Genomic DNA, 288,358 nt, shown 5'->3' with positions numbered 1-288,358 from the left:
TAGCAGCTCTCACACCCCTGAAAACAAAAGTGCGAAAGCACACAGTGCTGACAGGCATATTCTGGGTTTGGATTCTAAGATGTTTAGCCTGCAGCATTCTTGCTCATTTTTTTCTCTTGGCATTCCACTGATTGTAATTGGCTCTATGTCTTCAAAACCTTTTTTCCCTAGCGATTATTTCACAAGGCAATAGAAGGAAGAAAATTTGAGTCATAGAGATGTCTCATATCAGCTACAAAAAGTAGGTTAAACTGGCTTTTGTGCATCCAAAGATTGTAACCAAGTCCTTGCAGTTTTTCCTTTGGTTTTGGATTAGTTCTATTCATCTACAAAAAGAGAGGGAACTCCCAATTATATTAGGATGAAAAGATGGTTTCATTTTTCTTTCTGTTTTTTTTTTTTAAGATAACAGAAGCACAACAATTTCTGTTCTCCCAAATGACATAGAAAGTAATTCCCCTCATCCTGTTTCTTTCTTCACTTATTCCTGAAAAGAGCATACACTGTCTGCTAGCATAATTTTACCATCACTAGGGAGGCAGAGGAAGTTCTCAATGTGTGCAGTGGAGAAATCACTGTGATAATTTGGGCTACTTAAAATTAATTTGCTTTAAGATTTATATAATAGTAAGGTGAGGTGCTGAAGATTCACATTTGTTGAAGTCCATTTTAAAACCTTTCTATATACCCTGAAAATACAATGCATGCATGAATGTTTGTTTTCAGTGAAAACAAGCCTAAGGGAACTCTCTGAATCAAGAATCACACTAGAAGTGATCCTCTGATAAGAATACATAGAATACATAGAATACATAGAATAAACCAGGTTGGAAGAGACCTTCAAGATCATCGCGTCCAACCCATCAACCAATCCAACACCGCCCAAGCAACTAACCCACGGCACCAAGCACCCTGTCAAGTCTTCTCCTAAAAACCTCCAATGATGGCGACTCCACCACCTCCCCAGGCAGCCCATTCCAATGGCCAATCACTCTTTCTGTATAGAACTTTTTTCTAACATCCAGCCTGAACCTCCCCTGGTGCAGCCTGAGACTGTGTCCTCTTGTTCTGGTACTGGCCACCTGGGAGAAGAGACCAACATCCGTCTGTCTACAACCTCCCTTCAGGTAGTTGTAGAGAGTAATAAGGTCACCCCTGAGTAGTAATAAGGTCACCCCTGAGTGAACTTACTCTTCCTACCTATTAATTGCTGGGAATGTGCATGAGGTTTCTTTCCCAGATAGGGCAGATGCAAGCGTTGCTTTATTACCATGATGTGTAAGAGACAGTTACTAATCCCTTATAGCTCCTAAAATTTTGTTCATTAAAAAATAGTCACAAAACTGGTGGTCACATATTTGACACTCAACTATGAGGAAGCTTCAGTTCCATTTTCACAGACTTCCACCTTTCTAAAGTACAAAGTATATGTTGGATGTCCATACTTGTGGATTACACAGTGTAGAAAAGTGAGGCTGTAAAGAATTTCTCCTCTGGGTAAACAAATTTTAACATTGCCTATATATATATATGCTAGCAAGTTTTACAACATTGCAATATGTTAATTATCCATGTTAAAAATCCAGTGAGATGCTCCATTTAGTGTAACATCTTTCTTTCCCCTGCTGAGTCTCAAATTCTGTTCTGACAAATTCCATGCTGCTTATAAGCATTCAGTTCTGAGAATGGCACAGCTAGATCCAGAATCCATTGACTGAGGCAGATGCCTGAGAGCCAGTATTTCTCTGAAAAACATGATAGATCTAGTCAAAAGCTTCAACAATCTGATTAGCAGCACTAGGTCGTAAACCTCCAAAATGTACAGCTAGTTAAACTGATGTAGACAGAGCAGGGGAAGCAGAAGTCTGCTACAAAAATATGGTTGGGCATTAATCCAGATAGAATGACTGCATACATGTATCTGAGCCTCACTTCTGTGCAGAAAGGCTCAGTTTTATACTGCTGGCCAAAAGGAGCAGCAGGGTGCCATTTTGTCAGGGCATAAGAGAGCTATCAATCCTTTCAGTAGTTGTAGGATCTGCGGATAATAACCTGTGAGCTCCTCTGTTCTAACCACCTCTCAGTGAAGAAGCATAACTAGTTTTGTATTTCTAACAGCATTTTATCTGGTCTGGCTTTTCATGTTCCATGGAACAGAGTCTCTGCTTCTCCCTGGGGACATTATTCTACAGCTAATAGCTCTCACAGCCAGGCAGTTTCCTCCTCTAAAATTTCTCCTGTTCTTCTGGTGCTAAGCTATTGCAAGTAACTACTCTGTACTGCTGTTGTGTCCATCTCTATGTATATTCATGCATAAGGTTGTCACAGTTTCTCCTCCTTCAGGAGTTTTGCTACATTTTCAGTATTTAATTCTTCAAGGAAAATGCCTGTACTCCAGTTCCACAGCACCCCTCGTTAGCGCTGAATTCCCTCACCTTTCAGCATCATTTGTTAAAGAGCATTGCTCACGTTTCACACAAAATCTCAGCACCTTGTTGTTAGCAAAGTTCATATTGTCCCTCCTTTTAGCATGAGCTGATACACAGCCCTATGTCACCATCATGTTTAGGTGCATAGGTTTATGTATAACTACAGAGCAATAAGTCTGTGAATGATGAAAAGGAGTTCACTGTCATTTGTTCGTTAGATGCTGTTGTAAGCCTCAACAGCGCAGCAGTATGTAACAGGCTTTTCCATGTCTGTGAACAGTTCTTTGACACCCATCCCAGTGGCTACTTCATAGGTATTTTGTCATTTAGATGGTAAAAGACATAACAAAACTTTAGTGGAAAACACTAATTTACATTAAAAGCTAGGTAAGTCTGGACCAACAGCCATTCTAGCTCCATCCCTCTGACTGCATAAATGTTTCAGGCTATTCTCCCACATTTTGAAGTGGTTTACATTTTTTCCTAACTAAGGAATTATTTTTCCCCAATTTTTCCACCTTCTGCTGTAGTAGTTCTGTAGTCTCATTATGCACTCAGTTCCTCCTAGGCACTTTAATATTACTTATAAACACTGATATCAAGCTCATTACTTCCAGTCTTCAATCACCAATTAAAGCATCCATTTAAACCTGCAGTAATCCTTGATCCCAGTAAAAGACAACTCCTACTTACACAGTATTTTCCCAGAAGCCATAACTTTTGTTTTTGCCTCCCCACAGGAAGGACATTGTCAGAGATACCAGCTTTCCTAGCCAACCTTTTTGCAAGGGAAGAGCCATGGTACATGGGAAAGGATGACAAATCTAAAAGAATATCTCATTTTCTATAATCTTAAGACTTCATGATGAAAATATTTCTGAAAGTCTGTCACCAGCTATGAAAAGATCCCTGATTACCAGAACTCCTGGCTAGGATAAGAACCCAGGAGTTTTAAGCACTGATTTCAGATAGAAATAGAAGCATATGTTGAGAGCTTGATTCATACTAAGTAGGAGGTAATCGCTACTGTAAGAGATGGACTCTAAAGAGAGAGCTATGTGAAAACTGAATTAGAAAGATGAAACACTCACTATACTCCAATCTATAGGCAGTAAAAAGTAAGAACATAGTGGGAAAAAAAAATCTGTCTTAGCTTGGTAGGGCACTGGGTCATCAACTATACTATTACCTAGAAATGTTGGAACAGATGATGTTTGAGGTCCCTTCCACTATGCCATTCTATAATTCTGTGATATCACAGAATGTCAGGGGTTGGAAAGGACTCTCAGAGATGATCAGGTCCAACTCCCTGGCAAAGCAGGATAATCTAAGGCAGGCCACAAAGGAACATGTCTGGGTTGGCTTTGTAAGTGTCCAGAGAAGGAGATTCCACAACCTCTCTGGGCAGCCTGTTCCAGTGCCTGTGTTATATAAAGCTGTTCAAACATGAGTTTTCATGACATGGTCTGTGTTTTCCCCTGTATGCAGGTGAATTAGCTACTAAGACATTGTTCCAGATACTGCTTTGTATCACATGAGTTGACCTGTGGAGTGCTCGTATAGATGTCTTTTATTAACTGCCCTTGCAAAACAAGTATGAGGCACTGGAAGCTGAGGGTGAGGTGAAGAAGACAGAAGACACACCATCTGAGGTGTTGCCCAAAGCAAAACAGCCTGCCCCCTGCATCAGGACTTTTTCCCTTAAAAAAAGAGGAGGGTAATTGTTATTAGTGATTCCCTTCTGAGGAAAACAGAGGGCCTGATATACCACCCAGATCCTTCCAAAAAGCAGTCAAAAAGTACTTCAAGGCACTGGGAAAACTGGTTGAGGGGTAAAGGAGCACAGGTATTTTTTCATCAACACCATTAGTTGCAGAAAGGAATACTGAAAGGAACAGGAAAACAGGTAGCATTGTCTCAGAGGCTGGTGCCACCAGCCCAGAATTTGGGGTTTTCTGATCTTGGGGAACTTTGTATAGCACCAGGTCTGCTAGCAACATATAGAGTACATCTGTCCCAGAGGGGGAGAAAGAACCTGGCACATGAGATTAACCTATCCCACAGGATGAAAAGGGTTCTAGGAAAGGAGTTGGCAGGTCTCATTGACAGGGCTTTAAACTAGATTTGAAGGGGGAAGGGGTTGAAACCAGTCCCCCGCAGACAGGAGTAAGGTGGTAAGCTGCAGTCAGGGCGAAACCAGCAGCCCAGCTGAAGTGCATGTACACTCATCACCATTCCAGGAGGTGTTCAAGAGGGGATTGGATGTGGCACGTGGTGCCATGGTTTAGTCATGAGGTCTGTAGTGATGAGTTGGACTTGATGATCTTTGAGGTCTCTTGCAACCTTGGTGATTCTGTGATTCTGTGATTCTGTAATGCATGTAGCATGGGTAACAAACATGAGGAGCTGGAAGCCTTGGTACAGGGGTTTTAGGGGAACCTGGTGGGAATTCTCCTTAGGAGGGTGTTTCTGTGTTACATTCTTTCCTGTATATTTTTGTATATACTGTAAATACTGTATATTTTGTATATATTCATTGCATGTCATTCTGCTTGTAAAATACAGTTTTTGATTTGCTTCTCTGAGTTTAGCTGTGCTTTATGTGGTGGGGGAATTAAATCTTCACACTACCACTCTAACTCAGAAGGTACCTTGGGAAACAGCACTTTACAAACACTTTACTACTTCAAGAAAGAATTCTTGAAGGGGCAGGAACAGGCTGTGCCAATGTGCCAGAAGATGAGCCGCCGGGGCAGACGGCCAGCCTGGATGGGCAATGAACTTCTGAGTGAATTAAGGGAAAAAAAGAGGGTGTATCATCTTTGGAAGGAAGGAGAGGTAACCCATGGAATGTTTCAGGATGTTGCTAGGTCATGTAGGAAAAAATTAGAGAAGCAAAAGCCCATTTAGAGCTTAGTCTGGCCTCTGATGTGAAAGACAACAAAAAATGTATTTATAAATATATTAATGGCAAAAGGAGGGGCAAGGACAACCTCCACTCCTTAGTGGACATGAAGGGGAATATTGTAACAAAAGATGAGGAAAAGGCAGAGGTACTTAACACCTTCTTTGCCTCAATTTTTAATAACAAGATAGGTTGTCTTCCAGACAACTGGCTTCCTGAGCTGGCAGATGGAGTCATGGAGCAGTATAGTTCCCCTGTGATCCAGGAAGAAGTAGTTAGAGACCTCCATAGTCGCTTGGATCCCCACAAGTCCATGGGACTGGATGGGATCCATCCCAGGGTGCTGAAAGAGCTGGCACATGAGCTGGCCAAGCTGCTCTCCATCATTTTTCAACAGTCCTGACTCACTGGAGAGGTCCCAGAAGACTGGAAGCTGGCCAACATGATGCCCATCCACAAGGAGGGACGGAAGGAGGAACCAGGGAATTCCATACCTGTCAGCCTGACCTCAGTGCCAGGAAAGATCATAGAACAGGTTATCTTCAATGCAATCACACAGCACTTACAGGATGGCCAAGGGATCAGGTCCAGCCAGCATGGATTTAGGAAGGGCAGGTCCTGCCTCACCAACCTGATCTCCTTCTATGATCAGGTGACCCGCCTGGTGGATGTGGGCAAGGCTGTGGATGTAGTCTACCTGGACTTCAGCAAGGCCTTTGACATCATTCCCCATAGCAAACTCCTGGCCAACCTGTTAGCCTGTGGCTTGGACAGCAGCACTCCGTGCTGGGATAGGAAGTGGCTGGAGGGCCAAGCCCAGAGAGTGGTGGTGAATGGTGCCACATCCAGCTGGCAACCAGTTACTAGTGGTGTGCCCCAGGGATCAGTGCTGGGCCCCATGCTCTTTAACATCTTTATTGATGATCTGGATGAGGGCATTGAGTCCATCATCAGTAAATTTGCAGATGACACCAAGCTGGGGGCAGGTGGTGATCTGTTAGAGGGTAGAAGAGCTCTGCAGAGGGATCTTGACAGGCTGGACAGATGGGCAGAGTTCAATGGCATGAGATTTAACACATCCAAGTGCCGGGTTCTACACATTGGCCACAACAACCCCATGCAGTGCTACAGGTTGGGGTCAGAGTGGCTGGAGAGCAGCCAGGGAGAAACAGACCAGGCAGTGTGCCCAGGAGGCCAAGAAGGCTCATGGCATCCTGGCCTGTGTCAGGAACAGTATGGCCAGCAGGAGCATTGTGCCCCTGTACTCTGCATTGGTTAGGCCACACCTCAAGTCCTGTGTCCAGTTCTTGGCCCCTTAGTTTAGGAAAGATGTTGAGTTGCTGGAACGTGTCCAGAGAAGGGCAACAAAGCTGGTGAGGGGTTTGGAGCACAAGCCCTATGAGGAGAGGCCTGGAGAAGAGGAAACCTTATTGCCATCTACAACAGCCTGAAGGGAGGTTGTAGCCGGGTGGTGGTTGGTCTCTTCTCCCAGGCAACCAGCACCAGAAGAAGAGGTCACAGTCTCAAGCTGCACCAGGGTATGTTTAGGCTGGATGTTAGGAATAAATTCTTCACAGAGAGTGATTTGCCATTGGAATGGGCTGCCCAGGGAGTGGAATTGTTTGAACAGAGACTGGATGAGGCACTTGGTGCCATGGTTTAGTTGATCAGATGGTGCTGGATGATAGGTTGGACTTGATGATCTCCAAGGTCTTTTCCAGTCTGGTTCATTCTGTATTCAGCAACACAAAGGCAAAGGCTATAGCAGAATTGTACCTTATAAAGCAATTACCAGATTGTTTATACACATCTGCTGATCATTTTATCATGGTTTGTCTGTAAATTAAGTAATATGATTGTTTTAATAGGAAGTGAATGGAATTACCTAAAAAAAAAACAAGGGAGGAAAATAAGAACAAAATGGACAGGAACATATGATGTGCTATTTAGACTACTGTTAGGCTTTGATAGTTTCTGTTAAGACTTGGCAGTTATATGTCACCATATCATTGATCTTTTGTTGGACTAAGGATATATAAGCATATTTACATGTCTATAAACATTTGAGTGTTGAGCGTCAGGATGAGGGTGACAATCTCTTTTTGGGTGGTGCCCAGTCCTAGGACAAGGAACAACTGGTTTCACCTCACCATGAAGAGAAACTTCTTTACTGTAAGGGTTACAGAGCACCGGAAGAGGCTACACTGACAGGTTGTGTAGCCTCATCTCTGGAAACTTTCAAAATCTGCCTGCATGTGTTCCTGTGCAGCCTGCCCTAAGTGATCCTGCTTTTCAGGGGGATTGCACAAGGTGATCTCTAGCAGTCCCTTCCAACCCATAACATTCTGTGATTCTGTAATATAATTTCTTCTAGTGTGTCTTTGTTTGCCAGCTTTATAGGGCTGTACTGAGAAGAGACACATGTTGCTCTAAAGAGCTCAGGTGTTATAATGCTTCCATGCACAGAGATTTAGGTAGGATGTAAAATGCCTGTGTTCTAGGTATTTAATTCTGACACTCAGGATACTCTTACTCTTAAGCTATATTCTCCTATTGCCTTGCTAAATGTTAAGAGTAACACACTACTCCTGCAAAATGAATTACAGATCAACTCAGTTATAATGAGATCTGACAAGCCATCTGATATCTTACTAGCATTGCCTTTATGTTGTATTAGAGTAAAACTATTCTAATCAGGACTGATTACACTGCAGAGACGCTCATCATATGTCAGGCCTGAAAGCAAATCTCATTGTCCGTTCTTGAAACAAGAGCTATGACTTCCTTGAAATGAGGGCTAAGGTACCAAGAGAATTAGGCAGCCAAGAAAATTAAGGTCAAAAGTTGTGAAATCTCCATTGCTGGGGTATATAGAAATTTGCTTAAATCACATGAGATAGCTGTAAGTGCCATAGTAGGCCTTTGCATACTCTACCTGTGTTACTTGTGTTTTCTGGACTGGCACACCAACTTTCACCTTGTAGCTTCTGTTAAGCCTTAAGTACTTGTATTACAGCCCCAAAGGCACTTATCTGACTAGATTAGTAGGCAATGACTTTCTGATTCAACTTTTAAAGCTGCCTCTAAGATTGCACACAGGCAGAGTCCCATAGTATCCAGATGAATGTGACAGAGACTTGGTTGGCTCTTTCAACATCTTTTTAATAAAACTGGCAGCAACATTTTACCTAGGAGAAGCATCTCAGATGCCATGTTTACTGATGCCTGTTTCCTTAGGATTTCAGTTTGCTTTCATTGCTCATGAAAGCACAATGATTTTAGGCTCAATTTTCCTGGTTTTGGATTTATCTCTCTCTCTGGATTTAGGCTTATGACTGTGAGCTGGAGAAGACTTGTATCCTTGTAAGGCCCCTTGTCAGACAGGTAGGCAGTCTAGCAGGTCAACTCCTTTATTGAGACTGGGTCCCCACATCTAAAAAGCTAGGAAAAGGATTTTAACCCCGCTCTGTAAAACATCTTTTAGCTATTAGGAGTAATGTTATTGGCATAATAATTGGAGACATCGTAAGTGTGGAAAATATTGTGTGTCGGTTGAGGAAAGGAAATCATGTGAAAAGGATTGTTTTAGTTGTCTCAGAGTAAAACACATTTTGGGAATCACTCACCAAAATAATGAAGCAATGTGGGGAATTTGATACTGAGACAAGTAAGAATGATGCTGTGTAAACAAATTGCAACGTGGCATCCTGATCCATATCAGTTCTGCTAGTGTTTCTACAGTCCAGAGTTAGGAAAACAGGGCTCAGTTGCTTAGACTCTAGCTACATGTAAGAAAAAATGGCTCTCGTAGTGTTACCAGACAATTCCTCATATAGAGAAATGGTAACATGCTATTGCAAAAGCTGAAAATGTCTTGGGCTTTTTTTTTTTTTTTTAAATTTTTTTTTTTAAACTAGGTTATACATTAACTCCTAATATGCCTCTTCAAATCAAGATATGTTGCTCATGTGCAGGAACAAAAATTTCTTGCAATTTTGGGAGAATTCTGGCAGCAAGTATCAAAAGCAAATTGCAAACTACAGCATATAAATACTACACTGCTGGAGTAAGTTATTTCAAGCTTCCTCTGCCTGGATTCTTCACTTCTGCACTGTATGCACTTTGTCAGTAGACAGAAGATGCCACAGAAGCTTTGTACATGGAAGACAAAGCAAAACATCAAAGAGCCTCTCCATGGTTTTAACTATTCACACCCAGGTGCTACTGCAAACATAGGCAGATATGAGCAACCATCTACACCACAGACTGACAATGAAAATACAGAAGATACTAAATTGGAGCATGTGCAATGGCACCATGCACATATGCACATAGACACCCACCCACATGAGAGCAGTAACATCTTGCACCCATTACTTGTCCTGTGATACAGACATAATCTAGCTAAAATGGAAATGTATTAGGAAAGTCAAACAATTAATTGATCCAAGAAAGGTTGTTTCATGCCTTGTGTAAATCAAAGTTAAAAATTCATTTGAGGGACTCTGCCATATTGTAGACTAAACAGAACTTGGCATGAGCACAGGGCTTGGTGTGGGTGTTAAAAGTTGTTCTGCACTACACATGGTCAGTAATCCTCAGCAGAAATGTTAACTCAATTTGTCAGTATTATCTTTATGTCAACAGTAATGCTTAAATATTTACAATAGACATAGTACTCTGAGGGTTTGTAACGCAAGATAAATTGGAAAAATGCTAACAAAATGGATGGTACTAATACAAGCCCTTGGCACTTTATACACTTCAATTTTATATACAAGAGGGCTTGCCTGAAAGTTGGATTTTATTAGACTGTATGGTTTATTTGCTGCCCCCAAGCTTTTGCTAAAATGAAGCAGAAATTTGTACAATCATCGTAAAACCAGAAATACGTTAGGTTAATGACACATAAGAACCAGCACCACAAGAAAGAGACACGGATTTTGCAGATATGTTCTGGACCAATTTCAGTCTTCATATACATGAGTACGAATACTGAAGACCTCAAACAGAGTTGCACCTGTTTATATAGTATTGGAATTTGCACCCTTGTCATCAGTGAAATTATGAAGATTTCTTATTTTTTAATAACATGTTCTATATGCAGTATCACTCCAAATGCATTAAAAGATAAGTAAAACAACTGTAAATTCTAGGAATAGCTAAGAAGAGAAACAGCAGGGGAATAAAAGAAACAAAACTAGGAAAAGTGTCTTTTGGAACAGCTCTGAAAATATAGGAAGAGTATAATGAAATGAGACATTCTTTCTCCTCCCTTTACCTTTAGTGCTCTCCCTTTTTCAGCTCCCTATATTCTTCTAATGAATGTTGGCCATGAAAGCCAAGAATTTGTTTCAACCATTTGCAATTTTTCGTCACCTCTAACTTTGATTCTTTCCCTGTTTGCCTTTCTGACTCAAAACTGTACCTCATTATTTTTTTTTCACCCCTATACCTCTATCCTACCACAAAAGTCCTCCCAATTATTTCCTCCACTTATAGTTCAGCAGATGGAACCAGATCATTCACCAGATCACTCACCATACATTAGGAATGTCACCACATGCTGCTTTGAACAAAAAAACATAAAAATGGTAATCGTGTCTTTCTCTGGACCAGACAATTTCTCTTTCCATTTAGTAGTATTTAAAATAGTTTTATGCCACTTCATTGTTTCCTACATGTTGCTATTCCTCTATACCATTTTTGCTACACAACTTTCCACATCTAGTTAATCATCTGTTGTCTTGCTAGGACTCATACAAGCACTTGCCATCTTGAAAAGTTCATTTCTCAGTGTCTCATTGTCTGCCCTTGTTTTTAAGTCTTAGATGTTTTGCAACATAATTTTTAGATATTCTGAGTGTCACAGGAGGACATAGATGACCTGGTGCAGGAAAATACTGTAATACATAAAGGATTTCATCCTTTACACTACTCTTTTTTTCCATTACGAATATATATCACTTCACTGGTACAAATGCATGTTTTCCTCATTGTAGTTCTTCTTCATCTCCCTGTTTCTGGAACTTTCATAATCTGCCATTTTGTTAGATGTCCTCTGCAAAACATATTACCTTTTAAGATATGACTAGCACAGAAGTTTTTGTCAGATAAATAGCAACTCAGTGTCAAACTTCCCCTAAAGATTTCTGTCCCTGCTCCAAGAAAGTATGATTTCAAGAGACTAAACCCAGAGAGGAAACAACAGAACAAAGCATATTTCAAAGCATCTGTACAGAACTATGGTATCAGGGAAAAATTGTTGTATCATAAATTTGCAAGACCTCAACCTATTTCCACACACATTTGCTTTTTTTTTCCCCCCCTTCCTCCTGGTTTCTCTGGTCCCCTATAAAACCTGTAATGCTTAATGCTAAGCTATTCAGTTTCAAGCTAATGCACATTTACGTCCCCAAAGATTCATATAGTTTCAAACAGAACTGATCATAGTGAGAAAAGAGTAAATACGATCCAGCCCTTTCCTTCTTACACTCACACATATTTCCTATCTATAGAGCACTCACTGTTCTTTAATTAGGAAAGCCAGCTGGGATTTGAAAATGTCTTTGAAGGAAGCACAGAAGCAATGTTTAGAAAATGTATGAAATCCCATCTCGTCTTTGAGCTGTCACTCAGGCTTTGAGTCTTTTGCCTCATATTCTATTCGCCATTCTTATTCTGGACCTCTGATATTTGATTCCTGTTTCTGTAATTTCCCTCTTTTGTTCACAAGTCTATTCTCTTCACAATAACACTATTCAGATAAGGCATGTCTTTGAGTTGTCAGCTACTACTTTTTTTTTACCTCCTTGTAAAGATCCCATTAGTGCTTTGGGATTCTGTGATACAAATGCACAAAGCAAGAGCCCTGTGCTGAAATACTGCGGCTCTCTTTTCAGTACTGCGTCAGATAGCATTATCAGGGAGTTTTTATAGTTTACCTTGCAAATGATGGAAACCACTCTTTGTTAAACAAAAGAATTAAGGAAGCCCAACAAAAGATATATGTATAGTACATGCTTGTGCATTATAGTGTCCTGGCACGGGAGGAAAAATGTAAGAGGATTATTCCTAGATAAGGCACCTTGCAAATATAATATATGCATGTTGTGACACTTTGCCCATATAATCATTATTCAGTTCAAAATGGTATGCTTTCAAGGTTTAAAAAAAAAATAAATAAAAAGATCAGAGTAATGTCCTTGAACTGCATAGCAAAAGACACAGCATATCTTTAATACGTCTTCTCTCAGCACAGGGATTGCATGGGGTTTAGGAGCATGTTGTCCAGCAAAATCTGTCAGTATTGCTATGATGCAAGCAACAAACCTGTAAGAGAGCACACTACATTGAAAATAATTTTAATAGCAATTACAATACGAGGCTAATGTTTTGTACTCTGTATCTTGGATAGAAACTTACGGTGCATATTTATATAGGGAAGTCCCACGACCTGCACCCTGATTTACTTTGTGAGTTTCAGCAGACTACTCATATCTGCAGATATCTCATCTGATCTACCTGAAAAGTGAGACTGTTACCAGTTATATCAAAAACGCTTTATTCGGAGGTGCAACTTCATTTTACAGTACTTGAGATGAATGAAAAAAATTTCATCCATGTCCAAGGTCTGCACTCTAAAAAGTAATAACATTCAGCGAGGTGCTTACAGGCATGTATTGTTGGATAAAACTGACAACACACAAAACAAGTGGTAGAACTAACGTTCATTGTGGAGTTTCAAGCTTTCTTAAAAAGTTATTTATCTTTTTCATAATGCTTCTAACAAAAGAATGGTGACTGAAAATTTACTACCAGACATAAACAGAACCAGTTGTTTTAACTTTTCCAGTGTTAAAAAAAATATTTCTTAAATTGTAATACCAAGATCACATTCATTTGATAACCAGTTTATCACATTTTAATTTAGGCAACAAAACCAAAAAAAGCACTAATAGTTCCTAAAAATGCTGGGCCTATATATATTCTAATTAGTCATCAGGAGTTTGTTTACCTTTGAAATAATTTCATTTACCTTTGAAATAATTTAGGGGTTTTTTAATTGCTTTTTAGGGTACCAAAGTCTCAGGCACAACTAATTGCAAGAGCAAGAGAAGACATTTAGGTCATTCACTATAAACAGTTGACTATTTAAGCAGCACAAGTGACTGATAATTTGTGGATATTCTAAAGTCTAGATATCTAAATATCTACATTTATGTTTCTAAAGTACATTAAAAAAAACCGTAATTTACAAGGCCTTGTGTACATTACACAAAGACACGCTTCACCGAAGTACTTACTTAATTTAGTTAGGTGGTATTAAACTTAACAGCATTAAGAACTGAGGTTAAGCTGTGCCTGAGTACTCTGCTGAACCAGGGGTAATCATCGCTACCACTGGCTAATGTGGATGTCTGGTGCAGTCAGAGCTGAAAACATGATTCTAACAGTCTTTTTTTTAAATAAAATAAGTACCAACATGATTTCTTTGGCCTTGCTGACCCATTTCTCTGGGTCTTCTCAAGCACTTCTGGTCTCAACAGTCAGCACTACCAAGACACCAAGCAGAGGAAGCATATCTGCTAGTCATGTCACCTACTCCCTGGCAGATTCCAGCAGCAGTTGTTGGCTGTAGTTGCAGCTTTATCTAAGGATATGTCACATATTTAGGCTGTTATGTGATCCGTCTTTGCTGCTTTCCCTTCCTAAAAGCTTTCTCCATTCCCTGAACTTGTACACTTTTTTCACATTCGTGAATTAGGTGCCAGATGACTTGTTCATGAAATAGCTACCTAGGCTGTTTTAGAGCCCCAGGGTGGGAGCCAGGCTCTCCCCACATTTGTGTGCCTTCTGCTTTTAAGCAGGAAAACTAACTGCCAGATGAGCACACCAGACCATGATTTCTGTGGAGGAAGGTCACATTTGCACATGCAGTCTCGTTTGTGTTTTCAAACCATATTACTGCTTGTCGCTCCAGTGTAAGCTTGCTGCACGTAAGAATTGAAAAGTAAGGACACTGAGAAGCCTATTTTCAAGCGCCAATCTTTGACCCTTACTCCAGAGCCTGTCAGAGCCACAGGAGCTGCTTTTGTGGCTTGGGCAACCATACACACAGCATGTTTCATATCAGGGAGCATTCAGAAGCATGTTTGATTTATCACGTTCACAGATGTGAGGCATTTGCAGGTGCAAAGCAAAGCCTCAAAGGCAAATGAAAGCCTCATGAGTGCACATCGAAGAGGATCCCTTTGATCCTCAAAGGTGCACTAATGCACTGCTGTGGAGAAAATTGTCCTCCTGTGAATTTTGGGAACATGCTATGACCAACATCAGAAAGAGCTGGATAAGCAGAAAACAACAACTTCCATGAAATCTGCCTTCATGCATGACATTTTACTAGTTTTATAAAGCAGTAGAATTACCAAAACATACTGAAATCAGAAAGAAAAGGGAAAACAAAAAAAAAAAAAAGAAAAGCCATTTCAATGGAGACTGAAACAGGCCTGAGAAAAGATAATTGTGTGTATATGCTACCTATAGTAGTCAATTTTCTTTTAAGTACTCATTTTTCTCATTCACCTGATAAGGCCTTTTGAATTCCCTCAGAAACAAATCTTGATTTCACCTGCTCTTACCAGCAAATATTACAACAGGCAGTGAATTTAGTCTCCAATCTTTGGGCTTCACTGGCCCATCAGTGTAAACAGGGTTGTTACAATTAATCTTCTGGGTTGCCAGAAAGGTAGAGGGGCCATTTAGGGAATGTGGGTCTGGTCCAAACTTACTTTGTCTTTTTATGTAACTTCAGTGGGCCTTTAAAGGGGCCCTCAATTGGTACTGGCTTGCCTATAAATTAAGTATGGGACTTTCTCTAAATTTTAATATGTTCAGAGAGGATTTTGGTTTGTTCTAGCAGAATGACAGATGAAGCAACACCTTTCTGCCCTTTACACTTACATGGAAATATTCTGTAAATATTTACCAGAAAAAGGGGAGTCTTCTCTTCACCAAAACCAGTGGTCTTTCTGATTTGAAGTAGACACCTCACTAATCAAATTGCTATAAATTACTAATTTCATGAGTTTAAATCTCCTTTTCTATTTATCACACCTCTATGAATAGATTGCTTTCACTTATCTTGATATTGACTGGATTGAGTCACTTGCTTAGTTCATTGAGTGTTTTTGTTTATCTGAGATTTGAGCTATGCTACTGAGCTGTTATCAGCTGGGATGAATGACCAAAGCATAGGATGTGCTCCAAAGCCCAGATCATGACCACTTAAAACATACATTGGTCTAATTCATTCTCTGCTTAAAAAGGAACTCAAGAATTCCTACTACACATTTCTCACATACACATCTACATAGTTTTCCCAGTAAAATCCCAAGATACAAATGCATACAAGTTAAGACAAACTGCCTAGAAAAATCTGCACATTACATGATTGTTGAACGTCTGTTTAAAATATTGAGACACATGATTCATAAAAGTGTCTCAGGCAGTCCAATGTCAAAAGAGAAGTAATTGCCAGGATGGGAAGGAAGCACTCTAAATCACACAGTAGAGTACAGATTTATACATTTATGAACCAGAAGCAATCTGTCAGGGCACAGTAGTCCAGTATCTCTTGGGCATCCTAAATATCATGCCTTATTTTGCACTGAATCCAGAAGATATGGAAAGAAAACTGGAATTTCACTCCTAGAGACTTGTGTGAGAAATGAAGGAGACATTTTAAATTATTTGTAATATCACCCAGCCACGGAAAAATGGTCAATCTTACGGTAAAAGCAATAATCAGGTAAGTGCTGAAGGTATGGTGTTATAGTAATGCACTTGACCCAGTGTATGCACTTCATCAAATACAAAAATAACTAGTTTTTAAGAAAAGACAGAAAACCATGGAAAGTGTCTGAAAACATTGGTATTCTTAAGGGACAAACGTTTTTACATGAGTCAGAAGTATTTTGACAAAATGACTGGAGTTCTGCAACAATGTCACTCCCCAGAGAGACATAAAGCAAAACAAAAAGCAGTTTAAAATGTGTGTTTGGTGAGAAAAAGCAATAGTTGTAATGCAAGTGTATTTTATATTTTCCAGAATAAAATTAAATTGAAAAAAAAAGGCATTGTGAGGCTATGCTCTCTTTCGTTCTTATTCTATAAAAGATTACTTTTAGATTTGGGGTGGAGGGAGAAAGGTACATGGGCAATAACCTTCTTGTGGTTTAACAGGAAAGCCCAGAAGAATTAATTACATCTGATTAAACCCTAAATAATTCCACTTGCAGAGCTGTACATCTGGGAGAGACATACAAGTGAGTGTTGCATCAGAGGCAGAAAAAACCACAACATTTTGCATTTGCTCAAAGTTTTTAAAGGCCCAGTCTGCCAAAATGAAATCTTGCTGGCTTGTGAGACTCCTTGGAGACCACTCAGTTACTGCCTGTATTGCCATTTCTAGGACAGAAATTTCCTCTTTCCAGGAGCTCTCCTTGAGAGTTTATCTGACAGAATAGGCAATTTTCTGCAATAATCTGGAACAAAAACCCTTCTACTCTGCTTTATGGTCTGTTTTGTTCTGCTCTCTCTGTATTTATTCATATACTTCTCCTCATACACTTTATCACTCCCACACATTGAAGTTTCTTCACATGACATTTATGGAAAATGGAAGGGCTGTGACCTACTTGATGGTAAAGTGAGAGTGTCTATTTTATCCCTGTGGCTTTCATAAATCCTGTGGCTTTCATAAACCATTGCCTTCAACAGTAAGCAACATGAATTATTTACCATAGCAAGGCAAAAAAAACTGTCCTGTGAACAATGGAAATCAAAATGCAGAAATTTATGTCGGTAGAATCACACCAGCTGGGATCATTCTCAACCAGGAAGCATAGTGTGGAAACATTGTGAGAACAATCTACCAAAAAAGGAATCACTGATTTCTATCTCCTTAATTAAAAATAAATAAATAAATAAATAAAATCTAAAAGCCATGCATTCAATAACAAGGTTTGTTATATGAATACTCTGTAATATTTTCTGCACAGGTACAAACAAAGCTAGTACCCACCATGACTACCACCTGTCTGTGCTAAAAGAGGTGGGTGGTGTATACAGGGCAAGCACAAACAGGGTAGACACTATGCTAAGCTGAAGAGCTGTGGCAATACCATCATGAAATCTAACTGTTCTTTAGGCAGTGCTTTGAATGCTTCCTTAAATAAAAGGTTTGCTTTCAGTCTAGAAACCTCAGGCCATTAACTGTCCTTCAGTCACTGTTGGAAACATCAAAGTTGGAATACTGTTAGTAAAGTCCAGTTCTGGGCCTCTCAGTTGAAGAAGGACATCGAGACGTTTGAATGTGTCCAGAGAAGGGCAACAAGGCTGGTGAGAGGCCTTGAGCACAAGCCCTATGAGGAGAGGCTGAGGGAGCTGGGATTGTTTAGCCTGGAGAAGAGGAGGCTCAGGGGTGACCTCATTGCTCTCTACAACTACCTGAAGGGTGGTTGTAGCAGGAGGGGGTTGGTCTCTTCTCCCAGGCAACCAGCACCAGAACAAGAGGACACAGTCTCAAGCTGCACCAGGGGAAGTTTAGGCTCGAGGTGAGGAGAAAGTTCTTCACTGAGAGAGTCATTTGCCATTGGAATGTGCAACCCAGGGAGGTGGTGGAGTCATTATCCCTGGATGTGTTCAAGAGGGGATTGGACATGCCACTCAGTGCCATGGTCTAGTCATGAGGTCTTGGGTGATAGGTTGGACTTGATGATCTTTGAGGTCTCTTCCAAACTTGGTGATACTGTAAAGCAGAAGTTGTTTCTCTAGACAAAAGCTTTAACATGTAAGACTTATCTTGTTTCTGATTTTTCTGAAAGGCTCAGCCACACTTATACTATCAGAATTAATGCCAGATAATCATTAGATAAATTGGATTATTTCAAATAATCTGGATTTAACATCTACTCCTAGGAAACCTGGAGACCTCTCTGGAGCACTCCTCACAGCTTCCAGTAATCTTTTAAAGCCTGCAGGGATTAGTGAGGTTCCAGAAAGAGGAAACATTGTGTGGATCCTTCAAACACAGGGAAAAAAGGGAATCAGAGAATGTTAGACCAGTCATCTTATGTTCACATTCCAGAAAAAAAACAAAACAAAACAAAACAAACAGAAAGACAAATAAAGCTAAAACAACTACAACAACAACAAAACAGGAAGAAAAATATCCCCCATGATAACAAAACATACCCAAAACACAACAACAAAACCATAAAAAACAATTTTTTTTTTAAACACAACAACAAAACTATTTAAAATAATTATTTAAAAAAAAAAACACACAAATTAAACTCAACCCAACCAAAGAATGGTAACTATCATGATCTTAACAGTTTGCAAGCACCTGAAACAAACGAGGAGATAAACAACAGCCAAGACAGATCAGTCAAGTTCCTGCCTAATTTTCTTCTGCAACTGGTAATAAATTGTTTAGATGAAATAAAAATAAAAGGCACTGTCTGTCCTAAATTTATTGAGGCTTTTTGTTGACACTTCTTCCAGCGATGTTCTGAGACAGTCCACTTCCATTTCCAGCCATATAGGCCACTGGACCAACACACTTGTTTCCGAGATGCCATACCTGGTCTAATAAATCCTAACAGATTTGACCTGGTCACAGCTCACTGTTTGATCAGGCCTAGTCTAGAAAAAAAGTTACTGAAATGAGGGAGCATGCCTGGGGAAGTTGTGGTATTAGCATCATTGGATCATTTAAGAACAGTTTACACACATATCTTTCATGAATGACATAATGTGGCCAGCAGGACTAGGGATGTAATTCTGCCCTTGTACTTGGCACTGGTGAGGCCTCACCTTGAGTAATGTGTGCAGTTCTGGGCCCCCCACTTCAAGAAAAGTACTGAGGTGCTGGAGAGGGTCCAGAGGAGAGCAATGAGGCTGGTGAGAATCCTGGAGGGAAAGTCTTATTTATGAGAAGAGGCTGAGGGAGTTGCAGTTGTTTAGCCTGGAGAAGAGGAGAGGCAGAGGGGACCTTATCACACTCTACATCTGCCTGAAGGGATGTTGTAGTAAGGTGGGCATGGAGCTATTCTCCCAGGCAACTTGTGACAAGATGAAGCTGTGCCAGGGGAGGTTTAGGTTGGATGTTAGGAAGCACTTCCTGTCAGAAAGGGTAATTAGGCACTGAAATGGACTTCCCATGGGGGTGTTGGGCTTGCCACCCCTGGAGGTGTTTAAGGAAAGATTGGATGTGGCACTTAGTGACATGTTCTGTTTGATGTGGTGGTGTTAGGTCATAGGCTGAACCTGATGATCTCAGAGACCTATTCCAGCTTCAATCTTTCCGTGATTCTGTGTGAGAACCCAAACCCAGGGCATCAGGAAGCCAAAACTCTAGAACATCATGAGCAATCTCAAACATAGATGGCATATGGTAATCACTGTAAGGCAGTACCTGACTTAAATGAGCAGACTGAGGAGCTGTTGTAGCACTTGGCAGACAGTCTATCACAGAAACTATCGAGTAGCTTAGTAAAATATCACTTCTTTGGATAAAAAGATTTAAAAGTTTACATAGCTTATTTTTTCAACTAGGTTTTCTGGAAGAATACCGGGAAATTGTTTGCATGGGAAGTTCATCAATGAAAGGTTCCCTCAGTTGCAGCAAATACAAAAAGCTAGACCAGTCTCTTGTGTTCTTGAAATAGTCTGGGTAGTTACATATATCTATAAATTACTTTAATGGCCTACTACAAGTATGATGGATGGGGAAGAATTTGTAAGAAAGAGAGCAGCTAAGGATAGGATAATCAGTTCTCAAATATTATTCTTTTCCTGCTTGTTTTATTTTGACTGTGCAGGTTTACTGCACCTTCTGAATGTGTCATAGAACCATAGAATTGTTTTGGTTGAAAAAGGCCTCTAAGATCATCTAGTCCAACCATAAAACTTACACCACTCTGGTCATTAAAACACATCTTGAAGTGCCATGTCCATGTGTTTTTTGAGCACCTCCAGGGATCATGGCTCCACCATCTCCCTAGGTAACCTATTTCAATGCCTGACCACTCTTTCAGTAAAGAAATTTTCCTAATTTCCTAACATCCTCTTGCACAATTTCAGGACATTTCCTCTCATCCAATCACCTGATAATAGACAGAAGAGGCCCACCCCCCCACCTCACTACAACCTTCTTACAGGTAGTTGTAGAGAGCAATGAGGTCTTGCCTTAGCCTCTTCTTCTCCAGACTAAACAATTCCAATTCCCTCACCAGCTCCTCATAAGTCTTGTTCTCCTGATCCTTCACCAGCTTTGTTGTCCTTCTCTGGACACACCGCCAGCTTTGTTGTCCTTCTCTGGACACACTCCAGCAAATCAATGTCCTTCATGTAGTGAGGGTCCCAAAACTGAACCCTCTATTCATGGTGCAGCCTCACCAGTGCTGAATACAGGGGCATTATCACTTCCCTACTCCTGTTGTTCACACCATTCCTGATACAGGCCGGGGTGCTGTTTGCTTTCTTGGCCAGCTGAGCACACTGCTGGCTCATATTCAGCTGGCTGTCAATGTCCAGATCGTTTTCTAACAGGCGACTTTCCAGCTGCTCTGCCCCAAGTCTGTAGCATTGCATGTGGTTGTTGTGACCCAAGTGCAGGACCCAGCACTTGGCATAGTTAAACCTCATTAAACTGACCATGGACCATTGATCCAGGCTGTTGAGATCTCTTTGCAGAGCCTTCCTACCCTCAAGCAGATCAACACTCCCACCTAAATTAATGTCATCTGCAAACTTACTGAGAGTGCACTCAATTCCCTCATTCAGATCACTGATAAAGATTTTAAAGAGAACTAGCCCAAATACTGAGCCCTGGGGAACATAACCTGTGACCACCCACCATGTGAATTTAATTCCATTCACCACCACTCTTTGAGCCTGGTCATCCAGCCAGTTCTTAAGCCAACAAATCGTCACAGTATCACAGTATCACAGTATCACAGTATAACTAAGGTTGGAAGAGACCTCGAGGATCATCAAGTCCAACCTGTCTCCACAGACCTCATGACTAGACCGTGGCACCAAGTGCCACGTCCAATCTCCTCTTGAACACCTCCAGGGATGGTGACTCCACCACCTCCCCAGGCAGCCCATTCCAATGATGAACGACTTGCTCAGTGAAGAACTTTCTCCTCACCTCGAGTCTAAACCTCCCCTGGTGCAGCTTGAGACTGTGTCCCCTTGTTCTGGTGCTGGTTGCCTGGGAGAAGAGACCAACCCCTTCCTGGCGACAACCACCTTTCAGGTAGTTGTAGAGGGCATCCATCCAAGCCATAAGCAGACAGATTCTCTGGAAGGATGCTGTGGGAAGTGGTGTCAGAGGCTTTACTAAAGTTCACATAAACAACATCCGCAGCATTTTCCTCATCCACCAAGTGGGTCACCTTGTCATAGAAGGAAGATCAGGTTCATTAAGCAGGAACTGCCCTTCATGAACCTATGCTGACTGGGCCTGATCATCTAGATGTCAAGCACATGCATGTGTCAGTAGCTATATCAAAATGAATACTCTTCCATATAAAGGTGAAAATGCCTGAAGATTGCAAGAAGTATCTAGACACTTTTTATGTAGGCTCTACATTTAAAAGTCCCTTAACATTTTCAGGATTACAATAGAGTGGAGAAAAACACTAAGAATGCTAAGACTGGGCACATAAACCTCTGGTCTCACTAGGCAGCCAAGATCCAATGTTGGGGATATGGAGTGATCCAGGCAAGTCTATTCCTTTTCTTTTTCTTTTTTTTCTTCCTGAAAAACAAATAAGAAAAACAAAAGTGCTGTTTGGGTAACAAGCAATCAAAGGTAGCAAATACTGTAATTTGAAGGAGATGACAGTACATAAGAGAAATTACACAATGGGGTCTCAATGATCCTCCAGATTGAAGTTTCTGTGATATGTAAATACTTGAATCAAACTGAATAGCAATTTGGAACTGGGTTTTGTTAAGTCCTGCATATCACAGTCACACAAACCTAGACATTCCTGAGACCCAGACTTGCTACAGAATTATGTAACTTTCCACATTTTAGTAGCAGAGGGAAAGTCATTAAGATGCTTTGTAATTGTATTCTGCACCACCAGGAACAGAAAATTTACAGCCTTTTTTTTTGTTGTTTCTGCCTTTGTTTTCAAGCTGTAAAGAAGTCAGGGGCCTAGCTTTTCAGGGCTCAGCTGGAAGTCAGTAAGAGCAGGAGCAAACCCTGGAAGCCCTAGAGCACAAGCCTTAGTTACATCATAAACTAAATGCACCAGTTGGATTATCTGTTGTTTAAAATAGACGTCTTTAGTATGCTATCTATGTGAATAAAAGCATAAACATTTCAGCTATCAACTCATCAGAACCGCTTGAGCAAGCATAAAATATCTTCTTGGCACCAGGTAGTCACCCCATCCTCTTAGTGCGATTTCTTTCTCTCAGACTTACTCTTCAGCCACATGCTAATGGGTTCATCTTAAGATAGCAAAGCGATGCATGTTTTTAATATCAGACTTCCTTGCATTGGTGAGAGCTACAGCTATGTTGCTGACAAGACAGTTTTAGAAATGTATGAATGGTGCATCTCTGCTTAAGGGGAAAAAATGAGGTGAGAATTCTGGAGCACAAATGATGACATATGAAAGACTAAATTGAGCGCAAGAAGTATTTCAGACCACTTTGCAAATGCAAATGCAGAATGAAATGAAAGCTGAGCCTCCCCACCCCCCTTTTTATTTTATTTTTTTTATAAATAGCCTTGATTCTTTGCAATTTGATCTATATTTCTATGCTTATTTTCTGTTACTTTTGTTTTCTATACTCATTAGTGAGCAGGACTACCTGAAGCAGATATCTCAAGTTCTTTTGTTTCATTTTTTAATTTCCCCCTAAGCCTTTGGGAATTGTTATTTATTTGTTTCAGAGAACCAGCCACAGCTTTTAAAGCCACAGGATAAGCCCCGCCTGGCTGGTCACAGAGTCCACTAGGAACAGACTGAAGTACTCACACAACAATTCCTGCTAATGATTGAGTGCCACACGAACTAGAGCACAAGCTTCTTTCTGCTACAAGAGGTCTGTGATGACAGGCTCATCTTAAGGAAACAAGATATCTTCCCTTTTTGTCCCCAGGACAAATCAGCACGGGTTTCCCTTGCTCTGGCCATTCAACAGAAAGTCTTCACCCATTACTCTTATCAGTTCCCTTTACAGGCAAGCATCTGTGCTTTTCAGTCCACTCTAACACCAGTGTTACCCCTTCAACTGCAGTCATATATACACACATCCTCTTTCTGTTAAACAAAAAACAGAAAAACTAGAGACAAGTAGTGAGAGCAGGCTGCTCATTAAATCTTTGCTGCTGAAGACAGCAAAAAAGCTTAATAAGCACCCTGGCCAAGAGCCCCACACTGTCTTGATCTGGCTGCTCCTGCAACAACAGCATCAGCACGGTTTTATTCTCATCTCAGTCAGCACCTCCCCAGGTGAAGGACTTCAGTCACACCAGGCACTTATGTTCACACTGCAATGGACTGCTGACTTCCTCTCTGTTCCTGCAGATGACATACCAGAGAAGATCAGGAAGAAATACACAAGAAATCCACGTCCCTTCTATGCTATTGTGGTCAGATAATGCCTTTTGGATTTGTATCAAATTCCATTTAATGCCATCCATTTCTGTGGTCTCTTTTTTACCCCACTGCCACCATGGTCCTCTCAACTGTCCTACTGACAAGCTGGCCTTTTTCTGACGTCTCCAAGTGCCTGCATGGACACAGTATCAGATAAGCACTGGGATGAGTGACTGGGTTAACTGATAAAGTTGCTAATTAAAGCCCTGTTTTCAGCACTCCTGAAAGATTAACTGGGCCAAGATTTAGAGCAGAGGGGAAGACTTACTTTTAGCAATGTATACTGTTTGGTAAATACAGGGCTCTAACAATTTCAAAGAAAGCTGTGCCAAGAATCTTGAAAAAACATTTTCCTCCTCAGAGAATTATACAAGCAGCACGATCCAGTTTAAAGCTCTGTATGTTTAACTTTGTGAGTCTCATGTAAACACTGAGGCTAATTCACTAAAAACACTACAGCACCAAAAGCACAATCACAATCTTAACCATTCATTTCCAAATACATATTCCTAACATTTCAAACTGGCCACATATCAAAAATTGCTGGAAAACTGGAAATGGGTTTAAAGAAATAACTTCTGTCTTCTGTAGCATAAGGTTAGATATCCAGTTATTGGCAGGACTGTAAAAAATTAAATAATGAAGTCATTACCAAATATCACTAGCAGTGACTAAACTAATACCTATATTAAACATCTAAATGCACCCAGGGTAAACACTGTGACTAGCAGGCTGAACTAAGCCCGAACAAGCATCCCTGTGCAATGCAAAGAGAGACTGCTGCTTTTCTTTCTGGCACTGGCACAATTATCCAAAAGTTCACCATTACTGGTTGTAAAAAAGACTATAGAAAGTCTAACTAGCACAAGCAGAAATCCCCTTGAGGTTTTAAGGTGTTCTCAGAAGCCCCAAGTGTGTAGACACCTGCTTTGTTTCTTGCTTGTGATGTTCCCAAATGGAAAACAGTGAAGATCTATTTTGAAACAGTGTGATGAGCTGGACCAAACTCTGTCTGATAATGAGCACAGAGATTTCTAAGCATGTTTTTGATTTAAATGCTTCAACAGGGACTATTTACTGTAAGGCTAACTGAACAGATGGTGAACCTTTAGCTGACTGATAGTGAAGGGGTTTCACATCAGGACTTCTATTAACATTGAGGTAATGATTCTAAAATTGCAGCTTGTTTGCTTGCTTTTTATAGGTAGAACTTCTGTTAATAAATGGAATATGGAAGATGACCACTGAAGAATTACATTTATGCCTTGACTACCTTGTGTCTTAGTGTACAGCAATCACATTAAACAGGAAGAGGGTCCTCGACAGTAGGAGGACTTTGGCCACCATCCAGGCAAGCACATTATCACCTGGCTGCTCTGATGCTGGGATAACAGGGCCAGTAGTTTCCAATTGGAAAGCAGGGAAGCCAAGGAGCTATGATCCCTGTCTAAGGGAGGGAATATTGACAAGGCAGTTGAAAGACCCTCAGTCCCTGGATGAGACTTCCATCAAGCATGAAAGAAAGATACCTCTTCAAGGAAGATATAACAGGTCACCTAGGCAAGTGGTCACCTATGCAACAGGTCACCTAGGCAATGGTGTTTAGTGGATATTATCTACATCAATATATGTGATTTTATAATGGCAGAGTCATCATTGCCAGTGTTACCTCTACTTTCTAATTACGTCTTGGAACAGGTAAATTCAGTCCTTCCAGTTATTCTGCAATAGTTTATTCAGAGCTATACATCAGACTACAAGGATGATTAGAAGACTTGAACACCTCTCATATCATAGCATCATAGTATCAGTTAGGGTTGGAAGGGACCACAAGGTTCATCTAGTTCCAACTTGGCGCATCCAACCGGCCCTTCTTGTGGATGGGCATCACATTGGCCAGCTTCCAGTCTTCTGGGACCTCTCCAGTGGACTGTTGAAAAATGATAGAGTGGCTTGGTCAGCTCATCTGCCAGCTCTCTCAGCACCCTAGGATGGATCCTACCCAGTCCCATGGACTTGTGGGGATCCAAGCGGCTATGGAGGTCTCTAACTACTTCCTCCTGGGTCACAGGGGAGCTATACTGCTCCCTGCTTCCCTCTGCCATCTCAGGAGGCCAGCTATCTGGAAGTCAACCTATCCTGCTATTAAAATTTGAGGCAAAGAAGGTGTTAAGTACCTCTGCCTTTTCCTCATATTTTGTTACTATGTTCCCCTCTGTGTCCACTAAGGACTGGAGGTTGTCCTTGCCCCTCCTCTTGCTTTTAATATATTTGTAAAAGGATTTTTTTGTTGTCCTTCACAGCAGTGGCCAGTCTAAGCTCTAAATGGGCTTTTGCCTCGCTAATTTTTTTTCCTACATGAGCTAGCAACTTCCTTACACATTCCATGTGTTACCTCACCTTCCTTCCAAAGATGATGCATCCTATTTTTTTCCCTTAATTCCCCCAGAAGCTCATTGCCCATCCAGGCTGGCTGTCTACCCTGGTGGTTTATCTTCTGGCACACTGGCACACCCTGTTCCTGCCCCTTCAAGATTTCCAGCCCTCCTGGACCCCTTTGTTTTCAAGGGCTGTTTCCCAAGGTACCTTCTGAGTTAGTTCCTTGAGTAACCTGAAGTCCACCCTCCGGAAGTCCAGAGTGGAGGTTTTGTTGCTGCCCCTCTTAGCTTGACTGCATATTGAAAACTCAATTATTTCATGGTCACTGGACCCCAGATATCTTCCAACCACCACATCTCCCACCAGCCCTTCTCTATTGGTAAAAAGAGGTTTGGACTAGATGACATTTGCAGGTTCGTTCCAACCCAGACCATTCAGTGATTCTGTGAAGCAAGCAGAGAACGGCATCACAAATACACTAAACTTTGTGTACACAAGGTCTGTTCCCTAATTTGACCCCTAAGTATGCCAGGTGGGACTCCTGTGTGACCCCACCAAATTCTCATTCAGGTTCATGACAGTGATTATAAATTTAAATAAGCCAGGATGAAATTTTACTGAAATCCTGGTAATCATTTGAGGAACCACTTAATTTTCCTTAACCTTCAACTCCCTCTCTCTGCATGTTGTTTAACTTACTTTGTCATTACTCCACTGTTTCTATAGAAGCCAGAAGCAGCAGAAGTTCTAAGAACTTGGATATAAATGCAACATGCTGAAAGGATGTTAGACAGCCCGTCATAAGAACAGGAACCTAAAACTGAGCAGAGCCAGTGCAAAAGTTGCTTTAAAAATAACTGCAGCCTTAGCCCTACCACACCACTATAGCTTGATCCTATTCCTAAATCTACACTGAAGACTGAAAATCAGCCTCAGACCTCATTTAATCACAGAACAAGTTGTAAAACTCCTAAATAGGAGTTTAATGAGGAAACATTTCTTCCGGTTCCATTGACATAAGCCTCATCCTGCAAGCCCATTATTCACTCATACAGATCCCACTTTGGTAGGAATAGCACATGTAACAGTTTGAAAGGAAAGCTGTGGAGAACTAGAAACATAGTGTGCAGATCATAACTGTGAAAGTTCTGGGTTTAGTCCCTAACTCTAATTCTGAATAATGTTGCTAGGTTTTGCTAGTCTTTCTCAGCATAAACTCTTACATCCTCACAAATCTCTGTCCTCAGCCTCTAGAATAATTTCTAAAAAGTCTTTAATGCACTTAAATTTGTATGACCTCTCCATTTTCCACTTCTTTCCTTTCTCCTGTTCCACACATCTCTTCCTCTTTCAATCCTTGCATACTCTTTCCTTCTTAAGAATGCTGTAACATGTAAAGCACAACAAAATTGCTTGAGAAGATGTTTCTTAGAGATGTGGAAGAGAAAGGTCCGTGGTGATTTTTTTAAATCATTTTATATGTAGAATATAAAAAATAAAGATAATTTGTGCTAGAGAAAGGAAACCAATAAGATCAAGAAGGCAAAAGATATTAGGGAAATATCTATGGACATATTTATGCATGTGGACAGACCAAGTATGAAAGCTATTTAGATTCTCAAATTCTAAGAGAAAAAGGAAACTATACAATATGTACCTCTCCATATAATGGAGAATAGCACACCCAGCAAATTATACAGAATGAAGAACTCAACTGCAGAACTAGAAAGAAGGGGGAAATTCACTGGCTCCCATCTACCTACAGACAGATTGGTAGCAATGACTGGGACTTGAAAATGCCAGAAAATAAACATGCAAAGTTGAGAGGCAATTTCTTTCAAGAGAAATTTCAAAATAGAATAACTCAGCAAAACCTATAGTTTCCCTTCCACTACTTTACTTAACACCCCTTGTTGATCCTGTAACATTGTAGAGCATTTTTTTTCAGGACTAACAATAGCAGACCCAGAGGGATTATTCTAGCAAACCTTTTCCCCGTCAGAAGCATATTGGCACAGTTATCTGTGTCAGAGTAGTAGCTTCGTGATGACTGTCCATTAGGTAGAAAGCATGCACATGATTTTCACAGTATCACTGTATCACTAAGGTTGGAAGAGACCTCAAGGATCATCGAGTCCAACCTGTCTCCACAGACCTCATGATGAGACCATGGCACCAAGTGCCATGTCCAATCTCCTCTTGAACACCTCCAGGGATGGCGACTCCACCCCCTTCCTGGGCAGCACATTCCAATGACTAACGACTCACTCGGTGAAGAACTTTCTCCTCACCTCAAGCCTAAATTTCCCCTGGCACAGCTTGAGACTGTGTCCCCTTGTTCTGGTGCTGGCTGCCTGGGAGAAGAGACCAACCCCTTCCTGGCTACAACCACCTCTGAGGTAGTTGTAGAGGGCAATGAGGTCACCCCTGAGCCTCCTCGTCTCCAGGCTAAACAATCCCAGCTCCCTCAGCCTCTCCTCACAGGGCTGTGCTCAAGGCTTCTCACCAGCCTTGTTGCCCTTCTCTGAACACGTTCAAGTGTCTCGATGTCCTTCTTAACTCTTAGTTTACATTTTAGTTTACATTTACATTAGTTTACATTTAACTCTTAGTTTACATTTTGCTTTCAATCTCCGTTGAACTTACATGGACAAGGATAGGAATAGTAGAAAATGGCATATGGACTGATTTTGGTAAAAGCCCTTGAGAAAGAACTGCCCTGCCAAAATAAAACCACAACACCTGCCAAGCAGAGTGATTTGGAACACAAAAGCAAACCCCAGCAACATAAGGAAAAGAATATGGAGAAAGCACTCTAACTCTGGGATTGTACACGTAGGTTTGAGAATTACTTTACAAGATCAACTCTTTCCTCCCAGCAATGATTCTTTCCTATGCAGAATTTGGGCTATCACCTTTTGCAATACCATGTCATATTCCACATTTTTCCCAATAGTAGTATGTGGCTGCATCCAGTTCTACAGATAGCTTGGACCAAGATATAAACATGTCCCATACCGATATTATGCACTATACAACACACTACAAATACACAAAATATTGTCAACACTGGGAGATATCACTGTATTTATGGCGACTTTTTTGACAACTGTGTGTCTTAAATGAGTAACTGAAATAATTTGTTATTTAAATAAATCAGCTTTTTTCTCTCCCTTGTTTCATTTAGCCTGGAGAAGAGGAGACTCAGGGATGACCTTATTACTCTCTACAACTACCTGAAGGGAGGTTGTAGACAGACGGACGTTGGTCTCTTCTCCCAGGCAAGCAGTACCAGAACAAGAGGACACAGTCTCAGGCTGCACCAGGGGAGGTTCAGGCTGGATGTTTGGAAAAAGTTCTATACAGAAAGCATGATTGCCCATTGGAATGGGCTGCCTGGGGAGGTGGTGGAGTCACCATCACTGGAGGTTTTCAGGAGGAGACTTGATGGGGTGCTTGGTACCATGGGTTAGTTGTTTGGGTGGTGTTGGATTGGTTGATGGGTTGGACGTGGTGATCTTGAAGGTCTCTTCCAACCTGGTTTATTCTATGTATTCTATGTATTCTATGTATCTCTCCTCCGAATATTTAATGAGGAGCTCCTTTAAAAGAATTTAAAAAACAAAGAAAGAAACAAACAAAGCAAAACAAAACAAAAACTGAACATAATTATCTGCTTTCCCTCAAAGCACAGCTCCTGCCAAAGACCTGTGAATATAACCTAGTTTTCATTGTCTTCTCAAGCATCTTCTGTTCTTTCTGAATCCTTTAGATCTGTTTCACAGATGCCTTCCTGAGTAAAAGATCAGTATCTCCTCTTCCTTACACAGTGCTGTCATGGTTTGCAATAATCGTCTCCTATCTGGCTAATTAGAAGTATGCAATTTGTTTCAGACTGAAACAATAATGTTATAAAAGATCTATAAGACCAAATGCTGATCCAGCTTGGTATGTTTTCTATTGAAGTAATCCAGTTGTGCTTTCTCATAGAAACTGGTCAATATTGTGTATCACAGAACTGGTGTACCACACAAGCAGCCTGTGATTCTCCTCTCTATACACCCCATAAACAAAGACTGTACATTTGGCAGTAAGAGCTCCTTCTCCCCGGACAGCTCTGATGCCTTCAGCAGAGTGACTCCAGACATGAGTTTATATGATAGAAAAGCAGCAAAATGCACTCCTGGATCAAACATTTCTCCAAAAACGCTGAGAGAGATATGCCTTGTTGTAACAAACTGGACTGGGATCAGTGCCTGCAGGGAACACATTACCACTTTCCTTCCAACAGTAAGGAAACCTCTATACTTCATGCATGGTCTCCAAAGGAAGGTCCTTTACAGTCTTAGTACTGGCAACTGCTATTTACATACCTTTGACAATGGCAGTGAGTCTGACACTGTCTCGCTCTCCATATAAGTCAATACAGCTGCAAGAGTTATAAATCAGGAAATAATATTTCTTGCAAATAAGCCTAGAGTATTTAAAATAATCCTAAATAAGACAGCATGATTATTTCTCAAAATAGCAGTAGAGAGAATGGATTGCCTGGAAAGCTGGATTTCAGTTCATCCAGATGTGTGCAATGGAATCATTTTTGTTTTCTTACAGCTATTAAAAAGCTATCTATCTTAGCTTTCACCATGGAAAATTACTAAACTCAAGGGCCAGTCATGAATGGCACTAGAATCAATTTAATAAAGACAAAAATACTTCCAAGACAAAACTGATTTAGAGACAGGAATGATTTATAGTGCTCTTTCCCCAGTATCAGCTGTTCTTTCCACTGCATTGACTTTAATCTCAAATATTCATAATTTGCTGTGCAGCTAAAAGAAGCCTCCATGGCTTGTTTCAAAAGATGGAGAGAAAAAAATATGGATAGCTCTCCAAGTATGAAATAAAGTACTTATTTATTTTTTTTTCTGCCAGACATGACCAATGTTACTGGAGTGTTTGCATAAAGTGAGCAGGAAAAAAAAGGAAAAAAAAAAAAGGAGTTTTCTGTGCACTGACACAGCACAGTTCCCAAACATCTCCTATGTCCTTTCCAGCAGACAGCACTCCCTAAAAAGTGAAAAAAATAAAACATGGCAAGTCACTCTTTGGACTTCTTCCCCCCCTGCACTGGAATCAAATGTTTTACCAAATGATTCCTCTGTGAAAGCACAGTAGTAGGTAACTAGTAAATTAAGACCACAGGGGAAAGAACTTCAGCTGTCATCCTCTCCACCACCTTCATCTGCACCAACCCATTCTAGATTTCCAGGCTTAGTCTACTCATCTCAGCTTAGGAATGTTTACTTTTCTATTTACTAATTCTGTAGTAGGGCTATAAAATGCCACAGTGAAATAGCATGTTTGGATTGCCACAGTAAATTGCTCCCATAGGAGTGTTTGCAAGTGAAAAATGAAACACTTTATGTATTTCCTTTTCATCCTTTATTTTTTGATGTATGAATGCTGCTTGAAAACAATACCTGATTGAGCATTTAGATAGAGCCCTCCTTTCAATAGAGACCAGATCATGGGAAAGGTAAAAAAAAAAGGCAAACCTACCACAGTCCCTTGATTAATCAAATCTTTGGCCTCTTTGCTCAAAGCACACAGAGATCTCAATGTAATAGCAGTGTTTCTCTGTAATGAAAACTCATCTTCATGATGATCTGGATGAAGACAATGTAAGAGATTTTCAGTTAGCTGCAAAATGAGCATTTTGAAAGCAAAGAAGTTAAACTGAGATGAAAGAGGTCAATAGAGGAAAGAATTATAACACAGTGCCTGCAAGCAAAAGCATAGTCTCTGGAAACATAAGAGCTCATCAGCATCTGAATAGTGTGAAGTGGGCTAGCAGTTGACTAGCACTGGTTATAAACACATGAGAAAGTTACAATGTGTGAGAAGTAATTTTATTATTTGGAAAAGGTGAAACAACTTTACTCTATGCCAGTGTGCCATACTTACACTGAAATGCCCAGGTTACTCCTTTTTTAAGATACAGATGGGAAGTGAACTTTTCAATTGCAATCTATACACATTATCCTAGGAATGAATCCTCCTTTAGGAAATTACATAATGACACATCTTTTTCTCAAATTCTCACTTTGCAGTGTGTCCACTGACTAACTGAGCCTCAGGCTCACTGTCCTGAATATTGACAACAGTCATGATGGTATATAGAGGCCTAAGAGGGAACCAATGATGAGAAAACAGTCAAGACCTATTGGTGTCTTGATAATCTTTCTATATTGGAAAAAAGAGATAACCATCAGTAAAGTCAGTGCTTTAACAGATCATGTAAAGGAGCCAGTGGAGGGTAGGGAGTATGCAAACAAGGCTGCTCACAGTTGAAGTATGTGAACAAAAGAATGACAGACACCATGATAAATTTGATCATATGAGTAAAAAGGCCAAACCACTACCACATGCCTGACGAAAAGGCAGGAAAGATGCTGTCCAAACCAGGACTCCCAAGAGAGATGAGATCACACTAAGCGGGGGAGGAGGGTACGTACAGGATGTTGTTTTGTAACTGTCTAGTGTTTTCCAGAGTAAAAGTGATTGTGGCTTGGCTAAGCCTGAGTTCCTCTCCTGCCCATTACTTTATCCCTAAAGACTAGAAGCAAGAGCTCCACCACCAGGTAGACATTCTGGAAATGCATCTGAGCAGCATGATGCTGGGAACATCTTTGGCTAACAAAGCCTCTGGAAGACCCAACCTATGTGTGCAGACAGAGCTGACCATCCAAAAGTTATAGTACTGCCACAGAGTCCTGAAGCACAGAACTAGACTGTGCAGAACACAATACCCTGAAGCTAAATCAAACTGATTTGGTCATCAAAGGTCCACTGTCATAGAGAGGAAAAGGCTGCACCATAACTTTATGCTTCAAAGTTGTCTTCATTCACAGGAAGTCAACTCTTCCTTCTCACTAAACCTACAGGCTAACAATTATGTCACTCTAATAATCAAGAGAATTTTTAATAATATTTCAACTAGTTTGCTAGATTTTTTTATTTGGGCTGGATTATTTTTGCAGTGGCACACCTTTGGAAACTATTTTTGCAATTTCTAACTTTTCTGGCAGCAAATTAATCCAGAATGCACTTAAAGGTGCTCCTCTTCCTTTACTGACTTCTCTCATTCACTCTACTGGAAATTCTTTAATCTTAATCTTGGAATATTATTTTCATTTGCCAGTACTGCTTTTCTTATTTTTCACACGTTCAAATTTACTGTGTAATTGTTCCATTTCTCCCCCAAATTTAATGTCTAATTCCACGGCTGTATCTTTTCCTTACTCTGAATTACTTTTCCTGGCTCTCTGTTTCACAGGGCCTTCCAGTTTGTTAGTTTTTGAAGAGTCAGCTCCCTTGAAGGACTCAGCATCTGTTTCCATTACAATCAATAATAAGCTCTGGCATTTTGTTCAGAGTATGAGGGTCAGCATGCACTGATGCTTATGACAATCCTCTTGATATTAATCAGCCCTTTATGCCTTATCTTCTTTTTAATGCCTTCAAACATTTTTTTTTTCATCTTGTCAACTTTTCTTTCATGCTACTAAAGTTTCTCCTGGCACAGTATTATGCTCCTGTTTCTCTCTTTTTGTCTCATTGATGGCTTAATTTTAAGTCTAACAAAGTGATTTTTCTCATTAATGGTTCTACATGGCAGTATCACAAAAGCGAGACAATGATAAATTAAAACAAATTACACATCACCTCTTTTGTAAGCAAACCCATTACCTTGTGGGAAACAAATAACCCTCCACAATCTCTCTATTGCCTTATTTGCTAAATCATTACTACACATTGTGATAACATAATGCATTAAAGCCTACACTGTAGGCCTTGAAGGTAGGGCTCTGACATCTGCAAACTTAGACACATATACATGGCAGGATTTAGGATTTCAGTCCTTCTGTCTCCTAGCCTAGCCTCCTGTAAAGCAAGTAGATACTGCTAAAAGAGATTTTCCTTTTGAATGCTATTTCTTGCTTCTTTCTTTTCCTGTTCCATCTATCTCCGTTACTTTTCTCTATAAAGGTGCTCATCTGACTGTGTCTGAACATTGTTTTTTCTCTTTCTTTGCTATTGTTGCACCTTTTGTAATTATAACATGGGAGGAAGGCATTGCATTACCTTAGTTCATAAACTGAAGTGAACCAATAAATTATCTGCCTGTATAAAGGTATTTTGGGGCAGAGTGTCATCTTTCTCTTTTGGTATTACATACTATGCTAATTTATGACTGCTGTACAAATTAGGTAAAAATACTAAATACTCTCAGTTATAACAGCTCACTAATTAATTGCTTGGGATAATCAGAGCTCTGAGAAAGCTGTTTTGTTTTCTCATACCTCATCCACAGAAGAGCTCTTAACAATCATTGTATGCTCTTTACCAATGACTAAAAAGATCCACAAAGTCTACTACTATGATCTATTCCTTAGGTTGCCAGGAAGATCTTTGAGGGCCACATTACATATACCAGTCTCACTTTGATTCCAGTATCTAGTGACCTAGATAGCACAGAGAGCCTAAGGACAAGAACAAATCCGTGGTGTCCTGTGTCCAGCTCTTGTCGTTCCACACTGACTGCAAATTAAAGGTCATTTGGCTGAGGCATCAAGTTCACTGAGGGGCCAAAAGCATCAAGCAACACAAGCTGTTTGTTATCCAGCTGACTTCCTAATAGCACAAAGAAATGGACTAAATGTTTTGCTAGCAAGGCAGATCATCAAGACATATAGAGTGCATATAAGGACAGTCTGCATTGAAGGACAGAGTACCTTACACATCATTAGGACCACACCATGCATGTAATCACCTAAATAAGTGGAAGAAACAGTACAAAGGGATCACACAAACAATAACTAATCCATATGCACTTTTGTTCTGGCTGTGTCTGGACTCTCTGCTATAAAAATACAAAGCATACATTTGGCCAACAGAAAATACATGTAAAAATCAGCACAACTCATCTACTGCTCTGACCTAGTGAGCTGAAGGCAATTTTACAGTGCCATAATACACTTTTAGATTTATAACTGAATATATTTACCAGAGAGTATTTTAAGAGCAATCATAGCGACGAGCAAATATTTAATGAGCATTTATGGGGACAGTGGCATGTAAAAAAGAGTAGTCCACAAATCTCAGAGTCATGCAGTATTACAATAAGGTGAAGGTTTTCTAGACATCCAAATCAAAGAAGAATATAGCTATTCAAGGAAGTTAACCAGTGCAACCAAATTGGAGGAAGGGCTGAGGAGGAACAGTGTGTTTTCAGTAACAGAAGTCAGCTTCCATTACCAGATCTGATCTGTATTTTCAGATTTCCAGTTTCCACTAAAGCCATAGGGAAGTGCAGAGCTGTTATTTGGAGCATTTCACATTCTGGCATTAAGGAGAGGAGAAAAGCGTAGAGAAAGAGAGGGGAGCATAGAGCATAAAGTGGATTCCTACCTATTGTCTTGCTTTTCACTATTGACATGCACAAATACATAGAATACATAGAATACATAGAATAGAATACATAGAATAAACCAGGTTGGAAGACACCTTCAAGATCACCGCGTCCAACCCATCAACCAATCAAACACCACCCAAACAACTAACCCACGGCACCAAGCACCCCATCAAGTCTCCTCCTGAAAACCTCCAGTGATGGCGACTCCACCACCTCCCCAGGCAGCCCATTCCAATGTGCAATCACTCTTTCTGTATAGAACTTTTTCCTAACATCTAGCCTGAACCTCCCCTGGCGCAGCCTGAGACTGTGTCCTCTTGTCCTGGTACTGGCTGCCTGGGAGAAGAGACCAACATCTGTCTGTCTACAACCTCTCTTCAGGTAGTTGTAGAGAGTAATAAGGTCACCCCTCAGTCTCCTCTTCTCCAGGCTAAGCAACCCCAGCTCCCTCAGCCTCTCCTCGCTTCATTGTTAATTCTTTGAATGCCTCTAAAGCCTAATCAGGATAAAGTACCATTTTTTCCAGATAAGGGAAAAGAGTGTATAGATTCTGAGTAGGCAGAGAGTGGGGAGCAGTCAGATGTAGCATACTGGAAGGTCGCTCACCTTAGGCCACCAAAAAATATACTGGCAATGCTGGGGATAAACTCTCCCATCACAGATCAGTGTCTTTTTCTAGACCACAACATATGCCTGAATTAATGTAGTTAAGTTTTGACACAAAGGGCATATGATGAGAAAATACATAATCTTCTTGCAACACAGACTATACTGAAATGGTTTTTCTAATCATTGATGGGAAGATTAATGATTCTATGCTGATAAAACTGAAAACAAAACCTTACCAATGAATGCACGTTTTTTACACCAAGAATTAAACTCTGAGATCTTAAAATTAAGTTTCCAATGGGCCATAAAATGAAACTATTATTAAGAAATTGTTTGATTTTGAAGCAGGATAAACAATTTTTAATATTTTTTTTTTTTATGATGGACTTTGTAATGTTCTGTATGCCTATTGCTAATGGCTATAGAACACAGTTTTCTGTGCAGCTGGATGAGAAGAAAATCAGTGGTCTTTGCTCAAAGAAAGATAGCCAAAGGCCCTGGTTTACATTTGCACTGCTCATAGGCCATCCTGATTTTTGTCCCAGATGTCCAGAGCTTCAGTGATGCTGTGGCAGCTACCAGTAAGAGATACAGCATCATAGCAACCCTTGTTTCCACCATTACTTTGAACTTGCTGAAGACTTGCTTCATCCTACTCCGGAAGACTTTCCTAGAGAGGAGTGAACTCAGTTGTTCTTCTCCTTATAAGTTACATCATGACATAAAGCAGGAAAGGGAGTCATAATAGATAGCAAATTATTTACACAGATGCAACCAGCAAAATTAGTAAAAACAGAAGCCTGCAGTTCTCAGTGACATTGTATCTTCACTAATCTACATTTACCTCCCATGGACACTGAGAGGTTTTCATCTAAGACAGATATTCTTTCATACTACGTGGCCTCTTTAAGTTACATGAGCTGCTGTACATTTTTTATGCTTTGCTTGATAACAAGAGAGTTTGCAAACAAAAACTCTTTTTGGTCTTTACTACATACTGTGCATTTTTCTCTTTCATCTCTGGATGTCTCTGAAGAAATTGAACAAGCAGGGCAAAGAGAATCAGCAGAGCATAATATGGCCATTAGCATATCAACCGTAGTGTGTGCATGAACCTGTCACTCAAAGATTAGACCAGACATGCTTCTCTCATCAAAGACTTCAAAGTCAAGCCTGAATACTCAACTGACTTTCCCAAGATGGGATTCTCCTACTTTCAAAACAAACATGTCATTTCTGTCTGTGCTGGAGAACCTTCTCATATAATGCCACATCAAGTATAATTACTTGCTTTATTGAATCCAACTGCTCCAGCATCAAATTCTCTGGTAAGTTCCAGTGTGGCTGACTTTCTGCTTCATAATCTGCTGACAGAAGACATTAAGGCATCTTTGCCATATGCATTAGAACTGCTCTGAGTTCAATTACAGTTCCAGTGAACTGTAATCTAGTGCAGCCTAACAGCTTAGAGCATTAACTGGAAAGCTGTATTCCTAGGTCAGACACTGGGTTACTATACAACTTTTGGCAAGCTGTTTAACATTTCAGATATTTTTTCTTCTAAACTTAGTATCTCTGTATTTGCTATACTTACTTCACAAAAATTTTGTAAAACTCAATTAATATGTACAAGTCTTCTGGCTTAGGTAACAGGCCCTCTTGAAATGCAAATTATTACCACACCTATTAAAGCTCCTTCACAGTCACTGTGATGACTCTATCTAAGCAGTAGTGCTGAAATCACATTTAGGCACTTTTACTGTTCTGTCAATAGAAGCTAGATTGCTTGCACAACAAATGAAACTGCCAACATGGTGAATCTTCCTGCTCACAGGTTGTAAAAACTGATTCCGTATTTTAAATCATGGTCATTTCTCTTTTGCTTTTTCCAGTTCACATCTTATTTAGGGCAAGACAATGCTTTTCATCAGCTAGAACAGAAATGCATTTTTTCACTAGTAAAGCTCAAAATACTCTCTTTGCCTTGTTTGGGTCCTGCTTTTTTTGTATTTCTGTGATGGAAGTCCTGCACAAAGTCAAAGGATTAGGTCATTGTAGGTGTGACATGCAGGAGAAAGATTATGGACTTTAGCCCCTCATGGGACAGCATACAATGTTAGCAGTGACATAGTATCTAACATTACGACAGCTTTTATCAGGTAAATTGTATCCCCTTTACTCTTAGCTGAAAAATGGAGGATAATATATGAAAGTATGTGACTGCAGCATTCCCCAGATAGTCAGGGACTTAAAGCAATAACACATTACAAGCAATAATCATTGATCTATGCTCATAAACCTCAAGGCTGATGTATTTCTGTGATAACTGATGGGGAAATATTCTTTCTTACCTTCACTCTCTGTTGTTAACTAAACACAAGCACATTCACCTCAGAATCACATAAGATGGTTAAAAATATAATTTTGGCCACCAGGCAAGTGGTAGAAAGACCTAGTGATGTTATCTGATAGGAGTCAGAAGACTGCGAGTTCTCATTTTATCTGCTTAAGGGCATGACAAGTGTGTGAGGACCAGGAAAAACTGCACTGCAGATTTCTATTATGCTTTGCAGAAGACAATAGTAAAGTTATGCATATGAAATATTTTATGTCCAATTTTATTTTTTTTATGAGATCTTCTCACCAATAGGCTTCAACATCACAGAGAAAGGCAGTGTTTAGGGGGGAAAAAAAAAATCAGTGTGCTAGAAGCCTTGAAAGGAATTTGGAACATATTGTTTACTGGATGTTAGCAGCTACTTGAAATTGAACTTTTTCTGTGTGTATACATTACCATCCTCCAATCCCACAGGAATTATACACAAATATCCAGCTCAACTGATGGAAAACATGACAGGGTTCATTTGGAAAGGATTTTTCATTCAGACTTGACTTCCCTGACAGAAGTTTTAGAGGCTCATGCAGCACTGCTCAGATGGCACCCTACCCTTCTGCAAACTATCAGTGTGGATGAAAAATTTTCTTGATTACATCACTTCTTTTAATTTTCTTACCATTTAATAAAAATTTCCTTTGATGGGAAAAAAGGTAGGATTGACTCAGCTATATTGGAGATTCTCATACATCCTCCTGTTCCAGTTCTGAGATTTATTGCTAAAATTCATAATAGATTTTTGGCTTTTTCTATTTCCAGATCTTCAATGTTTCTGCTTAGGAACTGAGATAAGAAAAGCCTTGGTTTCATTAGCTGTCTTTCACAGACTCCTTGTAGAAAACACTGTCCTGCCTAAATCATTAAATTAGTCCTTATTTTGTGCATTGTTTGCCTCTGTGAAGCCAGGAAAGCTAGTCCTGAGAAGGACTACTGATTTAGCTCAAAATGCCTTAACAGGTAGTTATTCACAAAATTTATCACACAGTAAAGGAAAATATATCCTTCATTATTATTATTATTGCTGCTGTTGTTGTTGTTGTTGTTACTATTATTATTACTGAGACATATTCCATATGGAGTTATTATTCCTAGAGTCTGTAGGGTGTGTGAGTACATTAAAAGTATATGTTGTATACATATTTTTAACACTGGAGAATTAAAGTGCAAAGGAATAACACTTCAGGAATATTCAGAAACCTAATGCTAAAGGAATTTTCACTTCACAGTGGAGATATACAAGCTTCACAAGGTGTGATGCACAGCAAGATGCTCATGGAGGTCTTGTAAATATGCTACAGTCCCCCAAGAGACAGTGGTCTGTGGGTGACCAATGCTGCAGCAGGGCCATCCCTATGGGACTGCAACCTACAGGGGACACACTCCATGACAAGGACACATCATGCAACCCACATTGGAGAAAAGGTACTAAGAAACAGCATAGAAAGATCATATGTAGAAACAAAGAGAAGCAGAGAAAAATAATGAGAAGTGAATAGCAGCAGAGGAAAAGCAGTAAGAAACAAACTGAAGCAGAACACAATAAATAAACAAAGAGCACCACTAAGAAGAAAAAAAAAAGTTATGCACATCATGCACACAATTCCAGACTCCCTGTGTCACCCATCACCTGATCAGAGTAACTGGGACAGACTGAGTTTAATCCCCAGTAAGCATGGGGCAAGCCAAGCCTGGGAAAGGGAGGGGAAATTATTTTGCTCAAGTGATTTTTCAATTACAGATACGCTCTGTTTTCTCTATATGCAAATGAGTGATCAGCTGGACATAAATTAAGTAAAAATACCCTGATTAGAGGTGTTTTGGCCACAATGGATACTTGAACACTATTAACAATAAGGTGTGTGCTTCCACAGGAGAGCTCAGCTGGGCAAAGTTCCCTTTCCCTCCCCCAGTAAAAACTGACCAGGACCCACAGTGTCTGGCTCCCATCAGGTGTCCCAGCCAACGTTCCCTTTAACTGCTGCAACATAAAATGTCATAAAGACCTTATTAATCTGCCAAGCCTAAAGGTACAACAGTATTTAGAGAATATTCATTATTAAATGTGGTGGGAAGGGGGAATAAGGAGTTACATGTGGTAGTAAAGAACAGCAGCCTAGTATTAAAAAAAAAAAAAAAATAATTAGTATGGGTGTTATTACACACAGTTAGGTGATTGTCATTTTACAGGTAAGGTTTTAACATTCAATTTTTCTTTCACTACAGTCAGTAGTAAAATTGCTTTTACTTGAATAGGACATGAATGGAACCATTAAGAAGAGCTAAATTGTTAGGCCATATGGTCTCTCTCCTTGTAGTTTTCTTCACATTGAAGGTATATGTTTCTGGTTTGTGTTTGTATTTACATTTTCTTGGCCCTTTTAGTGCCCTACAGAGCCATTTATAAATGGTCATCACACAGCAACCCACAAAATTACAGTCCTATAAATTATTCCTTCAGGCATTAGAAAAGTCTGGGTAAATACAAGCACAGACTCGAAACTTTCATTTAACAAAATTTAAACCATATTGGGGTGTGGGGAATAATAATTAAAAAAAAATGGGAAACTACTTGTCTTATAGAGAGATGTCATTTGGTGGGTAGCACACAACAAATACAAGAACTAAGCCTTTCATAGTATCTTACTAGATCCAAACTGATGTTTGTTTGGGTTTTTTTTAATAGGGAAAATTAGTTTTATGTAAAACCAGTGAATATTGCTAAATAATAGTGTACTTACTTATCACATCATTTACAGAGTGCAACACTTAAAAGACAGGAAATTAATAAACAACATCTGAAATCTTGTACTTGCCACTTAAAAAACAGTACACTGACATCCTCCATTGCAGTGGTACCCTGGAATATCACAGTCATACATTTGTTCTAAGCTTCTCTCCAAGGCAAAGGTGTGATCTTTTTAATCAATTGGAAACTGAGTCACAAAGCAGCAGATTTGGAACTTGATAGACACAGTTGAGAGAGATATCATCACCCAGCTCCTACACCAAAGGGAACCCCTTAAATTCCATAAAGCTGTATCTGCAGCCCATAGAGTGCACAAAAGAGGATGATGAGGACACTTATGTTCTCTGAGACACACAATCCTACCATGAGGAAACAGCTCAGGATAGAGTCCCAGGACTCATAATTTGAGAATCCACTCAATGAAACTCTCACAATTAGCTTCCACAACACCTATACCTACCATATGATGCTGTGCTAGGGACAAGGATAGTGTGGACCCAAAGCATTCTTCCATACCACTGAATGCCCAAAACCCCTGGCAGCTAAACTTGGGTTTATGGCCAGACACTCCCTTGCTCATACTTAGAAACACAAAGTTACATGAAAAACTGAGCACAAGACCAGAGCTATGACCAAAACTGGCTTGCAGATTGCCGGTTAGTTCATTTATAACCTCTGCTCAGAAAGTGCCCAACATGCCCTCCCCTAGTTAGCCTGTCAGATTTGTCCAGATCCCTAAAGAAGGTAGTTTCCATTTTCAGACCTAGACAAAGTGATACTAGTTTCATCTTCTCTTGGATTAGAGATGTAACCACAGAACACTTCAAACTCATGTTTGCAGGAAGACAAATGTCTCCATGTTAATCCCAGCAATAACAACAACAAGAAAATGCCTTTGTCAGTTGTTTCTAAATGTTTTTTTGACCTCTTAGTCCTGCAGATTATGAATTTCAGATGGATGTACTGGATACCAACTACATTAATTCAAATAAGTGGTGCCCTGGGAATCCATCTCTCTGGGAGAATGAATTCATCAGTAAACTGCAATGCAGGACTTGCTTTTGGCGCACTTTAATGTGAAATCAAGCCCAGGAGAAAGACTCTTAGAATTAACCTTAAATATTTTATTGACTGAATTCATGGTTATGCATTATTTTTCTGGCTACAACACTGCCTTCATAGAATTTGAGGAAATTTTTTTTCCCCCTCTTTCCTCCACAAGGGATGAAAAGTGGGTGAGAAAACATATTTTTAACAAGGATGAGCTACTGGAGAAACAGTACATCTCTGGAGAGATAAAAGAAACTGTCTGTTCAGTTGCTTTTGTGAGGACATCGTGCAGGGTAACATGCTGGAGTATAAGAGTCCAGAAGCTGAACAGAAAAAAAAAGAAAGAAAAAAAAGCCACCACCACACACACACACACACAAAATAAATTAAAAATTTCCAACTCATGTCAGTAGGGGAATAAGGCCCAGAAGAGCGAGAAAAAGAGGCATCACAGTATCTCAGAGAACAGCCTTTGGGTAGAGCAAGTTGAAGACGCAACGCTGAGGGGGCAGATCTCTGCTGAACACACTTCTTTGCTGGAGAGACATTTTTCTAATAACCAAACATCCCATTTGGTGTTTTTCCAGAAGGTACTGATAAATTAATTTTACCCAAACAATAATTCCCTGGTAAGGGAGGGTCGTAAGTTCAGCCTTGCTAAATGCTTTGGTTATATTCACAATTGGCCCAGAGCTGTTGGCTGGCCCTGAGAACAACTGGCCACACACAGAGCACACCCTTCCCCATTCACCCATAAAACCAGGATGCCAGCATCCAAACCAGTTCCTAGAAATGGCTCCAAAATCATCTCAAGGACAGGTGTCCTCTGTGAATGTACCAGTTGGGCTGAGATAGCCCTGTATATCAGGGTGGCTCTAGACACCATGCAACTAGAGATTAAGGATGATCAAGTTGAATGTCTGTGGGTGAGAATTAGAGGGAAGGGCCAACAAGGCTGACATCCTGGTTAGAGTCTGTTATATACCACCCAACCAGGATGAAGAGGTTGATGAATTATTTTATAGACAGCTAGAGGTTGTCTCAAGATCACCAGCCCTTGTTCTTATGGGCACTTTTAACCTGCCTGATACCTGCTGGGAACTTAACACAGCAGGGAGGAGGCAGTCTAGAAGGTTCTTAGAGAATGGAGAATAGCTTCTTATCTCAACTGTTGAGTGATCCTACCATGGGTAAGGCTTTGTTTGACCCTCTTTTCACAGAGAAGGGCTGGTGGGAGATGTGGTGGTTGGAGGCTGTCTGGGATCCAGTGACCATGAGATAATTGAGTTTTCAATATGCAGTCAAGCTAAGAGGGGCAGCAACAAAACCTCCACTCTGGACTTCCAGAGGGTGGACTTCAGATTACTCAAGGAACTAACTCAGAAGGTTCCTTGGGAAACAGCCCTTAAAAACAAAGGGGTCCAGGAGGGCTGGACCTACTTCAAGAAAGAAATATTGAAGGGGCATTTTGGCTGGAGAGCTGATTGGAACCAGCACTTGGGACCGGTGTGCTTGAGCTGAGATTTTTCTCTTTTGGTTTCTTTTCATAGAATTACATAGAATACATAGAATAAACCAGGTTGGAAGAGACAGTCAAGATCATCGTGTCCAACCCATCAACCAATCCAACACCACCTAAACAACTAACCCACGGCACCAAGCACCCCATCAAGTCTCCTTCTGAACACCCTCAGTGATGGTGACTCCACCACCTCCCCAGGCAGCCCATTCCAATGGGCAATCACTCTCTCTGTATGGAACTTCTTCCTAACATCCAACCTAAACCTCCCCCGGTGCAGCCTGAGACTGTGTCCTCTTGTTCTGGTACTGGCTGCCTGGGAGAAGAGACCAACATTCGCCTGTCTACAACCTCCCTTCAGGTAGTCATAGAGAGTGATAAGGTCACCCCTGAGTCTCCTCTTCTCCAGGCTTTTTTTTTTTTTCTGGGGCTTTTTGGGTTGGAAGGACCCCTGGCAGATGGCAAGGACCAGCAGGGTCATCTTCTCGTGTGTCTGCTTGGGGTCCTGACATGAGCCACGGGGATTTTAAACCCCAGTGGGGCTGAGCGTGCGACGCCATTTTGGCTGGAGAGCCTCCTTGCCCGACTGCATGTGCCAGGTCAGCTGACAGAGTACAGAAGTCTCTGTGGTAGCTCAGATAAATTATAGTAGTTAGATAGAGTATTTATTTTTAACAACTAACAATAAAACCCCTGAACCATGGTAACAACTTGGCCAAAGGCTATTAGAAAACCAGTAGGTACCCAGACAGAGCTGGTGCACAAGCACGCAGGTGTCCAGGCTGCTAGCTGCAGAGAGTGCTGGAGCCTGGCACTTGGAATGGAGGGGGAAGGAGACAACACCTGTGTCAGGTGTGACCAGGTGAATTTTCTCCTCAACCTGGTGGCCAAGCTAAAGGATGAAGTGTCAAGGCTCAGGCCCATATGGGAATGTGAAAGGGAGTTAGATATGTGGGAGCAGGCTTTGCAGACCTCCCCTGTTGAGGGAGGCATCCCCAGAAACAGGGGACAGGGATGGATCCAGGTCCTTGTTAGGGGAAGCAAGGGGAATCCATCCCGGCCCTCTTCCCCTCCCCCATTGCCCTGCAGGCTGAGGGCAATGTGGATGAGAGGGTGGAAGAGGAACCATCTAAGGAGATGCCTAAGGCAAAGCAGTCCCTACCAACCATAAGGACCAGCACCATAAAGAAAGAGAGAAGGGTTATAGTTGTTGGAGACTCTCTCCTGAGGGGAACAGAGGGACCCATATGTCGTCCTGACCCATCCCATAGGGCAGTCTGCTGCCTACCTGGGACCCAGATAAAGGACATCACAAGGAGACTCCCAAAGCTCATCCAGCCCACTGACTATTACCCAGTGCTGGTAATCCTCCAAGCTGGAAGTGATGAGCTTGATAAGAAGAGCACCAGGACAATCAAAAAGGAATTCAAGGCCCTTGGTCAATTGGTTGATGGGGCAGGAGCTCAAGTGGTGTTCTGCTCAGTTCCCTCAGTGGCAGGGGTGTACACTGAGAGGAACAGGAGAAAGAATGCCATCAACAACTGGCTGAAGGGATGGTGCCAACAGCAGAATTTTGGGTTCTTGGATCAAGGGGCAACTTTTACTGCACCTGACCTGCTGGACCTTGATGGGGTGAATCTATCTAGAAAGGGCAAGAGGGTACTAGCATTGGAGTTGGCAGGGCTCATTAGGAGAGCTTTAAACTAGGTCTGAAGGGGGTGGGTGAGGAAACCAGTCTCTCTGGAGAGGAGAGAGAGAGACATAAACTACAGTTAGATGAGAAACCAAAGCCCAACTGAAGTGCATGTACATCAACACACGTAGTATTGGTAATAAACAAGAGGAACTGGAAGTCTTGGTCCACCAGGAAAACTATGATGTAGTTGCCATTACAGAAACATGGGGGGGACAAGTCACACAATTGGAGTACGGCACTGGAGGGTTACAAGCTCTTTAGGAGAGACAGGCAAGGGAGAAGAGGAGGAGGAATGGCCCTGTATATTAGCGAATCTCTTGATGTCACAGAACTTGAGGATGAGGATGAAGGGTGAAGAGTTCTGCAGAGGGGCCTTGACAGGCTGGACAGATGGGCAGAGTCCAGCATGGTGGCATTTAACAAGTCAAAGTGCCAGGTGCTGCACTCTGGCCACAACAACCCTATGCCGTGCTACAGGCTGGGGTCAGAGTGGCTTGAGGGCAGTCAGGATCCGGGGGTACTGGTTGATGGTAGGCTGAACAAGAGCCAACAGTGTGCCCCGGTGGCCAAGAAGGCCAATGGCATCCTGGCCTGTATCAGTGTGGCCAGTAGGAGAAGGGAAGCCATTGTGCCCCTGTACTCAGAACTGGTTAAGCCACACCTTGAGCCCTGTGTCCAGTTCTGGGTCCCTCAGTTTAGGAAAGATGTTGACTTGCTGGAATGTGTCCAGAGAAGGGCAATCAAGCTGGGGAGGGGTTTGGAGCACAAGCCCTCTGAGGAGAGGCTGAGGGAGCTGGGGTTGTTTAGCCTGGAGAAGAGGAAGCTCAGAAGAGACCTTATTGTTGTCTACAACTACCTGAAGGGAGGTTGTAGCCAGATGGAGGTTGGTCTCTTCTCCCAGGCAACCAGCACCAGAACAAGAGGACACAGTCTCAAGCTGTGCCAGGGGAGGTTTAGGCTGGAGGTTAGGAGGAAGTTTTACACAGAGAGAGATTGCCCATTGGAATGGGCTGCCCAGGGAGGTGGTGGAGTCACCATCACTGGAGGTGTTCAGGATGAGACTTGATGGGGTGCTTGGTTGCATGGTTTAGTTGATTAGGTGGCGCTGGATGATAGGTTGGACACGATGATCTTGAATGATCTCTTCCAACCTGGTTTATTCTATTCTATTCCATTCTATTCTATTCTATTCTATTCTATTCTATTCTATTCTATTCTATTCTATTCTATTCAAATTTTAATAGCAGGACAGATGTCTTCAGACAGCTGGCCTCCAGAGCTGGCAGATGGAGGCAGGGAGCAGTATAGTTCCCCTGTGTTCCAGTTGTTGAGAATCTCAGCCTTCTCCTTGTCTGCTGATACAAGTTCCCCACTGTTGCTCAACAGGTGGGTTATGCTTTCTTTAGCCTTCCTTTTCTGGTTAATGTACCTGTAGAAGCCTGACCAAGTTCAGTTCCTGCTGTGCCTTGGCCTTCCTGACCTCATCCATACACAACCAGGCAGCATCCCTATTCTCTTCCCAGGATGCCTGTCCCTTCTTCCATTTCCTGTGTAGTCCCAACTTGTGCTTTAGTTTGACCAGCAGGTCATAACTCAGCCATGGTGGTCTCTTGTCCTCCTTGCCTGATTTTTTACGGGTGCAGCAGATGTGCACTGTATACAAAGTATCCTTGAAGACCTGCCAGCTCTGTTGCGCTCCCTTACCCCTGAGGGCCATTTCCCATGGGGTCCTATTCACTAACTCCTTGAAGAGATGGAAGTTTGCTTTCCTAAAACTCAGAATCCTAACTATGTTTCTCATAGGCTTCATACCCCTTAGGACAGCAACCTGCACCACTGCACAGTCGCTGCCTTCAAATTTGACATCCCTGATGACTTAACTACCATTTGTGACCATCTGATCCAGTAACTCATCCCCTTGTGTAGGGCTGTTAATTTCTTGTGTTAAGAAGTTGTCATCTAGGCACTCCAGGAGCCTCCTGGATTCCCTACAGCTAGCCATGCTACTTTTCCAACAGATGTCAGGGTGGTTAAAATCCCCCAGAAGGACGAGAGCCTGTGATCATGATGTCCAGCTATATACCTCACAGTTATAGTCACTCAGAGCAGACTTGGACCAAATGAAGGTAAACCAGATCTACTTAAGATATTGATGCAGTACTGTCCTTCTTAAAGTGACTATTTTCTTTTTAAATGCCCCTACCTATCCTGTAAAACCTTCTTCCGAGTGTAAAGCAAAATTCCTGCCAGATGATTTTGTTTCCACCAGCAAACAATTTTAAAACTCAAATTTTCACATTCACAGATATGAAAGGTAATGGGGACTCATGAATTTTATCACATTAAACTTATAAACTTGTCTTCATATTGAGAGCAGATTGTACCCAAGTATCCACAGAATACATAGAATGCTGAATGCTGAACTTGCAGCCTGGACTTAGAACACATAGAATAAACCAGGTTGGAAGAGACCTTCAAGATCATCACGTCCAACCCACCAACCAATCCAAAACACATTCTACTGAATACTTTCATCAAATCAGTTATTTCAGCATTTCACAGTTGAAAGGTCATTTTTGTTTGGAAGTGTATATTCAGTAAAATTCACAGAAATAAGATGTGATTTACTGGTGACAGAAGACTGACAGCTTTAAAAAACTGCTTCGCTGCAGAGGTTCCATAAAGGAACTAATCAACAATTGTCTGAAACTTGGCAACCACACATTATTAATTTTAAACTCCATCCTGAAAAGTTACATGATATACAAAGTAATATATTTAAATTAAAATGCTGACTTAAGATTATTTCAGAGCAGACCTTAATTTATCATGGTTTAAATGAAGTTATCAGAATATTTTAATTAGTATTTGTTAGTATTTGTTATTATTTGTTATTACTTATCACATGTCAGCAACCCATTTTACATTATCAAAGAATCAGAATTGTTGGGATTGGAAGGGACCCCAAGAGAGTGGTTTAACAATCTCAGAGCAGTTTAGCAACCTCATGCAAAATAAAACCTTATGTGAAATAAAACTTGAAGACTATCCATTACTCAAGGACACTTCAGTCAAAATGTTCTCATGCTAAGTAGATTATACAAGGAACCAGATCATGCAAGCAGAAGCAGCAAATATTGGTCCTTTATTAAAAGAATATGCACACAAAAAGTTGATTTCTCTCCAGAAAATGGGCTTCCTTTAGCGTTTACCACAGAGAGGCAATTGTATGAATTTAAACCTTGCTAACTCGAGTTTTCTGACTTCTAACAAGGATTTCATTGGCAGTACAAGCATGTATTTCAGTTCAACATCCATTGTAAACCTGAATGATCATCAGCCTAGGACAGCTAAGGCAACCTGTATGTAAGAGCACAAAGGAGAGCATAGAGTTTACTTACCTTTGCTTCCAGCAGCATGTTTGGCCATTTGTGTGATGATGTGTTTTACTCCTGCCTCTAACAGAAGAAAAACTCTTTGGTGCTTCACCCACTGACACTTTACCTGGAGACTATATTAAGTGAGATTCAATTAAATAGAGCCCACTAACCTGCCTGGAAGAACATGCCAGTTGACTGCTGAAAAGAGACAACTGTGCAGACAGCATGTGCTAGCTGTCTCAACCAGTACCACAGCTTTAGAGAGAACTATTTTTGGAGATTGTCCTTAGAAAATGGTTTCTTTTCATTGAAAATTTATTACAGCTCAAAGTATATGATTCAATTTATGTAAACAATTGGTTCCTTTGTCTAAAGTATGGTTTTAAAATTACGCACTCATGGCAATAGTACAGAAATGTACAGAAATCCAATACTAGCTCTTGCCTCTGTTTAGAAAATACACGATTTAGTTATTACTGTAAACTGCTCAGCTCCTGAATAGGCTATGCAAGAAAAATCCTCATCTTTTCAGAACCTACAGTTATTTGCATTGTTCATATTGCATGTGCTTGCATAATTACATTTTAAATCGTTCCTCCTATTTTGTGTTCCCCTAGGTTCTCTTTCTCAACTGAGGAAATGCTAAGATTTTTTTTTCTTTGTGCTGTGCTCCTTCCAGTAACAGTTTAAACAGTCGCCCAGTTTCACTTTAACAGAATGAGGTTAGCCACATGTGAAGCAGCCAATATGCAAAACATCAATGACTTCGCTGCCATTGATCTTTATTTAATACCTGTGAGCTTGAGACTTTAGTTTCAACCACTTCATGTTGTACCACTTTCAACCCCAACACAGGTTTAACCTTTTGCCTTAGTTGCAAGACAGCTCATGCCAATCATTGCATTCCAGTACAAAACAAAGCCATTTTGTGGCATTATTTTTGAACTGCCCTTCAAGGAAGAAAAAAATCACAAAGACTACTCTGTCCTGTGATGTCATCTGGCAGTATTTTCTTTGCAGAAGTTACATCCAAACCTTCTACATCAAAACTTCAGGTTTCAACAACAGTCATCACCTGTGATGACGATAAAATACACAGGGTTCTTAGCAGACTGCCATATGTTCCATAAGAGAAGATACAGCTCCACCAAGTCTCCTTGATGTTTATTTGCATGCACTCCTTTTATACATTGTTGATATATACAGTAAGGTTGGTGGTTTTGCATCAGTATAAATATACAACTTAGAATAGGTAACCCCAGTCTCAGTTTGCATCTCAGTTGCGTATGCTGGACTAGTTTAGGATTTCAGCTCAGGAGCTGAAGTCAAGCAGCATATATAAATGAAAGAAGAAAAGTAATGCCTTTCTTAAGTTTTCATTTTAAGTAGCATTTTAAGGCTTTGATTGCATACACAATTCATTAAAAATGGTCACATTTTACTCAAATGGTATTTTTTTTCTAAAAGATCCAGTTACGTTTTTAAGGAGTTTTTCAGGCTTCCAAAAATCATCATTTATTAGAGCAGCAAGCCTTTAAAAAGTACAAAGATAGGCAAAGATGTGAACAACATATTCTTTTTTTAAAGTATTCTGAGGAATAAAGGAAAGGTAACTCAGCCCCTATCATCATGCCTGGATCTACATTTCTTCCTTACAAAGAGCTTTGTTGATCTCTCTGTCCTTTCTCCCAAAAGAACTACTTAGGTGCCTTAGAAGCCTTTTTGTTATGTAACATGCCGTAACACTGAAAACATGCAGGAGAATAGCTGCACCATTATGCAATGTACAGTAGAGTTTATGAATCGGGGCTCCCTTACAACAGCCAGTGCTTCACAACAGTTTGGTTTAGTGTTTCCTGTAGTATCTCTCTGCTGGTAACTAAATATTTTAGAATAGTTCATACCAACTCCAGGGACAGCTGTTGAGGAGAAAATTCCTTATTTCAAGCCAAATATGGAGTTTGTGGTTTAACTCAGGAATTGGACAGTCCCCAAGAATTTGTAAGGTTTTCTTCCCTTTTGCTCTTAATTGTCTAAGATCTCTTTGCCTTCCCCTCCCCTCAAAAAACCTCCCTTTAATAATTAAATTTAAAGTACATCCAGAGTGCTTGCTATATGCTGACATTTTCTTAAAGGGATGGTGTCAGGATAACTTAGGCCTAAATCCTGGATTTGATAAAAAAAAGGAAAAGAAGCATTAAAGTTAATACAACATTCAGGATGATTTTAAACTGTGTCAGCAAAAAGAGCAGTTCTTATTTTAATGTTGTTGCATTTCTAAGAAATGTCTCACTGATAAGTAAATCTGAATAGATATTTTAAATGTTCAACACATTGACTTGCTCTCTGCCTAAGCACAGAAAAATGCAGAGGAGAAGCTCCCTAAAATCCTTTTGCCATTTTCATTTTTAATGCTTTATCTTATATTAATCACACACTATACAGGTACTAGTTTTTATTATTACAGTTCTTTCAACCTGTTACCTAACAGCTCATTGAAAGAAAATAAATATCTTTGTCCTAACAGTTACATTACGGTTGGTAATGAAAATAATACTATATGTTCAATTCCACTAGGCAGAGGTCTAGATAGTTTTCCTATGACCACTCTTGATGTATTCATCAAGAGCATTAAAATACAGGAAATACTGAAAAAATTCTTCTCCAGAAAATAAAACAAAAAAATCTCCATTTGAACTTACTATGTAAAACCTGTGTCCCACTTTAATTCCTACTTTTAGCTTGCTTTTAAAGCACGGGACAACATAGGTACAGGGTAGGTACAGGCTCCAGAAGATGTTCAGATAATGCAAATTATCAAGATGCTACTCTCCACAGCCAAGATATATAAAGGTTTTCTATGAATGACATCTTATTTGTCACATAAATAATGTCACAGGTCTTTTGTGAATGGTGTGATACATGAGGAGCTTGCTAGCACGAAAAAAAAATGGTTTTCAATAAGGCAAGGCACTACCAAATGTAAAATTTGTAGCTGCAAACCTCCAAGGCATGGGTGAGTCAAGGCAAATAATGCTTAATCCTAGTGACATGCTAAGTATTTTAAAGATGTGGAATTGGGAATATCTGAGCATTTATGAAACTAAAATATATATATATATATATAAAAATATGGGGGGAGGAGTTTCTTGGGTTTTATTGAGAATTCCTGGTGGAGGGGATGCACCTGTGGGACATTTATCCAGCAATAACAGATTTATTGTGACCAGTAATCACGACCAGAGAGCTCTGACTCTCAAAAAGATGGATGACAGAATGAGCTAAATGTACTTTCCTTGGTCATGTGCTGCAGACTCAGGAACTGCCTTTGGCACCCACTGTAACCACTCAAACTGGCAGAGGGCTTTTTGTTATTTTGGGAGGAAATGAATGTCAGCCCTTCAGGCAACCAGCAGTGATAAACAGCCCTCCTGCTTGGAGCTCTGCACATCAAGGTATTAAAGAAGAAACATTGCAGAGATGTAGAGTCCTAGTGCAAGGCACCTGTGGGAGAGACAGCATTAAGAAGCCCCTTCAGCTACTGCACTACAGTTACCTTGGGCAAATACCTACAGCTTAGATCTTCAAGGCTGAATTTTATGGCACAAAATCCAGTCTACTTCTGGATGGATTTATGCCCATAGGCACTGGTATAGCTAGAAAGCATCTAAAAATTTGAAGTTCAGATTCCAAACTCATGTTTCTCTAGGCTGTTCCCTTGAGAGACTTTACTCTTCTCAGGGTATGCCTTAGAGATGTTTATCTGTGCAGAACAGGATTGCGATATTTCCAGATATCACAGAGGCAATAAATGTGATCACAGCATTACATTCACCAAAGGAGGAAAGGATCCAGCTCCTCTCTTGCAATGCAAACTTCTCTATTCCTTTTCTGGTACTGTCTTGCAAAACAACTGAACAAAAACTCTAAACATATTGTGAGAGAATTAGCAACACCTTCAGCTGTTAGAGCAGAGGATGCTCTGTAACTTTGAATCCATCCTTACCCTCATTACCAACATTACCTACATTACCAAACTAAAGAAATCTACAGAAGTATTACAAACTCTGTTCAGAAGAAGCTGGTGGGTTTTGTTGGGTTGGGTTGGGTTTTTTCAGCAGGTGAGGGTAAACTTTAAAGAAGATTTTATTTAAAGTATTCATTGGTAGGCGCAACAGGCCTCTCAACATTGTTACATTGAGATGTGAAAGAAGAGAAACAAACTAAGTCTGGACCTGTTTAATAGATCAGCTAGTTCCACTGTATTAGGAAGCCTGAGCTCCTAAAACCTATTCTTATGTAGACAGGGTAAAACTTCTTTTTCTGCCAAAATTTGCAGTGCTCCTGTTTAGCAGAGTACTTCTCATAACACCTACTGGTTATCACCTACTAGTGTTTTGGCTTATATAAGAACCAGGCCATGATAAAAAGGTCACAGCTTACACATGAGGGAAAAGAAAAACATGTAAGTGCTATTGCAGTTTTTCTAAAGTGGAATCCTGGAAAAAATCATGTAAACTGTACATAGCTGTAATGTGAAAGGGGACATTTGTTTCCTCAGAAGGAATTACTATGGTGCAAGAATTGTCTTGGCAGATAAACAGAACATATTTGCCCAGTGTGTAAATAACCTTTCTTCTGTAAAACTTTAAGCGACTAAGTAACATTTTGAAAGACAAAAAGACTCCATTTCTATATTTTCTGCACAGACATATAGACACATATCTGTTCATCTGTTTTTTACTGGTTTGTTGGGTTTTTTTAAGGCAGCATAGAGGGGGGGGGGGGGGGGGGGGTGGGGGGGGGGGGGAAGAAGAAAGAAAGAAAATTCAGATTTTTCATTCTATCTTTTGACCTTGGTGACTCAGTGACTTTGGCATAAGTTTCAGATGTCCAACCAAAGAGTACTGCTCATGAAAAGATGTCTGCTGGCAAAGGTAACTGTTCTATTGAGGTCATATTCCAGAGTTTGAAGTGTGGGGAAATTGATAGTGTTTTCCCAATTTTCCTAAGAGATTAATCATGTAAATATTTTCTAATTACCAAAACCACTACACATGACTTTGCCTAGTGAAATGTATTTGGGTGTCCATTACACATTTCCTCTAGAAGGAATGCTTGCCTTTTGCAAGTTGTGTGCGAATAGCTCCCTGGTAGTTGACCTAGAGAGGAAGGAAACCTCTCCAAACCATATCTGGACAAAAATTCCTCTTGAGCTCAAAACATAGGAGGTCTGTGCTTCTGGAGATGCAGTATACAAATCTATCTTTACAGTTCAGCCATTCTATGTTAGCATCATATCATAGTGCTGGGATGAAGCTCTCAGCTGGACCCACTCTGCTCATAAAGGTTTTCTGCTGGAAAGGGGTCACTCACACAAATGCCACAGAGCTGATGACATTGGAGTGAGACGGGTGGGGAGAAGCGAATTCTGTTCAGCTCAGGCAAGAAGTTACCTATGTACACTACACTATGGTCACCTCCACAACCTGAATTATTTTAAGACTCAAATAGCAGATGCCCAGACTCTAGAGAAGGACGTAGACTCAGCATTAAACTGGAAACAGTCAGAACATGGAACCTAGGGCTCGTGTGGGTGTTAGTACGCAGCACAAATGTACACACTGTTGCACAATGAGTTACCTTGCCACTTTCCAGAACCCAACAAACCCCCCCATGTCTTCTGGTTCAATTTCTTTGGACAAAACAGCTTCTATCTGCACTATTTTATGTGTTGGGTTGTTGTTTGGGGTTTTTCTCTCTGCTTATTATTGTGAGTTAAGTTGCCAGCACCAGGACTATTTCCTGCACAGGAAAGGAAAAAATGTTTTCATGTATAGTCTAGCAGGAGTTTAAGGTATTTAGGCACGCAAGTTTTTAAATGAATGAACAAAACAAAATCTAAGTGGGTTTTTTCTACCATTTTAGATAGATTTTGACACATGGCAGGCTAGAACTACTTAGTTTTTTTTCTCATGATCCGTAAGTAGGGGGACCATACAACCTTAAAAGAGTCAATGAATATATATATCATCCTGCAGTACACTAATGCATGCATTATTCATTCTGCCTCAGCTTGTTTGAAATGTTAGCATGAAGAACTTGTCTAGTAGGTACTGTTTCATTTCATCACTTACAGTGCCTGCAACCTGCCTGCAGTAAAATTAACAGCACTGGGCTCTAGTATGATTAATGTACTACTGCCCTAAGAATCTGCTGTACTTTCGGTGCACTATACACACAGGTTTCTGTGGGATACCACTCTTTGTGACTTAAAATACAATGAATTTAAAGCTAGCAGGTATTTCCTTAAAGTATGGTTTTAGTCTTAAACACCAGGCACAGGAGACTTTCTATGAAATTTGTAGAAGAGCTCCCTTGGAAGAAACTAACACAATTCAAGCTAAGCAAGCAACCAAAGATCAATCTGCTTGTGTTTACTTGATCTGCAGTTTACAAATAGATTATATATATTTATTTATGTGTATATATATATATTTATATACATATATATATACATATATATAAACAGCCAGCAAGGTCTCCCTCTCTTAGTTATTAGGTAAGTAAAGGAGAGGTGGAAACTCCACAACACAGTAACCATGACATCTCCTCTGTTCTTCTTCTTGGAATTCCTCATCATGTGAATAGAAAATGCCACCAAAAAAAAACCCCAACAAAACCAAATAAAACTACTTAAAATAAATTGCTTGTGGTGGAACCCAGACTGCTTAGAGGACAGAAGGCAAATGTAGAAACAGGACACGAAGCCATAATACATGTCACTGCCTACCTGCAGCAGCCCTCTCCTCTCCTCATCAAATGTGAAACAAAACACTAGTTAAATACTAGTGGAGTCATAATAGAAAGCGACAAACTGTGAACACAGCTTCATCTGAACACTGAGATGCAGATCTACCACATGAAAACCTGCCTCCCTGAACAGTCACAGCAGAAACAGCTGTCTTCCTTATCTGCATTCTACTAGGAACATTTGAAATGTCATGATAGAGCTGTTATAAGAAAAAAGAAAACTTCCTGAAGTGTACAACAATAAGTTAAAAGTTAATTTTTTAATTTAGCTTTCCCATTCTTTGTAGGCATCTGAATACAAAAGCTCCACTCATATTTTTAATTAACATTTTCAGCACCATAAGCAGCTGACAAAGTGCTTCAGGCCTTGCAATACAGTCCTTTAGGGCATTATTTACCAAATATCAGCAGTATTTTTAACTGTTAAAACAAAATTAGCAGAAGTTAGTATTATACGCTGCTTGAATTGTATGCAATTAAGGGTTAAAAAGTTCTGTCGTCTCCATTGGTATCTAATATGGTTTCATAATAACCAGAGGCAGCCTTTGCTGTTGGGGAATTAATAATGAAAAAACAGGGCTGAAAATTTAACTGTAGATGGCTTTAAGATATAATAGAACTAAGCAGAAAAAAAAAACAAACATTTTTTATAAAAAATGTGATCAAAAAAAGCAGACATCAAAACACTCAGATTGACTGAAAGACCTCTGCAAAGGGAAACATTCTTTCTCCCAGGCAACCAGTACCAGAACAAGAGGACACAGTCTCAGGCTGCGCCAGGGGAGGTTTAGGCTGGAGGTTAGGAGGAAGTTTTAGACAGAGAGAGTGATTGCCCACTGGAATGGGCTGCCTGAGGAGGTGGTGGGGTCGCCGTCGCTGGGGGTGTTCACGGCAAGACTTGACAGGATGCTTGGTTGCATGGTTTAGTTGATTAGGTAGTGTTAGATGATAGGTTGGACACAATGATCTTGAAGGTCTCTTCCAACCTGGTTTATTCTATTCCATTCTATTCTACTCTAAAAAAACCCTGCAGAGCTGGTAACCAGTGGCCTACTATGCAGCGAAACTTATTTGACTTTTAATAGCAGATGACATCAGATAATGAAAACATAAAGGGGGGGGGGGGGAATACTATGTTGCTTTTAAATTCACTAGTGAGGTATTACTGCACTAATTAAACCTTTAAGACAGAAATTCAACTTAAATAGGGGAAACATGTATTAATGTATTGAAAATGTATTAATGCACCCTGATAAAAACACTATCAGTTAAGAATTTGTGTCATAAATTTAAGATCAATGACAAGCAGGACAAAATTGTTAATAATAATTGCTGCTTGAACTTCTAAACTGCAAAGTCAGATGCACAGAATTTTGTAAGATATAACAAGGTGTATTTTCATCCTGAACGAAAAGCTTTGGTTATAAATAAAAATCAAAGCTGATTTTTCACTGGATGATATGTAACTGTTGTTTCCAGGAGGACATGGGGCAGTCCTGTTTGGTTTGGGGTTTTGTTTGTGAGAACACCATACACAATATTTATAGATATGATATATACATATATGAATATAAACATTTTACCCACATTTATGTTTTATTAGTATATATACTTACAAGAGGAATGAAAATTTCACCAGGAGCAGAAAAAAAAAGTGATGGACAGTATGCTCTGGCTTTGGATTACCTGTATATGCTTTGACCCCTAAGTGGAAAAATACCACTGTGGCTTAGTCAAGACAGTACCCTTCTTGCTTTTACTCCAGTCTTTTGATATTGCTGTCAGATGCTGCTGTTAAGACTGGCGTAACAGGCAGGCTGTACATGTGGGCACAATTTTGCTTACCTAACACATGAACAGATCAAAGATAACTATATCTGTATCTGTTAATGCACAGGACAGCTAGAATTTGACTGGTGTTGGTGCTGACCACATATATTTTTCCAAGATGTGAATTACTTTAGCTAGATATTCTGCAGTGAATGGTCCTGACCTTCAGAAGAGAATAATTCATAGAATCATAGGATCAATAAGGTTGGAAGAGACCTCAGAGATCATCAAGTCCAACCTATCCTACGGGAGAAGAGACCAACCCCCTCCTGGCTACAACCTCCGTTCAGGTAGTCATAGACAGCAATAAGATTTCCCCTCAGCCTCCTCTCCAGGCTAAACAATCCCAGCTCCCTCAGCCTCTCTTCACAGGGCTTGTGCTTGAGACCTCTCACAAGCTTTGTTGCCCTTGTCTGGACATGTTCAAGTGTCTCAAAGTCTTTCTTAAATTGAAGGGCCCAGAACTGGACACAGGGCTCAAGGTGTGGCTAACCAGTGCTGAGTACAGGGGCACAATGACTTCCCCTCTCCTGATGGCCACACTATTTCTGATGCAGGCCAGGATGCCACTGGCCTTCTTGGCCACCCAGGCACACTGCTGCCTCATGTTCAGCCGGCTGTCAACCAGTACTCCCAGGTCCCTTTCTGCCTGGCCATTCTCCAGCCACTCCGAACCTGCATAGGGTTGTTGTGGCCAAAGTGCAGAACTCGGCACTTGGACTTGTTAAATGCCATCATGTTGGACTGTGCTCATCTGTCCAGCCTGTCAAGGTCCCTCTGCAGAGCTCTTCTACCCTGTAACAGATCAACACCTGCCCCCAGCTCGGTGTCATCTGCAAACTTACTCAATCACCTCACCTAGATCATCAATAAAGATATTGAACAGGATGGGGCCCAGAACTGATCCCTGGGAGAGACCACTAGTGACTGGCTGCCAGCTGGATGTGGCACCATTCACCACCACTCTCTGGGCTCAGCCCTCCAGCCAGTTGCTAACCCAGCACAGAGTGCTGCAGTCCAAGCCATGGGCTGACAGCTTGGCCAGGAGATTGCTGTGGGGGACAGTGTCAAAGTCCAGTGCTGAAGTCTAGGTAGACCACATCCACAGCCTTCCCCACATCTACCAGGTGGGTCACCTGGTCATAGAAGGAGATCAGGTTGGTCAGGCAGGACCTGCCCTTGCTAAACCCATGTTGGCTGGACCTGATCCCTTGGCCATCCTTCAGGTGTGCTGTGATTGCCCCCAAGATGATCTGCTCCATAATTTTGCCTGGCACTGAGGTCAGGCTGACAGGCCTGGAATTCCCTGGCTCCTCCTTCCAGCTCTTCTTGTGGATGGGCATCACATTGGCTTTTGTTCCTTTCTGTCTTCTTCTTTTCATTTTATTTCATTGGCTGTCTTTCCTTTTTCTGTCTCAATGTATCCTTATGCCTGCATTTTCATCTTTAAGACAAGCCTACGAATACATAGAAGCTCAAAAGCACTACTGAGAAAAACACATTACTGTTGACTCAACCTCACAGTGCTAGTCAATACTAACAATACAGAGAGGATGGAGATCAGCATAGTAATGGCAGAAACAGGAACTTCTTGATGGCTGTCTCCTTGTTACATGTTAAAAGAAAAGCCAACAGCTGGATTTCACTTAACATTTATAGTTACAGGGTATAGATTAGTTACAGGGCAACAAAGGCAAAAGTCAGCCACAAGCATCTTGCATTCCAAGGTAATAAGACATTACTTCAAACTAACCTCTAGTTTTTTCGATAAAAAGCTCAGTGCAGAGAAAGAAAAATTCTGCTGCCTGTGCTCACCTAGGCACCATTCCCATGTTCACAACAGACACGTATACTGTTTTCTCTGTTGTCAGACTGTTACAGTCTTAAACACATTTACGTGGAACAAGTGACATCCAGTGGCTGTTGCAGTCAACTACCATTAAGCTCCAGCGTCCATATGTTTTCTCCCTTCCTTCTGCTCCCTGACTCAAAGTGCCAATTGCACGACTATCAGGTTATCACTTAAAAAAATCACAAGGGAGAACAGCACAAGAATTGCAGAGGTATATAGGAAGACCAGATTGTGTTTAAATAAGGATTTTGATGCTGAGGTTTGCAGTGGCATTTCATTGCAAAACCATTTATGCTGCTTCTTGGTTTTGACCTAAAGGCACTCCAGTGAAATCTGCAACCTCTTTGTGATATACCTCAAACTTCAAAGTGCTGCATAGAATACTCTCAAAAAAACACATATCAACAGCTGAATGGAGCAGGTGTATTTAGAAATTTCTGGGAAAAAAAACAGCAAGGCTTAGCTAGGACTGAGAAAGGGAACACAGATACAACATTAGATATTTTGCTTGGGTAATGCAGTCACAAATATGTGATATACAAAGGTACTTCCATACTTATCAACTACATTCAACCTCATATGAACAACATTCAAACTCATTCAATATGCAGGGAGATAGTGAGGAGCACCAACAGGACCTTCACCTTGGACTTCCAGAGGGCAAACTTCAGCCTCTTTAAGAAACTTATTTGCAAAGTTCCCTGGGTAGCAGCCCTCAAGAACCGAGGGGTCCAGGAGGGTTGGACCTGCTTCAAACAGGAGCTCTTGAAGGCACAGGAACTGGCGGTTCCCATGTGCCGAAAGATGAGCCGGCGGGGAAGGCGACCGGCCTGGATGGACAAGCAGCTCCTGGAGGATTGAAGGGGAAAAAAGAGGCTGTATCACCTTCGGAAGGAGGGGAAGGCTTCTCGAGGTATGTTTAAGGAAGTGATTAGATTATGTAGGAATAAAATTAGAGAGGCAAAGGCCCAGTTGGAACTGAAGCTGAACACCTCTGTGAAAGACAATAAAAAGCATTTTTACAAATATATTAACACTAAAAAGAAGGGCAAGAAGAACCTCCACTCCTTACTGGACCTGGAGGGGAACACTGTGACTGAAGATGAGGAAAAGGCTGAGGTCCTGAACATCTTCTTTGCCTCAATGTTTAACAGCAAGGCAGGAGTTCAGGACGAGTAACCTCCTGAGCTGGGATGGGGTCAGGGAGCAGTGTAGATGGGATCCATCCTAGGGTGCTGAGAGAGCTGGCAGATGAGCTGGCCAAGCTGCTCTCCATCATTTTCCTCCAGTCCTGGCTCACTGGAGAGGTCCCAGATGGCTGGAAACTGGCCAGTGTGGTCCCCATCCACAAGAAGGGTCAGATGGAAGAATCTGAGGTCAGCCTGACCTCAGTGCCAGAGAAAATGATGGAGCAGATTATCCTGGAAGCAATAACTGTGCACCTGGAGGATGGCCAAGGACTCAGGTCCAGCCAACATGGATGTAGGAAGGGCAGGTCCTGCCTCTCCAACCTGATCTCCTTCTATGATCAGGTGACCCGTCTGGTGGATGTGGGGAGGCCTGTGGATGTGGTCTACCTGGACTTCAGCAAGGCCTTTGACACTGTCCCCCACAGTAAACTGCTGGCCAAGCTGTCAGCTCGTGGCTTGGACAGCAACACTCTGTGCTGGGTTAGGAACTGGCTGGAGGGCCGAGCCCAGAGAGTGGTGGTGAACGGTGCCACATCCAGCTGGCGACCAGGGATCAGTACTGGGCCCCATCCTCTTTAACATCTTCATTGATAATCTGGATGAGGGGATTGAGAGAGTCATCAGCAAGTTTGCAGATGACACTAAGCTGGGAGCAGATGTTGGTCAGTTAGAGGATAGAAAGGGCTCTGCAGAGGGACCTCGACCGACTGGACAGATGGGCGGAGTCCAATATGATGGCATTCAACAAATCCAAGTGCTGGGTGTTGCACTTTGGCCACAAAAACCCCATGCAGAGCTACAGGCTGGGGTCAGAGTGGCTGGAGAGCTGCCAATCAGAGAGGGACCTGGGGGTGCTGATTGACAGCCACCTAAACATGAGCCAGCAGTGTGCCCAGGTGGCCAAGAAGGCCAGTGGCACCCTGGCCTGCATTAGGAATAGTGTAGCCAGCAGGAGCAGGGAGATCATTGTGCCCCTGTACTCTGCATTGTTTAGGCCACACCGTGAGTCCTGTGTCCAGTTCTGGCCCCCTCAGTTTAAGAAGGACACCGAGCCACTTGAACTTGTGCAGAGAAGGGCAACAAGGCTGGGGAGAAGCCTTAAGCACAGCCCTGTGAGGAGAGGCTGAGGGAGCTGGGATTGCTTAGCCTGGAAAGGAGGAGACTCAGGGGTGACCTCATTGCTCTCTACAGCTACCTGAAAAGTGGTTGTGGCCAGGAGGGGGTTGGTCTCTTCTCCCAGGCAACCAGCACCAGAACAAGGGGACACAGTCTCAAGCTGTGCCAGGGGAGGTTTAGACTCGAGGTGAGGAGAAAGTTCTTCACTGAGCGAGTCGTTCGTCATTGGAATGTGCTGCCCAGGGACGTGGTGGAGTCACTATCCCTGGAGGTGTTCAAGAGGGGATTGGACGTGGCACTTGGTGCCATGGTGTAGTCATGAGGTCTGTGGTGACAGGTTGGACTCATTGATCTTTGAGGTCTCTTCCAACCTTGGTGATACTGTGATACTGTGATATTTACATGGGCAAAACTCAAGCACAGATAACATTATATAAAAAACACAGGAAATAACTTCCTTAATTTGGTTTTACAGAACACTTCTCACAATATCATCTCCTATGCCTGTTCAAAGATAAGGTCAACTCACAGCACTAGAGACTTACCAGACCATGCTGGTTTTCTTACCACTGATCCCACAATTCACTGAAAAAGAACACAAAACAGAAAGGCTCATTAAAAGGCAGCCACTCAACATTTATGTCATGAAAACTGCTACAATGAATACACTAGATGATTACCAAACAGCTTTGTGATAGCAGGCATTTGTCTTACTTGTATTATCTTGTTATTGCAGAAGTCAGTCTGCTCTCCCAAGCAACAAGTCATAGGACAAGACAGAAAGACCTCAGGTTGTGCCAAGGAAGGTTTAGACTGGATATTAGGAAAACTTTCTCCACCAAAAAGGTTTTTAATCACTAGAATAGGCTTCTCAGGGACGTGGTTAAGTCACCATCCCTGGAGATATTTAAAAGACATATAGATAGGGTGCTGAGGGACATGGTTTAGTGGTGGACTTGGCACTGCCAGGTTAAAAGTTGTACTCAATGATTTTGAAGGTCTCTTCCAATTAAAACTGTTTGATGACTCTGTGATTATAATAACCAGCTACTAAGAGAACACTATAAACTACATCACTCTGTAACAAGACTGAAGTATTTCAGTTAATTTTAAAAAAACCTATTTGATACAATAGTCAAACCAAGCACTCTGCTCTGAAAGGCACCAAATGCTAGAAAACACAATATAGTGTATTAAAGAATGTTGCCCTCTTTTTTTTCTTCCTTGCAACACCCTCTATACTTATTCATTGTGTATGTGTTTTTATTTGCTGTAGCTTACCTACAGTAAGAAGCTACATATTTTTGCTGTGTGAATAGTATTGTGTACATCCTATTTTGTATGCTTCCCTATGGCTTTTAAAGATTTTAGTATTTAAAATCAGAATGTTAGCAAGGATTTCTGCTAAAGAAAAATGGCAAGGTCATTTTAGAACAAATCACAGGAAAACGCACTGGATAATTTTAGCACCACATTAACATTTACTGATTTTAGATCCCAATGCAATAAGAATATTTGCCTGACATACTTCTTCTTACAAAACTTGCTTTCTGAGGTAATGAAAGACCAATCACAGATTCATAGAACAGTTTGGGTTGGAAAGGACCTTGAAGACCAACTAGTTCCAGCCCTCTTGACCTAAGCAGGAATACCCTCTTCAAGATAAGGTTGCTTGAAGCACCATCTAGCCTGGCACTGAGCACTTCAAGGGATGGGCCATCCACAGCTTCTCGGGGCAACCTATTACAGTGCCTCACCTTCATTGTAAAGAATTTGTGTCTCATATCTAATCTAAATCCCTCTTTAAGTTTAGCATCATTACCCTCATTCTATCACTATACTCTCTGACAAAGAGGCACTCTCCACCTTTCCTGTAGGCCCCCTTTAAGTACCAGAAAACTGCTATAAGGTCTCCCCAGAGCCTTCTCTTTTCTTGGGTGAAGAACCCCAACTCTTTCAGCCCATCCTCTTAGGGCAAGGGTTCCAGCCCCCTTATCATCTTTGTGACACTCTTCTCTAACCCCTTAGGCAGGTCCACATGTGTCTTGTGCTGAGGACTCCATGATCCTTGGGGTCTCTTCCAACCTTAGTTATACTGTGATACTGTGAGTACTCCAGGTGGGAGTCTCACAAGAGCAGAGGGGGTGAATCATCTCCCTTGACCTGCCAGCCATATGTCTTTTGAAGTAGTCTAGAACACAACTGTCTTTCTGGGTTGCAAATGCAAATTTCCAGCTCATATTCAGTTTTTTATCCACCAATGCCCCCAAGTCCTCCTCTGCAGGGCTGTTCTCAATTGCCCAGACTGCATTTGTGCTTGGAATTACCCCAGCCTTTGTGAAGGATCATGCACTTGGCCTTGTTGAACTTCATGAGCCTCACACTGGCCTACCTCTTAAGATGGTCAAAGTCCCTCTGGATGGCATCCCTCCCCTCCAGCAAGTCAGCTTGGTGTCATTTGCAAACATGCTGAGGGTGCACTCAATCCCACTGTTCATGTCACCAGTAAAGATGGTGACAGATACCAGCAGTCCCAGAATCAACCCCCCAGGACCACCACTTATCACTGGTCTCCTCTTCGATATCAAGCCGTTGTCCTTCAAATTTGTCAGGCAAGATTTGCCCTCAGTGAACTCATGTTGGCTGTCAGCAATCAATTCATCATTTCCCATGTGTCCTATCAGAGTTTTTAGGAGGATCCATTCCATGATCTTGCTGGGCACATAGATTAGACTGACTTGCCTATAATTTCCTGGGTCTTCCTTCTTTCTCTTTTGGTTCCCCTTTTGCTGTCAGTGGAAACTTCACTGGACTGCCACAGCTTCTCAAATGTGACAGATAATGGCTTACTCACTGCATCTGCCAGCTCCCTCAGAATCTGCAGATGGATCTCATCAGGTTCCTTGGTCTTATGCGCCTTTGAATTCCACAGATAGTTCTGAAAATACATCTGGGAAAAGAATCAGGCAAGTTTTAAGGCTAACACACCATTCAGCTCTAAGTACAAAGCCATTTTCTACCAGAAGAAAAAAAAAATGAGATCTGAAAAATGTGTCTATTCTTGTCCCAACTACATCAGTTGCCTAATAAAAGATGTCAACTCTGTCTTTCATTTTCAGTCTGTTATGACAACAACAGGCCACCAAACAATAGCAACAACCAACTCCCTAAGAAGGAAAGGTCTTTTTCAGAAGACAATGTCATAGCTGCTCCATTACACATTCTTCACACAGATTATTTCTCAGTGGTAATGGAAGCACAAACTAAGCCAAAGAGAGTTAACTTCGACACTTCTGGAACAAGCTTTCATAAAAAAGATCTGAAACTGCGACCAGGCAGCAGTGTATTTTAAATTCTGAGGTGTTTGAGCAAAATGTATTTGTGGAGATAAGTAACAGCTGAGACCTATGTTTTGAAAAATCATTTACATACACCAACACATATAGAAACAGAGCTCCACCCTGCACCATTTGGACCTCAACAATGTTTATTCCTACAGGATTTTAATAAACGGCAGCAAAACGCTAGCCTTAAAAGAGATGCTTTGTGGCCAGGAATACAGAATAGCTGAAAAGAAAGCCTCTTAAAGAACAATACATAGAATAGAATACATAGAATAAACCAGGTTGGAAGAGACCTTCAAGATCATCGCGTCCAACCCATCAACCAATCCAGCACCACCCAAACAACTAACCCACGGCACCAAGCACCCCATCAAGTCTTCTCCTGAAAACCTCCAATGATGGCGACTCCACCACCTCCCCAGGCAGCCCATTCCAATGTGCAATCACTCTCTCTGTATAGAACTTTTTCCTAACATCTAGCCTGAACCTCCCCTGGCGCAGCCTGAGACTGTGTCCTCTTGTTCTGGTACTGGCTGCCTGGGAGAAGAGACCAACATCCGTCTGTCTACAACCTCCCTTCAGGTAGTTGTAGAGAGCAATAAGGTCACCCCTGAGTCTCCTCTTCTCCAGGCTAAGCAACCCCAGCTCCCTCAGCCTCTCCTCGTAGGGCTTATGCTCCAAACTCCTCACCAACTTTGTTGCTCTTCTCTGGATGTGGCCCAGGAAAGGTATGATACTCTCAGAAGAGGAGTCCCAGTTTGCCTTGTGGCCCAGTTTGTCCTGTAATGGCAATACTCCTACTTCACAAGAGGAGTTAGGATCTTAGTCACCCCAACCACTATGTAACTAGTCAGCATGTGGAATATGAGATGCCACAAAAGCACATCTTTGCTACACAAGAAAAACAGTTCAGTAAGGGGGACAAAAAGTTCTTTTATCTTAATCAGAAAACATAAATTTCGTATTTCAAAGGTAAAAAAATCTCAACATTCACATTTCTCAAATGCCTCTGACACCTTGTCAAAGCTGACACAAATCACAAATAATTACTCTGAAGTTTGTGTACACATTACGAGATGCAGGCTCAATAAAGCACCTTCTTGTGTCTTTGTTTTGATTGGATTTTAACACATAGAACCTAAAATAAACTTAAAAATTTTAGAAACCCACAAGCAAGAAAACAAACATTCCCTGAGGTGCTCAACTCCTGTTTGCTCCTGTTCCCTTCGTATTTTCTTTGTATTCAACACAAGTCCATGCTTGCAGACTATGGTAATCATCTTCCATGTTTTGATTCCTATTAACCATGGTCTCCTTCTCCAACACCAAATACAATTAAGAAAATCAACAAAACTAATTTTCCCCACACAAAATGAGCCAAATAAAAGTTACACTGCAAGTTCATCAGAATTATTCCCAAACTGATTACAACTATTCTTAAAAGACTTGACAGAAAGAACTTCTACAGTTAAATAGACAAAAGAGAGTTCATATCACCTCTGCTTGGAAATGGAAAAAAACTAAATGGTAGAATGCTTCAGTATTTCCCACAAAAGACATAAGTCTTCAGGCATGGTAAACCTCAAGTCAAACTGATCAAAACCTGACCTACTTCCCTGTCCTAACCTAGTATTACATGAGTCTGGCTACTTATTACATAAGTCTGGCTGAGAGTCAAATCAGTATATTTTTAAGATTTTATATATATATATATACACACACACACACACAGAGGTTGAAAACTATGCTCTAAAACTGACTTTTATACCTCATCAACAATTTTAACAAATCATCTTCTCAGGGATATAGCTTTCAAATACTAAATACTTATTTCTGAATGAGACAAGTAGGCTAAAATGCTTCTACAGCTATTTGCAGTGAGAACTTGCTTATGGAGGCCTTTGCTATGGGTTTATTGAAAACAAATGGTAGAAGATCACCTGACAAAACCAACACAAAGAAATCTGGAGACTGTATGTGTTCCAGGTTCTCATTAGTAAAAGAACCAGCTTTCTTGTTTTTCTTTTTTAGAGCTGAGAACTGCAAAGACAATTATTTTGAGAATAATGCCTTCACAGGAACAATGGGTGGCCAAGACTACTACTTGTTTTATTTTTAAAATGGATGGTGTTTGTAAGCAATTGCACGTTACATGAGATGGAAAGGTATCACACCTGTTCAAACATTGGGATTTAACTGTTGAGCTGATCCCAGAACAGAACAAACTGATTGATACAAAAGTCAAACTTATCCTCTCTTGAAAATTTGCTCATTGGCATGTCATCCACAAAGGACATAAAAATTCAGATACCCTTATTTATCCAGAGGGGTACACTGCAATTCATCTGGAAGACCAACCCAGCACATCTATAACATAAAGGATTTACAGCTGCCTCGAAAAACAAATGAATCATAGACTCATGGAACAGTTTGGGTTGGCGGGGACCTTAAAGAGTATCTAACCCCCCCTACTACTACACAGGAAGCTCAAAGCCCCATCCTAGCTGGCTTTGAACACTTTCATTGGATGGGGCATCCAAAATCTCTCTGGGTAACCTGTTGCAGTGTCCTATCATCCTCACAGTGAAGAAAAATGAGTAGATTTATACTTACAAACAAGTGTTAAAGCAGCAGAGTAATATTTTAGGACCAGCTGTAATGGTCAGTCTACAACAGAGATGGGAAGGTGCCTCTCTTTTCATGTCTGGCAACAATTATACATAGTGGACAGTAAAATGGGGCTACTCACAGCATCACAGTATCACAGTATAACTAAGGTTGGAAGAGACCCCAAGGATCATCAAGTCCAACCTGTCACCACAGACCTCATGACTACACCATGGCACCAAGTGCCACATCCAATCTCCTCTTGAACACCTCAAGGAATGGTGACTCCACCTCCCTGGGCAGCCCGTTCCAATGATGAACGACTCGCTCAGTGAAGAACTTTCTCCTCACTTCGAGTCTAAACCTCCCCTGGCGCAGCTTGAGACTGTGTCCCCTTGTTCTGGTGCTGGTTGTCTGGGAGAAGAGACCAACCCCTTCCTGGCTACAACCACCTTTCAGGTAGTTGTAGAGGGCAATGAGGTCACCCCTGAGCCTTCTCTTCTCCAGGCTAAGCAATCCCAGCTCCCTCAGCCTCTCCTCATAGGGCTTGTGCTCAAGGCCTCTCCCCAGCCTTGTTGCCCTTCTCTGGACACATTCAAGCGTCTCAATGACCTTCTTAAACTGGACACAGTACTCAAGGTGCGGCCTAACCAATGCAGAGTACAGGGGCACAATGATCTCCCTGCTCCTGCTGGCTACACTATTCCTAATACACGCCAGGATGCCTTTGGCCCTCTTGGCCACCTGGGCACACTGCTGGCTCATGTTTAGGTGGCTGTCAATCAGCACCCCCAGGTCCCTCTCTGATTGGCAGCTCTCCAGCCACTCTGACCCCAGCCTGTAGCTCTGCATGGGGTTGTTGTGGCCAAAGTGCAGCACCTGGCACTTGGACTTGTTAAATGCCATGCCATTGGACTCTGTCCATCTGTCCAGTCGGTCGAGGTCTCTCTGCAGAGCCTTTCTACCCTCTAACTGACCAACATCTGTTCCCAACTTGGTGTCATCTGCAAACTTGCTGATGACTGACTCAACCCCCTCATCCAGATCATCAATGAAGATGTTAAAGAGGATGGAGCCCAGTACTGATCCCTGGGGGATGCCACTGATGCCTGGCCGCCAGCTGGATGTGGCACCATTCACCACCACTCTCTGGGCTCGGCCCTCCAGCCAGTATGTATGGCTTCCTGTAAGATCGGCTCCACAAAATAATGCAAAGGTGACTACCTCCAGCAGAGGGCAATAGAAATCAGATCCCTCAGCAAGAGTAAGCATTTAAATATCAAATGCCAAAATGATTTCATACATACCAAGAAGGAGTGAGTGGGTAAAAAGGCAAGAGATACCTCTTTCTCCATCACCCTGTAGAAAAAACTGATTCTGAAGTCTACAAAAATCAGCAGCTCCATGGTTAACTTCTACATGGTTCACAGAACAAATTGACCAGGTACAAATGTGGCTTATGACACCTCTGACATTTTTAAAAACAAAGTCAATATTACATGGGGAATATAACATGGAAATTACAGCATTACTTAGCACATTGCACAATGTTGGTTACACTTCTCTGGTTTTAAAATTGAAATGTATGACCTCATATTATATGGTTCACTAAACTAACATTCAACGGCTATGTTTGGAGATAGAATGCTGATGAAAATTAAGGACTGTTGATGTGCCTATAAATTAGAGAGAAGCTAACTTCCTGTGTTGTGTCCACACATTAACAAATCCACCATAAAACACTTTAAAACTTAAGTTCATTGTACCATGGCCTATGACAACAATATGCTTCTGAGAATGTAAAATCAGAAAACCAAATGGTTTTTCCTCTCCACATCTGTAAGATTTTAATAGGGAGAATGGGCAACTGCTAGTTATTACTGCATGAGACAGCTTTAACATCTGCTTCAGCTTTTTATGCTCACTAGTTGTTTGTTTCCCTTCTGCTCGGGATTTTTTAAATTATGGGTTAGACTGACCACGTAACAGAATAACTTAATTCCAAGTTGTGTTAGAGTACAACCACAATCTTCTTTCAGAAGACAGTCCTTACTGAGTGTGAAGCCTCTTCAGCCCTTTTGTCCTCTGGTTCCTTTGTTGCTTCCTTCCTTTAATAGGGAAAGGTTTGGATAATAACCAGCTTTATAGGTTCTGACAACAAGGGACAGGAAAAGAAAAGACACGCTGGGCCTTTTCCAGGTCTCACGCCTAATTGCAAAACATCACACTCAGTAAATGTCATTCAGTACATCTAACAGAACTACATCATGCATAACCTTATTTTCAATGCTATGCTTACCCGTGAAGTAAAGGTCTGATCTTTGCAGCATGACTACTTTCCTTCTCTGACATGTAATTTCTTCCCCATCTTGTCTGACCCACTTTGACCCTGTTTTTGAAATGTGTAACAGACATATTTTGTACCTCTTGTTCACATAATATTCCAAAGACAACTGTAGTAGGTTATTTTCCACATCCTCGTCTAACTGAAACTGCTTGCAAAAGTACAACCTGCAGAGTTCAAAAAAGTGTCAAGAGGTATGAAAATAAAAAATAGCAACACAGATTCAGGGAGTCATTTCTTTAACAGGTAAGTGAAAGTGGGTATTAATCTATAATCTACATATGCTGAACTGTGAAGTACCAGGTTTCAGAGCAATGTACAGGGCTGCATGGCATATATAGGGAAAAACAAAACTGGTAACTGTCATTAAGGGAAGAAAAAACCCACGTGTATGCCCAATTTAAGAGTATGATCCCCCCTCATCTTCAGCAAAAACCACCAGGCAAAAGTGAAATAGAGGAAGCAGAGTAGTCATGTTTCCTCTAACACCTTTTTCTGTTCATCCTCCTCTCCACAGCTAACATTTCCCATTATCTTTGCAACTGGAGAAAAAATTACTTCCTTAAAAGTATTTGGGGAAAGGGCTATAAATTAGTCCCTTAATTTCTCAAGTAATACCTTAAATTAATGTTTTATGGCTGTTATGACTGTTTTCTCTAGTTCCAAACCTCAACTCTTCTGGAAACTTGGAAGTTCAAATATTAACAAGCCCACTTATGAAAATATGTATGTGCCTTCCTCCCAGCAAGAACTATACATCCAGATGAGTAAAGAATATTGGCAAACTTACATATACATAGAATATACATAGAATAAACCAGGTTGGAAGAGACCTTCAAGATCATCGTGTCCAACCCATCAAGCAATCCAACACCACCCTTTAGTCTAACACAGACAATATAATACGTCCTCTGGAAAGCGACAGAGCAGCTGGATAATGCCAGTCACTACCACTTGTAGTTTAGTTATTTAACAAACAAACACACACTAGTAATATTGTTGGAACAATACTCAATGCAAGTCTTACAAAATGAGTATTTGAAATGCACTTCTTAGGTACAAAACAGAATGCCCAGATCCCTCAGTATTAAAATTCTTCACTGTAAAGTTTTTCTGCAGAATCTGAAAGCTTACACAAAAGCAGACATGTGCCAGAGAAGCAAGCATTTTTTGTTCCAAATGGTTTCTTGAATTTAAAGTTGACTTACAACAAATAATTATATCTTAGAATGGAAGAAAGTTAATTACACCCTCTTGTTCTACCTTATGCTCTGGAGATCTGGAAGCCCACCGTAGCCATTATTGTGGGGCAGCAGAATCAACCCTGGCAAACAAGGCACTCAGTGATAAGGACATTAAATCCACTCAAATATGCTTGAGGGTGTTTACTGTGGACTACAACTAGTCTGGTCCTACAGACTGAATGTTCAATCACAGCTCTAAAGCATCTTCTAGCTGAGTTTCAAAAGAATCCAAGTTGGTAGGCTCCAAGATCATTCTGCAACAGAACCTAAACCTTAGCAAACAGATAGAACTGTGATTCACTCCAAAATCCAGGTTGTTACTCAAGGTAAGTTACAAAAATAGGTGGGCTCGATCCTCAGTTTTACTATCTGAGCAAACCAGAACTACATGCTTGCTACAAGGAACCAACACAGCAAGATAGGTATGACTCATTAGATTATGATACAGTTTAAAATTCCAGATGAAAGCAAGAATTTGAGAAACAGGCTGATGGATTAGAAGATCTCATAACTCTAACCTTCTCATTTTGTAATCAGTGACATTCCTCTACTTAGAAAAAGCTACAAAGCCAATTTGCCAGCACAAAACTTCATACATCTCAGAACAGAAAATAAATGGTATCCTTGCTCGACCAGCAGCTTTTACAAAGCTAGAATTTAATTTCTGGTCTGAATAATAAGTCACTGGATCTAAAAGGGCAGGGGGAGGACAGATAAATAGGCAAGGAAGCCTAACTTCAACTCTGGAAAGGTGATAAAACCAACTCCCATGAGAACTTCACATATGACATTCTCACTAGGAACAGGCAACATGATTTCACCATGGCTAAATCATGCCAGGTCAACCTGACTGCCTCCTACAGTGACCCGGTGGACACAAGAAGAGCAATGGATGTTGCATAGCTTGATTTTTGGCAAGGCCTTCGACAAGGTTTCACACAACATTAGTGCCAGCCTGTTTGCACATAAGGAGTATCACAGAATCATAGGGTTGGAGGAGGCCTTTATAGATCACAGTATCACAGTATCACAGTATCGTCAAGGTTGGAAGAGACCTCAAGGATCATCAAGGCCAACCTGTCACCACAAACCTCATGACTAGACCATGGCACCAAGTGCCACATCCAATCTCCTCTTGAACACCTCCAGGGATGGTGACTCCACCACCTCCCCAGGCAGCCCATTCCAATGATGAATGACTCTCTCAGTGAAGAACTTTCTCCTCACCTCGAGTCTAAACCTCCCCTGGTGCAGCTTGAGACTGTGTCCTCTTGTTCTGGTGCTGGTTGCCTGGGAGAAGAGACCAACCCCTTCCTGGCTACAACCACCTTTCAGGTAGTTGTAGAGGGCAATGAGGTTACCCCTGAGCCTCCTCTTCTCCAGGCTAGATCCATCTAGTCCAAGCCCACTGCTAAAGCAGTTTCATCTAGAACAAACTGCACAATAATGCATCCAGGCAGGTTTTGAGTCTCCAGAGAAGGAGGCTCTACAACCACTTTGAACATTCTGTTGCAGTGCTCTATCATCCTCAAAGTAAACAAGCTTTTACGTATGTCTACGTGGAACTTCCTGTGCTCTAATTTGTGCCCCTTGCTCCTTGTCCTATCACTGGGCACCACCAAAGAGTTCAAGACCATCCTGCTGATACCTGCCCTTTAGAAATAAACACTTAAATGGTAGAAATCACACTATGAACTCCAGCTAGTGATAAAGTACCAGTACTACCAGCAGCAGTCAGCACTCTCTTAATGTTCTTATTACTGATCTAAACAATTGAAAGGAAATCATGCAGAAGTTCAGAGATTTTAGCAAGTTGCAGGAACAAATCATATATTGGAGAACATCACCACCAGAGGGGCCTCAAGCAGGTAAATCTCAGTAAGCTGCAAGGAAAATGTGACATCCATGATTCAGGATGGAATAATGCCATACAACAACATAGTGCAGGGGCTGACCAGATACAGAACAGCCCTGTGGAAAGCGTCACTTAACATTAAACAGCAGCACAAGCTTGCAGCAAAGGCCAGCTGTGTATTGGCCTGCATCAAGAAGCACATAGGCCACAGCCAAGTGACGATTTCTGTGCACTTTTACCTCATGAAACTGCATCTGGATTAGCATGTCCTATACAAGAAACCACTGACATACTGAAGTAAACCAAACTGTAAATCATCGTTCACACACAACATATAAGGAACAGAAAGACAGACCTGCGATTGTCAGAATTGGAAGGGTAAGGGTAGAATCTTCCTGTTGTTTTCCATGAGACAATGGTGAAAACCAACTCTTCTCAGGGATACAGCAACAAGATTAGGCTAAGTAATGCACACAGGTTACAGCAAAGGTAATTCCAGTTACACATACAACTGTCCACAGTGGGATGAATCAAATACTCCAGGGAACAAAGGCTGTGGAATCACCACCCAGGAGGTGTGAAGCCTGAAGCCTTTGCTTGACCAAAGGTTGAAGAAAGTTGTTGTGTCAGACTTGTTCAACGACACAACTGAACAGCCTATCAGATGGCTAAAATGATTCATTTATCATTCACTCTGAAGGTAGAAACTGAAACTATCACCACAAACTTGACCAACTTGTAGAACTAAGAACTGAAGCAAACTTGTATGCCACCAGGCTAACAGGGATAGAACATATCTTGCATCTTTCTTTGTCCTGGAAGAGGCACTAGCAAGACAGCCAAATCTGTTTTGAGCTACTGCCCCTTTCTCCTCCCTCTTTATAACAGGGTCCAGATTGACATTGAGGAGCCTAACGGATAGGGGCTGTTAAGGCTGCTTGGAGGGGAGTGGAAGCTGAACCCGATCCCTGAGCCTCACGTTTCAGAGAGGCGACTGCATGTGTCAGACGCCATGAGAGAAGGTGTGTGCAGTTTACTTGCCACATAAACATTTTGAATTGATTGGCGGGATTTGAGTGGCTGATGTGCCATTGGGCCATTCGGTTTTCGAAAAGGGAATTTATAGGGAAAGACCTCCTATACTTTTTGCTCGCTTGCTCGTTGCTCGTTACATTCAAAGCTTGCACGCTGGTAACTCTCTCACCTCTCTCCCCCGTTCGTTAATGGGATTCAAGGCGGCGACAAGCACCCTACTTGCTTCTATCTTCATAGCAATTAGCTTCTTTGTTTTAGCAGCATAGTGCTAAAGTTGAGCCTTCACTGCAGCAGCCTGCCCTCTCATTTCCTCTAAATCTGTGGATTTATCTGTGGATTTATTGGCTGACCTTGGCTAAGTCTAACCCACTGCTTCTTCCTCCGCTCCCCTCTCTCTTGGAATGGGGGGTGGGGGAGAGGGTCAGTGGAAGAGCGCCCTCCTGGTCTTTTTTACAGGGGAGTTTCCATGTTGTTTTTTCTAATTGTAAATAATACTGTAAATTTTGTACATATTCATTGCATTCCATTGTAGAGTGTAGATTTTTCTTGTAAATAGAGCTTTATTTGCTTCATTTGAGTTGGTCTGGCAAAGTTAATGCTGGGGGGGGAAACTTCAGCCCACCACATAAAACAAGAGAAGAGACAGTGATCAATAAAAGAAAAATAAGCAACTTTTTATTAAGCACTTCAACAATTACCTGGTGTTTTCCATGGTAAAGCACAGTTTTCATGACAATACTGGTGCCTCTGGTCCAATGTAGTAGTATGGGGTTTTTTTCCAAGTAGAAAGGGAAAAAAGTATACATTTTTCCCCACTTCTGTCGTGCTGTCTTGTGTTTTGTTTGTTTTGTTATAAAAAACAAAGTGTTACATTAGGCTACTAAGAAGACACATGTTCGTATCACACACCATAGATACTTCAAGTTTAACAAGACAAAAAGTAGTGCTTTAGGATGTTAAATCCCTTCAAATCCCCTTTTTGCTTAGTTGGGAGGGAGAAAGAGAAAGAAGCATTTTCTTGTCTTTCCCTTTCTCTCATTTCCCATTTTTGGAAATCTACAAGAAAAGTTAAATGCAATGAAGAGGCATACATGCAACATTCAAATAGAGCTGCCTCAATGTTTTAAATTGAAATTTCACTACAAGTCTTTCACTGCAATGTACAGTAGAGCAATGATTACATCACCATTTTTATTTCAAATTATAGAAAATATTTCCAGAAAAGCTGGCTTCATTCATACATTGTGACATTTCTTTAATGCATTACCTGTTCAAAGTCTGTGTTTTAAGTGACCTTCACATAAAACCAGAGGTAGCTAAGTAAAAATACTATGTTTTGCATGAGGTTTGTATGTTTTTATGAGGTTCATGATGTAATAAAAAAAATTATTGTTCTATCAATCAATATCGATCAATTTCAGCACTTATTTCATAATCATTTGTCATCCCCAAAATGTATGAATGCTTTCTAACACAAGTACAGCTATTCCTATTCAGCTGTACATCCTTGTGGAAAGATGATAAATTCATTTTATTGGACAAATATTTGAGTTGCAGTCAAATACTCTTAACAAAAAAAGCAATCTATGTCACAGTCTAATTATTTGATGAAGTTATCATGCAAATTTAACAGTGCTTTTAATTATATCAGTGAGAAGTCAAATAATGAAAGTTTTAAGTTTGGTATGTTTTTGTGCTGTCCAAACAATAGCTTATTTATTTAGAAAACTTGTAATAAACTCCAGCATCTTAAGTATGTTCAAAAGTGCCTTTTCCAGCAACTCAAAAAAAGTAAGCATCACTAAATTTTGAAGTAGCAAATACAGTTAAAAGTTTAAGTGAACATAAGTTGAAACACTATGTCCAAATTCTATGCACCCATCAGGTGCAAAAACTGTTCTGCCTGCACTGAACAGGACCATGTTTTTCCTCAAACACTCACAAAGGCAGAAACTGGAAATGACAGAAAATTCAGCAGCTGCTTAGAGCTGTTATGCAGTGCCAAGTAAATGTACATTTTCTCGTCAGGCTTGAAGATCACTTTGCAAATCACTGAAATTCTATGTTTTATGCACTGTAAATGGGCACTACAAAGAAATGAAACTGTATTTTAAAGAAAATTTACCTTCCTAAAATGTTACTGATTCGCAGCATCCATACAAGCCACAAAAGAAACTGGACATTATGTATATAAGCATCTATTTTTGCATCTGTTTGATTTTGCTCTAAGTTTTCATTAAATAAATAGCTATTTTGTCCATACTAGAAAAAGAACAGCTGCAAAGACAGAACACAGTACTTTTCAGTGAATTTCTCTGACAGTGAAGGTGGAGGAAGTAAATAACTACTTTAAAATTAACAGCATTTATTAATTAGTTCCTGCTTCTAACAGCTCAATATTAACCTTCAAAAGCATGTTTTCATTCTTTAATGCATTGAGTCATGGGAATTTTAGTTTGAAAGGCTAATGTTCTCATCCTTGCATAGAAACCTGACTGAACTACATCTTCTAGGAGTTAAAGCAGTCTTGTCCAAAGGCTGGCTGGATTATGACATTAAGAGATTACACTAATTCTTCTTTTCCACGACCTCTGTGACAAAACTATAGTCATAATCATGAGTGGAATATAAATCACCATTTAGATTTGATATGATTCCCTAACTTTGGCCTGCAGGGCATCACAAGTCTTCTTTGCATCTCCCAACAACATGGCCGTATTAGGTTTGTAGAAGATTGGATTGTCCACGGCTGCATAACCGACTCCCAGAGATCTCTTCATTACAATCACCTATACATAAAGAGCACATGTTTGAAACAGCAAAAATAAACTACCATCCCTCCTCAAGCACCACCACCACAAAACCAATCTCTACCAAAGGAGAGGAGGAGATACACCTGGCCAAAATATGGTGCTCACTGCTACAAAAATGCATTTCAGAATGTAGTACAGCAGACAACTCGATAACTGCACCAGTTTCCTTTTGTTATCAAATGCTTACTACATGTCAGAACAGGTGACTGGACATTACATGTATATATGCTTTTACTTTTATCCATACAATAAAGGCAAAACAACATGGGCACTGATGATTTTAAGATAAAAAAACCCCAACCCCCTTTTATAACTATTCTAAGAAGCAAATATCTGGACAGCAACACAATTCAGAGGAGTATTCATAATCAATATTTGGTGCAATGCTCTCTGGTACTTCTCATGACTGTGTACTATTACTGCGTACCCTTACTATGTACTATTGCATGCATGAGATTTAAAGACAAATAAAAATCCTGAAATAATTTTCAACCAGGTTTAGCTATTAAATGTCAAATTTGTTGACCATGGCACCTTCAGAAGGTAAACTATGAAGATTTACCAACTTCAACTATGCACAAGTTTATTTCTCTAATTGCAATACAGAGCTACGCACAAAACACTGATAAATGTATGTGCCTGTGCCTCCAAGTACTTGAATGGCCAACCCACAACAGAACTGAGTGTATGATTTGGCTCAGAACAAAGGATTAAAGTTTTCACATCAAGGAAACCCTAATATATGTTTAGATATATATAAACATATATATATGTTTAGATTAGACAGTGCTGCTTTCAAAGGGCAAACTGGTAACTAACCTGTCAGTTCCATCTGGACATACAAAGCTCTCAACTCAAACACTCATTGTTCAGGGGTTTTATTTAAGATTTTTTTTTTAAATTTACTTTTATTTTTACCTCAATGTTGAAGAAGTCAAATTTCCTTTAAACTTGAAAAAGCAGATAGTTCTACAGTAACAAGAGCTGCAGATGTGAGCAGCACATCCTTTAACCATATTTTGTAGAAGCAGTTTTGTTGGGCTTTTCTACTTCAGTCATCATTAGCCTCACTAAAGCACCTGATGGATTACAAAACTCATGAACAGTGCATCACACTTGCAAATTATTGACTGGTTTCCTTAGACAACTTGTGAAAAGGCTGTAATGCAAACCAGAGGACTTGAAGAATTTTATTTGGTTATCCTATAAACCATGCTTCTAGAAGTACACTGCCTAATGCAGTTTCTAATGCAATTTTTTTAATCTCACCTGTTTGGACTTCCAGACCTCAAGAACTGGCATTCCAGCTATGATAGAGTTCGGATCTTCCTGAGCTGCTGAATTAACTGTATCATTTGCACCAATTACAAGGACCAAGTCAGTTTCTACAGCAAAACAAAGAAAGCACAACTGATGAAAAACTAATTGAAACTTAAACACCAAAGCTAGTGTACATTTTGTGTTTAATCTGATCTTCAGAGGCAGAACCCCATATATGGAGATTTCATTCACACATATTGTACAAGCTTCAAGCAAGTTGTATGTGAGTCTGAAAGTGCTACCAACTACTTCCAGCAAATCCATGACCTCCTTCCAAAGGGTTCATCAGACCATTCTGCCACACAAGAATTAAACCTTTTGATATCTAAATATAGTTTCACATACACACAGCATCATCACTTTTAAATGTCTTTGTGCATAGCTTTTCCTTTGAGTATTATTTAAAGAAACCATGATTCTTAAATCAAGATATAAGAAAGCCAGAATTTATCTGTACAATGCCATCCTAGTCTGCAAGAAATGAAATGGTCAAGTCATTCACAACACCTGACCTAAAGAAGCATGAGCAGTTTTCCTGTATGGAGCAGTAACAGTGATAAAAAAGAGACAGCATTTGTAATTTATTTCACAGCTACAAGCAATCTGAAAATGAACAGACAAACAAAACCAAACAAAAAACCCCCAAACAAACAAACAAACCACCCACAATCCCCACTCTCTTGATTCTGGAGGAAGCCAGTTCCACAGCCTATTTAAATTCCCTTTGATAGGCACTCTCTTCTGTGCTCCTCCTTTTAGTATTTCCATTTCTTTTACTTGTCTGTACTCCTTAGCTTCTGCTTCTGAGTCAGGCTATTTCTTGTATTGCACTGTGCTCACTTACTTGAGAGAACACTCAGATTGCAAGAGTGTGACCTCCGCTCCTCCACACAACAGGCACTAAAAGAAACTAAATGGACTAAGTCCATCCTTGTGCAATGTGAAAACAGAATCAAATAAAAATTGACAAGATCAAATCCAATCTACTGGAAATTTATAGTACACATGCTAACCTGGGAAGTCTTCATTGATCTCATCCATTTCTAGTACAATATCATAAGGAACACCAGCCTCCGCTAGGAGTACATTCAGCTGACCCGGCATACGGCCAGCCACAGGGTGAATACCAAACCTAACAGGAAAGAAAGGCCCCATTAGCAAGCAGTGACCACTCTGTTTTACACAGCAAAATTGCCACCTGTAACCAACAATGCTGTGAAGTTCGTAAATATAAGCATACACATCAGTTAGTAAGAAATGGTTAAATCTTTAAAAACTGTGATTACTCTTCCAGCGTTGCAGGGAACTGTGTAAGTGGGAAACTAAATTATTTGACTCCTCACCTGGAAAGTAATTGCTCCTTTTCTGCAAAGTTAAAAGAATGACTGACACAACAGGTATGCCAAAGAAAATGGTCATTTCCCAGTAAAACTGAAGAAGCTTGGAGTACATTTCAAATATTTCCTTCATAAGAACACTTATTCAGAAAGTCATTGCACTTGTGAAGTGGCTTTGGAGATCCCGCTGGACAACTGCTAGTGATGACACTGAAGGAACTCATAGCTAGAAATGCCTGAGAACCCATCATTATGAGATGGACTGATAAAGTAAATTTTCCACCCAGGAGCAGTTTATACCAAGTTTTCTTCAACTTCATTTTAAAGGACTATTACTTTTACACATATCAAGCATTTGTGTCCACCTTCCAAGCAGCATCATACTCAGAATCTTGTGACAGATACCTTTGGATTTTTATAAATAAGCTTTTTTGCTGCAAAACCATCACACACATTAATACTCTTTGCATGTTCCTTACATCATGGAGTACCATAATAGAACACTCTTTATGAAAATGCCAACAAACTGTACTGCCTTCCTGAAGCAAAACCACTCCTCAATCTAGGAGAAATGTCACTGGCAAATGACCACACTGACTCATGTATCTCGAGTATGCATTAACACTGCAATCCAACAGAAAAAAAATTAAATTCACAGGACTTCAAGAACAAGACAATGCTTTCATAAGTTAAGTTATCATGCCACTTTCTTCTCAAGATTGATTTTAGGAGAAAAAAAAAAGGGGGGGGGGGGGAGGGACGAAAAAGGAGAAAGGAGAAACAAAAAGGCAAAGAGCTAAAAAGCTCTAGAACTTTAAACATACCAATACAAGAAATTCTTTCAGAACAGCTCAAAACCAACTTCGAGAAAACAATTGCTTATGAGTTACTAAAAATTCACAGACACAAAGGTTGCAGTGGGCATGCATGCAGATCTGCAAGAGTAGAAAACTGGGAAAATTCCATTTAACCTGAGCCAATATAACACCTCTGTTCTCTCAAAGATACCTTTTGGTTAGAACCAATTCTATTTCTTGTGGGCAGATTGTACTCTTCTGCTCATCCCCTGGCTCTGAATAAATTAGATGTATCAGCGTCTACTTTCCTGTGCCTTTTCTGTCTTTCCAGCTCTGAAACTGTCAAAGGTAATGCTGACTCAAGCACACCAGAAACGCTTCAGATGGATGTTGTATACGGCTGAAGTTAATGTTTCAATACAGAAGTCTACATGCACTTTGAAAGAGACAGAAAATACCTAAGAAAACTGCAAGTTCATGGAATTCTGAAGAGAGAGTTCTGAGCAGAAATCCAAGTGAGTCAAGAATGCAATAAAAGGACTTCAGAGTTCTTCAGAAAGGAGTGATAGACTGCTGAATGAACTTGCCCTGACAGATAGACTGTCACGTATTCATATTTTCAACCCCACTGTGAAGGAACTGGATAACACATAACTGATGGTCCACAAGTCAAAGTCCAATCAACCCAGATCACTTGTGAATTTAACACTGTAGAAATCCTTAAAAGAGCAACTGAGCATTCCATCAGCAAGACAGTATTAAGACAATGCAAAGGATGAGACAACTGGGACCCAACTAACAAAATTAAGGGCATGTCCACATAATACTAGATACACTACCATTTTTAGCTCTAGGTGTAACAGTAGGATTTGAAAGAAACAGGGAGAATAGATCGTGTTCAGCTAGCAAACATTTTGTATCCTGTTGTAAAGCAGAATCAGAAAAAGGAGACAGGACAAAACTTTAACAGCTTACATTTCACTTCACTCAGCAATACAAGCCATGTGCAGTACAGCAGCTGGTCTTTAAGTGCACCATCCAACCACGTAAAGAACTGTAGGACAACTCTTATTCTGAACTACATTTGAGAAAATTAATTTGCTCCTCTGGCAGTGAAAATAGATTTTCCAGCAGAATTCTCATTTGTTTCTAATAAAATTATTTGAGTGTCTTTGTGACCAAAGCTGCTTTGGCAATACACAGAATATAATACTTTTTGAGGTTTCTATTGAATACTATATACATGCACAATATTCTTTCAAAGGCTGGAAAGCCAAAATTTTAGATGCCAAGAGAATGAATTTCACCTTTGACTTTGCCACTCCTGGCAAGAGGCAAAGAAAGAAGAAAAGGATAGATATCTTTGTTCATGGTCATGAACCACCAGTAGTTAAAGACTTCTAACAGACTATGCTTAAAACCACACCCTGTGTATTCACAAAGTTTGAGAAAGATGCTCATAAAAAAGCTTTATTGAACAAATACTGAAGTGACTCCCTGAAGTCTGCCTCTAAAAGCCTATTAACTAAGCATGACAACAGCCTGCCAGTACCTCTTGAAATTGGATATACAAGCATGGGAAAAGATCATTACAAATATGTGGTGCCCAGTCATAGGAAAAAGGCCAATGGGTACAAGCTAGAATGCAGTCAATTCTACCTCAACATGAGGAGACACTTCTTTAAAGTGAGGGTGACAGAGCACTGGAACAGGCTGCCCAGAGAGGCTGTGGAGTCTCCTTCTTTGGAGACTTTCAAAACCTGCCTGGACATGTTTCTTTGTGGCTTGCCCTAGGTGAGTCTTCTTTGCCAAGGCAGTTGGGACATGATGATCTCTGGAGGTCCCTTCCAATCCCTAACATGCTGTGATTCTGTGTGGTTCTATGTGCTTCTCTAAAGCTTCCATTATTTCACAAGGTAAGATCTTCATCTGCCTGGAGTGAAATCCTCCTGTTCAGTAGAAATTAGAATTCAAGTTAAGAATGGACAAAACATAGCTAAAATCCTCAATGGCTTACATTTCTAATGCAAGCTGTGTATCTTGCTCCTGACTCACGACAGTAGCAGTCCTTCAAAGCTATGTATATTACAGCAGAAACATTTTGCCAGGTATGCCCTCCCAGATGTTCAAAATGTGAACCTCATTCAAATTCAACACACAAACTACTTTAAAAGAGATGCATTTTATGATAAATTTTTTTAAAGCAAAAACTTGCAAGATTTCTTTGATATGCTTTTAATATCAATTACCCAAGAAGTCCCTTAGGTTGGCTGGGTTTAAATCAAGCCAAAATCTCATACTCTTTTTGACTTTCTGTTTACATGACATTAACTTTTCAGCCTACATGTATTTTCTCCATAACAATTATTCACAATCATGCTGTATCTGACTTGAAAAATTATTCCAGTAGTTCAATGAAATACAGAGTTCACCAGGAATTCTTTCCCTGGACCTTGCTTATCACCTCCAATTGCCAGTACACTGAAGTAAGCACACATCTCCCTGCTACTGAGGGGGGATCTCATCAGTGTGTATAGTATCTGAGGGGTGGGTGTCAAGTGGAGGGGGCCAAGCTCTTTTTGGTGGTGCACAGTAATAAGACAAGAAACAATGGGTTCAAACTTGAACATAGAAGATTTCACCTCAACATGAGGAGAAACTTCTTTACAGTCTGTACTATACACTGTACAGGAGCACTGGAACAGGCTGCCCAGGGATGTTGTGGAGTCTCCTTCTTTGGAGACTTTCAAAACTCACATGGATGCATTCCTGTGCAGACTACCCTCAGTGATCCTGCTGTGGAAGGGGGGCTGGACCCAATGATCTCTTGAGGTCTCTTCCAACCTCTAATATACTGTGATACTAAAGCTTCAGATCTAAACAACATGAGTACCAGTCAAGGGTATTTAACCTTTTTCATCAGCCTCTTTCAAATACTTTTTAGATTTATAAAGACAATACAGCACACTTAAAAAAAGAGTTCACATTTTCAACCTTTTTTATTCCCTATAAAGAGTGTAATAATTTCTTCTAAATTTAGACTAAAAATCTAAAATCTAGAACTCCTTACACACATCATATCCAGGATAGCACTTTCAGCACAGAAAGCATTTAAATTCTAGGAAAAGAGAAGTTACTAAAGTAGTATCAGGTTATTATAGTAGTATGAAAAAGACAACTATTGCATGAAAAATTACTGAGAAATTTCAGAATGGAAATTGCTTTTCATACAGTTCATAAAGTCACCATTATCTTTCTTAAAACTGGTAATACAACATTCTTGTAAGTAATGCTGAGAGAGCTAGCACCTATCAAACCCAGTGCAGAACTGTTTCAAGATCACTTAATCCATGTAAAGATAGGATTCCTGTCATTATGCCAAAACTGGACAGAGTGATGCAAGCAAGTAACATCTGGCTAGTGCCTAATTTAGCTTACTCAACACTTTAGACACTGTATATATAGGGAATAATCTGCCTAAGGGGTTTGCCTCACCTCCTCTTCCCCCTGATCCACTCACTTTGTGTTTTGACACCTCTCCACCTCTGTTTTCAGTGTAAGTAATAATTGTTTAATCAAGACAACAGGAAAGAAAAAAATCCCCAAACTAGGTCAGCTGAGATGGATACCATTCAGATATTCCACAGCTTGAATACTGCTATATGACAATAGTTGCTGTGTAGAATGACCTGTAAGTATCACAGTCTAATGCTCTCATCTCACATTATAGGTGACTAGGTAGATTATCAACATCAAAGCACATAGCTAGCGTAGCAAGCTCAGGCCTGGTTTCATGCCTGAGGTAACAGCATGTCCCCAAAATGAGTACTTCAGCACAGACTTAGCTCAGTGGCTCTGCTGGCATGAGGTCCATTAAATTTAAACTGAATTAAATTAGCTATATTAAGGATACTTAAGTCATGGTTGGTACTGGCTCCCTATTACAAACCACTATGGTTTACCACAGTAGAGGCAAGATCTAAATACATGGCATGGACCTCAGCTCAGCGCAATAACCCTCACAAGAATGTAACTGCAGGGAAGAAAGAAAAGCTTACCTCCACAAATCATCACACATAAGGTTACCTAGACCTTACTTGTAAGCTCAACTAGAACTGAGCTGACCTATATGGAACCTAGAATACATCCACAAAAGGATGCAGCTATAGCTGCACTTTCGCAGAAGCAGATTCAGGTACAGCTAGGTTTGCTAGTTTCCCTCTAGTTTCCCTATAGTTTCCCTCTAGCTATATTTATATGGCACTCAAGCTAACCAACCTGTAGGACTCCATTAGTTTCTTCAGCTGCAGCATTAATGATTCAGAACATACCCAAATAATCTGACTATAAGAAACAACCTGAAAACTGACATGTGTGCACTCATTAAGAGTCTTCCCAGTAAGCATACTGCAGCTTCCTAGAAATGTATCACACAGTATCACAGTATAACCAAAGTTGGAAGAGACCCCAAGGATCATCAAGTCCAACCTGTCCCAACAAACCTCACAACTAGACCATGGCACCAAGTGCCATGTCCAATCTCCCCTTGAACACCTGCATCAATGTGCATCAATGCACACTCTTCTTACGCTGCCACCCAGCAAAGATGGTAAATTTCCACTGATTTCAACTGACTGGAACCGTACCTTAACAGCTCATGCTTTAAACCTGTTCTAGACTTTCCTGCAGAGCAACACAGGATGACTGTAAACTGATATAGTCAAACAATTTAAGTTAATCAGTTTTACTTATTACTTTGTACATAAATGTATGTGGTACTCAGCCACATGTTTCATTACTCACAAGCAATTAAAACAATAGGGAAAATCCCAAAACCCTGAACAGATTTGGTTGGAGGTCAACCACAGAGCAAGAACAAAAATCCACAAATGCAGACCCAACACTAAATGCATGCTATCATACTTTCAAAACTGTAAGAGGCCTGTTTTACCATGTACTAAAAAGTAACTAGATTCTCCAGCATCAGGAAGACAGAAATCCAAGCCCATCAAGACACCCACTTATACAAAATTTAATTAAAAATAAATAAATCAAAGCACTAATATATAGCAACTCATTTGAAAGGCTATTGAAGAGGTAATCTGCACTTCTCCCAACTATGTGTTACCAGAAAACCACCATATTTCATTATGATTTAGATTTAGAAAGTCTGTACAAAGCACAATTTAAAGAGTTCTCACCCTGCAGTATGTTTTCCTCATCAAGAATTTCTCACTCACCAAGAAAATAAACCATACTGATAGAAAAAGTCTCAGGAAAGTCTTACTGTGGGAAAAGCTAAGATAGTTAACTTGATGTGGACAGGAACAGCATCACTTACCCAAGCACACATGAATACAGTTTTACATTGTACTATAATACTACAGAATAATTATATCTCTGTGTGTGTGTGTGTGTATATATATATCATTACTGTGTAACTGTAGAAGAAATCAGAATTTCACAAGTAGGCGCCTACAAGCAATAGAGTACATGGCTGACAAACGTTGGCAAGGTGACCTTTAGAAGTCTCTTCCAACCCAGACCATTCTATGGTTCTGTGACTCACTTGTAACTTCAGAAATGCAACAACAATTGTGAAACAGGCATTTCCCCTCCAAGGCCAACAGATTCTGGAGCCTACAAGACATAGTCTGTGAAAAGTTTTGATTATTTTGCCCATCCACAGCAAGGGAAAGCTGAAATGAAGGCTCAGCAATAAACAGCTTTTATGTTATACTACTAATGCATTAAAGATGTCATCTGCTGCAAGAGCATTTCACATAAGTGATCATGCTAGCTATTCAATTTAATAACAAAAACAGTGTGAAGTTTCCAAACTCTTCCATATTTCTAAATTAAAACTCTAGTCACAGATTATGCATCATGTTACATAATCTGCACAAATAGAGCATAGCATAGCACAGCACAGCATTAACCAGGTTGGAAAAGACCTTCAAGATCATCAAGTCCAACTTATCTTCCAACACCATCTAACCAAATAAACCATGGCACCAAGTGCCTCATCCAGTCTCTTCCTAAACACTTCCAGTGATGGTGACGCCACCACCTCCCTGGGCAGCACACTCTAATGGCAAATCACTATTTCTGCGAAGAATTTCTTCCTAACTTCCAGCCTAAGCCTCCCCTGGCAAAGCTTGAGACTGTGTCCTCTTGTTCTGGTGCTGGTTGTCTGGGAGAAGAGACCAACCCCCACCTGGCTACAACCTCCCTTGGAGTCATGGAGTTGTAGACAACAATAAGGTCTCCCGAGCCTCTTCTTCTCCAGGCTAAGCAGCCCCAGCTCCCTCAGCCTCTCCTCATAGGGCTTGTGCTCTAAACCCCTCACCAACTTTTTTGCCCTTCTCTGGACTCGTTCCAGCAACTCGACATCTTTCCTAAACTGAGGGGCCCAGAACTGGACACAGGACTCAAGGTGTGGCCTGACCAGTGCTGAGCACAGGGGCAGAATGACTTCCTGCTCCTGCTGGCCACACTGTTCCTGATGCAGGCCAGGATGTCATTGGCTTCCTTGGCCACCTGGGCACACTGCTGGATCATGTTCAGCCTACCATCAACCAGTACCCCCAGGTCTCTTTCCACCTGGCCGCTCTCCAGCCACTCTGACCCCAGCCTCTAGCACTGCATGGGGTTGTTGTGGCCAATGTGTAGAACTACACGGACCCCTGACTCCATCTGCCAGCTCAGGAAGCCAGTTGTCTGGAAGACAACCTATCTCGTCATTAAAAATTGAGGCAAAGAAGGTGTTAAGTACCTCTGCCTTTTCCTCATATTTTGTTACAATATTCCCCTCCATGTCCACTAAAGAGTGAAGGTTGTCCCTTCTCTTCCTTTTGCAATTAATATATTTATACGTGCATTTTTTGTTGTCCTTCACACAGAGGCCAATCTAAGCTCTAAATGGGCTTTTGCCTCTCTAATATTTTTTCCTACATCACCTAGCAACATCTTTAAACAACTCATGGGTAACCTCTCCTTCCTTCCAAAGATGATACACCCTCTTTTTTCCCCTTAATTCACTCAGAAGCTCATTGCCCATTCAGGCTGGCCGTCTGCCCCGGCAGCTCATCTTCCGGCACATTGGCACAGCCTGTTCCTGCCCCTTCAAGAGTTCTTTCTTGAAGTAGGTGCAGCTCTCCTGGACCCCTTTGTTTTTAAGGGCTGTTTCCCAAGGTACCTTTTAGTTAGTTCCTTAAGTAACCTGAAGTCTGCTCTCTGGAAGTCCAGAGTGGAGGTTTTGTTGCTGCCCCTCTTAGCTTGACTGCATATTGAAAACTCAATTATCTCATGGTCACTGAACCCCAGACAGCCTCCAGCCACCACATCTCCCACCAGCCCTTCTCTATTGGTAAAGGGAAGGTCAAGCAAAGCCTTACCCCTAGTAGGCTCATGCAGCAGCTGGGATAAGAAGCTATCCTCCATACACTCTAAGAACCTTCTAGACTGCCTCCTCTCTGCTGTGTTAAGTTCACAGCAGGTATCAGGCAGGTTAAAATTGCCCATAAGAACAAGGGCTGGTGATCTTGAGACAGCCTCTAACTGTCTATAAAATAATTCATCAACCTCTTCATCCTGGTTGGGTGGTCTATAGACTCCAACCAGGATGTCAGCCTTGTTGGCCTTCCCTCTAATTCTCACTCATAGGCATGCAACTTGATCATCCTTAATCTCTAGTTCCCTGGCATCTAGAACCTCCTTGATGTACAGGGCCACCCCTCCACCCCTTCTCCCTCTCCTGTCTCTCCTGAAGAGCCTGTAGCCATCAATTACAGTGCTCCAGTCATGTGAGTCATCCCACCACATTTCTGTGACGGCAACTACATCATAACTTTCCTGCTGTACCAAGGCTTCCAGCTCCTCTTGTTTGTTACCCATGCTGCATGCACTAGTGTACATGCACTTCAGCTGGGCTGCTGGTTTCACCCCTGACTCCAGCGTACCACCCTCAGACTGGTTTCAGCCCCTTCCCCCTTCAAATCTTCTTTAAAGCCCTGTCAACGAGTCCTGCCAATTCCCTTCCTAAAACCCTTTTCCCTCTGTGGGATAGGCTGTTCTCATGGGCTAGGATTCAGTATTCAGATCTTTCTCCCCCTCTGGGACAGATGTACTCCATCTGTTGCTAGCTGACCTGGTGCCATAGAAAGTTCCCCAAGATCAAAAAACCCAAAATTCTGTTGGTGGCACCAGCCTCTGAGCCACTTGTTAATTACACCTGCTTTCCTGTTTCACTGAGAATGTTATGGTTATAGGTAAAGTAAATGAAAACAACAGCTCTTCTGGATCAGTTGTAAGACACAAACCACAAAAAAGACCATATGACAGACACACTTTCTCTTGGCATGGTATTGGCATTACAAATTTATGACAATCATACGTCCAAGCCAGTACTCCTCCACAGCAGATGTCTGAGAGTGTCACTACCTCTGGCTGGTGAGTGTGCTATAGTCCCAAGGCTCTCCAGGCCTAGTGAAATCAGAGGGCTTGCAGCTGCACTCAGTGAACACCATGGGAGCACCACAAGTTGATGAAAGGCCTAAATTACAACAAACTGTAAATACAGATTTATTTCATTAAAATTCTAGGTAACCACTGCAGTAATCCCTTCCTGAAACTGACTTCTAACCCAGTTATTTCAAGGATTCACTCACATTTCTCCTTTGCAAAGCCACTATAGAAGGCAAAACTAGTAAATTTTTATTTCACCAAGGTTGATAAAAAAAAATAAAGCTTGCTGCCACAGAATTGCTGAAGAAAAAGCCAAAAGCACATGATGCTGTCATCACATTAGCCAAGTATCACAGTATCACTAAGGTTGGAAGAGACCCCAAGGATCATCGAGTCCAACCTGTCTCGATAGGCCTCACGACTAGACCATGGCACCAAGTGCCACGTCCAATCTCCTCTTGAACACCTCCAGGGACGGTGACTCCACCACCTCCCTGGGCAGCACATTCCAATGATGAATGACTCGCTCGGTGAAGAATTTTCTCCTCACCTCGAGTCTAAACCTCCCCTGGCACAGCTTGAGACTGTGTCTGGTGCTGGTTGCCTGGGAGAAGAGACCAACCCCTTCCTGGCCACAACCACCTTTCAGGTAGTTGTAGAGGGCAATGAGGTCACCCCTGAGCCTCCTCTTCTCCAGGCTAAGCAATCCCAGCTCCCTCAGCCTCTCCTCACAGGGCTGTGCTCAAGGCCTCTCACCAGCCTTGTTGCCCTTCTCTGGACATGTTCAAGTGTCTCGATGTCCTTCTTAAACTGAGGGGCCAGAACTGGACACAGGACTCAAGGTGTGGCCTAACCAATGCAGAGTACAGGGGCACAATGATCTCCCTGCTCCTGCTGGCCACACTATTCCTAATGCAGGCCAGGATGCCATTGGCCCTCTTGGCCACCTGGGCACACTGCTGGCTCATGTTTAGGTGGCTGTCAATCAGCACCCCCAGGTCCCTCTCCGTTTGGCAGTCTCCAGCCACTCTGACCCCAGCCTGTAGCTCTGCATGGGGTTGCCGTGGCCAAAGTGCAGCACCCGGCACTTGGACTTATTAAATGCCATCCCATTGGACTCTGCCCATCTGTCCAGTCGGTCAAGGTCCCTCTGCAGAGCCTTTCTACCCTCTAACTGATCAACATCTGCTCCTAACTTGGTGTCATCAGCAAACTTGCTGATGACTGACTCAACCCCCTCATCCAGATCATCAATGAAGATGTTAAAGAGGATGGGGCCCAGTACTGATCCCTGGGGGACGCCACTGGTGACTGGCCACCAGCTGGATGTGGCACCATTCACCAGCACTCTCTGGGCTCAGCCCTCCAGCCAGTTCCTAACCCAGCACAGAGTGCTGCTGTCCAAGCCACGAGCTGACAGCTTGGGCAGCAGTTTACTGTGGGGGACAGTGTCAAAGGCCTTGCTGAAGTCCAGGTAGACCACATCCACAGGCCTCCCCACATCCACCAGACGGGTCACCTGATCATAGAAGGAGATCAGGTTGGAGAGGCAGGACCTGCCCTTCCTAAATCCCTGTTGGCTGGACCTGAGCCCTTGGCCATCCTTCAGGTGCGCAGTTATTGCCGCCAGGATAATCTGTTCCATCACTTTCCCTGGCACTGAGGTCAGGCTGACTGGCCTGTAGTTTCCAGGTTCCTCCATCCGACCCTTCTTGTGGATGGGGACCACACTGGCCAGTTTCCAGTCATCTGGGACCTCTCCAGTGAGCCAGGACTGGAGGAAAATGATGGAGAGCGGCTTGGCCAGCTCATCTGCCAGCTCATCTGCCAGCTCATCTGCCAGCTTTCTCAGTACCCTAGGATGGATCCTATCTGGTCCCATGGACTTGTGACTGTCCAAGTGGCTCAGCAGGTCCCAAACTAATTCCTCATGGATTTCCAGGGCACCACACTGCTCCCCGACCCTATTACCCAGCTCAGGAGGCCACTCATCCTGAACTCCTCCTGCCTTGCTGTTAGACATTGAGGCAAAGAAGGTGTTCAGGACCTCAGCCTTTTCCTCATCTTTGGTCACCATGTTCCCCTCCAGGTCCTGTAAGGAGTGCAGGTTCTTCTTGCCCTTCTTTTTAGTGTTGATATATTTGTAAAAATGCTTTTCATTGTCTTTCACAGAGGTGGCCAGCTTCAGTTCCAGCTGGGCCTTTGCCTAATTTTATTCCTACATAATCTAACCACTTCCTTGAACATACCTCGAGAAGCCTTCCCCTCCTTCCAGAGGTGATACAGCCTCTTTTTTCCCCTTCAATCCTCCAGGAGCTGCTTGCTCATCCAGGCCCAGAGCCTTCCCCGCCGGCTCATCTTTCGGCACTTGGGAACTGCCAGTTCCTGTGCCTTCAAGAGCTCCTGTTTGAAGTAGGTCCATCCCTCCTGGACCCCTTGGTTCTTGAGGGTTGGTACCCTTACAAATAAGTTTCTTAAAGAGGCTGAAGTTTGCCCTCCGGCAGTCCAAGGTGCAGGTTCTGATGGTGCTCCTCCCTATCTCCCTGCATATTGAAAACTTCACTATCTCGTGGTCACTGCACCCTAGGCAGCCTCCCACCATCACGTCTCCCACCAGCCCTTCCCTATTGGAGAGCAGCAGGTCAAGCAGAGCCTGTCCCCTGGTAGGCTCACTTAACAGCTGCGTCAGGAAGCAGTCCTCCATGTGCTCCAGGAATCTTCTGGACTGCCTCCTCTCTGCTGAATTAAGTTCCCAGCAGCTATCTGGCAGGTTAAAGTCACCCACAAGGACAAGATCTGATGATCTTGAGACAGCCTCCAGTTGTTTGTAGAATAATTCATCAGCCTCCTCATTCTGGTTGGGTGGTCTATAACAGACTCCAACCAGGATGTCAGATTTGTTAGGCTGCCCTCTGATTTTAACCCACAGGCTCTCAATTCCCACATCTTCCACCTCGAGTTCTGTGGCAGAGTGTGACTCCCTAATATACAAAGCCACCCCTCCTCCTCTTCTCCCTTGCCTATCCCTCCTAAAGAGCCTGTAACCCCCCAGTGCAGCACTCCAATCATGCCTGTTGTCCCACCATGTTTCTGAGATGGTGACTATATCATAGTTGCCCTGGTGGACCAGGACCTCCAGCTCCTCTTGCTTATTGCCCATGCTGCGTGCATTGGTGTACATGCACTGCAGCTGGGCTCCCGACCTCTCAATTGACCCTACCTTGTGCCCTACTCTTTCCTCTGCAGTAAAGTTCTTTTGCTGCACAGCTAACAGGTCTTCACATTTTTTTTAAAATGGAATTTGGATACATACAGAACTTTGGAGACCACATATTCAAAATGCAACTGGCAAACCTCTTAAGCAACCCACTCCAGCCGACTGTTTTGTGCAAGTGTGCCAAATGAACTGTACAATCTTCAGATACCTCTTGAGCTTCAATTATTGTGCAATTCTGTGCAGATTCATGTCACATTAAAATAGCAACAGAAGTTCACATCCTCAGACCTTCCTATGTTGACTAGCTACCTTCTGAACAATTCAGACTGTAAAAACCCTCAAAGCACAGTGCAAGAGAAGACACTGGTAGCAAAGAAATGTGCACGTTCAAGGTTACACTGTTCAAAGACATATTTGTATGATTAAAAAAGGAGCTTCTAATTGGGATGTCCTTGATAATTGAAACATCCTGGACAAATATGGAAAGAGTGTTAGTAAATAATGTCATCAGCTTTGGCTCAAAAATAGCATCCTAAACTGAACTATCCTCAATATAATGTCAAAAACCACACCTCCTAGCTAGAAAACCCCTGCCTGAAATAAAACCTCGACCACATGATCACATGTAGTGAATTTAAGAGAAGTTGGACCTTCAGTGAGAAGTAAGCAAGACAATAACCAATGGATAATAGGTGTCGACATGAGGTATAGCTAACACATTTCAGTGTACAAATATCAGCTGCGAATTTCAGCTGCTGTGCAAGCTGAGTGGGAATAGCCCCTGGCACCCAGGCTTACGTGCCTCTGAATTAAACAAAGTCTCTCCCATATGTGTGATTTTTGGCTTACTGCACACCAGGCAACAAATCCATCTTTTTTTGGACAACAATATCACAGCCCTATAGCTTTGAAGAAGCAAGGGGGAATCAAGCTGTAGATCCTGTGGAAGCTGAAGTCCATGCTACTATCACATGGACTGTCCTATGAGGGTTCTAAGGAATATAACCAAGAGACTGCATGCAGCACATTAGTCTGAAACCAGGAACCACAGAGCATCTGCAAGACACCTCTCATCAAAACATATTAAATGTTTTTAGCTATTTCATAGTGCAGAATTGGTTAGTAGAAAAGTAAAAAGGTATGGCAGTGTGGATTTTTAACCTATGAAGAGCATCTAACATTATAATGTGGTTAATCCTTTATAGCACTGTTTCAAATGAGCAAAGTAGAACTGAATCTTACTGTCCATATAACTTTTAAAATAAACAAACATTGCTGTGCAGTAGTAGGCATTACTTCCACTCATGCAAGTCAGTTACCCCAGGGAAGAATAAGTTCTTGCTGCAGAAGCTACTTACTTGATCTACTCTCACTTCATACCAGACTGACACCACTGAACACTTCTCCATACTGCAGAAGGCTCTCATTTCCTGTCTGGGATCCTCAACTATTCCCATGGTATCCCTTTAACTATCCCCAAAGTACAGGGAAAGTAGAACTTAAAAAACCCAAAATACTAAAGGTATTTCAGTCTAATAAGAAAATCTCCTTCAACAAAGGTTTCTCTAGGAGACAATTCAAAGCACTTAAGTTATGCCTGTGTTTTCTTCCTATTGGCTACCAGCACAAAGTAAAACCATTCTCCGTGCACTGAACTCAGATGTTGAGATTACTCCTCACAGCATTATATTTCCACAAAGCAGTTGCTTTCAGGGGGCTCTCCAATCTCCCCACCTTTAGAAAAGGCTGCTAACTGGTCTCTTGAACACTACTCAAAAATGCTGCATTAAAGTTTTATTTTACAAAAACCTTCACTGCTTATTTTGTACAAGGATACTACTATACACCAAGGCAGAGCATATCTCACTAAAAGAGTTAGTTTACCTTTCAAAAAAAGTAAGATTTTGGGGCTACAAGAAAGAAGTATTAAATTTTGAAGCCATTTTTTTAAACCATTTGGGGGGGGGGGACATGAATAGAAAATTGTTCTTCAACTGCTGCAGCTACTTCCAAAGCCCAAGTTGAAGAAGAGTGAGAGTAAGGGATTTTTGACACCGAAGTAGACCATTTCTACATATTCAGCTACAGGTTAATAAGACTAGAGCACCCCTCCAGCTCATATCTCTGAGAGGTCAATCACCATAACAATGACTGCTGAAAAAAAAAATTAAACAAAAACAAAGACTTGTGGAGGATTTTAATGAAATTAAATCAAAATGAAACAATAAGGGAAAAAAAATTAATACTTTTAATCAGTGAAAGTACTTACCTGACATTTTTCCCTTGATCTCTCAGTATCTTCACCAGATCAGCTATGGGATACTGAGCTTTTGCTGCACACAAACCATAACCTGAAAGAATTTCCAAATCTTAAGCTGATTTTCTGTTTCAATCCAGACTAGTTACAGAAAATGTGTGTACCCCACACACAAATAGAAGCTACAATAATTAAAAACATTTTTAATTATATAAATATACATATGCACACCTACATAGATCAGATACCCATACATTCTTAGCCTGGCCACTGCATAATTTATTTTTTCTTGTTGGTCTCCTGACCACTAATTGGGTAGTAGTTTTACCTGTCAAACTACACGAGTAACTCACTTCAGCTTCACAAAAACTCATGTTCCTGTATCACAAAAGGACGTTTCAGACAGGTACACTCAAAAGCTAATAAAAAGGCTACTTTCAGGTTACTTCACCTCCATTATCCTGAAAATTTCCGATTAACACAATCCAAACCTAACAGCTAAATATAGCTTTTAGCATCAAATAATATTTTCAAATAATCTAATCTCTCTGTCTGAGCTAGATCAGAGCAACAGTGCCCAGTAAGAAAATGATGAGCATAAATTATTAATGGTGTTCTCAAGGTTTGACCACAAAAGCACAAGACAAACTCCTTGGAGGTGTTTGCAAGCTTTGCTGGAAACCAAGGTAACTTCCCATATTAGAACCTAGCCTCACTGATGTTTTCATTCAGCTGAAGCAAAATGAAGGATGACTTTTTTTTTTTTTAAACATTCTTCTCATTCCAATGCTAAAATAAATTTAATAATAGTTGAGCCTTCAGCTGAAAGAAAACAAAAGTTTTGAGATATTCCCTTCCTGTCCCTTCCTAACAGGGAATGCGCCACTGAAGCCATAACAGTTTCAGATAATTCCAGTAGTTATTGTACATTAAATTCTAGATTATTTTCTGCCATTTTTTTAATTAAAAAAGGCAGAATTGAACAAACAGATGCAAAGCATAAACAAAATCTTTGCCTTCAGTAACTTAAAAGACAGATACTTTGCTACTTGTAACACTAGTACTGTGGCAGTGCTTCAAAACTAACACCCCAACAGCTGTACACAAAATTTACTGTCAACATAATTTACAAAAGACAGCCTTTGTCCTGAAAAATCTAAATGAATAGGACAAAGCTTGAAGAGGTACACACAAGGAAAAACAAAGTGGCACACCCATGTCTATGGGGAGGAATGGTGACTGATCTGGGAATAAAATCAGATCCCACAGACCCACTCAAGTGCTGCTGTCACTATGTTGCAACTGAAAGGCTACAAGTTCTTATTTTGTTTTGGGTTTGTTTGCGTGGGTTTTGGTGTCATGTTTGTTGTCTTGTTTTTTAAAAATATATCCTTTGAACATCTTGATGTGTGAGTCAAGACTATCTTACCTGGAGTAATAATAATATTACTGGCTTCCTTTATCATTTCAACTGCATTGTCCACGTTGATTTCTGTGTGGGTTCCAGTGATTTCCATGGGCTTTCCACCAGCTGTAGACGTGGTGCCATAGCCCCCTAGTATCACATTTGCAAGGGAACGGTTCATAGCCTGAAAGACAACAGCTAAAGATGAAATCCAAAGATAAAGTAGGAGTGATGTCCACAAATAAAACTTCTGAAAATATTAAAACCTTTCTGGCAATAGTCTTTATCTGCTGGTTTTGCCTGCTTACAATCCAAAACTCCTTGAAATAGGCTCCTTAAAACGGAGAGCCAGATTAACACAACAATAGCCAAGCATCAGTTTCCAACTCATTTCATTTACGTATTTAATGGGAGTACCAGCATTTTACCAAGACAAAGAACAAAATAACAAATAGCAAATACTGGTCTTTGTGCTTAAAAGGGAGGGATACAAAAGAATACATATTCAGTGATTTATTTATTTACATGTACATATACACACACACACTATTTTATGGTAAGTTCTTGAGCAACTTAGTGTGTAAGCACAGAACTGCTGTACTGACAGCATGGAAACCATGTAGCTTTTACGGGCAGAAGCAAAACTCCTACTGTATCAAGACAGGAAAGAACAGAATGAAACTAAGCATCCATACAAAACTAACAAAACACTAACTCAGACCAAATGCTAATGAACTGAAGGAGGTCCATTAACTTGCTGGCTGAGCACCAAATGAGAACCTTAAACTAGAAACTTTTAAGAGAGGAACACATCCTGAAAATTTTATTCTATTAGATATGTAGCCAGGAAAAGCCACTGGCTAAATGCTTTCACTGGCATGTTTCCTTTCAAGTGTGGTCCTGATGTAGTATCTGGCAATATCTGGAAATAGGCAAAACTTGTAACTTCAGTAAACAAAACCAGAAAAGAAAAAGAACAGGATACATTGGTTCTTTAATTAAACCATGTGTGGCCTATACCTGGCTGTGCTAGCACAGAAACCACTTCAAAATTTAGGAGTGGATCTGGAGAGATGCACACAGGAAAGGAAACACCTACAAAGAAGTATGCTTCCAAGTGTCCATTTTCCACTCATATTTCAAATCATGAAATGCCACTTTTTTGGGTTTTTTTGTTTGGTTGGTTGTTTTTTTTGTTTCGGTTTGGGTTTGTGGGTTTTGTTACAGCCTGAGAAGATATGCCATTCTGTGAAATTCATCATCCAGCAAATAAGGAGAACAAAGATGTTAAAAGAATTTTTGTTTATCCTGATAAATTATCACTGTTTGAGATAACTGCAAGAAAGGTGCACAACTGCAGTGAAATCAGCATCTTGCTATCTGTCCTTCCATGCATCACAATATTAATCCACCAAACAGAAGAACAGACTACTTAGCATACTACAGCAGTGAAATGTCAGGTAAGAGAGTTCAGACAGAAGAATGTCCTCTTCAGATGTTATGCATGCTGAGTTTACAAGAAGCAACACTTTCTACACACACCTAAACCAAAAGATACCAGTAAGACCAGGTCAACAGAAAGAAATTTGAGAATCCACAACAAAGCAAGCATGAGATTGAAGCAACCTTGCCTGGCTCTGCACCAAAGAACCAAAGAAAGAGGAGGAAAGTCTGGCCAAAAAAAAAAAATTAACCAATGCAGCTAACAACCACTCAGCACAGAGACAGGGTGGAAACTTTCACACTCTTTACTACCACAGACCATAAACATACATGCAAAAAGAACAAGGCTTCACCATTCACAGATAATCCAACCACCTGCAAAAAGCCCTCTGTGCAGTGCACACAGCGATACTGGCCAGGAGCTTACAGCCCAGTGAAAAGCAGACCTTTAATCCTTTAGAACTCCAAATCCTTCCACTGTGCCCATGGAAACTGCACAGCTAGTTCAGGTGGTGGGCCACCATACAATTTGTAAGACTAACACCACAAGTCCTTTCTCTTGCTCTGTTTCATCTCCTCAATCAGTGGCTCCTCTTTGACCTGATATATATCCCCCATTCTTAAGCACACTCATTCTAAAAAAGAGAGCAAAACATGATAGCACAATGATGCTAATGAAATCAAGCACTGTGCATACGACACGTGTATTTTAAAAGCAGTCACAATTCACAGGTGTGAACAGCTAAGACCTTTGCTTTTTTGTTTTGTCCTTAATTCATCCTACTAATAACCACTACAGTGGGATGGGTGGAAACTCAAGCAATGGTTTTTGCAGTCCTAACTGTGTAGCCGCAAATATCTCAAAACTCACTCTTGTAAGTCTTGAGAGGAGCTAGCTAGCAATAAATCAAAAAGGAAGGGGCAGCAAAATGAAAAGTTAAGGTATAGAGTGACTATGCCTACCGGTAAATATGTTCCAAATAGATCATATTTTCACCAAGACTTACAATAACTTGATCTTTAAAGGCTACACTTTTCATACCTCTGCTGCCCATAAGCATCATGTTCCTACTGTATGGACTAACCTGCTAACTACAAAAAAAGTATATGTATGCATTTTTATATATATACACACATATATATATATCTACATGCATGCATGTGTGTGTGTATATATGTAATTCTATTTATATAAAATAGTATGTCCCACGAGCCACACAATCTGATTTCCTTTTCATAAGGAGATAAAAAATCTTCAAGAAAGAACAAGATTCTTTAAAATTCATACCTGGGATTGTTCATTTGAAGTAAAAAAAATACTTTATGAGCTTTTCTGAAATTCTTCTTCAAAAGCGATAGAAATGTATGATACTGCATATTCCTAACACAGTAACAACACTATTTATCAACAGACTTGAAGTAAAAGAAGACAGCCAGGGCTCACTATAAGAAACATCAGGACAGGAGAACAACAATACTGATCATATAAGAGCACAAAAGCAGAAGTGAGACAATTTCAGAGAACCAGAAGGTTGGTAGATATTGCACTGGGAACAGTTTTAAGTCATTATCTCTCCATCTTTGAAAACAAAAAGGTGAGTGATGGAGGAAAACAAGAGACATCCATACACATGTTCCAGAGAAAAGGAGACCATTACTAACGATGCAGTATGATTTACACAGAGCCGAAGCTCAGGCTTGCACTGACAGGGACATTAGTATCAGCAATTAATGCAAGTCTGCTGCCACCCGGTGGTAGCTTCGAAGTAGCAGCTCTGAAGAAATCGCCCTTTCCTAGACCCCATGAACTTCAATATAGTCTCTAATCGAACTAAACATTTTGCTTAAAGAAACTCCCCACTTGAAATATCTGCTGCTCATAAACGTTATATTAAGGTTAAATTTAAAACACCGGAGAATGATACAACTAAAAACTGCTGAGCACAAGTAATCAAAACGATTTGAGCCCAGACCCCAACTTTCAATGTCCAAGTCAATACAAAGGCTTTCCTCAACTTTAAAGGAAAGCATCTCTCAAAACCTGAGATTACTGAAATCTAGTCCAACAGTTTCCATCAGAAATTTTCCAGTCTGTAAACACCTAGCAGTTTGGTCTTCAGATTGCTCATCTTCCTAGCAAACATACTGAATGAGGGTATTCATTAGTTGGAAAGCAAGCACAAAACTTTTGCTGACTTCTTACCACACACATGATGTAAGACAGGATAGCTCCAGAGGAGCCAATGAGTGCGCCAACAATGGTCAGCAAGTTGTTGTTCAGTAGGAAGCCCTCGGCACACAAAGCCCATCCAGAATAACTGTTCAGGACAGTAATAACTACAGGCATGTCGGCACCTCCAATAGCTGCTGTTAAAGTGACACCCTGGAAAAAGAAATAAAATACTTCAGTATGACACATGACTAAGGAGAACAGGCACAGAACACAGTCTGCCTGCAGCAACGAAAAATAAATACCAAGTTACTGCAGCTAGGATTGAACTTAGGATTCTGCCTTTTGAGAGGGACAGGAAGGCACTCCCACTGACCCATCCTGTGCTGAATCACACATTTTTATTTGCAAATTATTTTACCAGATCCATGGAACTATTCCTACCACAAAAGGATTCGTATCAAGCAGCCTAAAGGGTAAATTTTGCAACAGCTGGTGTAAGTGAATGGGGTTAAGTTGCACAAGAGAATATTCTTACTAAGTTATCATGATAACCTGCAGATGCAGTGCTCCTTTAAGTATTTTTAAGGACAAATATTCCAAAAAGTCTTTTAGAGTACAAGTCTGTCATACACAAGGATCCATCAAGTCAAAGCTGCGAAAGTAATTATACACATATAAACCTGTTCTCTGAAACAGTTCTGGTTTACAGCTAGATTTAAGGAAGTCCTACTTGCTACACCAAGTTAACACACAGGTCCTATGACAATTGGACTCAGAATTGGGAAACAATCATTATGAAGAAACTTGCAAATTGAAGAACAAACTGCTTGTTCAAATTTGTTTCACCTCCCACAATTCCCCAACTTACCATTATGGCCGAGAGAGCAGACACAGAACCTAAGCAAGTAATTCCTGTTGTGTAACTAGGATCAATCATGTATGGAATCATTCCACCAGCACTGGCTGCCAGCAATCCTGCATTTAATGCATGTCGACCAGGCAAGAGCAGTGGTGCAGAATTCAGGATACCTGCAATCAAATGCATATTCAGAGACTAACACATACATGAGGGAAGGTTTGTCTCTCGCCTTCAGAGGAGACTGAATACCTCAGCAAAAGAAAAACTAAAGAAAAAAGGAGAAGATAAAACAAGTCAGTTGAAATTGTGACCTTGTACTGACTCAATATTGCAACATTTTCAACCTTATTCTAAGTTCTCAAATAGTCCTATCTAAGTTTTTGGTTTATGTCCTAATCTTGCTGAAATGCTTCAAAACAATCACACAAAACACTTTTCCTCTTGAAAAACCTGTTAGAAAAAGTTTTTTTAAAAAATACTTTCATTCTGGGCCCAAACCTTCACATGTTGAGTATGATGTTCAGCAGCAGAAAAATTTTAGCTGAAGCTTCTTAGTACAGGTATTCATAGAATCACAGAATCAATAAGGTTGGAAAAGACCTCAGAGATCACCAAGTCCGACCTGTCACCCAACATCTCCTGACAACTAAACCATGGCTCCAAGTGCCACATCCAATCCCCTCTTGAACACGTCCAGGGATGGGGACTCCACCACCTCCCTGGGCAGCACATCCCAGTGGCCAATTACTCTCTCTGGGAAGAACTTTCTCCTCACCTCCAGCCTAACCCTCCCCTGGCACAGCTTGAGACTGGCTGGTTGCCAGGGAGGGGAGGCCAACCCTCACCTGGCTACAGCCTCCCTTCAGGTAGTTGTAGGGAGCAATATGGTCTGCCCTGAGGCTCCTCTTGTCTTCAGCTTGACCCTGGCTCACTCTATTGTCACACTCTCTCAAAAACCATGAGCTCAGAAATACATGACCAGAGAGATAATCTCAAATACAAAGCATTCCTGCTTTCAAATGCTTTAATTTAACCAGTGCTCTCCAGTCACAAATACTTACCGTAGTTTCCCACAAGGGAAGAGACTTGGGGAGAAAAGAGGGTTCAGTATTTGTGTGATTCAGTTTTAAAAGACAGTTACATATTTATTTTCACCCTAGGCTCTTTTCTTAGTGTGCAAACAAAACAGTAAACAGCAAAAATAACGCAAGTTTATCTGTAACTTTTGGTGTAAGTAATTACATAATGAGTACCTCATTTAAATTTAGCTGAACTCAAGGAAAGAATGAACTGATGGTCTCGTGACTAGGGGTCAAAGTGTGAGACCTACTACCTCTAATTCAATAGTGTATATATAAACTCATTATTTCATATCATGCTGATATGAAAATGCAAGTGGAAAAAAAAACCAACCAAAAATAAAAACAATAACAAAACAGGAAGAGTTGGTGTGAACAGGCAGTGAAGTTCACCAGGGACACGTGCACAAATCACTGAGTAAGTGGCAGGAGTACGATGAAGAAGAATTAAAAAACAACTGAGGAGAAATAAATAACTACTTAGCAGAAATATATCAGAAATACATACTACTGACAAATCCTTCAAAAGATTATTAGAGAAGACAGCTTTCCATCCATGTCACACCTCCTCCTTTTCAAAGGCTGGTCTCAAACACAGAAGCAAACAGATGTTTCCCAGAGGAACTACTGCAAAGCTAATAACAGGATTGGTAATACAAAGCTCTTAGCCGGAACTTCTTAGTAGAGGTATTATCTCAGGCTCTCAAAAGCTGTGTGCTTACAAAACCAAAAATACATGCAAGAAACCCTTAAGTGCCTAACTATCGGGAATGAGTATTTTATTAAGAAGGCATATTTATTAAACTAGTATGAGATATGGAGCATAGAATTTGCACATAGGTAAACAGTAAGCTGAATGGTTTCAAGTGAGGCAGTCTCAACTGAATACTGTAAAACTACCCACTGAAATGAAGCCTACAGTCCCAAGAACAAAATCTCATGAGTATTACCAGTGCTGACTCAGTCTAGCAACACCAGGGTTTCAAACAATATGTCTCCTTACAAACACAAAGTTGTGATCTCAAAAATTCAAAAAAATTAATTAGAGAAACAGTATCAGGTAGTGTCTTAGCAACACTAAAGCAACACTTACTTCTCAACAAGATGAAGTGAAGGAAGCTTACATGACTTGCTAATTAATAGCAGTAGTATGTCCAAGCACTGAAGGCAAACCATTCAAAATTAAAGCTGTACACAAATTAAATAGAATTAAAAAGAGAAAACTACATACATAAGGATTAAACATGTAACTTTACCCTGATACAAAGTACAAGGTTTCTTTCCAAGCACACAGAAGTCTAAAGGCAGAGTTACATGCTGGAGGAAGTTATTTAGCTCTGAAGGGACAGTCTCACCTTGCAGTTTTCCGTAAGCAACGAGAGAGCCGCTGAAAGTCACTCCACCAATGTACGTGCCAAGGTATGCCACAATCTTGGTGAGGTTTGCAGCTGGATCAGTAGCAAAGTGAGGATATTCTATCATGTATTCTGCTACACAGGTGAGAACAGCAGCCAAACCAACCAAACTATGGAAAGCAGCCACTAGCTGAGGCAGATCTGTAATCTGGATGCGTTTAGCAATTGTCAAACCTATTGACAGACAAAGACAGAAAGGAAGTCTTACAAAATACAACCAATTTGTGCAGCTCGAAGTTACTGTATCATGGTTTAGTGTGCAATAGATATATGAACACATGTGCCTGTTTCAATGGAAAGAAATTGTTCCACACTGTAAATTGCTATGGTACTTAATTGGAAGCTGCATATGTGTACTTTGTGCAATGAGGATATCATGGGAATTAGAGAAGACTAAAGCATATCATGTTCTTAAAAGCCTCACTAAATATTGAGAAATTCAATATTTTCTGTGATGAAAGAACTGTGTGAAAAAGGGAATTTGGCAACACTGAGTCAGGAACTGAACAGAAGTTACAAAGTTAGTCAAGTTCATTCACCTCTCTGCATACCCAGTTTTCCAAACAGAGATGTGCTCCCGGTTTTCCATCACTTTCCCTGTGCTTTAACACATGCTCCTGCCTTAATAAAAGCCCTGGAACTTGTGACATATTTGCAAAATAACATGCATGAGCCATACACGCAAGTCAGACAACCCACCTGTGAGCTATACAGTATGTTGTATATATACCCCTTGCATAAATGTGTGTACAGAACATATCATTAGTTTACAGCATCATATACATACCTATGGTACCACCGAGTGCCATGGCACCCGACATCTGTGCCAACAATTCAGGTGATGGCTTAAGGCCTCCAAGAGTTGCTGCTAAACCTCCTGCAACACCAATCATACCCAAAGCATTTCCAAGACGAGCTGTTCCTTGGGTAGACAGACCAGCCAGGGCACCAACACAGCATAAACCTGAGCCCAGATACATCACCTTCAAAATAAGAAAAATGTCATTATGCATTACCAAAAAATCTTTCTGATTATTACACAAAACGGTTGTTTTCTCCCAAATGTGTGTAAGCCATCTTTCTCAAGCAAAATCAAAACTCTTGAAACTGCTGTACAGGATGTGATTCTGGCCAATTAAAACACGACATCTATTCAAACTTCCTTGCCCACTGTAAGACCTTGGTTTATCTGCACTGTGAATACTAAACTTGAGTCAGGCTAATTTTCCTCATCATTTGAGGTGCCAGTTTTTCTTTAGTACAAACACAAAGCAAAATGGTCCTGTTTGTTACAGGAATACTCCCAGAATTTGTTTACTGCATACCTGAACTCCTGTTTTGAAAAAGTGTAAACTAACTTAAATGAACTGAGCTGTACTTGTCTATGCACTAAATATATATATATATAACACAAGACCCTAGCACACAGGTATGTTTGGATTAATTTTTTTCTAAACACAAATGGCAATATACATTCATTTTTCTTACTGTTAAAACCAACAAAAGTTTACCATACAGGTTCAATCCCTATACATTCCTCTGTGCTGAAACCTAACCCCATCCAAATGTCATACCTAGTTTAACTATCAGATCAAGTCAAACTTTCAGAAATATTTAAACCAAAGACTAATTTCTGTAGTTACTCTAATATTTAAGCTATAATTTAGAAAACCTCTCCAATGAATAACAAAGTATCTACAGCTTTATCATTAAAAAAAAACTGCACCAAACACCACAATGCAAAGTGTTTAAAATTTGCAGATTCATTAATTGGATTATGATTGTAAACTTAACCAACTTCAGCTTGGCCACACAGAAATACATAGCTGAATAAGACTATGCTAGCAGTAGTAGTAATTTGCTCTGTACTCCTCAGAGCAAGCAGTGAAGAAGCATACTGTGCTGTGAACAGTGAGCGAAGAGCCACAAAGTTACCTTCTCACCTGTTCAATATTATAGCCACCACTGAGAGCAGCTGCATAGCCTCCTACAAATACACCACCAGGAAGCAGGTACAAGTAATTGTACTCAGGAGGATCTGTGGGGCGTTTGAACATATCCAGCATTCTCTGTGTAACTAGAAACCCACCTGGCCAAAGTAAAGGAACAATTTTACCAAAATAAAATCTGAAACTAAGCTGTAAGAGAAATATTTGGTTCAATCATATTACCACAGAATTAGCAATTGACACCAATAAATCCTCTCAAAAGTTAGTAATCTGGAAAACCATCAGGAAACAAAGATGTAAGTAGGGTGAGATCCTGTCATCTTTTATAAGTTTTGGAGAAAGTTCATGAAAGGAGGAATTGGAAAGCCTGGAAGACTTGTTCTGGCTTTATAGTCTATGCTGGCTGTAAGAGACAGCTTAAGTTTATGGCTGTGTTCTCTTCCCTACCTATTCTAGTAGAAGGCAGTATTTGTAAGTCACATTGCTCATTTTCATGTCTTTTTTTATTCATGAACCTGGGATTTCGGAAGCTCAAGCAAGTGTAAATTCTTCTAAGCCACTACTACACTTACCAAGTAGGAACAAGGAATACAAATGCAAATGCAGTACCATCTGGGGATATACAGGAAAACTGAAAATGCACATTTAAATGTTTCCCTAAAGAAATGTTATACCACAGGGTGTGCAGATAGAGTAACTACTATGAAAACTGGGGACAGGGAGTGGGGGGTCTTTACTGGTAGATGCTCTCAGATCCTATTCCCAGAACAGCACTTCTGGAATCTGTATAATAAAAGAACTAGAAGAAACAAAAGATTTACACAAGTGCTTTAAAGTTACTCTCAGAGGAGAATCTAACATTCATACCTGCAATATTGACTGAAGAGATAAAGGCTGAAAGCACTGCTAGGCTTTGAGGAGTGTTTACAGGGAGGTAGTTTCCTCCCATCAATACCAGCCCACCAACTGCCGTTAGTCCTGTTTAAAAGAGCAAAGTGTTACCAAACCTTAAACAGCTCTATACCCATATTGAGTTACCTTTCAGCTGTCAAACACATAATAGTAAATTCACATTCTGACCCAACAAAACCTTACAAAGACTACCATAAACTTTCTCAGCAATACAAACTTATTCTTTCTTTTCAAACAATTGGTATAGAAATATAGTTTTGAAGTACAGTGGCTCAAGCACAGAGACAGACTGCAAGTACAAGCCTGATAAAAAAATAAAAATCTTTGCTTTTAACAGTCATGGTAGATCAAACTCATGACCTCTCAAATACATACAATCACAACTATGTAAAATCTTATATATTTATCCAGTTTTGAATCCTAGGGGTCACTTACATAGAATACATAGAATAAACCAGGTTGGAAGAGACCTTCAAGATCATCGCGTCCAACCCATCAACCAATCCAACACCGCCCAAGCAACTAACCCACGGCACCAAGCACCCCGTCAAGTCTTCTCCTAAAAACCTCCAGTGATGGCGACTCCACCACCTCCCCAGGCAGCCCATTCCAATGTGCAATCACTCTTTCTGTATAGAACTTTTTTCTAACATCCAGCCTGAACCTCCCCTGGCGCAGCCTGAGACAGTGTCCTCTTGTTCTGGTACTGCTTGCCTGGGAGAAGAGACCAACATCCGTCTGTCTACAACCTCCCTTGTTTTTCTTCTGCTCTTTCAAAACAGATCAAAGAGATCAAAAAATAATGCAGAAAAGATGAAATACAAGGTATTTTCAAAACAACATTTTTGTGAAATGGGAGGAAAGATGGATTCTAAGAAAGGAGAGGCTCTAGCACTCCAGGTACAAGAAATTTCAAAGCAAACAAGGTAAGAGTGGAAGATTACTTATAAACATTAAAAATTTGCCCTTCTTTTGGAAAAACACACTCACAGAAAGAATGTTTTGTGAGTACTTGCTGTTTACAGAAGTAAACTCAGACTGCTCTTTGGCATTTTAAAAGGTTTATCAGCAGACTTCTGTCTAAAGTTCATGTAAAAGGAGCTGTGTCTACATCAAATACGAAACGAGCAGTTATGTGACAGCTACTTACCTGAGATAGCATTAGTCACTGACATGAGTGGAGAGTGCAGAGCAGGAGTCACACCCCATACTGTATGGTACCCCACTATTCCAGCTAGGCCAAATGTTGTTACCATTTGTGTGAAAGCAGTATTAGGAGCTACAATGCCTAGTCCTAACATGCCAGATAAACCTAAAAGAAAAGAATAATAAAACGTTTCTGTAAATTTTCAACGGCTTCCTAAACTCTGTACAACAGGAGTCCAGTATTAAGCTGAAACCACAAGGGAGTTTTGTGCATGGACTTGTTTCAGGATCTGCTGGATTGTCTTTGTCAACCACAAGATTATTTTAGTGCTACTGTTTCTTTTACAATAGAAAAACACCAATAAGTATAATACACACATCTTTATTATGCATGCACACAAAGCAGCAAAGATAGGTTTCCTGGTTTTACAACAAAAGTGTAAAAGCCACACTCATGCTGAGATACTACTTGAAAGACTCAAAGACTGCGTGTGAAGAATGGGGCTTAAAATTAGGAATACTCGATTAATTTACTACCTCATGCAGAGGTTCTGATGCACAAAGAATACCAAACGACAAGAAGGGACAATATTTGTTTACAAAGACAAATGTCCTATTCTTAGTACTTCAACAGATTTTTGGCATTTAAAGTATCATACAATACATTAACGTTTGTAGAAATCATTGGCATTGAACTGCTTCTACTGCAAAGTATGGGAACAGTTCCTAGAAGAAGTCCTTCAGAATTGTAAGCATTTTACTGATATTTAAATAAAGCCAAACACACAGACATGCACACTGCATGAGTCAGCACTGTTTGAAATGTCAATATTTCTGGTAAAATTTCTAAAGTTGTATTTTCCCTTTCAAAAGCAATTATTACACTACATTGATGTTGCACTAGAATACACCAGCCAATGAACCACTCTCCCAGAGAGTTATTAAACTGAGTAAGATGAGTGATCACTTAAAAGTATGAGGAGTATTCTACACTGATTCTCTAGCTTGGCAAGTTGCCTACCTGCTGTGTATATGGATGCTGTAGTCATAGTTTTTGCAAAAGGTGTAACAGTTGCTGCTTTTTCTGCCTCCAGCTCTGCTACAGTCTTCTGCTTCACAGGTGCTCCTTGAGGAACATTATTTGGTGGAGGTGCTGGGAAAATCACCTTGCCATCCTGACAAGAGATACTGACAGTTATCTCTTTAGAGTTAGAAGAGCCTGTTCTTAATCCTGTGGCTCAGATCAGTGCTAACATCCTATAACCATGCCACAGGACCATCTTCCTTTTCTGCATCACCAGAATTCTGCAAGGGTGGATGGTCAGTACAGCCTGAGCAAGTTAACCACACTGGTTTACACATTTTCCAGATAAAATTTAGTATCACTGTCCAAGACCATCTGGCAGAAACACAGCACAAGACTTGAAAACAGAAACAAAACCAAAGGAGGTAAAGTTCCTTAAATGGAAAACGTTTCAGCAAAATAAAACAGGGTCTCAAAAATGGCAAAATCCGCTACAGATCTGAATGGTAATCAGAGCCTGTCTGGACCTCAGCTAGATACCAAGTACGTTATCTCACATTTCTCGCCATTCTCCCAGCCTCTGGAGGAGTGACTGACAGAACTGTCAGACCTGAGCTGTACACAACACATCAGTGAACCTGGAACAGTTGAAGTCAATGCAAACCCCAGAGCAAATATCATAGGCTGTACAAAATGTTTGCAACATAATGCAGCAAAACTCAACAGAAACTAATACCTCTTATCTAAACTGCAAGTTATTATTTCCTAGTAGTTGCAGAAAGAGAGCCCATACTGGCCTATTTCCTATGTTTGCATTTTATTATTTCCTATTAGAGCTTAAAATATCCTGCATATTCCAGGTTCCACCAGTTTCTTCTGAAATTACTCTTGTAAGAACAGAAATGTGTCTACTTAACAATATAAATAAACAGATAGATAGAAAGAAGAATGTTTTTCTGGTCCTATAGTAATATTTCAAATATGCTGTCAATAATAGACATTAGGTTTAATTATGACCAAAAAAAACACAGCAAACAAAACAAAACAAAAAAAAAACAACCTGAGAGTTTCCCCTTCAGAAAAGGCACAGAAAAATATTCAGCTGAATGATGTAAATATGACTGTCCATCAAGCCACATTTGAAGTCTATTGGTATGCAGTATCTTTAAATGCATTGTAAAGCGACAACACTGAGAGATGTGTAAGTATGTACTCACAAATAAAAAGTATTTACTAACTTACTTTCATTACTACAGTTCCTCTAATAACATGATCGAGAGTCCCATAATCAAATTCATCTTTTGGATCAAAGTAGAAATTCTCTTTGTCAGGACTAATAGCCTTTAGGAGTTTGATAATATTATTGGAATACAGAGTACTGGCCTGAGTAGCCATTCTGCTAGGCAAGTCTGTGTAACCAATGTGTGTAACACCCTGAAAAAAAAATAAGTAAAATATTAAGGATTAGTGCAACCTCTAAAGAAATAACATTTCTTCCAATATATCCTTTGGGAAACACCTATCTAGACTCTTTCACTTACTTCTGTTCTTAAGCCCACCTATAATTGTTACCTGCAGCTCTAATATTATTAAGTCAGGGGAGGATTACTCTCAACACTTAGGAGATTTCAACATAAACAAGCCCAACATCTTAAATATTATTAGCAACAAGCCTACACAGACAGGAAGATGCAAGAGCACTGATGCAAGAGCTTGTCCTCTCCATAGCCTACAATTCTCTCAGAACTTAGATTCTTAAAGCTCTTACAAAGAGATTATCCTGCCCAATGCTTGGCGTTTCCTCAGTTCTGGAGGGCATGCACTAGACACACCTTTCTACATGACAGAGGAGTGAAGAGAGCTTCCTCAGACCTAGATAGCTGTGCAAGTACTTACACAGCACTTACACAGCACTTCCAGGATGGCCAAGGGATCAGGCCCAGCCAGCATGGATTTAGGAAGGGCAGGTCCTGCCTGACCAACCTGATCTCCTTCTATGATCAGGTGACCCGCCTGGTGGATGTGGGGAGGGCTGTGGATGTGGTCTACCTGGACTTCAGCAAGGCCTTTGACACTGTCCCCCACAGCAAACTCCTGGCCAAGCTGACAGCCCATGGCTTGGATGGGAGCACACTGCAATGGGTTAGCAACTGGCTGCAGGGCCAAGCCCAGAGAGTGGTGGTGAATGGTGCCACATCCAGCTGGCAGCCAGTCACTAGTGGTGTGCCCCAAGGATCAGTGCTGGGCCCCATGCTCTTTAACATCTTTATTGATGATCTGGATGAGGGCATTGACTCCATCATCAGTAAATTTGCAGATGACACCAAGCTGGGGGCAGGAGTTGATCTGCTGGAGGGTAGAGAGGCTCTCCAGAGGGACCTTGACAGGCTGGACAGATGGGCAGAGTCAAACATGATGGCATACAACAAGTCCAAGTGCCGGGTGCTGCACTTTGGCCACAATAACCCCATGCAGTGCTACAGGCTCACAGGATGTTAGGAGTTGGAAGGGACCTCCAAAGATCATCAAGTACAATCCCTCTGCCAAAGCAGGACCACAGAATCCAGCACAGGTCACACAGAAACACATCCAGACAGGGCTGCAAAATCTCCAGAGAAGGAGACTCCAAAACCTCTCTGGGCAGCCTGTTCCAGGGCTCTGTGACCCTCACAGTGAAGAAGTTCCTCCTCATGTTGAGGTGGAAACTCCTGTGCTGGAGTTTCCATCCATTGTCCCTTGTCCTATCACAGGGTGCAACTTGAGCAGAGCCTGTCCCTGTCCCCTCCCTCTTGAACCCCAGCCCTCAGATATTTATAAACACTTATTAAATCCCCTCTCAGTCTTCTTTCCTCCAGACTCTTTTCTGGTTGACTGAAGAGTGTGAAGGAAATATCCTAACATTTAGAAAACAACTATAAGTCCAGGAACATCAAGGCTGTGGGCTGTGACCCCTTTGCTTCCAAGACTGGAGTCTCCTCTCCAAGCCTGAAGAGCTACAGGGTCCTTTCTTCAGGTTGTCCTGGTTTTCTCAAGAGGACAAAAGCAGCCTGTGCACAGCCTGGGCAGAGCATGATACAACCTCCTAACCTAAAAATAAGAAATCTTAGGGAATCAGGGACAGGCTGGGGTCGGAGTGGCTGGAGAGCACCCAAGCAGAAAGGGACCTAGGGGAACGGGTTGACAGCCAGCTGAACAGGAGGCAGCAGGGTGCCCAGGTGGCCAAGAAGGTCAATGGCATGCTGGCCTGCATCAAAAATAGTGCAGCCAGCAGGAGCAAGGAAATCATTGTGCCCCTGTACTCAGAACTGGTTAGGCTGCACCTTGAATACTATGTCCAGTTCTGGGCCCCTTAGTGGCCCAGACACTGAGACTCTTGAACATGTCCAGAGAAGGGCAGCAAGGCTGGTGAGAGACCTTGAGCACAAGCCCTACGAGGAGAGGCTGAGGGAGCTGTGATTGTTTATCCTGCAGAAGAGGCAGCTCAGGGGAGACCTTATTGCTGTCTACAACTACCTGAAGGGAGGTTGTAGCCAGGTGGGGGTTGGTCTCCCAGGCAACCGGCCCCAGAACAAGAGGACACAGAGTCAAGCTGCACCAGGGGAAGTTTAGGCTGGAGGTGAGGAGAAAGTTCTTCACAGAAAGTGTTATTGTCCATTGGAATGTGCTACTCAGGGAGGTTGCGGAGTCATCATCCATGGAGGTGTTCAAAAAGGGATTGGACATGGCACTTGAAGCCATAATTTAGTAGTCATAAGGTGCTGGGTAACAGGTTAGACTTATGATCTCTGAGGTCTTTTCCAACCTTATTGATTCTATGATTCTATTATGTTAACATTGTGTGGTCGTTTGAGGCTGTGCCTTTAAGAACAAACACTGCTGGAACACACTGGCTAATGTTTTTGGTACTAGAACCAAAACATTCTGATATTCTAAACGAATTTCATTGGTTGATAAACAAAAATGTAGCTTTAGATTGTGAAGCAGTTGGAATTTTTTTTTCCTCAGTTCAGTTCGGTTTGGGAGTTGGGGGGAGTTGGAGGTTTCAGCCTGTTCTCCCTGCCTGCTTCTGCGAACTGCTGGAGTTGGCCTTCAGGTAAGCAAACACTAATCCTGCATGGGCTTTTGAAGCTTGCTAACAACTCTTTTCCTTAGTAACTTGCCTTTCTCTCTCTCTAACCCCTTTTTGGGGAAAAAGGGAGGTGGGGGGGGAGAGAGGGGGTTCCAAGGAGGGGATCCCTCCCTCGGGGAGGGATTTTTGTTGTGTTATTTGTCTTTGCTGTGTATTTCTGTGTATATATTGTAAATACCTGTATATATTGTGTTATATATAACCTGCTTTCCATATATGCTTGTAAATATATAGCTTTTGCTCTTCGACTGAGTTAGCTGTGGTTTCTTACTTTGTGGAGGAGGGAGAGCTAAGCCCTCTCTCAACCTACCACAATTGCTTAAAGAATAAATATAAGTATACTTGGCCTTCAGGCTCTTGAGCTCTTGGAAGGTATCGGAAGCTGAGGCTAGCATACACTTTTCATGTTTAAGCAGGCTGATGCTAAATCACTGCTCTGACAACTTACAGCTAAGATCAGTGCCTGCTTCCAGGAATTCTGACCTTCTTCATGCAACATTCTGGCATACTGCTAATAGTTCTGCACTGCTGCTCTTTTCCACCACTCAGTGCCAGTACACTATACTTAGACATAACATTCCTCTGACTAAAAGGGATCTATATAAACTCTTCATGAAAGTATCTGCTTACTTCTCTTCTACATACTCTAATTTCAGTTTTTTAACAGCATCACACATCCTAGAAAACCTCAAAGCCAAACACAATGCTTATATTATCATATACAGACACACAGTCCCACTTATATTTATGGCAAGGATAGCAGCAGTATGCTCTACAGGCTTCCCTAACAATAGCATTATGTCTTTATTTTTCAAAATAGCACCAAAAAGTGGAAAAACAAGCTCTTAGCTGACCCAGTGAACACTGGAATAAACCCAAAGAACTTCAGAGCAAAATTGTTTACATTAAGGAACCAATATCTGGAAGTCCTAGTTTGGGTTATAAGAGGCTTGGAACTCTAGAACAGGCTGGCGAACCTAAAGACATACAAAGACCACACTCTCCTGAAGCTGAAACTCTATTGAGCGAAGTCAGAGATTTTGCCCTGAAGTAAATACTGACACCCTGAATCCATTGAGCTCACCTCTGATGGGGACTGTTAACCTCCAATTGTGGGAGGTGACAAACAAGTCAGAGAAGCTATTGATACTGCTGTTTCTTTAGGCAGACCAAGAAAGAGACACCAAACCACAGCCTCAGCTCCACAGAGATGAAACACTGGACTTGGAAGTCTAAATAGTAAGAATTCTACACAAAATAACCAGATTAACACCATACAAAGGTATTTATTTCTTTTTAAAACCTCAAGTTGTTATAGACATGACTACTGATGAAATAGAATAGAATAGAATTAACCATGTTGGAAAAGACCTTTTGAGATCATCAAGTCCAACCTATCACCCTACGCCACCTAATCAACTAAACCATGGCACCAAGTGCCTCATCCAGTCTCTTCTTAAACACCTCCAGTGATGGTGACTCCACCACCTCCCTGGCCAGCCCATTCCAATGGCCAATCACTCCTTCTGTGAAGAATTTCTTCCTAACATCCACCCTAAGCCTCCCCTGGCACAGCTTGAGACTGTGTCCTCTTGTTCTGTAGCCTGGAAGAAGAGACCAACCCCCACCTGGCTACACTTCCCTTCAGGTAGTTGTAGATGGTAATAAGGTCTCCTCTAAGCCTCCTCTTCTCCAGGCTAAGCAACCCCAGCTCCCTCAGCCTCTCCTCATAGGGCTTGTGCTCCGAACCCCTCCCCAGCTTGGTTGCCCTTCTCTGGGTACATTCCAGCAAGTCAACATCCTTCCTAAACTGAGGGGCCCAGAACTGGACACAGGACTCAAGGTCTGGCCTAACCAGTGCTGAATACAGGAGCACAAAGAGTTCCCTGCTCCTGCTGGTCACACTCCTCCTGATACAGGCCAGAATGCCATTGGCCTTCTTGGCCACCTGGGCACACTGCTGGATCATGTTCAGCCTACTATCAACCAGTACCCCCACGTCCCTTTTCTGCCTGGTTGCACTCCAGCCACTCAGACCCCAGCCTGTAGCACTGCATGGGGTTGTTGTGGCCAATGTGTAGAACCCAGCACTGAGATGTGTTAGATTTCATGCCATTGGACTCTGCCCATCTGTCCAGCCTGTCAAGGTCCCTCTGCAGAGGTCTCCTACCCTCAAATAGATCAACTCCTGCCCCCAGTTTGGTGTCATCTGCAAATTTACTGATGATGGACTCAATCCCCTCATCCAGATTATCAATAAAGATATTGAACAGGACAGGGCCCAGCACTGATCCCTGGGGGACACCACTAGTGACTTGCTGCCAGCTGCATGTGGCACCATTGACCACCACTCTCTGGGCTCGGTGCTCCGGCCGGTTCCTAACCCAGTGCAGAGTGCTGCTGTCCAAGCCATGGGCTGACAGCCTGGCCAGGAGTTTGCTGTGGGGGACGGTGTTAAAGGCCTTGCTGAAGTCCAGGTAGAATAAATCCTCCCCCATATCCACCAGGTGAGTCACCTGGTTATAGAAGATCAGGGTGGTCAGGCAGGACCTGCCCTTCCTAATTCCATGCTGGCTGGGCCTGATCCCTTGGCCATCCTGTAAGTGCTGTGTGATTGCACTCAAGATGACCTGTTCCATCATCTTGCTGCCTTCATGCCTAAAGGACTGCTGAAACCCAAACAGCAAAAATCAGCTACTCATTTTCAGCATACAGTTTACAAAACAATGTGACTTCACGTAAAATGAGAACAATCTGCAGATTAAAATGCTTACCTTATGAACATACAGCTCTCCAGGCTTTGTAGTTTCAATGTTTCCCCCTGCTTCTGCAGCTAAATCCACAACAACTGAACCTTCTTTCATTGATTCTATCATATCTTTCTTAAACAAGACAGGAGCTTTTTTGCCTGGTAAGACAAGGCATAGTTTGTTAAGCACAAAATACAGCTTTTTATTGGTAGAGATCAGGAGATGAGAGATCTCTCTAACCTTACTTTTGTAAGGAAAATTTTCAAGTAATTGGTACCTTAGGATGAAATGTAAAGGTACAAGCGGACAGAAGAGATACTACATCTTGCTGCCAGGCACATAATAAAGGGTATGAATGGTTACTGTACCGAAAACATGACAGCTTACACAAGATAAACAAAAATTCTTATCTTGCACATAAAAACATACCTGGAATAAGTGCTGTAGTGATGATAATATCAACATCTTGGCACTGTTTAGCAAAGAGTTTCATTTCAGCTTCAATAAATTCTTTGGACATTTCTTTAGCATAACCACCTTGTCCCTCTCCAGATTCCTTTATGTCTACTTCCAAAGGCTCAGCACCAAGAGACTTGAACTGTTCCAAAGCTGCAGCTCTAGGAAAAGAAAATTGCAAGGGATGAAACAGCTTCTATTAAAAATCCACCACGACTTTTCTGTCTTTTTAGTAGCAGTCTTCAGACAAGAGATCCCTGGGTGATCTGGTTGAGGGGTCAGGTGCTCAAATAATTTTTTCCTCAATACCCTTAGTTGCAGGAGGGAATACCACAAGGAACAGGACAGCAGCCATAATCAACAAGTGGCTTAGAGGCTGGTGCAGACAAAAGAATTTTGGGTTTTTTGATCTTGGTAAAATTTCTACTGCACCAGGCCACCTGGCAACAGATGGAGTACATCTGTCCCAAAGAAGGGGAAAGGTCACAGTATATGAGAATGGCCTGTCCCCCAAAGGTAAAAAGATTCTGGGGAGGGAACTGGCAGCTCTCATCGACAGGGCTTTAAACTAGTTTCGAAGGGGGGAGGGGCTGAAACTAGTCCCCTCAGGCAAGAGTCTGGGGGCAGTAAGCTAGGGTCAGAGGCCAAACCAGCAGCCCAGCTGAGGTGCATGTACACTAATGCACGAAGCATGGGAAACAAACAAGAGGAGCTGGAAGCCTTCTTGCAGCAGGAAAGTTATGACGTAGTTGCCATCACGGAGACGTGGTGGGATAGCTCACATGACTGGAGTGCTGCAATTGATGGCTACAGGCTTTTCAGGAGAGATAGACAAGGAAGAAGGGGTGGAGGGGTGGCCATGTACATCAGGGAGGCACTAGATGCCATTGAGCTAGAGATTAGGGACAATCAGGTTGAATGCTTGTGGGCAAGAATTAGAGGGAAGACCGGTAGGGCAGACATCCTGGTTGGAGTCTGTTGTAGACCACCCAACCAGGAGGATGATGTCGACGAAGCATTCTATAGACAGCTTAAGGCTGTCTCAAGATCTCCTGACCTTGTCCTCATGGGTGACTTCAACCTGCCTGACATCTGCTGGGATCTCAACACAGCAGAGAGGAGGCAGTCTAGGAGGTTCTTAGACTGCATGGAGGACAGCTTCTTATCCCAGGTGCTGCGTGAGCCTACCAGGGGCAAGGCTATGCTTGACCGCCTCTTCACCAGCAGGGAAGAGCTGGTGGGTGATGTGGTGGTCGGAGGCTGTTTAGGGGCCAGTGACCATGAAATAATTGAATTTTCGGTATTTGGTCAAACTAAGAGGGGCAGCAAGAAGACCTCCACCCTGGACTTCCGGAGGGCGGACTTCAGGTTGCTCAAGGAAATAATTCAGAGGGTTCCTTGGGAGAAAGCCCTTAAAAATAAAGGGGTCCAGGAGGGCTGGACCTGCTTCAAGAAAGAGCTGATGAAGGCTCAGGAGCAGGCTGTGCCAGTGTGCCGGAAGAGGAGCCGCCGGGGCAGACGGCCAGCCTGGCTGTGTAATGAACTTTTAATTGAACTAAGGGAAAAAAAGAGGGTGTATCATCTTTGGAAGAAAGGTGAGGCAACCCATGGAATGTTTAAAGAGGTTGCTAGGGCATGTAGGAGGAAAATTAGGGAGGCAAAAGCACATTTGGAACTTAAACTGGCCTCTGATGTGAAGGACAACAAAAAGTCCTTCTATAAATATATTAATAGCAAGAGGAAGGGCAGGGACAACCTCCACTCCTTGGTTGACATGGAAGGAAATGTTGTAACACAGGATGAGGAAAAGGCAGAGGTACTTAACACCTTCTTTACCTCAGTTTTTACTAGCTGGAAAGAACGTCTACCAGACAGCTGGCCTGCAGAGCTGGCAGAGGGAGCCAGGGAGCTGCATGGTTTCCCTGTGTTCCATGAGCAAGTGATAGGAGCTCTCCTCAGCAGCTTAGACCCCCACAAGTCCATGGGACCAGATGGGATCCATCCGAGGGTGCTGAGAGAGCTGGCAGATGAGCTGGCCAAGCCACTCTCCATTATTTTTCATCAGTCCTGGCTCACTGGAGAGATCCCAGATGACTGGAAGCTGGCCAACGTGGTACCCATCCACAAGAAGGGCCGGTTGGATGAGCCAGGGAATTCCAGGCCTGTCAGCCTGACCTCAGTGCCAGGAAAGATTATGGAGCAGGTCATCCTGAGTGCAATCACACAACACTTAGAGGATGGCCAAGGGATCAGGCCCAGCCAGCATGGGTTTAGGAAGGGCAGGTCCTGCCTGACCAACCTGATCTCCTTCTATGATCAGGTGACCCGCCTGGCGGATGTGGGGAGGCCTGTGGATGTAGTCTACCTGGACCTCAGCAAGGCCTTTGACACCGTTCCCCATAGCAAACTCCTGGCCAAGCTGTCAGCCCATGGCTTGGATGGGAGCACACTGAGATGGGTTAGGAACTGGCTGGAGGGCCGAGCCCAGAGAGTGGTGGTGAATGGTGCCACATCCAGCTGGCAGCCAGTCACCAGTGGTGTGCCCCAGGGATCAGTGCTGGGCCCCATGCTCTTTAACATCTTTATTGATGATCTGGACGAGGGCATCAAGTCCATCATCAGTAAATTTGCTGATGACACCAAGCTGGGGGCAGGAGTTGATCTGCTGGAGGGTGGAGAGGCTCTGCAGAGGGACCTCGACAGGCTGGGCAGATGGGCAGAGTCCAACAGCATGAGATTGAACACATCCAAGTGCCGGGTTCTGCACATTGGCCACAGCAACCCCATGCAGAGCTACAGGCTGGGGTCAGAGTGGCTGGAGAGCAGTCAGGCTGAGAGGGACCTGGGGGTGCTAGTCGACGGTAGACTGAACATGAGCCTGCAGTGTGCCCAGGCAGCTAAGAGGGCCAATGGCATCCTGGCCTGCATCAGGAACAGTGTGGCAAGCAGGAGCAGGGAGGTCATTCTGCCCCTGTACACTGCACTGGTGAGGCCACACTTGAGTACTGTGTCCACTTCTGGGCCCCTCAGTTTAAGAAGGATGTTGTCTTGCTGGAATGTGTCCAGAGAAGGGAAATAAAGTTGGTGAGGGGTTTGGAACACAAGCCCTACGAGGAGAGGCTGAGGGAGCTGGGGTTGCTTAGCCTGGAGAAGAGGAGACTCAGGGGTGACCTTATTACTCTCTACAACTACCTGAAGGGAGGTTGTAGACAGTCGGATGTTGGTCTCTTCTCCCAGGCAAGCAGTACCAGAACAAGAGGACACAATCTCAGGCTGCGCCAGGGGAGGTTCAGGCTGGATGTTAGAAAAAAGTTCTGTACAGAAAGAGTGATTGCACATTGGAATGGGCTGCCTGGGGAGGTGGTGGAGTCGCCATCACTGGAGGTTTTTAGGAGAAGACTTGACAGGGTGCTTGGTGCTGTGGGTTAGTTGTTTGGGCGGTGTTGGATTGGTTGATGGGTTGGACGCGATGATCTTGAAGGTCTCTTCCAACCTGGTTTATTCTATGTATTTATGTATAAATCTCATTTTAGAATTAAGAGACCACAACTAAGGTTCTCAACTTTCTGCATTTAGTGAAATAATCAACTGCATCTCTAACTTTAGCTCCCTAATTAATATACTTGGGTAAGGAAAGAAGGCAAACTAGAGCTTCCTAAAAAGTCAGCAGAGTAGCTCAGAGAAAAGTCTCAAAGCTGGGAGCTTAACTGTTGATAGCTCTGGTCATATATTTCTCCTGTTGTGACCAGATAAACCTACAGCCCGAATTTAGATGTCCGAGATGCCTAATGCAGTAAGTACACAGCCTGTGTCTGTCTTTAATTTGTGAAATGAGGAACAGTAAAAAAAATCTTATTTTCATAAGGAAAACAGGGATTTGGGGTGGTTGGTGGGCCAGGATGCTGTTTTGGGATGCAAGGATTTTTCAGTTATCCTGTAAGTCCATGACTGGTTTTGCATCACATGGTATCATAGTAAACAATGAAACTAAATTTCAGTGTAAGATGAACATTTGCAACATGCAGAAGACTTAATGCAAACATTATTGTACACCATGGTAAAAGTGTACAGCGTGCCTAAAAAGGAAATATTTAACATTCTAGACAGATTTTGACCATGCTTTTACAAAGAATAAACTCTTTCCTGTTTAAGGCACTTACAGAATTCTAACAAACCAGAGTGAAGGGGTTTTATACTGCACATCATAAATCTGGAGAGATATTAATTTTTATTCTTCCACATAAGGTGTGCTTTTGTTCTTCAAAAACAATCCTTATGAACATAAGAGACCTGCAGAAAGCAGCATTTAAAGCATCTTCAGCTGCAGTATCTGTTTCTTCATCTTGAGTTATGCAAGTAAAATGACTCAAATTCTTTCTCTCCATTGCAGATCAAAAGAAGTGCCTTGCCAAAGAACTCCTAGATGGACATTCTGGGATCAGGAGAGTAGAGGTGAATGAGTACGCAGCTATGAAACCGGATCAAAGAAAGCTATAAATGAGGGCGTAAAGATTATTTAAGTAATTTTCCTGTGTCCCCAAGAACACAGACATGAAATTCTGGATGAAAGCCATAACTTTCTAATTTTCACAAAGCAGTAATTTTTCAGCCATATAGTTCTGAGTGATTTAATTAGAATAGAATAGAATAGACCAGACCAAGTTGGAAGAGACCTTCAAGATCATTGCGTCCAACCCATCAACCAATCCAACACCACCTAAACAACTAACCCATGGCACCAAGCACCCCATCAAGTCTCCCCCTGAACACCTCCAATGATGGTGACCCCACCACCTCCCTGGGCAGCCCATGCCAATTGGCAATCACTCTCTCTGTATAGAACTTCTTCCTAACCTCCAGCCTAAACTTCCCCTGGTGCAGCCTGAGACTGTGTCCTCTTGTTCTAGTGCTGGCTGCCTGCAAGAAGATATCTGAAGAGTTAAAACTTGGAAAGCTGAGCTCCAAACACTGCTAGACTGATAAGAGGAGACTCTTAGCCTTGATGGCTTGTGAACTGTGGGAACACGGTGCAGCAGTGTAGTTAGAGGAGTGCAGATACCTGATTATGAAAGCTTATTATGACCTGAAAGTATAAGACTTCACACATATCAGATTGTTATAACAGAGTCCCTGGTCTCTTCATTTTACTTTGATGTCTGATAAAATCCTGATAAGACATAGGTACCCATGTGATGCATTTTCTGTAGCCAATCACAAACTGCTTCTGTGTTGTGTTAGCTTTTATAAAGAAAAGATTTTGCATAACAAAGTGGACACCTGGCCTGAATCAGGCTGAGCCCCATCTCTTAATCATGTCAGAGACCAACCTCCACCTGTCTACAACCTCCCTTAAGGTAGTTTTAGAGGGCAATAAGGTCACCCCCGAGTCTCCTCTTCTCCAGGCTAAGCAATCCCAGCTCCCTCAGCCTCTCCTCATAGGGCTCGTGTTCCAAACCACCCACCAACTTTGTTGCTCTTCTCTGGACACGTTCCAGCAAGTCAACCTCCTTCCTAAACTGAGAGACCCAGAACTGGACATGGGACTCAAGATGTGGCCTAACCAGTGCAGTGTACAGGGGCAGAATGACCTCCCTGCTCCTGCTGGCCACACTGTTCCTGATGCAGGCCAGGATGCCATTGGCCCTCTTGGCTGCCTGGGCACACTGCAGGCTCATGTTCAGCCTACCATCAACCAGTACTCCCTGGTCCCTCTCTGCCTGGCTGCTCTCCAGCCACTCTGACCCCAGCCTGTAGCACTGCACGGGGTTGCTGTGGCCAATGTGCAGAACCCGGCACTTGGATGTGTTCAATCTCATGCCGTTGGACTCTGCCCATCTGCCCAGCCTGTCCAGGTCCCTCTGCAGAGCCTCTCCACTCTCCAGCAGATCAGCTCCTGCCTCCAGCTTGGTGTCATCAGCAAATTTACTGATGATGGACTCAATCCCCTCATCCAGATCATCAATAAAGATGTTAAAGAGCATGGGGCCCAGCATTGATCCTTGGGGCACACCACTAGTGACTGGCTGCCAGCTGGATGTGGCACCATTCACCACCACTCTCTGGGCTCGGCCCTCCAGCCAGTTCCTAACCCAACAAAGTGTGTTCCTGTCCAAGCCATGGGCTGATAGCTTGGCTAAGAGTTTGCTGTGGGGGACAGTGTCAAAGGCCTTGCTGAAGTCCAGGCAGACTAAAACCACAGGCCTCCCCACATCCACCAGGCGGGTCACCTGATCATAGAAGGAGATCAGGTTGGTCAGGCAGGACCTGCCCTTTCTAAATCCATGCTGGCTGGGTCTGATCCCTTAGCCATCCTGTAAGTGCTGTGTGATTGCACTCAAGGTGACCTGTTCCATAATCTTGCCTGGCACTGAGGTCAGGCTGACAGGCATATAATTCCTTGGCTCATCCAACCGGCCCTTCTTGTGGATGGGCACCACGTTGGCCAGCTTCCAGTCTTCCAGGACCTCTCCAGTGAGCCAGGACCGCTGAAAAATGATGGAGAGTGGCTGGCCAGCTCATCTGCCAGCCCTCTCAGCACACTAGGATGGATCCCATCTGGTCCCATGGACCAAGCTGCTGAGGAGATCTCTAACCTCCTCCTCCTGCAACAGAGGGAAACTGTGCTGCTCCCTGGCTCCATTTGCCAGCTCTGCAGGCCAGCTGTCCAGAAGACATTCTGTCCTGCTACTAAAAATTGAGGCAAAGAAGGTGTTAAGTACCTCTGCCTTTTCCTCATCTTTTGTTACAACATTCCCCTCTGTGTCCACTAAGGAGTGGAGGTTGTCCTTGCCCCTCCCCTTGCTATTAATATATTTATTATGAGGACTCTTCAGAATGTTGGACTGTCTTGAGATACAACAAACGGAGAAATAAGGAAAGGAGCTGTGATTCACTGTGGTATCTTGCAATCATTTCGGATTGGCATTACCATTTTCATACACTTACCTTGTATCAAATCCACGAACCACTGCACCCATCGATTTAGCGGCTCCTGCAGAAGCAAGACCAGCAACTCCTCCTCCAATGATCAAGACCTAGAATGACACCATCATCATACTTGAAGAACAAACTAAAACTAGAGCTGGTTAGAAAAGCAGCAGCATGGTACTGCTTTCACAACTGAAGACACATCTTACTAAGCAGCAATTTTTAAAAGTTACCTTAACACACTGAACCCAAACTCTGGTGAAGCTGTACAGTAAATCTAACAGTTTAAAAGATGTAACTCCTAGCTTCACTTACATGACAGCCAGCTCAACTGCAGCTGACAGTTTATATAAGTACAGGTTTTCTCCTTAATTTACCATCTTTATTTTCCCTTTCCTAATCCTACTTTCATTTCTTTCAAAGCGAATTCACTTGCAATTCTAATTAAGAGATCCTTTCCTTGCATTTGCCCATATGGAAAAATATCCATCCAAGTATAGCCAGTCTGTTATTTAGAAGTAAGCAAACTTACAGAAAACTCAAATTATCCTATTATTTCAAGGGAAAAAAATTACACTACAGGTAATGAACAAAAATTAGTATGGGAATAACTGCAGGGATTCCTGAAGTCTCTAAAACTAGCCCCAAGGCAGGCAAAAGTCCTTTTAGGGCAGTTTCAGCAGTGGTTAGCTGTGCTCAAGAACTTGCATATTCTTCTGCCAGTGACTGTTTAATTGCACTTACCTTTGCAGGAGGAACTTTACCAGCAGCTGTGATCTGACCCGTGAAAAATCGACCAAAGTGATTTGCTGCCAGTACTACAGCCTTGTAACTGTCAATTAAAGATGAACACTTATCAGTATTTTCCTAGGCTCAGTACAATTACATTCCTGAACATCTGACCATAGCATGCACAAGATAAAGCAAGTTTAATATTTTACTACTGAGCTTAACAGTTTGTTCATACTTTTTTTTTTTCTGCTTCTCTAAATCATGGAATGCATTTTCAGACTGCAACATACTGCATGTCCACTACTATTAACTCTTTCAAATAAAACTTTCCCTGAACAATAAAAACATAACCTGACCAAAAAAAATGCAAAAAAGTTAACTCTGTGACCTTTGAAGCTGCTTTAAAAGGCTGTAACCTGAGGCTTGTTAGGGAAGGAAACATGAACAAGCAACTACCAAAACTAGAGTAAGACCACTTAAACAAGCAAGCACACATTCAAAAAAGATACTCTGACCCTAACTGCAGATCTATATGACTTTGGACAAATAGCCTAACCTTGCTACTTCTTCTGCCTCATTTGCCTTGTAACCATCCAAGAACGGCTGGCTGGACACTTATCAGTAATGCTATCTGAAAATGCAGATTAATATGTGACCATGTCTTTTCTTAACAACAGCAGACATTGTCTTGCATTTTTGCTAACAGTGGTGTAGTTCAGCAGTGCCATTCCACTCTCTTCCCTATCTTTATCAGGGAAACATGGAGCTTTTTATGCCATAGAAGTAGATCCAATTTGGAATATGGCTTGTTGATCTCATACTTTTAAATAAATCATGAATGTCTGTATTTTAGAAAAATGCACAGAATTAAAACACAGAAACATAACCAAATATGTATGCAGATATATACTGCTGCTGTCCACAAAATCTGGCACCCTTCTCCAAAGCCTATAATGTCTCACAGATATCACCTGAAAGTCAAAGCTATTTTTAAAAAAGAACCTAATAATAGAAGTCAGCTTGATGACCACAGCGTTTCCATTCATTACAATACCTACAAAAACAGTCATAAAGCATGAAGATGTCTAAGAACATTTGATCTTTTGCTTACATCTGCCATGGCAATTGCATTCTTTCTGTCTGGGTTAGTTAGCTCTCAAATAGCATCTGATCCCCTTGACAGACAATCTGCGCTCAAGCTGTCCTAAGGACATCGTTAAGCCTGCTTTGATCTGGCTCATTTCCAAAAGGTACTAGAGAAAGCAGTCCAGGAATTAGAACTGCCTTCAGGTTCAGGTTTAGGTTTGTTGGTTGTTTTTTCTCCCTAAAGCCTTGCTCTGATCTGCCGGAAAACTGACTGTAAGAAACTTGTTTGGCAACTACAACAGCATCATCCTGGTTGAACCAGCTGTATGAAAATGGAGATGCAGAATTGTTTCAGATATACCTAATATCAAACCACACAGCTTTTAACCCAGCTATACTTACTCATGTTGGGGGAAAAAAAAAGAAAAAAAGTTAAACTCATACCCAGCAATGTTGGCCATGGAGCTAAGTGCATCATATCCCTGAGCAATGGTGACCCGTGGAACCTGATCCATAGCCAAGACAGTAGTGTTTTTTTCTGCAAGTTTTTTCAGGAGGTCTGGATTTTGTGCTGGGTAGATAAAACTTATCAGAGTAGCCGCATTCTTAAAAAGATCTGCTTCATGTACACCTAAAGCTGAGTTATACATAGGAGCCCTCACCTGAGAAAAGAGAGAAGTTTCCAAATTAATCAGAGGAAATAAATCAGAACATACTCCACTTCTTTTCTCCCAGCTTGCAGCTGGCCCATCCCATTCCACAAAGTACACAAGGAAATGTACCAAAGGGCTGTTTGCACAACTGAACTGAGTAACTACACTTAACCACAAAATGAGCTGTAGGGGAATTGGTAACAGGGCAATAACAGCACACATCTTCAGAAAGATCTGCTGGCTTCTCACTAGCAGTTACTAACTTCTATGACAGACATATGCAGCAAACCTCACCATTTTTAAGCAAAATGATTACTGAACAGAGGTGCCAATTAAGCTCTACAGGCTACAAATCACTAATTAGGTTGCAATGCACCATTATGTATAGGGAATTTCAAGCATTAAGTCCAGTAGATACTCATCTTGCTCCATATTCACTTCAAGTTTTTCACTTTTCTCAGAAAGAAACATATTTAACACAGTTGTGCACAAACTAGCTCACAGAAATCCTATGTTCAGTCCCAACAGAATAACCTCAAATGGAGCAGTTCAAGGAAGCCTCAGTATCAAGTTTAAAGTCTTTTTATTTTTTCCTTCAAGACTCTGCACAACCTGACACCTGTCAAGCAACTTCACTTTCAGCAGTCTTCCCAGAGCAGCTATAACTCACCTATTTACAAATACTTTTGAAACCCACTTTCACCATGGAACTGTTAGACACCTGACTGAAAAGAGTTAAGAAATTTGAGTCTTCAAAATCCCAAGGAGCTCCAGAGAGTGTAACTTCAGTTACTTACTAACTTCAAAACAGAAGTTTCCTAGAGCAGAGATCTCATCTGCTTAGAGTCTGGGACTAGTCAAGAAAACCCAACTCCTCCAAGACAGTTAAAAACTTGGTAAGAAATTATAAGAAATATAAGAAATTTGTAAAAAGGTGAATCACTAAGTACAATGTAAAGTATTAAAGGAACTTACTCACTGAAATTTCAACATACTATCAGAAAATAATTGACCTACATGTTTTTCCAAAAAGAATGTCATAGGGAATATATTAATAAAGCAATTACTTTGACAATCAAATCAGAAGCCAGAACTTCCTTGGTCCCCTGGATCTTTGCTCCAACTTCTCTGTAATGGTCATCAGAAAATTTAGAAGGTTCGCCAGCACCAGATTCAACCACAACATTGAAGCCTTGCTTAACCAAGGCTTGAACCCCAGCAGGTGATAGAGCCACTCTTTTCTCATTCTCAAATATCTCCTTTGGGACACCTACAGTCAGCTGTTTATAAGGAATTCCTGTAAGAATGGCAGATAAAAACATTATTAGTTGCACTAAACATTAATGAATTAATGGCACTTCTCAGTGTTGTATAGACACATGCAGACACTTAGCAATTCTCCCTCCTAAGGGGAAGAGAAAGCAGAGTATGTTCCAGCAGTACAGTTTACATTTCCTTAAATTCCACCATCTTGCTAGAAATCACAGTTCTTTGATGAACCAGCAGGTCAGCACAATCAGCCACACAAGCAGTAACAAGTATTTGATGCAGTTCATACCCACCTGGATTTAACCAATTCCAACTGCGTAACTGGCATTCTGATCTACACAATATATAGTGTTGCAGTGATAATATATTCTACCTGGGTTAAGAATAATTTAAATACTTCTGTAGCCACTTGAACTTTTTTGTGAAGAAAACTAACTGCATTTGAATCGAACACATTTTTAATGTCTATCAAATTGCAGTTGTCTCAGAGGACTACTAATTAATGTAACTCACATTATCACAAATTCTACTGAAAGACACAACTACATCGATTAAGGAACTCTTGAGTTGCTACAGAAACTAAAAAAGTGAATTCAAGAGTAATGGAACAAGAACAGAGTATCTGTCTAGCAGCTTTTTAATTATACTTTCCTTAAATGTTATCTCCTTGTCTTAACTTACTCAGATCTCTACCAAGGAAGTTGCCAAAGCTGCAACTTAGCAATTTTAGATTAAGATTTCAAACTGCTAACACTGAACTTTGTTCATGTACAATTTGCAGGCTTCCCATCTACTATCTGAGGGTTAAACTTCTCAGATCCAATCAGTATTTAAATACACTATTTATCAACACATACACTCATGCAGAACAAGTCTCTATAAAACCATCACATTGCTTCAATTACACAAGACAGCATGCATTCCACATCCCAAGCACAGTTCTGAACCAGTTTTCACTGATGTCTATCCAGAATTTAAACCTGGATTGTGTCATTTATGCACAAGACACTTATATGACATTTTAATGAAATGTAACCTGAGCAGCCTAAGCAGGCACTCATATTAAAGATCAAGCAACAACAAACATTTTAAAAAACCAAAGGGGGGGAAGGGGGAAACAAACAAAACAAAAACCCCACACCACACAAACAAAACAAACCAAACAAAAAATCCAAACAAAAAAAAAAGAGGGAGGAGGAGGGGGGAAATGCATCTTAAAACTACAAATCTGCTTTTAATTTGGCCACCAATAAGAGGTATTGTGCTACAATAGACTAGTAATGCCTCCTTGCAACATTTTTTCCTGTTTGTTTTTAAGATAGATAAAAGCAAAACAAGAAAACAAACAAGAAAATACATGCCACACTACAAGAGCTTTGAGGAACTAAATCATTTTGGTATTTTTAAATCCAAATCCATCTACAGATTAAAACTGGGATGATAAGGTGCTTGAAGTTGAACATGTGAGTAAGTTTTAGATTAGCCATTTTCAAGACACTTTCAACTTATGTTCTGAAAATAGAAGAGTTGCTAAGAATCAGTACTTGAATATCTACCTGTATCAGCCTCCTACACCATTAAAAAATCTGATTGAACACATCCAACAGGAAAACAGAATGAAAGACCACCAGATCAAGAAGTGCATTACTTCCAATTATTTTTTAGCTTTTTAAAATTTATTTTAGCTTTCTCTTTGAAATTAAACTAATTAAATGGTAACAAATACTTTGAAGACACAATTGTTTTGATATTTTGCATGCTGGAGAACATTCTACATTCTTTAGCTTACATGACCAAAATCAAAAAAACATGCTTTAAGGGAACATAAAATCGTAACAGGAGCGAGCGTGCATGTCTTAAACAACAGATCCACAAAGGTAATAAGTTTTGCAAATATCTGCTTCATCAATATGCACAACATCTAAGCATCACCATGCAGCTCAGAGCATCCCTATCACAACAGCACTAACCACTTGAAAGCTAAAGTAACTGTTGCTGTCACTCATACAAATTACCCTTGTCATTTCAAGAGAATTTTCTCCTCATCTCTTCTCCTAATTACTAGATAGCAAAGTCCTGCTTTGGATTTTCACTGTATCAGCTCAGTGGAAATGAGCTCTCTTGTCTTTTAGAACCAGAAATGAAAACCTGAAGATCAAAATTTGTTAGAGTAACAGATACCAATCATAATTTTAGAAAGAAAGTAGCTCTAGGACAGAATGCAAAAGTTTTCAAGAAGCACAGACAAAATAAGAACTGGAATGCTACCTTCCATTTCTCCTTTTTATAGTTTTTGCAGCACACAGAGGCAGAGGAAGAAATAAATTCTAGCATAGAAGGATGACCACAAATGTAAAGGCATACAAGCACTTAACTACAGCTTCTACTTTTTTTTCAAGCAAAATAAAATAAAATAAAAGTTTAAAAAAACAAAACCAAACAGACAAGTGACACTTCTGCTTTATTTTTGTTCACTTGTTTCTGTGAAAGGTACCAGAGTAAAAAAGGTAAATGGCTAGGAGGGATGCAACGGGAATACGAATTTGCTGCATGTCAAATGTGTTTTCGTCATTTCTTCCTTTCACAGTGTTACATATTGGATGTAATGAAAATAAGTAAAACTTTTTCAGATGGGAAGTATTTGTACCTTACTCAGTAAGCACAATGATCAGAGACCAATACTGAGGACTATGCCTTCCAATGCTTTGGGAGATCAAAGCAAAAGATAAACATTCAGCAAGTCTCAATTGTCTCTCATCTTTTCTCCTGTTCCACTAAAAATTTCTAGCAACTGTACTGCTGAACAGTGGGCTTAGAATTAGAAACACAGAAAAGCTCTTGATCAGAATTTTCTAAGAAATTCTACCTCTGCTAAACATCAAGAGGTTTCTCTACAAAACCATCAAGTTTTATCTCTGCTTAAGCACAAATCCTAACCTTCACACGATACATTTAGCTTCTGAATCCTGTCTGTGACACCAGTTTATGTATTGCTAATTGATGGGGTTAGTATGAGGAACACAGACAAGTTAAAGTAAACTTATCTTTTACTTAAGCATAGAGCAGTGAAACAACAAGCAAAATAATAATAATACAGCAAAGGTAACATATATCAAGGTAATTCACCTAATCATTACTACATAAGGTTAATGATTAAGAAAGATACATCACCAATTGCCCCAGTACTTTACCATCATCCAGATCCCAAACCACTGGGGGAGCCCCAGTTGAAGCGATGATTTGGAGAACCTTTCCCAGCAACTGGGAGGTCCTACACAGTGTGTCCACTTGTAGGTGAGGCTTCCAAAATCGCTGCAAGAGGGTCCAGTTTTTTATATTGCTGAATAAACACGTTTACACAATTCTAAATGCAGAAACCTCTTCTTAGATTTTCCTGGAGCCTGGCCAGGGCCCAGGAAGAAACCAAGGCTGTGTTTTTATCCATTTGGCTTTGACCACACACCTCCACACGAGGCTGGACATCTAACTGCAAGGCCTTAACAGCCTGCTTCCAAGTAAGGAAAGTTGAATACATTCTCATGACATTTCATCCTCACCAATTATATTCTGCCTAAGTTACATTTTTCACTAATAAGTACATATATTTTGTTAGCTGTTGATAGATGCTAAGGATAATACATATTTCACTAATGAGTAAATACTAATAATATCTAACATGGTTGGGATGTTCATCTAGAGGTCAACTACTCCTAGGCCACAGCACTTCAGCAACCAGTGCATACAGAAGCAAGTGAATACAGAAGCAAACACATGCCAGTTTGCCAGCCTCTAGCTAAAGCAGCTATAGGACATTTTTCAAGCAGACTACCCTGAGCTACCACATCATTCAGCACCAAAACAGAGCCAAATCTACAACTGTGAAGCAAAGAGCTATGTTAAAACTTCAGGACAGAGTATGATAAATACTCTATTTATAGGACATTGTATTGTCAACGTAGATTTGGGGTGTTCAACTCTGCAATTTTGTTGAAGTCACTAGTTCTGAAATGTGAAAACTTGTAATTAAAAACTTAGGACTTTGATGTAGATTTTATTTTTGAGAAAGCACATTTGCTATCATTGTTGTGGGTTTAAAACTGCATGCATGAAGCTTCCAAGTTGTCTTTCTAAGCCACTAAGACAGAAAACATCTTTAAAAACTGCACATTTCTGTAAGTAACTTACTGCTTTATGACATAAAGAACATTTTCCAAAAACAGACCAAAATACACATACCTTGAGCACATTTTGAGTCACCCGGAGATTTTGAATGTATTGTTCACTGGGATGGAGATAGACAGTATCTTTTTTTGATACAAAGAATCAACACAAAAAGGATTTCACCACTATCAAAAGTAGAATAATGAAATTTCACAGGCCTTAGATTTTTTTTTTTTTTATGGAATGTGTATAAATCAGAATTGAGAAACACTATTAAGAAGCTACTCTTTCTCATACCCTTAACTTATTCTCAATGGTATAGTAAGGACATACTCAAAGCACAGTCTCAAACGTCAAATAAACAAAGTAACTAGGCAGCACAGATCTCCGGGCTTCAGAAATAAAGTGATTAAAAACAACTATAAAAGCAATTTTCTCCATTAACTTCCATCTATAAACTGAGTGTTTAAAGAAGATCCTAAGTTAAAACTACCAAGAAAAAATATAAAGAAATTTAAAAAGGCTTTTATCTCCCTGACTTCAAGAAGTAGTCTGTAGCAGAAGAGTATCAAAAAATTAAGTTAGAAACTGACTTAGAGAAAAGCGAAAGGGCAAGTTTTGACTACATGCCACATGTTTGTGGATAGGAATCTACCTGATTTCTAAGTTATTCAAATATCAGCTTTAAACAAACCATCTCACCTGTTCTGAAGAAGAGGACATATTCCGAAGAACAGCAATATGATGTTGGCAAAAAGATAAAAAAAAAAAAAGAACAGTATAGAATATTAAACAAACACCTAATCTCTCTTCTTATACAAGCAAGGACATATGAAAACCCCAAGGAAACTGAAGGAGAATGCCTATGGTTTATAAAGTACAGCTTATCTAGAGAATTGACGACAAACTGTTATAAGGTCTAAAAGTTCTGCAAGACTTAGGGGAAAAACAAACAAACAAACAAACAAACAAAAAAAACCAGGCAATCATAAAGAAGATGTAAGAACGACTTTAAAATTCACAAGGCAGAGAGAGGTGAAAGTCACAGAGCTATAACTCAAAACAATCTGGAAATATACTGGAAACCTCCGAGTCAGTCACTCCATAAACACCTTTCCCAGGAACTGGCAAAGGTTTGCATCAGGTGTCAGCAACTATTTGATAGAGGTTACAGGAGTACTTGTTTACTCCTGTATGAAAATACCTATGTTCCTAACTAATGAAGTAAATAGAAGCAAAAATAAATAGCAATATTAAATGAATCCACCCTACATGTTTGCTTTTTAACTGACTCCAAATCTCTTTACTCCTCAAGAAGCTATTATTCTGTATATGACATATCCCAGACTAAATGAAAGATAATCTCACAGAATGGAACTAATAACTACAGGCTTAAGAAGAATTACTGTGGCACCAGTCCTTCCTGAAAACTTACTCCTCTTAATATTATCATGATTTTTACCAAGTGTCACTACAATCAAAGATAATCTGTAGAAGTAAGAATAAATTTTATATCTTTTTTATATGCTGTTAAATTTGGATTCAGGAGCACTTAAAAAAGCACAACACTGCTACTAACTTGTCATTCAATGGCTAGTTTATCCTTAATTTGTCCTCTACTGAATGACACATCTCATGTTAACAAAATGAACTGTAAGGACAGCTTAATTATCAACCAAAAGACTTACCAAACTTTACATTCCAAGCATTAAATAACTGCACTGCATGAATACTACTCGCCCTTAAATAAGGGCTTCTACATGACAAATCTGAAGAGACAGCCCCAAATATCTGAACACATTACAATAATCAGAAGCCTTTGTCCTTGGGGAAAAATTCCTGAAAAGTGATTCATAAAAACTAGACAAAGCAACCATACATAGGTGAGTATACTGATTCCAAAATCAAACAACAAGAGTATTCACTTGGGACATCTGAGAAAGAACTTTGAATTTCAGTGTCCCACATCCCAGGTTAGCACTCCCTACCAAGGGAAAAACTGCCTTATCAAGACCGACACCCATCTCCTTCATTCAGATGTTTAATATGGGAGGAAACACTACAAATATGTCAAAACAAAGATTACACTATGCCACCATGGTAAACAGACAGATTATCAGGAGCCCGCACAGTGAAAAAAAGTCTTCCTCTTGTTACATTTCTTCAGAAGCTCCAAAACTCTGAGTCACTGATTTGAAAGGACCCCTAAATATACTAGCCACTATCAGTGTTGCCAAAAATTCCATACAACAAAGGCTTCTCAGAGTTATATAGTCTAATCTTATATCCTATGCTTTCACAACAAGACACTTCACAAACAGCACTATTTTTCTAATACTCTAAAACAGCTAAGGCAGTTACCTACTGTGTAGGTTTGGAAGAAACCAACATTGCATATACAATCAAACTCTCCATGTTAATCTAGACCCTAAATCTATGCGGAAGCAGGGTCTCTAAATTCCTTCAGGGAGATATGGCTCATGCAAGATAGTGAGTAGAAAGATCATTAAACCAGTCTTATATATTCTGTTCTCCTGCAGCTGTCAGGGTATGCGCAGTAAAGACAGGGGAAAAAAGTGAGTATTGACTTTCACACACCAGGTTCACATCATGAAAAACAAATAAGGATGCCTCCAATTCCCTACTTCTTTTTTTTTCCCCTGAAAAATACCTGAACTTGTCCCTTACCTGCACCAAAATGTAGTTAGTGCAAACATACCAACAAACCCCTCATGTGAAGATGCAGATCAAAGGTTCTTCAAAATGGTACAACATAAGAGCTTTCTGAACAAAGTTAAAAGATTTTTTTCAGACAGCAAAATTACACCTATGTAGAGCAATGCTTGCAGATGTTCTTTTTTTGAGGGCTGTGTTTTCCCCCTGAAGGCACACAAAGAGCTGCACTACCAAAACTCGTGGGGAACTCAGGTTTTTAACTAAGAAAAACATTTGTTTATATACTTCCCTCAAACAGTGTCAGCAAGAGCCCTGACCTCCTATTCACAAAAAACATTTGGATTCAAAGTACATAATAAACACAAACACCTTCTGCATAAACCCTTTAAAACCAGCATGAAACTGCACTGCAACTACAGACTCAAGAATGTTGTTAGCATTAGCTTAAGATGTTCTTTTTGTTTTAAGCTATTTCTGTACTAATGTGTACCTAAATAATTCAGGCTACTTTCACGTTCTAAAATGAAAGATAACTAACAATAGTTTCATCAATTTACCTGGCTTTGGAGCTGCCTGGGAAATGAGCATCTGGTGGGTTCTAAACATTCGTAACCATAGCATCTTTGGAGAATGCACCTTTAGTTGCAACACACTGCCAAAACCAGAAGTTGAGCACCCACTAACAGCAATTCGCAGTAGGCTCGCCATTTTGCCCAGATCCCACAGCAGACTCCTTGCCACGTACAGAATCCCTGCTGCACATGTGAAAACAAAGCAAGAATTATTAATCATACTATGCAGAAACTATGTGAAATTGGCAGCCTAAGTCCAGTCGACTGCCAGCAGCCATGAAATCATCATTTCTCCCCACCTTTCCAGCTAGAAAACAAAATCAGCAATTTTTCAAACTCAGGGGAAAAAGGAGAAAAAAAGAGAAAAAAAGAGAAAAAAAGAGAAAAAAAGAGAAAAAAAGAGAAAAAAAGAGAAAAAAAGAGAAAAAAAGAGAAAAAAAGAGAAAAAAGAGAAAAAAAGAGAAAAAAAGAGAAAAAAAGAGAAAAAAAGAGAAAAAAAGAGAAAAAAGAGAAAAAAAGAGAAAAAAAGAGAAAAAAAGAGAAAAAAAGAGAAAAAAAGAGAAAAAAAGAGAAAAAAAGAGAAAAAAGAGAAAAAAAGAGAAAAAAAGAGAAAAAAAGAGAAAAAAAGAGAAAAAAAGAGAAAAAAAAGAGAAAAAAAAGAGAAAAAAAAGAGAAAAAAAAGAGAAAAAAGAGAAAAAAGAGAGAAAAAAAGAGAAAAAAAGAGAAAAAAAGAGAAAAAAAGAGAAAAAAAAGAGAAAAAAACATAAAAAAAGACAAAAAAATAGAAAAAAAGATAAAAAAAGACAAAAAAAGAGAAAAACGAGAAAAAAAGAGAAAAAAAGAGAAAAAAAGAGAAAAAAAGAGAAAAAAGAGAAAAAAAGAGAAAAAAAAGAGAAAAAAGAGAAAAAAATAGAAAAAAAGAGAAAAAAGAGAAAAAAGAGAAAAAAGAGAAAAAAGAGAACAAAGAGAAAAAAAGAGAAAAAAAGAGAAAAAAAGAGAAAAAAAGAGAAAAAAAGAGAAAAAAGAGAAAAAAGAGAAAAAAAAGAGAAAAAAGAGAAAAAAAAGAGAAAAAAGAGAAAAAAAGAGAAAAAAGAGAAAAAAAAGAGAAAAAAGAGAAAAAAAGAGAAAAAAAAGAGAAAGATTAAAAAAAAAAACCAAAAACAAAAAACCTCCCCCCCACAACACTAAAACAATAACCCAAGTGGAGAACTGACATTAGAAGGTGACCTAGAGATCGTGCTTCCGTGACTCAAGATGTTATTTCGTTTAAACCACTGCTCTTAACAAGCAGCTATGACATGTGAAAACCTCCCGTGTCCCCCGCAACCCGACAAAGAATTCAGCCCCCTGCCAGAGTGCTCAAGGGAGTTACCCTGAGCGGGACTGCAACTTACAGGCTCAGGAGAGACACCAAAGCAGGCATTCGGCGTGGGACAACCGGGACAACAGGGGCAGTGAAAAGGGGCCCGAGCCGTCGTCGCTAGCAGGTGACTGCCGGCGCCGCGAAAGGCTCTCTGCCCAAAACCCTGCCGTCCGACGCGATCCCGCCCTCCTGGCCCGCCTCGCCCCGTTCCGTCCCTTCTGACTGAGGCGGCCCACCGCCCCCCGCCGACACGGCCCCCGAGGCAGCTGCCCCGTTTCTCTGACACCGCTATTTTTAACCCAAGGCCACTGACTAACCTTGGGCAGATAACTTGCCGTCCAACGCTCGGGCGGGCCTATCACCTCCCCGGCGCCAAAGCGGTCGGCGGCCACTGCGCCCAACAGCGGGGAAGGCCGCAACCGCGAACTCTCGATTTCCCGCCTCGAAGCACTCCCGGGGGCACTTTCCCGCGTCACCTGCCTGCTACACGTCCCGTCTTTCTTTCCTTCCTTCCAGCCTCTCCCGGGCACCGCGAGAGTGGAACACCACAGACTTCTCAGGATGGCCGCCCACTACCCGCGTCAGAAGAAAGCGGAGAGGCCACCACTCCTGGCTCCTTACTGCCCCCCGCTTCCCCGCCCACCACGCTGCAGAACGCCGCCGCCGCCAAACCGGCCGCGGCACTGCCTGACCTTGGCTCGAGGCGGCACGGCAATCCCGAGGCGCGGGCGGGGCGCGGGCGGGGCGCGGGCGGGGCGCGGGCGGGGCGCGGGCGGGGCGCGGGCGGGGCGCGGGCGGGGCGCGGGCGGGGCGGAGCGGTCTGCCCACCAACCCGGAAGGAGTGCGGGGAAAGCGCAGGTCCGAGCCCTTACGTCACAGGCCGAATCATTCCCCAAGGGGTCGCGTGGCAGGGAGTGTCCGTCACGTGGCGCTTGCGTGCCGCTCGCGTGCCGCTCGCGGCTGGCTGTGGGGGCGGCTCTACCCGCCCGGGGCCTGCCCACTGGGTGTGCGCGCTGCCCGCTGCCGCCGCGCCGGAGAGGGTTTCCCGGGCAAGCAGAGCTGTCACTTTCAGGACTGAGGTCCGACGGAGCAGTTAGGGGAGCCGCTGGGTGCTGCCAGAAGGCGGGCACGAGCTGGCGCCTTTGTCCCTCAGCCGCAGCGGGTCGGCCGTGACTGGGACGAGAAGGCGAAGGTCGAGGCAGGCGACTTCAGAAGAAACCTTGAAAAGTGGTTGTTTCACGTGGACATTTGTCACAGAGGAGAGGTGGTACCGTCTTTATTATTTTCATTTCTTGAAATGTGCAATAAAGCAGTGATCTGGTGTACGGGTTGTACTTACAGGGTAGATGGAATACGGGATGGTAACTGTGTAAATAATGCATGAATCGATAAAGAGAATACGCTGTTAAAGAAACAGTTTACAGAGAACATATTGCCAGGTTGCCCGTGTTGCCAGTGTCACACAGTTTCCAGCCTCACTGTTGAATTATGACTAGAGGTGAGGCAAAGCACTGAAAAAATTAGTTTCTGAGAGTAATTAATAGGACACACTGCTACTAGGTGTTCAGGAGACAGCTGTACTTTTAAATCTATGGGAAAGATCCCATTTTAGAGTTACGGCTTACATACTAATAATTATATGTGCTTTATGTTTTGGGCTCAATAACCATTGACTATGCAACAACATACATCATCAATATGATGGGAATCAGCATAATTCCAATTATTAACAGTATATTCACTTTTAAAACTTAGAACCAGTCCTCTCTATTGTTCTAATTAAAGATATATTGTCAGCATGAAAAGGGGGGGGAAAACCAAACCAACCACAATGTAAAAATGCTTGTGTTCAGAGTAGTGACAAAATTGCCTTTTGTGGTTATACAGCACCAGACACTACAGGTGTGTGCAGTATTACTTCTGAATCAGGTTTTAGACTGTGAGGTAATACATTTAGGACACTAGAGGTAACTCACATAGTGGATATTTGTAAGTGGTCATAACTGCATTTGGTTAAAGTTCTAATCCTATCATTGAGTGCTTAGGTTATATATTTTGCTATCTTAAGTATGTCAGATTCTCTGCTGTTTGATCTGAGGAGAAGTTAAATAGTCAACAGGACTTCAACTACCTGAGCCAAAATAGTCTAAGTGGAATTTTAGACATTGTCTAAAGGGGTTGACTATTGTAGGTAGCATTTGGAGACTATAATTTTGGATGTAACTGTTTAAAAGGGGTGTTTTTAAAAATTTTTTATTTTTTGTTTAGGTGTCTGCACTGGGGAAGAAAAGCTGGGTTCCTAACCAAACACAACTGCGCTCTTATGCAAACTTCAGTAGTGCATCTGTAACAGAAATCTGGGATCTGGGATCCCATTCCACTCTAAATAGTAAGTAGTTGGCAAAAAGTCATCAAATTAATACCGAATGTCTGCTCAGTGAAAAGAATTCACATTTATGACCAAGAGTGAAAGATTGTTTGTCTGAATAATGATTACCTGGCACATTTAATTCCTCACAGGTGTATACCTTAAAGATTGAGATTTCTTTTCTTGGAAGACTGGCAGATTAAAAAGTGATGCTAGTAGTACATCGTGATGGTTTTCTTAAAGCCTCATCATCTTGACAGAAGTGATTGAAAATCTCAAATTAATTTTTCACATGTTCTCCTGGTAAGGTCATAGTATAGGCTTTCAAACAGGAGCTGACCACTGATTATTTTAAATATAGTTCATTATAGTAACTAATTTGTGAAGTTTAAAGGATTGGTAATATGGCTTAAATCTAGTTTTGACACTTGTTTATACAAGGGAAGTCTTCCAGGTTTTTTGAAGACTTATCAAAATCTACATTTGCTCTCATTTCAGTTGCAGAGTATAGATTTGTTTGTTTACCAGTCTTACTTTCAGTAAGGATTGCCTAGGAACAGTTTTCCCATTAGACTAATTAATTTTAACTCTGTCACTTTTACTTTCTGGCCAACTTTGTCACTAAAAGTCAGCCCAATTCATGCCATGGGAAAGTAACAAATATTATACAACGATCCCTTCGCCATTAATAGTAAAAATCGGTAAAACATAATAATAAGTAGGAACAGAAGTTCTAAAGGCACCATTTTACAATACAATTGGATTTTTACTTTTTAACATAAGACAGTGCTATTCTAAGTTTTTTAGAAGGTCTCCTACATGCTTGCATATTTGTCATCCTCATATGAATGAGGAGCAGAGTTTGACCCAACATCACACAAGCTTTGGCTGTGGATTGTGCAGGTGGCAAGGCCAACAAATGCCAGGCTGTTCAAGCAAGACAAAATCTGACTGTACCCAGCAGGGTTAGCTGAGATGTGTTCTGGGTGCCCTGGATCTCCACTATTTTCTTCAGCTTAATAGCAGCTTGTGGAGTTTGTGAAGTAGAGCAAGACTCTGGACTGAAACAGGAGAGCATCAGGTGAATTAAATTGTGAATGGACATATGAGTCGAATCATGCATCATTAATGCTGTAGTATTAACAAAATGCATTACATAGTCTCCTTCAGTTCCTGTTGGCATGGAAGGTTTAAAAATTTACATCAGGAGAGCATTTGTTGTCATGCATAAATCATACATGAAAATACATTGTTCTGAACACATATATAATAAATAGCCCTAACAGTACAATATTGTCATATTAGAGGATTAACTTTGTTGGCTTAAATTGATAATTCAGTCTGCAGCTTTTTCACACAAACCTCATTCTTGTGGAAACAGCTGTACATGCAGAGTGTGGCGTGACGTGCTTGTCGCAACAGGTCTCCTTGCTAAGAGGAGCTGCGATCTGGGTCCTGCCACGGTCACATCATGCTGTTTGTTACTGTAGGGAAGCAGTTAGAAGACAATATTGCCTTTCTGAAAGTGCCGTTTCCATGCTTTCCCGAGTTTTGAGGGAACGTCGGTAATTAGGGTGCATCCCACGGCCCCCTAACCGGCTGCTGACACAAACCAGCCCCACGCCGGACCGTTGCTGGAAGTCGATCCTGAGGCTGGGGCGGGGGGAATGCCGACTCATCGGTTCTGAATACGTGAGCCTGGCAACGCAGCCCGCCATGCGGGCGGCAACCTTTACGCCGACGCAGCCGAGCTGGCCGTTTTGCCTGTGGCCAGTCTCGCCGCCCCCCCGGAGCTTCCCCAGCACGCTGTGCTGCTCCCCCTGCTCTACAGCCGGCCGCGACCTTGCGCCCGGATTGCTATGGTGACGGGCGTGGGCAAGCCGCGCTGGGCAGAGACCATCGAGGCGGTGGGTGTGGGGGTGAAACTGAAAGTGAAGGGCTGGGGCCGCTGGTGGGCGAGGGCTGGGGCGGCTGGTGGGCGGGGCCGAGCGGCCGCGCTGCGCCCGCCCTTCCGCCCCCCAGCCCCCATCAATGCCCCAGCCCAACCCCGCGCTAGTTGCGGGCTGCTTCCCATAAGCGCTTGAGCTGTTCTGGCCTGAGAATGTCGGAGAGTTTCGACCGAGCTCCAGGTGCCGGCCGGGGTAAGGGCTGGACCCCGGCCTTCGGCGACGGTGCTGCTCCCCTCGGCGACGCGGGCGCGTCGGAGAACGGAGGCAGGCCCCGCCTCGGGGGCGGCGGTTCCCTCAGCTCAGCCACGGCTGAAGAGCACCAGCACCAAGCGGGCGGCCTCTTCCCGCAGCAGGAACCATTGCGGCCTCCAAAGACGGCACCGCTAGGCACCAGAACCGCAGGTACGGGCCGTCGCGCAGCGGCCCCTTCGCCGACCCTCTGGAGGCTTCCAGTGTCGAACGTGTCGGGGACCAGCCCCCGGAAGCCTGCGGGTGCTCCGCTTGTTTGCTCGCAGCGCGCTGCCCCTGCTCCGCTTGTTGCACCGACACCCCTTCCCCTCCCCCACGGCCTTTCCCACCCCTCCCCCCCCCCCCCCCCCCCCATCCCCTTCCCCCGAACGCTTTCGCCGTCCCGCCGAGGCTGGAGCCGTGGGGTTTCACTTCCACCTCCTCCTAGCCCGGCCACGGGGACTCGTCCGCTTTCCTTCCCCTGCATCTAGGGGTAGAGGTGCTACAGCTGCCAGAGTGCCAGTGCCATGTGCACCCAGAGCACCTGGCTACTCCTCTGCACTACACGGAGATGAGCTGTGTAGGAGCTCCTTTCCTCGGGAGAGTGGTCGTGTTTCTGGGTTATGGGCCTGTGCCCAGATAAGGTTTGATGTTATATTGTACCTGCTCACAACACTGTTCTGTCCGTTCTACTTCTCTGTCTCCTCGTGTCTGTGTGTGTCTTAAACTGACCACAGATGGTCTTTCTCTTCTTGAAGAGCTCAGCCTAAAGATTTGTCAAACAAATTTAACCCAACACAGCAGTAACACAAAATATTTTTTTTTTGGTGAGCTCTTTCAGGTAGGTATCAGATTCTGTTTCCAATAAGTTTAGGAGCTAAATCTATAAAAACACATTTCAAAAAATCTGGAAAACGCAAGTTTTAAAACAGTGTTTCATTGGCTATTTTGGCAAATGGTGTAGAACAATAACAGGTAAGAGTGTTTTGAGAATTATGCTGGCAATTAGTATTGTTAAAAATTGTTCATGGCTTCCCTTTTTTGACCTCCAAAGTCTTGCATTTGTATATGAAATTTTAAAAAAACCCCACCACACACCACAAGATAAGCAAGCATACCATAAGCAGATTTACTAGTTCCTCAGGATAACTCTTTTACAAAGCATATTTTCATAGGGAAGAAAAGAGCTCTTTTTTCCTTCCCTCCTCTGCTTTTTTTCTGTTTGTTTGTTTTTGCCCACCTCCACATGAGTATTGTGGGTTTTTTCAGTCATGTAGGAAGCCATCTATAGTTTGCTGAAATGAAGATTTGATGCATATTTAACAAAAAAAAAAAAAAAATAGAAACAACATATTTGAAGTAAATGTGAAGAGTGTTTATAGTAAGAGCATGTGAAGTCCAAAAATATGTATTTTATGTGAATACGTAGTCATTTAGTGATTTCTAAGAAAAGCTGTTATCCATTATTTTTTTTTTTTTCAGAACATCAGCAGCAGACAAGAATTTCATCTGGATCACAAGATAAAGTTTCAGTTCTTGCTTCAGGGCCAGAAATGTCTGAACCTCAATTGCCTGTGGCACCTGTGGTAATGTCAAAGTTATCTGCGAAAGCACCTGAGTTCTATCCATCAGGATACAACCAGAACTTGAATCAGAATTTTGCGGTGAGTGTTCATTTCCTTTTATTATTATATGCCAATTTATGTACTTTCAAATTAACAGTGTTCTGTGAAGATCTTGTTTGCCAGGTGACCTGAATATTGTATTTGCAGCAGAAATTCTAAAAATTCTGATAACCTCTAGAGTGACAATTGGAATGTTAAGTGATAATGGATTAATACTATGGCATATGTGAAAAGCCTTTAATATGGGATTTTTTTTTGCTAAATCTTGCTATGTCCCTTGGTGATTACACCCAACATCAGTGAAAGCTGTCTTTTTGGGCATCTGCTGCTTTTCTAGTGTAGTTACATCTACACTATACTTTAAGTAAAGGTTTAGCTGCTCTTTCATGCATGTTTTGCAAGTTTTTGAAGCAAGTGTGGAATAAGTCTTGAACCTGAAGCTTCTGCTCAGAAAAAGCTTACCTTTCTTAAATTTACTGTACCATAGACACAATTTGCCACAACTGCCTAATGCAACATACCATCATGTGTCTTTTAATCCATACAGTGATACGGTATTGCCAAAGAGCAAAAAAGGAGGGTTAGGCTCATTCCTGGCTGTGACTTACCTGCATACCTAAGGGGAAGTGTATTTTCAGCCAGACTAAGAATGATCTCAGATCAGTGCAATAGATGCATCATGTAATAAAAGTTGATACTTCTCACTTTGTACTCCATTGTCGTGTTACTGCTTCAGTAATTCTACTCAGGATAAATCTGCAAATTCTTGGAATGTCCTTTTGTTATGCAAGCAGACAAATTCTCACACTGTACGTAAACAAACAGGTGGGAACTATTGTCTTTACAAATAGAGTCAAGTGATAAAAAGCAATTGCACTGAAACAAATAGATTATTTTTTTTAAATAACTCACAGAAAAACACTTGATTCAGCTGCTAACTATAATGGTTTGGTGTCTCAAAGTCTTTTCCTCACTAGTAAAATTAATGCTGCTATAATATTACCATCTTTGCCAGCTTACTGAATTAATTACTGTCCTGGATAATACAAGCCCCTAATCAATATACAGCTGTTAGTAGAATGCCAACATGTCCTTTACATGTGTTCTATAAATAAAAGATTTCGGTTTCAAGACCAAATGAAAAGCCATTTGTAATGGCAAACATCTTATTGCTGGCCTCAAAATTGTTTAATTTTAAATTGTTTGCTTTCAGCTGTTTTACAAAAACACACAAGCATGGGGGAGTTCCTCATTGCTATGTTGTAGAAATATGCTATAAATATGACGCATCTATTAGTAAAAATACTTCTTTAAAATGCTAGCAAAATCTAGAACATTTATTTGGAAGTAAGCTGCAGGAACCTTAATCTAACCAGAATATACTAGGCATAGAATAGCAGTGTTTCAAACTTTAGTCTTGCACTATTACAAACTTTAGGGTTTTGTTGGTTTGATTTTTTTTTTTAATTCAATGACTGACTGTCTTAAACTGAGCTTACTTTTAATAAAAATTAGAAATCTAGCACACTTCACTGTATATCTTTTGACCATGATTTTTAAAACTAAGATTTTTAGAAACTTTGGGATTTGTAACTTAACATTGGTACTTTTTAATTTTTATTTATAATGCTCCCTATAATTTTTAGATCTGAAGTCTTGCCTTTCTCTTACAAAATACAGCATGATTTTGTTGTTAAGCAAGTTTTGCTTTGAAAATAAAGTGGTGATTTCTTGTGGAACAGGTTGCCCAGAGAAGTTGTGGATGTCTCATCCCTGGAGGTGTTTTAATAGGAGGCTCACAGAGGCTTTGAGCAACCTGATCTAGTGGGAGGTGTCCCTGCCCATGGCAGGAGGGGTGGAACTAGATGATATTTAAGGTCTCTTTCAACTCAAGCCACTCTATGATTACAGTAGCTACTATGTGTGTTCATGTAACTTTTTCCTATGAACTGTGTTTCTGATTAACTGATACTAACATTATCAGTTATCCATGAAAATAGTGTTGGGTACAGCATACAAGGCATACTAGCACTTTCTGAAAAACTTTAACAGGACTTTGGGGAAGAAAGACCTCCATAGAATTCCATTTGTATACAGCTATCCATCCCATGGGAAATTGTGAGTGTTTGCAGTAGAACTAGTGACTACATTTAGGTTCAGATTGCCAGCAGGAAATAATCAGATTTTCACATGGGTGTCATTTCACCAGAAGGGCATAATGATGTTTTCACTCCATTGTTTTAGTGGTGAGACTTGCATTGATATAAGTGGAATCCTTCACCTTCCCCCACCTCTTGGCATTTTTTTCTTATTTTCCCAGAGGTGGCTAAGCAGCCTTTGGTTGGTTTTAGATCTTTAGCTAAGCATGGCAGTGCCACTCTACCTTCATACAGTAGGGATAGCTTTTGTACTTCAATTTGCAATAACTTTATTGTAAATTCCCTCAGTGTATATAATCTGACAGGGGGGAAAGCTGGTTCTTAGAAGTCTGAAGACAAATTGAAGAAATAATAAATTGTTAGGGACTAAGTTCCTAAGTGAAAATTTTGTGAATGCTTTGTGTAAGAAAGTAGTAACTAGTGCATGTGCAGAAATGGAGCCCAAGAGCAGACTTGGCTCAGGGATCTTTACTAAAGGCTTTCTGGTTTTTCTTTATATAATTTGGAGGACTTTTATTACCTATTTGGGCTTTGCATTTTTAAATGTTTAAATTAATGAACTGATTGTTAGTGTGAGAGGCAAATCTATAATCTAAATTGGTGAGTCTGTGATTAGTACAGGATCCCATCCTACAGCTATCTAACGCAATGGAGAATTAGTGTCGGCTTGACTCAGAAATCACTGAAATTAATGAAATTCCTAGTATACTTCCATGGCTTTCAATCATAATTTTTTCATTACTTTGTAAACTTAGAGCCTCCTGTTTGCCAGCTGCTGTTTAGAAATCATCACAAGAGATTTGATTTTCCTGTAGCTGATACAGTACATGGTGCTATATGCAAATGAGAAATGTAAGTGGCTTATGTCTAAAAGTTTTTGCAGTCTGAGGTATTACTAATTTAGCAATATAAAAGTTTATGATAATGTTCGAATTCATATTTCTCTCCCATTTGTTGTGTTCCCTAGCATAGTTTCTAAAACCTAGACTGCCTTTGAAGTTGCATATATAGCACAGGTAGGTGTATGTGGTGCAGAGGTTAGCAGAGGTTAGCCTCTGTGTTTAGCCTGTTAATTACAAACTGGGAAAAGGAGTATGAGTACAAGGGTAGTAGAATACCAGATTGATTTGGAAGAGACCCCAGTAAAATATTATCAGGCAAGTATGAGAGGAAGATGCCCTTCTCTTTGCTAAATGAGGATCTCATAACAACCTGATGGCTGTCAGAAAGAACAGCTTCTCTTCCTAGCTACAGCTGTTGCATTCCCTGCAACTGGATGCAAGTTCAAAGAAACGCTAGTTCAGCTCTGTGAAGTTGCAGTAATTACACAGTATCATCATTCTCTGGAATAAAATAGTTTAATTTTATTATCCAGAACTTTGACTACTTGAACTTCTGAAATCTAGATAATACTTTTCATAGTCTTTTGAGTAGTGTGACAAAGTGAGACCCCACTTGGAGTACTGTGTCCCATTCTGGAGTCCCTATTACAAGAAGGATATGGATGTGCTGGAATGTGTCCGGAGAAGGGCTACAAGGCGATCAGAGGGATGGAGCACCTCTCCTATGAGAACAGGCTGAGGAAGTTGGGGTTGTTCAGTTCAGACAAGAGAAGGCTTTGAGGAGACATTATTGTGGCCTTTCAGTGTCTGAAGGAGGCCTATAAGAAAGCTAGTGAGGGATTTTTTAGAGTGTCAGGTAGTGATAAGACTAGGGGGAATGGAGCAAAAATAGAAATGGGTAGATTCAGATTGAATGTTAGGAAGTTCTTCACCATTAGGTTGTTGAGGCACTGGTACAGATTGCCCAGGGACATGGTGGTAGCCCCATCCCTGGAGGTTTTTAAGGCCAGGCTGGATGTGAGGTGTCTCTGCCCGTGGCAGGGGGGTTGGAACTAGATGATCTTTGAGGTTTCTTCTAACCCTGACAATTCTATGATTCTATTACTAGGGACATCACAAAGTATGCCTCTTTCTTTGTTGTTCCCTCCCATATATTAGCATCATAATTATCTAGGACAGGATTGACCTTAGATACTTTCACATACATTCATGTCTGTATGGATGAAATTAGCAGCCTTCTGTTCCATCATCTGGAGCATAAACATGAATAACGTGGTACTATGCTAGATCATGAACTCTTTAGGGAGCAGTTGTTTACTGTCTGTTTTAACCTCAGTAGCTGTAAATTAATGTAATACCATTTGAATAGTTTCATTTTATGCCTTGTATTGTTTCATCCATTGCCAAGAAACGCAAATGCCTTTAAAATGAGTTCTCTTCTCTATACTTTATACATGGGACCATGTAAAAGTATAGATGTCTTATAGATGTTGGATTTGCCTCATGCAGTGCTTTCAGGACCAGATGTAAGCAGGTGAAGATGTTTATTACATTATACAGCAAAGTTATATAGTCCATCAGAAGGTGCATGTGTCACCTCTCAATTGGTCATTTTCTACTGGCATATGTGTAATTAAGGCATACAATAGGTCAAAATAACAACACAATATTTTAACACAGACAACCAAATTCTGCCCAGCTTCTCTCTTTCAGTTACAAGGTGTTTACATGACTCTGAGAGTCAAAGGCAAAACATAGCTTTCTCTAGCTTGAGCAAAGGCAAATCTTCCCTATAGTCTTCTAAAGCTATCCAAAAATAACCCTCTTCCCACATCTCCCCCTTTTTTGTTTACTAATAGAATAATACTTTTGACCTTTCTAAAATTCTTAGCGTATTACTCTTATTATCAATTATATAGCCTCTTCCCACAAGACCAGTACACTGTATTTATTGTACTTCTGTAATTTCTCCCCCTTTATGCATATTTTGGAGTGTTACACACTCTAAGCCCCAAATACTTCAAGTTTTCAATTATTTTGCCTTCTACAGTTCATGTAGCTGCAGCACAGTTTGTGTGCACATCAGAAATAGGTGTTGAGCCTCTGTTTGGTATTTTTATTCCAAACAGACATACTTACTAGTACATAATTTGGCAAAATGTTTGATTTCTTTTTCTTTTCATGTTTTGCTGGAAGACCCTGATCTCTATAAAAAACCTTACCTAGTTTGTAAGATGACAGGACTGATCGGGCTTTTTAATACATTGAAGCTTATGCTCTGTAAAAATGTTGAGTTGTGTAATAAAGATCACTCTCAAGTATGTGGAGACAAGACTAAGGCTATATGATTAATTCTGGAGATAGTAAGTGTAGCAACATTATTTTAAATTTCTTTTAAATAATTGTTTTATTCTTTCACTGCTGTAGGATTCTTCCTTTGAAGATAGATATGACGGCTATGTAACTTTGGCAGAATATGTACAAGACTTTCTGAATCACCTCACCGAGCAACCAGGTTGTTTTGAAACTGAAATAGAGCAATTTGCTGAAACACTGAATGGCTGGATCACTACAGATGAAGCTTTGCAAGAAATTGTTGAACTCATCTATCAGCAGGTAGCCTGTGTATTCCATCTTAAAACATGGATCTTATGCCTTTATTACCTAGTGTCCAAGATACTCAAGCCCACGTTATTTGTTATGTAACTTTATGTATGTAGTATCTTAATAGTTGGATTTTTTCTTCTTAGACTGAAACATAAGGAATAATTTTGCTGAATAAATTGAAATGATAGCTCAAGTGTGAGGTACCTGGGTGATTCATAAGTTTCCCCAGTTTACTGTTCCCTTTGTTGTGTATTTGGGTCACGTACTAAGAGTTGAAATTGCAGCACTTAAAGTGAGTTATATTGGTGTTGCTGTATTTATATAGTAGAGATTGAACAAACTCAATATTTTTTTACTACCCTGTTAAAAAAATTCTTAAGTTTTTTTTAATTCCTTGGTATTTTAAAAACATGAATTTATATCTGCTGTACACAGCACCCTTTGGGAAGTGCTTCTTTGTTAGCAGGATTTCTTCTTCCTTTAGAATATACCTATTTCAGAACAGCATAAATGGAGGAAGGGAAAATTCATCTAATGGTAACTAGTTCCAGTCCCATTGATGGCCATGGAAATGAGGACAGAGACCTTGAGCTGAACTCTGTACTAATTGGGGGAGCCATTGGAAAGAACAGATTAATATGTGTTGCTTAGCAAATGAGCTGCTGTTACTGTCTTTTGGGCTTGCTGCAAAGAATGAAGTCATACTTGTGGCATTTATTACATTGGGTGTCTTACTTTCCTGGGTTGTTTGCTTTCAAATTCTACCTTGAAGAATGAAAAGTCTTATTCACCTTTTAAGTGCAGATGCTTGCAGAATATTTTAATCTCTGGTGTGTAGAAGTTGCCTGACTGGTTGGTCATTGTACAGAACTGCAGAGTCTCAAGTTTCTTACCATACAGAATTGATGCACATTTGAATCAGAACAATTTAGACTATTTGGCAGAATCATTTTCCCATAGTTTCTCTGAGCACATGGAGATCAGTTTTTTAAAAAATTAGCATACTCCATGTAACTCTACTGTATCTATTTACCCTAATTTTAACTTCATCTGTTTAATACATTGACTCTCGGTTGATATAAGTCTTTGATGTTGCCTTTTCCCTTCTCCCCCTGCTTCAAAACAAGCCCAGTGCTGAGGTTGGCTGTGACTTCCTTAGCTGAGAAGCACTGAGTGTTACCAGTTAAAGTATGTGAAAAATAAACTTAGTGCAAGAAACCTGTGCTAGTATCCAATAGCATTTGACTTTTAGATTTGTTGCATATAGGATATGAATGTTCAAGTGTAAGTCTGCTATGCTTATTATTCTTCCTTGAGCAGAGGCTTAAGTATTTTTGTTTCCTGTTGTATCACAAAGCAAAATAGCTGAAGTGTAATTACAATTGGTGCATTGGTGATGTTAATGTAACCCATCTGGGCAGATTTACAGATGCTAGATTTGTGAAGGAAAGGCTAAAATGAGTGAAGCCCAAGTCCTGTACAGTCTTCCCTTCATCTGCATTGTAAGGTATTTTAGCCTGTGTTAATTATATACTTCCCCTGTTAATCCTAATCCATTTATGTTTCTGCACAGTGAAGTGCTGGTGCTCTTTTTGGAAGAGTTGATCACTGACTTCATAGCTTAAGAATCTTGACCATAGTATAGTTAATATTTTGGGTTGTTCCTGTTACAGCAACTAAAATTGTTCAAGATATATATTAGTAGATTAACCTTCACAGTTAGATGGTGCTTTTTTTTGAATCAGACATCAACTAAGATTATAAGCAACAGTAATTCAGGAAAGATGTGTACTGTAACAGTTGGTATTAAGGTGAAGTAAGGTACTGGGTTTGATATTTTATTTTTTGCGTGCTATGCTAGGTCATAATACCTAAAATTTGTTTCAGTGTGTAATGCAACCACAAACAGAAACCAATTTATCTTTTCTAATAATGCTTATAAAATATGGATGAGTTTTGAAGAATTTGGAGGGGGATGTTTGGGGTTTTTTCAGTGGGTTTGGGGGCATTTTTATTGCCTTTTTGTTTGGTTAGTTTTTTTAATTGGGAAAGAAAAATCATCATTGAAGTGATGTATTTTTTGCCTTATAAAAAGGGGGCATTTCTTCTAGTCCAAGCAACTGATTGAACCAAAGCACAAAAAAAGCATGTTAGCAATTCTAAAGACACTTTTTTTCTTCCAGTGCCTTTATGCACATAGTACAGTTACATTGAGTGCAGGGGGGGTTTCTGCCTGTAGAAAGTAGCCAGCTATAATGTATTGACACGTGAAGGTTTTGCAACTGTGTTATAAGCAGAAGCGTGCAAGGACATCTGTAACACTGATAGATTATCAAGATGTAAAGCAGATATTCAGTGATGATAAAGACATAAGAGGAGTTCAATGAATTCTTAGTATTGTTGTGTTTGTTTTGGCAGAGCTGATTTACACCAGCAGCTCTGTTCACTGAAACTTTACCTTAGAAATAACTTTCTTCTAACTGCACTTTAATTTGAGATTAAAACCAATGAGTGTAATAAATTTGCAAAATAAGAGGTTGTTCTGTGTTAAGTTCTATGAGAGGCTGAATGTAGACAATTCAGTTCCAAGTTATTCTTTTCCACTTCTTGAAACTTTAGTTTTTTGGTTTAAAGCAATATTTTTCAGCCAATGTATAACTCGGGTTGTGAAATTTTATTGTTGCCATCTGGTTTAGATGACAGAAATGTAAATGTTCAAAAGTTACAAGACTTGTAGGAGAAAAAGACCTAACAAGAGCTGGTAACTGCAGTGATTCAATTTTAACCTCTTAATCAGGAGTTTGCTCTTCTGCATATTGCCGGGGCATGTACAGGACATAAAACAGAAACATGGCAAGTAAATATATGTCCTTGGGTATTCACTATTGCCAGGAGTAGATTCTGCAATACATAGGTCATAGATTGAACGACGGCAGCTTTTGTTTGTTTTTATGTACTCATTGCTCTTTGAGGGAATGCATGCCCTGGAAAAGGTGTTCTAGTGTCAGTGGGTTCTGTGTATGAACAGTTTCTTAGTGATTTTCAGACACAATTTGGTTCTAGGTCACAATGGAGAAGTAGAGGACATGTGGCATAATGGTAGCAATTTTCTTAAAGCCACAAAATCAGTATAATGAACTTCTAAGTGCTGAAGGTGTTGAATAGATAGACTTAGCATGACAAGTAGTAATTATTAATCTTCTGCTCTTTAGTTACCTAATCAACTGCTGTGAAACAGTTCTCAGAAAAGCTTTTAAAGGTATGTCTTGATAGCCTAATCATGAGTTATATGAATAATTTATTTTTCCACTACTTTTTCAAAAGGCCACATCTGTCCCAAACTTTTCTTACATGGGAGCACGGTTGTGTAACTATCTGTCTCACCATCTCACCATTAGTCCACAAAGTGGGAACTTCCGACAGCTGTTACTTCAAAGGTCAGTATCAGCATGTCATTAAGTCAATTGCTTTCTTGGATTGCATGTCTTCCCTATTTTTCTATCTCTTAACATCATGTGCAAAGATGTATATACTTAAAATGGAAGGTTAGATTAAAACACAGATATGTACTGAATATAAAATATGTTTTCAAATATTTTAGTATCAAAAATAAGATCCCAGTCAGAGCTGTGTAGGCTTTCTTAAACTGAGTATGTCAAGACTGATTCACAAATTACAGGGTAAATTTGAAGTCTAGTCAACTTTAAACTAGATGCACATACATGTATTCTCCTTGTCATTTCCCTTGCCAGGACTTATTTAATTTTGGGTTTTTTTCTTCATTTTTTTTGGCTGCAGTTGCTGTATAAAGTTTTATTGGTCAGCATAAAATCCAGAAGGATAAGGTTGTTTGTTTTATTTTTAGTTACTGCAGAGTTCTGGGGTTTTGCAGTTCAATGATTGTAATTTGTAGTTGGCAAAAATGCAACATTTTAAAAATGGCTGTATTTCCTTTTAAATCTTAGTGTATAACATTTGAAGAAGTAGTGCACTAATACTTTAGAGTTCTTTAATAATTAGGTATTTTCCTTCAAGAGCTTCTGAGTTTCTAAGCTTCAAAGTTGCTGCTTCTTTTAAAAGTTTCACTTAGTCCAACTGTATATAGCGGCAAAAAGCGTGATAAACATCAACTGCAGTGCATTCTGATGATCTTTTATGAGGAGTCATACCTTATGAAAAAGATGGAAGTGCTTTTTTTCCCTTGTCCCAAAGCAGATGAGACTTTATACCTTCAAAATACTACTTTGGTTTTCTGAGGTTTTTAACTGTTTGTTACTTAATCCAACATTAACAGGGATTTCCTTTATGAGTAACTGGTTCTTGGTTTTTGAAGCCAGTGTGGTAGATAACATTCATTTTAACACCCTGAAGATACAAATTCAAAGACGCTTATGTTTTTGTTGATCTTCTGGATGGAATGGGGGCGACAGGATGTTTGAACAACCTTAAAATGGGACCTGAAATGTTGTATTTCAGTTCCTTCTTTTTTTTCACTTTCTCTAGTGTTTCCTAATCTATTATGTAACTCTTTGAGAATTCATTAGAAGTTTTCTGGCTTCTTACATCAAATATTTCTTAATCCTGTGTATATTTGGCACAATTGTTGAATACTAGAAAAAATACCTAATTGACATGTCTTAATCCTCTGTAGTTGTGTATCTATTATAGAATCATGGGATGGAAGGGACCTTTAAAGGTCATGTAATTCTAGCCCCCCTGCCATGGGCAGGGACATCCACTAAATAAGGTTTGTCAAAGGTCCATCCAGCCTGGCCTTGAACATTTTGGGGAATGGGGCATCTGCAACCACTCGATTTCCTAGTCACAGTATCATAGAACATTTGAGGTTGGAAGGGACCTCCAGAGGTCATTGGGGCCAGGTCCTGTGCCAAGGCAGGATCACTTAGGGCAATCAGCACAGGAATGCATCCAGATGGGGTTTGAATGTGTCCAGAGAAGGAGCCTGTTCCAGTGCTTCGTCACACTCACCATTTCTGTATCAAGTCAGGATGTTCTTGGGTGTTCTTGGGCACACCATTGGCTCATGCAGCTGACTGTTGACCAACACCCCAAGGTCCTTGTATTCCAGGCAGCTTTCCAGATACTTTGTTACAAGGCTGTAGCATTGCATGGGGTTTTTGAGAGCCAAGTGCTGGACTTGGCATTCAGTCTTAACTGAACCTCTGCTGTTGTGTTGATTGAAGCATTTCTTCTTGTCTTTTGTGGCATTAGCCAGATTAAGTTCTAGTTGTGCTTTGGTCCTTTCTCCCTGTAGAGCCTCACAAAATCTTCGTAGTCTTCTTGAGTGGCTTGTCGCTGCTTCTGTAGGCAATTCCGTAGACCTCCCTTTTCTTCCTGAGTTCCGGCCAGAGCTCTTTGTTTAGCCTTGCTGCTTTCTTTGCCCCAGCTCATCTTTCAGCACAGCTAGACAATTTGCTACTGCTATTTTAAGATTTCTTTTTGAAGAATGCCCAGCATCCCTGGGCATTTTTGCCCTTCAGGTTTGCCTCTCAAAGGACTTTGTCTTCTAAAAAGGTCAAAGTCTGTCATCCTGAAGTCCAAGGTAATAGTTCTGCTGAGCCCTTTCCTTACTTCTTCAAAACTGAAAATTGGTTGCTGTGCCCAAGTGATCACCTTCTTATACATCTACAAGTCCTGTTTCTGAACAACAGGCCTGGCAGAGAGTTTTCTCTAGCTGACTTACTCATCAGCTCTGTCAGAAATTAATCTTCCACATGTTCTAGGAACCTCCTAGACTACTTACTCTCTGCTGTGCTGTATTTCCAGCAGAAATCTCGTAACCTGAAGCTTCCCACAAGAAAAAGTGGTAGTGATGTGTGGAAGTTCTACCAGCTGATTGTTTTGTCTCCCTGTTTATCCTGGTTCTGCAGTTTATAACAGACTCCAGCTGTGGTATCTGCCTTGTTGACCAGCTCTCTCTCTTACCCATAAACACTCAACGCTATCATCAAAGTTATTGGTGCTCATCATTTTTAATGTTTACAGATGTCGAACGGAGTATGAAAACAGAGATGAAGCTACCAAAGGCGATGAGACTACTCAAAAACAATTTCATGCTTTTGTGTTGTTCTTAGCTGAACTTTACCTTAACCTAGAGGTAAGAATAAAGTTGCACATGAGGTGGTGGTTTGTTAATTTTTTACTGTGTTTAGGTAGGCTCTGAAACAGAATATAGTTCAAGGTGTTTTTCTAAAGGGAGGGGGAAATTAAGCAGAAGAACAGTTTTATTGCAGTATTTGTCAAAGCAATAGATAAAGGACAAGATCATTAGAAAAGAGTGTATAAAGATTTAAAAAAAAAAAACCACAACTAAAAGCACAAAAGTGTAACTATTCATGAAAGGAACCAATCATAAGCCACCTTTGAAATGAAGCTTTTAGTATTCATTTTTGACTGGAAAATTCCCAAATTACTACACTTAACCAACTTAAACATAAGAACCTAGGAGAGGCAAATTAGGATTGTGTAACTCAATATTTAGCCACTACTAGGAGCTATTATCAAAGCTTTGAGGAAGATGTGGAAATCCTCAAAATGAGCAATAAAAAATGCAGACCTTTAAAGATAGTTCTGAATGTCAAGTCCTTGACTTATGCATGAAATCTTATCAATAGATGTACAAAAAAGTAAACATACACTTAAAACTTCTTTGTAAACTTACTCTGTAGTATACTTAAAAATGCAGTTTTGATTGGATTATTCCAATGGTTTGATTTAAGCAAACACTGTAAAAATATTCTGCTGGCACGAGGAAAGAAAATCATTGAGTCGTCTGTTCATAAGTGGGCTTTGAATCTCCTTTCCACTTGCCAGAAATAAGAGAAGTTGTCCAGTTCTGTGGAGTATACCATTAAAAAAAGAAATCTGTGATTTTCTTACTACTTAGCTTACTTATATAAGGCACTCTGTAGAGAATACATAGTATAGTATTGGAAATAGTATGAGGTTCTGGGAATTCAGAATTGTTTGGACCACTTGCCAGACAGATTTCTTAGCAATTTTTCAGCAAAGAAACAAAATGGTAGAGAAGTATTTTTTTAATCTGTCAGAATTCTAAGGATGTTATTCTAAGTATGTTATGTAAAATAGATACAGTATTTGGTGTGTTCTTCCAACTGAAGAGCTCAACTATGTTGATCACAAACCAGACCATACAGCATTCAAGAGACTAAAGGTGACTGTGAATTTCTAATTGCAGATTAAAGGAACAAAGGGACAGGTAATGAGAGCGGAAGTTCTTCAAGAAGGCCTTCGGGAATTACTAAATGCACTCTTTTCTAATCCTGTGGACAGTAATTTGATATGTGCAGTGAAACTGCTGAAGGTGAGAGAGTAGTTCTAAAATAAAGAGAAAAAAAAAATGTTAACATTCCTACCTTTGTAAGCAGGGAAGTAAGCTTCCAATGGGAAAGAGTTTACAGGGGTTTATGCATTACATCATTAGCAGAGCAAACTAATTTTCTTTTTCCTTAGTACCATTATGAAACTGAGCTAACAAAGTAACATACTGCGGCAAAAGTAAAATGCATTTCTGTTTGCATGCATACAAAATCAGGAGAACTGAAACCGAGGCACAAAGGAGTCCCTTCAGGTCTCATTTTGCTCCTTCTGCTGTGGGAGAGAATTGTAACCGATTCAAACTAATCATGGGAGTTTGTGTATGTTATCTGCTCTGAAGCACACTCCGTGGTTGGGATTATCATGTTTTGTCACAAAAGATTAGTGGTATCAGTTATTTTCTACTTTGCCCTCGTCATTACTACTGTGATGAGCATTATCTTGAATTCCAGTCCTGCCAGTGGTTTTATATAGTAAAAGGCGAATACAGGATTTACGTCTTACAACTTGAGACTTTTGTTTAAGCTGCATGCAAGTACGAGGTTGCATTCAGTGAGTGTATTCACTGCTGTGGTCAGGCCTTGCATGGGCAGTGCTTCCCTAAAGCAAGGTCCACCAAAGGACCTTTGAAAAGGACAGTACACAAATCAGCAAGATTCCCAGTGCTGCTGTGGATTTCTTGTTGTATTGTTTTGGTTTGGGCTTTTTTTAAATAGTTCTCCACAGAAGGTGAAGGTCTCTCTATTTCTGTGGACATTTTTGAAATACATATTTGGCTTCACAACATCCACTCTAAAATATAAGTCAGTGATCTAAGTTATTTCATAACAGGTTGCTTAAGCTAAAAGGTGTTATAGAAAGTATTTTATTTTCTTTAATGTAAGTGGTTTGTGATGTCCTGTAGTATATCTGTAAATGTAGGAGTGTATCTGTAGCTAGACTGGGTTACTTCATGAAATTTTGGTATTGTTAATGAAGCAATAAATGTATCCTGTTGTCTTTCATTTAATATAGGGTTAGGTTTTTCACCTGTTTGCTTTGCAATAAGTTTATTTTTAATTAAACATTCTTGATGCTTATTACCTAATTATATAGGATCAAGTTAGGACAGCAGTAGAAAACTGGGAATACCAGGCAACTGTTGCCTCAGATGCTTGCTTTTATCTTTGTATTTTATGCCTTTGAATCATAAGGTGCTATTCCATTTTGGGTCACTTAATGTTTATGCTGAGTAGACGAGGAATTGCTATTAACTTTGATCTCAGTAGCAAAGTAATTCTTTCCTGATCTAGCTTCTACTGTGCAATGTAGTACCTACTCTTAAAATACTGTCATTCACAGCAGTTCTAGATTGTCTGCTGCTAAAGCTGTCCCAGAGGCAACTGCAGCCTCATTTTTGTATAAAAATTCAGCCTAGTTTCATCAGATGCTTCCTGGCTCCTTTTATGTACAACTAGATTAAATTCTTTGGTATGTCTAGTACTAGGTTGACTGAAGTGTTTCTAAAGTTTATTAAACTATTACTCTCAGGTAATCTGGTGGTGGTATATGCAGAAGTAAGGTCGTCTTTTTCATAGCATGTACTTAATACCCATGATGTCATTGAGACTTTGTTTCAAATTCAGAACTGCAGGAGTAAGTGGCTGTGAACTTCTAGGTTACATAAACATTATATGTAGAGTTACCATACTGTGTGTAGTCTGAAAGCAATTATTTACAAGGCTTGTGAATCTATTTGGCAAAAAGATGGATGTAGTTGGGAGCTTCATCCCTCAGGTAGTCACATGGAGCATCTAAATATTGCAAATTATTATAGAATCTCTTCTGTTGACAGTTTATTAAAGCTCTGAAATCTTCTTTTAAAAAATTCTTATCTTTAGTTGACAGGCTCAGTTTTAGAAGATGCCTGGAAAGAAAAAGGAAAGAATGATATGAATGAAATGATTCAGAGAATTGAAAATGTTGTGTTGGATGCAAACTGTAGCAGGTGAGATAAATTTGTGTCGTGTTTTGATTTTGTATTAAAGAGAACACCTTAATCTTCAAGCAGAATGAATATGCCCAAAATATTTACTAAATTGAAAAAAATGAATTTACCATAAGATGACTTTTGGGTCACTTCCCAGATTGGGGGTGGTGGAAATTATTTGATGGGGGTGGTTTTTGTTTTCATTTTAGTATTTAATGTCTTCTCAGATGTGTGTTCCACTCTAAAAAACCTTATTTTTAACCTTTTAGGTCTTGAACTTTTTCATAACTGTTTTAGACCCAAAGAGCAAATACATATACAAAGAGATAATAGTGGTGATAGCTCATAGTTTTGACTTACCAATCTGACTTCCACAGTAGTACAGAATCAGAGAATGTCAGGGGTTGGAAGGGGTCTTGAAAGATCATCTAGTCCAATGCCCCTGCCTGAGTAGGATCACCTAGAGTAGATCACCCAGGAACACATCCAGAGAGGGAGACTCCACAAACCCCCTGGGCAGCCTGTTCCAGTATTCCATCACCTTCACAGTGAAAAAAATGTTTCCTCATTCTTACATGAAACTGCTATGCCTCAACTTCCACCCATTGCCCCTTGTCCTGTTACTGGGCATCACTGAGAAGAAGCTGACTCCATCCTCTTGACACTCACTCACTCTTCATGCACTTATAAACCTTAAAGAGATCACCCCTTAGTCTCCTCCAAGCTAAAGAGCCCCAGCTCCCTCAGTCTCTCCTCATAAGGAAGATGTTCCACTCCCTTAATCACTTTTGTGGCTCTGCTCCAGACTGTTTAAAGCAATTCCTTGACCTTGAACTGAGGGGCCCAGAACTGCACACAATGCTCCAGATGCAGCCTCACCAGGACAGAGTAGAAGGGCAGGAGAACCTGTCTACTTACTAGCCACACCCTGTCTAATACATCCCAGAATGGCATTGGCCTTCTTGGCCACAAAAGTACACTGCTGGCTCATGGTCATCCTTCCATCCACCAGGATCCCCAGGCCTTTTTCCCCTTCACTGCTCTCCAACAGGTCAGTCCCCAACCCATACTGATACATGGGGTTGCTCTTCCCTAGGTGCAAGACTCTACGCTTGCCTTTGTTGATCTTCATTGAGTTTCTCCCTGCCCAGCTCTCCAGCCTGAGTCTCACTGAATGACAGCACAACCCTCTGGTGTGTCAGCCACTCCACCCAGTTTGGTGTCATCAGCAAACTTGTTGACAGTGCACTTTGTGCCCTCATCCAGGTTGCTGATGAATATATTGAATAGTACTGGTCCCAGTACCAACCCCTGAGGGACTCCACTAGATACAGGCCTCCAACTACAGTTGACCACAACTCTTTGACTTTTTCCCTTCATCCAGTTCCCAATCCGCCTCACTACCTGATCATCCAGACCATGCTTCCTTAGCTTAGCTGCAAGGATGCTGTGGGAGACAGTGTCAAATGCCATACTGAAATCAATGTAAACCACATCCACCACTCTTCCATTATCTATCCACCTGGTTATGTCCTCATAGAAGGCTATCAGGTTGGTCAAATATGAATTCCCCTTGGTAAAACCATATTGGCTGCTCCTAATGACCCTCTTGTCCTTGATATGTCTAAGTACAGTACTGAGGATAAGTTGCTCCATCACCTTTCCAGAGGTGGAGGTGAGGCTGACCTGGGTCCTCCTTCTTACCCTTTTTGAAAATTGGGGTGGCATTTGCCCTCCTCAAGTCTCCAGGCATCTCTCCTGTCTGCTGTCACATACCAAAGATGGTGGAGAGTGGTCTGGCAATGACCTCTGCCAGCTCCCCCAGCACCCACAGGTGCGTGCCATCAGGACCCATGGGTTTATGAATGCCCACATTACTTAACTGTTCCCTAACCCAGTCCTCATCAACCCAGGAAAATGTCTCCTTTGTTGTGTCTTCCTCTGGGACCTCAGGGATCTTGGGCTCCTGAGAACACTCTCCAGCAGTATAGATGGAGATAAAGGTGGCATTCAGTAACTCCACCTTCTTTGTGTCTTCTGTTGCCAAGGCACCTACCTCATTCAACAGGGGCCCTATGTTGCCTCTAGTGTTAGTTTTTCTTGCAAAGTATTTAAAGAAGCCCTTTCTGTTGTCCTTGGCCTCCCTTGCAAGGTTGAATTCCAAGGAGGCCTTAGCTTTCCTGGTTGCCTGTTTACATCCTCTGACAACAGTCTTACACTCCTCCCAAGCAGCCAGCTCCTCCTTCCATGATCTGTAGACTCTCCTCTTCCAATTGAGTTTGCTCAGCAGTTCCCTCCTTATCCATGTGAGTCTCCTGGCTCCTTTCTCAAATTCCTATTTGTTGGAATGCTCTGATCTTGATCTTGAATATTAACCACCTGTCATGGGCCCCCTTACCTTCTAGTACCCTGTCCCATGAGATTCCCCTTAGTAGTTGTCTGAAAAGGCCAAAGTTGGCCCTAATGAAGTCCAAGTTTGTGATCCTGCTTGGTATTTTGTTCCTACCACACAAGATCCTGAACTCTATCACCTCATTGCTACAACCAAGGCTGCCCAGAATCTTCACTGGTTTAGATATCTACAAATCACAATAGAGACAAAGGCAAAATGGAATATGCTTTGTGGTGGTGGTGGGGTTTGTTTGGGTTTTTTTATGGAGAGCATACATTTTTGGCAGGGTCTTACAGCAGCTTGGAAAAAAATGAGTGGTAAGCTAATGCATTCTGTTTCTTACTTTGCAATCATGCAATTTTGTGTGCAGGACACTTATCTGATCCTGCTGTATTTTATTTTCAGCTTCTTGCACATGACCTAGACACTGTCTAGTCTCCTGCCATATGGAGGGAGGCCAACAGGTAGTTCATAGCATCTGTGGGTTGTAAATGAGTTGCTCTCAGGGATGATGAGGGAAGTTTTGCTTCAGGAACCAGAGAAAATTGATAGCACAGGCTGAGGCTTCAAAGGCACAGAAGCACAAACCTAGTTTAATAGAGAAAACAACAGAAGGTTTCATTTACTTATTCATTTGTTCCATAATGGGACTCTTCTCCATGAACTTGCTTTTAAAAATAAAGCAATTCCTCTTATTTCAGAGATTAAATGGGTGCTGATAGTATCTAATCTATTGAAGAGATTACTTCTCACTGACTGCAAAATTTCAGTGCCATTAAGATGGCTAAGTCAGGAGCATAAAATAGGTGATTAAAATATGATTTGAAGATCATCCTCCTGTTTTCTGTAGTACTTCTATCAGAGAAGGATTTGTGCCGCAGAATTGGTGTCTTGAGGAAAAACTAGAGCCATTTCTGTTGAATTTGGGCTCCTTTACCACAGAGGCATAGAATGACAGAATGGTAGGGGTTGAAAGGAACCTCTGTGGATCATCTACTCTTAATGTCTCTGCTAAAGCAGGTTCCCCTAGATGAGATTGCACAGGAGTGCATCCAGGCAAGTTTTAAAGATCTCCGGAGAAGGACACTCCACAATGTGTTTGGACAGCCTGTCCAGTGCTCTTGTCACCCTCAGAGTAAAGAAGTTTTCCTTCATGTTTAAGTGAACTTCCTGTGTTTGTGTTCATTGCCCCTTGTCCTGTCACTGAGCACCATTAGGAAGGGTCTGTCCACATAGTCTGGGCACCCACTCTTTAGATATCTTCGCTGCTTTCTCAGTGCTTAAACTGCTATTTCTTAAGTGGTACACAAAGCATCTAGACTTGCTGGGGAAAATACCAAAATTATCTGCAGACTGGACCTAACTTTGTCCACTTCGTGGCTTCATTGTGGGGAAGAAGATTTGACTATCCAGTATTTGTAGGATAATGGAAGTCAAACTTCTGGATTAGCACAAAATGTTCTGATTTTTGTAGTGCTTCTCTTTGTTTCAGAGATGTGAAACACATGCTTCTGAAACTAGTAGAGCTGCGAGCAAGTAACTGGGGTAGAGTGCATGGAACTTCTTCACACACAGAAGCTACCCCTGAAAATGATCCAAACTATTTTATGGTAAGACTGTGTGGACACTTCAGATCCTTAATTTAATGTGAATTTTGTTTGGTACATAAACAATCACATTGCTGAAAACTGCAAACAACTGTCTCAGAATGCATATAACTTTTACTATAACTTTGTTCTTAGAATGAGCCAACGTTTTACACTTCTGATGGTGTTCCGTTCACTGCAGCAGATCCGGGTATGTCACAAGCTTAGTATACTTGTTTTCTCAGTCTCACTTAGAAAGTTATCATTAAGTGTATGTCTTGTTAAAGTACATAAAATTGTTCTTCAAAAATCTAAAGCTCATACAGTTTAAAAGACAAAATCATGCCTGAATTCCTGGCTTTGTGTAATGTATGCCTTACTCAGCATTTAAAGAAGATAAATGTTTGAAATCAAGAATGTGTGGTTTTCATTTAGTTCAGAAGAATTTGTGGCACAGCCCTTGGCACTTGGTACCTCTAGAAAGCCAGAAATCTTCAAGTTTTTGTTGTGTTTAATAGCAAAAGGGGTTTTCTTTCTTGTTCTTTCCTGTCATCTGAGCTCAATAGGGAAAGACATCTGTGATTACCTTTACACTTCTCTGAAGGATAGATACTCTTACAGGTTGGTTGATGTCCTGAGAGAGTTTGTAGCAGGAGTTTTTCTCTTAATATGTTTCATGCCATTGATTTCATTAAGTAGGATGTATCAGTCTATTTTAATTTAGAGGACTAGTCTTGTGTATTACTTGGTTCTCACTTCTACTTTGGCAGATTACCAAGAAAAATACCAAGAGCTGCTTGAAAGAGAGGATTTGTTTCCAGATTACGAAGAAAATGGAACTGATCTATCAGGACCTGGGGATCCGTATGTTTTCTTTTTGAGTGATAGGACTTTTTTAATACTACTTACTTCTACTTAAGAATTCAATGTTGACAAAAATTAAACTAAATACCATTCTTATTTAGCCGTACAATCTACAAAGTTTGGGACGTAGATTGGTGTTATCACACAAGTTTGAAACACGTTTTATACTTGTCCAATGCAGTTAGGGTAGGTAAATTTCAAATATCTAAACACATGTTACCATCATACTCCCTTCTGTGTTTAAATAAGAATTTGCAAGCAAAATGAAGCACCAGACCTTCAAGTGTTTAGGTAGTGAGGCAACATGAATTCATCTGATCAGTGAACATGGGATGAGATGATTACAAAATGGAGTCTTTGAAAGGGAGGAACTTAACTTTCTCTTCTCAGGATATGTAGTATTTCCTCAGTTAAATGGCTATTCAGTGTTCTTGTAGAACAAGAAGAGCAACCTAAGGGCAGAGGGGGAGGTAATGGACAGGAGTATAGCCTGATGACTGACACCAGACTATAAGAATGGGAAACCCATGAAAGAAATGTGGTCAAAAATAAATTGCTCTGAGCTTTGTACTCCCCCGGTTGATGGAGCACTTCGAGATCATGAGCTGATACCTAAGAACATTTTCAGTGTTGTTTGTGCAATAAGAGTTCGAGCCTGCATCAGTGGTTTTGCTAGTAAATTAGAAAACTTTCCAGATTGCACCTAGCTGAGGGGAGTAACAGGAACTTTGGAAGATAAATTAGAGATTCATGAGGAATCAACAAGCTCATACTGGGGGAGACAGGGAAAGACCTATGTGGACCACACTGTTTAGAGCAAATTTAATGGAGACAGTTAAAAACAAACAACCCAAAAAATAAAGCCCACCCAGCAAAACCAAAGAATGCCACTCAGAAGACTCTCTGAGTCAACCTTTGTGTGAGGTGAAGGTTTAAGAGAAGCTTAGGCAAAAGTATGTTGATCCTGTCAGGTATTTCTCATGACTGACATCAGGGGGGAAGGGTTCTGTACTGAATACTTTCTCAAGTGTACATGTGTACAAGGAAGAAGGAACAAATAAATACGTATTCTGCTTCTTAAGTGCATGATACTAACAAAAAACTTTCCTTACACACTTCTGTGGCACTTAGGGTGGCTTTGTGTGAAACACACTATTTCTGGCTGCTGTGCAGATGAGATGTGCTGATTCCCTTGTTTGGAACTAAGGCACAGGAGATAATAAACTGAGCACCTAAAATTAAAGCATGTTTTTTGGAGAGTCAACAGCTGTTGACTCTTTTTTTTTTTTTTTTCTTTTAAAGCTGTTAAGAATGATGTAGACTTAGCACATTCAAGCTGCAACTCTGTTATCCTAGTTTGTGGTAATGAGTGCTCCAGTTGGACCTAGAGAAAACAAAGCATATGCAAGTCACTTGTCAGTAACTGGGGGGGAAAAAGAAAGCTGAAGTGATTCCCTTCCCTGCCCAGATTTTTGAAATTAAGACTTCAGTTTCCACACTCTGCGATTCTTGCCACCATTAGTAGGATCCAGTCCTTTTTGTGACCTAAATAAGACAGATATTTTTCCAGAAGGCTGATTACCATGTAACAGAAAGTTATATAATGCAGATACAAGGAGGTGAGGAGACGGTTGCCTTCTGTCATGTAGCAGCACCCAGGAATGCAGGTTTTCTATATAAATACATAGAATACATAGAATACACAGAATAAACCAGGTTGGAAGAGACCTTCAAGATCATCGCGTCCAACCCATCAACCAATCCAACACCACCCAAACAACTAACCCACAGCACCAAGCACCCCATCAAGTCTCCTCCTGAAAACCTCCAGTGATGGCGACTCCACCACCTCCCCAGGCAGCCCATTCCAATGTGCAATCACTCTTTCTGTATAGAACTTTTTCCTAACATCCAGCCTGAACCTCCCCTGGCGCAGCCTGAGACTGTGTCCTCTTGTTCTGGTACTGCTTGCCTGGGAGAAGAGACCAACATCCGTCTGTCTACAACCTCCCTTCAGGTAGTTGTAGAGAGTAATAAGGTCACCCCTGAGTCTCCTCTTCTCCAGGCTAAGCAACCCCAGCTCCCTCAGCCTCTCCTCGTAGGGCTTATGTTCCAAACCCCTCACCAACTTTGTTGCTCTTCTCTGGACTCGTTCCAGCAAGTCAACATCCTTCCTAAACTGAGGGGCCCAGAACTGGACACAGTACTCGAGGTGCGGCCTAACCAGTGCAGTGTACAGGGGCAGAATGACCTCCCTGCTCCTGCTGGCCACACTGTTCCTGATGCAGGCCAGGATGCCATTGGCCCTCTTAGCTGCCTGGGCACACTGCAGGCTCATGTTCAGTCTACTGTCGACTAGCACCCCCAGGTCCCTCTCAGCCTGACTGCTCTCCAGCCACTCTGACCCCAGCCTGTAGCTCTGCATGGGGTTGCTGTGGCCAATGTGCAGAACCCGGCACTTGGATGTGTTCAATCTCATGCCGTTGGACTCTGCCCATCTGCCCAGCCTGTCGAGGTCCCTCTGCAGAGCCTCTCAACCCTCCAGCAGATCAACTCCTGCCCCCAGCTTGGTGTCGTCAGCAAATTTACTGATGATGGACTCGATGCCCTCGTCCAGATCATCAATAAAGATGTTAAAGAGCATGGGGCCCAGCACTGATCCCTGGGGCACACCACTGGTGACTGGCTGCCAGCTGGCTGTGGCACCATTCACCACCACTCTCTGGGCTCGGCCCTCCAGCCAGTTCCTAACCCATCTCAGTGTGCTCCCATCCAAGCCATGGGCTGACAGCTTGGCCAGGAGTTTGCTATGGGGAACGGTGTCAAAGGCCTTGCTGAGGTCCAGGTAGACTACATCCACAGGCCTCCCCACATCCACCAGGCGGGTCACCTGATCATAGAAGGAGATCAGGTTGGTCAGGCAGGACCTGCCCTTCCTAAACCCATGCTGGCTGGGCCTGATCCCTTGGCCATCCTCTAAGTGTTGTGTGATTGCACTCAGGATGACCTGCTCCATAATCTTTCCTGGCACTGAGGTCAGGCTGACAGGCCTGTAATTCCCTGGCTCATCCAACCGGCCCTTCTTGTGGATGGGTACCACGTTGGCCAGCTTCCAGTCAGCTGGGATCTCTCCAGTGAGCCAGGACTGATGAAAAATAATGGAGAGTGGCTTGGCCAGCTCATCTGCCAGCTCTCTCAGCACCCTAGGATGGATCCCATCTGGTCCCATGGACTTGTGGGGGTCTAAGCTGCTGAGGAGAGCTCCTATCACTTGCTCATGGAACACAGGGAAACCATGCAGCTCCCTGGCTCCCTCTGCCAGCTCTGCAGGCCAGCTGTCTGGTAGACGTTCTTTCCAGCTAGTAAAAACTGAGGTAAAGAAGGTGTTAAGTACCTCTGCCTTTTCCTCATCCTGTGTTACAACATTTCCTTCCATGTCAACCAAGGAGTGGAGGTTGTCCCTGCCCTTCCTCTTGCTATTAATATATTTATAGAAGGACTTTTTGTTGTCCTTCACATCAGAGGCCAGTTTAAGTTCCAAATATGCTTTTGCCTCCCTAATTTTCCTCCTACATGCCCTAGCAACCTCTTTAAACATCCCATGGGTTGCCTCACCTTTCTTCCAAAGATTATACACCCTCTTTTTTTCCCTTAGTTCTATTAAAAGTTCATTACACAGCCAGGCTGGCCGTCTGCCCCGGCGGCTCCTCTTCCGGCACACTGGCACAGCCTGCTCCTGAGCCTTCATCAGCTCTTTCTTGAAGCAGGTCCAGCCCTCCTGGACCCCTTTATTTTTAAGGGCTTTCTCCCAAGGAACCCTCTGAATTATTTCCTTGAGCAACCTGAAGTCCGCCCTCCGGCAGTCCAGAGTGGAGGTCTTCTTGCTGCCCCTCTTAGTTTGACCAAATACCGAAAATTCAATTATTTCATGGTCACTGGCCCCTAAACAGCCTCCGACCACCACATCACCCACCACATTATTTAGTGTGCAAAAAAAAATAGTTCATGCAGTATTTGAGCCAGGATGTTGACCAACTGAAAATTACACTAATCTGATGCTAATTGTTCTGCAAATAGATTAATACAGAGGCACTGTTAAATTTGAGGAAGCTTGAGTTGCAGTATTGCATTTTCTGTCTTACGAACTGGACAGCATAAGATGATCTAAACCAGTGAAAGAACACTGTAGCTATTTGTAGATACTGCTGCTTTGAGGTTTGTTCACTTTGCCAGTAAAAATTCCGTCCCCCTCCCCCCTTCACCTCTTCAGAAAATGTCATAGCTAACTGCTATTTATAAAGCTCCATTTTATTCTTAACATTTGTGTAAATGTTTCTGAAATCTGTGCATAGACTTAACTTCTTTTTCTTTCTTTTTTTTTTTTTAGGTATTTTGATGACATTGATGATGAGATGGATCCAGAAATTGAAGAAGCATTTGAAAAGTTTTGTCTAGAATCAGAACATAAGAGAAAACAGTGATATGTTACACACTAGTGTCGGTTTATTAAGCCAGTTTAGATATGGTTAGAACACATGGGGACACAAAACATTTGTACCAAAATAAGAAACTTGACTTTCTCCAAGTACTAAAGCTATACAATTTCCATTTTGTTTAACAGAATCTGCCAAAAATTGTAAACTTACACCCTGTAACTTAAAATGTTGTGTATATATAATAGTTTATTTTATGTACAGGTATATGAACAATGTTTTGGCTGCAATAAAAATAATTTTAAAATTACCGTAATTTAAAAACCTAGTGGGGAATGTCAAGTGCAACTTCCCTTGAGGAAATAATGGGGATAACTTGATTGAAATTTAATTGCCTGTTTGCTTGTTTTGGTATATATTGGGATTTATTAATCCTTTTTGTTATACACAAGATACCTGGTATTTAATTTTCGGTTTGTTTTTGACATTGTTTGGGGTTTTTTTGGTGTTTTTTTTCTAAGAAAAATATGATTTATGATAAGTGATTTGTGAAAATTTTTGTTCGTTTAACATTTCTGTTTGTTTTTTGTTTTTTTTTTTTCTTCAAAAACTTAAACAGGGGATGTCCAGAGCTGCTTTTTTCTGGAATAAATATGTTGTATGTTGACAAGTATTTTTGAAGTCAGGTGCTTTCAGGATTTTTGGATCAGATAAGTTTCAACTTCTACATGCAAAACAATACCTTTAAACTTGTAGTCTTGAAGACTATATGAATATAGTTCTGGTTTAACACCAGCCTCTCCTGAGTATATGCAGTGCTCAATATGATTGTGTTTGTTTTGAAGCATCTAACATGTCTAACCTTCCCAACCCTTGTAACTTCCTTTGGTCTTCTGATTCTACATAGTTTGATTAATTTTGTAGTTGGAGTAAACTCATGTTTCATCAATCTTCTGAAGCCAGCTGCTCTGTTTTTTTTGACCTCATATAATCATGTCAGTTTCCCTAGGGTACTACATTGTTGATGCCAAACCTGGTTGTACTGTTTCCTGTTACTGGTTACACAAGTAGAACTCCTTGGACAGTGGGGAGAAGGGAGGGGGTAAGGAAGGAAGTGTTTCCCAGAAGTTAGCTACTTTAACAAACACATTTTGTAAATATGCATGTAAATAACTCTGTTTATATCTCACCATTATTTGTTTGGTTAAGTAACTTGTGCATCTACTAATAGAGTGAGCACTGACTGTTTTCTGAATGTTTATTTAACATAATTAATTAGGTTGGAGTTTTGGAAAATAAAATCTAGCTTTGTTTCCTTTGGCATAATTTCAGTACCTTTTTTGCTTTAACAAAACCCCACAACTTTTTACATTTTCCTTGTCTCCCCTTCACCTAACTCTGAAGCTAAGCCTATTCTTCACACAGAACTTTTAATCCAAATACATGTCAGACTTCCTGCTGACTTTACATGCAAATGTCTTGTGGAAAACATACTTGCTCAAAACTTAGTCCCAAGAAACATATTTGCATTACAGTAAATAGTGTCTTCAGCAGACTCTGCTTTACAGGTTTTCATTCTGCATCTTCCGTAGCGTCTTTTTTTCTTGTCTGTGAAGTGGCTTTCAGACTCAGCATGTGTATTCTGTCAGCTTCAGGAGACAGTATGTCTCATGTAGATTTAAAAAGTATGCCAAGTCATTCTGTACGAAAGTGTTTGGAACTATAACTGTTCTTCACCAGAAATACTGAAAAATTACAGTGAGACTTCTGTTCAAAGCAGTGGATTTTGTGGTTTCTATACATGCAAAGGATGCAATAATTAATAGTAGACATCTTTATTTCTCTGGGATTCTCTTTACCATCTTCTGCCTTTCCTTCCTCTTGCACACAACTTGTTTAAGTATTAGCAGTTAAAGCTTGCACCTTCTCCCTGGCTCAATGTCAAGAGTTAGGGCTTGGCTGACCACTAGACAAACGACAATTGACTCCTCTTCCTCACCAAAGGGAAAGAAACAGAATAAGGGAGAGTGACTTACAAATTGGGGGAGGGGGGAAACTTTACAGAAAATTATATGAAATACACAACTCTACACCAAACCAAGCTTTCTTTACCCACATGTAGTGAATCCAGGGGTCAGTTCCTTCCAGCTTCACCACTGTTAGGTAATCTCTTACAGGTCTGAAGGCAGGTTCTTGTGTCTTCTGGCTGAAAATCGTGCATTGGAGGAACAAAAGGTAGTGGGGCCGTTTGACACATTCTTGTACAGGTACCTGAATCAAGCCCTGAGTGCCAGGCTACCCTGGACAATGCAGGGTGGTCAGAGTTGTGTTAGATTCAAAAATTCCCTTTCGAGTGAAAGAAAGCAAACTTATACCAAATGGCTGATTATTTTCTTTTAATCAAGGGGAGTTACATGAAAGCTTTTAGTTTCTTATGCCTTAAGGATGAAATAGTAGAAAGGAGGGGGAAAAGAAGAGAGAGAAATACCACCACTTAGTTCTGCCAATATCTCACAGGACTGGTGCTGATCTGGAGATAGTTCTTCAGTGGTGGGTGAAGATCCAGTGAGGTGTTCCATGGTGGATACACATGGATCAATATACTAGTATCCTTTTTATATACTTGGAATGTGTAGTGGGCATGGTAAGAAATTCACTCAGGAAAAGACACTGTCCTGCCTTCACAGAATTTCTCTTCCTGTTGCTAACTTCAACAGGCAGGCCTCACCTCAAGCTACAGGAGTGCAGGGCCATTGCTGCATTTCACGCCTTCCCACTCGAGGCAGGCCTTTCTCACACTACACCTGAGGTTATGATGTTACAGCCACACAAATTTGGAGACATTAAATCTTTCAGCAGGAGTCAGACCTGCTCCTTCTTCAAAACTTGAAAAAGGGGTAATTTTTCTTTTTGTTCCCTTTAATGTGCATTGTACACTTCCTGTTACAGTGCTGGATAAGGTTTATGGTATAGAATTTCAGATGATCTCCCTCCTTCTCTTAGTCTGGGAGTAATCTTAATCCATATTGAGGCAACGGGTAAAGTATCTATCCACTTTAATACAAGTTTTCTGGCATAATTCCAGTCTGTGGCTCAGTTGGTGGCACATAAGACCCTTAATGGGAAGGTCATGAGTTCAAGCCTGCAGTGGGCAGTAGTGGCCTCCCTACTCTAGTCATGGGGTCTGTGGTGACAGGTTGGACTCGATGATCTTTGAGGTCTCTTCCAACCTTAGTGATACTGAATTATTGCTATTTTCCTGCTAGACTGTGTCTTCTCAGGGGTGTGCAGATTCCATTTCAGTTGATGGATCCTTCCTGGAAAATAAAACAATGCCCATTGTCAGAGGATAAACCTCTGGAGATTCCAAGCCCAAGGATTCTTTCAACACAATTTTAACCACTTGCTTAGCTTCATTGTTACTATGAGGGAAAGCTTCAGGCCACCCAGAAAAGATAGTCAACAAAGCAAGGAGATGCCTTACTGCCCATGTTTTGGGAGCTCAGGAAAAATTTCTTTGCCAGTGTTCTCCTAGAATTATTCCTCTTTTTTACTTTGCCTGCAGGTGGCTTCCTTTGGATGTTGGGGTCATTTGCACAGCAGTTCTTCCCTATTTGGTGTGCACTTGATTGCATTTTTTTACCTATAATATAGCTCTTTAAATCCACCTATCATGGCATCAACTCATCTGTGTGTTCCTTCATGTAATTTACTAATAAAGGACGACTTTCATCATTGAAGTCACAGTAAGAATTCACTGGTTTGGATTTACCTACTATGCTTCTATATCCTTTGAATACTTTAGACTCTCCACCAATTGATCCTTCTTTTCCAAATACTAGGCACCTTTCTCAATTTTTCAGCCAGGTATCAGGGCTCAAACTGCCTGTTTGTGCTTGGCAACTCCTTCCGCAGCCAGGTGATTCTTCTGTTTCCTTCATTTAATTTAAAATAGTCATTGATATTCGTGCTTTGACACTGTTCTAATTCTGTTGCTATTAAGTCACAGAGTAGGCATGTTTTCAGTCCTTGAGGAGTACAGTTCAACAGAGCTCCAACTTTCTTTCCATTGAGGAAGTCTTCCATTCCAAGACAAAGATTGTTTGACTTTGTCCACTGGGATGAAAAAAAGGGAACTTACAAGTCTAAATGGTGGACGAGAAGCTCAACATGAGCTCTCAATGTGCACTTGCAGCCCAGAAGGCCAATCAGACGGGGCCTGCATCAGGAGAAGTGAGGCCAGCAGATCAAGAGAGGTGATTCTCCCTCTCTACTCAGCTCTGGTGAGACCCCATCTGGAGTACTGCCTCCAGTTCTGGAGCCCCTATTACAAGAGGGATATGGACATGCTGGAACGTGTCCAGAGAAGGGCCATGAGTATGATCAGAGGGCTGGAGCACCTCTCCTGTGAGGACAGACTGAAAGAGTTGGGGCTGTTCAGTCTGGAGAAAAGAAGGCCCCAAGGTGACCTTATTGTGGCCTTGCAGTATCTGAAGGGGGCCTGCAAGAAGGCTGGGGAGGGACTTCTCAGGATATCAGGTAGTGATAGGACTAGGGGGAATGGAATGAAGCTGGAGGTGGGGAGATTCAGGCTGGATGTGAGGAGGAAGTTCTTCCCCATGAGAGTGGTGAAGCCCTGGAATGGGTTGTCCAGGGAGGTGGTTGAGGCCCCATCCCTGGAGGTGTTTAAGACCAGGCTGGATGAGGCTCTGGCCAGCCTGATCTAGTGTGAGGTGTCCCTGCCCATGGCAGGGGGATTGGAACTAGATGATCCTTGTGGTCCCTTCCAACCCTGACTGATTCTATGATTCTAAAATAATTTGTTTAGCAGGGTATAAGGGTTTGGCACAGTAAGGTGTATGCTTGCAGTTAACAAGCTCCTAAAATATGTAGTGCTCCCAAAACCTGTACCAGTCTGTACTCTCCAGAATGTGTCTTCATCACCGGTAAGGTAGGTAGGAATATTGCTTTCTCTAAGCAGTCCATACTGTATGAAAATATTTATCAAAGTCTCTACTCCTTTGCCCAAGTTCTGTTTTAAGGGGGGTGGTTTTTCACTTTGCATGGTTTCTTTGAGGCAAAACCCAAAGAAATTACTGCATTCAGCACCATGTCAAAAATGTTGCTTTCAGGCTTTTCTGGAGTCTTGTCTGTCAGCAAGGAGATTTGAGCATTCCATATTGTTTCCTGTGCAATACATGACTGTGCAAAGATCTCAGAACAAGTTACTTGAGCATTTGATTTGCACAGTGAATTTCATCCTAATTATGGAAGGTGGTATTCTGGCATACATAGAAACTCATGAATTTACTACTATCTCAAATTGTACATTCAAGTGTTTTCAGAAATGGCCTTGGGGTTTGCTTTCTCACTGCCCCAACAATTGGTACTGTGATTCTACTTAAGAGTCCTTTGCAACTAGTCACTGGCCTGCATCAGAAATAGTGTGGCCAGCAGGAACAGGGAGGTCATTCTGCCCCTGTACTCAGCACTGGTTAGGACACACCTTGAGTACTGTGTCCAGTTCTGGGCCCCTCAGTTTAGGAAAGATGTTGAGTTGCTGGAAGGTGTCCAGAGAAGGGCAAGCAAGCTGGGGAGGGGTTTGGAGCACAAGCCCTATGAGGAGAGGCTGAAGGAGCTGGGATTGATTAGCCTGGAGAAGAGGAGGCTCAGGAGACCTTATTGCTCTCTACCACTACCTGAACGGAGGTTGTAGACAGGTGAAGGTTGGTCTCTTCTCCCAGACAACCAGCACCGGAACAAGAGGACACAGTCTCAAGCTGTGCCAGGGGAAGTTTAGGCTTGAGGTGAGAAGAAAGTTCTTCACAGAAAGAGTTGTTGACCACTGGAATGTCCTGCCCAGGGAGGTGGTGGAGTCACCGTCCCTGGAGGTGTTCAAGAGGGGACTGGACATGGCACTTGAAGCCATGGCTTAGTAGTCATGAGGTGTTGGGTGACAGGTTGGACTGGATCTCTGAGGTCTTTTCCAACCTTATTGAGTCTATGATTCTATACTAGTGGGTGGCCCCAGCACCTATATTCCATTTCTCAACTTTACTGGAACCAAGGGATCAGCTGGAGAAGTTTCCAAATGTACATTATCTTCCTCCAGTCCTCTTTAATCTGTCTCGTCTTCAAACACTGATTCCTCACTTTAATGCAGGACACTCATTTTTCCTGTGTGCTTCCTTCCTGCAATTTGCACACTGTTTGAACCCAAAGGTGGCTTAACTCTGGCCAGAGGCTGAAATCCATATCCTCTACCATCTTGCCTGTGGACACCACACCCTCTGCCTAAATGAGCCTAGTTCAAACGATCACAGGATGTTAGGGGTTGGAAGGGACCTCTGGAGATCTTTAAGTCCAACTGCCCCACCACAGCAGGACCATATAATCTATTGCAGGTCACACAGTACCGCGATTGAGAGATGGAGACGACGCTTGATGCAAGCAAAGTGTCTACTTTATTGTACCAAGTCATTTCTTTATATAGGCTAACAGATCAGAAGGCTACTTGTAATTGGTAATTAGATGTGTTCGTGACAGTTACAGAATCGTGGTTGGCTGCCGAGGAAATGCAAGGGAACACACATTCCTAAGCAAGGCTCAGACAGATGTTAGACAAATGGCAAATGGTCAAGTATCTCTTATCTAAGTTCAGAGAGCAGACAGAAGGCTCTCTTGCAATGCTAACTCGCACTCGTTATCAGGTAGCTTCGTGCCTTCCTGAGGCACAAAGGCCGTTGGTAATTAGCTAAATACTTTTTTCTCTTCTACATAATTGCAGTTTGCTCACAGGGTTTGTGGCCCACAAGAGTAAAAACTTTTCCTTCTATCAGCTGACCATTGCTTGAGATTAATCCCTAAAATCAGTGCATCAACACAGGAATGCATCCAGCTGGGTCTTGAAAGTCTCCAGAGAAGGAGACTCCACAATCTCTCTAGGGAGCCCAATCTCCCTTACAGTAACCCTTACAGTAAAGAAATTTTTCCTCATGTTGACATGGAACCTCCTGTGCTGTGTTTTATATCCATTGCTCTTTGTCCTATCACAGGGCACAAGTGAGAAGAGGCCATCCTTTCCTTCATGACACCCAGCCCTCAGATATTTACATACATTTATTAGATCCCCTCTCAGTCTTCTCTCCAGACTAAACAGCCCCAGGTCTCTCAGCCTTTCCTCATAAGGCACATGCTTCAGTCCCTTAATCATCCTTGTAGCCCTTCATTGGAGTCTCTCAAGTAGATCCCTGTCCCACTTGAACTGGGGTGCCCAGAACTGGATGCAATATTCCAGGTAACGCCTCACTAGAGCAGAGTAGAGGGGGGAGGAGAATCTCCCTTGATCTGCTGGACATACTCTTCTTCATGCACCCCATGATACCATTGGCCCTCTTGGCCACAAGGGCACATTGCTGTCCCATGGATAACTTCTTGTCCACTAGGACTCCCAGGTCCTTCTCCACAGGGCTGCTCTCTAGCAGATCACTTCCTAACCTGTTCTGGTACAGCTGCTGTGATGCTAACAGACTCACCTGCATTTTATTATTCCCCTTCTATTTCTGCTTCTTCTTCTCCATTTCCTCCTAATTCTTACAGACTTGATAAGCACTTCCAATTAACTGGGAAACTGTTATCTCTGCTGTCCCACAAACCTTTTGTAATGTGTTTCTAACATCCACAGCTGATTGGCCAATGAACAATATGCTAAACATCATCCTATTTTCCTCTTTTCCTGGATCCACCTTTGTCCATTTTCTAGCTGCCTTACATAATTGTTCATAAAAAGCAAAGGGGTTTTCTTCAGGTTTCTGCATTTTTTGTAAAATTTAGATACATGCTGGTGTTTCATTATCCCATGCTGGATACCACTGAAATTTGTTGATATTGTTTAACCATCATTATTCCCCCATTAGTATTAGGGTCCCAAAGGGATTCCTGTTCTGGTATGTATCTCTCAGAACCTATCGCATCACAAACCAGTTTTTCTCACACACCTTCCTTAACCCCAGACATTTTTCTTCAACAGCAAGGCCTTCATCAGTACTTGCATATCTCTCAAATCCCCTATACACCTTTTCCAGATTTTTTCCTTACCGTCCCGCTGACTCCTTCCAATACTATAGGTACTATGTTACCAATACTATAGTTGTTGTTTCTTTAGGTCTTGATGATCTTGGTGTCTTCTTACAGCCTCTTGCTTTACTTCGGTGGGAACTTCCAGCACAGGCTAGGCATCCTCAATCTATCAGCTGCCCTTCATGGACATAGTTGCAGGCAAAGCGTGCATGGTTTATTCAAAGTGAACAGCTTTATACCATAAAGCCCCTGGTCAGTGCTCCTCCTTAGAGGACCAATACAGTATATTTAACCCCAATTTAAACAGCGTCACTATAACCTAGGCATTTACTTAAACAATTTCACTTGGATTACAACGGTGTATATTTCCACCCAGCTTGTTTTGCGATGCGCAAACGCATTTTCGACCTGCTCTCAGCTAGCAATAAAACACGATAAATTCACCTAGCAACCGCCTGCGCGGCCGGGAGGGCGGGAACTCGGCGGGCCGCCCCGTCTTGGGTTTCCTGCCGCGCCAAGTCGGTGGCCTGCGGCGGCCTTGCACGGAGCGCGGGTGGTTCTCTTCGGGTGTGCGCTTGGTGTGTCGCGCAGGCATGCCGTGAACATGGAGGCGGAAAGTCTGATGGTGCTGTACGCTGATAACTCGGTGGAGGTGCACTACGCTGCGGGAGGCCGCCTGCTGCTGTCTCCCTGCGGCTGCGAGTACTTATATGAAGCGGCACTTTCCGCCGCTTCGCAGACCCTCCGGCCGCCGGAGACCGCCCGCCAGCGGGTCGCCTTTGTTCTCAGTGCCTACCGGGTACGCGGCGGGTAGGCGCTGCCAAGCCCTGCCAGGGGGGATGGGGCGCGCGTTGTGTGACCGTCTGCGTGTCGGGAGGCAGTGCCGGGCCGTCGCGCCCGCGCAGGGCGCATACCGGCGAGCCCCTCGCCGCCGCGGAAGCCAAGTCGTTGTTCCTCAGCGTAAAACAGATCTCTCAGGGTCTGCCTCAGAAAAGAGGAGGGTGCAATCAAAATCGAACTATCACTGCGTAGAAGAACTCATGATATATAACAGGACCGTGTTCTTTTATCTTCTCACTTCAACAGGAACAACTTCTGCGAGCTCTAGATTTCCGTAATAAATTTTCTTCTCGCCCGTACTTACCTTCACGTGTTATACCTCCAGAAAGAAAACAGGTGAGAGTCGTGCGTGCAATTCTTCCGTAAAACAAATGTTCCTAGTAGCCTGATAAAATGGACTTGGCTAATTTCACAGGTATGCATATGAGTACAGGCCTGGAAGACCTACAGAGTGCACTCTGGTTAATGTAGTGGTCTGCTTCATTAGAATACTGTAATTTTAAACAGTGGAACTGTTACTCAATCCTCTATTTGTTTATATTTATGTATATCCTTTGTGGCCAGACAGTGAAGAGTTTGTTTACTCTTGGTAAGGCTAAAACCTAGGATTTTATATCTACAATAGAATGAGTGCTTTACACATTCTGCACTTGAAACCTAGCAGTTAAGACTTGCTGAATGAGGACAGTTTTCTGAGAGGCTGGCAGGTTCAGAATCTCAGTGTCTGCCTGCTGAAGTTACCTGTGTGAGTCTCTTACAGGGGCTTTGAAAAGGACTGGGGTAGAGTGGCAGTCTGGGGGAAGGTCCATCCAGAGACCCCATTTACCGTTTCTAGGACCTTTACTCCTCATCAGCACCTCTGGTGCTCCCACTGAAGGCATGTGGTCATGTGCACACTGTGTTGGCAATCTCAAGACAATTGATAAGCAACTTTTAAAAATTCTAGACTGGCACTTCGTTAGTAACACACTTCGTGCTCAGTTTGATTGCTGAAAACAGCCATTCTGTTCAGTGACTTCTCAGGCAAGTCTCTCCCAAGTTACTGCCCTTTGAAGTTAACAGCATATTTTTGCAGACAGTATCTGCTTCTAGAAGAGACAGTTCTTCGTGTTTATAGTTACTACTAAGAGCTGGTGTGCAGAAAGGCTTTTACCCTGTGACAGTGCTGTAAAATGAGAGGTCGCACCCCTGGGGATGAGCCTACAGGACAGGTGACCCTAAACTGACCAAGGTGTTATGTTTTTATATACATCATACTGAGTATAAAGCTAAGAGATGGCAAGGGTTGAGATGCCTTCTTAAGAGTGTGAGGAGGACTCTGGACATTCTGCCTTCAGTTCCAATCCATCTACTCCCAAATTCAGTTCTAGAGTCCATCTTCTGAATCCATTTCCTATCTGCTGCTCAGTTGAGTGTGAGTGATGGTGACACAATTGCCATTTGGGATGGGGGGGAATTGGGTTCAATATTGATTTTTTAATGTATTCCCTTATTTTACTGTTTAATTAAAGCTGGTTTTGTTTTCCAGTCCATTAAGCCTCCCTCCCTTATTCCCTTTCTCATCCATTATGGGAAAGGAGGCTGGTGAGCCCACTCATCTAGCCTAGCCTTAACCCTTGACAGCTGTGTAACTTAATCTGCAGTGCTGTAACATTAAGTAATGTTACCCAGCTAGCTGCAAAAGGTTTTCAATACATTTTCTTGCTGGTAAGAATACATAAATACATGTTGCATGCTGTTTTACAGGTTTATTTGAATTTTGTAAGTAAACAGATTTCAGAGCACATGGGGTTTTAATGTAGATAGTTCTGATGTGGGCTTTCCATGAACTGACAACTGAAATTACGAAGATAATTAAGCAGTTGGAAATAGAAATAACTATTGCCTGTGGGCAGTTGTGCCTGGTCAGTTGGTTATGTACTTTATTAATTGAAGAATGCATATTAAATTAAAACATTATTGCTAGATGGTGGGAGGACAGAGATAAAATGGTTGGGTATTTTGCTTCTCCTTAAGTTCATGTATGCAAATGAATACAGAGTAAAGCTTCTTGCTGTACTTCACCTTGCAGAAGGACTGAAGTAATTTAAATATAAATCCTCCACTGTAATTTCTGCAAAGATGGTAGTTTTCATCTTGCTGCACATCACAATCTTTTTTCTTGTGTTAGATTCTTTTCAGTGATATCTTAGAAATTAGATGGCCTGACCCTGACACGGCTGATCTAGCACAATGTATAGACAACGGCAGTGTGCGGATCTCATCAGTAGATGGTTATGCTCACCTTTACCTGTCAGAATCGCAGCAAGAATTTACTGTGGAGTTCTTATGCAAAGTCAGCCAGTCATCTGCAGCATCTTTATGCTCCTCTCAAAAGAACAGCAACTATCAAACCGGAGATCAGCGTGGAAAATCAAGTAAAAATTCTGTTGCAGATATGTCATCAAAACAAACAATAGAGAATAAGAGTGAACACATTTGTGTTAAAGATAAATACAGAGAACCAATCAAATCAACAGACCAGAAAGACAGAGACAGAGTCCCTTTATTCTACACAAATTGTTCTTGTGAATACACATGGGTTACGCAGCATTGGTCTGTTTCCTTGTACCCAGAAGAATGGAAATATCCTTTGTCATTGGCTCTAACGTGTTACAGATCACATGCTGTTAAGGATGTAGTGAAGACTTGTGAGAAAAACAACCCTACACCTATAGAAGGTGGTGTTTTAATGGACCCCAAAACACATAAAGCAGTTTCTCGTTTACCTACAGCTCTACCACTCAGCTGCAGAGCTCCACATTTACACAGGTAACTTAGACTGTTTACTTTGCAGTTGTGTTAACGTACATTTTACAGTTCTGCAATTTGGAACTTCAACCACTAGCAAAATTCCAGCTATAAAAAATGAAACCAAATTTACTGTTGTATTTTTTTAAGGAGCTTCCTGAAATACAACATTTATGAAAGAAACATTCGGTATCCTACTGTAATAAGCATATAAACACCAGTCCAGAGAAAAGGAAATTTTATTTTCATAGAATTGTTAGGGTTGGAAGGGATGTCAAGGATCATCTAGTTCCAACCCCCCTGCCATGGGCAGGGACACCCCACACTAGATCAGGTTGCTCACAGCCACATCCAGCCTGGCCTGAAAAACCTTCAGGGATGGGGCTTTCATCACCTCCCTGGGCAACCTGTTCCAGGCTCTCACCACCCTCATGGTGAAGAGCTTCTACCTAACATCCAATCTGAATCTACCCATTTCTATTTTTTTACCATTCCCCCTAGTCCTGTCACTACCTGATATCCTAAAAAGTCCCTCCCCAGCTTTCTTATAAGCCCCTTTAAGATACTGGAAGGCCACAATAAGGTCACCTCGGAGTCTTCTTTTCTCCAGACTGAACAGCCCCAACTCTTTCAGTCTGTCCTCATAGGAGAGGTGCTCCAGCCCTCTGATCATCCTTGTGGCCCTTCTCTGGACATGCTCCAGCATGTCCAGATCCTTCCTGTACTAGGGACTCCAGAACTGGATGCAGTACTCCAGGCGGGGTCTCACCAGAGCAGAGGGGGAGAATCGCCTCCCTTGATCTGCTGGCTATGCTTCTCTTGATGCAGCCCAGGATGTGATTGGCTTTCTGGGCTGCAAGTGCACACTGGTAGCTCATGTTGAGCTTCTCGTCCACCAGCACCCCTAAGTCCTTTTCTTCAGGGCTGCTCTCAAGCCAGTCACTGCCCAGCCTATATTGGTGCTTGGGATTGCCTGTACCCAGACACTGATGTGCTGTATAAATATGTAAATGAAAAAGAGAATACAGAAAAAATAATACAGGTTTTAGGCTGGTTTCTGGTATGTGTTGGGTTTGTTTGTTTGAGGTTTTTTGGTTGCTGTTGTGATTGGTTGGTTTGGTGTTTTTTTCTTTATTTTTTTTGAAGGCAATGGCTCAGAGGTGGGTCAGTGACATAAGGTCTCTGTCAGCATGGCTACATTAAAAAAACACCCAACACCTCTGCAGCTTTGAAAAAACTAATTCAGTAAGTGCTGTGGATAACTAAAGAATTGGAGGACTCTGAATATGTGGCCTTTTTTTCCTTTGATTATATATATATACTTGCATCTTTTTGTGGTACAGAAGTTATTACCAGCACACAAAAGAAAACCTGCACCTTCAGACCTCCTGAAGCTTTTACTGTATTTTGTACAGGTGGACTTTCTGTGACTTTTTTGAGAATAAAGATACTGAAAAGTACTCAGGCCCTCAGCTAATTCAAATCGTATGGTGCCAGGGTGTTTTTTACAGGTACGTAGAAAACAATGCATTTCATCTTTGGAAGACTTCACTTGTATGAGCATTAAGCTTTAAGATGAAATGCCTTACTTTGTCTCTTTCCCACTCTTTTGGAAATTTTACACAAACTTCATGTAAGAGTCTGTGCATTTCTGATGTTTGTTCGTTCGTTGGACCTTGTATTTTCTAGTACAGTATATTTCTAGGTCTGAGGGTGGATGTCTGAAACAGTCTGAAATCATGTTTAAGGCTTTTAAAGTAGTAATCTGATTATCTCATTTCTTAAGGGTTTACTGGACAGCTGGAGCTCTCATAGACTTCACTAATGATGATGCTTGATTTCTTTGTGAGTTATATCATTGCTCCTTTTGATGATGATTTCACACTTCAGAAATGTTTGTTTTGGCGACTTACATAACTGGCATGTTGCAGGCAGCAAAACTGGATTTTCCTGGCAAATCACCTTGTTCATGTGGTTAAAAAAACCCTAACAACCACATATATAGCCCTCTCAAATTCTAATTTTAAAACTGCCTACCTCAAAAATGCAGTGGTTGCTATAAGCACCTAAAAGTCTTTAATAAAAGCATAACCACACTTCAATGCTTCAATCTTTCTGCCCTGTGCTCTTCATTTTTCTTGGTGTATTTCCTAAATTTTCATCTTACCTGAAAAAAAAAATGTTTAGCAGCTCTTCCAAATATGCCCCAGGTGATCCTGCTTTGGCAGTGGGGTTGGACTTGATCTCTGGAGGTGACTTCCAACCTCTGATGTTCTATGATTCTATGATACCTCTTTTCTTTGGAAGTATGTGAGTAGCCATACTTAGTCCTTCAGTCTAAAGTCCAGGCATTTAATCACATAGAGGCATAACTGGGTCATTAGATGGGTTTTAGGCTCCAAGACACTGTATGATCACAAGTGAAAAACCATTATCTTAGTGAAAAACACACAATTGTAGTGGAAATTAAGATCTTCAGGTTGTTGAAGAATCATTAATTCTCTGTGTATACTAGGTAGGGCTGGGCCAGTAAGAAAATTGGATTTTTGACTTTAGAATCACTGTATTTTGTGGTTAGTGGAAGGAACAGCTCTTGAGATGTTTACTTTAACACAAGGAAAGCTTTCCTTAGCTTAACTCCCACACCCTATCAACACATGTAAGCAAAAAAGCCTGGAAATGCTGCTCTTCTGTGTTAAATAATTGGTAGACTGCTATTTGTGAAATAGTAGAAAGCTTCTAAGGTGAGAACTGTGTTTTGCTTAGTACTTTCTTCAGCTGTACTAACCTGTTTTGATTGTGTAGTGTCGTGGCCTTTTAAATACTTGTTAAAAATACTGTTATTTCTCTTAGATTCATCCATGGTAGGACAAACATCACAGAAATTTATCCTGGTGATGATTCATTTTTCAAGTCAGAGGGAGCATTTTTGGGAAAATATTTCACTCATTATACAATCCAAAAAGGAACAAAAAAGGTATAAAAGTATTTGAAAATATGTTCCAAATTCCTTCAAGTTAGCAATTTTCTTAACATGTTTGGCTATGCAGTCTACAGTGAAGTTGAATCAAAGCATCATTCATTTAAAAAAAAATGAGATTATTCCTTGTGTTTCAGAATGTACTTTTGTAAATTGTAGGCACAGTCAGAAAAATCATACTCCTTGTGACATCTGTTTCACAAGCTGAACTATGCACTAAGACTCTGCAGTAACCATTTCTGACTAATTTAGAAGAGTTTAGTCTTGAATATCATTGATACATATTTATAACTATATTGAAATATAAATTACTTCTATATCTGTATTTAATGTATTAATCTTCATGCACTTGGACATAAAAAACCCCACTTTATATTTTTTTCTTTTTTACTATATGGAGGTGGAACCTAGAAGATGTAAACTCTGTTCTGGCTTTGCCACAGAACATCTGTTCAGTGCTGGAGAAATGTTTTTCCCTCTCTGTGTCTGCCGATTGTTCACTTTCCCAGAATAGAGATCCTCTCAAGTGCTTATGCAGCGCTTTGTATTTTATAACAGAATTAAGGATTAACTTTGTATCCTCCAAACCTAGCCTTTAACTTGTAGTCAAACATAGGTATGTAGTAATGAACTATAGTCTGCTCTCTGATGAAAGGACTTCCATACTGAGTATGAAAACTGAAATGTTACTTCTGACAGAGGCGGGATTAAAGGATACAACTTCTTACTTTTCATATGTTTTGCTTGTTTGGGGGAAGGGGTGGGGTAGGGTTTGCTTGTTGGTTTGGGTTTTGGGGGTTTTTTTAGTTGGTCTTTTTTTTTCTGGGACACATGGTTATACTTGCTTTCTGGGAGTTCATTATCTTGTCATTATCACTAGCTATTAATACTGTTTGCTTACTACAATACCTGTAACTAATTCCCCTCCTTTCTGCTCTTTTCTGCAGAGAGAAGAAAAGATGTATTCAGTAAACAGCCTACCTCCCGATGTGCCAGGAAATCCATATTCTATATCCTCCATTATTACTGAGGCTACCAAGTAACTTTACTGTACTTCATTGTTGTTGCATTAACTTCTCTGACTTTGAAAGGACAATAGTTAAAATAACACATAATACTTGATATGATATTAAGGATAAAAATTAAAGGCATTTATATTAGCACTGAAGACATCTAAAACCATAGAATGATCACAAGTGTTTAGAAGACATAGTAAGTATGAAATGCTTCATATTTTCTTTTCTTTTTTTTTTTTTCTCGTCAGGATACTCCAGTACTGCTACAAGGCTAAACTATCATTGACTTATAACTATTCTCTCTGCTGCTGGAAAATGGTATGTACCTGAAAATTTCTCTATCTTTCAGTGTTGTAAGGATGATTATATAGGCTTTAGGGAATAGAAGTTAATTTAAAGGGAACAATAGTGACTGTATCCTGAAAGATCACAAGGTATATATTTGGCAACTAAAAGTATGCTGTGTAAAGGTGTATTTGTGAACCAGAAAGCAATTCAAGATACAGAGAACTATTTATCGTCTGGAAAAACAAGCTAATTAAATCTGGGAGAGATGCAAACTGCTGAAATGATGCAAGTAACCTTTCCTGGAGTTTTTAATGTATTTGTTTGGCTCTAGGTATCTGAGACAGATGGACGAGAAATGTTGCCACTTTTGCTGTATGATAAGGTTATTCCCAGCACAGGAAGACTCTATGTGTACTCAGATCATATAGTCCATGCTGCTTTTTGGGATGGGATAACCTTGAACATGGTCTGGGATTTCAGCTCATCCTGTAGTAAGATCCAGGTAACTAATGAGGAATGACTGTTCTTTTGTGGGAAACTGTTACTAGTAAACTGAGAATGAAACGAAAGTTTTGATGGCTGTGTGGCTTACTCGTGAGCTTTTATAGTAGTCTAAACGAAAATAGGAATTATCTGCAAATACCACTATTAATGTATTGCCAGTATTTTTAATTGGAAATAAGAAGGAAAAATAGTGCATAAACTAGTGCCAAAAGAGGAAAATGAAACTTTATCCTTTCAAGAAGTCACTCACATTGATCAAAGTAGGGGGAATTTGGTTTTTATTTAAAACTATCTCTGTCTTAGCAACTGGATAGCGAAAAAGTACTCAGAAAAGTAACCATATGTGTGTGGTATTCCATATGAGTTTTAAAATATACTTTACATACAAGTAGAAAGATTATTTTGGTTTTTGCAAGTTGGCACTACAGACATAATTATTAAGTAGTATTCAAGGTTGACTGCTGAGATTTCTGCCTTCTGTCTCGTTGCTTATTACCCTAAGATGACAAGACACAAAAAAAAATATCAAAGTGTCTGAGAATGTCTCTGCTTTAAACAATATAAATATGACAGCGTGTCAAAAGATACAGTATAACTTCCTGATATGAGGAAGATCAAATCTGTATACTCCTTCCTCCTTTTATCAGAAATAACTGAAGATCTGACCAGTGTGCAAACATTTCTACACACTTTTAGAAATAAATTATTCCTGAATAACACACAATGAGTGTCAGGGTCATGACAGGAATTGTCTGGGGATTTTGTTTATCTTTTTCTCCACCTTTTTTTTCTCAGTAGGCTATACTGAAGTCTCTCTTTAGCAGAACACAAAACTTTTAAAGCGTTTGCAGTGGAATGTTCAAAGATATTCTTAAATTGGCATATTATACTTGCTTTTTGTTTGTTTGTTTGCTAAATCAGACTGTAGCAAAAGAGTAATACTTGTTTATTTTTTAATTCTAAGGTAAATGAAGATATAGGCTGGTGTAAGTTAACTACTCCTAATGGGGTACAGCAGCTAATACAAATAAGTGATCCTGGAATCTATGACAGGTATGAATGATTTAAGATTCAAAGATAAATATAGAAGTATTCTGAATGTGTCCTTTTATGGAAAGAAGTGGTGTTCACTGAAAATTTAGTGGGGAGTAAGCATGTAATGATGAAAGATCTAGTTTATATCTGGCAAAGTCCTGCTTGTCTCAAGACTACTGCATGCTGTCATTCTGTTACAATTGTTACAATAATGTCTTTTAAAAAAAGCATAACTAGAGCTGCAACTTGGCACTTACACCAGTGGATAAGGAAAAAAAAAAGTTTGTCCAATCCAGAGGTGGTACAGAGAACTGGGTAACACTTCAGGTTTTACTTTATTACAGATACTGACCCCTGCTTGCAGATTGCTTGCTCTTATTTGCTTGCTCTAATTGCAGCCTTGTTACGGGAACCATCAGAAGCTTAGTGGGCTGCATTTTAGCAAGTAGATGTTCACAAACAAAAATCAACATTTGTGCACTGTTCATTACAAATCACACAGCTTTGCTGTCAGTTTCTATAAATGCATAATTTTAAACCTGAAGGAGGTTCTAGGCAAAAAAAAAGAGTGGGAATCAAAAAATGGCAAGGAAACAGGGAAAAACATGAGTTTTGAATCATGGTTCTTTATTGCAGATGCAGGTGTGTTGCTTAATGCCTTTGCTTATTTCTCATAACCGTGTGTTTTGTGAATTTTCATGTTGACATAGGTATATCAGAACAGCAATAGAATGGTGCAGAAGTTTGAATGAAATGAAGGAGATTCCTGAATATATTGCATACTCTGCCACTGAAGAAAATTGGTATTCACATTTATCTTAAATAATTGACTGCAAATAGTTTTGAAAATACAACTCAAATATGCCATAAACTGTAAATTTCATAGACAGATTTCCCAAGGGTCAAAAAAATTAAAATTGCAAATCCATTCATTTTGTGTGGTTTCATATCTTTAAAACGTTAGGTACCTAAGTTGAGTTCTAGATGAAGTGTGCTTCATTGCGCTTCTGCCTGCCTTACTTAAAAATCAGAGTTACAGTGACTTGCCGAAAGAGAATTCATGTTACAGAAATAGTGTACTGGAAGGTGAAAAATATAAAGTAGGCCAAGAAAGGCTTTTAGATGTCTTTAAACAGAACCCCAAGCAGTTCAAAATGGTTCTTGTATCTCTTGCTAATGTATTTGTCCTTTTCAATACATGCTAATGACCAAAGGTCTACCGACATCATATACAAACATAGTCAAGTATTGAAAGTGTGTTAATTGAAGCTCATTGCATTTCACTTGTTACTCAAATTCTAGCAGATTCAGTAGCTGATGAATTAAAATTTTAAGTATATTTATACATGCATAGAGACTCTTCTTAGAGCAGAGCTGTGATGTTTGGAAATAGGAATTATTGACAACGGCAGCTGTTTACTAGTGATACGACAAAAACAAAGCTTTTTTTTTCACTTTAATATTCACTATTGCTAAAAACTATTAAATTCAAATCTGAAGTAGAAACTATATTTCAGAATGTTTTCTGATACTGTATCATTTAATCACCTTTGTTTTGTTGGCCAGGTCTGCTGATGCTGAGCTTGAAAAAATACAGAGATTCAACTGTATCCTTTTGAAAGATGTAAAGGTTCTTACATTCTATTGTTCATCTACCTACTCAGATCTGCATTTTAGACCATCAGAGGCTCTCTGTCCTGTTCTCACCTGCTTTTACTCTTACCCACTTCTTAATTACCTTTTAAAGCTAATTTTTGTTTTCTTATTTATCATTTTTGTTTTATCATTTATCTTGTCCAACTTCTGGATTGCAGCAGCAGAAACAAAACCAATAGCAGAATCTAAAATTAAAAAATCATGCACAAAAAAAAAAAGGAAGCTCTATAGAATAGAAGATAATTAACCAGGTTGGAAAAGACCTTTGAGATCATCAAGTCCAACCTATCACCCAACACAATCTAATCAATCTAAACTGTGGCACTAAGTGCCCTATCCAGTCTCAAACACTTCCAGTGATGGTGACTCCCCCACCTTCCCAGGCAGCCCATTCCAATGGCCAATCACTCTGTGAAGTACTTCTTCCTAACATTCAGCCTAAACCTCCCCTGGCACAGCTTAAGACTGTGTCCTCTTGTTCTGGTGCTGGTTACCTGGGAGAAGAGACCAATCCCCATCTGGCTACAGCCTCCGTTCAGGAAGCTGTAGACAGCAATAAGGTCTCCTCTGAGCCTCCTCCAGGCTAAGCAACCCCAGCTCCCTCAGCCTCTCCTCATAGGGCTGTGCTCCAAACCCCTCCCCAGCTTGCTTGCCCTTCTCTGGACACGTTCCAGCAGCTCAACATCCTTCCTAAACTGAGGAGCCCAGAACTGGACACAGGACTCAAGGTGTGGCCTAACTAGTGCTGAGTTACAGGGACAGAATGACCTCCCTGTTCCTGCTGGCCACACTGTTCCTGATACAGGCCAGGATGCCATTGGCCTTCTTGGCCACCTGGGCACACTGCTGGCTCATAGTCAGCCTACTATAGATCAATGCCCCCAGGTCCCTCTCTGCATGGCCACTCTCCAGCCACTCTGACCCCAGCCTGTAGCACTGCATGGGGTTGTTGTGGCCAATGTGTAGAACTTAGATGTGTTATGTGTGGCACTTAGGTGTGTTAAATCTCATGCCCTTGGACTCTGCCCTTCTGTCCAGCCTGTCAAGGTCCCTCTGCAGAGCTCTCCTACCCTCGAACAGGTCAACTTCTGCCCCAGCTTGGTGTCATCTGCAAATTTACTGATGATGGACTCAATGCCCTCATCCAGATCATCACCAAAGATATTGAACAGGATGGGGCCCAGCACTGATCCCTGGGGGACACAATGAGCATCCTGTTAGTTTTGCTGACATCTGCTAACCATTCTTTAAAGAGATGATTGTTGTTGCTCTGGTACTTGTTGCAGTACAATACCTCCCTCTTTACCAGCTAATTTCCTATTGTTCCATTGTGTTCAGTCAGCTCAGAAAAGTTTGCTGTGTGGCATATGCTCCAAAGCTCCTTCAGAATTGTCTTGAATCCAGTGTTCCATATTACTAGTATGAAGAGTGCATGCTGTTAAGCTGTACCGTGTGACAACAGATATTTTCCCTTTCTAAGAACCTTTTGGATAAATTGAAGTCTTAGTTAAACATGTTTTCTGTAAATGTTGTAGACATTTTAAGTTACACACTCTCTTACTCTTTAGCTTTATGTAATTACTATGCTATGAAATGTCAGACTTTGCTGTGTAGAATGAGGAATACAAATAGGGAGAGGTATTTCTCTCATTGGGAGGAAGAGTTTCTAATTTTTTCTCTTAACAACATAACATTAGTTTTATTGGATAATAGCAATGTTTTGGAAAAGATACCTGCTGCAACAACCAATCCATCTGGTATTACTGTCAGAGAAACAGAGAACAGGAGTGAGCTGGAAGAAACCAGTGAAAACTATGTGCTGGAGGTTTTGGAAAAAAATTCTAAAGTAATTCAGGATATTGAATCCCTACTTGCATCTTCTGGGAAGTCAAGCCTCAGCAGGTGAAGACCAGCGTTCTGCATCTTCACAAGATCTGTCCCAGCTATGCCTGGGTAAGCTTTCAAGTGCAAGGGGAGTGAAAGAGACAGTGTTAACTTGCCATTAGAAGACCAGCAAAAGTCTTATCACTTGCCAATTGTACATTGTGAGTAAGCAAAAAGGTAGAATGGTGGAATAATGGAGCATAGCTGTACAGATGTAATTTATTTTTGCAGAGGCTTTGCAAGCTACTTTGTTTACTGCTCCAGTGACTAGGGTAGGGGTAAGCAGCTGAGTGTAAAAATGGGCATTTATTCAGAAGCTTATACCAACTAGTCCAATAGTGAATAATTTTTTTCCAAAATGCTTTCTCGTCGACTGCTTGGAGTAAATAAATTCTTTATTTAAAGTGTCTTCAGCCTTTTCTGGTGTGTAATCTATCACTTGCTGGTGCCCCGTATCTTTTGGTGATAAAATGCTAGCCTGCATTCTGCCGTGAGTTTCTCTTTCAGCGCTTGATGTACTCTTGCCGGCTTTAACAGCTATACAAAAACTCGCTCTCAGAACCGCGGCCCACCTCTCTCACACCACTGCGGCCTAGGGCACAGAGGGGAGGAGACAGGGGCCTCGCTCAGCCGCGGCGGGCGGGGCGGCGTCCCAGGGTGCTCCGCGGCCACGCATGCCTCCTAGCTCTGCGCCGGCGGGGCGTGGGGCGGGTGGCTCTGCGTCAGCTCTTGGCGCGAAGGGGGCGGTTGGTGGCGGCCGCGCTTCAGGTAGGCGCCGTGGGCGGCGGGGAGAGCTGGGCGCAAGGAGAGGAGGAGGAGGGAAGCCTCCTGGTCCTACCCGGGCTGTGTAGACGCGTGCTTTTCATGGCTTCAGCTCCTTGCCACGGGACTGAGGTTTCGAGGGTCTGTTGGTGAGGGAACCCTGGGACGTTTGCGAAACAGTGAATTTTGCTGGGAATCAGCTCAAACGGGGAGAGACTCAGAGCGGTCTGACAGGAGCCAGCGTCGAATTCCTGTTCTAATAATACAGGTACCCTTACGTCCTGTCAGGTCCTAGCATTAAAAGCGGTAATGCGGTGCCTTACCGAAAGCGGTGCCGTCCTTAACCTGTACGGTTCCATAACGCTCCTGGCTCCGTGTTTGCTGTAAAGATGACAGTACATTTTTATTTCAACCGGCTGAGGGGCTTCGCTGCTGGGTGTTGGGACAAAGCGTGCCCTTTCCTCAAGACATAGAAATGGTGGCTACTCTCAGTAGTTTTAGATGTGTGTCTGACGCATGCTTGTCTTTCCTTCGTCACTGTCTTCAGCTGCACATTAATTGTATTTTAAATTGGATTAGCAGTTTATTATCTGAATGCTGTTGTAGGTAATGAGGCTAATACATAAACTCATACTTTTTTTTTCCCCTTCCCTCCCCCCCGCTTCTTCTCTCCCACTGGATAGTACTGTGGTCTGTTTCTGGTTGTTAAGTATACTCTTCGGGGATATTTCTTTTAGGTCTTTCTTTTAGATGCCTCTCAGTTCCAAAGTACTCATTAAGGAGAATTTCTGCATTTTGGTGTCTCTGTATCCTTTTTCTAACAGTTTATGGTCTCTAAAATAAAACAGTTAAATCCTGATTTTGTTTCTCTGCATTTGTTTTACTTAAATTTCATTGTGGATTTAATTCAGTTTGTTCCTCAGTATCTTGGTGAAATCTTACTGATTTTTTTTGGTGTGTTTTATCCTCTTTCCTCTTAGGCTTCTTTCTACCCTCCATCCCAAATAATGCATTTCAGTTATTTGACAGATTTTCCTGTAAAATACAGCAGAGACAGACTAAAAAGAGCAGTTGTGCTATGGACATAGCTCTTGAGTGCAGGTAATATGATGCCACATTTTGCTTTCTGGTCTTCATTCTGCCTCAAGAGACACATGTTTGCACATTGATGTAGTTTTCCAGTTATTACTTCTATTTCATGACATATAATTCTGAAATAATATTTCAGGCCTTTTTAATCTGTAGTGATGTTTTTCCTGTGTACCTTATATACGCTAATAATACCCATTGCAAAGCGGTGTAAGCCTATCACAGGACTGATAGGAATCTCTTGCAGATTGAATTTATAGGTCTCTGTTTGTCTATTCCAAGGAACCTAATTGGTGGAATTAAATTCAAAAGAGATCTCTGAATATAACTCAAATGTTTCATTAGATGGAAACCTTCCAGGCACACAGTTACAAGGAGAAATCTGTTAAAATAGATCCCTGTATGTTTCAAAACACAATTACTTAAAACAAAAGGCCTGAAGTGTCCTTTTCTGACTTTATTACATTGGGGGTTATGAGATTGTAATTTTTTTCTTTTAATCTTGTTTTATGTTTGTTTTGGTTTGTGTTTTTAAGGGTTTAGGTGTTGGTTGGTTGGGTCTGTTTTTCTTTTGTTTGGGGTTGGCTTTTTTTCCCTGCTTTCTGTAACAGAACTTCTAAGCCCCAGCTGAAATTGCTTTTAGCTCAGTTATATTTGCTGGGGAATTAATTTAAAAGATATTGCTTCTTTCTGCATTTTTGACTGGTTTTCTGTTTTTAGGTATGCTTTCAGTTTTCTCAGGATGAATCAAATGGTGTTGAGTCTTTTCTGTGTTGGAGTGGGCAAACTGAATTCAAAAAGCTCAACAGAAGCTCAACACTGAGGTGCAGACCACATTTCCTCCTGGAATAAGGCAACAGTCTCAGGGTAAGTTTGATTCTGAATACTTGCGTGCTATTTAAGGGTATGTCGCTGCATCAGCTCTTCACAGATGGGATTCTTACGTGGATTTTGTGGTAATTATAAATTAAATCCAGTCTGCCATGATGTTTATATAGAAGAAACATTTGTGAGGAGACCACCATTTGTTCCTTCAGATACAGTTTATTCATAAATGTGCTGTATGTTGTAAAGTCACCCACCAAAAAATGGTAGTTCGGGTATTTTAGGTTATGCTTTGTCTACATGCTGATTCAGAATAGGCACAGTTATGGTTAACAGGCTCTAAACTTGACCCACTTTTTTCCATCTGTATGCAAAGTCCATGTATTATTCATGCTTTCTTCTCCCTCTCTTTTTTTTTTTTTCAAACACTCTCCAAATACATGATTCTGGGGGCAATTTTTCCATAAAGATTGATGCCAGTAGTCATGTTTTGTGGATAGGTCTACAATAAGCATGTAAATAATTTGAGGGAACATTGTATATTTTCTGAGACTTATCATCAATAATGTGTTTAAAATAACTACTTATGATGTGTCAATGTTGTTAGAAGTATCAATTTTTAAAGAAGTCTGATATCCTCATGAAAATCCCATTTAGAATATAAACTTATCTGATAGAACTAAATGAAGAAGGATTATCAAGATTTAATGTATTGCACAGAAATAGCAGCCTCTTGGGAAGGATCTGTTTTTAGATAGGATGTAGGCTTTTAAAGTGTGGTCTGTCTCCATGGCTCCCCCCAAAAAAAACCTCAGAAGAGCATAACAGCTGGGATGATTAGAACTGGTGCTGTCCTTCAAGGGCTGCTTTTCAGTGTGTTTAACATAATGAAGCTAGGGAATGCATCACTTACATGGAGACTTTTATTTCAAAAGTGTTCTTTTTTATGTTATCACAGAAATGAGTACTCTCTCTTCCAACAGTTACTTCCTGGGAGTTGCTGGGTTATCTTTAAGATCTCTAATTATCTTTGGAATTACTTCTGAAGTGTCAAGCACTTATTTAAGGACAATAACTATTCCCAAGAAATACTTTGTACAAGAAGGTTTCATACAAATTACAGAACATAAACAGTTTTCAAGGACTTCTAAGTGATTATTAATGCTAAGAGCAATGCCTTTATTTTCAAATTACAATGGTGAATTTTTGAAAAGTAAAATCACTGGAATTAACTATTACTAAGTATTTGGTGGTGGTGGTGGTGGTGGTGGGTTTTTTTCCCAAAAAAAGAGATAGTATGCAGGTAATGTGGCAGGCAATAGATGAGACCTAAAGTAACAGTAGTGGTTGCTGGTGGAGTGCATACTGAAAATAAGCACGTGTAGTTTTACTATCCAAGACCATCTAGTCCAACAGCTCTGCCAGAGCAGGCTTCCCTAGAGCAGACAGTACAGGATGGCACCCAGGTGGACTTTGAACGACTCCAGAGCTGGAGACTCCACCACTGCTATGGGCAGCCTGTTCCCCTGTTCTTGTGCTCCACCACCTTCAAGGTGAAGAAGTTTCTCTTTGTGTTTAGATGGAACCCACTAGCTCTTGTACTTTCAATGGGAAGCACTGAAAAAAGGCTGGCTCCTGACACCCACCCATTAAGTATTTGTAATACATAAGAAAAATAAAAAAGAATTCTTGGTCTCCAAGGTAAAAAGCCTCAAGCTCCTCAGCCTTTCACAGAATCACAGAGCATTAGTGGTTGGAAGGGACCTCAAAAGGTATCTAATCTGACCCCTCTGCCAGAGCAGGATTACTTACAATAGGTCACAGAGGAATGCATCCAGGTGGGTTTTGAATGACTCCAGAGAAGGAGACTCCACAACCTCTCTGGGCAGCCTGTTCCAATGTTCTGTCACCCTTACAGTGAAAAAATTCTTCCTTATGTTTATGTGGAACCTCCTGTGCTCCAGCTTGCATCCGTTGCTCCTTGTCCTGTCATTGGGCATCACTGAGAAGAGCCTGGTTCCATCCTCCCAATGCTTGCCCTTCACATATTTATAAACTTCAATGAGGTCACCCCTCAGCCTCCTCCAGGCTAAAGAGTTCCAGCTCCCTCAGCCTTTCCTCATAAGAAAGATATTCCACTCTGTTAATCATTTTGTGGCTCTGCAGTGGACTCTTTCTAGCTGTTACCTGTCCTTGAACTGACTGGCGCAGAACTGGACACAGTATTGCAGATGTGGCCTCAGGAGGGCGTAGTAGAGGGGGAGAAGAACCCCTCTTGGCCTACTAGCCACACCCCCTCTAATACGCCACAGGATGGTGTTGGTCTGTGTGGCCCAAGGGCACATTGGTGGTTCGTGGTCATCGTGTTGTCCACCATGACTCTCCTGCCCCCTCCCCCCCCTTTTTTTTTACTGCACCAAGAGTACCCTACAGTTGTCATTGTTGAACTTTATAAGTTCACTCTCTGCCCAGCTCTCCAGCCTGTTCAGGTCATGCTGGATGGCGGCACAGCCTTCTGGTGTGTCAGCCCCCACTCACAGTTTTGCATCCTTAGCAAACCTGCTGAGAGTACACTCTGTCCCTTCATCCAATGATTGTTTTTTGTGTTTATAGTAAAGATATTTTAGTGGTTCTGGTTTTCTTAATGCATATTCTATATACCAGTGTCCAGGCTAAACAGGAGTTGGTCAGCAAGGGAATGCAGGGTGATAATACACATGTTTACAAAGCAAGTAAATGAAAATACTGGTTTGAATCATAGCTTAGAAACTCACTTTTAATAGTCCCTGCATAGAGAGCTGTGATTCTTAAGTATCAGTTCTCAGAATCCTCGAAATGTTAATTTTTTTTGTTGTTACAGTGTGAAAGACTGATGAATATCATATATTCAAGGCCAGGAGGAACCTTGGAATGTTATTCAGTGTATTGTCATGGACATGTTGCAGATTATTTTGTAAAATCTTAAGATGTCAGAAAGCAAAGTTAGAGCTTTCCATGTTACAGAAATATTTGTTCTAATTCAAATGAGTGTTGTAATTCAGAGCTGTAATGTTCAAGTCAACAAAATGACTTCAACTGAAATAAAAATTTCCCTAGGGATACTATATGCAAATGTTGAATTTGGGGGGTTATGCTCATTTGTAGCTGTGATAACAAATGCTTTGTCCTAATGTATGTTTTTCTTCAATAATTTTTTTTCTGTTCTCTGACATTTACAGAGCAATTGATGATACAAAGGACAATGCACAGTGTATATCATGGTGACATTTTGTGTGCTATGACATGGTTTTTGCCATGGCATCCGAGACTGAAAAGGCCCATGCTCTTCTCCAGACTTTCAGTACAGCTTCAGTCATTTCAAGTCTAGGTTTGGGAATATTCTGCTTTGTAGTAGACAGACTTCTGCAGTTTTCCTTCATTCAGCAAAATGACTGGCTCCGAGCCTTCTCTGATAATGCAGTGCATGGTATACTGGGAATGTGGTCCTGGGCAATAGTGATTGGACTGAGGAAGAAAAGTGACTTCACTGAGGTCACTCTGGCTGGATTCCTCGCCTCTGTCATTGATGTGGACCACTTCTTTTTTGCTGGCTCCCTGTCGTTAAAGGTAAGTGATTATTTTCTTTCTTCATCACTCTGTGCTTTATTGCTCATCTACCATATCCTAGACAAAAAAAGTTCCAATGATACTTTAAAGAGATATATTTTTAATAGGTAAATGGAAATTGTATTTGTATGCAGTTGTTACGATTAAAAAACAATTACTATTCTGCTTCTTACAAGGCTCTGAAAAACAAGTTCTGAAAGCACTTGCACATGATACCCCCTGTGTGTACCACATAGTTTGTATTCAAGTTAAACCTTTAGCTGCTGCTGTGCACACTTACATATAAAGTGGATTATTCAATTTCTATTTACGATAAGGGGTAGAAATATCTGGAAAGTCACTAATCCAGCTGCTGCTTGATTTCATTCAGCCTTACTGACTAGTAAATTTGGTTTTAGCTTTAACTAGTTCTCTCACAAACAAGCCACTGTCACTTTTAAAAAGGCAGTCTGAGCTTGCTTGTAAATACAGCTTGTTGTAAGAAAAATCATTTTAAACAAAAACAAAGAGTTAAAATGCTTAATAAAACTAAAGAAGTGAATTGGCTCTGGTTAAAGGATATGTGTGATCAGCATCCTTTTGCAGAACTGCTTGTTTTAACAGTTTCTCAATAGAATTAATACCATGAGATCTTTCTCCGTGGTTCTTCAGTAGTCCAGATGTGTCCTCTTGCCCCTTTCTCACTCACATACAATACATGCAGCATCATGGAACTATAGAATGGTTTGGGTTGGAAGGGACCTTTATATGTTTTGTAGTGCAACCACCTTGCAGTAGGCAGGAACATCTTTACTGAGATCAGGATGCTTGTATATCCTTCATCTTCTTGCCTGCTCCAAATGTATATACTCAGTTTTCAGTCTCTTCTGTATACTTTGCAAAACGTGTATGCCTTCTGAAATCTCTGACTGTGCTAGCCCTGGCTGATGTTCTCTTCAGTACTACCTCCAGATCTCATATTTCAGGCAGGCACTCCTCACCACCAGCTAGATCCTGGTCCCCATGACTAGAGCTCTGCCACTGTGCTTGTTTGCTTTACTCAGCAACGCAAGGCCAGTTTGATTACATTAGTGTTGCTAGCCTACACAGACAGATAGACTAGTTACCCTCCTTCTCCTCAAAAAAATGTACAGCCTCATTTACACGTGGACCTGCACAGAGAAGGGGAAGATACCAACCTTCATCCATTCAACCAGAGCGTAACTTAGTTGGTTGACTTCTTTATCCTCCTCAAATTTGCTTATAGTAGTGTTACACTCCTGATATGAATGACAGAGACAACAGCTCCTAGGAAGCAGAGGAATGGGAGCTGTTTTCCAATGGGAGAATAATTTTTGTTTACCTACAATATCTTTATTGTGAAGACATTTTCCTATTTGTGCATTTGACCGCTTTGCCTCTTAGATTTGTCTTTAACAAAGAGCATTTTCACAGAATCACAGGCTGGTTGCTGTTTGAAAGGCCTTCTGGATGTTATCTAAAACCTGCTTGCTGAAGCAGGTTGCTTGAAGCCAGTTGCTCAGGACTATGACCAGGCAACTTTTGAATATCTCCATGAATGTAGACTCCATAGCCTCTCTGAGCAAACTGTTTCTGTGCGCAGTCACCATCACAGTGAAAAGTTTCCTTACAGTTAGGAGGACCCCTCTGGTTTTCATTGTCTGCCCAATGCTTCTTGCCCTGTCAGCAGACACCAGTGGAAATAGCCTGACTCTATCCTCTTTACACCTTCCCCTCAGATTTTTGGTACACCTTGATGATGCCTCCTCTGAGATTTCTCATCTCCAGACTGCACAGTCCTAGCTCTTATTCTTTTCTTATATGCAAGATGCTCCAGTCCCTTCATAATCTGAGTGGTCCTTTTCTGAATTTGATCTCTAGTAGCCCCACGTCTCTCTTACACTGGGGTGCCCCAAAGTGGTCTCAGCACTTCAGAGGTTCACCAGTGCTGAGAAGAAAGGGAAAGATCATCTCTGACTCGCTGTGTTCCGAATGTGGTGCAGGGTAACACTGACCTTTTCTTTGCCACAAGGTCACATTGCTGGCTCATACTCATCTTGTTGAATAACAGGCTGCATGTCCTCAAAACTGCTTTCCAGCCAGTCAGCCTCCAGGATGTATTGGTGCCTGGTGGTGTTCCTTCCTAGGCAGTCACAATTGTTCCCTTTTCTGTTACCTTTTACATACAGAAATACTATAAAATTCTAAAACTATGTGAAGAAAACCAGAGTTAGTTTGGTTGATAGGTGCTAAGATACTAGGTATGTGTAGCATTTATAATTACAATTATTTTCATGTATATTTTCTTGGTTTAAAATGAGTAAATGCAAGTAATGAATAGCTAGTTCTTAGAAACTCTTGTTAAAATTTTACTATTTTTCCTTGCATTTATTGCCAGTACTTTTTCTCAGTTATGACCACTAGGTGACACTCATCACCAATAGCTGTTTAGAGAGTTGAATATTGTGTGGTAGACCTGTGAGCTGACCTGCCTTCAGTGAAGCAAGGTGAAATACACTTACACTTCCCATGACGGAGAATGTTTGTGTAACCTATATGTAGTATCACAGAATCGCGGAATGTTAGGGGTTGGAAGGGACCTCTAGAGATCAGCAAAGAAGGATCACCTGGGGCAGACCACACAGGAATGCATCCAGACACGTCTTGAAAATCGCCGGAGAAGGAGACTCTACAACCTCTCTGGGCAGCCTATTCCAGTGCTTCGTCACCCTCATCATAAAGAGGTTTTCCTCATGTCGAGGTGGAACCTTCTGTGTTGTTGGACCCCCACAAGTCCATGGGACCAGATGGGATCCATCCTAGGGTGCTGAGAGAGCTGGCAGATGAGCTGGCCAAGCCACTCTCCATTATTTTTCATCAGTCCTGGCTCACTGGAGAGATCCCAGCTGACTGGAAGCTGGCCAACGTGGTACCCATCCACAAGAAGGGCCGGTTGGATGAGCCAGGGAATTACAGGCCTGTCAGCCTGACCTCAGTGCCAGGAAAGATTATGGAGCAGGTCATCCTGAGTGCAATCACGCAACACTTAGAGGATGGCCAAGGGATCAGGCCCAGCCAGCATGGGTTTAGGAAGGGCAGGTCCTGCCTGACCAACCTGATCTCCTTCTATGATCAGGTGACCCGCCTGGTGGATGTGGGGAGGCCTGTGGATGTAGTCTACCTGGACCTCAGCAAGGCCTTTGACACCGTTCCCCATAGCAAACTCCTGGCCAAGCTGTCAGCCCATGGCTTGGATGGGAGCACACTGCGATGGGTTAGGAACTGGCTGGAGGGCCGAGCCCAGAGAGTGGTAGTGAATGGTGCCACATCCAGCTGGCAGCCAGTCACCAGTGGTGTGCCCCAGGGATCAGTGCTGGGCCCCTTGCTCTTTAGCATCTTTATTGATGATCTGGACGAGGGCATCGAGTCCATCATCAGTAAATTTGCTGACGACACCAAGCTGGGGGCAGGAGTTGATCTGCTGGAGGGTAGAGAGGCTCTGCAGAGGGACCTCGACAGGCTGGGCAGATGGGCGGAGTCCAACGGCATGAGATTGAACACATCCAAGTGCCGGGTTCTGCACATTGGCCACAGCAACCCCATGCAGAGCTACAGGCTGGGGTCAGAGTGGCTGGAGAGCAGTCAGGCTGAGAGGGACCTGGGAGTGCTGGTCGATGGTAGACTGAACATGAGCCTGCAGTGTGCCCAGGCAGCTAAGAGGGCCAATGGCATCCTGGCCTGCATCAGGAACAGTGTGGCCAGCAGGAGCAGGGAGGTCATTCTGCCCCTGTACACTGCACTGGTTAGGCCGCACCTCGAGTACTGTGTCCAGTTCTGGGCCCCTCAGTTTAGGAAGGAGGTTGACTTGCTGGAACGAGTCCAGAGGAGAGCAACAAAGTTGGTGAGGGGTTTGGAACACAAGCCCTAGGAGGAGAGGCTGAGGGAGCTGGGGTTGCTTAGCCTGGAGAAGAGGAGACTCAGGGGTGACCTTATTACTCTCTACAACTACCTGAAGGGAGGTTGTAGACAGACGGATGTTGGTCTCTTCTCCCAGGCAAGCAGTACCAGAACAAGAGGACACAGTCTCAGGCTGCGCCAGGGGAGGTTCAGGCTGGATGTTAGAAAAAAGTTCTATACAGAAAGAGTGATTGCACATTGGAATGGGCTGCCTGGGGAGGTGGTGGAGTCGCCATCACTGGAGGTTTTTAGGAGAAGACTTGACGGGGTGCTTGGTGCTGTGGGTTAGTTGCTTGGGCGGTGTTGGATTGGTTGATGGGTTGGACGCGATGATCTTGAAGGTCTCTTCCAACCTGGTTTATTCTATGTATTCTATGTATCTTGTACCTGTTGCTCCTTGTCTTGTCACTGGATGCCACCACAAAGAGACTGGCACGTTCATCTTGACACCCACCCCTCAGATATTTGTATCCCAAAATAAATTATTACAATTTAATAACTTACTTTATTCCTATATTGCTTCAGTTTCCAAGCAGCTCACCGCTGTTTTTCTGATACCTAGCCTTGAAGTATTGTTGTTGACAGTCAGGGTCTTTGTGATATAATGCAATCCCCATAAACTTCTCTGCTGTATTATTACCTGGCTAGCTAGACCTGATTTTAATATGTGATTTTGCTTTCTTCAATATGGTGTCTTTCACTTTTATGTCATAACTTCAGGCTGTTGCCTATGTAATTTATTACTTTGTGGGAATTTTTTTACTACGTGCTTGTTGGTTCTACTCTCATCCTTTTCACACTGCAGGACTGAGAGTAACTGATTTAAGAGCCTACAATGTTTACTGCTTATGCAACACATTACTGAGAAACAAAAGAGAAATATAATTAACCAACCACACCACTATTACTAATTTATAATAATAATAACTTTTCACATTACACAATTCATCACTCTTACATCTGATGACAGGTTACTTTTTTTTTAAGTAACCTTCTATGCAGCACCAAGGCAGTATTGCCTTCTACCTCCAGTTCCTACCTTAACACTATTCTAGTCATCTGCTCCTGCTGACACAGCTTGCTGCTGTGATGACTTGGCTGTTGAGCTGTTTTTCACTGCATCATCACTATTTTTCTGGAGTATTCAGGTTAAATAGTCACCTCTAGTATTTATATGTTTACTCTGATAAATACTTGTGTACCAAGTAGCATGTAATCTGCCCTTTTGCCCACTTTATTTTTGCAACAAGTATAACATCTACAAAGACTTTGGTATTTAGAATTGCTAGTTCCAGCATAGTTTTTACTGTGTGTTAGGTGTGCACAAGTGTAGAAGAATTTAAGAATCAGTGTTTGAAGAATCTGTCTTGTTGATGAGCTCTAGAGGTGAAAGTTACTGCAGGTTGCCACCATACTCAGCATTACTGATAGAGAAGAACAGCGTGATGGGCAGCTAGCTCCCAGTGTAACCCAAGATTGCATTCCACTCCCTCACATTGCAGAACAGAAGCACAGAAATTGCTGGTTTGCTACTTAAGACTCATCAGCTTCTGAAAGTGTAGAGAATGCATTTGGTGGCAAACAAGATAGTACCAGCAAACATACATAACACAGCAGATAACATGCTGACTGAAGTGGGCTGTACAGGAGCATTTCTGGAATTGCAGAATAAGCTTTGTGCACACACAATTAATTTAACTTTGATCAGGCTAAAAACTTAGGACATGAGGTCTTGGGTGATAGGTTGGACTTGATGATCTTTGAGGTCTTTTCCAACCTTATTGATTCTATGACTTCAGGCTTGTGAAGTACCATGGAGTATGAATGAGGGAGCCCATGTCGTTACATAAATTCCATGATGGTGTACCTCTGCATAAAAGCAAAGAGTTTACTTGGGTTCTTCTGCATGTTATTGTCTCTATGTCTCCAGCTGCTCATGGCAGTCTGTGAGAGGGGCTGGAGGAGGAGGAACTTCAAGAAGATCACGCACCTAATTGAGTATGTAGGCAAGTGGAAGGGTGATTTGTGAATAAAATCTGTTTGCAACTGCAGCCTGATCTTTGTCATTGTAAAAGTTCCCCCTGAATGTACCCAAAGCATAATAATCTTTTTTTCCAGGAGGTTTAGGGCAGAAAATCATACTTCTTTTTAATTTTTCTTAGTATCTGGTGATTTCTACAGGAAAACAAATGTACTTGTTAGGAGCAAGAATATAACAGCTTCTATTGCCAAATATAAATATGTGTCTCTTGGTAACTCAAGGATGTAAATGTTCTAGTTAAGTTAAAAGTTAAGAAGTTAAACTACCCTTCTCTCAGAACTTGGGCAACAGTGTTTCAGAAGCCTAATGACTGTACTGCAGTTACAAAATAGGGTTTTGTTTTGCTAAGACTGAGCACTCAGGTTTGCAGTATCAGCAACCCTGCCATCTGAAATTGTGTGGAAAACAATAATTAAGCATTGCTTCTCCAAAACTGCATAAAGATGGGCAGTGATACTCAGAAATTGTGTCTGTAGTTAACATTCAGATTCTCCTCAGTATTGCTACCTAACCTCCACAGGGCAGAAGCAAAGGGCTCATTTAGACTTTGACACTGGGTTTTTTTGAAGTGCACAAGTAGTGACCAATTAGTAGGATATTTGCCAAAATGTATCATCATTCAGAGTGTTGTTTTATTCAGAATTAGACTTGTGTGGATTTTTTTTTTAAGGCTCTTGCTGATAATGATGTTGTAGGGTCAATAATAAACATTTTCACCATTATAGGGTTTTTCTACTCTAATTTGTGAAAGAGAAAATACATTATTTGCACCAACTTTAAGGAGCTGGTTCCATACCATTGCATCTGAAACTTGCTGAGACAGTTTATGAACTTTTTAATCCTATCACCCAATTTATAAAATTATGAACAAGGCTGTGTTGGGAAGCTTAATAGAGCAAAGCTTTCTGCAAGCCTTTTGATGTTGATTTCAGTTGAAGTATAGGCTGTTGTGTTCCAGCGTAGTCTGTAAGCTTCCATGTCTCTCTTTCTTGGCTAAGGCTACATCAGAGTTTCCTTACAGGGCATGCATGGTTCCAAACCTAAATCACCTAAATTTTCAAAATTATCCATTAAAACTTGTTATAGATGACTCCAGGTAAAAGCTTCTGGTAACAGTTTTATTGGGACTAAAAGATCTTTAAAAGGTAATAAATGCAATAAAAGGCAAGCAAAGCAGCACGCTGGGCTTGAGAGGGGACAAAACTGCACCTCCACAGCAGCTCTACAATAGCTTTCTTCATCTTATATAGTTACATCATCTACATAAACAAACTCACGCTAAATAGAAGGCAGGCATATGATAATGAGTCTTAGAATAGGTGGGCAGATCCCTGCTCCCGTGCGCTCTGTGTGGTAAGGGTCAAAGTATCCGCTTGCACGCATGCTCAGTCGTCCAGGCTTCTTATCTAAAGAAAACAAATTCTCAGTTCTTCTCCTCAGCCTTGGTGTCTTCAGTTAGCCAAACACATTGTCTCTGTTTTAAGTCTGTAAAATATGCAGCTCCCCCTTAGTCCTGAAACCAGGCTCGTGCAAGCTCCTGACCCCCAGTCCCAGTGCACTCTGAATTCTCCACCTTTAACACAAATCACAGAATCACCAGTATATTCATAACAAAACTTGATTAAGCTATTCCAGAGTTCCAATGTCAGGTACCACAGCTGTTAAATCCTGAAACAATACAGCTGAAGCATTAACATGTTACTGGCTGGTGTCTTGCAGTGATGCTTTGTTTGCTTTCTGCAGTAGATGCAGTGAGGAGTGAGTTCAACATAGCAATCAGATGCAGTGTCATTTGCAAAGAGTCTCTGGTGCCTGTTACAGTCTTTCTAAATGTTCATCAGTATCTGAATGGAGCCAATTAATACTAGGTCAGCACCTATATAGGTCTTCCAGTGATTTGCTATTGTATCTCCTGACCTTACAGAAACAATCAATTTATTTGTTGCTTAGAAATCCAAAATACTTAATTTTTGTATTCTTTGAATTTGTGGAGATAGTTGTGGCTGTTGCTAGTAAGTATGTCTGGAATATTTTCTCAACTCCATATATTAAAATTATTAATATCACTTCCTAAAATGGCTGAGTTTAATCTTGCTAACTAGATATTTACCTTAATTAAAATGGTCCATGAGTCTTTAAATTTCATTAACATTAAACAAGTTGTTATAGAAACCCGAGTCACAAATGATTCAGATATTGGCTTCTGAACTTATCCTTTGCCTGGTGACAAAGAATACTGTCAGGGTAATCAAAATGCATATAACTGAGAGTATACTTCTGTTGTGCTGGAAATTGCTCTTCTGTTCTAGAGACTGGCCAACTGAAAAAGTTCATGGGTGCCAACAGTAGCATAATACAGGATCTAATTTTGAAAATAAGTGCCATTAAGTCATGTTTAGTATTTCAAGTAAAGCATTTTTAATAATTCAAATGTATGGTTGGTTTCCTTTTTAACAATGTTAAAATTGAATACATACATTCAGTGCAGCAGACTACAAGTTTCTGGAATACTGCATGAGTATATGACAGATACCAGCACCTCATCCTTCTCCTTCTGTTCTGCCATTAATGCTTAATAGGATGCATGATTCATATCATACAATGGAGAGAGCAGGATCTGTCTGTGATCCAAATACTCATTTTGTTGAATTTTAACATCTACAGTGGAAAGGAACAGTATGTTTTCCTTTGCACTTCCAGTGAGCCATTTGATAATACACCTGTATTTACATGAAACATTTGTTGTCGTTACTGTAGCCATTGCCAATTACATTTTTCTTTCCCACAGGCTGCTCTGACTCTTCCACAGAGGCCACTGCTTCATTGCTCTACTGTGATTCCTGTTGTGGCTTTGACATTAAAGTTTATTATGCACCTTTTCAGGCTTAAGGATTCATGGTGCTTTCTTCCCTGGATGTTGTTCATATCCTGGACTTCTCATCATGTCCGTGATGGGATTCGTCATGGCCTCTGGATCTGCCCATTTGGAAAAACTCCTCCTTTGCCATATTGGCTGTATGTGGCAATTACAGCATCTTTACCTCATCTATGTTCATTCATTATGTATTTAACAGGCACTAGAGAATTAATGTCTATAAAGCATGGAATCCACATTGATGTGTAAGAATGATACCTCCAAAAGGTTCTTTGTATTGGCCCTTGACAGGATTTCTGACTGGGGTATTTTCTGTATCTTTCTTGCGACATCTGAGTCGGGGATCTATTTAAGCCTGTGAAGCCATTTACAGCTCCCATGTCAATTCCTTATGGTCATAGAAAGCTATTTAATTAATGTTAATAATTTTATATCCGTACATTCCCTTGTAAAATATGTGATCTATCTGTATAGTTCATGCATAGCTAGCTGATTTATAAATGCTCAGTCACTCTTTGTAGTAATTGCACTATGTTTTACTGTCATACCATTCATCTGATCACAGTTCCCTTTAACTTTTGCAAATATATGCATAAATAATACATTTAATCTAGATAACATTTGTATAGCACCTAAAAGAATAAAGTGCTATATAAATGCTAAGTATTGGTATGAATTTACTAGTGTATGCCACTTGGAAAAACATCAGTTAGCCTTTTGAATTAATTTTTTTCCTTACTGGACTCTCATATTTAACTGTTTCAAAAGAAACACTGTATTTCACAATGTGCCACTGTACATCTGCACTTCTTTGAACTCTACTGTCATAGTATTTTTACTAAATTTTAGTCCTCTGTAGTTGCTTAGTACTCAGTCTGCAGATAAGTAGTAGCTCTTGTTTGTGGTTAGAAAGAAGACTGTTTGGTTATAGTATTGGCCAAATTATTTATTTTTTTAAACTACACCAATTATGAACTTGGAGATAAGGATTTTTAGTAAATATTTAAGGATTGCATATAGGCACATTTATTACAGTAAGGCATAAACTTTAGGGAAGATTTAGGAAGATACAGGAAAAATCAAAATTGCTCAAAAGTGTGAGTTTGCTTAAAGATTTAACTACTGTACATATAAACAACAAGTTCCATGAAGTGCAATATCATCTTTATTATCGTAAAATGAAATGCATTATTGTTACTATATGGAAATAGAAGTTTCCTGAGAAGTAAGTCCTTGCAGGTATCATAACATAGTAGTTTGCACTGTGGACTATTCAAAGTAAAAGTTCTCATTTAAAGAAATTTATCACAAAAAAAACCACAAAGTGAAAATAAAGCTGCTGTCTGGTTTGCAGTGTGTGAGCTGAGAAATGTCTGTTGGCAATTGCTTTCTTAATTTTTTTAAATCATTGAACTCCATTGCTCATTAAAGAGATGAAGCCTTAATTATTCCAGTGTGTGATGAATAGCTGTCAAAGGGGATTATTTTTTATGGAGAAGCATATATAGGATAGCATGTGCTGAACTTAAGTTCTCAAAGTTGATGTGCTCATACTGTTAGTATATAGTACAAGTATTAGTATACAGTGCAAAAAAATACAGAAAATATTAGCTTGGATGGCTGGCTTAATGGGTACCAGAGACTTTCTGTTGCTACAGGGTGCTAAAGGCTCTCCTGAGCGCACTAATTGCGGACAGTGTTTCATCCTTTGTAAATGTGCCTTCCCACAAACAGAATGGTCTCTGACCTGGTTGTTCCTCATGTTAGAAACACATGCTTATGGGCTGTAACTAGATCATCTCTAAGAGTCTGTGATTCAATGAAACTTGCCTGACGGTATGGTGGAGCCATTTAGTCTTCATTGCAAAATGATTAGAAGGGTTTTTTTCTTAGAAAGAAGATTGGGAAAGCAGAACATCCCATAAAAGATTATCCACACACTATGGGTTTCTGATATTTGTAGTCCATAGAATTGTCTTCTTAGGAATAACATCAGAAATAACCGTGCTGTGGAGCCCTGGGTGCAGGAGCCCTCTTGTTTTCCGAAGGCCTGATGTTTTAGTAGAGGAAAACCGTCGCCCATTCATTTACTGTCTGACTTGTATTTTAAATTACAGGCTACCACTGCCAAGAATGAGATACATTTTGCAAGAAGTGAACACCTAAATCTGAGTAGAAAATTTGTATAACCCTGTGGTTTGTCCCAGTTTGTTGCAAAGGGAAGTGTATATAGGAATAAAATGGGGATTTTGGCAATTATGTGTCCACTAACAGTCCTCAAGATTGCTACTGTACTGTACTAGGGATGGTTAAGGATCAGTTAACAGGCACAGCATCAGTAGTTTAAACACAGATTTTTATTCTCTGTATTTCTAGATATTTTGGTTGGTTGGTTTTTTTTTTTTTAACAAAAATTTTCATCTGTATTTCAAAATGTTATTTTTCTGATCATGTTCTTTTACCAGTTCTGCTACAGAAAAAGTTGAACACCACCTAGAAATGCACTGAGGAAAGTAGCAAGCATTTGTGATATGTGACTTCCTTCCCTCCAATGACATGGCAATCTCATCCCTCATCCTGACATTTGGGCTTTAGCTCATTTAATTTAGAACTTTTCAAGGTGAACTGACGTATTGCAGGTAGTGCTGTAATTTCTGGGTAGCCAGATCAGAGAACAATAGAGAAGTTGAATATTCATTTTAGCCCTTGTTGCCCAGGAGGTGTACCTGCCTGTTAAGCATGAATTGCCTAGCAATCCCTTACCAGTATGTACTGTGTGTTTCATATTCATTGAGATTTCCAACTATGCATTGATACCTACCATGTGTAGCAAAATCATGGCAAAAATAAACCAAGCTATTAAAAACATACTGAATTTGTGCTTTACTACATGCATCATCATAAAGAGTAAATGTGAAATACAAAAAACATGTGAATTACACAAAAAATAAACAATCTCAAGCTAATAATTTTGTGTACAATGTATGATATGATTAAAATATTAGTTATTTCAGTGCTTCCTTTACTATGCTAATCTAAACTTTTCCTATGTATTTTGAAATCATACTTACAAAGTTCAAGGAAGTTTAGGGTTTTCCTGACTTTTGTGGTTAGAATTGTGCTGCCTTTTGGGGGGTTTTAATGCATTGTTGTCAGTAAAAGTGGGCATGAGTAACTGCCAAATTAAAGGGAAAATGTTAGAATGTTTCCTCTCCCCAGTCCTTTAGAAATAAGGTAAAATTTCTGCTAATTCCTTCATGGCCTTTACATTTTCTATCAGTTTATGTTCCAGTTTAAAATGTATTTTCACATGGGTACTGGTAACCACATTTTTCTACAGTGAAGTGTACTGTATGATATGCCTTTGATTGGTTACCGATAAGTATGTTGATGTTGATGCCATGCTACAAGGAATAGAACAGCATAGCATACCCTACCCTACCCTACCCCATGCCACCCCACCCCAGGTTGGAAAAGACCTTCAAGATCATCAAGTCCAACCTATCACCCAACATCATCTAGTCAACTAAATCATGGCACCAAGTGCCTCATCCACTCTCTTAAACACTTCCAGTGATGGTGACGCCACCACCTCCCAGGGCAGCCCATTCCAATGGCCAGTAACTCTTTTCTGTGAAGAATATCTTCCTAACATCCAGCCTAACCCTCCCTTGGTGCAGCTTGAGACTGTGTCCTCTTGGTCTGGTGCTGGTGCCTGGGAGAAGAGACCAACCCCCATCTGGCTACAACCTCCTTTCAGGTAGTTGTAGACAGCAATAAGGTCTCTGAGCCTCCTCCAGGCTAAGCAACCCCAGCTCCCTCAGCCTCTCCTCATAGGGCTGTGCTCCAAATCCCTCCCCAGCTTGGTTGCCCTTCTCTGGACACATTCCAGCAACTCAACATCCTTCCTAAACTGAGGGGCCCAGAACTGGACATAGGACTCAAGGTGTGGCCTAACTAGTGCTGAGTACAGGGACAGAATGACCTCCCTGCTCCTGCTGTTCCTGATACAGGCCAGGATGCTATTGACCTTCTTGGCCACCTGGGCACACTGCTGGCTCATGGTCAGCCTACTATAGATCAATGCCTCCAGGTCCCTCTCTGCATGGCCACTCTCCAGCCACTCTGACCGCAGCCTGTAGCACTGCTTGGGGTTGTTGTGGCCAATGTGCAGAACCTGGCACTTGGATGTGTTAAATCTCATGCCGCTGGACTCTGCCCATCTGTCCAGCCTGGCAAGGTCCCTTTGCAGAGCTCTCCTACCCTCTAACAGTTCAACACCTGCCCCCAGCTTTGTGTAATCTGCAAACATACTGATGATGAACTCAGTCCCTTCATCCAGATCAGCAGTAAAGATACTGAACAGGATGGGGCCCAGCACTGGCCGCCAGCTGCATGTGGCACCATTCACCACCACTCTCTGGGCTCAGCCCTCCAGCCACTTCCTAACCCAGCACGGAGTGCTGCTGTCCAAGCCATGGGCTGATAGCTTGGCCAGGAGTTTGCTGTGGGGGACAGTGTCAAAGGCCTTGCTGAAGTCCAGGTAGACTACATCCACAGCCTTCCCCACATCCACCAGGCGGGTCACCTGATCATAGAAGAAGATCAGATTGGTGAGGCAGGACCTGCCCTTCCTAAATCCATGCTGGCTGGGCCTGATCCCTTGGCCATGCTGGAAGTGCTGTGTGATTGCACTCAAGATGACCTGTTCCATAATCTTGCCTGGCACTGAGGTCAGGCTGACAGGTCTGGAATTCCCTGGTTCCTCATGCTGGCCCTTCTTGTGGATGGGCACAACTTTGGCCAGTTTCCAGTCATCTGGGACCTCTCCAGTGAGCCAGGACTGTTGAAAAATGATGGAGAGCAGCTTGCCCAGCTCATCTCCCAGCTCTCTCAGTACCTTAGGATGTATCCTATCTGGTCCAATGGATTTGTGGGGATCCAAGTGGCTAAGCAGGTCTCTAACTACTTCCTCCTGGATCACAGGGGAACTATACTGCTCCCTGCTTCCATCTACCATCTCATGAGGCCAGTTATCCTGCTATTAAAAACTGAGGCAAAGAAGGTGTTAAGTACTTCTGCCCTTTCCTCATCTTTTATTACAATATTCCCCTCCATGTCCACCAAGGAGTGGAGGTTATCCTTGCCCCTCCTTTTGCCATTAGGATGCTGATAAGCATGAATTAAGCTGAAATAACAGCCAGGCCATAGGTATTAGTTTATTAAGCTAATACAAGTGAAGTTCCAGAAAGAGAGAAGGAAGGGAGGAAGGAGTTAAAATGCAGTCTATGACATGTCACTGTATAGTTAATTTTGAACACAAATGTATTTATTCCATCAGCTACTATATAGCTAAATTATGAAATTCATAAAGTATTTGAACCCATCTAAATTCTGTCAGTTACGCAGATTTACTCAGGGTAGAAGCAGCTTTGTATCCGAAGTGTTACACAGCATGGGCTTTGATCAGATAGTGATTTTTGAGTCCACATGCCAGGTTTTGTTTCTTTGCTGCAGGCGGACCTTGCAATGAAACAGAGAACGAGCTGGCAGGTTAACAGTACCCTTTGCATTTATTACAAAGAATCTAGCAGCAACACTTTTCCCCAAAATAATAAACTCCTGCCTTACCTTCAGTTCTTAAAATTCCTCAAATTTTACATCCTCTACATTGCATTATAAATTCGAATGCTGCATTGTAGAGCATTTAACAACAAACACAGTACTAAAGACAAATTGTGTTTGTATCACTGATCTTTCCTTCTCTCTACATGTAATTATTTTTCATTGGCTTAACCTAATTTTGTACAGAATTTTCCTGGGGTAAGGAGACGTGTTTGTCTCAAAGACTAAGACACCCAGGTGTACTATTACTTGAATGAATAAATGCAATGTTAATGAAATCTTCAGAATACTGTAAACTAGAAAAGTAGTGACACTGCTTTCAGTGGAAATGTCAAGTGGATTTCTAGACAGTTTGTAAAAACAGATTTGTTTAATCACAACTAATTGACTGAACACATTTGTATTAGTAAATGGGGGTGAACAATTTGTGTGAAAATTGATTTGTATACCGAAAGTGTTGCAAGGGTAATTGACCAATTCAGACTGTATGCTGTTGCCATATCCACCACAAAAACAATTCTTTTGTCCAAGGAATGTGACTAAGGTCCCTGGAGCCTTCCTCGTGTTGCCAAGGGAATTTAGTCTTGCTTTGATCTTAGTCATTGTTTTTTTCCCTTATAAGTTGTGTAACAATTAAGGGCTCCTGGACTGGTGTTGGGATAGTTCTCTTGATCTGCTGTCCACTCCTTTTGGTAGTCAAACAAAACCAACTTCCTCTTACATATTACTGCCAGAAATTTAGAAGCAAATTATGTGGTGACTGATCTGAAAATATGAAGTGTTTACGGACCAGGTGAATGCTGTAAGACTCAAGTGAAAAGGCTTTATCAACACATCTCTGTCACAGCCCCACTTCAGAGGACGGATTCATGCAAGGTCTTTAGTGATACCTTAGGAGCAAATGAGGCAAACTGACAACAAAATGGCTAGAAAGATTGGCAATTCATTGACTGCAAGTGTGTGCAGATCACTTTGATCGTACAATGGCTCTTAAGCCAGACAAGGCAGTTGCCTAGTATGTACCAGAGAAAATGTGAGTATGAGTGAGAGAAGGGTGGAGAGAAGAGTGAGTTCAGATGTAAGAGGAGACTAGCATCACCATTCTGGATTCCAGCAGTGTCCAGCATGCTTGATGTCTTCTTGGTGGTGGCTGTGCACCAATGGTTTGTGGTGCTGCCTTTTATTCCTAAATTCCCCTTCATTCCATGCCCAGGGGTGGTTGGTAGAGGTGTTCTCATAGCAGGGTTGATCATGCACTGATCATGTGATGGTGCAGGCATGTCGGGACCCCAGTTTAGCTGAGTCATTCTTGGGGAGTGATCCCAATATTGTGGGTGACTGCTGCTTCGCCTTTGTTTGTTCAGGCTCAGTTGTGAAGCAACAGCCTTGAGTTGGCACAGCTGTAAGCACCCAAGCAGTGCCTGAACTGTTGCAGGAGTAGAATGTCACAGGTGCTTGAAGAAGGGGGAGTACAGAAGCAGTCTGTTGAAGAAAACCTTGTATGGTAGCAGAGAAACAGTTTGTTCAAGACAAACCTTTGTCTTTTTGGTCAGTTAGCTGTCTACAATGTATGGAACATAAAGACATGAGCACTCAGTTATTTCTTAGTCTTACTGTGGAAGCATGGTTGAGGCTTGGAGAGTTTTGAAGCAGAACACTCTATCCAGCAAAATATTTTAGGACAAGTAATTTCTGTTCCATTAGTCCACAAAGAGAGAAACCCTCCCTTCTTCTAGATGTGTTATGTTAATGTTGAAGTTGGAGTGGTTTGCTGTCCTCTTTTGGGTGAATATTCTGTATGTTTTGTATAGCAAACATTAATCAGCACGGCAAATGCATTTAGAAGTTGATACCATAAAAGTGCATGCATGTAACAAATTAGTAACTTTCTCCCCAGTGTAAAAGCCATTTGATGTGCCTCAGCATCTTGCACTGTGCCTCCTGCGTTTAGATGTCTATGTATGTGGCATTTCTGGTAATTTTGTATGGATGGCTACAGAGACACCAGCAGCGTTTTGCGCACATCTATCTCATAACAAGCCATCACAGACTCTCTTTGCATTTGGTGTGTAGCCAGTCATGTGCTTAACACTCAGTTTATCTCTTCCTGAAACAGATGTCTGCTTCCAGTGTGCTGAGTTGCATTCCAGTCACCACATATTGTACCAGCTAGGTGGTGGCTGTCCTTTACCATGATTTCTTGTTGCTGGAGAATTCTATCCATGAGATTCTTTGACACACAAGGGAAGATGACAAAGAGAAACAACCGGACACTTAGTATCATCTCTACAGTGACATATTTCAGTAGAAGGAGAATGGCTTTTTAAAATTAATTGTAAATTTGAAAATGCAGAGAAAACTTTTTTGTTGTTGTTGTTTCTTTTTGGTGCAATTAGATAACTTTCTTTCCCAAAATCAAAATCTGTCCAGAGCCAGGAGTTTCTCTTTAAAAGATTTCAGAGTTGCAGTTGGCATATTTAGCATTGCCAAAATTTGCAGTGCTAAGTCTTTGCTTCAGGTTACATTTCTTTGGAAAAAAAAAAAAAATTACCTCCAGTGTATGGGGACTAGAACATGAAATTTATTAAAAGATTGCACCTCTTCTCCCTTGAAAGCTGACTTAGAAGAGGCTCTCCTTATGTATCCTACAGGGTACGTTTGGTAGGTTCTCTGTGCCTTCTTGTAGACTGCTTTGTAGTCTCTTTTAATGGCAGTAGGTAAAAGCTGATTACCTGTTGTTGTCAGGATAAATACTTATTGCAGCTAGAAACCTCTGATACTGCTCTCCCACACCAGCAAGGAGGTGTGGGTTGTATTTGCTGCTGCTATGTCCATAATCACTGCAAAGAAGGAATGCTGCAGTGTTAGTTAAGGAAAACCATGGCTCCATGCTTCAGCAGATTCTGTAGATGTTAAAACCTGCATCTGTTAGAAAGAAAATCCTGAGTTTCCTAAGGAATAATAATAACAGAAAAGGTTCTTGCCAAATCAATTTCTGCCACAAAGTCTTGTAGAGTGATCAAATTTCTTGAAGACATGTTTCAGATAAGAAAACCGGTTTGGCTGTGACTTTGTTTACAAGAAAATATATTCTTGCTGTGTTTCAAAGGGATGAGTGCTGGCACATTTCTTCGGTTCTCAGTTGCCTGGATTACCTATGCAAAAAAGGCAGTGTCTTCTCAGTTGTCAAGAACGTTACCATTTCCCCTCTGTACAGTGAGCAGATACCAAGGTTTGAAAACATTGAGCGTAGCTTTTCTGCCTGTGACATGTTCACAAACATTCAGCTGTCATGGTTGTGAAAGGTACTCAATAAAAGATGGAAAATGCTTTGGGCTGCATGTACTCAGAGCAGTCCAAACTGCTTATACAATAGGCTGAGGATGCATTTCATATAAAAGAAAGTAACTGATAATAAAGAATAAGCTATTGAAGATAGACTTGCTTTGCTGTAGCTTTTTTCTTCATCTGATTATTCTGTCTCCCTAGCTTGCAGAATGGCTGGGATTCCAGTGAGCTTGGTCATGTTGCCATGTAGTATACACATACTCTAAGCTTACATGAAAGATGAAGGGTTTCAATGCACAGATGAAGGTGAGTTGCATGACTGTAGCAAAGTGCTTTATTCCTGAGTTGCTGAGAGTATGCAATCCCAACATGATAGGACGCCTGTCTCAAAAGGTGTGGAGTTGGTTGAAGGTAGAGAACACATGCTGTGGTGCTGAATATGAGTCCATTTCCCCTGAGATAAAAGCTTTAGTTTTTAGCTGAGATTCTAGTTGATTTGGCATCTACACATGTAATGAACACTGATGGTTTTTTCCTCTGTGTATAACGAGAACAACTTCCTTTAAAATTTTCCAACTTGTTACTATACTTCCACTTGACTCAACACTGTGTGTTGAAGATGTTGTTTGAAAATACTCTGTCATGTTTATGAAGGATATTTGCTATTTCTACTTTCTTTTAACCCCAAAGTAACTCACACTTTAGGCTTTAGGAATAACTGAATAGTTGACTTCGGGGAGAAGGAAAGGACTTGCAGGAGAATATGTACAGGAGAAAATATTTTACCGGCCTTCTGAAGAAGGTAACTGCTTTCAAAATCAAAGCAGATGAATAGAGGTCTTCTGACATGCATAAAGTACATTTTAATGGTATCAAATGTTACATCACTTAGTCATTTGTCAAAATAACACTTCTTAACTGACTGCCTCTATTATGCCTATCTCAATGATTCATTTATGTCCAAAGTGCTTTCTGCGCATTACCCAATCTCGGTAGGCTCCCTAATACATTTCAGATCGAGAAAAATGTATTGTCCTACAGATAAATAGGTAAGTGTGTTGAAAGATAAATTCTTCAAAGCTGAAGAGGCAGAGCTGACTGCAGAATGTTAGGATGAAATGTAGTTTTTCAAGAAAAAGGCTGCTTTTAGAGAGGTCCTCATTTCTGTAATTACTAGCTCAGAGTTTTATAGTTAAGTGAGAGGTATGTATCACTTCCTGCTAGCTGACCTGAAGTGATGAAATAGTTTAGGTTCTAAAAATACAAAAAGAAAGGCGATTATTGCAAGCAATTTTCCGATGCCAGGAAATAGGCTTTAGAAAAGCGATGAGGAACTAAGATACCAAATTAATTTGCCAGAGTGAATCACCTCCTTGTCCCCAGTTAGTCAATACATGTAAATGTACAGGAGATGGACTGCAAACTATTGGATAATTTGAAAAAAATAGCAATGACAGAGATTACAGGAAGATTATGTAATGTCTTCTAGAGGACATGGAACCACCCCTGGGAAGGACAGTCAGAACTTGCTATAAAGGTGAATTTCTTACTCTTGTTCGGCTTTTGCTTGTTTGTTTGTTTGTTTGTTTGTTGCAACTCAAAGACTGAATCCTTGAAAGAGTGGACAAGTCAAGGTGGCCCATCTTGAGCTGGCAGCATACAGTCACTGGTGCCTGAATATAGGTAAGATGAAACAAAAAACAATGTTTGCTTGCCTAACCTCAAGTGGTTAACATAATCTACAAGAGATTAGAGTGATAATTTGTTCCTTTGTGTTTTCCTGGATTGTACACTTCCACATCTGCACAGCCTCAATCTGTTAGCTGAGAGATGAGCTTGGTTCACTGTCCCAAGTTTCATAGTGTCACCTTTACTGCAAAGGAGGAATATCTGGTGGTCACAAGTGGAATTGAAAAGAAACCAACCCAAACCCTTCCCAGTATTAAATGAATGGGAACTGCTGAAGCAGGCATATTAGTAGCATTCATATTAATAATTTATTTGCTCTGGGTAGTGCAGGAGGGATTCAGTTCACTGTTGTGTAACAGAAAGGCAGCCCCTTCCTGAGTAGTATTACCATATCAATGATCTATGTTACGTAGATAACATTTTAACTATAAAAATGCAAGCACAGAGGAAGTGATTATAATCTTTTTTAGCTTCAAGAAGCAGATTTTCTAAATGTAAATTAAAACTAATGCATGCAGATTAGTACATCTTTTTCCAAAATGTGGGCATTCCCTATACTCCTTGGACTTGTGAAATTCCTGCACCTGGTATTCCAAAAAGAGACTTACCAAGAGGAGTCCCACACATTTTTATTTGCTTCTTAATTCTCTTTGAAAGTAAATTTTCCACAGACAGTGACGCCATGGGTGAGGACAGGGAGAATCTCTCTCCAACTCATGCATGATTTTACTGCTCAGAAGTTCACTATGTATGTCTCCCATAGTTGGTAAAGTATGGCCTTTTCCAAAAGCAGGGATTTCCTCCAAGTGAGGCAGTAGAAGATAACCCAGCTATAGACCTACTTACCATGTATCATCATAGCACATGGTGAAGTTCTATGCTGAAGTTATTTTGTGCCTTCTGGGAAAAAACCCCAACAAACAACAACGACAACAAAACCCCAACTAAACAAATCAAGCATGAGGAAAAAGCTCTTTTGGATGAACGCTCCTTTCATGATGAGTTCCCCACTTCTGCCAAGCTACCTGCAGCTCCTGAAACAGGGTGGACATTCACAGGAAATTCATGCAAGGACCTGGGGTGAAAACACACCAGCCTTGTTCTGTTGTCAGTGAGCCACGTGCCCATTCAGAAATGAAAGATCCTTAGTTAGAACCACCCTTTTTATTAGCTCTGGCTATGAGAAGCATAAAAGAAGTCATGAAGCACATTTTCCTGTTCCCCACCTTCTATACCTGTGCTGGGAAAAGGGGGGGGCCGGAAGTGGAAAAAAAAAAGTGTGAATTCAGCTTTGTGAATGCAAAAGGATAATATTTGAGTCTAAAGAGTACACCATATCTTCTGAGCTATGAGGGGACTACTTGTTCCCAAGCAGATGTTAGCTTATGAGAAGTTGTATAAAAATCTCAGCTAACAAACAAAAATATAACATCTAGACCTGATGGTTTATACAACAAAATTTAATTTCCTGGTATAAACAAGGGCTGCAAGAGATCATAGTTCAGGGCTAATAATGACTTCACAAGCCGTTGTTACAGTCAATGAATTTGGCTCAGGAGAGGAGGAGAGTCACATTTGTTCCCTGTGCTGCTGGTGCAAGGCTGTTGATCCTCGTGCACTGATGTAATGTGCCACATGTGCCCCGCACAGCCTTGTGTTAGTATAACCTCGTACAGTGGTTATGTTTGTACTTGTCCCTGCGTAATGCTTTTGTGACAGTAAACATGTTTTCAGGTAAAGTATATGACCAGAGCACTTATGTATTCATCTGTGCTGGTAGAAAGCAGCATCAAAAAATTTGATTTAACAAGTTTCCATTGAGCACGTTTGTTTGTTTGTTTTTAATTTGGTTTAACAAGTTTCCATTGAATATTTGTCACTTTCTCTTATCCCCTTATATATACAATACTGGGGGATCAGAAGAGATGCTTAAAATGAATGCTGTCCTGAAAGCCACCTTCAAGACTTTTAGGACACAGCAGAAGCACGTTAGAAACAAGGCATCATGCTGAACCACATCAATGATCTGTGTATTCAGATATTGCACAAACTTTCACTGATGGCATGTTTGTGAATAGGCTTTCTGCCCATCCTGCATTCTATTTTTTGCCTTTTGGAATTAAAATAACAGGCTCACTTTGCAATTCAAAAAGTCAGTTAAGGCCCAGAACATAAAAACATCATTCAAAACCTGATAGGTGGCACTCAGCTTTATCATGAGAATTCTGTTGGGAAGCAGGGTTAGGAAGAGGCTGTGTGGCCAGTCGATGCAAAGTTTGTGCCCAAATCATTTTTCACTTGATTTGTGAGAATGGCTGAGCTACAAAGTCAAGAATAATTTTTTATTCTTTGTTTTAGTAATGGGGAAGCATGCAGAGCCACTGGTCTTTGTTCCTTTGAGGAATAAAAACCCCAATGTACTTATTTCATGCTTCTATATCTCAGCATCATGTTTTCCTCTGAGCCATGCAGCTATGGAAAACATCTGCTGTTTCAGCACCTGCAGATCCTCTCAGCACACCTGTTGTGACCCTCCTCTCAATTATGAGTATTTTAAAATGGAGATTTGAGAAATTAAGGGTCTTCAGTTTCTCCTTTTGCTCACTTCCTCAATGAATTAGGTCCCTTTTCTAAAGCTGCATAGCAGTATGTCAATTTTTAAATGTCGTATTGGAAATACAGAAAGGGTTATAATTCAGTATCTTAAATAATGGGCTATCAGAAAAATGGGAAGCATTGGAAGATGGGACCATGCTTTCTCTTTTACCAGCAGTGGTGTACTCCTTGGCAGTCATAAAGAAAGTTCTTGAGGTAAATCCTGAGACCCTGCTTGGTGGGTGACTTCCCAGAAGAGTTCGACATCTACAACATGATTCTAGCACAGCCTTCTATCAAATGATTCTCTTTGCTTCTTCAATATTTCTGAATACTTCAGCCCACAGCATTTTCATGCCCATATTCCCTGCAGTAAATTTGTTGCCTTCACAAAGGAATGGAGTAACAGCAGCTTATCAGTCTCAATTTTTCCTGTGGTTCTCACTTCAGAGGCATTTTTCACTTCTCTTTCAAATGCCAGTCATCTCCTCACCTCTGTTAGCTCTTGTCCCACAGCATCTTCACTTCCCCATGTCTTGGCCTCCAAAATGCTGCCCTATGGGGAACAATCACTTTTGCTGTGTGCTGGTGGTAAGGGTTTTCTCTGTGCTCTTTCCATTGGTGATGACAGCTACTGTCACAGTAAGAGTTAAAATTCATTAAAGACATGTCTGGTTAAAATGCCTGGCTCTTCAGTAGTATGTGTGTGTGTGCACGTGGAGTCAGTGCATGCCTGTCTCTGCTTGAATACTGAAGGTATTATATTACAATATGTATTAATGGAGAAGTTAGACTCATTAACATCTGCTCAAAAATTAAGGGCTCAGACTAAGAGAACTGTAGGGTTTACCCCATCCAGCAGTCCTCCACTCACAAGTAAAAGGCAGAACTTCATAAAGGACTAAAACAAGGATTTGCTTTGTTGCCCAGGACAGAAGAATGACTACCTCCTCATTTGCAACACTTTCTGCCTGCAGGTTTGCACTTTAATTTGAGCTTTGAATGCAATCCAAGCCACTGTGTCAATAAAACTCTTCACTTTCCTTTAGCTCTACTCATAACTAGTTCCACTGTCAACTATGTCAGTGCAGTTCTTGGAAAAGGATTTCTGGCTGACTTGTTCTTCCTTTGCAAGCTGGATGACTGCCTGAACATTCATGTGGAGCCATAGCACAATATTTGCTATTGTTCCCTTTCTTTAAATTTATTGGTTTCATAAAACAAAGTTATTTCCTTGATTTACATTTTGTCCTGTTCTATTAAGTTTAGCACTTTAAATTGTTGACACACAATATAACCTCCATAAGGTCAAAAGCGTGTTCCGGGTCTGACATAATCATAGTTTGCTTGCTGCACTGTCCTACAGAAGTACATAGATATGTACTTTATATTGGACCTAGAAGTAACAGCACAAACCCGGAGGAACATATGATGAAAAGGTTCAGTATGCTGTAGTTTGTGCCCAGCAGAAGAGAAATGAGTATCTGCATCCATCTGTATTTGCTCTGCATTTACTCTGCATTTCTGAGAACACAGCATGTGTGTCTGTCTGAGCAATCACCTGGGGAACACTTTGGATTTTCAACTACAGGAACTAGTCTTAAAATATATAGTGCTTTGGTTCTTTTCCCATGCCCATCACAGCTACAGCTCACCACACTCCATACTCACACCGTGGTGAGTCTTCTGTAATCTGTCTTGGGCCCTTAAAACTCTTATCTGGAGATCTCATGCACAGTATTTGTCAGAACAAACTAGTTAATTATCTGCACACCATTTTGCAGGGTCAAGCAGACACCGGAATACAAAACTCTTACTGCCTGGAAACTGTTTCTTTTATATGTTACTCCGGTAACACACATCTCCCTGTATTTATTTTGTTTTCACTGTAATCAAACGGCAACAATGAATTGGTTTGTTGATTTCAACGTAAATGACTTCCCAGAAATCACACTTTAAACAGCACACATCATTATCTGCTACTCTTTCTCCTCTTAACACTAGCCTTTCATTTGAAATGGGCATTTGCCTTGTTTTCTTATCCTGGTAGATAACAGTGTTAAGCAGAAACTGAAAGCTATGGAGTAAAGCAGAGCAAGGAAGTTTAATTGCACCATATCACATTTTTATTAGATGGAGTTGCAAAACTGGTGTTGGGACAGTGTAAGTGCAGATTAAAGTCCCTGAGGTCAACATTTATTTTCTATCATGTTCTGGAAATTTAAGAATGGTAAGAACACCTGTAATGAGCAAAGATGATAAGAAGATGAGCTTAGCAGAACACTCATAAGTCTCAGGGACTTCTGAGACTTCTTTTTCTAGCTGAGTCCTGGAAAAGGTCAAGGCAGACAGCCTGCACTGCAATGGCAGTGGTGGATTAGGGCAAAATATGGCATACAGCCATAGAGTTCAATTCAGTCAGAGACTGCAGAGTCTTTTGGGGGTTTAGAAGATTTGAACTAGCGATGTATGTCAATTTTAGCAGCAAAGCTGAGGAGTTATTTTCCCCATCACCTTCATGAATCAGAAAAGCTTCTACAATGCACTCAAGCAAGTGCCATAGGAATTACCAGCTTCTAAACAAAACTCCTTTTTTTCTCTGTTTCCCCACTGAAAGCGACATGGTTGTTCAGTTTTGAGTATCACTTCGATATCACAGTGTGGTGGTTCAAGCCTTAGCTGGAGTTTGATCTACCGAAAAAAAACAAAAAAAAGAAGAAGAAAAAAACCCAAACAAACCTGGAGTCAGTTTGGAAGTAGAAGTAAATATTTTAACAAAATAGATATATAGCAATAACAGGGAGGGTTTACAAGGGTAAAGAGTAAAGATGAATAGGAAAATATACAAAACCAAATCTGGATGGCTTTGTGTCTCCCTCGATGTACGTGTCTCCTTCAGAGAAGCGTGGATGCAGCAGGGAGATCAGGCCCGACCACGTGGCAGAGCCAGGAGGCTGGCAGCAGCAGTGGGTCCTTACAAACAGGCAAGGCAGGAGCAAAGAGGGAGAGAATGGATGCCACGCCCTCCCCTTTATAGTCTTGCTGGACGAGAAGGGTGAGAGAAACAGACCAACTCAGACCCGGGGGGACCCTTCCTCCTGGGAGGGGGAAACCACCTCCACCTGGATCAGGCTTCTTTTGTTCCCTGGGGGAAGCAGGGCGCTCACAAGCCTTCCCCCATCCCCCACCCCAGCACACACAGGAAACTACCAAAATGGGCTATGGAAAGAAGAATTAGGAAAACAGCGGAGGGAGATAACATCAGCTTCAGTTTCTCTCCAGCTGTCTTTGGCCAAAAACACTGCAGAGCCTCTTTCATGAACATGACCAGTGGGTGAAAGGAAGTAAGGGAGTAGGACTGCTAAATAATGTGGCCATTGCTCAGAGTCTTCACAGTAGTTCAGATGCAAAGTTAGGTCTTCTTGAGGTTGTGGCTGTTTATATTGCAGCAGGTTTGGCCCATGGTGTTGCATGTTTAGCTTTCACTGCTATTAGGTATCACCTCCTTGAAAGCTTCTACCTTAATCCTGCAGGTATTTGTTTCAGAAATACTTCTACTCTCAAAATGTCTGTTTTTGAAGATACTCATCAGTGTGAAGGGCTGGGGGGATCCAGCCATAAGGCAGTATGGTCTTGGGGTCCAATATGAAAACCAGCTTATTTTCCTATCTGGAAAAACGTTTAACCACAAGTCTACAGGTGAGAAGAGGAATTCCGCTGAAGTCCATAGTGCCACACAGAGCCGACGCAGAGCTGCTGCTTAGGGTGGGGCTTTGAGTCATGTTCATCCTCAGCAGCTAGGAGGTAAGGTCAGGTGTTAGTTCCTCAGGCTCACCACTGGCTCTGTGGCTGTGCTCCTGCAGCTCCTAGGAGGAATGGATATGAACTTGGTCACACTTTTGGCTATTCTAACAGTTGCGGTTAGTCAGACATCTGAGAGTAAGTAAAATTGTACCTTACCTATCTCTATACTTTCATCTCTCAAGAGAAAAAAAGACCTGAAGACTCTCTACCTGGCATTGTGTCTGGTTAAGTCTTCTCAGCTCTATATGGGCTCAGATGATAGCCTGAAAGTCCACGCTGAACATGTAAAAAGTGAAACCTGTCTGTCTTAACTGCGCAGAACAACTGGCATTTGTTTCCGTGGAGTCAGGGCTTCACCTGAGCATTTCCTCAGTATTTCCACAGAAGCTGTGGAACTTTATGATTCTGTAAAATGGTATAATGCAATGAAAAGCAAGGTGGGCAGGCATTATCAAGGGCATTGTAGCTAAGAGATTTAAACTGCTTGAGGGCATAAGACCATGAAAGCAGTGATTTTATGAGGGTACACATAATAAAATTTCACTGCTTGTTTAAAGAGAACATCCTAGCTCAGCTGCAATTTCCTCATTTCCAATCTTCCCAAAAAGGGACTGTGTTTAGAAAATCATATGGTCTTCTTCTTCTTCTTCTTCTTCTTTTTTTTTTTTTTAATTAAATTGCACCAGATGTAAAAGATTAAAAAAATCTTTTTTTATAACAAACTCCATGTAACTGATTTCTCTCCCCAGAAAAATGGGTTTACATGCAGCTCTGCCCTGCATTCAGTGCAGCCCATCTCAAGGACTCAGGAAATCAAATACCCCTCGTTCTTTTTTTCGTGTTGCAGTTTCATAAAAATTAAACCCAAATAAAATCAAAACCCACTAGCCAGTGTTGTGCTTGAATTCTCAGCTTTTCTTTGTAATTTTCTACTGTAAAACAAGATGTGTTCACAGAGAAGGTAACTCAGATTCTAGACTGCTTCAGCTGTTCTCAAGCTCTGCTGGTTTCAGTAGGAGCAGGAATTGTGGAGTTCCTTGATGATTTATGCAACACATGAACAAAACCTGCCTTACTATTTTATCCTGCTAAAATGGCCCCTGCACCTGCTGGTGTGGGAATGCTCTGCAAGTGCTATTCTATTGGATTTGTAATCTGGCCAGATAGCAGGGTCTTGCACAATACAGCTGGCACATACATGCTCAGGTCAAAGTAAAGGTTCTCTTAGAATTTATTTTTTGTATTTAACCATCTGGCACAGAGAAGATACTTCTATCAGCTAATATTCCTCATGCAAACATGCTCCATACCTAATAGCAATATTCAAATGGCAGAATCCACAATAAAACTTTGCAGAACAGAATGTGGCTTATATGGGTTACAGGCACACACCCTGATACAAAACAGATTTAAGGTAAACGCTAACTAGAATTACACTTCTCAGGCTGCATCCACTGATTTCAGGGTGACAGTACAAATACAAAAATAAGTGGTCTGGTGCATGCAAACTTCTGACAGTTTTCTTTGCTTGTGTCTGTGAATTGGTAACTGTGGGGAGAGGCCAGGAAAGCCATCTGGTGGCCACCCCTCCAACAGGCAGCAACATGGCCTTGCCAGCCAGTGCCAGAAAATGAGATCAAGATTATTATTTTTTTTTTTAATAATATAATTAAAAAGAAGGTTTTTGATTTTACTTTAAAAAAAAGCCTGAGTAGTCTTCCGTCACCCATCTCAGTGCCAGGGGTTTACAGTGTCACATCTGTGACCTGCAGCGAAGTGAAGAGCATTGCATTACAGAGTATGGCAGGGGTTGGTGTCACATTTCAACAGAAGACCCTGATGCTCACCTGTCTCAGAGCCCAGCACTCTTGCTGGAACTGTTTGGCAAAATTAACCTCTGACTCCACGTTTTGGTGCCTTGATAAGGACTTGCTCTGTCATAAGTCAGAACTTAAAGCAATCAAATGGTTTAATTGTTCTAAAGTGGCAAGTACGACAGATTGGTGGTGATAAATTCACTGACTGCAAAATGATCTCAGGGTCATCTTGGGTAACATTCAGCAGCGTTGGAGGTGCAAACCTTCACAATGGATCTAACAATAATGCAGAAAAAGTTCAGAAAAGTTTCCCCATCTTGAGTAGAAAAGGAGTACTGTCCTCATTTCTGTCTTCTCCCCTGGTCTCAGCTTCTGCTGCCGCTGGTGTGCGTGCTTGTGCTGGCCCACACTGTGCCACCCACAACTGACCCTGGTGCCAGTGTCAGTGGAACGAGTCCTCCCCAGTACCAGAGGTAGCATGTCAAAAAAATCCCTCTTACAGGTTTTATACCCCAGCCCAGGTTGTCCCTCCCTTCTAGGTGACACTTGTCAGGATGTGGGAGGAATGTTGAATAGTATCACAGAATCACAGAATTTCAGGGGCTGGAAGGGAGCTCAAAAGACCATTCAGTCCAACCCCCATGCCAGATTACGCAGGAACACATCCAGGCGAGTTTTGAATATCTCCAGAGAGGCAGACTCCACAAACCCCCTAGGCATCCTGTTCCAGTGCTCTGTCACCCTCACAGTGAAAAAATATTTACATGAAACTTCCTATGCTTCAACTTCCACCCATTGCCCCTTGTCCTGTCATTGGGCACCACCAAGAAAAGCCTGTCTCCATCCTCTTGGCACTCACCCTTTACATACTTATAACCATTGATGAGGTCACCTCTCAGTTTCCTCTTCTCTAAGCTAAAGAGCCCCAGCTCCCTCAGTCTCTCCTCATACAGAAGATGTTCCACTCCCTTAATCATCCTCATGGCTCTGTGCTGTGCTCATGTACTGTGTCCAGTTCTGGGCCCCTCAGTTTAAGAAGGACATTGAGACACTTGAACGTGTCCAGAGAAGGGCAACAAGGCTGGTGAGAGGCCTTGAGCACAAGCCCTATGAGGAGAGGCTGAGGGAGCTGGGATTGTTTAGCCTGGAGAAGAGAAGGATCAGGGGTGACCTTATTGTCCTCTACAACTACCTGAAGGGTGGTTGTAGACAGGAGGGGGTTGGTCTCTTCTCCCAGGCAACCAGTACCAGAACAAGGGGACACAGTCTCAAGCTGTGCCAGGGGAGGTTTAGACTCGAAGTGAGGAGAAAGTTCTTCACTGAGCGAGTCGTTCATCATTGTAATGGGCTGCCCAGGGAGGTGGTGGAGTCGCCATCCCTGGAGGTGTTCAAGGGGAGATTGGACGTGGCACTTGGTGCCATGGTCTAGTCGTGAGGCCTGTCGAGATAGGTTGGACTTGATGATCCTTGGGGTCTCTTCCAACCTTAGTTATACTGTGATACTGTGATACTGTGATACTGTGCTGGACTCTTTCAAGTAGCTGACTGTCTTTCTTGAACTGAGGGGCCCAGAACTGGACACAACATTCCGGATATGGCCTCACCAGGGCAGAGGAGAGGGGGAAGAGAACCTCTCTCAACCTACTGGTCATGTGTACTTATTAACATATAGAAGGCTGTCAACTTTAATATTAAAATTACCATTCTTTAGGCAAAGGTTGTTGTTCGGGCACCCTCGCCCTTGAAAGCTGCTTTGAATTTGGGTGTTTATATTATTTGAGCCCTGCTTCATGAGTTTCAACAAAAAAAAAAGAGCAGCCTTATCTTCACAAAGCTTCTTCCTTCAGCCTTTTGTCAGGCAGCCTGTATTATTCACCTGCCAGCTAGGATCAGAACCTTCTGCATAACAAAATAGTTACTGACTTGCTCTAGGCTAAGCCAGAAAGAGTGGCTTTGAGGTACTGAACTTTTAAGATAGCCTCAGGTTTGTTTTAGATGACAGGAACATTTTCAGGCAGCCTCCTCAGCAAATGAAGACTAAATGTGCTGCCTTAGGGTAGTTAATACCAAGTGTAGGTGATGTGATCATAAATTTCTTTCCAAGGACAGAGCCTGGAATTTATGCTCATAAACCAGCAATACCATATTAAGGTCTGGAACTCATCTTTGTAAACAGATGTATTGAGAGCAAAGTGCTTCACTACATCTCATGTTATGACTAAGCAAGAAATTAATCATATCAATCAATAAGATTTTTTTCCCCTAGACATACAAAGCCTACTTTGTAACCACAAAATAATTCCTGCCTGCTGTTAATAGCCTCAGATGTGCCAAAGTTATGCAGTAATTGCAAAGCCATCAACTCATGAAGAACTTGAGGCACATTAGCAGCAGGTCTTGCATTTCAGCATACATACACAAAGGGCCTCACAGTGCAAGAGAAGCTGTTCCTCAGACCACAGTATGTTGGGGGGACCCATTCTGCTTGATAAGTACCTGCATCTTTGCTGGGCTGCCTCAGTTTGTGAGGTACAAGAACTGTCTTTCTGGGTTTGTGTTACATAGAAGAATGACTACAGCAGTCCATGGGTCACATCCAGTCCATGAAGGTCAACTAAGTGCTCTGCCAGCAGCGTGGACAGGCTCCTCTGGGCTGCCAGCAGGTTTCAGGAGAATCCACCAAAGGCCTGGTCAAAACTCTTAACTGCTGGAGTGAAACCTGTCAGGATGTGCTGCACAAGGCCAGCCTAAGGCAGCTGGTTTGGGTCTGGAACACAGAGAAATGGAGACAGGGGCTGAAAGTGCCTTACCTGGCACTTACCTGGTTCTTACCTGAAGCCCAACTTTTCCTGTCATGTTGAGCCAGAATAGGCCAAAATGAAACAAGCATAGGTAAGAGCAAGCACAGAGGTAAGGAACACAGTGGCTCCATCAATCACCATTTATTTCTTGTGGCTACATCTCCTTTTTTTTTTCCACCTGGCCCCCTGCACGAGCCAAAGACCTGTCCTGCTGTGTTAAATTTTCTCTGCCATGTTTCTCCTTTGCAGTGGTGTGCCTTACTCATATGGACCCAGTCCTACCTGGCTGAAAACTGCAGCCAGAGAGCAGTAGAGCTGGCTATTCCCACCAGGCATTACAGTTTTGTTAAATGAGTAGGCAAATCTAAAAGTATCAGTTTGAAAGTGAAGAAGGAGGGAAATGTTCTTTGTCATGCCAGAAACTGAGCAAGCAGCAATGGTTGCTTTTCAGTATTTCTTGCCCAAACCCTAGATGAATCAGCCTTCCTCAGCTATTGAACGTGTGGCTCTCAAGTATGAGAATGATGATGAGAAAAAGCAAAGAAGGGATGAGAAAGATTTCTATGGACAGAATTTTGCCCAGGTAGCATATGGGAGATAGAAAAAGAAACTTTTGGCAGTAAAATAGATTCAATATTGATCAACTAGAGTGTAAAGACAGATACAATGAACAGTACTCATGGAGGTCTTGTCCCACCAGAGCTGTTTTTTTCACTGGGCTTCATCCTTTAGCACTCCACTGAGATCGATGTAAACTCACTGAGGAGTTTCACAGACTTTGGGTGTCTTTTCCATCTAGGAACATTTCATTAGAAGATTTTCTAACAGGTCTAGGTGAATGCAGGTGAAAACAGTAATTTATAGTTGCCAACTGCTTTTGATCCTCTCATCCTTGAGAAAGTGATTGACTACTATGCCACCAAGATTTGGCAGGCTTCCAAGGAAACAAACCACTGGGAAACTTAAATTAGGTTCTCTTGCTGTATTTGTTGAACAACAGACACTGTTTCAAAATAATTCAGAATGTCATGGACTTCTTTGGGTTTTTTTAGAGAGAAACATCAAGAGGTGTTTGGTTTTTTGGTTGGTGGGTTGGTTGGAGGGGGTTTTTTCCTCAATGTGCTGAGCAACTTATTCTCAGAAGAAGCTTTCTTATCTATCCACTTCTGTAATCCACAAGCCACTTGAATGTGAAAAGGGTTTTTAGGTGCCTTTTAGGCATCCTTGAAGAAAAACATGGAGTAAGTGGAGATAGTTTTCTAAGTAACATCTTTTTCTCCCTCTGTAAGGGTGCTTAACTTGCTCCAGTGGACCTTTGTGTAACACTGAAGGATTGAGATACCACCCAAAACCGTTAAATAAAACCCTTCCATAGAATCACAGATATTTTTTTGTTTTGTTGGAAGAGACCTTTAAGAACAAGTCCAACTTTCAACCTAAGACTATTAACGCCCTTCAAACCATGTCCCAAAGTGCCATGTCTGCACATTTTTTGAACACCTCCAGGGACAGTGACTCCACCACCTCTCTGGGCAGTGTGTTCCAATGTCTCACCACTCCTTCCATTAAGAAATTTTCCTTAATATCCAGTCTAAGCCTCCCACGGCACAATTTCAGTTCACTGCTACTCTAGTTGCATAGGTGGTACATAAATGTGCAATTATAAACAAGTTTCCAAAAGCTGCAATCCCTGTTGGCTGAGTTGCTTGCAAAAGGGAATGAGTCTGTCATGAGTGGCCCGTGAGATACTCACAAGGCCATCTGCATGCATCAAGAATTTTGCTTAATTTTCCTTATATGAGTTTGTGTATATTTTTCCTCATAAAACTATAAAAGTACATCAGCATTATCTTCTTAATTTCCAGTTATGAAGTGTACAAATGATGAACATGGTGCTGTATAGTGCACTATAATGCACTATAAAGTGTAATACAAATGGTTCAGACCTGAGGATCAGTGCATATGATGTTTCTGAGTGTGTAAAATGGGATGAGGGCAAGAGATAATAGTTCACCCTATCCTGATTTTTCTTCATCCCACATAACCTTTCTGCCAGAAGCTGGCTGGTGGCAATGAGTTCATACTTTAGTGTCACCAATGCTGTCTTGATCCCTCAGAAAAAAAACCCCAAAACAACAAAACAACCTTGTGATGCTCAATGAGCTCAATTCCTATTTGCAAACATCAATTAAATGGCTTCAAAAGCAGTATGCTGTTGAAGAGAGAAAAGCAAAGACCAACAGGGGACATTCAATACTTAATTAATCCTTCTGCACCATATGATTATTTATAGTCTGTCTCTCAGGGTTGCAGAGGAGGCAACTGCTAGGCCAGCTGCTTTCTTCCTTCACCCTCCCACCAATGAAATCCCAGGGCTCTGTCATCAACCCCAGGGGTATGAAAACCCCCTGAAAACCACAGTGGATTCTATGTCCGGTCTTCAGCAACTCCTGCTGCACTGCTAGATATTCGAGCTCACTGTTGCATCTTTGCCAGAGTCTATTACTCCAGCACCCAGCGAGCACTCCCGCAAGGAACAGAGCACGCTTTGGTTTTGCTTACAGGAAAATCTTTTAACAGGCTTCTCATCTCCTGTTCACAGGAAATGGAATTAATTCTTCTGCTTCTTTTTGTCTTGCTGTATGGCTTGCATTCCAAGGATAAATCATTACTTAAAGAGCAGCATGATTTACTGGCTTGGGAAAAGAAAAACAAACAACAAATGGGAAGAAGATTTTATCCCTGCTTCTCAAAGATTAGTTCATGGGCTGGGACACAAGGGTGATTGCTCTGCTCACTTCAGGGCATGTGTTTGATCCCGAGACCCTCATATCCCAAATAAATCCCTGAGTTGGATATATCTGAGCTATATAGCTTTGCTTGCTCTTGAGCTGATGGAGGGAATCCTTTTTAGAAGATCTATTTCTGTACTACAGCAGGGGGAAAAAAAAACCAAAACAACACAAAAATGTTTGTCATCACAAAAAAAAAAAAAAAAAGTCTTTGATTATGAACTACTTTTTAAGCTTCAGTGACTTGATTTTCAAGATGGTATTTGCAAGTAGGAGAAAATATGCAGGAGATCATTCCCTAGTGGAGACACATTCAGTCATGGAGCCCTTGGGGTAGAAGAAAACACAACCCCCAGCAACAGCATTAATAATTTCAAAGACAAAAAATAATGGGCCTCATTCAATCTCACAAGGCAGAACTTTTAAATGATACTCCTCACACTTCCTCTGTCAATGTTGGTAATATTCTTTCACAAATAAAACACTTCAGCCTTTTATTTTTATTTTACTGTGACAAGTCTTTACAAATGTGCACACAAGGAAACTGTTTATTAAACTACAAAACACCCATCTGTCTAGTGGGAGAAGCTGAGAGGATGACACCTCACCCTTCACCTCACATAAGCTGTAAAGCTAACTACTTGTTGACACCACTCTGAAATGCCCTTCAACTAGTGTGTCCAGCATGGGGAGCAAACAAGAGGAGTAAGAAATCTGTCTGCAGGTACAGGGCTGGGAGGTTACTGTGGTCACAGAGATATGGTGGGATGGCTCATGTGACTGGTGTGCTGTAGTGGAGGAACATGGGCTTTTAGGTAGAACAGGCTGGAAGGAGAGGAGAGAGACTTGTCCTTTATGCAAGAAAAGGTCAGGACAGCATGGAGCTCTGCCTGGGTATGGATTATGAACCAACTGAGATTTACGGGTCAAGATTAGTGGGCAGACCAACATGGATGACATTGTAGTGTGTGCCTGCTATAGACCTCCTGATCAGGAAGTAGATGAAGCCTGTTTCAAACAGCTGGGAAAAGGCTCACATTTACAGACCCTAGTCTTCATGAGGGACTTTAACCATCCTGATATCTGCTGGTAGGACAATACAACAGTGCTCAAACAATCTACAAGATTTTTGAGTGCACTGATGGCATTTCCCAGTAAAAGTAGCAGAGCTGGACCAGATACTTGCAAACAGGGAAGAACTGGTCAAGTACATGAAAGTCAGAGGCAGCTGTAGTGTCCATAATATGGTGCAGTTCAGCATCCTAGGAGAAGAGAGCAGGACAAAAAGCAAGGTCACAACCCTGGATTACAGGAGGGGAGATGTACAAATTCTTCAGTTATCAAGGGTAGCCAGCAAGGATGCACTAATCTGACAGCTTGACTAATCTGATAGCTGTCTATAAAGGCAAGATCAAATGCAGAGATGAAGGGAGAGTAGTGGATATCATCTACCTGGTCTTCAACAAGGCTTTTCATACTGTCTCCCATAACATCCTCACAGGTGAACTCAAGAAAAGTGGGTGAAGTGAGGTGCATCAGTAACTGGCTCAACAACAGAGTTCAGAGAGTTGTAAACCATTGTAACTGAGTCCAGCTGGAAGCCTGCATCCGGTAGTGTTCCCCAGGGACCAGTACTGGATCCAGTTTCTTCATCAATGACCTGGATGAGGGGATTGAGTTCACCCTCAGCAAGTTCACAGATGATATGAAAATGCAGGGGGTGGCTGGCACCCCATCAGGCTGTGCTGCTATCCAATGCGATGAGGACAGGCTGGAGAGCTGGGTGAAGGCAAACCTCAAGAAGATCAACATAGACAAGTGAAGAGTCCTGCACCTGGGGAGGAATAACACTAGGCACCAGGACCTGCTGTCCTGCTAGAAAGCAGCTCCATGGGGAAAGACCTTGGAGTCCTTGTAGACAGAAAGTTCTCCATGGCACAGCAATGTGCCTTGTGGCCTAGAGGTCCAATGGCATCCTGGGTTATACTAAGAAAAGTGTGTACAGCAGATCTGGGGAGGTTCTCCTTCCTCTCTACACTGTCCTATGGGGACCACATCTGCAATACTGTGTCCACTTTTGGACTCACCAATTCAAGAGAGACAGGAATCTGCCGGAAAGATTCCAACAGAGAACTACAAAGTTGATAGCAGGACTTGAACATCTCTCTTATGAAGGAAGATTAAGAAAGACTGAGAGACCTGGGGCTGTTTAGTCTTGAGAAGAGAAGGCTAAGAGGGCATCTTATCAATGTCTATAAATGTCTGAGGGGTGGGTGTCAGGATGGAGGTGATAGTCTCTTTTCAGTGGTGCCCACTGATAGGACAAAGAACAATGGGCACAAGCTAGAACACAGGTGGTTCCACCTCAACACAAGGTGACACTTCTTTATGCTGAGGGTGACAGAGCACTGGAACAGGCTGCCCAGATTGGTTGCACAGTCACCTTCTCTGGAGACTTTTGAAACCCACCTGTATGGGTTCTTGTGCATTTTGCCTTAGGTGTTCCTGTGTTGGCAGAACAGTTGGACTCAATGATCTCTGGAGGTCCTTTCCAACTCCTAGCATTCTGTGATTCAGACACTTGCTTGGAAGAATCCCATGAAATATGACCCCAGAGAGAAGAGGGGTCAAGGACAGTTGGCTAATATTCAAGAGTTACCTCCTCCAAGCTCTAGAAATGTCTGTCCCGTCAACCAGAAAACAAAGAAAAGTGGCAGGATTTATGAAAGAGAAATAATGGTTGACCAATGTGATAGACTTCTACAATGAGATGATATCCTGGCTTTGTCTAGGACAGGGTTAATTTTCTTCACAAGAATCTGGGAGTAGCCAGGTGAACCAGCCATCCAGCTGAACCAGCCAGGGAGTTATTCTATACCATAAACATAATGCCCACTATACAGCAGGGGAAAGGGAGGGGCTGGTGCGGACAGGTGTGTTGCATTTTTTATTACCGGTTTGATACATTAGTTTTTTTTACTGTTGTTATTCCACACTGATCTTTCATTCTTTGTATTGTTCTGTTAAACACTCTTTATCTGAACTTGCAGGTTTTGCATTTTGCTCCTAAATTCTTCTTCCCATTCTACCTATGTGGGAGGGGACAGCTGCATGAGCAGCCCCTTTGGAGCTTGGCTTTGATTAGGTTAAAACCACAGCGGTTCTTTCTGGTGCCAAACATGGACCTGAAGGGTTGAGATAATGAAAAATCTCACCAAAGCCTGTTAAAACAATTTTGTTATACACACTATTTACACCTTCTTGTTTTCATGGTGGTATTATATAAGCCCTTATGTGCTTGATGTACACAATTGCAATGTAATGTGGTGATGGCTATCATCTCAGGGAAAGGGATCATGTCTATCATACTGCCATATCAGATACTGTCAGCTCATGATGTGTTAAGCTGGTATTTGGGTGCAGCATTCTAATTTATTAGTAATCTCATCCCTTCTCTCTGGTGCCCTGTGACAGGACAAGGGGCAATGGATATAAACTACAGAACAGAAGGTTCCATCTCAACATGAGGAGGAACTTCTTTACTGTGAAGGTCACGGAGCACTGGAACAGGCTCTCCAGAGATTGTGGAGTCTCCTTCTCTGCAGACTTTCAAGACCCATCTGCATGTGTTCCTGTGTGACCTGTGCTAGAATCAATGGTCTTGCTCTTGTAGGGGATTGGACTCAATGACCTCCAGAGGTCCCTTCCAACCCCTAACCTCCTGAGAGCCTGTGATCCGCCATTTTATGAATGAGACAGGAGAAAAGACCTTAGCTTTTGAGAATGCTGAATATCCTTGGGCTGTCCAAGACAGCATACCCTTGTTGCAGTGTCACCTGAACATGTTCCAGGTTTTACTTACACAATTTTACTTACACAATTTTTATGTAGGAATACCACCCAGATATCTGCCCTGAGGCTGGACAGTTATGAGTGCAGTGTGTGGGAGATTATGGGCAAGCTGCCTTGGACAGCAGGCACTTCCAATGTTTTGGAATTTCACCTCTGAACAAGTGCAGAATTCTGAAAATCTAGCAAAATATTTGGGAAAAGTATGTTGTTAGCCTGGCAATTCCCAAGCAACACACCATGATGTGCTGGGGATTTGCCAACACCTACCAAGTCCTTTTCAACACTATTCAATGTCTTCAAGGGGAAGAGAAAGTCCTTAGGCTTAAAGACAGACTGGCAGCTGCTGTGGCTACTAAAACCCCAGCAGCAGGTGCTGCAGCTACACCAAAGAACTGACCTATGCCAGTATTACCCTCATGCCATCGAGCTATAGAGGGGTCGAAAGCATCTATATCTTTGTGTTCACAGGGGTATCCCAACAGCTACATGTATGGGAAGCTGAAGTGAATGAGAGGCACAATATCCTATTGCAGCTGACCCAGAGGCTTCATGCATCCTTGGCATAGACTACTTTAGAAGAGGGTATTTCAAGGACCCAAAAGAGTAACAATAGGATTTTGGTACAGCTGCTTGTGGAGACGGAGGGAAATGAGAGTTGTTCATTTTGCCCAGTCTCTCAGAGGACCCTTCTGTGGTGGTGTTGATGAAGGCTAAAGAACAGCAGGTGCCAACTGCTACCACAATGGTGTACAGTGGCAACATTGCACCAACTGAGATTCCCTGATTCTCATCCATAAGCTGCTTTTTGATTGGAGAACCAAGGGGTGATCAGAAAACTCACTTACTCTTCAACAGCTCATATGGCCAGTGCAAAAGTCTAATGGAGAATGAAGACTAATAGTAGACTACCACAGCCTGAAGGTGGAAGGCTGCTGTTTGGAATCCTATACAAACTGTCAAACCTGCTGAAGGGAAAGGTGAATCGAGTCAGTTTGCAAAAGTGAAAGCCATCCAACTGGCTTTAGATATTGCTGAGCAGGAAAGGTGGCCAGTGATCTACTTCTATACTGATTCATGGATAGTGGCAAATGCCCTGTGGGAATGGTTATAGCAGTGGAAGAAAAGGAACTGACAGTGCAGAGGTAAACCCATATGTGATGCTGAATTATTGCAAGATGTTGCTGGCTGGGCACTGCAATCAAGCAAGCCAAGAGGTTAAAGCCTCTGTGGTATGGGGACAGTGGTTGAAATATAAATATGGAGAGGCCTGGAAGATTGACTACATCACAATCCCACAAAGCTGCCAAGGCAAGTGCCATGTGCTGACAATGGTGGAACCAACCACTGGATGGCTCAAAACCTACCCCATGCCCCTTGCCACTGCCTGGAACACCATGCTGGGCCTTAAAAAGGAAGTCTTATGGTGACAACATCACAGAAATCAAGTCAGACAATGAGACCCATTTCTAAAACTGCCTCATAATACCTGGTCTGAATAGCACCTCATCCAGTAGGTGTATCACATCCCCTATAATGCACCACCTGATGGGAAGATTGAATGCTACAATGGACTGCTTAAAACTACACAAAGCAAAGGGAGCTGGGACCTGTACCAACTGGGATACACATTAAGCATAGTTAATGCCAGAGGATCTGCCAGTTGAGCTGACTGCTCAGCCAAAACTCCCACATACCATAGAAGGAGATTAAGTCCCTGTAGTGCATGTGGAGAATATGTTAGGGAAGATGGTCTGGGCTAGTCCTGCTTTAGGTGAAAGCAAAGGATTGCTTTGGCTCAAGGACTTGGGTGCACATGGTGGGTGATGCAGGAGGATGGAGAAGTTCATTGTGTACCACAAGGCAGCCTAATTTTGGGTGAGAACAGCCCGTATGCTAACTGTTGAATATCTCTGCTGGACAAGACATATGTGGTATAGAATATGGGGAGGATAATGTCCTGGGTTCAGCTAGGACAGGCCTAATTTTCTTCACAAGAAGCTAGGCAGCAGCACACCCAAGATAGGCAGCTGAGGCAGCCAGTGAGGTGCGTTCCATCCCATACAACCTCATGTCTGCTGTATAAAGGGGGCCAGTGCAGGCAGTGGCACTGGTTGCCTGTCAGCAGGTTTTGGCTAGCAAAGCAGTGGTTGCATCCAGTGAGTGTACTGCACCTTACATTACTCATTTTATATATTACTTTTCAAAAAACCTGTTGTTGTTATTTTAGTTGTTCATTCATTGTGTTTTCTATTAAATTATCCTGATCTCAACTCACAGGGTTCTGCATTTGCTCTACATTCCTCCTTCCCATCCTACTGAGGGGAGGGGTGTGGTGGGCAGTAGTAGCTCCATGGGGCTGCAGCTGGGCTGAAACCACAAGAGGAGAGCAATGAATGCTATTACCTCAGCTTCAGTGAAGCCTTTGATACTGTCTCCCATAACATCATAGATAAGCTGACAATACAGGTTAGATTACTGAAAACTGGATGAACAACCACATCCAGAGTGTTGTGATCAGTGTCACAAAGTCCAATTGCAAGCAAGTGACCAGTGGTGTACTGCAGGGGGTCAACGCGGGCCCAATAATGTTCAACATCTTCACTAAGGGCCTCACCAAGTCTGCAGATAATAAAACAAGTGAGCAATCAGTGGCTGATGCACCACATGGTTTTGCTACCTGACAGATAGGCCTCAACAGGCTGTAGAAATGGGCAGAGAGAAATCTCAGGAAGTTCAACATGATTAAATAAAAGTGCTGCATCTGAGGAACCATAATGTCAGACAACAGTACATGGTAGGGGCCAGTATAGAAGGGAAGAAGAAATCTGTTTTGTTTGTCTTTTTGGCTTACAGGAAAGGGAATGAATATGTGACTCACAAGAGGAAGGATCAACTCCCTTGGCCCCGTGACTGGTACCTTATGCTTCCAGCTCCTGGTAATGTGGTTAGCATAGCTAATGCCATTTCATCAGGCAAGCAGCTATTTGTGAGTCACATATTCATTCCCTTTCCTGTGAGCACAGGGCCAAGGGAGTCGATCCTTCCCCCCTACTTGGCACTAGTGAGGGCACATCTTGAGTGCTGAGTCCAGCTTCAACCTCCCCTGTATACAAGAGATATGAACTTACTGGAGGGGGTCCAGTGAAGTGCCACAAAAACAATGAAGGAACTGGAACATCTTGCATATGAGGAAAAGCTGAGAGAGTTGGGAGTGTTTAGATTGGAGGAAAGAAGGCTATTGAAGAAGAGAACCCTAATGAAGGTGTTGTAACCGTTGTTCCCATCCGTTCCCATCCCATCTGTTGATGGGAATGAAAGAAGCAGCAGCCAGGCTCTTTGCAGTAGTACCCATAGACAGGACAAGTGGCACTAGGCCTTTTGTCCTGTCAAAATTAAAACATGTGAAATTCAATCTGAAAACAGGTGTCATGGGTTGAGTTGAATCTGCTGATGCTACTCAGTACCATGCTGCCTCATGCCAGCTTCGCAATGAAAGTGCTGGCTAAAGCAAAGCATCATGGGGCTTGAAGTTCAGACTATAACAAGACAGGTTTTCTGTTCTGGTTGCTGCTTTTGTGTCTGGGTTTGAGGTGCTGGTCTTTTCTGCTGGGCAGGCTGCTTCGTGCTTGGGTTGGGGAAACTGTTTTATCTCTGGCTTCTTCTTCTGCTGCTGCTGCTGCTTTTTGCTGTGCATTTTCTGCAAACAGGCTACGGTCATTGTACATTCGATCATCTCAGAAAATCCTTTATGTCAGTCCTGGATTATTTTTGTATTACTTTCCCCCTTGTTTGTGTGGAAGGTGGGGAGCTTGTGAAAGCAGTCTGTCTTAACCTAGGACAACAGGAAGGTGGTCAAAACACTGAAGTAGGTTGCCAAGGTATGTTGTGGAGTCACTGTCCTTGGAGATATTGAAGAGGTGTCTGACATGATCTTGGGCATATGGCTCCAACTGGCCAGGGAAGGGGTGTACCAGATGACCTCCAGAGGTCCCTTCCAACCTCAACGACTGTGTGATCCTGTGAATTCAGGCTATGACTTGTCCTCTATATATCTACGTTGTTCCTAACATTATTACTCTTTTCAGCTTTGTTTCCTGGGGCCTTTAACTGTTGCACAAAAATTTCAGATGAAATTCCCAAAGGAATTCTCCGAAGAGTGGAGAGGTTTGAAATCCAGAAAGCAGATGGCCTATGTCACCTAGAAGCTGTTATGTAAGAAATGTTTTGTGTCTTTTGCTATGGAAGGGGTGTTGTCAAGTTAAAACCTACTGGGTGCCATTTAGGCAGGTAGAATCTTAGAATGCTAACAAAAGTCAATAATGAATAAATAAATAAGCCCCAACCAAACGATTGTGCGTGATTTAAGACCTGACCTTCCTTGTGCTATTTAAACTTCTGACTGCTAAAGTTGAATTTCCTTTTCAGTAACAAGATTGATAGTCAGTCTGTGCTCACTCTGGCACTTGCTTTATCTTCAGAACTGAAGAATCACTCATGCACCTGAAGACTTCTCTGTTTTATACAACTACTGACCCTCTACAAACCTTGCCTAAACTCATGAAATCAGCTATAAGTTTGTGGGGTTTTTTAAAGCTGTTACAATAGGACACCATTTTGCTTAAATTGATACATTTTAAAGACATCTTGGAAATTTTTTATTTCCAGACATTTGCATTATGATCATGACAATAATAATGAAGTGCTCCACTTATTTATTTGCCATGGAAAGGTAGTGGTTAGCCCTGTGCTTCTTTTGAGTCCCACTGAAGAAGTAAAGCTCCCCAGATTTCAGAAGAGAAAAACAATAATGTAAATGTTAGAGCCTAACAATTACATATTTAAAACTAGACAAAAGTAAATAGCTATAGTATAAAATATAATTTAAGATTGACCAATTCTAACTTGATGACCTTCATAGGTGAATGATAAGTATGCTCATTGTAAAAAGCCGGGGGTTACATTTTTTCCTTGAAACTGACAACCAATTTTTATTCTGGCAGCCTCTACATAGAAGGGAAAAAGTTCTGTGTGAGTCCACGAATTAGAAAAGTCAAAACATGGATGAAGAAGAATAAGCACAAGATTCCCAGAAAAAAACCTCATGGTAGAAGGCAGAGAAGAACCAGAATTATGAAAAAGAAAGGAAAGAAACAGTAACACCTGTGGCACACGGCACTGTGAACGAAGATACCAGACTGCATCACCAATGGATGGCTGTAACACTACAATGACTTTTCAAATATCTATCTGCTAGAGAAAGCAGTGGCAGAAGAAAAATCACCTATGCACAAGAACAATGCTGGTCAGCTTATCAGCAGATGACAAGGTGTTCCTGGACAATGTCTTGCGGCGTGTGCTTGCTGTACCTCCTGGATCTGTCGGCAGACTAAAATTCTCCTCTCTCCCACCCTGTTTTCATGGCAACCTCCTCTGTGATTTCTGTTCAACATGCCAGTAGACAGTTCCTTCTCATTGCTCCATTTTCCTAGACCTGTTCTTCTTGTCTGCAATCATCCTTGTGTTGGTGCCTGTTGTGTTTCTCTTCTTCTGCTCATCTTTTCTTTTTTTTCCAACATAATTTTACAGATACCTTTCCAGACACAAGTTCAGTTTAAGTTGGCCAAAGCCATGTATTTTTTGCCTACTCCAAACAGTCTCTGCTCCCAGTGGTTGTCCTGAAATATCATTTCAATTACAATAACCAAGCCTGTTCATTTGGATGAAAGCGTGGCATACAAAGCTATGCAATAAAGATAATTTTTATTGCCTTTGTTCATTCTGTTCCCTCTTCAAATCCTTTATCTGGGTCCTCCTTGCCCTCTTTGCTCAATTTCTCCTAAGTAGCACTGAGGATTGCATGTTTATCAAGGTCTTTCTGTGATGACTTACAATGATGCCAGTCTAGCTTCCCATTCCACAGCCATGTGGCACAGTCCAGTCTCCAACTGCCTCCCTCCTTCCTTGGAAACTTCAAACTAGTTTAGTATTTCCACAAAGACATCTCAGTCAAAGCCACTTTTCATATGTGGAGAGCAGCAAATAAGGGGAAAAAAAGAGGTCTTAAAAAGAGAAGTACCATAGAAAGCATACTTAAAACATTTACCTAGTAAGCAAAAAATACTTAATATAGCAACATAATTCTGTTCCCCTTCCTCTACTAATTACTGTTTGTTTTCATTCACTGCACTTGACTTAAAACTCCTCAGAGTTGACTCTTGTATTTGTTTTGTAGTTGTTATGTCTGACTACATACTGCAACACACTGCAAGCATGGCAGATGACAGTAGATAAAAGCAGCTGCTGATAGGTTTCCTATGAAGAGGAACATCTGGAGCAAGGTCACTAGTGAATAAGTAGCATATTCCCGCAGATGTGTATCTGATGAAAGAAACTGATTCCTTTCAAGCCAGATAATAGAAAACAAGAAACAATTATTTTCTCTGATGAGCCAACAGCCTGCTAACAGGGGTGAGGCATCTCATCTAACTCTCATTCCAGCTTCTCTGGAATATTGTGTACACTACGTCCACCAGCATAGCTCCATCCTCTGTCTGCTGAAATGACTGGCAGGAAACCTGCCAAGAGCAGGAGCTGTGATTGCTCTCTCTGAGTCTGAACATGCACAGAAGATCTTCCTCACAAACACCATGTTCAGTGTGCCGGGGAGGCAGAGGATGTGACCCTGGCTGATGCAAGCTGAAACTGCACGTGTTTTCTACCATTTGATTTGCACTCTGACACTGAACAGCCAGGACAACACACAGATACAGTGAATGGATATTAAACAGAACTCAGTCCTCTTGGGTTCCCAGTCAGCAGAGCACTGCTGAAAAAATATGATACTACAGCATATATATCTTACTGTTTCTGGCTGTTATATTTATCTTTTTCCTTATGTCATGCTTTAGATTCCAGATTTTACCTTCACACTTCTTTACTGACTCACAGATTTCCCAGAGGATTTATGATGGCATCTCAGCTCCCCATAGCTTTTCTATCAGTGTTAACCATTGAGTATACAGAGAGTACCCTAAATATTGACTAAAGTGTGGAGGATACCCTAATTTGCATGCCCATTCTATCAGAGATAGCCATCATTTCTCAGGATTAGAGTATACAAACTAACTTTCAGGCTGATACAGGCATGTCTCATGGCCCTGTGAAGTACCTGACAGTTACACTTACAGAATCATTAAATATTTCCACTTGGTAAGGGCAATCAGGAATGTCTGGGAGGGTGAAGAAAGAAAGCCAAGTCAAGCTGACAGTCTGGTTAAAGAAAATAAAAGCGAGAACAGCAGCACTGCCATCAGGTGGGAAGGTTTGGGAAGGGGAGGTGTGGGAAGGGGAGGTTTGGGAAGGGAAGGTTTGGGAAGGTTTGGGATGGGAAGGGAAGGTTTGGGAAGGTTTGGGAAGGTTTGGGAAGGTTTGGGAAGGGAAGGTTTGGGAAGGTTTGGGAAGGGAAGGTTTGGGAAGGGAAGGTTTGGGAAGGTTTGGGAAGGTTTGGGAAGGTTTGGGAAGGTTTGGGAAGGGAAGGGAAGGGAAGGGAAGGGAAGGGAAGGGAAGGGAAGGGAAGGGAAGGGAAGGGAAGGTTTGGGAAGGTTTGGGAAGGGAAGGTTTGGGAAGGGAAGGTTTGGGAAGGGAAGGGAAGGTTTGGGAAAGGAAGGGAAGGGAAGGTTTGGGAAGGTTTGGGAAGGTTTGGGAAGGTTTGGGAAGGTTTGGGAAGGTTTGGGAAGGGAAGGGAAGGGAAGGGAAGGGAAGGGAAGGGAAGGGAAGGGAAGGGAAGGGAAGGGAAGGGAAGGTTTGGGAAGGGAAGGTTTGGGAAAGGAAGGGAAGGGAAGGTTTGGGAAGGGAAGGGAAGGGAAGGTTTGGGAAGGGAAGGGAAGGTTTGGGAAGGGAAGGTTTGGGAAGGGAAGGTAAGGTTTGGGAAGGTAAGGTTTGGGAAGGTTTGGGAAGGTTTGGGAAGGTTTGGGAAGGGAAGGTTTGGGAAGGTTTGGGAAGGGAAGGTTTGGGAAGGTTTGGGAAGGTTTGGGAAGGTTTGGGAAGGGAAGGGAAGGGAAGGGAAGGGAAGGGAAGGGAAGGGAAGGGAAGGGAAGGGAAGGGAAGGGAAGGGAAGGGAAGGGAAGGGAAGGGAAGGGAAGGGAGGGGAAGGGAAGGGAAGGGAAGGGAAGGGAAGGGAAGGGAAAGGCTTCATGTTGCTTTTTGTACTGTCAGCTTTCTTGGGCCCTGAACCTTAAATCTTAACTGTTCAACAAATACTGCTTCACATTTTAAATTACAGCACTGCAGCTATTCTGTCTCTTATGCATATTGTATAAGAGCAGCAGAGTAATCTAAATGCATGTTTATGCTTTTAATAACTAGAATTGTTACAATGTCACAAATACATTAAGATCCAGACAGATCTGCAATTAAAATACTATAGAAATATTTGCATTTACTTGACCTACTTTAAAAGACAGGCTTTGATATTTTCATTTAGGTCTCCCAGTTCTTCAGAGTGTATATTATCTCATGTCAGGTTCTCTTGGATTCAGTAGATCAAATGGAGAGAATACGAGATGCCAGAAGCCCTTTCCCAGCTGCCAATTGTGTTTCAAGTTTGGGTTCCTGTGCATTCTTTTGGGAATTGAATTAGCAATAACTCCTACTAGTCATTCAATCTAAAAACCTCTCCTCCCTGATATTGGTATATGGGGTATCAAAACAGCACATGAAAGTTCTGCTCTCTAGTACACTTCCATTTACCTCTGAACCCTGACACACAAATGTGTAAACGAAAAGCCTTTCCAGTTTCCAAACCTTCACTGGTCTGACCTCACACTCTCTGTACGTGAGCATTACTTTTGACCTTTGCTATTTTGTACTTGGCAACAAAATAAAATCGATACCTTTTTTTTTTTCTTTTTTTTTTTTTTTTCTCTTTTTTTCCCAGAAAAGTCATCCCAACATCTTGTTTTGTGAAACAGATGATTATGCTGTGACTTTGGTCCTTTTGAAAATGCTAAAGCCCTCTTTTCAGTGGGTTTAGGCATCTAAAGATACAGTTGGCTGCATCTGAAAACCACCATGAGTATTTTAGTCTCTTAGAAGTGTGGCTCCCATGAAGTCTAAATGAGGCCTGTAATTAATATTCTTGAAAATTCCAGTGAATTCACTCTCAAATGGCTTTAAGAAACAGCCTTAATCCTCTGGCTGTTGCACTTATGTTAAGAGTTATTAGCTTGACCTAATAGCAAAATCTCTACCAGTGTAGGAGGCTTCAGGGAAAAAAAAAAATCACAGGTAGAATTGCTTAAGAATTACTAAACAGAACCAAAGAACATGTTGGTGTACTGAGGCAAAACCAGAGCCCTACATTTGATACGCTGGCTTAAAGCTAGAAGTCAAGATCACTCATTAGACATCCCTTTTTTTTTTCCCTCTTTTTTTTTTTCAGAAGACTCCTGCATTAGACAATCCCACACACTTTTACACAGCTGAAAAATGGTGAGGAAGACTCAATTTCAAACTCTTTTTTTAAATCAAAACAGACTGGATTTTTACAGAGGGTGAGAGAGTGTGTTTGTCCTCTCACTAGCAGCATCTGAGCTTGTTTCTGCTCCCGGGTTATTCTGAGTTATGCTGAGTTTCTTTGGTAATACCGTCTCTATTAAGTGGAGAGCTCCTTTCTCAGGCTTCCAGTTCTAAGGTAACTGAGATGCAGCATTCATTTTTTGGGGGGGGTACATTAGTCCAAATTACCAAATGCAGTCTTGACTGGAAACCCTCACTGGACATATTGGTTACACTGTAGAGTCATGAAAGGAAAATTACATGCCTTCTCACAAGCTGGGCTGGAAATAATGGCAATCACGCATCTGGAACATAATTTGCTTAGAGGACTATAATTAATTACATAAGAAGTTTGGAACAAGATTCACCAACAACTTCAATGTTACTGAAACCTTCTAGAGAAATTAGTATAATGCAGTTGCAGTCTGTCACAATAAGCAGTACAGGCAGATCATTTCTTGTGAAGAAATAATAGCAATATTCTCATAAGTATTCCCTTGCAATACACTCAGTGATAGGAAAAGGAGATAGGAGCCTCGTGAAGCTGAATAAAAAGAATAATGCTATTGACAACAACTATAAAAGAAGTTGTATGGATTAATAATAATAGGTCATAAAGAATTACTCACCAAACTAGCCTGCAAGAGGAGGATGTCTGGACTTGATGTAAATTTAAATTGTCATCTAGATGCAGAAACATCCAGAGGAGACAAATACATTGCTTTTAGCAGGGTTAGACACCTAATCTCTGAATTTAGCTTCATATACTTATCAGACAGTTGGGACTGCATTGTGTCCTGAACCACAGTTTTGAAATTCTGAAATTCAGAAAATTGTCTCGTTTTTGTGTTTCACCTTCCCTTCTTCATCTACAGGGTGTAATGTTCAAATGTGCTTCAGTGCTGGAGAAGATGGCTATAAATTTATTTGCTACAGGTGGTTAATTTGGTGTTTCCAGGGTATGTGCAAATACATGATTTTATATTAATAACCATTATTTCATGCATGCCTGTGTCATGCTGTCTTCCACAACACAGAGAGTTAATGCCAAAAATGACTGGGTGTTGTTCATCATCTTGTGCTGTGGACCACGGAATGAAAGCAGTAATATGGATTATTTCCCCATGATATTAGGCACTTTGGCACCTTTTTTAAAGGAGATCTGTGATGATGATTGTTATTTACACCTGCAATTATTGTTGACTACACAGGGAGAAAAAAAATAAAGAAACAAACAAAAACCCGCAAAACAAACCCAAACAAAACCCCCAAACAAATAAAAGCACCAACCAATTGCAATAACCATTTATAAAGCAAATATGGTATTGATCAGAAAATAAATCTCCACTGCCATGTAAGCGCAGGCTTACGAAGAGATTTAAGCTGCCAGAGAGCAGCAAGAGCAAGCTGCTCTGCAGGGGCGAGTGAGCCGGGAGTAGCAGGCAGGGCAGTGACCTCACCGACAAGGGCACACTTTCACAGTGCCCAAACAAAAAAGTAGAGCGGGGACAGTAACAGAAAGCAAGGTCAGACAAGCAAGGTCAACAAAGAGTCTGGGTTTTCAGCCAAGTCTGTAGCAATGAGCAGGTCAAAGTGAAGCTGAGAAGTCAAGTCAGTGGGTCAGGATCGCAAGGGCACAAACAAGCAAGCATCAGGCACACCTGCAGCAGCACTCAGGCAAGGACCCAAGTTCAAACACGACTCCCTAGGGACGAGGCCACTGAGGAGGCTGTCCACAGCTCATTGTCACATAGCTCTTTTCACTGCACCCCCATCCCAGGCTACATGAATTCGTTATACCTGAGCTGGCTGTGCACACCGGCAGCTAAGTCCCCAGGGAGCTGCAAAGTCTCAGGGTCCACTTGCAGCTCTAACCTGAGCTCCTCCACATTCAGTGAGGTGGTTAATCTCTTTCTGCACCCCTGTGTCAGGAAATCTTTTGCTACCAAAGCATATACTGAGAGGCTGGCCTTAAGAACCCATTTTGAAGTCTAGAACAAGGACACAGTTCTGTGTTTGGGTGGGTTTGTTTTGGTTTGTTTTATGGGGGGGGGGTTTGGTGGTGTTTGGTTTGGTTTGGGGGTTTTTTGGGGGGTGTTGTTTGCTTGCTTTTGGTACTTTGCTTGTTTGTTTTGTGTCTTGGTTTGGGTTTGTGGTTGGCTTTGTAGGTTGGTTGGTTTGTTTGGTTTTTCCTAGTGAAAAGAAGGTGGAATTTAAGTTTTAGATTTCCAGAGCAGAATTTCAGCTTCTCTAAGAATTCCGTTTAGTGTGCAGGCAAAGAAGATAACAGTGTATCTGTATGACATAACTATGTCATTGCCTTCTAAGTTAGCTTTTTGTCAATGTGGGTTTTTTCCCCCAGAATTTCAAATGGAACTGGCTTGTACACAGACTGGCATAAGTTTATCAGAGACCTCAGGTTAACACATGCAAACAAAACTTCTCTCAATTTCTCAGTAGCATTTTTCTCAATCCTTGCACTACTAACAGGCAACAAATCTGAGATTTTACATGACGACAGCAGAATGGTTACAAGTTCAAAACAAACTGAACAACCATGGCATGTGTTAATGCTTTCAATGGTGGTTTTTCCCTTTCTTTTGCATTATTTTTATCTATCTCTAATGCAGTGGAAATAATAACCTGGTTTTAACACCCTGATACTGCATGAGGAGAAAGGAGTTGATCTGCTGGAGAGTAGAGAGGCTCTGCAGAGGGACCTCGACAGGCTGGACAGATGGGCAGAGTCCAACGGCATGAGAGTGAACACATCCAAGTGCCGGGTTCTGCACATTGGCCACAACAAACCCATGCAGAGCTACAGGCTGGGGTCAGAGTGGCTGGAGAGCAGCCAGGCAGAGAGGGACCTGGGGGGGCTGGTTGATGGTAGGCTGAACATGAGCCTGCAGTGTGCCCAGGCAGCTAAGAGGGCCAATGGCATCCTGGCCTGCATCAGGAACAGTGTGGCCAGCAGGAGCAGGGAGGTCATTCTGCCCCTGTACACTGCACTGGTTAGGCCGCACCTCGAGTACTGTGTCCAGTTCTGGGCCCCTCAGTTTAGGAAGGAGGTTGACTTGCTGGAACGAGTCCAGAGAAGGGCAACAAGGTTGGTGAGGGGTTTGGAACACAAGCCCTATGAGGAAAGGCTGAGGGAGCTGGGGTTGCTTAGCCTGGAGGAGACTGAGGGGTGACCTTATTACTCTCTACAACTACCTGAAGGGAGGTTGTAGACAGGCAGAGGTTGGTCTCTTCTCCCAGGCAGCCAGTACCAGAACAAGAGGACACAGTCTCAGGCTGCGCCAGGGGAGGTTTAGGTTGGATGTTAGGAAGAAGTTCTATACAGAGAGAGTGATTGCACATTGGAATGGGCTGCCTGGGGAGGTGGTGGAGTCGCCATCATTGGAGGTGTTCAGGAGAAGACTTGATGGGGTGCTTGGTGCCGTGGGTTAGTTGTTTGGGTGGTGTTGGATTGGTTGATGGGTTGGACGCGGTGATCTTGAAGGTCTCTTCCAACCTGGTTTATTCTATGTATTCTGCTAGCTGTAGCAATCACATCTCACAGGATATTATGCCAGATGCTAAGGGGGTATATTTCTTTGATTTCAGCAGTATTTTATGATCCCATTATCCAGGCTTTAAAATTTGTGTGTGTTTTTTATCAAACATTTTCCTATCTGCAGAAAAGGTTTGTATGCCCAGTACTAGCAGGAATGACTTCTCTGGGGACACTCAGTAGCCTGTGGAACAATGCATGGCTATACATCATCTAAATGCTATAGATTTTGTCAGGTGAAACCCATGTTTTAGCTGGTTGTCAATTTGACATAACCATAATCACAGAAGGTTAGGGGTTTAAAGGGAACTTGAAAGATCATCTAGTCCAACCCTCACTGCCAGAGCAGGACCACATAGTGCAGGTCACAGAATCACAGAATCAGTAAGGTTGGAAAAGACCTCAAAGATCATCAAGTCCAACCTGTCACCCAACACCTCATGACTACTAAACCATGGCTTCAAGTGCCACATCCTATCCCTTTTTGAACACCCTCAGGGACAGTGACTCCACCACCTCCCTGGGCAGCACATTCCAATGGCCACTCTTTTTGTGAAGAATCTTCTCCTCACCTCAAGCCTGAACTTCCCCTGGTGCAGCTTGAGACTCTGTCCCCTTGTTCTGATGCTGGTTGCCTGGGAGAAGAGACCAAACCCCACCTGGCTACAACCTCCCTTCAGGGAGTTGTAGAGAGCAGTAAGATCTCCCCTGAGCCTTCTCTTCTCCAGGCTAAACAATCCCAGCTCCCTCAGCCTCTCCTCGTAGGGCTTGTACTCGAGGCCTCTCACCAGCCTTGTTGCCCTTCTCTGGACACGTTCAAAAGTCTCAATGTCCTTCTTAAATTGAGGGGCCCAGAACTGCACACAGTACTCAAGGCCACACAGGAATGCATCCACGTGGGTTTTGAATGTCCCTAGTGAAGGAGATTCCACAACCTATCCGGGCAGCCTGTTCCACTGCTTTGTCAATCTCACAGTGAAAAAGTTTTTCCATATGTTTACATGGACCCTCCTATGCTCCAGCTGGTGTTTGTTGTCCCTTGTGCTGTCCTTAGGCACCACTGAGAAGAGCCTGGCTCCATCCTCCCAATACTTGTCCTTCCCATAAACATCCATGAGGTCACCCCTCAGGTCTCTTCTCCAAGCTGCCCTGTGCATGGTCCGAGTTCCCCGTCTTGGCCTGACAAGAAGGACTGCGGGTAGGTTTTACAGGCAAGGACGGTGTCACAGGCCTAGGGCTTGGGAATGCGCTTACTGAGGCGGGTTAACTGCACCACGACCTCCTGCTGCCCCACAGACCCTTGCCCGCCTCGGCACTGCCGCCCCCCAAAAAGGTCCAGGTATGCTGTCAGTCCGCCGCTGCTGCCTCCCAGCCCCTCACCCGAGACCTTTCCCGCCCGGCCTGACCCCTGGGCACTGATGCAACACCGGAGACAGGAGCGGGACCGAGGCGACACACGAACAGCTTTCGCCAGAGCCGGGCGGGCCTCGCCTCCCGTTACCAGGCAACGGCCTTCTCGCCCCTCCGGGGACCGGCTGCCGTCCTACTCTCACCCGCCGTCGGCAGCGCGCTCTCATTGGCTGCCTCCGCGAAGCGCTCGGTTCCCATTGAGCGCCCACCGCCTCTGCTTCATCCTCATTGGCGCGCCGTCCTCTGGCCACGCTGCGTCACTTTCTCACACCATTCCCCCCTCTTTCTCCGCCAGCTGCGGGCCGGCCGGTGGGCGGGACTTGGGCAGTGGCATCTATGATTGGCGGGAGGAGCTGCCACTCAGGGCACTGGTCGGAGCCCGGGCGGCGGGGCTGTTTAAAGGCGCCGCGCATCGCTGCCTAGTGTTTTGCGCCGTGCGTGAGGACAAGTGCGGTACGGAGCGACCACCGACACCGGGAGCCATCGCCTCCAACAGGTGAGGGCAGTCCACATAACAGAGACTTTGTGCTGTACAGCTTTCGCCGCCGTCTCGGCGCCGGGTGGCGACCCCTGCCTCACCCCGCCGAGGCGCGGAGCCCCTTGCGTGAGGCGGTAGAGCCGTTCGCGGGGCTTGGTCGGTCTAGCTGAGAACTGTGGTTTCAGTGCAGGCAAGCAGTGCCTGCAGTGCGGCAAGAGGGGGATAGAGAGGGAAGGGAGGAGGAAAAAAGAAAAGGGAGAGGGAGAGAACGGGGGGGGGGGGGGGGGGGGGGGGGGGGGAAGGAAGAAAAGAAAAGAAAGCAAAATCAAGGAGAGCCATGCCTGCCTGTAAGTCCGCACGCCGCTCCGAGCGCTTCCCAGAGCGTCACGGAGCATCGCCTGCAGCGCGGCGTGGCATACCGCTCTCCCCGCCCGGCAGCGCCGAGCGCCTCCCGAAAGATCCAGCAGTGCAGGTGCGCCGGCACCGCCCTGAACCCCGGCTGGGTGGCAGGCGGCTGCTGCGGGGCTCTGCCGGTCTCTTCCGCCGCCTTGGTGCCACGAGGAAGCCTGAAAGTGGTGGTGCCTTCGGCATGTATAGCTTCTCAGTGTCGCGACATCCAAACCCGGGGTGGGAGGTGTGTGTGCAGGCGAGCGTACCCCCCTGTCTGCACTACCCCCTCGCCGCGTAGAAGGCAGCCAGGCACTACCCTCAGGGATATCGTCGCCTTCTGTCGCGATGGCTTTTATTGAATTGAGTAGGCATCCTGACGCGGCACCGCGTTGCACGGAGCCCCGGTCTCGGAGGTGCCCAGGGGTGCACCACAGTAGGGTGCTGGCATCCCTGCGGGTGGGTGCTTGAGGCTCGATTCGAGGTGCCGTGATTGTGGTTTGGTATTTTGCGCAGTTTGCCTTGTCTCATGCATAGTCTCCACCCTGCTGGGCTAGAAGAGAGCAGGACCAGGGATGGCACCACCACACCCGGCTGGTGCCGTGGCGGGTGGCGGCGGTCCGGGACGCAGGGGTGACCTCTCCTGGTGTGACGAGTGTCCTGCAGGCGCTTAATACCTGTCAACCTTTCCGCTCGTTAGCGAGATGATGTCATGGCTGAAGCTGCCAGGTCATCACTGTTTAACTTCCGAACCAGTCTGCAGTGGGCTCTCTTCTTACCACCCAAGTCCATACGCCTGCAGGTCCTGCAGAGGTGCGGTGCCTCAAGAGGGTTAACAAATGTGTTGCTGGTACCAAACGGGCTGGGGGGATGTTGTGACTTTTAATCAAGAGCTCTGTATGAATTAAAAGCTTACGCAGGAAATAAGAAAGTCAGATTATTGATGGGACATTCTCAAATTCTTAACAAAGATAATGAAAGCCCAGAGTTGTGGAAGGACGTGTTTCTGGCCACAATACCAGAAAACAGTGCCTACATTATACTGCTCATTCATTCCCTCCGTAATCCTAAAAGGACTCAAAGAAAGGCGGTTTCTAGGGGGGTTTTAAATTAAAGGATTTGGAGTTCTCTCTCTTTTGTATTTTTGAGAAAACTTTCATCATCGGTGAAGACTCAGTAATAGGGTGTTTGTGATTTGACCAGGATGACAAAAGGCTGTTTGTTTTACATCAAGTAAACAGATTTCTTGTAATGACTGACTGACTTTAGAGGTCATATGTCCAATTTCCTCCAGTAGTCAGAGCAAGCTTATAAAGCAGAGGTTTTCATTGCAGCACAGCTCAATAGCACTGTGTGCCACTATGGCATATTTGGTGAGTCATGACAGTACATTAGAAAGAGCTTCCCTTTAGTTGTCTTCTGCAGAGTTTTCTCATGAGACAACTATAGTGAGTAATATGAAGTGCCTGTTCTGACTGGAGTTCTGTAAGGAGCAAGGACAGAGCAAAATGCTTTCCTCAGCCCACACCAATAATGCAAGTCCTCTTGACACATCAAGTTTCCTAATAATTCACTGCCTGGTTAAAAGGCACTCTTCTATTGCCATTACAGGTCAAGCCACGTGCATTTTATTTTAGTTGGAACTTAAGCCCTTTTAGAATCTTTGTGACCTCTAACTTTCCACTTTCTGGTGCTTGGAGGAGAACTGAGCTCTGCTGTAGGTATAAAGCTTGCCTTTGGGGTGCCAGCCAGGTACTGCTCAGCTGACAGTGGTCTGCGTTTATTTTTTTCCTTGTTTTGAAGAAAGTGAGGGATTTGGTGCCATCATTTGCAGATGACACCAAGCTGGGGGCAGGTGTTGATCTGTTAGAGGGTAGGAGGGCTCTGCAGAGGAGGGACCTTGACAGGCTGAACAGATGGGCAGAGTCCAATGGCATGAGATTTAACATATCCAAGTGCTGGGTTCCACACACTGGCCACAACAACCCCATGCAGTGCTACAGGCTGGGGTCAGAGTGGCTGGAGAGCGGCCAGGCAGAAAAGGACCTGGGGGTACTGGTTGATAGGCTGAACATGAGGCAGCAGTGTGCCTAGGTGGCCAAGAAGGCCAATGGCATACTGACCTGTATAGTGTGGCCAGCAGGAGCAGGGAAGTCATTGTGCCCCTGTACTCAGCACTGGTTAGGCCACACCTTGAGTACTGTGTCTAGTTCTGGGCCCCTCAGTTGAGGAGAGATGTTGAGTTGCTGGAACGAGTCCAGAGAAGGGCAACTAAGCTGAGGAGGGGTCTGGAGCACAGCCCTGTGAGGAGAGGCTGAGGGAGCTGGGGTTGCTTAGGCTGGAGAAGACAAGGCTCAGAGGAGACCTTATTGCTGTCTACAGCTACCTGAAGGGTGGTTGTAGCCAGATGGGTGTTGGTCTCTTCTCCCAGGCAACCAGCACCAGAACAAGAGGCCACAGTCTCAAGCTGTTCCAGGAGAGGTTTAGGCTGGATGTTAGGAAGAAATTCTTCATGGAAAGAGTGATTTGCCATTGGAATGGGCTGCCCAGGGAGATGGTGGAGTCACCATCACTGAAAGTGTTTAAAAAGAGAGTTGATGAGGCACTTAGTGCCATGGTTTAGTTGATTAGCTGGTGTTGAGTGATAGGTTGGAGTCGATGATCTCAAAGTTCTTTTCCAACCTGGTTAATTCTGTACTCTGTAGACCTGAACTCCAAAGTCCTTTTGCCAGCTGGTAGAACCATAGGATCATTTTGGTTGGAAAAGACTTATGTCTCGGATCTCTTGAGTTTAGACTGCCAAGTCCCACCTTTAAATCATGTACCTAAGTACTATATCTATTCACCTGTTAAAAACCTCCAGGGTGGGTGACTCTGCCGCTTCCCTGGGCAGCCTCTTCCAATGCTTGGCTACCCTTTCAGTGAAGAACATTCTTTCCCGCTAGCGAATCTAAACCATACCTGATGCAACTCAAGACCAACTTGGGAAACTGACACCCACCTTAATAGGGCTTCCTTCCAGGAGATTGTAGAACTCAGTAAGGTCTCCCCTCAGCTTCCTTTTCTCCAGGACAAACAACCCCATTTCCCTCAGCCACTTCTCATAAGACTTGTCCCCTGTACTCTTCAGGAGCTTTGTTGCTCTTCTTTGGAGACACTCTGTCACCTCAATGTTGCTTTTGTAGTGAGGGGTCCTAAAGCTTGGTACCATGGTGTCTTATTCTCAGTTGCATGTCTGCTTTCATAGGGGAGCCAGAAAGCATCCTCCTCCTCCCTTGCAATTTTGGGGTAAAGTGCAGCTCTTGGAGCAAGTTTTGAACCCCCAGTGCTGCTCTGTGACTGAAGGAGATGTGTGTGCCTGCCTCGTTGTGCTGCTGAGAGGGGTTGTGAATTTGGTATGGGGTGTGTTCATATTACATATGCAGTGTATGTATGGTATACCATCAGGTATGGTGCGGGAAACAACGGGGAAAACCAACAACAAACCCAAACAATGAAAACCACACCACCTCAGAATTTTGAGTGCTGTCAGGTTTTATGTTTCCCTGAGTTTTTTGGTTGTGTTTTGGTGGTGGTTGGTGGTTTGGTTCCCCCCCCCCCCCCTTTTCGTGGTGCTGCAAAGTTAAGGCAACACCTTTCTCCAAGGGGGAACCCCCGGGGTGCCCGCCTCGTACCGCTGCCAAGCGCCACCTGCACCCGCCGCGGGCCGGGGCGAGCCGCCGCCGCCTGCGCACTGTTGCCCCGCCGCCGCACGCCGCGGCGCAGGCGCGGTCTGCTGAGCCGGAAGCCGGCCATGGGATTCCGCAACGTGTAAGGGCTGGGGTCGCGGTCGTGTGGGGCGGCGGGGTGGCAGGTGATTGGGGTTTGGCCGTTGGTGGGCTCAGGCTGCGGGTGGGACACAGCAGAAGGTCCCCACGCCACCCTGGTAGATCCTGGCCGTCTTCTCGGCCGGGTCACCGGTAACCTTGAGGCGCTGGCGGTGGCGGAGCCAGATGCCCTTAGTGCCCTTAGCGAGCCCGGCTCTGCGTGGGGAGCCGGCCGGCCATCGGCTGAGACCAAGGACTTCGTGACGGGTGGGCTAAGGGAGGACGGGTGCCAGTCGGCCTGAGCGGACTCCCCAGCGTGGCGGCAGGGTACACAAGGGGAAATCGTTGTTTGCTTAAAGTTGTGGCGGTTCACAGCGCGGCTGTTCTGGAGTACTTCGGTAAGCAGCTTTAAATAGCCTTTTTCTCCCGATTACACGTTTCAGTAATATATTTTAGGTACATGCAAATATTGTTTAAACTTCCTTAGCGGCAATAAAAATTGACGGCGAGCCCTGTTGTTTTCACTGTGGATTTGTATAAGACTATAGCTGTAACAGAAAGCAGTTCTAATGTTTTCCTCACACTTGTCTTAATACACATCCTGTAAAGTAATTTCTGCAGAGAAAGACTTTATTCCTTTATACAGCTCGTCATGGTGCCACAGAATAAATTGGGTAACGTCGCTGTACTTGATCTGGGCACAAAAGGGACAAGTGCTCTATGAGGATGCAAGCAAAAATGCAGAAAGATGGTGCATGCCTGGGTAATAGGGGCAGGGTTAAAGTAAGTGGATATAGTAGGGCCTAGAGTGTAGCATATCCTCTGGTGTAGTGACAGTTAAGGGGTTAAAATAAGCAAATCTGGTCTATAGAGGGGAGTCTCTGGGTTTTCATCCCAGACTGTGAAATATTCCTCCAGGCCTGGTCACAGGAGTTCCAGAATGCCAAAACATTATGCTTAAAAGAAAGACACACACAAAAAAAGGCCAGCCAAAAACAAGAAACCCCACCCCTGGGTAGCACCAACAATCTCTGTCTTTCCTGCAAGTATGTGCAAAACGAAGTAACACTTAAAACAATTTTGGAAAGTCCTGGCCTGTTCTAAGGCAGAGTTTCCCTGGTAAGGATAATTTGTAAACTTAAGCTCTCAACTAGCAATTTTTTATTTTTTTTTTTTTAAATTATGTTGTTTCTAGCTTGGTTTTGTGAAACAGATTTCTAGTGCAAGGAAAAGCAGAGTAAGGAACAAACATTGAAGCTTTTCTCCCATGCTTCACACTTGCTAAGCCTGTATTTTACTTCAGTGAAACATTAGGGGCTTAACCTACAACTGTTTATCTCCTTGGCTGAAACTTGTGTTCTCACTGAAAAGTACTTTCTTTAATATACAATGTTTTGAAACTTACAATGATGTTTACATTATGCTTAGGCTTATGTCTGTCTGGAGGCAAAGCTTTGCCTTTTGCAAATGACCTTGTAGATTACCTGAAATTTAAGTTTGTGCTAAATCTACAGAAAATGAAAGTAAGTTTCTCAACTGATTTTCTGTTTGTTTTCTTCTTCTTTTTTCCCCTTTCTTCCCCCCCCCCCCCCCCCCCATTTTCTTTCACCCACACTTTTTTTTGTCTTTCCTTTCTTTTTTTTTTTTTTTCTCTTTAAGATCTACCACAATGCCTGGCTCTCTTCCAGTGAATGCTGAATCCTGTTGGCCCAAAGATGTGGGAATTGTTGCACTGGAAATATATTTTCCATCTCAGTATGTTGACCAGACAGAGCTGGAGAAGTATGATGGTGTGGATGCTGGGAAATACACCATTGGGCTAGGCCAGTCAAGGATGGGGTTCTGCTCTGACCGTGAGGATATCAATTCTCTGTGTTTGACTGTGGTTCAGAAGCTCATGGAGAGGAACAGCCTTTCCTATGATTGTATTGGGAGATTAGAAGTTGGAACAGAGACAATAATTGATAAATCAAAGTCTGTCAAGACTGTCTTGATGCAGCTTTTTGAAGAATCTGGCAATACGGATGTAGAAGGAATCGACACCACCAATGCGTGCTATGGAGGCACTGCTGCTCTTTTTAATGCCATTAATTGGATTGAGTCCAGTTCTTGGGATGGTAAGTTCAGAGTATTTTCTTACATCAGCCTCTGGTTTTGAGTAGTGCTTCTTAAAATGACAGTGTTTATGTTTAACTGTACAAAAACCAGAGGGTAAACTGTTCTTCTCTTCCAAAGTCTTTTCCTTAAATGCTCTGGATCTTTGACACTAGTTCAGTTACAGTGCAAAACAATAATGCCGTGGCTAGTAATCACTGGTCTTTTATAAATTTCAGAGGCTGCCAGGAAATTGAAATACAGGAGCAAAAATTTGGATTGGAGATCATGTCCTCTATAACCAATGTCTAAAAATAACCATTTTTAGTGGATAGTACAATGTCCTAGGGGCTTGTTTATTTCTCATTATTTCTGTGTTTTTCACAGGCCGCTATGCACTTGTCGTTGCTGGAGACATCGCTGTGTATGCCTCTGGAAATGCCAGGCCAACAGGTGGAGCCGGTGCAGTTGCTATGCTCGTTGGTCCAAATGCTCCATTGATTTTTGAGAGAGGTTAGTCTTGTGTAAGAAAATGCATCCTGTTCAGTCAGATTAATAGATCCATTGCCAGAGGGCTGGATTAATGGCAGCTAACTTCAGAAATTGTCTCCTCTTGCTCTGGGCTGACTTATCCAAGTCTATTACAGGAGATGGCAAGGAACAACTGGAGATGTCCCCGTCATTTCTTTACAGGATTCTCCCAATAAAATAAAGTGGGTGGAGGAGTGGGCTAGAGCTGAACAACACAGCACTCTACCACTAAGGCAAAATGGTGTTTGTCATGCTCAGTCCTACTGCTCTTAACAAGCATTGAAAAACTCTGAAACATTACCCTAATGGGTCTGAAGTGCCGTGGGGGTCAGATAGTGCTTGTTTTCCCACGAGGGATGCATTCAGACTGCTTCAAAGCAGCTGAAAAAGCTATTTTTCCCCTTTTGTCAATTTCTATCTGTCAGGATTGCGTGGAACACACATGCAGCATGCATATGACTTCTACAAACCAGATATGGTCTCTGAATATCCTGTAGTTGATGGCAAGCTCTCTATACAGTGCTACCTCAGTGCATTGGATCGCTGCTATACCGTCTATCGGAATAAAATACAAGCCCAGTGGCAAAAGGGTACGTAGCCTCATGTGGTGATACTGCAAAGTCTGGCAAATGATGGAATGTCTAACTGCTCTGACAATGTGTTTTCAAGTTCTAGCATCCAATCTAAAGTTTAGTGTATGGGTCCCTTTATTCATGTTTGTATGTTACAAGTCAATTGAAATGTTTGCTCTCGTACACAAGAAATGTCTTAATTTTACACTCATATGGCTAAGTACCTGATAGTCAGCAATAATGTTTTGGTGTTCCCTGAAGTGTGATATTCACACCCTCAACCCAAGCTCTCAAGTTACTAGGTTCATAGGTGTTGTGTGGTTTTTTTCTCTGTATATTTAGTAACTGCCTTGCTAGGTATGAAGATTGAATAGTTAATTGTATCAAAATGCCAGGTAGCAATATGGAGGTTTTCTTAAGCTCTTTGAGATGAAGGGCAAACGTTGCTGCAAAAGATCAGTAAGAAATACAAGTTAGCAGCAGTGTTCTGAATGGACTTGCCAGCAACAGTTAACCTTATGGTCTTCTCTTGTATAATGGTATGTTATGATGACTCATGCCTTGCCACCATATTTTGTTCTCATAGTTGAAATGTACACCAAACATAAATTCTAACACAACGTTTCTGCCACTTCCAGAGGGCATAGACAGATGTTTCACCCTGAATGACTTTGGATTCATGATCTTTCATTCTCCCTACTGTAAACTGGTACAGAAGTCTGTGGCTAGACTCTTGCTGAATGACTTTCTCAGTGACCAGAACCCAGAAACAGCAAATGGTGTTTTCAGTGGTCTGGAAGCTTTCAGGTGAGAATGGCTGCTATCTCCCTTGTTCACATAATCTTACTGTTCTTACACATCCAAAGTGTGGGTTTTACCTTCAGTTCTTCCTTTTTTTTGCCAACAGGGATATAAAACTTGAAGATACATATTTTGACAGAGATGTGGAAAAAGCTTTTATGAAAGCTAGTGCAGAACTCTTCAATCAGAAAACCAAAGCTTCATTACTTGTGTCCAATCAGAATGGAAATATGTATACCCCTTCAGTCTATGGTTGCCTTGCCTCTCTTCTAGCACAGTAAGCATAAAATTGGGGGGGAAAAAATCATAGCTTTCTATATGTGAAGTGCCACCCAAACTGTCTTCTTGCCCTGGTGTCCCCCCTTCTGAAACAAACAAACAAAACCCCAGCAACAACAAATAAACCACCCCAAACCAAAATAAAACCCAAAAAAACCAATGCAGGCAAAAAAACCCACCCAAAATAACACCAAACCCCCCCCCCCCCCAACTCCTCCCCAAACCCTCAAACCAGCCAATGCAATACAAACAAACCAACCAACCCCCAAACAAAACCAGCCAAACAAAAAACCCCACCCAAAAAAGTCTCCATAAAACAAAAAATTCCCCACCCACAACAAAACTCAAATTACTGCAGTAGATAAAAAGAATGGAAATGGTGTCTTTATTTCACTATAATGCAAAGCCAAATTTAAATTAGCACTCAGTTTTTACCTTTTGCAGCAGCAGACGTATGAACCTGCAGTGTTTAACTGTGTGCTTTGCTTCGCTATTCTGAATTCGCCCTCCAAGATGTGGTTGTTCATTTTAGGCTGTATGTCCCTTCATGAAAACTGGCAGCCTTCTAAATAATCATATTATGGTCATTTCTTTGGTCTGTTTTAGGGATTTTAGCAGCGTTTGAAACAGTTTTTAAGGATCATTTAAGCACACAGCATGCCAAATGTGTATTGTAGGCAATATAATTGCTGGCTCCCTGTGCTCCTAGTTGGGCTTGGCTTAATTCTGCCTTTAAACAGCTGTTGCATTTTTTTGCAGGTACTCTCCAGAGCAGCTTGCAGGACAGAGAATCAGTGTGTTCTCATATGGCTCTGGTTTTGCTGCTACACTGTATTCCATCAGAGTTACGCAGGATGCCACTCCTGGTGAGTGAAAGGAAGGGATGCTAATCAACTCCCTTGCACAGCTCTGGTCTATTTTAGTGACGCTACCCACCTGCATAAGTAAACCTGCAGCACAATGCTAAACTGAAGACCGCTCCAGGGACTGTTCAAACTTTGTTAATGTTTTTACTGAGTAATTGGAAATACTTGTTCATTTCTGCCATGCGAAGTGTTTTGAATAGGCTTCCAATGTTAATACACCAGTGTGCAGTTGTCAGAACTGGTGCTACCTTTCATGATGGTTTCATGTTGTAGGTTCTGCATTGGACAAAATAACTGCCAGCCTTTCAGACCTCAAAGCAAGACTTGACTCAAGAAAATGTATTGCACCTGATGTCTTTGCTGAAAACATGAAGATTAGACAGGAAACACATCATTTGGGTAAGACTTTCATAAATAGAAATAATTCCTATCCTTACAACAACATACTCATTGCTTATTGCACCTGACTTTAAATGATTGGAGTGTAGAGTGAAGGAAATGCCTAAGCTTTTCTGCTTCTGAATAGCTTGCATTTGGTGGCCCATGTGGCCGAAATGAAAATGCAGGCTTGTTTTTCTGTCTGTGTCCACAAACTGATGGTTTGTGTTGTGTAAAGGTGTCACCAGGAACCAGGAGCTAACAGTGTATTACTGGCTTTTTTACAGCCAACTATATTCCGCAGTGTTCGGTGGAAGACCTCTTTGATGGAACATGGTACCTTGTGCGTGTGGATGAAAAACACAGGAGAACTTACGCACGGCGTCCAGTCATGGGTGATGGACCCCTGGAGGCAGGAGTTGAAGCTGTCCACCCAGGCATTGTTCATGAGGTGAACACTCAGCGCTCTTTTAAAGTTTGACATACGTGGTGGAACGGTTTTTGTGTTTGTCTTGGTACATGCATGTATGTTAAAAGGAAGTGGTTTAACAAGTTACATTAAATACTTTGTTGATGTATGTAACATACAAGCCAGAAGTAAAAACTGCAACCTGGGATTAAAAAAAGTACATTTCATCGTAACAATAACGAAAGTGCAGAAGAACAAAAGAAGAACAAACTGGCTCTTTCCACATAATCAGTTTGCATGAAGCATGACCAATGTGACTGACTTAAGACCAAGCTGTTCAGTGTAGCATGAATGTTGAGAGTTGGACTAGCCATGAAGTGTGAATGTCTGTGAGTGAGAAAACTGTATTTAATGTTGTTTTTCCCTTCTTCTTAGCACATCCCAAGCCCTGCTAAGAAAGTGCCAAGAATCCCTGCAACAACAGAATCTGAAGGCGTTACTGTTGCCATTTCCAATGGGGAGCATTAAGATACCTCTGTGAGGTGGGGAATGGAACGAGATGTGAGGGCAGAGTGAGAGAGAGAGAAATTGGTCACAGTAGTGCTGAAGTTTCAGTTTATAGTAATAACTCATTGGAGCATGGGGAAAAATGTTCAAGTTCCTTGAAAAAATTGTCACAATATAGTGTGCTGATACTTACAGCATTTCAGAACACTAAAATCATGAATATACTGGAGGGACTTGACAGGGACTGTGTTGGATCCCTTAGCATGTCTGAATTCTTTTAATTGCTAAGTAGTAGCTGTAGACTATTAAAAGGTCTTTGTACACAGGGGAAAAAAAAATCTGCTTGCTCTTTCACATAAAATGACTTGAAACCTACACTGTTAACTTCTACTTGTACTCAAGTCTGTGGCAAAACAATTCAAGCTTTTAATGTGAGGGTTCTCAGTGCCTTGACAGTCAGCAATCAGTCTTCTGAATATTGCACTACTCTTACCCTCTCTCACCTTCCCTTTCTTCTCCCAGTTAACCTCCCATCACCCCATCGTCTTGAAAGGTACAAAAACAAGTAGTATTTGCCAGAACACACTCTCTGCCCTGTCAAAATGACTGGATCAAGAACAACTAGACTGGCAGGGGATGCTCTTCCAAGAAACTTACAACCCACTGTTAGTTACCACTTAATGCGTTCCAACATACATATTCACATGTTGTACACCTGCATTATAGATTACAGCAGCCACAGAGGAAAAAGGGTTAAAAAAAGAAGGGAGGTAGTAACTGCTACAGAAGGGGGTTTATTGATTTGGCACCTTTCTGGATTGTTTAGTAGAAGCACCTAAGGCAGCAGAATTGTCAAGTAAAACTTCTATGTGGTTCTGGTTCTAATTGGCAAGCAAAGGGAGGAGCTCTGGCACCTCATTATTCTTCATACATTTCTGAAAGACCATTTCTAACATTAAATTTGGCTTTGTACTTTGAAGTCTTTCTCACACTAGTGGTAATACTATAGGAGTGGGTATTATTTTTTTCTTTCTTCCCAACATGCAAGCTATAAGCTATCCGTTTTGCAAGTAAATGATACACAGTACTAATGGGGATTCCATTCTGGTAGACTTTTTTTAAAGCCAGATTGGGGATGAACTTTGACATGAGCCTTGTAAGCTTGTAATATATACTTAAACTGAGCTAATGTACAGAATGAAATTTTGTTGGATTTATCTCACTGCTAATTCTTAAAAGCTACATTATCTAATATAAAGTAGGAGAAATTATTTGTCTGTTAAATTACAATTTTTGGTGTGTGTAATGAAGTGTTTGTATTACCTGTTAACTCACTAGGATTTGATAACTTGCTGTATTTGTACAGTTAAGCTTTCGTAAAATAGTTGTTTATTATAAACTGATTAATACTACTCTGTTTCTTCTTCTAAAAATGATGGCACAATGATGCATGATGATGGTGTGTCTGCAAGTTTGGTATAGGTTGCTCTCGTGAAACTTACCATGGCACCAGAAAAACACATTGCTGTGGAACAAAGTCCATTGCTGGCAGTGGACTAGCCAAGAAGTGAGCTGCTGGCACAAAGTTAACTACAGCGACCTCACAGTCTGTGAGGCTGATCCTTTATTAAAATAAAGTTTGAGATATTTCAAACCTGTTGGAGTAGTGCTGACTTGATGAGTTTTCAGGATGCTTTTTTTTGTGCTTTCTTCAGCAGGAAAGAAAAAAACCCAATGCTGTGGGTTCACAATTTGTATGGGCCTTCTGAATCTTCTTAATATCACCCCATTACAAAATTTGGAAGATAAGCAGGATAAACAGCTGCTGCAAGCACATTATTTCAGTGCTGTGTTTCAAGGCAGCTTAAATGGAAACTTTATAGTGGAGGAATGAATTTCTAGTTTGTGAAACGCAATTCATCTTTACTCTCTTATGAAAGATATTGTTTTACCCCCCCCCCCATAGAAAGAAGAAGAGGGATTGGTTCATGCTTTACATATGTGAGCCTCAGTCCAGTTTCCCATGGGTGACTTTTTAGAGTCACTCTGCTGCTCATGTACATTAATTACTCCTTTTGAAGTCAACTAGCTGATCATCTCATCAAACATCATAGTAGATAAGGCATTCTGCCTGTAAATTTGAAAGCACCAGCTCTACCTCTAAACTTTTTATTGGTATGTATGCCTTACCTAAAATCATACAGGCTTTACCTCTTGGCTTAGGCATGCCAGCCATGCTTGTTCAGAGAAGGACAGCTACTGCACTTTTCTGCCACTTCATCGGAGCTGGTGCTGTTGGAATGTTACAGTATAAAATAAGCCATTAAGGCTGAAACGTTGGAGTAGCTGTATCTTGGTGATACTTGGAACAACTGGAGTTGTCAGACTCCACTCTTTTAACTTGCAGTGACCAAGCCTTTCTGCCAGCCTTTGCCAGAGTGGTAAGGCAGGAGTTAATATGAGCCTGTAATGCTCAATGTATACATGGATTTTGTTACTGCTTGCATTCAGCTTATTAATATCTAGTACTAAAGAAACAGTTTAAAACTACATAGGTTTTGGAGTATGCTTAAGTCTCTTTTTTATTGGTGCACAAGCAGTTGCGGACTGTCAGAATCATGCAAATAATGGAAGGATAGTAGGTAGTAGCTTAATGTTACACCTTAGGTGTCATCAACCACACACACCAACACAGCAGTGTATCCTAACTTGCCTTTCTGAATTGTGACAAAATAAGAACTGTGGTAGACAGCATTGCTGGTTTTTTTTGTTTGTTGTGGGTCTGTTTTTGTGTGTGTTTTTTTCAAGAGAGGCTCTGAAATGCTTTTATCATGTTTGTCAAAGAAGTTTTAAAGAAAAATTTGCATTTGTTTAATTCTCTGCAAAAAATGTCCATGTTTGTAGTTGTAAAGGTGCAGCTTTTCAAGAAGTTAGCTGAGAACTCCCAACCATGATTGAATCATGGAATGCAGTGGGTTGGAAGGGACCTTTTAAGGGTCATCTAGTCCAATACCCCTGCAGTAAGGAGAAACATCCCCAGGTAGATGAGGTTGCTCAGAGCCCCATCAGGTCTGACTCTATGAATGTCTCTAGGGATGAAGCTTCCACCATCCTCATACTAAAGATCTTCCTAATGTCTGTGTTACATGCAGTACTATTTGGTCTTTACTAATAGTAAAGATCACCTTCACTGATGATCCTTTACCTGTTCCTCTTACTGAGGTTCTTGCACTGCCTATACTGCATCTCTGGAGCAAAGGACAAACAAATGCATTGGAGATTTCTAGTTGAGTGCTTCCCTCTGACTTGAGACATGCAAAGGAGGTGAGGCATTTTTGGTTTATTCAAAAATTGCAAAACATGTAACACTAGAACTTGTGAAAGGTGACTAAAACTCTGTTAAATGTGCTGAGTATAAAGCCTTGCAGTGCAACTTACAAAACAGAACACAGCTTGGATGTGTGCTTCATCCCACTGTACAAACGGACTCTTCTCAGTTCTTGTTCTTTGGGGTCTGGATGGGACATGATAGGAACACATTCAAGTGCCCTTCTCTTCTGTACTCTGTGCAAAACAATTCTGTAGACCCCTGTTATTGAGCTGCGTGCGTCTCTTCCCTGGTTATTTTGAATGTGCTCTTCTGTGATTCCCAGATCTTTGAGAATATTTTTCACTTCCATTTCTTCCTCTTTGAGTGTACTGACCTCTGATAAATACTTTGGATCTAGTTTAAATGGATGTAAGGGTCTGGGGTACTGTATTCCTTGCATCCACTCACTGTTCATTATGAGTTTGAGAGAGTATCGTTCAGTTGGTACAGGCTGAAGGACTCCTTTTATCAGTTTCTGGCAAGTTTCTGAGAGGCAGGAAGGCAAACTGTATGTTCCTTCAAGAATGCACTTTTTCAGTTTGGCTACTGTATCTGCCCGAAAGGGCATGATCCCCGTTGTCATAAAGTATAGCAGGATTCCCAGTGCCCAGATGTCTACATAAATGCCAACATAGTTTTCATCTCTGAAGAGTTCAGGAGCAGCATATGGAGGAGAGCCACAAAAAGTATTTAAAGTTTCATCTCTTCTACTTACTTTGCTGAATCCAAAATCTCCCACCTTAACACAGGTGTTACTGGTATAGAAGACATTTTCTGCTTTCAAGTCTCGGTGAATTATATTATTCTCATGCTGCAGAACAAGAGGAAAATTTGGTGTTAAATTGTTCACCGGAAAGTTCTCAAGTGACTTATCAGTTAATTACCACAGAGAAGAAAGGGAGTTGATTTGGACAAAGTCAGAAATAAGCATTCCAATGAAAATTAGTCAACCAAATTTAACTTGATTCTTTACTGATACAAAAAGAGTGGAGATGGGAAGAAGGATGCTGTGTTTTTTTCTTTCCTAACAGCAGCAGTCTCAACTTGTTAACTAGTACCAAATGTTTTCATGAAGCAGATTTGTGATGGTATCATGGCTAATCCTACAAGACTAGATGACTTCCTGTGCTTTTTCAGGGTTCAGAACATTTGCTTTTGCAGTTACTACATTTCTGTAATGATGGAAGTAATAAATAGTTTCTTTTTAACTTAATTCCTTTTTTGTATATATTGTTAGCTTGTGGACTTACATAGTAAAAAGATTTAAGTTCACCAAATGAATGTTACTACAAATGGGTGAGTTGCTGGACTTCTGCCATCTAATGTCTTATGGGGAATTGGTGGTGGCAGGTGAGGAGGACCACAGACATGCCTTGTGGTATTTCATGTTGCAGGATGCCAAGTTCAGTGGTGTTTTCTAGTTTTAAAAATCTAACATTAATACATAATGCTGTAACTTGTACTTTTGTAAGGACTCAAACCTAAATTTGCTCTGCTTAGTAGCAATATAAGCATCTTGAACAGGTAAGAGGAACTAGGAGGAACAGATGTGTTTAAGCACTCTCTGCCCCACCCTTTGAAGTAACAAGGTGAGGGATCTGGGACAGTAAGGAAGTATTTCAGCATTCTAAGATTTTTACACTGGCAGCAGTAACAGGTAGGGATCTCCTATCCTAGTTGTGGACTGGCAGCAGTGAGGTGGGATTTAAGAAGCCTGAGTTTGGTGGATTAGCAATAAAATGGTTTTAGTTCTCCATGTGTGTAGGTGAAAAGTTTGGCCAAATGGGTATCTTGGGTTTAATAAGAAACACATTCAATCTTAAAATGCAAAATAAGTTCCAGGAGCTGCAGAGTTAGCTGTTCAATAGTGGTTCAAGGTGTTGAAGCTAATACATCACTTACAGGACATGCGACCATATTGTCAAATTACATGAAAGATGCATACTGCTTATGTATGCCATGAGCATCTGCAACATGGTATCTATACATCCGGCCTGGGAACATTCTTCCTTTCTATTTTCGCCTGAGGCTGTGAGGTGCATGTGAGCCACGAGAGGGCACCCTGAGCCAATTTGTACCAAACACCGTTTCTTGCAGAGCCGTCTTCAGGCGTTTTTATGCAGTTCCTTGAAGTATCTGCAGTTACTATGTAAGATTCAGAGGATGTGCTGCAGTAGTTGATTGCTCTTCGTCTGCCTTTGTAAGCTGCTTTGAGCTGTACACAAATAACATTATCCTAAATCCAGTTGCAATATTGGGAGACTAGGACAAGGGGAAATGACTTGCTGGGTGTTAACATCAGAGTGATGCCAAAGCAAGCACCAGGAATTAACTGTCTCAAGTGCCAGTCTCCCGTTTGTTACTAAGCAAAATACATGTTTGCAACACCTCACATGCCTGTAAATGTCCTCTGGAACACTTTCTTCTAGAGGAAGAATGACTGATCCTATGTTTTGAAATAGCTGGGGAATAGAAATGGAATTTCCTAAGTTTGTGCCTACAGCAGCTTAGCGCAGACATGAGAACACTGTTGCTAATGGGATGGTTCCACCCACCCAGGTGTTCCCAGTTTAAACTTCTCCCAAAAGCTGTCAACAGCGAGACAGAAAGTGGAGGTAGATATAAAAGCTGTCAAATGCCTTTAAGACAGATCATCTCTACCCAGAAATATGGGCTTGAAATCTTGGTAAACAGTAAACATTCTAGTTGAAAAACTGAAAGATACAGTGGCAAAATTTACCATAGTAGTGAGGGGCAACATGCCTGTGGAAGAAGTGCGACTTACCATGTGCTTCACAGCAGACACAATCTGGGAGAAGATTATTTTACACTCTGTTTCTAGCATCTTCCCTTCTGTGCTGATTTTGGTGAAGAGCTCCCCACCACCTGCATACTCCATCACCAGATGCAGTTTTGAGAATGTCTCCATCACTTCATACAGTCTGATGATATTTGGGTGATGCAGTTTTTCCATGCTGGATATCTCACAAGATAGTAAACGTTGAGTCTTCCGGTCCAGCTTTGTCTTATCCAAAATTTTAATTGCCACTTTCTCTGAAAAGAAAAATACTTCTCTGTTGTTAATGCAATAGCTACAAGTAGTAATACTATTTACTTACAACACTGTCTGATTATAGAAGCACAGTAAAATTGCACCTCTGATGAGTATAAGCTAAGCTACAGAGGACTGCGAGCCCTGCAGCCTTTCACACACCCTCGTGCACTTTTCTGTCTGTGACATCCTACTCACTGCTGAGGTTGCTGAAGGCTGGTAGAGTACTGCAAATGCTAATCAAATAATCTACTGTCTAGATTGCTCCACTGCTGTCAAGCTAATTCATGTCTGGTAGCCACAGTTGCAGCATCTGCTCTCAGTTTTTAATACTGGTAAAGAAAGTCTGCTTCCCCTTTCATTGCTGCCTTTGTTTTTGAGGTGAGCTAGGCCTAAGCTTGGTACTTGTGACTAATGGAGGTGTCAAATGTAAATGCTTTGTTTCAGAATGGACAGAAAAACCTGGGGGTAATGTACAAGCTCTGGCTATAACCCTGCGAGTTTATAGCGCAGGGATGTTTTAAAATTGGTGTGACTTACAGAACTCTTCCCTCTTCTTATCCTATACCCCCACAATACTCAGTTACCAAAAATCAATGTTACAAAGGTTTGCCTCTCTCAGGATTGCTGTACCACTTTTTCCAACATGCCACATATGGGTAGTTCATTGTGCTGTACAGAGTACAGGAAAAATTTTATGTCTGAATGCCGTAGTAGGCCATAAATCCACATTAAGCACAGGTTTTATTTTGAGGAAAGGGAAAATAAACAGTAAAGTAAGTTGCAGCAGCAAATCTAGCCATCTTAACACTGTGCTACTAATGCAAAACTGGTAAGTTTTTCTGTAGTGCATTCGCTGTGACACCAAGGCCTACAAAACACACATCTACAGCTGCACCACACCAGCAGGGTAGCTCACAGCAGTATCAATAGGTCAGTCACAATTCCCCTTACGTTTCTGTATTAACTGGTAGGTTATGGCTTTTTTCTTCGCTGCATTGAATACAGCTGGCATTTGAAGGATTAGGCTGGTTAAAATAGGTTCAAAGTACCTTTGTATGACTTGTCAGGACAGCAAAGTTAAACCGGATCATGACAATAAAAAACCCTGCTTATTCCTGGGAAGAAGGGGTTGGTTTGTTTGGATTCCCCCCCTCCCCCCCAGAATGTCTAAGATACTAATAATAGTAATATTTCTAGCACATGAAAGCAAATGTTAAAATCAGTGGTTTTTTACTTGCTGCTTTAAGAGACAAGTGAAAAGGCTAATACTTGTTTTCATCTGTTCTGGTATAAAAGCATTAAAAATGTTTTTACTTAATATTCTGCACTTACTTAATTTGTTAGTATTTCAGCATATCTAAAGGAAGAGTTAAGGATATATATACTTGTGTCTCTACAGACGAGGAAAACTCCATGTTCAGTATCTTTACTTTTCTTAATAACACACATGCATAGACTGATCTCCCTACTGAAGTGCAGCAGGTACTCCAAGCAATTGTGAATCTTGTTAAATGTACTGAACTTCCCTTCATGTGCCGGTTTTCAGAAGCAGCCCATGCTGAACATAGGGCAGTTTTCCCACACTGCTTCTCTGACCTGTTCCATGCTTTCTAGGGAGTCCCCTAGGACAGTGGGTACCTACTCCTGTCTGTGTGGTGAATCAGGAGGAAATGCAGGTGTCGAATGGTAACAGCACATAACAGTGATCACAGCAGAGCTATGACTGCTGACCTAGGGGTGAAAAACTGAAATCTTTGTCATGTTGGTAACTGATCACTTAAACCAAGATGAAAGAGCATCAGCTGGCAGTGGGCAACATTCCCACAACTAAATGCTTATGTGCCATAAGCATAACAATTCTTACAATCTGAACTATGCAACTGCATCATTACATCTTGGGTTATAAAATTTGGAGGTATTTAGGCTTAAAAAACCCAACAGACACTCAGTTAAATTCCTTCCCTTTTGCTGGAAATGGCTTTTTTTTTTTTTTTTTCCTTTTTCCTCCCCCTGTTGTGATTTGACTTAGCAAGAGGTTTGGAACTGAAGGGTCTGATTCACACACCAACATAAATCAGGACTGAGCTCCTTTATATACGCATCATTGCAGTTGTATATGAACGATATGCAAAGAAAATCATCTCACCTAAGGTCAAAAAGAACAGACACCCTTTTTAAAAAACATGTTCCCCTATTCTCCCCTTCCCCCCCCCCCCAAAAAAAAAAAAAGAAGTTTGGGTTGCTAATCCTGTATTACTCTTGCATGGCAGCAGTGCTGAACTTTTGTTTGTTTGCTTTAAAGCAGTTTTAGCAGGCACCTTATTTATCAAAATACTACAATTGAGTATCAGGAGATGTTGATTGATGACACATGAAGTATTGCTGAGGTTTGAAAAGAGCTAGCTGAATTATTAAATCAGAGGAAAAGGCTAGGAAATAATTTCAGGAAGAAGTGATATATGCTATGATGGCAACAGAAAACAATACCAATAGAACAAAGTTAAAATTGCTTCAAACAAACAGCAGACTTTTGTAGTGGTTGCTTTACATTAGACTGGTTTTTCACTAGCTGTAAATTTGGACTGCCTTTGTATAGCTGCACTACCACACTACATTTGTCAGCTGGAAGGTAAGTAAAATAAAGATTACTCAGAGCTTAGATACCTAACAGTCCTTAGCAAGACAACTACACAGGACTCCTGAGAAAATTTCTGCCAATATTCAGGTTAATGAATTCAGGCAATGTTTCTGAACAACCCAATACACATCTAGCACCAAAGATTGCCTGTAGGCAATGAAGACAGCCCTTGTGAAAGAAACAAGGTTCTGCACCCAGTATGAGCCAGCAGTTTTTTCCTCTCTCTCTTTAGAAAACTGTTTTCATGTACCCTGCTATGACAGACCGTGATGGCTGCTGAACACCACACAGATCTAATTGTTACAGAAACTCAGCAAAGAATAAAGTTCTTTCCTTTTTTAATATATGGTGGCATAAGGTAAGGAGAAAGACCATACTCGGAACATAACACTATGCAAGAACCGAAGATCTGAGCAGCTGCCTGACACGTATGCCTGTGCCTTCCACAAGGGCCCTAACAGCATAAATGATGAAGCTTTTGTGCATACGCAATTGGCAAACCCCATGAACTTGTGCTTGTTAGAACTTGCCAGGAACACCATTACCAACACGGTGATGGGAACAGAATCCTCTTTGTGTGTGTTTGTATGCACACATGCATGTTCCTGTTCTATCCACGTACTGTATTTTATGAGGACAGGTAAGCTCACAGGCAGATAGGAGTCAGAAGATGCTTGTCTTCCATCCTTCCTTCCTCATGAAAGTTGCACACATAGTACTGAAAAATTAAATCCTTGCCCAGTGTACATTCTAACAAAACAAACAAAAAAAAAAGCTACTGAAACAAACCAAATATAAATTCAAGAGATTTCTGATGGAAAAGAACCTTTTCAAGGAAAAAAAAACACCCAAAACTTTGGTATTTAGTTTGCCCTAGCTTACTCTAGTCACTGGAGTTCAAAATTTTTCAATCAGCCAGCTCTGTTCACATGCTAAAACAACCTGTCTCTTAAGTTTGACAGGCAAAAAGTTCATTCATATCAAGTGTACAACTTCCCTTCATTAGCATTCTTCCTGTTCCCAAGTACAGGAGCAGAATTTCCTCCAACAGCAAGCACAAGGCAGCTTTCTCTGGAAGAAAAGCTATCACAGAATAGAAGAGGAAATAGCTTGCTGTTGGCTACATAGGACTGTGATGCTTTCCTGAAACAAGCAAATGAAAATAAAATCACATCCAGTTAAAGCAACCTCTAGTCATATGCAGGCTTAAATTTGGAAAAAATTAATACCATCATTTCCCTGCTTTGATTCCCAGTGCAACAACTGCTGCACACAAGGGATAAAAGTGAGTTTTCACACTTCTGCAGCCTGGGCTGAAAGAGGGGGTAGAAAAAATGCTACACAGAGCATGAAAGCTTTGACACATATCTTACTGTCTCCTGTAAGATAATGGAGTCAAGGGGAGTAAATCACATTGGAAAGGAAAGACTGAGAAAAAGCCCTCAACACAGTAGTGTATAAAGATGCATTGGAATAGGCTGCCCAGGGAGGTGGTGGAGTCACCATCATTGGATGTGTTCAGGAGGAGACTTGATGGGGTGCTTGGTGCCATGGGTTAGTTGTTTAGGTGGGTTGGACTGGTTGATAGGTGGGATGCGATGATCTTGAAGGTCTCTTCCAACCTGGTCTAGTCTATTCTAGTCTATTCTAGTCTAGTCTAGTCTATTCATGATTCAGGAAAACAAAACCAGTTTCTAGTATTGTCAGATACCCAGAGGCAAAGAAACAGGACAGAGAAAGACAACTTCTTAGTTAATTGAGGTGTTAGCTGTAGTTACTTAGTCTTTTTTTCCTAGAAGCAGTATATATGTGTATACCCTTTCTGTACTTAAAAAAAAGTAACTGACAACTCAACACAAACCCCAGTTTGCTTGTACTAGAACTAATTCTCCTGCACCTGCTCAGCTCACACCTAAAGCCCTGTACCAGCTTTCTACAGTAATGAACAACCTGTAAATGAGTTGGTAAAGCAGGTATAACCTTTCTCACCAAAATTACCATAATGAAGTAAGAGCTTCATCCATTTGTCATGAAATAAAGAAAGCCTTGATAACTTTGCCTGCAGGCAGAAGCGGCTGCCCTGGGGGTTCACCACATATAACCCTGAAGTTTGTGAGCTGGGGCGGGCAAAAGGGCTAGTGGACAGGACAAGTTGTAGGAGAGGAGGCACACCTCCATGTTTCAAAAAGCCACAGAAATGAGACGGGTTCACACCATGAAGTGCAGGCAAAAACTTTTCTTGTAATAGCTGTTGTCAAGATACAATGTTTCTGGTTTAAAGTCTTTAAAGCCTAATCCAAACCTCAGCATTTATCTGTGACCTTGCCTATAGATTCATTCAACAGCAACCAAAAGACACAAGCAAACTCTGTGTGTATTCGAGTCAGACAGCATCTTGCTTCCCATTTGTATACATACAAATCTAGGACACTCAGCACACAGGTGACCCACATGGTGGTGCCTACCTTTGGTTAGGGAATGAATTCCAAGCTTCACTTGAGAGAAATTCCCACTTCCTATTTCTCCTCTGACTCGATAGAAGCCAATTCTTTTTCCAAGGGTTAATTCTTTCACCACTTTTTCATTCTGGGACATATCCTGCATTAGTTTCTCAAATGGGCTCAGCCTGTGCTGCCTGCTCTCTTCGTCTCCTCCATAGCACTCTGGGTGCCCATCGTCATCTCCACTGTCCTCACGATGCCATCTGGAATAGCGTTGTTTTCCAAGACTTCCTCCATTCACATATCCTGTTGTCATAGTCTATAGGGTAATCACTTCCCCATTTAGCAAGATGGTCCAATAAGGAGTTTCAAGGAAATAATTCTGTATGAATATGCAGTCCTGCATATAACAGACACTGAGCCAAACTTAGCAAAACAAGCAGGTGACTAGAAGTCCACGGATTAGTTTGGAAATTACTTCAACCCCAAATCTGGCATATCTACGTATTGCAGTTCGGTTCATAATCAGAGGTAAAACTGGAAGCTGTGTACATTCATCTCTCACTAACAGATTTGGTGTGTCAGGATCTTCATCTGCAAGTTAAAAGAGGCTTTGCAATTAAAACTGTAAGATTTGCAAGAAAGTGGCAAGTCGCTCACTGTCTATGCTGTACATTTGACACATGCAAGACATTTGATGAGAATTTTCAGGCTTTATCTTGCTGCTTTGAAAATGAACTTGACAGATGAAGGTTAAACAAATAGTTGATTAACTACTCAATAAACCCAGATGCTTCCAGTTACTTTTGAATGGCTGACCTTAAAAGCATAGTTCTCCTTCATTCTGATACCAGTTCAAGAGCTGAATATAGGCTTTGCCATTGATTCATTCTTCAGCCTGTGAGCTTGTCACTGTGCCTTGCAAATGTCACTGTGCCTTGAAGCCTTGCTGTAAAAAAGTTCTTCGCTCGTCCGTTTCCTCCCCATGGCAAATTTAACGAAGCAACTGATCCTGGAAGATGATAGGAATAGCATAATCTGTGTGCCAGGCAAAAGAAACACTGCGCCTCAGTGTCTCTGCAGTCACATGGCAGGACAATACAGGATTAAGTAACTGCAATGTCACGTTAACCCTCCTTTATTTAGCTGAGCTTTCTTTAACACCTTGAGCCTTCTCAAAATTTTGCCAGACACATGGTGTTCCTAAGCAGACAGACAAAGTCATTAAAACCTTTACATAGCAGCCATGCACTTCATTAAATAACAGTACAGCACACATGATTTCACCAGTTTAACTCTGGCAGCACAGATAAGGAAGTCCTAATTCTACTCCACATGCAATCATTCACCGTTAAAGCACTACACCATTTATTTCTTCTTTAACCTTGGAAACGAGTTCATCAGCAACTGCTAATCTTGCAGCCATGTCTGAGTATGGTGAGCTGGGCACAAAAGCTCTGAGAGAGTACAGGCAGTAGTGGCAATGCTCACCTCCCCCGCTCTCAGCCTCCAGGATTACCTGACTGAAGAATTCATGAGAAATCTTGTTGCTGTAGTATACAGATTCACCAGACTGAGGGGAAGAGAACTGGACCAGTAACTCAATGCCTGGAGTTTAGGAAAGGTAGACAGTTATTTAAGGGACTGCACTAGAAAAGGACATGTAATGCTGCCAGGTGGAGCTGCTCTCTAACCCCCAGTCTATCCCAAGCAGGAGGAGAGGCCAAAGGCACCACACAAGGGTAAAGGCAGCCAGTGATTTCATTAAATGGTAATTGGAGAAGCACAGAAGCATTCAGCTGCTTCTACAGAGACTGAGGCAACAGACCTAGCCTCTGGGAAGCAGCTATTTACACTGAGATGCATCTAAGTGATTTTAGAATAGAATAGAATAGAATAGAATAGAATAGAATAGAATAGAATAGAATAGAATAGAATAGAATAGAATAGAATAGAATAGACTAGACCAGACCAGACCAGACCAGACCAGACCAGGTTGGAAGAGATGAAGCTTCAAGATCATCATGTCCAACCTATCATCCAACACAACCCAACCGACTAAACCATGCAAGCAAGCACCCTGTCAAGTCTCCTCCTGAACACCTCCAGTGATGGTGACTCCACCACCTCCTCAGGCAGCCCATTCCAATGGGCAATCACTCTCTCTGTGTAGAACTTCCTCCTAACCTCCAGCCTAAACCTCCCCTGGCGCAGCCTGAGACTGTGGCCTCTTGTTCTGGTACCGGCTGCCTGGGAGAAGAGACCAACCTCTGCCTGTCTACAACCTCCCTCAAGGTAGTTGTAGAGAGCAGTAAGGTCACCCCTGAGTCTCCTCTTCTCCAGGCTAAACAACCCCAGCTCCCTCAGCCTCTCCTCATAGAGCTTGTGTTCCAAGCCCCTCACCAACTTTGTTGCTCTTCTCTGGACACACTCCAGCAAGTCAACCTCCTTCCTAAACTGAGGGGCCCAGAACTGGACAAAGTACTCGAGGTGCAGCCTAACCAGTGCAGTGTACAGGGGCAGAATGACCTCCCTCCCTGCAAGTTGCTTCGTCTGTGTGTGCTGTAGCCATGTCACCCACAGCTCAGCCAGGGCATTGGCAGACAGCCTGGCTTCTCCTCATCCTCAGGGTACAGGACAACCCATCACTTCTCCTTGCCACTTCTCCCAGGCAGGGTTGCTTCTTGCTGTGTATGCTTCAAATTTATGGCTGACAGTTTATAACTTGAACAGAGGGAGAATGCATTCCTTCCATGATGCCTTTGAACTCATTACTGGTTTAGTTTTAGTTCTATTTTAAGGAAAGGGATATTTTCATGGTTAACAGAAAATATAAAATAGTAATACATAATCATATGTCATTCTCTAGATCACTGTTGAGGCAGAAGAATAACAAAGAGATTGGGTACAATCAACACAGCTTCACCAAGGGCAAATCCTTCCTGACAAACCTGGTGGCCTTCTATGACAAGGTCACAATATCAATAGATGAGGGATGAGCAACTGACATCATTGACTTGGACCTGAGCAAAGCCTTTGACACTGTTCTGCGTGACATCCTGGTCTCTAAGCTGGTGCAGTATGGGTTTGATGGATGGACCACTTGGTGGATAAAGAACTGGCTTGAAGGCTGCATCCAAAGAGTGGCTGTCAATGGGTCTAAGTGGAGGCCAGTGACAAGTGGAGGCCCTCAAGGATCAGGACTGGGACCAGCCTTGTTTAGCATCTTTGTTGGTGACAAGGACAGTGGCACTGAATGCACCCTCAGCAAGTTTGCTGATGACACCAAGCCGTGTGGTGCAGCAGACACGCTGGAGGGAAGGGATGGCATCCAGAGGGACCTTGACAGGCTGGAGAGTTGGGCCCATGGCAACTTCATGAGGTGCAGCAAGACCAAGTGCAGGGCCCCACAACTGGGTCAGGGCAATCCCAGTCACCAATATAGGCTGGGCAGTTATTGGCTTGAGAACACCCCTGAAGAAAAGGACTTGGGGGTGCTGGTGGATGAGAAGCTTGATATGAGCTGCCAGTGTGCAGTTGCAGCCCAGAAAGCCAAACACATCCTGGGCCGCATCAAGAGAAGAATGGCCAGCAGGTTGAGGGAGGTGATTCTTCCCTTCTACACCGCTCTTGTGAGACCCCACCTGGAGTAGTGTCCAGTTCTGGAGCCCCTATTACTGGAAGGATCTGGACGTGCTGGAGTGTGCGTCCAGAGAAGGGCCACGAGAATAGCCAGAGGACTGGAGAACCTCTCCTGAAAGAGTTGGGGTTATTCAGTTTGGAGAAGAGAAGGCTCTGAGGAGACCTTATTGGGTCCTTCCAGTATCTGAAGGGGCCTACAAGAAAGCTGTTGAGAGACTTTTTAGGGTCTCAGGTAGTGATAGGACTAGGGGAAATGGATGCAAGCTAGAGGAGGGTAGATTTAGATTAGATGTCAGGAAGAAGTTTTTCACCATGAGGGTAGTGAGACCCTGGAACAGGGTGCCCAGGGAGGTGGGGGAAGTTCCATCCTTGGAAGTTTTTAAGGCCAGGCTGGATGTGGCTCTGAGCAACCAATCTAGTGGAAAGTGTCCCTGCCCGTGGCAGAGGGGCTGGAACTAGGTGCTCCTTGAGGTCTCTTCCAGCCCTGACAATTCTGTGAGGACAAATCCCTGACAAATACCATATGTGTGTAAAAACTGTCACAGGCCAAATCCTGAAACTGTTACTAGGGGAGAGGCTGAATGGCTGCTGAACAGTCTTCTGCATTCTTCTGCATTCATCAAACCAGACTCACTTAGCACCAAATGTTCCCTCCAACTTTACTACTTGGTATCAAGGAAGAAAAATCTATGTGGCAAAACTTCATCCCCAAGCAAACAAAACCCCAACATGAACCTGAATTTACATTCTGTATTCGTTTCCTTTCTTCCTGTATGAAATGGACAATTTCTTGTAGGACTGATCGAACTTTTGCTCATAGTTGTTTTCTGGTTTAACCTATCATTTGTAAGAAAAATGCTGACCTTTTTTTTTTATTTATTTTTTTAACCATAGCTTTGCAAGTCCACTTACTGCAAGAAAATACCTAGTAAATTCCTAATTTATTATTTGGAAGACCTATCTTTTATAAAAGATCAAAGCCCAGAAGAACTGTCCACAAGACCTGTACCGCAGATCAAAACTGACGCAACAGGACTCCTGTTGTGTACTTTTGCTCAAGTACTGCTGGTTTAGGGCATGGCTACCGTGGCTAAAGGAAATCAGTATTTGTTCAGTTTGGTTTTGGATTTGAGTAAGAAGCACTGTCAGTGTTATTTTTGTGAAAGCCAGAAAACAGGGTGACTATATAAAATATGCATCCCAGAGTTCCATGTGCATTGTTAACCCTTCCCTCCCCCCATGATTCAAAACACACATTGTACAGTTACAGGCTGAACACAGACTTGTATGTTACCAGTTACGGTAGGGGAAAACATGAACAGTTTATCAACTGTGTAGAGCCTCAAGAAACAACTTCCTCTCTCTGCACAGGCCCACTTGCTGTCCATTTGTTTTACTGCTGTTAGTTGGCAAAGCACTAAGTTTGCCAGTTAATGTTTGATGAAAGCCAGACATGAACAATATCATTCTTTACCTTATAAAATCCTTAACATGACATGGTTTTCCTGAATACAGAATATTATCATAAGCAGCAGCTCTGGTCAAGGCGATGTAAGACAACACTGTACTCACTTCTATATCCATGCACAACCACAGAAGTGATTCACCAGATGGCAATAAGAGCTCTTTAGGGGAGTGTAAAAGGGGGTCAGGCCCTGTACAACAGATTATACATAAGCTCTGTGACGCCTGGATATGTTCCTATGTGGCCTGCCTCGGGTGAACCTTCTTTGGCAGGGGGTTTGCACTGGATGATCTCCAGAGGTCCCTTCCAACTACTACCATTCTGTGATTCCATTTACTCTTCCAGTTAGAAGAAATCCTGTTTGATACTAGATACATCACAATACATGACAATACTGTAAAAGAATTACTGTAACAGGCACAGCAGCAAGTTACAGAAGTCACTCCCTCCCATCACTTCATTTAGGTACACTTCAGGTTGAGACAAGGCACAATGGTATTAACATGTCAGTGACTACCCAAGGGTCACAATGCAGATCTTCTGACAGTCTAAAACAACACCTAGACGTTAGTCAACTTCACCTCCTCCACAAACCTCCCAGCGCTGCCACAGGTCAGCCTGGGTAATTCCAGTCACTTGTGGCAAGCTGTGCAAGCACATCAACTAGTGTCAAGTCAAAGCACTCTGTTGTCCTCAATGCATACCTTAAACATGCCACAGATGCAAGACTACCTACAAGATGACAAAGCCAATGAGAAAAAAATAAGTATCACAGACTATAATTTTTTTCCTGCTCTGCATCACTTGGTGAAGCAGAACACAAACACCTTCAATGGCTTCTCTGCAAAACTTCACTTGATGGCCACAGCACCCAGGGGAAGCCGGAGGAGGTTACAAATGATTGTATTGTATTGACCCCTTATCCACAAGACCTATTCTTCATGCTGGTGCCAAACAGAGAGTAAGAAATCCTGGAGTCAAAAGGAAAAAAGAAAAAACACCAAAAAAACCTAACCACATCAACCAACCAACAAAACCAACCCAAAACAAAACAAAAAAAAACCCCAAACCCACCCTGGAACACGTTAGCCTATAACTTATTCTACAGGTATAATAGGAGAAGACAACAGAATTCGCAGCCTAATTTGGAAGTTTAATAGGCCTAATCTTATACACTGAAGCAGAATACAGGTGGGTTCCTAATCAAATGTCTCCCTCAAACTGATCAGAAAGACTGAAATCCTCGTCTTTTGGGTTGACCCTATATTTATTCTGGGTTGGACCCCTAAAGACAAACATGGATATTTCCCTGATGATACCTGAGCTCTCACACATGGATCTTACCTGACTAGCCTGCTTCCAGAGCCACTGTTGGGAGACAGGCACAAGCATGGAAAGGACCACTCAGCACAGGTTACTGTGGCACAGATTTACAGTTCCAAGTAAGTTTCCATGATTGTTTAGTCCAAATTCTTTCTCACCAGGTGCAGAGAGAAGACATAGAGGAAAAACCCACAGGTGTAGCCCTGTTGGTGATAGAGGAAAAACCCACAGGTGTAGCCCTATTGGTGATCCACCCCTAAATGTTGTCACTATGATATCTAATAGGTAGTCACTGGCTGTGTCCAGGGAATGTCGCAACCTGGCCCATAAAGAGCCACTCAGCAGAGGCACCATCAGACTGCACTGGCATAAGCACACTCACCTGCCAGGCAATGCATCTGAATGACAGCAGCAGGCCAGGGGAGCCTTGCAGGGCTACTAACAGTCAGTTCACACAAATCCTGGCATCAGGATGTGGCACACACTCACCCATGAACCTTTGAAAAGTGTTACCTGATGATGGGCTGGAACAAGCTGCTGGGTGAGAGCATCAAGGAAGACAGTCTGCACAGAGCCCTCAGTCTTGAGGTGTAATTGCCCAGCTCCAGCTGAGCTGAAGCCAGCACAGGTTGGGTACAGCCCAGCTGGTGGACTCTGACATCAAATCCAGTCTGCAGACTGTATGGGCTATATTGAAAAGCAAATTAATGCATAACAATTAACATAACACAAGCTATGATAAGGTAATACATTAAACACTGTAAAGTAAAAATTAAAACATAGAGGGGAGTATCTCTTTCATCTTTTTGCTGCACTGCATGATAAAAACAGCAAGAGAATTAATTAGTCTTTGAATTTTGCAGAAACACATGAAAAACAAAGACAAAAGAAGAATTTATTAGTAGAACCCATTTATTTACCAGGTCTTTGAAATACATGGGGATTAATTTGAAATCTGACTGAATTATGAAATAAAATGTACCCTCTTGAAACTTTAACCTGGAGAGTCTCTTTTATTTCCTTCCTCAAGGTATAATGAAAACTGGTCAGTTTGCCATGGAAACGTTCTTCCAAGGTAAAACTAGTTTCCGTTGAACATGTACTCTGAGGCAACAGAGACACAAGTAAGTCTTCATTAAGCTTACAAATAACATGAAAAAATGTACACCTAATTCAATTCCTTCACTAAAAATGATCTGACTCATATGTTTTTCAAAGAAAGTAAGATCAATTATTTGGATAAAAGCAAGCTATAGTAGAAGAAGCAGGCAGTACTGAAATCACTGAGGAAATCAGTGACTTTTTAATTTACTTATTTCAGGAAAATTACTGTGGTTTAGGCAGATAAGCACTGCCAAGCAGATGGCCTGCAATAAGAGCACTCTGTCATTACTTGTTGGAAAGAGAAACTTAAAATGTATTTCCATACAAAGAAAACCAGAAAATGTTCAGATTCATCACAGTTTTATAATGCTATTCTCCACATACTTATTAGATGGGCTCTAGCAAATACAGGTAACTCTGATTACCTCTTTAAGGTCATCAAGTTTAGTTGCCTGAATATATAAGCACTCCTCAAAAGTATTGAGTAGTAAAAGATTAAGGTAATACTTAAATGGATCTGGGCAGAAGACAAACAGCTGCTATTCTGTTCTAAATACGTATCTGGAAAGATACAAATCCTGCACAGCACTCTGAAACATACTTTATACTGCCTGGCATTTCCAGGTTTTTGATGTAATATCTGAGACACTTGAGATATATCCTGAATCATAAATAGCAATTACAGGAATTATATTACTAAGCCTGACTAAAAGAAGGTGTAGATGTAGACATACAATACCCACATAGAAGCATCAGGACCCATGAAGAAACAGAGCAACATCATAAAGACTGCTTGCTTGGTTTTGCAAATGTTAAAGAGCTATCTCCTCAAAGTGACATTGTAACTGCTATGTGTGGGGGAAGATTTGCCTTTTTTCGAATTAGAGAAGGCTATGTTTAGCCTGTGACTCGGAGAAGCATGTAAACATCTTGTAACTGAAGGAGAGAAATTAGGTAGAATTTGGTTGGATGCGTTAAAAGACTGTTTTTTTAATTTTAACCTATTGTATGCCTTAATTACACACATGCCAGTAGAAAATAGCCAATGACACTTTGAGGAGACAGCTGTGGGACAACAGCTATGCCCTTGCTAATTTTACATGTCCTAAAATTAAGGCAGTACTGAGTACTTTCAGAACATTTAGAGGGGGAAAAAAAAAAGATAGAAAGACATATTTGTACTTTTAATCTACTTGACAATTAGAGTTGAAATCTTTATAAGGCACCAGAAAATACACTGAAAAAGAAAACAGTCCTGGTCATATTTCTCTAGCAATATACAAGCATGCCACCTTCTCAGACTGACATGGTCATCTTACCATGCAGACCCCCTGCTCCTCTGCCCGGCTCCCACGTCTGACACCACGTACTGAGGACCCTCTGCACCAGCCAGTGCCCTGCCTCCAGGTCTGCTATTTGCATGTCCTTCCTGACGTCTGCAGGCACAGAGCCATGCAGGAGAATAAGCACAAGCCTGCCAGAATCACTGAAGCTTCAACCAACCTCTGGAAACTGCTTAAAGTAAGTCTTCAAGACTCAGCAAGAAGCTTACCAGGAAGCAATCTGATCTTATTTAACATCCTACAGGTCATAAATAAACTAATCAGAGAAACACAAATCAAAGCAATGTTGCCATTAAAGATTCCCTTTTCACTGGAGTGAGAAGTGAAATTTGGATAAGGATATTTGAAATTGGGATCGAAAGGAACAGCATAATGGCAAGAAACAACATTCAAGATAGCTTACTGTGAATTGAACTGCTCTCTCAGCTTCAGCTGCTCTGGCACACGTTAAGGTTCCTGAGCAAGGAATATTAATCTTACTGAGATTTGTTGAGCATCTGTACTGGAACATAGACTATCTCTCTTCTTCCCCTCCCCCCGTCAAGCTGAAGACTTAAATAAACTACATTCCATTAGAAAGAACAGTGCAAATCTGAGTACCCAGCAGCATTAGGAAACCACTTGGTGTTTTTTAAGTTTAATTTTCCTAATTAAATTAAATGGAAAAGGAACTGTTGTTTTAAAAAAATTTGGAATGTAAAATTTACTACATAGAAAACCATGAAACATCTCAAAAGTTAAGACGTTAACAAAACAATACATTCAGTGTTCATGTTTGGGGACTAGCTTTCGACAAACATACAGAAATAGAAATTAAGTCCAATTCTGTGGTATTGCACAGATACAAACTATGTTCACTAGGTTCACTAATGAAATAAAAAAGCTAAGATGTTCTAAAATTGCTTTTGTGTTTCTTTAAACTGCAATCTTCCCTGCAAACATCCACCCCCCCACTCTGATGCAGGTACATGTGTACTTTCAGAACCACCATTCACACTGCATAGTCCAAAATCCCAAGTTTATGCAAAAGCCTGAAGGTAAGATAGTCCACTTCCTCACCTTCCCTCAATTTTCTCGTTGAAGAAACCTGCAGGAGAATATCAGATTAAAACCCAGAAATGCAACTGACAATAGGCACACAGAAAGGTTTATAAGGTATTTATATTAGACTAAAGTTCTGAAATAGCAATTTGGTTTTAAATAGATGACAATTTAATGCTTCTAGCATTAAATTTACTAACTGATCATTCCTGGATTTGCTTAATGATCTGCCCTCGTCTGGCAGTCTTCTATCTACACAAGAAAACACTGCTGTCTGAACGCAACAGAACTCAATGAAAGGGAAAAAAATTCTCTAGCTTTGTTTTCTTTATAAAGTGGGGCGGGGGGGAAGCAAGAGGAAAACAATCAGTGCAGATGGTTCATAATTAGTATTTAAAAAAAAAAAAGACTAAGTTTAGACAGTCAATAAATTAGAAGATTCTGTACCACTTTAATGGTGATAAGTTCTTGAGCACAACAGCTCTTTTCACTTTATCATAATAATAAAGCTATAAAATGTATTGGATGAGGGTTTTGTCAAGGAAAAAAAAAAAAGAAAAGAAAAAGATTACTTTAAAAACACAATGGTATTGTTGTGTAATACCACATTACAGTGTCACTTGCAGTTTGAGTCATGGCATATTTCAAAATATGAAATTAAAAGACTTGTTAAGGTTTCTAGAATAGTTTTTGTGAATAGAGGAAAGTGGGAGCAAGAGATACAGAGAAGCAGCCTGTTCAGGATTTCCAGACTGAGCAGCCTAACACCATGAGGCCAGCAAGGGACCAGAAATGCTCAACGTTGCCCTGAAATGTGAGCAATGCACAGCTGCAACCCCGGAGGTCACATTCTCTCATGACAAACTCCATGCCTTGGTCAGGTGCTGGACAAGATGGTAGCCTGGGCGTGGCCAGAGCCTCTAGCAGTAAAAGGCCAAGATCACATGGGATGGATGTGTCACCACTGAGCTCAAAGCCATAATGACAACTCTTTTCCTGAGAAGGGCACTCTTCCAGGGTCCAATTATTAAAAACATGAATGGCAAAGAACTGTAAATTCAAGACCAAAAGTTTTTATTCTTCATAGCACATTACAAATATCATTACATTGTTTCAGTATTACAAAGTGATAGCGGAAAAGAAATCAACGAAGACAGAGACAGAACTGCAGTATTTGCAGTGACAGCTGTATTTACAGCTGAGAGAGGAATTTGACTTGTTTGAGCTCCTATACATCATTCTGAAAACTCTCGGGAAGCAGACTCATGATAGCTCCTACAGAGATGGATGCCACTCTCCAGCAAGCAGCACAGAATACACATGACCGTCTTCAATTTTGCCTCACGATGCACCATGTATGACCAGAGTCAACACTGTCTTGAGCTAGAACTGCCTTTGTTGGCACTAAGGTTTTTTTCCTCTAGCATAAAGATCATTAGATTCTTCTGGCACCTCCAAAGCTTGGTCTCTGACTGAATTTTCATCAGCAATACTTACGACCCTGTCTCTCCACAGCAGCAGCACTTCTCAGTGCCACAACATTAGGTGAGAAAGAAAAAGAAAATGCATGTCTTTTGCATCCTCTACATAAAATTAGCACTTAAACCCAGCTAATCACACCACTTAATCTGGTGACAACATGCAGAGCTCAACAGGACTGGAAAGAGATTATTCTTATAATCTTAGGGCTGGCATGAATGAGCAGTTTCTTATCACCGTTTACTAGATGAATGAACTTCATCCATTTTTGTTTCATTTTTAAATTTGTAGGTACCACTAGTTACTCCAAAGGCAATGGTATAGTCATTTACTGCTGTGATCATGGTAATATTCAACATAAGAACCAGAGAAAATCAATCAAGAAGCCAACATCAAGTCTACATCCCCCATACACTGAACCCCTCCATAAAGAATGCCAGAAATTTTTATAGACACAATAGAGAATTGAATTTGTAAACCATTCCTGGGCATTTAAAAATCAAAAGTAAAGCAAAACTACAATATCTCCTTCAAGAATAAGCAAGAAGGTTCTGAAATAAAATATTATTTTAAAAATCTTCATTACTGATGCAAGAAGCTGTCAGTGTTAATAATAACTGAACTACTGTCAAAAGACATCTCCTCCACCAAGTGGAACTCATTACACTCCAACTTAAAATAAAAATCAGTCACTGGTATGCTACAGAAGAGCAGACATTTTGCATTAGCATCACTTCTGAAATGCCTTCCTTTGATGTTTATTTAGAATCTGACCCTGCTAGTATTTCAGCAGTTTTCAAGATATTGTCAATGTTCCCAACCTCAGGGGAGCACATCGAGTGCATCCTCAGCCTCTAGATGACACTTGCAGAAATTCCAGTGATAATGCAAGTCCTTAAGGATGAGAGTGCAGCTGTCTTCCCTCCCTGCTGCAGGAGCACAAATGAAGGAAGCCTACAGTGAATATGGTTCCCTCCAAGCAGAAGGCTATAACACACGCAGACTCAAAGGTCTCCAATGTTTGTTTGGAGTGTGGTAGTGTATTTATGCAATACTGCCACACATAAACAAACTACGGACTATATGACAAGGACCAAGTTATCAGTCAATGCCTTACAGCTTTTCCCAAGAGTTGAAAGCATGATATTCAGAGTAGCTGATCATTCTTGGGGAACTCAAATCCCTTTGTCCCTGTGGCAAGCTCTTTGGTAGCTCAAAAAGCCTTGTGCACTGCTGAGAGTAAGCACTAAGTCTCGAGAGATTTACTGCCTGGCTCATCCCAAGGCTGTGCTGTTCAGGAAGGCAAAGAGTTCTACAGTACAGGCCTAAACAAGAAGCAAGCACAGAAGATGACATTTGCTCTTTAGCCAGTCAACCTGCACACATTATTAGTACCTACAATCTTGCACTTTCTTGTCTTGAAAATGATGATCTTTATGAAGGTAACACCAATGAGAAGCTACTAAAATGGAAAATAGGGGACAGCTGCAATTGTGTTCACAAACCTTCCAGGCTTTTGCCCCCAAAACACTCTGTTTCTATTAAGACACATTAGAAATGCACGTCTCAGAGGTACATGCTGAGGATTAAAACAATTGTTTGAGAAATGTTTTCTCTCTCCACCCTGTTCTTAGGAAGAAAACTCCAAGATATTGTAAATCTAAACTCCAGAATTTAAGAACACAAACAAATAGGAGAAGCAGGAATGAACATTAGGAAACTGTTTATACTTTTGCTGTTCCAGGCCTGCTGCTAAACCCTAAAAGTCCTCTTTTTACTTCCCATTCTGCCACCTTCCTTGGGGTGTCATGCTGCAGTGTGTTCTGGGGTCCTTGGGCTGCTCTCCCCAAGGCTCCTGAGGCTGCCTCTGTAGGCAGCTCTTTCCACTGCATTTTCCCATAATGTGTTTGCAAACACACAGGAAACTACAGGAACACCCCATCCTCTGCAAACTTCTCCCTTTGTAATGAGTGTGGTGTTTATGATACAGGCTACATCTGTGAGCCAAATCAGCTCAGCTCCCCTGGATGATTCCAAACTGCTTAATGGCCTCAGCCCAAGGCTGGCCTAGGATTCTGTCTCAGCAAAATAAGGGCAGTTTACCACTGCACCCCTGGGCCAGGGAGTGGTGCCTGGAATGAGGTCAGGTGAAGGGTCGGTCACTGGATACTCCCTTGGGCCTGTCACTGTAGTAGCTGCCTGACTCCATGAGTCCATGGACCACCAAGCACTACTGAGTCTCCCTCTATAACTGCAGGTACAATTTCATGCTGTTCATCTCAGACTAGAGTTAATTCAGTTTGCAGTGGCCTAGCAGGGCAGAGAAGGTAAACCACCAGTGCAGTCAATGCCTCCAGAACGCAGAAAAGCTGATTCTTTCAACTGTGCTGTAGAGAAAACAACACTATATATGGGGCTACTGTGGCAAAGAGGATTGTCATTTATATAAATACAGCACCTCAGAAAGGATACCTTGAACTATGAAGAGACCTGGACAGGCTGGAGAGGGAGGCTGAGGAGAATTCCATGAGGCCAAACAAGGCAAAGTGCAAAGCAAGTGCATCTAGGCTGGGCAACCCTTGATATCAATACAGGCTGGGGGATGATGAAATTGCTAGCAGCCTTAGAGAAAAGGACTTGGGGGTACTGGTGGATGAGAAGCTGGACATGAGCCAACAATGTGCACTTACTGCCAGAGGGCAAATCACATCCTGGGCTGAATCAAAAGAAGCATGGCCAGCAGGTTGAGAGAGGTGAATCTGCCACTCTGCTCTGGTGAAATCTCACTTGGAGTACTGTTTCCAGCTCTGGGGTCCCCAGCACAAGTGAGACACAGACCTGCTGGAATGGGTCCAGAGGAGAGCCACCATGGTGATCAGAGGGCTGAAGCACCGCTCTTAGACTGAAAGAACTGGGGCTGTTCAGCCTGGAGAAGAGAAGGCTTCAGGGGGGCCTACAAGAAGGCTGGGGAAAGACTGTTAAAAAGGGATTGCAGTGATATGATAAGGGGCAATGGCTTTAAACTGGAGCAGGGTAGATCTAGGCTGGACATAAGGAAGAAGTTCTTTACAATGAGAGTGGTAAAATACTGGAACAGGCTGCCCAGGGATGTGGCTGAGGCCCCTGTCCCTGGAGATTGATTCAAGATTGATGTGGCCCTTGGCAGCCTGATCTAGTTGAAGGTGAGCAGGGACAAGATGACATTTGAGGGTCCCCTAAAAACCAATGCAGTCTGTGAATCTGTGAACATGTGAACTGAGCCTGGTTACCTTGACTTCATGAAAGCTGTCACAACACTTAAGTTCATTCGTACACCTCAACAAACTAGGAAAAATTATGGAAGTAATAACATCGTAATTGCAAAATAATGGAAGAGGGATCTAGAACAGAGGATCATTTCAGACCAGGACTAGGTTTCCTGACTGTTTGATGCCAGATGAGTTTTCAAGCATGCTCCAATCACTTCATTTGGAATATTCACATTTTTGTATTTCCTTCCAGATTAAATACTTGCTCATTTTGCAATGGAAGCTTTAAAAGTCATGACAGTATCAGCATTCATTGTCACATACTGCAATAATCAGATTATGTTAATGAGGGATTAAAACTCTCTAGAACATGTATTACATACCAATTAGACTGAGAACAATGTTTTATTATAATCACTGGAAAAATATTAATTTTGGGACATTAAAACTAAGTCAGACACTGCTATTACAGTAACAAATTGCTTCATAGTCTAACACCATGTTTTTCCTAAGGATTTGGGGCTGCATGGGTTAGACTCCAGACTATTTTAAGAGAAAGGAATGGAGGGCATTTAAACCAGCTGTTCTCTAATCTGGAAACTGGATTAAACTGCATGGATTATCACACTGCTGTACAGTTGCATGGATTTATGGTTGTCATGACAACCAGCAGAAAATGTATCCCATGCAGCATTAACAAGACTTATCACTAGCACAGACATACAGTGACTTCACTGCAGATTGACAACATTCCCTGCAGTTTAGTACACCAATTCACAACCAGAGAGAAAGGGAGGCTTATCTTATGAACAAATATTAGCTGTAATGCTAGACGTGTCCAGAGAAGAGCAACAAAGTTGGTGAGGGGTTTGGAACACAAGCCCTATAAGGAGAGGCTGAGGGAGCTGGGGTTGCTTAGCCTGGAGAAGAGGAGACTCGGGGATGACCTTACTGCTCTCTACAACTACCTTGAGGGAGGTTGTAGACAGGCAGAGGTTGGTCTCTTCTCCCAGGCAGCCAGTACCAGAACAAGAGGCCACAGTCTCAGGCTGCGCCAGGGGAGGTTTAGGCTGGAGGTTAGGAGGAAGTTCTACACAGAGAGAGTGATTGCCCATTGGAATGGGCTGCCTGGGGAGGTGGTGGAGTCACCATCACTGGAGGTGTTTAGGAGGAGAATTGATGGGGTGCTTGGTTGCATGGTTTAGTTGATTAGGTGGTATTGGATAATAGGTTGGACACAATGATCTTGAAGGTCTCTCCCAACCTGGTCTGTTCTATTCTATTCTACTGAAACATCCTTGGATCTTATGTGAAATGTATAATATCTTAAAAAACATTAGTGTTGTCCCATCAGTTTTCCAGGGTACTGAATGTACAAATACACATTTATTTTATAAATCAGAAGTGACTATTACCCTATGCTTCCCACATTGGGCAGAGTGCTCTTATATTTCAAGCAAGAGACACACTGATTTCCATTTTGGAGTTGTCTTTCTCAGTAACTTATTTTCCTCAAAGAGTTGTCTTTGGTTTTATGCTTCAGGAAAACCAGGAATTTGAATAATGTTTTCCATTCCGCTGCTGCTTGTTTACAGAATTATTTACTCTGTGCAATAATAATAAAAGTACAGGGAAAAAAGAAAAACAAACCAACCCCAAACAAACACCCCCCAACCAACCAACAAAAAAACCCACTAAAACCAGCAAACAAACCCCAAACCATTTATCTACTTTACAGAAACAGTCAGAGACTGAGCTAATCAATATTTGCCAAGTGTTCGAAAAGAGAGCTGTTCATGCATGAAAGACTACTTTTTTCCCCAAACACAGAGCAGTGTGCTGGAGAGTTTTCTCAGTTTTAGCCAGGAGTTTCAAAGCTTGAAATTGATTTACTGCTCTCTACAACTACCTGAAGGGGGGTTGTAGTGAGGTGGAGGTTGGTCTCTTCTCCCAGGCAACCAGTACCAGAACAAGAGGGCACAGTCTCAGGCTGCGTCAGGGGAGGTTTAGGCTGGAGGTTAGGAGGAAGTTTTACACAGAGAGAGTGATTGCCCACTGGAATGGGCTGCCTGAGGAGGTGGTGGGGTCACCGTCGCTGGGGGTGTTCAGGGTGTGGCTTGACAGGATGCTTGGTTCCATGGTTTAGTTGATTGGGTAGTGTTGGATGATAGGTTGGACATGATGATCTCAAAGGTCTCTTCCAACCTGGTCTATTCTATTCTATTCTATTCTATTCTATTCTATTCTATTCTATTCTATTCTATTCTATTCTATTCTACTCTATTCTATAGTCAAAATCAGGAAGAGGAGAAAATCCTCCAGTCTTCTAGGGCTCTGGGGTAGTATCGGAGGCCAAATTTGGCCATAAAAAGTTACGTGGTGTTTACACTTGTAAGGAGCTAATCCCATTGCTCATCAGTATGGTTCAAATGTACGTGCTTTCATTTGTTATGCTTCCTACCCCACTGTAACTTCTTTAAAAAAAACCAAAAGGGACAAACCCTCCTCTGCAAAGAGCGTCTTTCAAACATTAATTTTACAACCACCTCTGCCACTTGTGCTTCACCCAAAGTGCTACAGAGGCTATGATTCAATGTCCACTTGGGTCAGTATTCTCTCACATGGAGAGGGAAATTCTAACAGCTCCACTACGAAGAGCACAGAATTTCCCCAGTGGTGAAACCCTGAAAATACTCTCATGAAGTTCAACCCACAGGACTCAAAGTAAAATCCATTTCAGCTGTAGACAGACAGAGGTTGGTCTCTTCTTCCATGCAACCAGCACCAGAACAAGAGGACACAGTCTCAAGCTGCACCAGGGGAGGTTTAGGCTGGAGGTTAGGAAGAAGTTCTACACAGAGAGAGTGATTGCCCATTGGAATGGGCTGCCCAGGGAGGTGGTGGATTCGCCATCACTGGAGGTGTTCAGGAGAAGACTTGATAGGGTGATTGGTTGCATGGTTTAGTTGATTAGGTGGTGTTGGATGATAGGTTGGACACAATGATCTTGAAGGTCTCTCCCAACATGGTCTATTCTATTCTAAAGGGTAAATTTATTGTAGTGTGGCTAACTTGTGGGAAAACAATTCTTTTCCAGCGCAGCTTAACCATCTTCAAAACTGAATCACTGCATAAGACTGTACTGTAATGAATTCTTCATATTTGCAGTATTGCAGGCACTGTTTCCAAAATAATTTTGAATAGTTTCATATGACAGTGCTAAGGACCCCACATCTGGACATTTTAAAAACTACATCATAAGCTGCAGTTTTTAAAACAACACTCTCAAACGATCACAAATAAATAACTAAGACTAGTAAACCCCTCACATTCAAGCTATCTTTACTTCTGAATTCCCAAACAGACCAGGTATCTAGGATCGACTAAAGTCCCAAGGTCCTTGCACTTATTTGTGGAATAAGACACTATTTTGAGAAGTGTGTCTTGAATTAAAGAAGAAGGATGATGGATGACAATATTTAAGTAGTTAGAAGAAATAAAATCAACCAAATTATACACTCATTTACAGCCATGGGATTGCTAAGGCTCTGGAACTGCTTTAGAACTGAGAAACTATTTCAAAAGAAAATAGCCAGTGTAAGAATAAAAATATTATATATGCAATTTAAGGAACCTTTTTGATAAGGGTGGTACTTTTAAAATGATTTTTTTTTAACATGTACAAACAGTCTTCTCTCCCTGAAAATGAATACCTGTTTTGAAGTTTTCCTCCTGAACTGTGGCAGAGCACAATCTGAACATGCTGTAACACATGTGCACCCACCCACGATGACAACATATCTATTTAGTGTGAATCAACTCGAATGTTGTCTACAGCCTTAAAGATGAAAATCTCCAAACTACCAATGTCTGATGACATCTGCTGTTACATGTTTGACAGTAACTGTGCCAGCCATTTATAAAGCTATATGAGGAGATTACCCTATGTAAGGAATAACACCCAACCCAGAAAACACGTAAGTACGTCCTGGCTCCTTCCATGGAATTACTCATGTATTTTGTACGTTAAACACAATATGGGATTTCTCAGACTAAAAATATTTTGGCTTTAGGCACCAGTTAGTCCTAGCATAAGAAGGGGCTGTCAGATAAAACACAAATGTCTCCAATAACCTTAATTTAAACAATAATGAAAACCTGCCCCGATGGGGTCCGTTCTTGCCTGCTCCATTTGGGCACTGAATGCCCCTACTGTGAGGCCCTGCCACCTGGCTGTGTGGGCGGCTCTGCTCCCGCCCGGAGCCCTGCTCGCCAAGTTACAGTGGGAAACACCTTATTTCAGTTAGTCTGAAGACGGGGCTGAGCTAGGAAAAAAGTGAGACGTTACACCAGTAACTTTACCTAGAAAAACAGTTTTTAGCCAGTATGCTTCCTTCAGGCAATACACAAATCAAAGCAGCAGGGACAAAGTATTACTGAAATTATTAAAACTCCTCCAGCTCGAAGGTAGGCTCGATCGCATCGGCAGCAGCTTCCCGCAGCACCGCCGACCCCCGGTTAAAGTGCAAGGAGGCACAGAAATACAAGCTGCCCGCCTCGGCAAAGGCTGACAGACTCGGCTGCGCTGTAAGAGCAGGTACCTGAAAGCCGGCTCCCTGCCGCTGCCTCCAGCCCCAGCGCCTCAAGGCCTCACCGCCCCTTCCTGCGGCCCAGACCCGGGTCGCGGGCCTCAGCGCCGCCGCAGCCCTGTGGACCCTGCGGGTCGCCCGCCATTTGTTCCTGTCAGACGGCCCGCCATTTGCCCGCCTCCCTTCCACTCGCGCGGCGGGGACGGGCCTCCCCGCCCCACCGCTCTTCTTGTCTGCCCTCGGGAGAGGCAGGGAGCCTGTGTTGCGCCTGGCGGCCCGGCTGAGAGAGCTCCAAGCCCCGGCTGAGGGAGCTGGCGGCAATGGGAGCTGAGGTGACTCCGGAACAGCCTTTGCCACCAAACCTTGGACAGCGCCGGCGGCGGGATAGGCTGTCAGGTTGGGCAGCCGGCCGGCAGGAACGGCCCCCCAGCACGCACGTCGCGGCGCCCGGGTACTCCTGACCCACGTTTGAGACACGAAGCGAGGGGCACAACGCCGCGCCTCCTTTGCTTCAAGGGCTTTAACGGTACAAAAGTACTTCCTCGAAAAGCCTCCAGCCCTCATTTAAAGGAATGGGATAGATGAGGTCCAGCAGAGTGACAGATGCCAAGACTCTAGGCAGAACAAACACCTGGCAGGCAAAAAGTGCCAGGGAGCCGCGCGACCATCGCACGATGTGCACAAAGCCACAGTGAGAATGCAAGCACAAGCACACGCACCAAGCTGCATCCAGCCGTGGCTGAAGCTGGGGTAGGTCCAGAATGGTGCTCCAGCTTCTGCTGTACCAGCCTCAGTTGGAAGTTGTTTGACAAGCCACAAATTATGGGTATTTTAATTATAAAGAGGATGCTTTCTTAAAAAAAATATAAAAATATTTCCTAGCACTGAACACTACAGTTTAACAAAAATGACAAACATCAACAGCACATTACAGTTTCAATTTTCAATAAATAGTTCAGTCTTGAAGCAGCCAAATTGAACACCTTATGTTTCCTCACTGAGGATAATACATTATATAATTTGTTCAAAAGAGTACCATTAAATAATTAAAGCTTGTGCTGTAGGCAGGCAAAACAGAGGCTGCACAAGTCACCTCTTGTGGCCACTTCGTGAATGACCAATATAGAATCCTTGAATGTTTTAGGTCAGAGACATTAAAGATCATCTAGTCCAACTCCTCTGTCATCAGCAGGGACACCTTCCACCAGGTAAGGTTGTTCAAAGCCCCATACAACCTGGCCTTGAAGACTTCATCATAGAATACATAGAATAAACCAGGTTGGAAGACACCTTCAAAATCATCGCATCCAACCCATCAACCAATCCAACACCACCCAAACAACTAACCCACGGCACCAAGCACCCCATCAAGTCTCCTCCTGAAAACCTCCAATGACGGCGACTCCACCACCTCCCCAGGCAGCCCATTCCAATGGGCAATCACTCTCTCTGTATAGAGCTTATTCCTAACATCCAACCTAAACCTCCCCTGGCGCAGCCTGAGACTGTGTCCTCTTGTTCTGGTACTGGCTGCCTGGGAGATGAGATCAACATCCGTCTGTCTACAACCTCCCTTCAGGTAGTTGTAGAGAGCAATAAGGTCACCCCTGAGTCTCCTCTACTCCAGGCTAAGCAACCCCAGCTCCCTCAGCCTCTCCTCATAGGGCTTGTGTTCCAAACCCCTCACCAACTTTGTTGCTCTTCTCTGGACTCGTTCCAGCAAGTCAACATCCTTCCTAAACTGAGGGGCCCAGAACTGGACACAGGACTCGAGGTGTGGCCTAAAGGGAAGGGACATCTGTAACTGCTCTGGGCAACAAGTTCCAGTGTCTTGCCACTGTCATGGTAAAAAAATTCATCTTACTAATACAAATTCTAAATCCAAACTTATTAGTCTTTATTAATACATAAAGGGTGAGTGCCAAGAGGATGGGATCAGGCTCTTCTTGGTGATGGCCAAGGACAGGACAAGGGTCAATGGGTGGAAGTTGAGGCATAGGAAGTTCTACATAAATATGAGGAAAAAAATGTTCACTGCAAGGGTGACGGAACACTAGAACAGGCTGCCCAGGGTGGTTGTGGAGTCTCTGGAGATACTCAACATTCGCCTGGATGCGTTCCTGTGTGATCTACTCTATGTGATCCTGCTCTGGCAGGGGGGTTGGACTAGATGATCTTTTGAGGTCCATTCCAGCCCCATTCTGTGATTCTGTGTAAATCTACCCTCTT

At 41.8% G+C, this 288,358-nt stretch overlaps 7 protein-coding genes across 14 annotated transcripts; 5 read left to right on the top strand and 2 right to left on the bottom strand.

Moving 5' to 3' along the window:
- Positions 1-76,806: 76,806 nt before the first annotated feature.
- Positions 76,807-134,930, bottom strand: NNT (nicotinamide nucleotide transhydrogenase). The gene is made up of 22 exons (XM_009899378.2): positions 134,904-134,930; positions 133,517-133,711; positions 125,921-126,150; positions 124,645-124,862; positions 123,127-123,214; positions 122,401-122,489; positions 115,429-115,616; positions 115,024-115,157; positions 109,363-109,554; positions 108,118-108,271; positions 107,101-107,262; positions 105,906-106,016; positions 105,033-105,178; positions 103,877-104,072; positions 103,030-103,263; positions 100,605-100,765; positions 99,767-99,946; positions 96,145-96,304; positions 94,728-94,809; positions 79,655-79,773; positions 78,591-78,706; positions 76,807-77,297 (listed from the first exon to the last, which is right to left on the bottom strand). The coding sequence occupies exons 2-22, from the start codon at positions 133,665-133,667 to the stop codon at positions 77,148-77,150; spliced, it is 3,261 nt and encodes a 1,086-aa protein (XP_009897680.1). The 5' UTR covers positions 133,668-133,711; positions 134,904-134,930; the 3' UTR covers positions 76,807-77,147.
- Positions 134,931-136,732: 1,802 nt separating this feature from the next.
- On the top strand, positions 136,733-165,580 carry PAIP1 (poly(A) binding protein interacting protein 1). Of its 3 annotated transcripts, none has more exons than XM_054178695.1 (11): positions 136,733-137,081; positions 140,922-141,103; positions 146,493-146,681; positions 149,997-150,109; positions 152,679-152,790; positions 153,892-154,017; positions 155,912-156,018; positions 159,885-160,002; positions 160,135-160,189; positions 160,749-160,842; positions 165,230-165,580. In XM_054178695.1, exons 2-11 carry the CDS (start codon positions 140,993-140,995, stop codon positions 165,321-165,323), a joined length of 1,119 nt encoding a protein of 372 aa, XP_054034670.1. In that variant the 5' UTR covers positions 136,733-137,081; positions 140,922-140,992; the 3' UTR covers positions 165,324-165,580. The 3 variants fall into 3 exon arrangements, with proteins under 3 accessions (XP_054034670.1, XP_009897681.1, XP_054034671.1); XM_009899379.2 differs by lacking the exon at positions 136,733-137,081 and adding an exon at positions 137,191-137,283; XM_054178696.1 differs by lacking the exon at positions 136,733-137,081 and adding an exon at positions 139,359-139,613.
- An 8,260-nt stretch (positions 165,581-173,840) lies between these two features.
- On the top strand, positions 173,841-187,032 carry CZH5orf34 (chromosome Z C5orf34 homolog). Its single transcript, XM_009899384.2, has 13 exons — positions 173,841-174,153; positions 174,441-174,530; positions 176,365-177,005; positions 178,400-178,495; positions 179,838-179,961; positions 180,912-181,003; positions 181,229-181,298; positions 181,600-181,770; positions 182,737-182,825; positions 183,518-183,610; positions 184,374-184,414; positions 186,161-186,365; positions 186,885-187,032. The coding sequence occupies exons 1-13, from the start codon at positions 173,959-173,961 to the stop codon at positions 187,030-187,032; spliced, it is 2,055 nt and encodes a 684-aa protein (XP_009897686.2). The 5' UTR covers positions 173,841-173,958.
- On the top strand, positions 187,017-201,846 carry TMEM267 (transmembrane protein 267). Of its 3 annotated transcripts, none has more exons than XM_054177943.1 (4): positions 187,017-187,115; positions 188,931-189,065; positions 192,242-192,629; positions 201,416-201,846. In XM_054177943.1, the coding sequence occupies exons 3-4, from the start codon at positions 192,306-192,308 to the stop codon at positions 201,749-201,751; spliced, it is 660 nt and encodes a 219-aa protein (XP_054033918.1). In that variant the 5' UTR covers positions 187,017-187,115; positions 188,931-189,065; positions 192,242-192,305; the 3' UTR covers positions 201,752-201,846. The 3 variants fall into 3 exon arrangements, with proteins under 3 accessions (XP_054033918.1, XP_009897682.1, XP_054033919.1); XM_009899380.2 differs by lacking the exon at positions 187,017-187,115 and adding an exon at positions 187,227-187,377; XM_054177944.1 differs by lacking the exon at positions 187,017-187,115 and adding an exon at positions 188,174-188,210.
- A 16,714-nt stretch (positions 201,847-218,560) lies between these two features.
- CCL28 (C-C motif chemokine ligand 28) lies at positions 218,561-234,930 on the top strand. The gene is made up of 3 exons (XM_054177945.1): positions 218,561-218,638; positions 233,851-233,977; positions 234,766-234,930. Exons 1-3 carry the CDS (start codon positions 218,575-218,577, stop codon positions 234,920-234,922), a joined length of 348 nt encoding a protein of 115 aa, XP_054033920.1. The 5' UTR covers positions 218,561-218,574; the 3' UTR covers positions 234,923-234,930.
- A 9,757-nt stretch (positions 234,931-244,687) lies between these two features.
- On the top strand, positions 244,688-256,290 carry HMGCS1 (3-hydroxy-3-methylglutaryl-CoA synthase 1). Its single transcript, XM_054178456.1, has 10 exons — positions 244,688-244,779; positions 250,614-251,071; positions 251,436-251,561; positions 252,005-252,169; positions 252,790-252,958; positions 253,059-253,229; positions 253,991-254,097; positions 254,371-254,496; positions 254,763-254,926; positions 255,320-256,290. The coding sequence occupies exons 2-10, from the start codon at positions 250,624-250,626 to the stop codon at positions 255,410-255,412; spliced, it is 1,569 nt and encodes a 522-aa protein (XP_054034431.1). The 5' UTR covers positions 244,688-244,779; positions 250,614-250,623; the 3' UTR covers positions 255,413-256,290.
- A 1,906-nt stretch (positions 256,291-258,196) lies between these two features.
- On the bottom strand, positions 258,197-286,343 carry NIM1K (NIM1 serine/threonine protein kinase). Of its 4 annotated transcripts, none has more exons than XM_054178195.1 (5): positions 286,142-286,343; positions 273,839-274,012; positions 266,920-268,098; positions 261,547-261,815; positions 258,197-259,572 (listed from the first exon to the last, which is right to left on the bottom strand). In XM_054178195.1, the coding sequence occupies exons 3-5, from the start codon at positions 267,209-267,211 to the stop codon at positions 258,826-258,828; spliced, it is 1,308 nt and encodes a 435-aa protein (XP_054034170.1). In that variant the 5' UTR covers positions 267,212-268,098; positions 273,839-274,012; positions 286,142-286,343; the 3' UTR covers positions 258,197-258,825. The 4 variants fall into 4 exon arrangements, with proteins under 4 accessions (XP_054034170.1, XP_054034168.1, XP_054034171.1 ...); XM_054178193.1 differs by lacking the exon at positions 286,142-286,343 and adding an exon at positions 275,749-275,921; XM_054178196.1 differs by lacking the exon at positions 273,839-274,012.
- Between the last annotated feature and the right edge of the window lie 2,015 nt (positions 286,344-288,358).

Source organism: Dryobates pubescens, chromosome Z (assembly GCF_014839835.1).
Source record: "Dryobates pubescens isolate bDryPub1 chromosome Z, bDryPub1.pri, whole genome shotgun sequence".
NCBI lineage: Eukaryota > Metazoa > Chordata > Aves > Piciformes > Picidae > Dryobates > Dryobates pubescens.
Note: the sequence above shows the minus strand (reverse complement) of the source record. Positions and strands in the feature narration are given on the sequence as shown.

Excerpts from the sequence above, each read along its gene's own strand:
- NNT (XM_009899378.2), bottom strand. The coding sequence starts at position 133,667 with ATGGCGAGCCTACTGCGAATTGCTGTTAGTGGGTGCTCAACTTCTGGT. Across the intron at positions 103,264-103,876 it reads GGCACTCGGTGGTACCATAG|GTTTGACAATTGCTAAACGC; the intron begins GTATGTATATGA and ends GTCTGTCAATAG. Across the intron at positions 78,707-79,654 it reads GATCAATGAAGACTTCCCAG|AAACTGACTTGGTCCTTGTA; the intron begins GTTAGCATGTGT and ends GTTTTGCTGTAG.
- CZH5orf34 (XM_009899384.2), top strand. The coding sequence starts at position 173,959 with ATGGAGGCGGAAAGTCTGATGGTGCTGTACGCTGATAACTCGGTGGAG. Across the intron at positions 174,154-174,440 it reads TTGTTCTCAGTGCCTACCGG|GAACAACTTCTGCGAGCTCT; the intron begins GTACGCGGCGGG and ends TCACTTCAACAG. Across the intron at positions 181,771-182,736 it reads CATCCTGTAGTAAGATCCAG|GTAAATGAAGATATAGGCTG; the intron begins GTAACTAATGAG and ends TTTAATTCTAAG.
- CCL28 (XM_054177945.1), top strand. The coding sequence starts at position 218,575 with ATGGATATGAACTTGGTCACACTTTTGGCTATTCTAACAGTTGCGGTT. Across the intron at positions 218,639-233,850 it reads GGTTAGTCAGACATCTGAGA|CTTTGTTTCCTGGGGCCTTT; the intron begins GTAAGTAAAATT and ends TACTCTTTTCAG. Across the intron at positions 233,978-234,765 it reads TGTCACCTAGAAGCTGTTAT|CCTCTACATAGAAGGGAAAA; the intron begins GTAAGAAATGTT and ends TTATTCTGGCAG.
- PAIP1 (XM_054178696.1), top strand. The coding sequence starts at position 139,364 with ATGTCGGAGAGTTTCGACCGAGCTCCAGGTGCCGGCCGGGGTAAGGGC. Across the intron at positions 139,614-140,921 it reads GCTAGGCACCAGAACCGCAG|AACATCAGCAGCAGACAAGA; the intron begins GTACGGGCCGTC and ends TTTTTTTTTCAG. Across the intron at positions 154,018-155,911 it reads GTGCAGTGAAACTGCTGAAG|TTGACAGGCTCAGTTTTAGA; the intron begins GTGAGAGAGTAG and ends TCTTATCTTTAG.
- TMEM267 (XM_054177943.1), top strand. The coding sequence starts at position 192,306 with ATGGTTTTTGCCATGGCATCCGAGACTGAAAAGGCCCATGCTCTTCTC. Across the intron at positions 192,630-201,415 it reads CTGGCTCCCTGTCGTTAAAG|GCTGCTCTGACTCTTCCACA; the intron begins GTAAGTGATTAT and ends TCTTTCCCACAG.
- HMGCS1 (XM_054178456.1), top strand. The coding sequence starts at position 250,624 with ATGCCTGGCTCTCTTCCAGTGAATGCTGAATCCTGTTGGCCCAAAGAT. Across the intron at positions 251,072-251,435 it reads TGAGTCCAGTTCTTGGGATG|GCCGCTATGCACTTGTCGTT; the intron begins GTAAGTTCAGAG and ends TGTTTTTCACAG. Across the intron at positions 252,959-253,058 it reads AGTGGTCTGGAAGCTTTCAG|GGATATAAAACTTGAAGATA; the intron begins GTGAGAATGGCT and ends TTTTGCCAACAG.
- NIM1K (XM_054178195.1), bottom strand. The coding sequence starts at position 267,211 with ATGACAACAGGATATGTGAATGGAGGAAGTCTTGGAAAACAACGCTAT. Across the intron at positions 261,816-266,919 it reads AATTCATTCCCTAACCAAAG|AGAAAGTGGCAATTAAAATT; the intron begins GTAGGCACCACC and ends TTTTCTTTTCAG. Across the intron at positions 259,573-261,546 it reads TGTCTGCTGTGAAGCACATG|CATGAGAATAATATAATTCA; the intron begins GTAAGTCGCACT and ends CTTGTTCTGCAG.